The sequence below is a fragment of the Microcaecilia unicolor genome, chromosome 7 (genome assembly GCF_901765095.1).
Source record: "Microcaecilia unicolor chromosome 7, aMicUni1.1, whole genome shotgun sequence".
NCBI classification, from domain to species: Eukaryota; Metazoa; Chordata; class Amphibia; order Gymnophiona; family Siphonopidae; genus Microcaecilia; species Microcaecilia unicolor.
Genome location: NC_044037.1, coordinates 246,206,487 through 246,494,844, shown reverse-complemented (window position 1 = coordinate 246,494,844; position 288,358 = coordinate 246,206,487). Strand labels below are relative to the sequence as shown.

General features: G+C 44.2%; 2 protein-coding genes across 2 annotated transcripts; one reads left to right on the top strand and one right to left on the bottom strand.

The window, feature by feature from the left end:
- The first annotated feature begins 120,710 nt into the window (after positions 1-120,710).
- Positions 120,711-241,520, top strand: GALNT5 (polypeptide N-acetylgalactosaminyltransferase 5). Its single transcript, XM_030210090.1, has 10 exons — positions 120,711-122,524; positions 156,411-156,577; positions 171,001-171,120; positions 186,110-186,245; positions 192,923-193,042; positions 197,016-197,133; positions 206,726-207,049; positions 215,662-215,742; positions 219,541-219,702; positions 240,795-241,520. The coding sequence occupies exons 1-10, from the start codon at positions 121,125-121,127 to the stop codon at positions 240,933-240,935; spliced, it is 2,769 nt and encodes a 922-aa protein (XP_030065950.1). The 5' UTR covers positions 120,711-121,124; the 3' UTR covers positions 240,936-241,520.
- A 38,135-nt stretch (positions 241,521-279,655) lies between these two features.
- Positions 279,656-286,701, bottom strand: ERMN (ermin). Its single transcript, XM_030209636.1, has 3 exons — positions 286,461-286,701; positions 283,203-283,295; positions 279,656-280,107 (listed from the first exon to the last, which is right to left on the bottom strand). The coding sequence occupies exons 1-3, from the start codon at positions 286,699-286,701 to the stop codon at positions 279,656-279,658; spliced, it is 786 nt and encodes a 261-aa protein (XP_030065496.1).
- Positions 286,702-288,358: the final 1,657 nt, after the last annotated feature.

The window sequence follows — 288,358 nt, the reverse complement described above, 5'->3', positions numbered from 1 at the left end:
GTTAACACATGAGATTTTACCGCTAGGTCAATGGGTGGCAGTAAGGTCTCAGGCCCAAAATGGACATGTGCCAATTTTTATTTTGGCACACGTCCATTTTCAGCAAAAAAGGCCTTTTTTTTGCAATTGTGCTGAAAAATGGACCTGTGTGCATCCAATACACACGTCTACACCAGCGCAGGCCACTTTTCAGTGCACCTTAGTAAAAGGACCCCTAAAAGAGGCCTCAGCACAAAGGAAACCCACACCCTAATCATAGCGCAGGCCATTTTTTTAACGCAGCTTAGTAAAAGGGCCCCCTAGAGAGTACAACCTGAACTGAGCAATTTGTATCAACAGGACCATAAAGCAGTGTGCAAATCACCCAGCATCTGAGCAAGATGTTACAACATATTTTTCCTCTCTCTCTTCAATGTCCCTGTCATAAGAGCCTGCAAAAGTCACGCTTACTAAAACTCTCAGGAGCCCTTTTACTAAGGAGCGCCGAAAAATGGCCTGCGCTGGTGTAGACACGTGTATTGGAGGTGCACAGGTCCATTTTTCAGCACACCTGCACAAAAGGCCTTTTGTTTTGGCCGAAAATGGACGAGCAGCAAAATAAAAATTGGCGCGTATCCATTTTGGGACTGAGACCTTACTGCAACCCATTGACCTATAGGTAAGGTCTCACACATTAACTGGGTGGTAATGGTCTATGCGCATACAATGCCGATTACCGCCCAGTTAGTGCCGCTTGCCAGAAAGTTTCTGGTGTGCTTAGTGGCTATGCGTAAAAAATGAAATTACCGCCCGGGCCACGCGGTAGCCGGGTGGTAGTTCAAAACTGACGCACGTAGGACGCGCATAGGCACCTATGCGGCTTATTAAAAGGGCCCCTCAGTGCATCAGGACACAGAACAAAAGTAAAGGGTTCTCTCACATGGTTCTAGTTTAGCTAAAATGTTCTGCTAGCAAAGAACAGTAATTTGCAGAGTCCTATTTGGTTCTGCTTTACATATCAGCTAAGAAATTCTGAACATCCAGATTCTGTTTTGTGGAGGGGGGGGGGGGGGGGGGGGGTTCTTCTAGGATATTCACCAGCGGATATTCAATTATTATAGAAAATTATTTTAAACCTTTGGGTACATAAAGTTCAGTACTGTTCTGATTCTGCTCCCATCGCACAAGCTATTGATAAGATGTCTAAATTTATTGCAGAATAATTCTGCAGGAAAAGAGATAAAAGGTTCTTGAATAAAATATGAGACGAGAGCTGTAAATTGTAGCAATGCATATCATTTCATTCAAATGTAGGAAGCAATTACCATCTGCTATACTCATCAGTTCCCTCCTTTATGACTTAATTATATGTTTAATGCTATCAGATCAAGAAAAGGGCACAATAGATGAATGAGTGAGAGAAAGAGAAAAGATTCGGCAACAAGACAAAAGGCAGATGAAAAGTAACCCAAGAACGGAATTGATTTCATTTGTTGGGGATAGAAGTTAATTTGAATAGTATATTCTATCATCTCCTGTGCTGTGCTGAGATAATATAAATCATGTGTTTGTGAATTTGCTTCATACAATTTTAACAAAAGCATTTAAGTTTCTGAAAACCTAAGGTCTCTGGGTTTTGATTTATTTATGAAAGGGGTAACATTTACAAAGAAGGAGCAGTGACTGGCAACCACAGCATTTAAACTGTTATTAGCAGTACTTTGCTGTACAAGTATTAGGCCACAGAAGAAAATCTATCAACTTCTTTGCGTTCCTTCACTGTTTAGTTTTAAACCCCCTTGACTATGATGCTTTTTGACATATTGCAATAGCTACCTTTTTGCCACATGGCATGTACAGAACACTGTTAAAATTTAGGCTATCTTAAAGCCCCTCTGTAAGTAATACAAATGCTTAGTTCTGGATCCCACCCAGTGATCATGGTAGCTTTTTACGGGAATTTTAGGTTTGTGACCTCAGGACTCTTGAAGAAAGTAAATATGCTTTCCTTGCCCTTCCCAGCAGAAGATTCCAGCTCAGTGATTTCCAAACCATTCCCTGGGGCACATTCTGATTCTCTAGATTGTGGGACAGCCACAATAAATTTGAAAAAGATGTAGTTGCATGTTTTGGGGCTCCAGTGTATGTAAATGCATTTCATCATTAAAACTCTGAGAGGCTCTTTTTATTAAACTGCTTTAACTGTGGCATGGGGCCATGACATGGGTGGAGAGTAGGCATGGAAGGCATTTTCCAGTTAACATGCTGGACATACTGCATAGTAACTGGCTACTGTGGAGTTCATGCAGGACTACCTCCAAAAGAGGACATGCTAAGTGCCTCCACATTAACTGGGAGCACGCAGGTATCATGCATTAATTGGAATGTTAATGCACGACCTGCAGTACAAATATTGGGAACACCCCTAACATGTGCTGTGTTAAATTTGTACCTATTGCATGGAAAAGTCTCACATTAAGTGGTGGTTACTATGAATTTTATTGTGGTTTAGTGAAAGGGCCCCTAAGTTTCACATTTCTGTCTTTGCCTAGGTCATAGGCTTTTTATCATTAAAGTATATGTATTATGGATGAACATTAAAAAAATTGCATTTTATTTTTGGACTTTTTCAGATTTTTCAGACTTTGTTTCAGCTAATTTCATACTTTCATGTTAATAACAATTTTTAAAGCACATTAGAACTTTTCATCTAGAAGAAAGCAACCGTACACGTTAAAATCAATGTGTTAAATCAATTTCGCATGCACTTTTTATAAGTGCCCAACTGAATTGAATGCATGCTGACAAAACCTAGTAACCTTAACCTCTATTCATTTAGACTCCCTATTCAAAGTTTCAGGTGTGTGCAAAAACATTTGCAGATGATGCTTACATAAGCAATGAAATATCCTCAAAATTCGTAGCACTAAGCTCAATTATTTTTTCATTTCAATAGACTAAAAGAATAAATAAATCTTCAAGCTGAATCAGTTATCCAAAATTTTAAGTTACTAATACTTAAAGAATAACTTGTTTTTGTACAGTATTCTAATCTAATTTTTTATATCGCTGAATTTGTAGGGTGAGATAAATAATACCTAGGGCAACAGGTACCCACAGATTACTTATACCAAGATTCCCTGATGCATAAGTCTGCCTAACAGACTCACTAGCTCTGTCTAGGGTGAGATACAGGAATCTTGCTTCTGGCACCTCTCCAGGTGTGTTGGTGTGTAGAGTGAAAAAGAAAGACACAGCTGATAGATAGATAGATAGATATATATATTAGCTTTATTATGGATAAGAAAATAGAAATACTCTGCGCTAGCTTATGCAATAAAAATATCCCTTACTGATATGAGCACTACCGAAAATATATTGTCTAACTACACTCTGATTATCCTGAGACTAAGTACGGTAATGATTAGAACAGTACAATGATAACCTAATAATCCTTATGAAACTTATCACATCTTATGCAAAATACACATTAGCAGCTGTCCCTGACCAAGAGCTGACTAAACCAGTCGTACTTAGATAAAACCACTGCCTAACCCCAGACCAGGAAATATATCACTGTGATCTTACCACGCTGTCCTGATGACAGCTTCAGATAAGACCGGAGCAGAATCTCCCCAGACGCTATTTTAGCTGTCTGTGTCTTATGTAGTGCAGGTCTTTATCAGCCCACGTAGGTTCCCGTCACTCCTTTGGTTATCAGAGCCAATATCTCTGCCACAGGTATTGCACCAGGATGCAGGTCACGAGGTTGGTATCATACAAAGTCTCTGGCTCCCCCGAGCCTTGCTGGATTTCTCAGGTCCTCTTACCAGTTGCTCCTCTTCCAAGGGTCTCCGACTCACTCCCTTACTTCTGTACCCGCTTTCCCCGTACCTCTCGGTCAGGTGACGGTAGGAACCAATCAGGATCTTGTCCAGTTCAGTACATGGCAAGAAGAGTTCTTTGTTTTGTGACCTTGGAGAATGGTAACTTCTGGAGCCATGTCTGCCTCCCTACTCCGTTCTCAGGGTGATAGAAGGGGGTGTTTAGAACACAGACTGTCCATGGCTTTAGCAAGCCTGTCAGTGATTTTCCACAAGCTGAAGCTGGATCTTGCTGACACAGAGATGTTGCAGCAGCCATCTTATTATACCAAGATGTCATAGGCTTGTATAGGCCAAGACCAGCTTAGGCTAGATCACAGGGAAATACCCCTACAAATTCCCTAAGGGTCCAAAGCAGTTTACAACAAAGTAAGATCTAAACAATAATTTTGCAGATTAAAATAGAAAATTACAGACAATAATAATAGGAATGATATCTAATCATTATACAGTTAAGTCAATTAGTCTAGAAGACAGGAATTTGACAAATAAAGAAGTTAACAGGAACTCTTGTTTCTGTAATATATTTAGTAGTTTTGAGGGCAATTTTGTAATTGTGCAGATGTGTGTCCAGAGATTCCCTGTGTATTTTTAGGTGAATTTCAGCACAAAATAGCACTCCGGTTTACGAAGCAGCACTAGCGGGTGTCCATGCGCTAGTACTGACACACTTGCGCATGGACACTCACTAGCGCTGCTTCGTAAAAAGGTCCCTAAGTTTGCACCTGGAGATTTTTAATACACTAAATTTATGCCTACTCTTACCACACACAAATCTTGGGGATTAATTTATATGCAAGGAGCACTGGGGTCCTTTACTAAGCTGTGGGAAAAAGGGCCCTGCGGTAGTAGTGGAGGCCATTTTCCTGCACACCAGGGCCCTTTTAACTGCACCGGGTAAAAAGTCACCCCCCCCCCCCCCCCAAAAAAAAAGCCATGCGGTAAGATAACCCTTACCACGTGGCCATGCAATGGGAAGAACTTACCGCCACAGTGCGAAGCCCATTACTGCCGGATTAGCGCTGTGCTGAGAAAAAAAATATTTTCCAGAGCACCAGAAATGACGTGCACTGCAGCCAGAACTACCACTGGCAGCCCATTGTTTCCTCTAAGCTGAGCGGGAGTCCTTCAGCTACAGTCCTGCAGGGTGAGGGGGTGCTGTTTCACTATCACATTCCAATAGTGCGGGGCAGGCAAGCTCTGCAGGACTCCAGGGAACCTGCCTGTCCCTAGCAATTGAAAATACAATATTGAAGCACCACCTCCCACTGTCAGCATTGCAGATGGAGGACTCCCGCTCAGCTTAGATGAAACAGTGGCAAAGAGTTGAATTTTGAAAGTATGCTTGTAAATGCAAACTCCCAGCCAACCCTTCCTCAGGAATGCCTCCACTCATTCTGGATAAGCTTACATTCCTACAGACTGTATGCACATAACTTATGCACATATTGGGTGTGCAAACCGTATAAAAGCCTATTAGGGGCATAATCGAAAGAGAAGAGTGCCCATCTTTCGACACATCGCAAGATGGGCATCCTTCTCACAGGGTCACCCAAATCGGCATAATCGAAAGCCAATTTTGGGCGTCCTCAACTGCTTTCCGTTGCGGGGATGACCCAAGTTTACGGAGGCATGTCGGCAGCATATCGAGGCAGGATGGGGGCATGATTAAGAGATGGGCGTCCTCGGCCAATAATGGAAAAAAGAAGGGCGTCCCTGATGAGCATTTGGTCGACTTTACTTGTTCCCTTTTTTTCATGACCAAGCCTCGAAAAGGTGCCTGAACTGACCAGATGACCACCGGAGGGAATCGGGGGTCACCTTCCCTTACTCCCCTGGTGGTCACTCCTCCCAGCCAAAAAAAATAAATTAAAATACATTTTTTGCCAGCCTCTATGCCAGCCTCAAATGTCATACCCAGCTCCATCACAGCAGTATGCAGGTCCCTGGAGCAGTTTTTAGTGGGTGCAGTGCAGTTCAGGCAGGCAGACCCAGGCCCATCCTCCACACCTGTTACACTTGTGGTGGTAAATATGAGCCCTCCCAAAACCGACCCAAAACCCACTGTACCCAAATGTAGGTGCCCCCCTTCATCCCTAAGGGCTATGGTAGTGGTGTACAGTTGTGGGTAGTGGGTTTTGGGGGGGCTCAGCACCGAAGGAGCAATTTGTGAAGTCCACTGCAGTGCCCCCTAGGGTGCCCGGCTAGTGTCCTGGCATGTGAGGAGGACCAGTGCACTACGAATGCTGGCTCCTCCCATGACCAAATGCCTTGGATTTGGTCATTTTTGAGATGGGTGTCCTCAGTTTCCATCGGCGAAAACTGAGGTCGCCCATCTCTAAGGTTGACCATCTCAACATTATCAAAACGAAAGATGGACGCCCATCTTGTTTCGATAATACGGAATGCCCCGCCCATTTGCAGGGACGTCCTCAGAGATGGGCGTCCTTAGAGATGGGCGTCCCCGTTCGATTATGCCCCTCTATTTGTGCATGCAAAGCCCTGTTTTAACCACACAGCATAAGAAATGCCACACTGGGTCAGACCAAGTGTGTATCAAGCCCAGCAGCTAGGGCTAGATTCAAGAAATACCCCCAGATTCTATAGAGTGCGCCTAGAGATCCGTGCCAAAATCTAGGTGTATTCTAAGTGTATCAGCATTGATAACAAGCAATAATGACCACTAAGTGGGGAAATGGGTGTTTCATGGGTGTTGCAAAATGTACATGCGTATTTATGGAATATGGCCCAGTGCGCGTAAATCTGCATGCAGGGATTTAGGCCTCATTTTCATCTGCTTAAATGGGCGTGTGTAGTTTTAAGCACTAAGATTTCTGCCTAAGTGTATTCTATATACCGTTCCTAAATCTAGGCGCCGCTTTAAGAATACGCTTAGTCGTAAATCTTTACTGTATGGATTTCTTAGGCGCCATATATGGAATCTGGCCCATAGCACCCAAAGTTAGGCACCGGGATGATTTACTCTAAGCTGGTATTCTATAAAGGGCATTCTGCGTGGAGCATCCTTTATAGTTTGGAATAGATTCTTTATATGGTGCCTGAAAAATCAGCACCAAAAATAATTCCACCTAAACCTAGGTTTAGGCAGGGTTTGTAGAATACACCTAGTGGGTTTACTGAATACACCTAGCGGCCATGCCTGTGTCTAACTCTAGGTGCATCCATTTACGTCAAATACAACTTGATGTAAATACCAGCAACTAAGTTAGGTGCTGAGCAGGTGTATTCGATAACCCTGCGGACAGATTTTTAGAACACCCATAGTCTGCCCATTCCATGCAAATCTCTATCATGCATATTCATTGTGAATATCCTGAAAACCCGACTGGCCAGGTAGTCCCTGAGGATTAGGTTGGAAACCACTGCTCTGTACCATACAAATTGATGAGTAATTAAATGTTATGTGTGTGGGTGAGTAATTTTCACACAGCAGGGGTACCTGCAAAGACCATGGATGCTCTATACTCACAGATGTTATAGCTAAATAGCAGTTAGAAGAGGGAAAATTTCAGAAAGGCCAAATTTATCTAGGAAAATACTGTTCAGGAAATAGCTTTGAAAATTGTATTTTTAGAAGATAATTTAAAAAATAAACAAATAATAAAAAAAGAATATTATAATGCACGTGTGTTGGTTTTTTTTTCCTAGATCCATGGTGCAACTGCATCTTGAATACTGTGTGCAGTTCTGGTTGTCCAATGTCAAAAAAGACACTGCGGATATCCTGGAAATGGAAGGCATTGGATTTCCTGAAACCTGACTGGCCAGGTGATCCCTGATGACTTGGTTGAAAACCACTGGTATAGAGAATACTATGGGACCAATATTGAGACTGTGGGAGGTAGCCGGGCTACCTCTTGCAGTCAGTGCTGAGCCCCGATATTCAATGCTGGGCCGTTTCTTGTGACCAGCACTGAATATCTGGTTTAAACTTTGGCTGGTTTCAACTTTACTGACCAAGCTGATATTCAGCACTGGCCGGTTCAGTTGGAACGGTCAAAGTTATTCCACCTATTGTAACGACCAAAGATGGCTGCCACACTTAGCCAGCTGTGTGCTGAAAATCAGTGATATGCACTGCCTCCACTGCATGCAAATCTATCTCATGAAAACCTGACCGGCTGGTGTGCCTCCAGGACCCAGTTTGGGAACCAGTATGCTAGGTACTAACCGGCAATATCACTGGATAGCTGGCTAAATGCCATTTCGGTGGCTAAATTGATCTGAATATTGAGGGGGGGAATATATATATATTCCATGCACTGAAAAAATTAACGGCTAGATTCACTAGAGACTTTTCCCATTTGTTTCTAATGGGGAAAAGCTTTAATGAATCAGGCCTTGCATTTGATTCATAGAAAATATAACACAACTTTTCCAACCTGAATTACCTAGCATGATTGAGGATCTAGAAAAGTGTGCACTTGAAGATGGACCTTTAGTTAGTTGAGAATGAGAGTCACCTCTGAAGTGAACACATAATCAATTTGTAGGATCTATGACCAAAATGTACTAGAACACTCCTCTTTCTCAATCTCATGACACACAGACTATTAAGGGTTCCCTTCCAGTAGTAAACTCACTACAGTAAATAGCAAAACGTTGACCACAGGAAGAAAAATAACTAGACCATGCTAGCTTTAAGATAAAAAGTGACTTTAATGATACTTCTCTATTTAACAAGTAGGTAATAGAAAAAATATAAAAAGTAAAATTGTCTATAAGATTAGGGTAAATTGATTGCAACAATGAAGAGAACACGTGAATTTAAAAAAACCTTGAAAAATGTCCTTGGGGGGTAACTTCACTCACTTCCAACAACAGCATCTTTCACATGTTTATTAAGAGCAGAGATGATAAAAATATTGTGCCACTCCTTGCTACTTATGAAGGTGTATCAAAGTATCAGTAGATATTCTATATCCCTTTCCTTTCAGATTGAATGAAATGGTTAGATTAGATGGTTATTGAGCCTTTAGCATCTCTCCTAGTTGGGTGGCGACCGTGCTCTTATCCCAATAGTGTTGTAGTCAATTCACTTTTAGATGTTAATTGTGTTCCCTGAGTGCAGTAAGCTTGCTTTTTGAACAGAATGAGGATAAACCCTGGGTGGGTGAATTATTCCCTGATATGAGATAGTTGACAGTCACTGAGTACACAGCCATCAAACCCTTCACTGATTGCACTTTACTGTTGTCAGCAACTTCAACCTTTACTCTTCTCTGACTAAGGTTTATGATCCAGTCTTCATGTTAGCAGATCTTCTGCCTTAGGGTCAGTGGCGGCCCTGCCATTAGGCTACCAGAGACGGGGTCCTCAGGTGGCAGTCTTCTGGGAGTGGCATATCTCCCCATATCGGCCGCAGTCTGGCATCTCCCTCTTCTTTCTTCAGTCCCGTTCCACGAGCCTACCTTTATTAAAAGACGGCAATGGCAGCGATTCCCATTGGCTGCCCTGCCGCCAGCACTGGCCTCTTCTTTCTAGTGTGGCCCGCCTCTGATGTAACTTTCTGTTTCCTCAGAGGTGGGCCGCAGTAGAGAAAAGGCCGGTGCCGGTGGCAGGGCAGCTTATGGTAATTGCTGCAGCCGACATCTTTTTGGAAAACAAAGGTAGCTTGGGGAAGGGGGTTGAAGAAGGAAGGGGGAAATGCTAGACTACATCTGGTGGGGGGGGGGGGGGGGGGATTGCTATCTCAGCCCTTGCCTCAGATTGCCTTAGGCCGTCCTACTTAGTATTATCTCTGTTTCAAGGGACAGCTGTAATTGACCTCTCTGAACAGTTCACTGCAGGTAGGAAACACTTGGCTCTGCTTCTTATGGCTCTATGGAAGAGCCTATTAACAGACTAGCAGCCCCTATATTATTACTTCTATTCCATTAGTCTAAGCTAAGGCTCTGGGACATCCCAGGGTGAGGTTCCCCCCTTAGTACTCCTCTACATCCTTCTTAGTTGGATCCCCTCTAGGAGAGGAAGGACATGGCTCCTCCCTTGTTCTTAGGTTTTATACTTAGCTCCCAAAACTCTTAAGCAAATTCTATTGGATCTCACACTCTGAATGTATCTCTTACAGTTACACTTTAATTGTATCTGCTTTTCTGGAACAGAAGCCCAGAATGTTCTATCTGCAACTGCAATGACAAAGCATTTTGGCAGCCTACTACAAAGGTATTTCCAACGCACATTTGTACATGGTACATTTCAATTAGCTTGCTCTGAACTAGATTTACTAAAGGCAAATTAATGTTGCATTATTTTCTGCAGCTCTATTTATCCATTTGGACTTTAGAACTAATGGTATTTGAAAGTGCTATCATGGCAGCACTCTTAGAAAATCTAGCCCTCTGCCTACCAAAATCTGAGCACTGTTTAAGACAAATGATCAAAGCAGTGAGTAAACCTAGACTTATATTGTCCATTTTTATATAGATGTTTAAAAAATTAAATTAAAATCCAATATTTTTGCTGAATGAATTTACAAGTATTATTTGCAAAACGACTTTTCTGTTGGAGACAGCAAATAATTAACATGCAAAGTATGAAGTGAACAAAGCTTCTGTAAACACCAGGGAATTGTAATGCTTCAGAAAGAATGGGAGGTGAAAATGTGTCCAGATATGGAGCAGATTGGAGCATAGGGATGAGACTCAGAAAGGGTGTATGAGAGACACAAATGACCACAGCAAGCACAAGCTGGCATATAACCGAGTAATTGCACACCCTGCTCTAATTGTAAATGCCACTCATTCTAAGTAAGCAGTTTGCAGAACATATTGGGGGTTGCTTTTCTTCCTTCCACGTATATTTGACATTCATGTGCAGTAGGGTGAACATATTTTGACCCATTTGAATCCGGGTCTGGGTCTTAAATATTTATCAGATTTACACATATAATCAAAGTTGGTTTCAACCTGGTTTGGGGGGTGCTTTTTTTTATTTTGTTTTCTTTCCTTTGTAATTCAGACTTTCAAGGTTTGATTTGGATTTCTGTAAATATTTGCAGACTTATCTTTCAGAGTAGTCAAAGGATGGCATAACTCTTGGATATAAGAGCTACTCTGTAAATATTTGTAAACCCAGTGAAAAGATCCAGAGGACAGGAAGGCTGAATCAGACCAAAAGTGGTCTGAATTGAACACAATGAAATGCAGCATATTTATTTCATTTGGATCCCGCCTTAGGTAACAAAAACCATACATAATATCAATTAAAACATAAAACATAACAAACAACAAAAATCAACAGCAATCAATACATTAACCCAATTAGCTGTAAAACATTTATTCTTCTACAAAGGCTTTAAAAAAATAGTGAGTCTTCAAGAATCGTTTAAAATGCTGAACATTATCACACAGTCTTAAATACCCAGGCAAAACCATTCCATAGTAAAGGACCAGCAATCGAAAACACTCACATCTTTGTATCCATATAGTGATACATCGCTGAAGAAGGCATACAAAGCTGTTAGAGGTTTCAGATTTTAATGATTGTCCTGGCTTGTACATTTCTATTTTGATTCATTGTATCTGATACTTGCAGCCATGTTGAACAAGGTTCAGAAGCAGCAGTGGGAGGATAATATTTAGAGAGACCTGCATCAGTATGAACAGAGAAAACTCATGACGATAGAAAAGAAGCAAACCAGTCCAGAAAAAAGCCCAGTATCATACAGATGGGATAGGAGAAGTGAGTGATCATTAAGTCAGAAGCAGCTGAACGATCCAGAGATACCACAAGTGAAATATCCGATGGTCCATCCAATCTGCCCAACAGTCAACTCATTATCAATTCATGATTAAACCAACCATGAATATGGTTATAAAAATAATTCACATGGCCTTTCTGGGGACATAGACCATAGAAGTCTGTCCAGTGGTGTCCTTACGTTCCAACTAATGGAGTTGCCATCAAAGCCCATTCCAACCTATTCCAGTCATTGTTCCCTCCAATTTTGTCCAATTTTAAGATGTTATATTATGGGGCTCATTTTCAAAACAGAAAAACATCAAAATATGGGAATTACAGGCAGATATATGTTTTTTCTCGCAGAAAAACTTGACGCGTATAATAAAACATTTTTTAAAACACCCAAGACCACTAGTCACTTAACAGAAAATGTTCCCATAATGGGCGTTTCGTGGACATGACATGGGGGGGTGTTACGTCATAAACGTTTTCTGCCCTAATGAATAGCAAAAAGACTTCCTGGGATCGGGAGTAAGAACATCCGGAATTAGATTTGCTTTCAAAGCATCTAGGGTAAGGCCAAAACCTGTCTTTAGACCAATTTGTTATTTTACTGAGTTGGAGAACTGAGAGGTGGAAGTGGTTGTGAGAAAAGTGGAGAGTTGTTGATGTGTTTGTTACCTTTGTCTCTTTGCCCCAGTCTGAACTTTTGACCTTTATGTTTTCTGCCTTGCCTCCTCAGTCTTACCTCCTCAAGTCCTTGCCAGACCTGCTGGCCCCCCAGCCACACCCATCCCTTCCTCTTACCTCACCCCCTTCCCTCACTAGACCTGCTGGCCCCCCAGCCACACCCATCCCTTCCTCTTTACCTCTGCCCCCTTCCCTCACCAGACCTGCTGGCCCCCCAGCCACACCCATCCCTTCCTCTTTACCTCGCCCCCTTCCCTCACCAAACCCTCACTGTCACCAAACCCCCATACCTTCCTTTCTATATCTATTTACTTGTCTTCTGTCTCTCATTGTTCCTCTGTTTGTCCACTCCCAGTTTGCTACTGTGCTGTGTGCTGTTCCTGAAAGAGTGAATGCTTTGTGCTGCTGATGTGTGTGTCAGGACTGTTTGCTGATACTGGGATGTGAATGCTTAGTGCTGTAGCTGTGTGTGTCCAGATTGTTGTTGTTGTGGGAGAGTTGAGTGTTTTGGGCAGCTGGTGTGTGCCTCATGACTGTGTGCTGGTTGTGGGGGGCTGGTGTCCGTTTCACAAGGTGCAGTAGGCGGAGGTATGCCACAGTGGATGTTTCTGGGTTCAGTAGGTTACACCTGTGGTGGTGGGACACCTACACACAAATCATGGATGCGCTGAATGCGCATGTTGCTGGAGGTGGATGAGAGTTTGGAGAGGAGGCCCTGGAGGAGATATCCTATCAGAGAGACTTCAGGTCCGTACCTGCTTCATGAACCTCACTGACCAGGAATACCTAATTAGGTTCCATTTCGACAGTGCTATCATTCAGTACCTCTATGACCAGCTACAATCTCTCCTCCTGCCAAGGACACGCAGAAAAAATCCTGTGCAAGTCCACCTGAAGGTCACTGCCTCCCTCACCTTTCTGGCCACCAGCATCTTCCAGTCAGTGGTAGCAGTCAATGCAGACTTGACCCAGCCCGCCATTTCCAACTGCCTTCCCCACTTCCTCAATGCCTTCCTTACCCACACCTCTGACCACATTACCTTCCCCACTATAGCCGAGGCACTCTAGAAACAACATGGCTCAGCTCTATGCCATAGATCACTTCCCCTTGGTCACAGGTGTTATCGACTGCACACACATTTGCACTCAGACATCCAGGCACATGAGGAGTCCTATAGAAAAGAAATCAATTTCACTATATGAACATGCAGGCTGTGTGTGATGCCCATGGGGAGACTGTGGATATATGTGCCTGCAACCCAGGCTCCACCCATGCCTACATCCTTCAGCATTTAGGAATCTACCACAGAGATCAGTGGCGGCTGGCTCGTAGGTAAGCAGTACAGAAATTCTCAAACTCTGTACCCCCTCCCCCTCCTAAACTTCTATACACTCCCTCCCTCTATATGCCCCCAAAACCCCCAACTATTACCAACTTTTTATTGTTCTTTGGAAGCCCTAATGCAACTTGCAGTATCTCACGGCAAGTCGCGTTAGGGTGTTTGCATAGCAATGAAATACAAAATATGCATTTGCATATTTTGCATCTCATTACTCACTAACCCATAGCATCTTAAATATTGCTGCGGTATGGGCGGAGCAAGATGGCGGCGGTAACCAACTGCTTGCGCTTGTTACTAGCTCAACGCTGCTGGGGATAAATTTCCTCTTTGTTTTTCTTGCTTTAAAAAACCTTTTCTTACTTGCCATATGCCTCACACAAAGAGGAAAAGATTGTTAGGACGGTGACCCGGCCCGTCACTAACGTCAACGCCCGACCAGCAGACGATTTGAGCAGTTCCTGATGCAGCATTCCACTGCTCAAGGGTTCGGAGTTCCCGCGTGATTTAACGGCGATAGGAGACGCTGTAATCCAGGGAATAGACACGTCGTTGTCTCCTCCAACCCTCTGCCCACCTTCGCAACCGGCGATACTCAACTTGACGGGTGGATTGTTGACCCCGGAAGTCAGAGAAAGCGCTCCACCGCCGGGCCAGAAAGTTGGATTTTTCGCCGGGGCTTCCTCGAAAACGGAGCCGGAGGGTGCAGTTGCTCCTCAGGAAAGGCCAATAACTTCTACGGCCTCGAATGCGAAGGTAACACTGGAGACAATATGGAGGTGCTCCAGCGTTTGGACAATGCGGTCAGGACCTCAAACAGGCAAGATTGCTACTCTTTTTGAAAAGGTACAAACTTTGAACAATGCATTTACTATAATGAGAGATGAGGTCAACGAGAAAATAAATCTATTGGATGTTGATTCCACCAAAATGAAAGAAACAACTGTGAAGTTAATACAGGACAATACACTTATACATAACAGACTTGAGTACTTTGAAAACTACAATCGGAGATTAAATCTTCGATTGTTAAATTTCCTAAGATAGCAGCGTATTCTCCAATGGATATATTCAAACGGTATTTGGTGGAAACTTAAAATTTACTACGGACAAAAATACCACCTCTGAATAAAATCTATTACCTGTCATCAAAAAATCTTAATGAGGCTCAACAGATTCCGCAAAGTGATTTAAATGTTTCAGAACTGTTGGAAAGCTCTTTGACTTCTACAACTGATAGACAAACATTGTTGGGTCTCATTTGTATTTCAACAGGACTTGGAGCTGGTAGAGGAAACTGGCTCTAAGAAACCTCGATAATCTTTTTATGGAGGGAAAATCTGGGTTTTCCCAGACATTACTAAAATAACACAAATGAGAAGGAAAGAATTTTTATCTTTACGACCTGCTGTTTTGGCGTTAGGCGCCACTTTCAATTTAAATTATCCGTGTAAATGCATTATAAATATATGGATGTTAAATATGTTTTCTTTACCGGATTACTTAAAACAATTTATAGATCAGAAAAAAATATCATGAAAACTGTTGGGAAACTACCACATTAATCCTGGGATAAGAATGTAGAAATACAGTGGAAATCCGTTAATGCCTTTCTTTATAGTTTCTTTAATTCTCTTTCTCCTGAGAGTTTTTGGCTTACGCCCCTGAAAAGTGGTCTAAGATAAGATGAAAATATTAGATTTCTTTGTTGAATATATTCTTACAATAATGTTAAATCTGTTTTTCCTACTCAAGTGGAGGCTTGTAAAATGTTTAAAATGATAAATAAAAAATTTAAAAAAAAATAAAAAAATATTGCTGCGGTATTTTAGAAAAAACAGCATTAGGGCTGTTTAAGTCACGTTAAGGCCAATTAACACGGCAAAACCTTAACGCCGTTGGATGAATCCCCCCCTAAGTCAGCTATAAATCAAACAGTACATGTGGTCTTGGTGAATGCACATAAGCAAAGTGGGACTCGGAAGTTGTAGTGTGGTAAATTCAACTGCTTTCTGTAGAACTGATTCTACTACTACTATTACTGCTACTACTACTACCACTTAGCATTTCTATAGCACTGTTGATGGTTTAATGGTTTAAATATTTATATTCCACTTTGCCAAAGGATTGCAAGAGCACACACATAATAAAATAACAAAACATTTCCAGACAATTAAAATACTGTTACAATCATACAGCTATTCTCACTATATTACATAGCCCCACACAAGTTACAAGTCAATCATTTGTCACAAAGCACCACTCTAAGTAGCATAGCATTGGGGAAAAAAGATAACCCTTCAGATGTTTCCTGAACAACACTGAAACCACTCAAAATCTCCTAAATGTTGGAATCTTTGGTAATTCAACTTGTCAATACACCAAACCAAAGACAAAGAACTTGTGGTATGCACTCCATGTACCTATAGGAATTCTTCTATATTTCTATTAATTTTCTGTACTTATAAAATAACATAAGCCCAAACATCTGAAGGTTCAAAAGCATGAATATACTCTAGAATATGTTTGGGAATCCTCAGAAGACACCACTTCCGGCACATTCAATAATGATTGTTTTTTAGCCTAGTGGCATAGCGTCTCCTCATCGGACAATCCCTTAGGTAACTGTTTTATAGTGCTTTTGCGAACACTCACTGCAAAAAGTGCTCAAAACTACATGTGCTCGCTGCTACAAGTGCTCTAAATCAAAATCAAAAAACTGTTTAAAAGGACTTATCTTAAGTTCCTCTCCGTGTAGAATACTGTTGGAGTCCTTCTTTGGCTTTCCCTAAATAAACGCCCGACACCGCGGGTTTCAATATTTTCGTCAGGGACTCGGGTTAACACTCGCCCATCTTCCCTTCACAACAGTCTGTACTTCCGGACATCGATAATTAACACTGACATTCATCTGTGTCTGTTTACTATCGTCTTAAACATTGTTGAATCTACAGTGGCCACTGCTGAAAACTGGTGTTTCTTGAACAGAACTGAATTCTGTAGTAAATATATCTTGTTTAGTGCAATGACCTTTGGGACTGAGCATTCACCTTCCAAGCCCCACCATTTCTCTGAGGCTGGCCCTTGAACATGTCCACAAGCAGGTACAGTTATGAGAAAATCAAAGAAATTTATAATAATTTGCCTTGTATAATCACCTCAATGTCATCATAGTGTTGTATAGAAATCCTTAATGAGTTTAAAATAAACTACCCCTGAGGCAGGAAAATAGTTATCAGGTACAGCAGCAATGTGTTTGAGCAAGCTTGTTCAGCACTGATTCACTGAGAACGTGATTCTCTTCATGCAACTGATATTTATAAGAAATTCCTTGGGCCTTTGGGAAAACCCTGCTCTATGTTATGCCCTAGGGGTTCTTTTAAAATTAAAAAAAAAACTGTGTGCATAAAAAAAAGAATATGGAAAGCTTCTTCCAAAAAAAATGCACAAGTATCTTGCAGATCAGTCAATGAATTGCTCTTTACAGCCTGACAAGCCCAGCTTACTTTCAAAACAAACTATCAGTATACATTGCTTTATGTGGCTAAAAGCATTTTATGAAATGCAGAATAATGGCAAATATACACACATTATTGGCATGCCTATTTGGTGCAGACCTTTTTGAACATAAACACCTGCTAGATTCTAGCTAAATTCCCAAATTTAAAGTGGATGTCAGTATGCAAATTGTGAAAGTAAAATGTAGAGTTCAAGTGGCTAGAGATCCACTTAAGTAGATTCAACCAATCACCTTTTACATTATGCAAGAAGAGCACAACAGCATCTTTCAAAATCTATCCCCTGTATTAAATTGAAGTTATCTGGGTGAAGGGTAATTCTATAATCTAGGTACCTGCATTTATAAGATCTTAAGAATAGCTATACTGGGTCAGACCAATGGTCCCATCCACCTCAGTATCCAGTTATCAACAGAGGCCAATCCAGGTCACAAGTACCTGGCAGAAACCCAAATAGTAGCAACATTCCATGCTACCAAATCCCAGGGCAAGCAGTGGCTTCCCCATGTCAATCTCAATAGCAGACTATAGACCTTTCACCTGAGTTCCCTTTTTGCTCCCTTATGCACCCCTTGTGTGTATAAACATATAGAAAACTAGCACCCATGCACGCAAGTACATTTACCCCCAAAAATGCCAATAGGGCACCTAAGCACTAATCTGTAATGGAGCACCTAGCTTACATAGCATGTAAATGCAAGGTGACATTTACATGGGCAGCACAGGGATAGGGCTCCCAATTACATGCATAATTACAGAATATTTAAGCTATAGTTTATAGCTTATTAAAATGTACTATACCTTCCATATACACAAAGTAGGCAGCCAGCAAGAGAGCATATGCCACAAATCAATAAAAGACCTAAGAGAACAAGTAAGTTTTTAACCCACCTTTAAACTTTCTGTAAGAAGCCACTGAACACAAAGAAAAAGGTAATTGTTCCATAGAAATAGAGCCAGAAAGTAAAAATCACTCTTTCTGGTGGATTCCTAATAAACCTTAGCCGATTAGGCAGGACAAGTGTGTGATCATTAATGGAACAGAAGTAATTTATTATTTATTCGTTACATTTATATCCCACATTTCCCCACCTATTTGTAGGCTCAATGTGGCTTAATAGCACCGGACAGGCGTTACAGACTCCGGTGTAAACAAATACAAAGTGATGTTGTGGTAAGATAAAGTTCATGTGGCACAGCCACACTAAGGAATCGTACAGTGGAAGAGTTGTGTTATGTCCATTACATTCTTTAGTTTTGTTGTGTTGCAAAGATCAGGCATTTATGTTGGATCGGTAGGGTATGCCTTTTTAAACAGGTTAGTTTTTAGTGTTTTCCGGAAGTTTAGGTGGTCGTTCGTAGTTTTCAAGGCTTTTGGTAATGCGCTCCACAGTTGTGTGCTTATGTAGGAAAATAATGAATGAAAGTGTAAGGAATCTAAGCTTGGCAAGATGATCCGGTAGACCTGTATGAAGAGCTTTGTGAGTTAAAGAAAGAAGTTTAACATGAATTCTTTGCTGCCCGGTCCTATCAGAAATCTTCTGTTTCTTCTGTTTTGTTTTGTTTTTTTAACACCAAATGAAGGCAAAGGAGCTCTCTTGGGGGTTTTTTTTTGTTTGTTTTTTTTACTGGTGAGGAAGGCTAGAGCTCTAAAGACCGGGAGGCAAGGGGGGAAGGGTGAAGCAGGGACCCAGAAGACTGAGTATGCCCCCAAAGTTGGCACCACCAGCCAGACACCCCTAAACTCAACTGGCCACAGGACCCAGGAGTATCCCCAACAGACAAATCCAGGAGCTGCTGAAGCGCCGTCCACCACCTGCTGGAGATAGAGATGTACTGAGGTGAAGGAGGAGCTGGCCGTCTGTTATCACTGCCTTCAGCTTTGTAATCTCTATCTCCACCTGCTGGTAGATGAACATAACCCACCTGTTCTTGGATTCATCTGCTGCATACACTAAGGAAAGTCAATGAAGTTTCATACGAAGACGGGTAGTGTGGTCTCTTTGCTTTGCCTGATACAAGACTCAGAGCATCCAGTTATAGAATCGCCCCCTTAATGGATACCAAAAATGATGCAGGGTCTGTTCAGAAATGGAACTTAGAAATCTAAACACGTATATTCTAACGGAGAGGAGAGAAAAAACAGGGAGATATTCCAGATATATTCAAATACCTGCAGAACAAGCAAAACAGTTTCAAGGGAGTTTGTTAGAAGTAATTACCTTGAAGCACAAATCTGTAGGAAGGCAGGAGTTCAGTAGCTCTCAATCTTGAGGGAGAGCTGACAGTAGAAGCTGCCTCTACTGAGGGGAAAGCAGGATGTAATTGTAATTTGAAAGTGGAAGAAAACAGGTATGTGTCTTTGAAAGTTGGAAGCAAGAGAGAGAGAGATTATTTATCATTTATTTATGTCTACACAGAGTGATAAAATGTTTGCTGCATGAAATAGGTTGCAAAAGTATATCGTATTGCTGTGAGAACATGAAAGAAAACTTTCCTATAAAGTACTGATCAGTGATGCTTTTACCCACTCTTCCTATGCCCATTCCTCAATTTATAGACCTTTACACATTTTACATTCATACGTGAATAATTCTCCCCCTGATATTTAACATCACAGTCAGTGCTGGATTTTAGCTCCAGCGCTGGTGTTTAAAGCTATACCTGAATATTCAATAGGAATGTGCATTCATTTGAAAGAGGGCGCACTGTTTGCAAATAGGATGCACTCTTCGTGAATAGTGCACACTTTAAAAAGAGCACGTGCTCTTTTGGAAAGTGTGCACTGTTTCTGAAAGAGTGCACTTTCTTTCCAAAAACCACACACTCTTAATTATATTCTGGCCAATATTCAGCCAGCGACAGTGAGTGACTGCTGTGGGTAAAATTAGGTCTTCAGTATTCAATGCTGCGCCATGTCCAGCCACTATCATTGAGAAAATCCAAGGAGTGGGGTAAATTGGCTCTTCCAAAAGACCAAGGGAGACGCTCGTTCAAAGGTGATCTTTATTGACACAATTCAAATGACTTGACACAGCTGCTGTGTTTCGGCATCGAAACGCCTGCTTCAGGAGTCTCGCAATGTTCGTTGTGCAGAGGTAGGTACTATTTCCAAGATCATATGTAAACTTTGGCAAATAAGGTGTGTCTGGGGTAAATGGATATGCATGAAAACTTCTGTCATTTGCTTTTTTCGAAAACCGGTTATTCGGATTTGGTACTTTTAGCGCAAAACGTCCAAAGTCTGACTTAGATGTCATATAAAAAATGCCCCTCATAGTAACATAGTAGATGATGGCAGATAAAGACCTGTATGATCCATCCAGTCTGCCCAACAAGATAAACTCATAGCATAAGGTATGCTGCGATATTTCATATGTGTATCTGATCTTGATTTGTCCTTGCCATTTTCAGGGCACGGACCATAGAAATCTGCGTGGCACTGTCCTTGTTCTCCAACTTCTAAAGCTATCATAGCATGAGCCACTGTATCTTCCAAAGTTTTCACATTCTGAGCTAGCACATTAATATATGGAAACAACAGTTTAGAAAGCTGAGAAATAGCTTCCCAAATCATCTCCAAATTAATCACTGAAGTATGAGATAGAAACAAGCTAGTCACAGAAAAACCTTTAATGTTATCAAGAGTCTGCAGAGTCAAAGATCCAGCCAGGGCTTCAGGATCGTTTATCATTTATTAAAATTTACTATACTACCTTACTTGTGAACAAATCAAAGAAGTTAGATAAAATATAATATTTTTTTAAAAACAACGCCAATTAAGATAGGAAAGACCTAACTACCTAAATCAATCAGACAGAGCACAATCATACAGTATAACAAAATTACATGCAAACAAGCAAACGATGTCCTTCAAAGAGTGAACATGCACATCCTTACTAGAAGACTACCGACTCCTGACTCTCCTCACAGAAACCAGGAAAGCCTGGTGGAAAAAATGTATCTTCAATAAAGTCTGAAAGGAGGTATATGAAGGCTCTAACTGGAGAAATTGTTACAATGAATTCCATAAGGCCTGGTGAAAGAAAATAGAAAGCACTGCTTTGAGTAGATTCCCATCTACCTTTAGATGGGTGCGGGAGAATTAGTCTGTTGTCTTTAATGAACACAAAGAACAGGATGTTGTACATGGGATGATGTGGAAAAGCAGAGTTAGAATGTGTGTCAAGTGAAGGTGAGCTGGCTGTCTGTGTTGGTAAGTGTGCACAAGAATGTGTCAATGAACATGTGTACACTGCAACTGAGGTTGGCTATCAGGATAATATCTCCAAATTGATTATTATTGTGTATATCTTGACAGGAATAAACCTCACCCCTATGCCAAGGATATGTTGGAGCTTATCTCAGAGTCATTGATACTGTTTGGCTCAATATTTCCAATATTCCGAAGACAGCCTCTTCCAGAGGTTTAAACAGTATAACATGTGCAGGCAACATGTTTGTTCATTCATTCAAATGTATTTTTCTCTCATCTATCAATATATTCCTAGGCAAATCACAATTAAAAGCATTCATAAAAATATTCAAACAAAACAACAGAAAACCAATGTAGCATGGCATACATTAAGAATATGCCCTAGTGAATAAAAAGGCTTTCAGTTTCTTATAGATGCAATAAAATCTTTTTCCTATTGAAAGTCTTCAGGATTCAATATTGTATCACACAATAGATAATGTTTACAAGAATGAGTTGATGCTTTTTGAGCAACTGAAATTAAAAGAAGTGAGAAAACTTCTTATTGTGTGGACTGCGATGTTTAGCCTGGGTTATAGAATTGAATCATTGACACTAAATCAACATCTATATTGCCCTGAAAGCCAAAACACAGTAACTCAATTTTCTGCCAAAACTAAGCTACTCGCCAGATGTCCTGTAGTTACTGTGTACTTCTCAATATGGAAGCCATTTAAAATTTGGATGCATTTTCAAGCCTGTAGCAAAAGTCCAAAACACAGTTCCCTGCTATTCAGCGCTATTTAACCGGCCAGGATGGCTCCTGACCAGTTAAAATGGTGTCTAGCCAGCTAATATCCGTGGTTAGCGCATAGCATCTAACTGGCTAAATCGCACGATATAGCCGGTTAGCACCAATATGCAGCTCAGGGTTAAACGGTTAAATAGGACCGCTTAAATAGCGGTCCTATTTTTAACCACTAGGAACTTAAATGGTTAAGTTCAGCAGCCAAAATTAAAACCGGATATTCAATGCCGGTCACCAGAAATGGCCTGCCATTGGGTCAGCGCCAAACATGGCACTTATGCGGGCTGCCTCCCGCCGGCTGAATATCAGCCCCATTATCTGTTGATTCTCAACAGTTACTGTGTTTGGCTTTTCATGGCAGTATATTGTTGTTAACAGCTTTACATATCAGAGACAAGCATTTAAATTAAATAATATATTTGACTAATAACCATATACACAGGGCTTATTTTCAAAAAAGAAAAACGTCCAAAAACAGCACAAAGTGGCAGGTAACCTTTTAGTTGCAAAAAATGTCCAAATAGCTATTTTTGAAACACATTTTCAAGATGTTTTCTATGCAGTTCATATGCACTACATCGAAATCACTAGAGGGTACATCGGGGCGTGTTGGGCAAGGATTTGGGCATTCCTAACACTTGCACAATTTTTTCCCATAATGGAACAAAACTAAAATGTCCAGGGCTACAATGTAAACGTTTTGGTCTAGACCTGTTTCATCATGACTAAGTCAGAAAAAGATGCGCTAAATGACCACCGAAGGAATAAAGGAATGACTGCCCCTTACTCCCCCAGTGGTCACTGACCCCTCCCACCCCCCCACCCCCAAAGATGAGAATGAAGCTATATGTTGCAACTATTTGGGTTTTCAGCCAGGATTGTGACCTGGATTGGCCACTGCTGGAAGCAGGATACCAGGCTAGATGGACCATTACTCCATTTGTTGTCTTCAAAGGAGAAAATTTTGTTGCTTCTTAGAAGTTACAACTTAATTGACCCCTGATGCAGGCGCTGTGCGTCGAAACACGGCCCGTGTCGGGTCACTAAGGAAAGAATTGCTGTTCAAGTTACATGATTAAATAAATTGTGTCCTGATTTTGAAGGCTCCTGGTGCTTTTTTTTTGCTGTTTACACAAAAAGATAAGACATTTTTCTTGTTCGAACATGGCCGTGATCACCACTTGATTTTTGGACATTTTCAGCAAAACATCCAAAGTTGGATTTAGACATCATATCAAAAAGGCCCTCCACAGCTTTTGCAGGGTGGATAGAATATGTTTCATTATTTTTCCTTCCACCTATCACATCAGTAGCTGCATTCTGAACACTTTGAAATTAATTAATTAGAGTACCATGGAGTCCTAAATATTGGGTATTACAATATCCAGAAAAGACAAAATGACAGCTTATACAACCATTCTAAAGTTCTCTGGTTCTAGGATCTGCTTTTACTGACAGAATATCCGGAACTCAAAAAATGCTACCTGAACAGCCTTTTGTATTTCTAGCTTTAAAGTAAGATGTGCATCCCTTGTGATGCCAAGGTATCTCGCTTTTAGTGTTAATAATTCATCATTCCTCTCTAGCAAATAGAGACAGAGGTGGATAGCGATAGAGCAGGTTTTGTTGGGCTCATGCCCGTTGCAGTCTTTGATTTGGCTTCCCCGGTGCAGCCGTTCTTTGGATAGTACTTTATGTCCCTCTATACGACTACCTTTTATTATTGGGATGGTTTATTTGATAAGCCTGGATTGGTGCTTTCAAGACTATCTCCTGTATTACATAATCCTTTCTTTCCACCAGGACTAGGGCTGGGCACTTTCTTAAGTGGTTTTTCTGCAGGATTGGAGACTTTGGATCAGTTTATTGAGAATGGCAAATTGGTGCCATTTGATTCTCTCGTGGATACTTATTCTGTTTCTGCACGGGATAGTTTCGCTTATGTCCAGGTTCAACATTTTCTTTCATCAAAGGCAATTCTGAAACAGGTGACTAGGGGGGATTCTTTTTTGGAGAATTTGTGTGAGGATTCAAGTTCTTCGTGGGGTCTTATTTCTTGTTTGTATGTGTATCAGCATAATAAGATGCAGCCTCCTGTTGATCATCGTTTGCATTGGCAGCGGGAACTGGGGTTCACAATGGGTGATGATGCATGGGCACATATGGAAACTGCTTCATTGAGGGGTTTCTGTGTCAACTCCTTTTCTTGAAAATGCTGTTTAAAGTCTTATATAAGTGGTATCTGACTCCTGTACGTTTGCATCATATGTTTCCGACTCTATCATCTTTGTGTTGGAGGGGTTGTGGTCAGAGGGGTACTATGGGTCATCTCTGGTGATCTTGTGTTAAGGTGCGCGCTTTTTGGAAAGCGATTCAATATAGACTCCAGAGTTGGCTTTCAAAACCCATTAAGTGGTCACCTGAATATTTTCTATTTCTGGGTAAGCCTCCGGGTCTGACTCTGCCTCAGTCATTGTTGGTTTGTCATGCCATGTCGGCAGCTAGAATTACACTGGCTGCTTCTTGGAAGTCCCCTCAGGTACCTTCTTTGATAAAGTGGTTAAATAAGCTGTGGTATATTTGTGAAATGGAGAGACTGAGGGCTATTAGTGGTAACACTTTATCTAAGTGGGAGGAGGTTTGGGTACCTTTTACTTCAAAATGTTCATTTTAATTACTGTCAGCAGAAGCTTAAGGGGTAATGAGATGGGGTTGTTGGGGTTTTTTTTTTTTTGGGTGGGGTTGAGTTTTTGTTTTCTTAAAATTATACTACATTATGGAAGTTTCTAGGTTGTTTATTGATAACTGCTGTTGCGACTTGTTCCCTTTTGGGACTTCTATTGCTGTTTATTTTCAGTTATTTGACTTGTTGTATCACATCTATTCTTGGTTTCAGTATTGTATATAACTGTTTAATAAAGACTTCTTTAAATTTCAAAATATAGAGAGGCATATTTTCTTTTTTTTTTTTTTTTTAACAATTTTTTATTAATGAGTAATTGCAGAACACAAATGACAGCCAAATTCTTTAGCTCCAATACAACTTAGCCAACAGTATAGACAATTTGGTAAAATAACATCACTTTCCTTTTTCTTAATACAGAAAATAAACGCTCTTCAATAGAATGTGACAGTCATTACATAAATACAACATAAATATTCAAAACATCCAATTACATCAAATACTTTTTGATCCCCTAGTCTTCCCTTTTCCCCCCTCCCCCCCACCCATCTTCGGTACATATCATAGCCTCATTAAATTCCTTTCCATTGTTCATACTCATGCCATATTTTTTGGAATTGTTGTATTTGCCCTTTACGGATAGCTGTCAACTTTGACATTTGATAGAGATGGTGCAGTCTACCTTTTATTATCTGCATTTTGGGGACTTCCTTCTGTTTCCAGGCTTGAGCTAGCGCTATTTTAGCTGCTCCCAGGAGATGGATAGCCAACTTATGGCAGTGTATAGGGCTCTTCCCTGGGCGTGTATTCAGTAGGCAGTATTGGGCTTGAGCTGGGTATTTTATCTTTAACATGTCATATATCATGTCTAAAATCTTGGTCCAGAACTCCTGGACCCGGGGACAGGCCCACCAGATGTGCCAAAATGTCCCTCGTCCCCCACATTCTCTCCAGCATTCTGTTGCAATCTGTGGATAGATTTTATGTAGTCGCACCGGGGTATAATACCATCTATACAAAATTTTATATCCGTTTTCTGCCAATGGCTGGGCAACGGTCAGTTTCAACAAATGTCTATACCCAGCCGCCCACCATTCCTCCGAGTACTGTGCCTGGAGATCTTCCTCCCATCGTCTCGTATAAAAGCCTTGGGGCAACGAGAGGAGGAGCAGTGCTCTATATAAGCGTGTTATGCTACCTTTCCCATCCCCCCCTCTCATCGCTTGCTCCAACCCTGTCTCAGTCAGTTCTAGTTCATCCCTGGCCCGTCTCAAAATGTAGTTCCTTAAGCAAACATAAAATACCAGGTCCCTTTCCTCTAAATCAAACTCTTCCTGCAAATCTTCAAAGGTTTTTATTTCTCCATTACTCCCTAACTGTCCCAGTCTATCAAGCCCTTTCTTGGCCCATATTAAGTACGTTTTCTCTTCTACCCCAAGGGGGAAGCCCGGTGCACCTCGTATAGCCATCTGTAGAAAGTACTTTCTATCTGGAAATACCTTTCTCCTGACTTGGAGCCATGTATTTAGTAAGTGTTTGAGACCCATCGGGACTTTCCTTGCTGCTGCTAAGATCTCTCTTCCCGAGCCCCATAGTATGTCCCTCAAGTATCGGGTCCCCAGCCACGCTCTTTCCCAGTGTAGCCACTTCTTGTTGTTCATTGAATCCCACTCCGCTAGAATCCTAAGTTGTGCTGCCTGGTAATATAGATAAAAATTAGGGACTCCCATTCCACCCTTTGCTGGAGTTTGAAACATCATACTCCTTCGTACTCTTGGTGGTCTCTTTCTCCAAATATATGCAAACAATTTCTTATTTAGTTGTTGAAAGAAAGCTCGGGGAATCGGCAATGGGAGTGCCAAAAATAAGTACAGCAATTTAGGTAAGAGCATCATCTTTACGGCCTGAATTCTACCCAGCCATGTTATTGTTAGGCTTTCCCATCTGTCTAGCTCCTCAAACAACTCCCTCAGTTTCTTTGGGAAATTTTCCTGAACTATATTCTCAATCCTAGGTGTGACCATTATGCCTAGATATCTAATTGCTTTGGTTGCCCATTGAAACGGATATAGTGCCTTCAACCTCTGGGCCTCCTCCTGGGGCATGGTAAGGTTAAGTATCTCTGATTTATTTACGTTTATTTTAAATCCCGACATCTTCCCATATTGTCGCATTTCCTCCATCACCTGCCCAAGCGATTGTGCAGGGTGGGCCAATGTCATCAGCACATCATCAGCGAAGAGCATAATCTTATGCTCTCGCTTCCCTCTAATTACTCCCCGTATATTCCCGTGTTCTCTAATCTTCTTAGCTAAGGGTTCAATTGACAGTGCAAAAAGCAGAGGAGAAACTGCACAACCCTGTCTCGTCCCCCTTCCCAGGTTCAACAATTTCGTATGAGAACCATTTATTTTTAGCATTGCCATAGGGCTTGTGTATAGCAATTGCAACCACTTTAGAAACCTCCCACTCACTCCTATCTGTTCTAGGACTGCAAATAAAAAGGACCATTCCACTCGGTCAAGCCATAGAGAGGCATATTTTCAAAGCACTTACCCTTCCAAAGTTCCATAGGTTTCTATGGAACTTTGGAAGGCTAAGTGCTGAAAATATGCCTCAGACAGTCCAAGAATAATTCATATTCTCACAGATCACTGTTACCTCAGTTTATTTTTAACAGTCCAGTTTAATTCAGTCATTTAGGGCTTCTTTTACAAAGCCGCGCTAGCGATTCCTGTGCGGCAAATGAGAGGAAGCCCATAGGAATTGAATGGGCTTTCTCTCATTTGCCACACTGAGAATCGGAAGTGCGGCTTTGTAAAAGAAGCCCTCGGTAATTTGAACAAATCAGTTACAATTTTAGCTGAGGTAATCCCACACTCTAAGGAAAAAGAGGCAACTAAGGTACCATCTGCATATATCCTAAAGATGGTATTCAAAATGGGGCCCTTTTACAAAGGCACATAAGGGCCTATGCGTGTCCAGCATGTGCCAAATCAGCATTACCGCCCGGCTACCACATGCCCCGGGTGGTAATTCTGAATTTGGTGCATGTCAACAACATGCGGTAGAAAATATTTTCCATTGCGTAGCACTTACCTGGGGATAAACAGCAGTGGGCGCGCACTGCATTCCTTTCACTAAGTCAATAGGTGATGGTAAGGTCTCAGGCTAAAAATGGACTTGCTCTGGTTTTTCTTTTGCCACATGTCCACTTTCCGGTCCCTTAAAAAAAGGCTCTTTTTCCAGGATGCGGCAAAAGTGGCCCGGCGTGCACCCAAAAGACGTGCTCGCAATGCCGCAGGCCACTTTTTGAACCGGCTTAGTAAAACAGCCCCTTTACGCAGAAACTTACACAATGGAGTAAGACAGATAATTCAGATTCCTGAGACAAAGCCCACTGAAATCAGTCCACTCTGATACCTCTCTACCAAAACCATATCTGATGCCATCTATTTATCACATATGAATAAACCCAGGGTAATATTCTGTTCCCATCCCTACAGAGGCCAGATGGGACATCGGTATATCCAGGACTAACATATCAAATACTGATGACATATCAGTGAACACACATAGGCATTTTTCCTGAACTTTCACTCTCTTTAAGATCTAAGAAACCGGTAATGTCTCTGGGCTATGGTCTATCCTAAATCCATGGTTTTAAAGGTCAAGAACAGCATTAACTTCTAAATATTCATCTAACCATGTCGTTACAATTTGCTCTGCTAGATTCCCAAATAAAGATATGTGTCACGGCCATGGCAGTGACCCACACCCTGGATCACTTTCTGGTCATGGTGGTCCTTTTTGGGCCTTGGGGGCTCTGTCTACTGTGCAGCGGGTCACCCGTGCCATTGCTTCAGGTGCACTGGGATGCCCACCAGGCTGCTTCTCCAGCCTCCTGCACTGGCTACGCTGGGAGCACCTAGGCATGTGCATGCTCCAGAAGCCCCTCCTTTGTATATCCAGCAGCAGGAAACTTCGGGGGATGCCTTCCTGTGACGTCTGAAGCACAGCCCTATTTTAGGGTGTTTGGGACTCTGCAATAGGTCTCCTCGTGTGTGTTCCAGCCTCACCTTGTCTTGTCTCCAAGTTCCAGCCTCGTCCAACCTTGTCTTCAGTTTCCAGCCTTGCCTCATGAAGAGTCCAGTCCAGCCTTGTCTTTGAGTTCCAGTCCAGCCTTGTCTTCGAAGTGTTGCACGTGCTCAATTTCACTAAAATGAGCATGCACGGCACTGAGAAGAGCAGGGTAGGCAATGCGGTAAAACCAGCGTGGGACAAACGCAATTTTCATTCTTAATGGCGTTGTTTTATTTGCCAAATTTTTTATATTGCTTGTGGGAATCATTCCTTAATAAGAAAAATTTATATTCAAGATTGTTTTCTTGATGTATATTTGAAACTCAAATAAACAGTTAAAACAAGCCACATAAATAGCAGACCTATCATTAACTGCTAAAAGGTTAACCAGTTACTGCTGAACATCAGCTTAACCAGTTAACGTTTTATGGTTTACATAAAATGGATATTCAATGTTGGTCGCTGGAAATGGCCTGACATTGAATATCTAGATTTAACATCGGCAGCAGACAGCAAAAGCACTGTTTGTTGCCAGCTGAATATTGGGCCCATTATATCCAGATATTCCACTTTAATTTGAAATACAAAAGCAGAAGAGGAAAAAAATGGAAAACCTGAAACACAGATCTATATTATGACAGTCCATATACTTTAAGAGAATAATAACATTTAACAGGAAAAGGCAAACATTAGCCAGTGACATTTATACTATACTAGTAAAACATGCGCGTTTCGAGGCAATGAAACGGGCGCTAGCACGGTTTCATTCCGGTCCTTCCCCCTCCCTACTCACCCCGTCGGCTTTCATCCGCCATTGTTGCGGACCTCGGCACGCCACCGTCAATCTGCTGACATTGCTCCACCCTCGACGTCATCACGTTTGACGCGAGGGCGGGGCCCCAACACAGTGTTTTCGGTGGCTTCACCACCACGAAGGCTTCAAACCGGAAGGAAGCGCCCGGAGGACCTAACAGTGACGTCAGTGTCCTCAGAACGTTGAGGGTGAGTTTTATTATATAGGATGTGCTTCAGTTGGACAGCAAGAGAGAATGAAGTCAAGGGAATAACTAGAGCTGATTTATTTATTTTTTAATTTCTTATATATCACCTGCAAGCCCAAAAGCTATAGAAGTGATGCACATTCAAGTACAGCAGATATTTTTCTATCCCTGGAAGGCTCACAATCTAAGGGGTCCTTTTACTAAGCTTGGTAAAAATAGGCCTTAGTGCAACCTTATGCAAGACTTTCCTGCATGCTAAGGCCATTTTTACCGCATCCATAAAAAACCCCAAATTTCTATTTTTTCCATTAATGGCCATGTGCTAATGTTCAAATACCAAGCTGAAGTTTTTATAATATTTTTTACCCTTAAGTCTCTGGAACCAAAATGACAATGCAAAGATTGAATGGGCTGTTTTTTTTAAGGATAGTTTGACGTACATTTATTAAATGACGTAAATCATTTAAATAGCCTGATCCGACTTCTGGCTTGACACTCAAATGTTGGTGTCAATAGAGTCAGTGGGTGCCATGTTGTAAGGTAGGCTAGAATTATAAAATCTTTTATAATACTTTACTGTTTTCATTGTGAGGAGTATTTTGCTAAAAGTTGCATTTTTTCCAGAATCTTGGCACAATGAACGGTTGAAATGCACTGATGAAGCTCAATAGTAGAGTGAAACGGAGAGCCTCCTTTTAGTAGATGAACAAAGCAATTAGGAATTAAATTCAATACCTCACTGTGAAAAGTGAATGTTTGAAACTTCAGCTTGGTATTTGGGTCTTCATATGAAATTTTACTGAAAAATTGTTTAGTTTGTACTGTATTCATGTGCTAATTTTGCCATTAATGAATGGACATTTTTAAAAATAAATCGGAAAGTACTTACTGTCTCTTATTTTGTAGGCAGAAAGAGCTCCCTGCCTTATCTGAGCACTAACCAGTTAGCATGTGGTAATGTAGATGCGCTAACTGGTTAGTGCAGGAATGCCGACTCTCCCATCCTTGACACATTCTGTCAAAAAAACTACACTCACATTTAAAAACTACTAAGTCACACTGTAGCACATCCCACGGTATTTTTTTTTTTGCGGCATTAGCACCTAACATAGCTTAGTAAAAGGACCCCATTATAATCTAAGGGGGGGGGAAACAAAAAGGGAGATCACAGCTTTGTGGTGCAGATCCTGCTTAAACTCCTCATTGTTTTTTAATACAAAAATCCTGATTCTTTGAGATCTTATCTGTTCATAAGAGCAGGATCGCAGAGGGGGGAGGGCAAAATTTCACAGGCCAAGCCTCCAAGGGGGGTCCTGGCGCCGGCAAGCTTCTTCCTGCTGCCTGCTTCCGGGTCTGTCCTCTCCTGCTCCTGTGTGCTGCCCAGGACCCAGATGATTGCATTAGCGCAATATCACATTAATGCAATCATCCAGGTCCTGACTCCCGGCACACACAGGAACAGGAGAGGACAGACTGTGGGAGCAGGCAGGCAGGCAGGAAAAGGCTTGCTGGCGCTGGGCCCAAGCCCCCCCCCCTCTCCTTGGAGGCAGAGACAGAAAAGTAAGGGGGCGGGTGGGAGGGAGCAGCAGTACGAGTGGGGGGCGCAGCACATGGCGGTCCAGTTCTGCCCCGGGCCCAGCGGTCCAGTTCTGCTGCAGGCTGTGTCTCTTGGCAGCCCTGCATAAGAGGTCAGCAATTGCCTAAAATGTTCTTGTAGATTATAAGCTACTTAAAGCAGGGACTTTCTCTTAAATGTATCTGTGGTTCTTACCCCAAATTTTGTCTATACATTTGTGTAAGACCCCAAGTGAGGTTTGGGCATGACCAGTGAAATAATACAGCTGGACTCAAAATGAAGTATTTATTTTGCATAATCCTCAGCCTGTTACATCACAGAACTGGGCTTGTAAAATAAAACAGTTCCTTGTGATTAGTATCAACTGTATAGGCCTCTGCCTAGCAGGCCAAATAGTCTGTAGTTGCAGGGTTTCCGCCCCAAAACTGCTCTCAGTTCTACTCCACTGGTCGGGTCTGACTTCAGACCAACCTCCAGCACACTTGCACAGTTCAGTTCAAAGAGTACAATGGCTTACCTCAGCCACAAAGCAATTACATGTCCTCATGTCTTTTTCCTTAGCCAGCTCACAGCAATTAAGTTCACTCATGGTTTACATCAGCCAGATTAAATGCACTTGTTCAGGTGGAGCTCCTGTTTCTCCTCTCTTGGGGCCTTTCTCTGTTCTGTTCTGTAGTCCAAGCACTTTTAGCTTCCTGTGCACTGTGAAGCCACTCCCTCCTGGCCAGGCAACCTAACTTTCCCATAATGCACTGTGAGCCTGCTACAGTAGCTGTGCAGTTCAGCCCCGCCCCCTACCACCAGTGTTGCCAGGTGGGCGGTTTTACCGCCCAATTGGGCGGTTTTCCACGACCCGCCGCAGGAAAGTTTTGCCCGCGGCGGGTTGCGGTTTTTTGGGCTGTTTTTTTGGCTTCCAGGCGGTTTTTTGTGCGGCTTTTTCGGCCGCGGGGGGCGGGGTTAGTGACGTTTTTGGGCGGGGTTAGTGACGTAGGAGGCGGGGCCGATGACGTGGGAGGCGGGGCCGATGACGTGGGAGGCAGGGCCGATGACGGGGAGGCGGGGCCGATGACGTCGGAGGCGGGGCCGGTGACGGCGGGGGCGGGGTTGATGACGGCGGGGGCGGGGGTGATGACGCGGGGGTGGGGGTGTCAGGGGCGGGGTTTGTGTTTGGGCGGGTTTTGGGGCTGTTTTTTGGGCTGGATTGGGCTGGAAAAAAAATTTCCACCTGGCAACCCTGCCTACCACAGCACAGCACAGATCTAGCTGCTGCAAGGTGTGGCTGAACTGTAACTCCCCATGAGGGAGTAGTATATCTAGGGACATCTGCACTGTGTCCCTCACTGCTTCACAGTTTGTAACTTGTGTTATTCTATCCTTGATGACAAGAGTGTCCCAAGCTGGAATTGCAACCTATGTGATAGAGCCCCTAGTGCCCTCACCCGGCCCACTGCACTGCAAACACTGCAAAGAAGCCAATGGTTGGGAAGTGATTTTTGCACCCCAATTTCCCTTGTGGCCTATTCAGTTGTACCACTCACATAGCCCTTGGGCCAGCCCTGCTTGATGAGGGTCTGTCTACTTTATGTGTATGTCATCAAAGGAAAAGATTTTGCTAGTATGTAGATTCTGTATATGGATCTATAGAAGTGGGGGGCAATGCAAGAATATTAGGTGCACCCCTCCTCCCCATTCCTGCTATTACTGCCACCACTGCCACATCTCTCTTGGAAATGCAGCAGTGATGCTGAGACTCTGTCTGAACCCCTGCATGTTGCCCTCTGAAAGTCCAAGTCCAGCCAGTCCCAACCCATGCAGACAGGAAGTCTTAATCAGAGGGGTTTCTTTGTTGTTTTATTGCTGCTGCCGCCGCCATTTAAAGGATAATATGGCAGTAGCAGTAATGGCAGGGATGGGAGATCAGAGGATGCCAATGCAACAGCTTTTGGGGTGTCATTTTCTGCTACCCTCAAAAGTTTTGTACTCTAGGTGACCACCCAGCTCACCTAATGTTAGCATTGGCACTGTATAGTAGTCCAACTTGTTTTGCTTTCCAACCTATACCTCCCACTGGCAGGCATATTAATGTTCTACAGTCTATTATAATATTTCTACTGGTGCCTCTTCATGAGTAGGGTTCTTTCTCCTTGAGTCCCAGGAATTAGTGCTGTTTTGATAAGGCAAGTTTGCCAGATAGATGTTGATAATGTTTTTCAGGCCATTGCATTATACCAATAAGGGGACAATTCTATAAATGGGCACCTCTATTTAGGTGCTCCAATGATATTTGGTAGGATCCTATTCTATAACTGCATCTGAATGCCTAGGTTTCATTATAGAATATTAGCATAACCCGGTACTGGCATGCCTTACATTTCTGTGGCCACAGTTACACTAGCCATAGACCGGATGTACCTGTTGGCAAGTAAATGAGGCAGGGACACATGTATCTTACAGTATTTTGTATGCTGCACAGTCCCTATCCCACCTATGCCCCCCTTGCATTTATGCTAAGCCACTTGTGCACACTGTTACAGAACAGTGCTTAGGTACCCTACTGGCACTTTTTAAGTATACACTTATAGGCATAAGTGTTGGTATTCTACACATTTACACATCAAAGGGCACATAAATATAGGCACCTAGTTTAGATAAATGCCCTTTAAGTGCCTGATAGTAGAGGGAGTTTGTGTTGCTGTTACTGAGATGACACCAGAATTTGATTATTATTTTTGTATGGAGCTATTATGGGAAAAATCCGTAATTCTGCTCTGCATTTATTGTTAAAGTATCTCTGGAAGATTTTCTTCTCTGATTATTACTAACTTTTATGTCCAATATTCATTCCCAGAGGTTAAAAAGGATTTGGGTGAATTGAGTCCTAAGGGATTAGTTCAGTGAAATTTGGCAGTGTGCAAAACAGAATTAACTCACAATCATATTCTGCCTGACAAATAGATAATAAATAGTTCATTCAGAGTTCAAAGACAAGACCAGAAGGGTGCTGTGAATCTCATTTACATGTTTCTTAAGACCAACTCTGCTCACAGTCACAGAATACTTTATCAGCCTCTGTTTACCCTTACCTTTCCTGTTATCCCCTTTCTAACATGCATTAATCAACTCACATATTTATTTATTTATTTATTTGTTTGTTTGTTTGTTTGTTTGTTTGTTGCATTTGTATCCCACATTTTTCCACCTATTTGCAGGCTCAATGTGGCTTACATTATGCAGAAATGGCAGTAACCATTTCCGGAATGAGAAGTACATATTATTAGTTATTACAATTAAAGTACAGAAATATGAAGTACATTAGAAGTAAATGGATATACAGCACATTTCAGGAGTTAGAAATCAAGGGTAATGAATAACATTCAGTAATGAAAATGAAATAGCAATTAAAGTAATCGAATAGAAGAGTTCACTGTTAACTTGTTCTGGTTGAGTTTTGATGTCAGATCATTTATGATTTACTAGTAAAAAAGGCCCGTTTCTGGAACGAATGAAACGGGCGCTAGCAAGGTTTTCCTGGGAGTGTGTATGTTTAAGAGAGAGAGCCAGAGTGAATGTGCGGGTGTGTGACAGAGTGAGACTGTCTGTGTGACAGTGTGTGTGTGAGAATGAGAGTGTGTGACAGGGCCCCCTCCCCTGTTCCTAATGCCCCTCACCCCGTTCTTCCCCTCCTTTTCCTCCTCCTTCCCACACTTTGGGTTCCTTAAGGCTTTCAAAAGTCTATGTACCCCCGTGGCCCTAATGCCCAGTATCCGGATACCCCACCGCTTTCCTCCTCACCCCTCCCCGAAGATGTAATACTTTCACGTCCTTCATTTTTTTAAAAAAGTGTCCTATCTACCCTGTGTACAAATGCCCGGCATTCAGATTGTGTTCCTCTCGTAAATTTTCATTTCTTTCATTCATTCAGAACTTGCCCCCCCCCCCCCCCCCCAACACTTGTGGTTCCTTCAGTCTTTTAAAACTATCCTATGTACCCTGTGTGCTAATGGCCAGCATTGAGATTGTTTTCCTGTCCCAAATTTGCATGTCTTTCAGTCATTCACAACTCCCCCCCCCCCCCCCTTCTCCAGTTTAACACTTTCGTTTCCTTCAGTCTTTTAAAACTCTCCTATCTACCCTGTATCCTAATGGCCAGCATTCAGATTGTTTTCCTTTCCCAAATGTTCATGTCTTTCAGTCGTTCAGAACTTCCCCCTCCCCCCATTTAACACTTTCGGTTCCTTCAGTCTTTTAAAACTCTCCTATCAACCCTATGTCCTAATGGCCAGCACTCAGATTGTTTTGCTTTGCCAAATTGTCTGTCACTGAGGTCAGTGAGTGCCTGCCTAGCAGATCACTTCCGGCAGGCAGGGTCCCAAGCACATCCTGTTGGAGGTGAGAATTATTATATAGGATGTCATCACATACAAAAATATGCACTTTTTGCAGATCAATTCACAGAACACTGAAAAATTGTAATGACTTGGAAAAATTCAAAATCTCATTGACTTGGTTCAACAAACTTTTTTTGTGTATAAAACACCAAAGCAGTTTTCATCAGATCAGCAGACTGAGGCTGGATTATTTGATAATCGAAAATGGAAGATCAAATTTTCAGCCAGCCACTAAACATAAAAACTTATACAGACAAATTACTCATATACCTTTGACAGATTTTCAGCCAGGCATTGCAGTTAACCCTGGATGCTGAAAATGCTGGTATTACTTTATATGGAGTGCAAGAAAAAGTGTAGTTGGCACTGGTAGGATAGAAGAGAAAGTAATGTAGAAACACTCTAAAATGATAAAGTAATATTTATTGAATGAGACATCTGACACAGCTCATGTTTTGGCAGATTGCCTGTGTCAGGGGTCTAAAATGTAGAACAAATTAAATTAATTTAGAATCACAATTTTTTAAAATTAGGGCTTCTTTTACTAAGCCACGCTAGCGATTCCCATGCGGAAAATGAGAGGAAGTCTATGGGAATTGAATGGGCTTCCCCTCATTTGCTGCGCCAGGAATCGCTAGCACGGCTTAGTAAAAAAGGCCCTTAGTGACTGAGCATGCACATTAGCACAAATAACAGAAAAATGTAAATAAGTTAAATGAATTAAAACATTATAATACAAATAACATAAACACATGCCATATAACAGGTCGCAGAAATGCAGTGCTTCCTGTATCAAATATTGACAGTTGTCATTCCAGTAATAAGTACAGAGTAAATTTACTGCAATGAAACTAAATAAAAGGGGAAATCATCAATATTAGTGAGACAAAATCAATATGCATTCTAAATTAATGCTGTCTGTACATTTTAGACCTTTGACACAGGCAGTCCTCTGAAACATGGGCTGTCTTAGTCAATAAATATTACTTCCTCATTTTAAAGTCCTTCGACTGTCTCCTTCATTCCACCAATGGTCAACAGCATTTACTCTTGCAATGTCTCTTCTGTGTTACTGTTTCCCTCTGTTTTGCCTACTTATTACTTTATATGTTTAATTATTCCAGCCATTTCTATGTTCAGAGTGAAACACTGAATTTTGTGTTTTCCATATAACTTTTTGCTCTTCTCTAAATTCCAGCCCATTATGGCAGGATTAATTTTGGCCATGTAGGGGCTAATTTTATAAACCATCTTCCATGTATAAAGCATATGGAAAACTGCAGGTATAGAACTGCATGTGGATAGACAAGCATTAAAAGGTGCACTGCAAGATATGCCTACATTTATGTGTAACCCTTGTCAGTTTGGTGTGCCCTTCATAGGGCTATTATGCAATGGGGGCACACTTTCAGAAGATAACACTGGTGTGCAGGGCTATTTTCACTGGATACATTACTTGGGTCCAGGTCAGGACCAGTATAACTGGGGGGCAAATTAAATCATACTTTTCACTCTTTACTAGCACTCAGTAACTCAGTCCAGACTAGAATTAAAGTTCTAAACCAAAATGTTTAATAAAAGTAGTCTTCAAGTAAAAAGGACAGACTTCACAACAATAACAGTAGGCAGAGACCAAAAAAATAATAACAGCAGACACTTACAGACCCTTAATTCTACTGGACCTCTCCAGTCTTCAAGATATTGCTCTTCCATTTTCTCTCTCTCTCTCTCTCTCTCTCTCTCTCTCTCTCTCTCTCTCTCTTGAATACCTGCTAGAGCTGATCTCAGATATGGTCACAGATACAGTTCTCTATAGCTCTCTGGACCTCTTTTCTCAGATCCAAGGGCTATCTGTCCATCCTCTCCAGAACCAGTGGCTGCCTGGTACTCATTTGTTCTCCAGAGCTACTTAATTTCCTCCAGGACTGTGCAGAGGACTAAACAACCCCTGTCACCTCTCACCATTCTCTACCCTTTGTGATACAATGGCTGGGCTAGCCAAAGTCTCTTCCCCTTACTTTCTGATACAATAGCTGGGGAACCAATGACAGGAAACATCCTTAGGGCTTGAGTTTTATATCAGCCCCAGTTCCCCTTCAAAAGGGGTCTCCTATCATTACCCCTCTGAAGACCATGGGAACATACACAGGTCACAGCACAATACTATAGTACAACGTCTAGAAGACTCTTCCATCCAAGCTGGGCAGGACCTTAGGAGTCTCTACATAAGTGTGCCCTCTTTGCCAATAGTGTGACCACTTTCAGAAAAATGTGCACTGTTAATGGCATACGAAAAAAATGACATTTCAGATTTTTTTTCTTAGCATTTCAGGGGGGAAAAAAACAACAAGAAACAACATGCAATCTGAAATGGATGTAAATCCCTACTATATCGTTTCTATAACTGGAGTTCTCAACCCAGTCCTCAGGACACGCCTAGCTAGTCAGGTTTTCAGAATACCACAATGAATATGCATGAGATCAATTTGCATAAATGGAGGTAGTGCATGCAAATCTATCTCATGCATATTCGTTTCTTGGTATCCTGAAAATCTGACTGCCTAGATGTGTGTCGATCACAGGGTTGAGAACCCCTGGTCTATAAAATATTCATAACATAAGTGCCATATTGACATTTCACATCAGCAACCTTTTAATCATTTACCCTCTTGGGAGCAATTCAATAACTGAGTACCTGGTAGGAGCCTATTCTATGAAAGAAAGTAGGTACATGTGTGGTTTTTAGGTGTGAGCACTTACACCAGCCACAGAGCTGTTTTAAGTGCAGGCGCCTAAATGCCGAAGATATATGCATACTTTATAGCAGTGGTTCCCAAACCTGATCCTGGAGGCCTCTCATGGATATTCATTCCTCTTACACGGAGTGCCTATGCAGTTCATACTGATATTCAGCAGCTCTATCCAGCTGAGCATAAAGGTTTGTGAGAGGAGTATTCTAGTGATTTCTTTTTGATTGTACTACAGAAAGCTGGTATATCAAATCCCATTACCCTTGTCTTTTGGTGCCACTGAAAATCAGCAGAGAGCCCTTCACAAGCCTCTTCTGACTGGTTAAATTGCTTTGAATATCAAACCATTTGAGACAACATTTCAAAGCTATGTACCCATGTAAACATCAGTTTACCTGGGTAAATTGGTCTTACTAAAAATTGCTTACTAAAAAAAGCACATGAAGACTTCTATAGTATATATACGTTTACCCTAGTTAAGCTAACATATTGCTAACATATTTCCAGGGATGTGTAGTTTGGGAGAAGCAGAAGTGGATTTGTGATATATGAACACATTGTATTAAACACACATGCACACATTTACGCCAACTTCAAATCTAGAGGGACTGGTTTTGGGTTCCTATTGTACAAGGTACACAGATGCCTGTGCTGCCTTTATAAAGTAAAGTCCAACAACAGGCTCCACATACAGAGTTGCCAAGTTACCCATTCCAGGAGGGAGACTGTGAACCTCATCCTGGTACATTATAGGACCTGCAACACTGATTTCAATGGATAGAATCATGCCCCCCAATATTCAGTCGGTGGCGGTGAGCGTTTTTTAAACGCTTAGCCCCCAATATTCAGTGCCGGGTCATGTTCAGGCACTTAACACTGAATATTGAGTGTTAAGTGTGGGCGGACAGGCTGCCGGAGCTTATGCAAGTCTGGCCAATATTCAGTTAGGCACGCATAAGAAAGTTATGCAGGCCTCAGCTGAATAATGGGCCAGGACCCGCATTTTAAAAAACGGTATTTTCACCCTCCACACTCTCGATGTGTGGGGCCCTACCAACAACAGCTCCCCTTCTGGGTGGCACCCCCACAACAATAGCCCCCTTGGGCAGCGTCCTCAACCCTACCCCCTGGTAAGGACAGGACCCCCCGGGGCCTACCTGACTCCCTGGTAGTCCAGCGGGCAACAAGGGCAGGAGCAAACCTCCCTGCTGCTAGGGGCAGGAGCAAGGGGGGTTCGCTCCTGCCCCTGACACCTCACTGGACCATCAGGGAGGTCAGGTAGGCCCCAGAGGGGGTTCTATCCTGACTGAGAGATGGGGATAGGAATGCTTCCCGGGTGGTGGGCTGTTGTTGGGGAGGTTCAAACATCAAGGGGGGTGGCAGGAGGGGGACAAGAAAGGGAAAAATACCTTTTTTTAATGTAGGTCCCAGCCCAATATTCAGCCGAGGCCCACATAAGATAAGCGGGTGAATTTAGGACAGCCTTTGAGCTGTGCTAAATTCACCTGCTTAACTTACATGGGCCTCGGCTGAATATTGTCGGTGCCTGCATAAGCCCTGGCTCCTCCCTAGCACTGCTGTCGGCCCGTCCCCGACAGCCCACTTTTGTTGGGCTGGTCAGAGGCGATATTGAGTGGCACTCCCCGCTTTAGTGCCTCTGAATATCGGCAGTTGGGCTGCGACAGGTGATTTAAGCAGGCAGGAGAGGCTACTGCTCACTTAAATCACTATGAATATCAGCCTCAAGGATTACAAATACTACACTGCTTTGGATGTCAGTTTAAAAGCAGGACTGGCCAAAAAGTCTCCCTCCTGCAATGGGTAACTTGGCAGCTCTGCCACATATATTCAGTTCATTTCTGCTAGGATAGAACATGTAACCACAAGTATCTACATAACAATCACAGAATCCCTAATATAAGTTGATGTTTATTGAGACTATCAGAGATATCAGGCCTTCACAACCTGCTGCATATAATGGGCAGTCGTCAATTGTCATTGGTCCAATAATTTTTCAAAATGTTCTACTAAATGCATTTTTGTCACATAAGAAATCTTTTCCACTGTGAACGGCCCATATATATTTAAATGTTCACTGACTTATGTGATTAAATGCAGAAAATAATCGTCTTCAAATTTCACAGGAATCATTGTGCCCAAAATGAATCATGTTTTGTCCCAAGCTATATCAAGGAAAAATCTCCTGAGATTCAAACATTAAAAAGAAAAATATTAAGTATCTACCTATTACCAATTGTTATTGCAATACCTCTTTCCACTGTAACTTTCTTCAATCACAACTTGCTTCTCAATAAGCATATAAAAACTATGGCATTTGTAGATCCCTCAAAAGAGGTCACATGACTTGCTAGACTAACATCACCCATTCCACTTCCTAGTTCAAACCACCCACACTGAAAGTATTTAATAAAGAGATCCAATGCTGCTCTTTAGACTTCAAAAAAACTCTCAAAATTTCCACCCTCCCACCTGTCACTTCATCTATGATCTTCCAGCATATATCCAAATGTGTTTTTCTTTCCACTGTTGAACAAGAGCTGCTTGGAAATCTTCAGTTGTTATATGGGATTTGAGCTCATTTAAGTGTATTCATACAGAACAATTGCTCCTTCCAACATAAACCAAATTACATGGGCACAATTCTACATACAGGATATTATAACCAAAGAAGTACCAGTCGTGTTTTCTCTAGATCGTATCCAGCGTCTTCTTTGAGGATCCTACCATAGTACTGGCCCTTTAATTGTAGTTTGACACCACCAACACCAGCCACATTTACTGTGACCAAATGTTTCAACAGAGACCCTCCTTTCCAAATTCTTATTGGATAAATATTCCCCTATTGTTTTACTTTTTTGGCAAGCCATTATAGCAGAACTAAGAAGCTTTCATGCAACTGGACATGCCAATTGGTCTGAACTGACTTAGCTGTGTAAGCATTTAGGATGAAATAAGGGAGAAATATTACAAGTTAGCATTCTTATCAGCCCAATATAATTTTCAAAAAAAGTGACTAAAATATAAGGACAAAAATAAATAACATTCAAAACATACAAGGAATCGCAGATGCCACATAATTTAAGGAAGAGTGTGTTGAACTAGGAAAAGTAACAGTTGATGGGATACTGGGATACATCTTAGGATATTAACCCCCCCCCCCCCCGCCACCCCCCCACACACACACGCACACACTTTTTACAAAGCCATGCTAGCCACACGGTAGCCACTAGCATGACTTTGTAAAAGGGTGGGTAAGGGAGGTCAGAGACATTCTGATTGTCCAGCAGCGAACCAAGGGCAGGGCGGTGGAGGCGGTCCGCATTGGGTGCAGGCTGCTGGGGGGGTGCAGAGAGCTGCTATAAATGCACCCGGGGGTGTCATTGCACCATGGGGGGTGTCATTGTGCCATGGGGGGGGGGGTCGTGCTACACCCAGGGGGGGGGGGGTGCGCATCGGCGATCCGCCCCGGGTAGCAGCTGACCTAGGATCGTCACTGCGATTGTCCATTAAGGGCCTTGTTAAAATCATCTTTGGAGCTTGGAGCAGTTTCTCAGGAATGGAGAAGGGCTGACGGCATCCCTCACAAAAACAGTAATTAGAGATGCAATATCCCTGTGCCCAATCAGCTTGGGGCTTGGGACAATCCTGGCAGAAGTCTATCTGAGGCAGGCTCCATCAGCCCTGATCAACAACTCCCTTCTACCAAAGATTCTCTGGTAAACTGCTGGGATCCAGACCCATTCCCCAAGGTGCTAACTCTCCCCCTTTCTGTTTAACTAGCCGTTGAGCCTGTGAAAACGGGCTACTTTTGGAATGGGGGGGTTCCGAGCCCCCCCCCCCGGAGTCATCGCCGCCGCCGCTGCCCCTCCACCCGGTCCGAGCAGCACTGTAAACTTACATCAGCACGCAGCAGCAGGCACATCAGCAAAGCTGCCGTCGGGGCGGGCTTCCTTCTGTGTCCCGCCCTCGTGTGACGTAACGTCGGCGAGGGCGGGACAAAGGCAGAGAAGGAAGCCCGACGGCAGCTTTGCTGATGTGCCTGCTGCTGCCTGCTGATGTAAGTTCACAGTGCTCGGGCCAGATGGAGGGGCGGCGGCGACTCCGGGGGAGGGGGGGGAGCGGTTCCGACGTCTGCAGCATGCCAGTAGAGACTTCCCTCTCTGTCCCGCCCCCATCATCACGTATTGAAGCGGGGGCGGGGCAGAGAGGGATGTCTCTACTGCGCATTTGTGAGTGAGTACGGTCACTCGCCATTTATATGTTTGATTTGTTTTGAGCTTGTTGGCCGCTCTTATAAAATCAAGAGGCATATCTAAACATTTTTATTCAGATGACATTTTGCTGATTTATCCAACAGACCCTTTCTCTTCTTCTATTGGTTCTCTTCAAGTTTGTTTAGATGCTGTTGCAGAGTAACTATTTAAACATAGATCACGTATAACTGGTCATCTTTCTAAGTTATCCATCACTATCTCTCTTTATGGAAATGCTATCACTGGTTAATTCTTTCAAATATCTGGGGATTCCAGATTGTCATTTGTCCCACAAATATCACAGTTATGTAAGAGCTGCTTTTTCACATTGCGTTAATTACGTTCAGTATGACATCTCTTTGATCAAGGCATATTTCACAGTATTATTTTGTCCCTGCTTATAGCCAAACTTGATTATTGTAATATTTATTCAGATTTGCCACATACACACATAAACTGCAATCAATTCAAAATATTGCAATATCATGCTGAAAAGTCTGATCATGTTACCCCTATGTTCAAAGAAAAGCAGTGGTTACCTATAGAACAAAGGCGGGGCTGGTGGTTGGGAGGCGGGGTTAGCGCTGGACAGACTTATACGGTCTGTGCCCTGAAAAAGACAGATACAAATCAAGGGGCTGGTGGTTGGGAGGCGGGGCTAGTGCTGGGCAGACTTATACGGTCTGTGCCCTGAAAAAGACAGATACAAATCAAGGTAAGGTATACACAAAAAGTAGCACATGTGAGTTATCTTGTTGGGCAGACTGGATGGACCATGCAGGTCCTTTTCTGCCGTCATCTACTATGTTACTATGAATCATTTACAAATTATTATTACTTACGTTTAAGGTGGGTGTCCCAGATTATTTGGCCACTTTTACATTCCCATATACTCCAGCAAAAGTTTTACATTCAATAAATGATTATCGATTGGTCCTTCCTGGACCAAAACAGGCACATCTCGAATCAACAAGACATAATGCCTTCTATGTCTTGCAGCACCCGCTACATAAATATTTTGTCACTTAATATCCGCAGTATTACCTCTATTAAAGAATTTAAAGAGCCCTTTTACAAAGGCACGTTAGGCGCTACGACGTGCAGCCTGTGTCAAAATGAGACTACCGCCAGGCTACCACACCCCCTGGTGTTAATTTCAGATTTGGCACATGCCCGTACTGCCTGGATGATTTATTTATTTATTTCCTCCCACGCGCATCGTTTCCGGCGGTAATCGGCACTTGGTGCGTGCTGACCAGTCACCGCACATGTAGCACGTGAGCCCTTACCACTAGATCAATGGGTGGCATTCAGGGCTCAGGCCGGTTTTGGGCACGTGCTGGTTTCAGTTTTACCGCAGGCCCTTTTCCCGTCCCATTAAACAAAAGCCCTCTTTTGCAGGCGCGGTAAAAACTGGCCCAGCGCTCACCCAATACACGTGCCTACACTACCGTAGACCATTTTTTACCACAGCTTAGTAAAAGGACCCCTAAGAAAACTATAAAGGCATGGCTATTTGAGAAAGCTTTTTAACTTATAGGTTTTTCTGTAAAAGAGTATCAGTCTCTTTCTGTCGGTTGATTATCCTTTGAAGCATTCTTGAATTGATGTTTTTAATTTGTCTCCTCTTACTTGTTGGCTTTCAATTGGTACTTATCTTTTCTTCTGTGAATATTTTTCTATCTTATGATTATTGTAGTTCCTTTTTTGTTGCTTTAAAATGTATTTATTGATTGTACACCGCCCTGTTCTGTGTATCAGTATGGGTGGTATAGAAAGTCTGGATAAAGTGTAAACTGTAACTGGTCCAACATATCCCAGGCCAGGTCCATCAAGCACTGCAAAAGCCTCAACCAGAAAGCCTCCGTATTGTTTCATCCTCTTGGACCAATAATACCTGGTCTAGAGAAGCATCCAATGGTGTTCTGATTCTCCCAATCCCATCTTGGAAGATGACATCTGGCCTTTAGAAGTATGTTGGGATGCATTGCTAAGGTTACAGCGTGCCAAAAAGGGAGTACTTCCCAATGAGGGAGGTAAGCCCTTATTTTGAAGACTGATCCCCAGCGGTGCATCTCAAAGCACCACTACAGGTAAGCTGCTGTCATTTTTCAAGATGGCAGCTCAAGAAGTAGAATGCTGCTAAATGCCTCCCCAGACCAGGTAAATATTATTGGTCTGGGGGCAACAGCAGCATGGAGACTGTCTAATTGAGGGACTTTCTGTGCTGGATTTCCTGTTCAGGAGTGCCCTGACTCAGGATGCTCTGGACCAGATAGCCAGGGGAGGGGGTGGTGACTATCAGGCCCACTTGGGCCATAAGTCCTCTGAGGAAAAGTGCTGCATTTGCCTCAAATGACCTGCTGCTCCTGTGTAGAATCTTTACTTCACCCTGAGGTGAAGTAAATATTATGCACAAAAGGGAAAGTAAAAAAAAAACTGTGCCAAAATTGAGTGGTTTTTTTTTGTTTGTTTGTTTGTTTGTTTGTTTTTTAATATCAGGAGCCATTCCTGATTTGGTAGGTTTGCATAAGATTTACATGAGTAATATACTACCCTTTAGCATTATGGTTTTACTATGGATTTTTCTGAGCAAAAATCCTTACTGCATTGAGAGTAAGGTTAGTGCAGGAAAATTGAAAGTAAACCGCTTTGCTAAAAGATAGTGCATCTTATTATATCGGCCCCTGCGTGAGAATGCTCAGTAATAGAATGGGATAACTGGAAATGTGGGGGAAAAGGGCATGTAGAGAAGCTTTGGGACAGGGAGGCAGGTAGAATGGGAGAAAAGAACAGCACAGAGAGAATGCCAGAGATGGAAAGAGATGGAAAAATAAAGTATCCTGAATTGAAGGTGGTGGAGGGGGAAAGAAATCCAGGGAAATAAAGGTAGAAGGAGGAAGAAGAAGAGATAACACATGAAAAAAGAAGATGAACAATGAAAGGAAAGCAAGTAGGAAGAGGAGACAAAGGAAAAAAGGAGAAAGAGAAAGAAAGGAGAAGACAGAAGAGGAAGTATTAAAATATCTGCTGCTGGATAATAACAGACAGAACTGAAAGAGAAAAGAAAAAGGAGGGAGGTAGAAAATAAGGAATACAGTCAGGGTTAGGGTGGTGGACTTTGGTCCTGGGGAACTGAGGAACTGAGTTCAATTCCCACTTCAGGCACAGGCAGCTCCTTGTGACTCTGGGCAAGTCACTTAACCCTCCATTGCCCCATGTAAGCCGCATTGAGCCTGCCATGAGTGGGAAAGCGCAGGGTACAAATGTAACAAAAAAAATGTAAAATGGCCACAACTTAGGCTGTTTCTGCTTGTTAATTTGGTAATGAGCTTCTTTCTACTAGGCAGTAAGGGCTCAGGCACTAACCCCGTGCTAATCATGCAGCACGTAGCGATTTACCCGCGCTACCTGATTAGTGCAGGGCATGCCTACTCTCTGCCTCCAAGCATGCCTCCTACACTAAAAAATAAAACCTATTTTTTAGCACATGGGTAGTGCGCACTGATCCCAGAACTACCATAGGATGCCTGAGCGCATCCTATGGTAGTGACTTTAGCATGCAGTAAGCACCCGTTTGCTTAACACCGCTTAGTAAAACAGCCCCAAAGTTTGGAAATACTTGCATTACCTGAAAGAGAATATTAAGAAAAAGTAGCTCTCTGGGGGAGGCAGTGGAGGAAGGGAATAGTCCACACAGTAGCCCCTTACTAATCTCATGGTGAGCAGAACTCACAGATTCCCAGGTATGTATATATACATAGTGCAGCACCTTCTAAATACTAGGAAAGTCAAGTCAAATATCTGTACTCGAGCATCAAAAAAGTTCCCACATCCAATTATCTCCTGATATTTACCCCTTCTCCCTCCCCCAACACGTCCAGAATTTTGCAGCGTGAAGCTCTATCAGGACTGTACACCAATCTGATGGTTTTAATGTCAGCATTACATCAGCCTTTAAAGCATAATTTACCAGGCTAATGAGACAGAATATAGCAGAAGCACTATGACTGCATTAAAAAAATACTGTCAAGTTGGGCAACTTGAATTTCCTTATTCTTACTAGAGATGTGCACTAGTTTCATGTTTTTTTTTTTTCCTGAAATGATGGGGAAAATACATGAAATTTCAGGGGGGTTTTCATGTGTCATTAATAGCCTGCACTTTTTAAAAGGCTGAACGCTATTTGCAAAGAGTGCACACTCTTTCAGCAGAGTGCATGCTTTTCCCAAAAGAGTACATAATCTTAACAATATTCTCCCATACGGAAAAGAAAATCAAGCAAACAAAATGAAAACTCCTGAAAATTACATCGGAAATTCTAGTTTAGTTTATTAAAACTTACTATTACGTCTTTCATATAATCAAAGTGGTTTACAATCAATTTAAAAGCAATAGAATATGAAAAGGAAAAGGAACGCCAACTGAAAAAAAGAAAAAGAGACATTAGTGAAGCTATAAAAGGGAGAAATCTTTTTAGGTCATCGGGAAATTGAGATCCATAAGAAAGTTCTTTAATTGGGATATATTTAGGACCCTGGTTCAATCTCTTTTATTATCCCAATTCGACTATTGCAATCTGCTGCTCAAAACACTAATCAGTCTAATACTGCTGATTGATGGTCTGTCCAAATATGACTCAGTTAAAAGTTTTTTTTTGAAATTACACTGGCTACCAATCATTGCTTGCATTCATTTTAAATTGAATATTTTAGTTTTACAAAGTTTGTTTGGTGAAGCTCCTTCCTATATGGTAAATATGGCCACACTCTTACAGAATGTTGGATCTAAGCACAATACTTGAAATCAATTTATTTTATGTTTCCCTGACAAAATTAACTTAAAATCAATTAAACATTTCTCTTCTTCATTACATTATCAGATGGCCACACTGTGGAATGCCTTACCAAGAACTTGTTGGCACTAACATTTAGGAAAAAATTGAAACCCTTCTTATTTTGTGATATTGGTGTTGTATCCTCAGAATCGAATTAATAGGATTGTACTGGTTATATTTTATGTTAATTACTAATTATTTATATTCTAATTCCTGGATTATTGATCTAGCTTCTTTTGATGTAATCTGTCCTTGAACTGTAGAGGTAGAGGTGGAATAGAAGTTCTGGGATAACATAACATTGATAAGATTAGCTAAAATTAAAAATTTCAGGCTGCATATCCCTAATACTTCAGTCCAAAATGAAAGGTGATTAGCTAGGGGTACCTTCCTCCTCCCCATCCTCAGAAATATCCCAGTTCTTCTACCGGTTCTTCTAACCTCATAAACCTGCTACTTTCCCATACAGAATATTGACCCTCTGAAGCAGCCTCCAGACAACCATGGACTTCTTTGATCTGCATTATATAACCACACCCAGATTTCTAGCCTTAATCCACCCCTCCCCCTCCCCAAGAAAAGAAAATCTGAACTATGAGCCAGTTCCAGTAACCCTCCTCAAACAGGTCTGACTTCCAGGTCTCCTTCTGTAGCCTTCCACTTCTGGACCCTTCACTTACTATTGAAAACATCCCCTGAGTCATTGCCAAAAGAAAGGGCTATGTACAAGTGAAGCTTGCTGTGTATGGGTGGGTGTTAGGTGGGACATCTATTAACACACATTAAGCAAGCACACTAACACTAACATCCTTTACTAATAGACCCCTATGTCACTAATAGAATAGAATTAGGGCAACTTAGAAGGAGGTGCAATGACCAAGTCTCATTTTTGAGTTAAGTACTTTGGTTAAAAAAAAAATATATATATATATATCCAGGAAACAGAGAGAAAAGCTTGTTACCAAATTAACAGGCAGAAACAGCAAATATAAAGATGCTAGTGAACAAATCAGTTTCATCTGTTAGGTGGCTATGGGATACAGGATGGGAAAAACAGCCTGGCATCCTGACTTGATCACAAGTCTTACTACGATTTAAGGAGTCCAAAAGCACCACCTTGTGGTTAAACAGAATTAACATACAGGCAGCTTTGCATGTTACTGCTCTGACATAGTTCGTTCTTCTGGAGGAGAAAATCATTTTTCAACATTCTTAATTAATTGCATCATTACATTATTAATTGCATTATTCTGTTATTAGATATTTCCAAAACCATTTCATAAAAGTGTGCTTTATATGAAAAAAAAGCTGAAAACATCAACAGGTCAGTTTGCAAATGGGGAGTCCAGTGATGTCTGCTAAGGCAGGCGAGGTATACACTTCGATTAGGTGCATTTTCAGCAGCACTGCACACAAGTGTGCACTACTGAAAATACACAACTACTCTTCTTTATTTGTCCATCTCTGGTATTCTCTCTGTGCTGTTCTCTTCTCCCATTCTACTTGCATCCCTGTCCCCAATCTCTCCATGCCCTTCCCCCATATACGTACATATACATCTGGCATGTCCACCCCGAACATAAATGCTGGATGTATAAGCACTCAAAATGTGTATCTATACATCTAGAGTAGGCGCATAGGGGTGAATTCTATAAATGGCATCTAAAAAATCAGCACAGAAAAAAATAGCCTTCACTAAATATGAAACTCAAACAGCACTTAGACATTTGTTTGAAAATGGTCTCCAAAATTTTTGTGTTCTTGCTTAATCTTTTTCTTTTGGGGGGGGGGGGGGCATTTTGTGCTTTTCTTCATGCAAACCACACTCTTTGTGATGTGGTTATGCAAAAGTGCTTTTTGCAGCCAAACTCACATTGTGCACAAGTTTACATAAATACCACATTAATGAGCTCCTGCAATGCAAATTCATACAAAGCAGCTCGCTAACTTGGAATTTTGAGAAAAACAAGTGTTCCAAAAAAAGGCTTTCAGTTGGCTTCCACAAAAGTAATGATACCTCACTAAGGTGTACTTATTTTTCAAATGTCCAGATCACAATTTCTCACAGTGGCGGCAGATGCTCAGCGGGGAAATTTGTCTCAAATCAGAGCCCCCCCCACCCCCATCCTGGGAGGGCTTAGAATCCCTTGTGGGTCAGGGGGCCGCTAACACCACTCCTGATATCCCCACCTTCTTAAAAACCACACATGGCTTTAGGAATGCCTAGAATCCCCCTTGCCTCCAAACTCTAATTCACTTCATAGTTCACTAGTTCACAAGGTGGCAGAAGGGATCCCACTACTTCCTTTTGTGGCATCAACATCATCTGAAGTTAAAAAGAGGAGTGTATTGAACCCATCAGGAACTAAAGGCCCCTGAGAAGCCTCTCAATCAGGGTAAATGCCCCTTTCAAGATGCTGCTACTGCCTCATGAGGATCACATTTTGGGGCAGGAAGGGATTTTTCACAGCTGTGGCAACTTGCAAAAAATTACTCATGAAATATAGCTATGACTTGAAAATAAGTTATGAGCTCATTTGCATGTCATAGCTAAATTTCCCAAAACACATCTGTTCACCTGGGAATTTTTTTCATTGGCTAGTATATCAACCCTACAGTTATACCATACAAAATATTGTTCTATATTATCAGAGTACAGTAGTTATTTGCTGATAGAGGTGCATTTTTATAACATTTTACTGTACTTGTTTCTCACTAGACAAAGATTTTCAGCTTTAAAAACTATGAGGGGCATAATTGAAAGGGACGTCCAAGTTTTGTTGAGGACGTCCTCGCAAAACATCCTGATGGAGGGGCGGGGAAACCCGTATTATTGAAACAAGATGGGCGTCCATATTTCGTTTCAATAATACAGTCAGGGATGCCCAAATCTTGAAATTTAGGTCGTCCCTAGAGATGGTCATCCCTAGACTTGGTCGTTTCTGATTTTCAGCGATAATGGAAACCAAGGACGTCCAGCTCAGAAACGACCAAATACAAAATCTTTGGTCGTGGGAGGAGCACTGCAGTGGACTTCATAAATTGCTCCCAGGTACACAGCTCCCTTACCTTGTGTGCTGAGCCCCCCAAAACCCACTACCCCCCAACTGTACACCACTACCATAGCCCTTACAGGTGAAGGGGGCACCTAGATGTGGGTACAGTGGGTTTGTCGTGGGTTTTGGAGGGCTCGCTGTTTCCTCCACAAATGTAACAGGTAGGGGGGGATGGGCCTGGGTCCACCTGCCTGAAGTGCACTGCACCCACTAAAACTGCTCCTGGGACCTGCATACTGCTGTCATGGACCTGAGTATGACATCTGATGCTGACATAAAGGCTGGCAAAAAATATTTTGAAAGATATTTTTTGAGGGTGGGAGGGGGTTAGTGACCACTGGGGGAGTAAGGGCAGGTCATCCCTGATTCTCTCTGGTGGTCATCTGGTCATTACGGGCACCTTTTTGTGCCTTGGCCGTAAGAAAAACAAGACCAGGTAAAGTCGTCCAAGTGCTCGTCAGGGACACCCTTTTTTTTCCATTATCGGTCAAGGACATCCATGTGTTAGGCACGCCCAAATCCGATTTGTGTCGAAAGATGGGCATCCTTCTCTTTCGAAAATGAGCCCTGTTTACTAAGACGTACTAGTGTTTTAGTGCATGCTAATTTTAGGCATGTGCTAAACACCAGAGACACCTATATATTCTTATGGGTGTCTTTAGCGTTTAGTGTGCACTAATGTTTATGTGCACTAAAAAGGCTAGCACGCCCTTAGCACTGGTTAGTAAACAGGGCCCTAGATCAGAAACAAGCCTGTGTCAGATCCAGATATTAGTCACAAAGCTCTCACATTGGGTGTTTAATTTAAAAAAAAAAAAAAAAAACTTGTTGTTTTAGTGTTTCCACTAGCCATGTGGTTTAATGAATTTAGAACTTAAAAGACTTTAACAATATTGGTTTACTTTACAACTTAAAGGTCTCATTTACAAATTTTAGGATTCTTCATGCCTGCACTTGGGTTAAATAGCCCTCCACTGTGCCAAAGCATAAACCTTACCGCTGGAAGTATATGCAATCCCCAGGCAGGTTTATGATTCACAGTGTAATTGATGTGCTATTTAATTAGGTCTGATGCATCAGCTCTGTTGGTTAGAGCTTACTGGGAATATTGCACTTTTGAAGGGCAACCCTCAAACTTTGAAAACATTTGGGCCAATATTCAGCCGACTGCTGTGAGTGTTGCTTTTTTAAAACACTGACCACAACTGGCTATATTAGACTTAGATATTCAGTTCTGGGACAGTTCTGGGCATCAATACCCACTTTCTAGGTCATTGGTGGCACCCAGAAGTTATGCGGATATGCTCAATATTCATTGTTGAACCTGCATAGCTAATCTTAAAAAAAGGTTTGGACAAGTTCATGGAGGAAAAGTCCATAGTCTGCTATTGAGAGAGACCTGGGGAGTTCCTGGAAGAAAAGTCCGTATTCTGTTATTCAGATAGACATGGGGGAAACCACTGCTTGCCCTGGGATTGGTAGCATGGAATGTGGCAACAAATTCCAGAGCTGAATTACACGTTGAGTGAAGAAAGATTTTCTCCGATTTGTTTTAAATTTACTACTTTGTAGCTTCACCGAATGCCCCCTAGTCCTAGTATTTTTGGAAAGAGTAAACAGATGCTTCATGTCTACCCTTTCCATTTCACTCATTATTTTATAGACCTCTATCATATCTCCCCTCAGCCGTCTTTTCTCCAAGCTGAAGAGCTGTAACTGCTTTAGCCTTTCCTCATAGGGAAATCGTCCCATTCCCTTTATCATTTTTGTCACCCTCCTCTGCACCTTTTCTAATTCCACTATATCTTCTTTTAGATGCGGTGACCAGAATTGAACACAACATTTGAGGTGCGGTCGCACCATGGAGAGATACAAAGGCATTATAATGTCCCTCAGGTTGAGAACTACTGCTCTAGAATCAGATATGCCTGCTCCCCAAATCTCATTGGTAGGTGTCTGGAATTTCCTGTCCTCGGGGCTGTGAACACTAATCTCATAGTACCTCATCCTCATAAGTACGTTAGTACTTTGAATGGGCTGTGTCAACATTGCCGCACAGCAGCTGCTAGGGTGGCTTAGTAAACAGGGGGGTAAATAAAAATAAAGAGAAGCTCAGTGTTAAAGCTGGAGCTAAGTCCTTAGCTGTTTCCTTAACATTCACTAAATAAACCCCACAAATGTTTGATGGTTTTCCTGTAATAAATAATTTCCAAGCAACTTTGAGAAATTAAACAGCATGTATATTCTAAAAATAAGAGACACTATAAGATAAGCAGTTCAGTGATGAGATCTCAACTAGGGATGTGCATGGAAAACAAATTATTGTGTTGGGTTTTTGGTTTATTTTCACATTTTTGGCTGACTATCAGACTTTTTAAAATTTGTTTAAATTATTTTTATTTTAAAAATGTTTTCACATATGTAAAAACTGTATTATGAAAAGGAAAATGAATGTATGTGCATGAATGTATAGGCTAAAGTGTGTTAAATCAATTTTACATGTACATTTTTGTGCATGTAAAATTAAGCTCAATGCATGCTAAAGAATGCACATTCCCTCTTGAACCCTGAGATTTACTGGTCTCTAAACATTACCTCTTTCTGGGGTCCTTTTACAATGGTGTGGGAAAAAGTGGCCTTAGAGCACCATTACATGGGTCTTTCCCACGTACTGAAGCCATTTGTTTCCACTTCTGAAAAATGGCCGATTTCCAATTTCCAGCATTAATAGCCATGCGTTAAAGTTACCATTAACACATGGCCATTAAGAAAGATTAGCATATGAGCCCTCCATGAAAATTTTTTTTTTTTTAGCACATGGTGTGGGTGCACAGATTGCAAAATTACCACAGGACACCTCAGTATGTCCCGTGGTTAGCTCTTTCAAGCTGTGGTAAGTGCACGCTAACACTTACCACAGCTTAGTAAAAGGTCTTCTCCTTCCATTTCTTTAGTGGTTATGTATTTGGAGTAACAGTCACTCCAAAAGCAGTTAGCTGATAAAGGCCTTTAGGCTTACAGAATTTGACCAATTTTGTCTCTTTTCACTGTTCCACTATAAAACCCATTCAATCTCCAAACTTCCCTTCCCTGGCCTTTACCACGGCCTTTACCAGTATGCTTTCCTGCTTATAATCGAACGAGAAAAACGCCCAAGTTCCGACCTAAATCGGGAGATGGACGTTTATCTCACAAAAACGAATAACGCGGTATAATCGAAAGCCGAACTTGGACGTTTTCAACTGCACTCCATCGCGGAAGCATACAAAGTTGATGGGGGCATGTCGGAGGCGTGGTGAAGGCAGGACTGGGGCATGGTTATCACCCGAACAGAGATGGGCGGCTTTCGCCGATAATGGAAAAAAAGTATGCGTTTGTAGCTAGAATTTAGGGCACTTTTCCTGGACCCTGTTTTTTTCACGAATAAGGCCTCAAAAAGTGCCCTAAAGGACCAGATTACCCCCAGAGGGAATCGGGGATGACCTCCCCTGACTCCCCCAGTGGTCACTAACCCCCTCCCACCACAAAAAAATGATGTTTCACAACTTTTTATTTTCACCCTCAAATGTCATACCCAGCTCCCTGGCAGCAGTATGCAGCTCACTGGAGGAGTTGTTAGGGGGTGCAGTGGACTTCAGGCAGGTGGACCCAGGCCCATCCCCCCTACCTGTTACAATTGTGCTGCTTAATGCTTATTAGTCGTCCAACCCCCCAAACCCACTGTACCCACATGTAGGTGCCCCCCTTCATCCCTTAGGGCTATAGTAATGGTGTAGACTTGTGGGCAGTAGGTTTTGAGGGGGATTTGGGGGGGCTCAACAAACAAGGGAAGGGTACTTTGCACCTGGGAGCTCTTTTACCTTTTTTTTTGTTTTTGTAAAAGTGCCCTCTGGGGTGCCCGGTTGATGTCCTGGCATGTGAGGGGGACCAGTGCACTACGAATCCTGGCCACTCCCACGAACAAATGCCTTGGATTTATTCGTTTTTGAGCTGGGTGCTTTCATTTTCCATTATCGCTGAAAAACAAAAACGCCCAGCTCACAAATTGTCGAATAAAACATGGACGTCTATTTTTTGCGAAAATACGGTTCGGTCCGCCCCTTCACGGACCCGTTCTAGGAGATAAACGCCCATGGAGATAGACGTTTTTGTTCGATTATGCCCCTCCACGTATCTTTCTAAAGGATGCTTCGATTCTGTTACTAGTTTGGTTGCCGCCATCTGTGTTGGCAATCAAGCTTCCACTCCTCTGTGAATGGAAAAACTACTTCACGTTTTCTCAGACCTGCATATTTCCAGCTTCATATTATGATCCTTTTTCCCTGAGATTCCTTTTTTTCTTCATTTTTAATCAGCTTGATATTTAAGTGTTCTTGTCATATCCTCCTTCATCTTCAGAATAGAGTGAGTTCTTTATTTATGACATTTATAGCCCACATTATCCCAGCAACCTGAGTTCAATGCGGCTAACAATACAGTGAAATTACATCATACAGAACACAAAGTGAACATACTACTTGACTATAATACATATTACATTGCAATAGAAAGTGGAAGTAAAAACAAAAAAAAACAATAGAGAAAAACAAGTTTCAGTAACTAAAAATTGACTAGGCAGGAAGATCAGTATCCACATCTATAAACTTTCCAAAGAGGAAGGTCTTTAACATTTTACGGCATCTCATGTAATGACGCTGACCCCTAACTGACTTCGGCAAGGAGTTCCAACATTTTGTGCCATGATAAGCCAATCCAGCTGCAAGAACTGATTTGAAAACAATTATCTTACAACTTGGATAGTGAAGGATTTGATAATCTCTAGACTCAAGTACAGCAATACATGGAGGAAGATCAACAAGAGAAAACATATAGCCAGGGGCCATATCATACAATATTTGGTAGGTAAGTGCACAAAGTTTAAAAGTGACCTTTGCTTTTATTGGAATGTAGCCAATGTAGCTTAGATAGCAGTGGAGATGCCTTCTCAAAACGTGAAATTTTACAGACAAGCTAAGCTGCGGTGTTTGGGGCAGTTTGGAGTTTTCTTAACAGCAGTTTCCTGCAAACAGCATAGATTGCATTGTAATAGTCTAATTGTGACAAAACGAGCATCTGCACTAAGAGTCTGAAGGTCACAGTAGGGAAGAAGGATCTAATTCTCCTCAGTTTCCATAAGGTTTTAAAGGATTTGGTGTAACAATGGATACTTGTGGCTCAAAAGTTAGGTGACGATCAACAACTACTCCCAGTAATCTTAGTGTAGACTCCAACGGATAAGCAGTGTGGTCAGTTGTACAACTGTCTAAAGGTGTATGATCAAAAGAATTAGCGAGGACCAGGAGTTTTGTTTTGTCCCTATTCAATTGTAATTTGAAATCAGATGCCCAAGATGCCATTGAATCTAAACCTGATTTAACTACTAACAGGATTTCTTGAAACTCTTGTGTACAAGGAATGTAAATTGTGATATCATCTGCATAAATAAAGGAATGGAACCCTTGTGCCTCCAATAGCCTACATAAAGATGCCATCATGACATTACATAAAATGGAAACAGAGGAGAACACTGAGATACACCACAGTCAGGAGTCCAAGAGAATGAGATAGAACTAGCCAATTTTACCTGATACAACCTAGCCATTAGGAAACCATGGAACCACTTAAGGACATTCCCACAGATTCCGAAATGACCTAGCAAATGAAGTAGTATGTCATGGTCAACTACATCAAAAGCACTCAACATGTCAAATTGTAACACTAGAACCCTTCTCCCTAAGCTAATTTTTTTCCTCAAATTTGCCATGGTTTAAACCATTTTAGGGGATCATTTACTAAAGGTTAGCTCGAGTTATCTGCAGCCGGTTCCATTTTATTCCTATGGGCCCTGCTGCAGATAACTCAAGCTAATCTTTATTAAAAGACCCCCTCAGCACTGTAACATTGTCTGAATCCTGATTGTGAACTGTGTAAAAAGAAAAAGGTGGAACAATATTCCATGAGTTGGTGCCCAACTAAACTTTCCAGTATCTTCGTCAATCAGGGGATGGAAGCAACTTGTCTGTAATTAGTGCCTTCACTTTTTCAAGCCAGTGAGTTTATCGGGATGGGAGTTAGCATAATAGAACCCTTCCCCTCAAGGAAGACTATGTGACAACATGGAAAGACAATGTGACAACATATAAGAAATGTTCATTGTAAGGAGATCAATAAAAAGGCTAGGAGCAACTTGCAGTAGATAGTTCGGGCAAACATCTAAGAAGCATTGTGAGGAAGAATATTTTAAGAAACAGAACTTAACACTCTCAGATATGGGTAACTGAAAGGAACAAATCATATCAACTTTTGCATCTTCACACAAAATGGAAGGTTCTCTGAAGTGCTCCTCATGATTACTCTTGAGAATCAATACACCATATCTGATCATCTAGATTTTCTGCTCAAAGCAAGTGGCAAGCTGATCTGCAGAAGGAACTACTTCATTAATAGCTGATAGATGTTCTGTATTGAAAAGACTACCAATCAGATTAAACTTTTTTCCAGTGTTCAAGAAGTCACCACCCACGAATTTGCTATAGTAGCTAGTTTTTGCTTCCTTTATATCATTTTTATAGTCTCTGAGTGCTCTTCTCCACAGTAATCTACTCTCATCTGAGCAAACTTTAGACCATTTTCTCTCAAGACTCCTGCACTTCCACTTCAATTGATGAGTATCTTGATTAAACCAAGATGACAACCTATGCATTAGTCTAACCTTGATCTTTAATGGGGCTATATTATCAAGGATAGACCTGCATAGATCGTCCCACTTGGTCATGAAATCTTTTGAAACAGCCAGGGTGAGATGGTGTCTATCGAAGACAGCAGACCAGAACTTCATAATGTAAATCCTACTCATGGTATATTAGGACTGAAGGTTGTCACGGCGTTGTAGAGGTTTGGCCATTTCCATCCAATTTAGTGTGAATACTAGCCTGCTGTGACCAGACCAAAGGGGGACCCAGATTGCATTATTAACAGAAAAAGTTCCTGGATTGGAGAACCAGAAGGCTAAGAGGTCCAGCAGGTGGCCCCTGGAATGTGATGAAGGAACAGAAAACTGGATAAATTGCCAGGAAGTGAGGAAATCACCAAGCCATTTTGTTCTTGCATCTCCTAAATTATCTAAATGCAGGTTGATGTCACCTGCTAGCAACATATTTGTGAACTTGAGGCAGATGCTATGCTATGAGATCAATGCCAGACCAAGTTGTTCCTCCACGATCCATTCTTTTATAACTACAGCTTTATTCATAACTGATCTGGCATTCACATAACCAACCGGGATTGGTAAGTAAGAGACAACAGCATCTTGACTGAGCTTTATATTAACTAAATGGAATCAAGCATGAGAAGGAGCTCCCAGTACAACCCTGTAAGAATGAGAGTACACCGAGGAGGAGCTAGAAGATCCATCTCAGGCCAATTAATGTATATCTCTGCTATTAATGGATTTTCAGCCCATCTACAGATAGAGGCACACTGAAAATCTGTCTAACCTCACCACCACTATCGATATAGTGAGGGCTGGCGAGGGTAGAGAGGGGACCACATATGAGGGGACATCAATATTCAGCCATTATAAGGATAGTTTATGATATTTAGTTTAGGCTTGATGAATAATGGCAGTAGTGCTCAATAGTGAATGCATATATCATAAATATAGCAGTGCTGAAAATCTGGCTCTCTGTGGATGGCCTACCATAAATGGACCTACAGTGGGAGGGGGGGGGGGCAACATTCAAACAATGCATGTATAGTATGTGTAAAGTCTGTAGGTACTTTTTACTCATGGACTTTTTCAAAAATAACAATTTCCCTGACTGACTAAAGTATACGCACAAATCTGTACCTTCAATTTGCATGGGCACTGTTTCCTCTTGAGCACCTACTTTTGGAAATTCACAAGTATGTATGTATATGCACTCTCCATCCCAACTCCACTTGTGGGAACACCCAGCAATGCACATGTACAGATATGCACATGGAGGGTAATTTTATAAAGTGGCACATTGAGCGACTGTAAATGTCCATGTCTTGATTATTTAAGTATGCATGTAATTTAGCCTATTTTTAATCTATATAAATATTACAAACTCTGACCCATATACACCTACTGGCAAAACTGGCAAACTATGTACCTCATGTGAACATATGTACTTTTACACCAATCAGAATTTTATAAGAGGCCATTTCTGCCTGTATATCTACATCCAGGTGAAAATGACTGTATACTTCATATTGGCCACATGCACATAATTGCATATGCATATATGATAATCAATTTTCAAAAACTGTATTTCTGTATATATGTTTTATACATGGAAATGCCTTTGAAAATTGCCCTCAAAGAAATAATTTTATAAAGGCCTTTTCCAGGTCTAAAGCCTGCTCTACACACAGAAAAGACCTTTTAGTAAGATTGCATTCTTATATTTATCAACAAGAGGGATGGAGAGCAAAAGGCTAGTGGTTAGAGCTACAATCTAAAACCAAAGAAGCTGTAGTTTGAAGATTGCTTGTTCTAAATGTAATCAAGATCTTTAAAACACTTTTATGAAATACCCATGTTTATAGCTACATTTTCATTTTAGGGAAAGGAAATGGGGATTTGATATATCACCTTTCTGTGGTTACAAACCCCCCCCCACTAAGCCAAACTGGTGGCTGCAGTGCTTAGTACAGAAGCAGGGCTTAGTAAACAGGGGGGAGAGTGATTTACATATCAAATACGGGTCCATACTTTTGTACATGGGGCAATAGAAGGTTGTGTTCCAGAGACACGAGAAGCTGCAGTGGGAATCAAACCCAGTTTTCCTGGTTCTCAAGCCACTGCACTAACCATTAGGTTGCACCTTGTGAGCAGGATAGTATATTGCTGGGTAAGGTTGATGAGGAAGGAATTATTGCAAGTTAACATAAAAGCAGGTGTCACAGTGTGAATTAATTGGGGGATGTGGGCATCCAGGTTGGAGGAAATGAATCTCTTTCTATTTCTTTGGTGTTACATTGCACGTGGAGTCTTACTTCTTTGGGTTTCCATTTTAATTTTGTCTACATATTTCTTGTTGCGGTTTGTGACAATTTATTCTGTACTTGGTGAGGATCTATTTGTGTTCAACATGTGTGACTGAAGCCAGGTATTCTGTTTGCTATGAAAGTGCAATTTTATAAGGAGGCACCTACTTTAAGCTTGAAAGAAGGGGCCTACTTAGGTGCTATTTTATAAAGAAAAGTAAGTTAGAGGCCAACCAAAACTGCTTTTTTGTAAGTTTCAGCTGAAATCAAAACTGGCAGTGAAACTGTCTGAAAGCTTTTGGCTGAAACCGAAGCTGCAGCTAAAACGTATCACCTGGTTTCAGCCTAAGACAAAACTGAAAACTCAAGTTTGGTTGTGTGAATGTAAACCAATGAGTGCCGCTGGGGATTGTAAGAGCTTGCAGTCTGTATCCCTCTGCTAAACCCACAGTATCCAAGCCAGAATATAATAATTTAAATAATGAAAGACTGTATTTTACCTCCAAGCAAAATATCCTTCACACACATGGACCACCACAGCTAATAAAAACTTAAAACTAAAAGCCATAGTGCTTTTACAATAGCTGACTTTGCAACACACGTGGCAGGGCATTTTCGACAGTGCATCTAAGTCGTACTTTGGATGTTTTACATTAAATGTATCAAATCCGAATAGGAAACACACCCACTTTTGAAAAAAGAAAAATGTCTCTCTCTATTTTTTTTTTAAATACTGTTTGGAACAAGGTTTTGTGCTTTGTGTGTTTATCTTTTTAGGCCATTTTCGGGGGGGGGGGGAAAAACCTCACAAGTCAAAAACACACAAAATAAAACCATTGGGATGTAGAAGGGGCCAGCATTTTCATCAAGCTGGTCCCCTAGACATCCTAGGACAGCAATGGGGCACTCTAGGGGGCGCTGCTGTGGACCTCATATAAATGCTCCCAGGCACACATCTCACTGTTGCTCCCTTATCTTGTCTACTGAGCCCTCCAAAACCCACTACCCCCAACTGTACACCACTACCACAGCCCTTATGGGTGAAAGGGGCAACTATATTTGGGAACAGTGGGTTTCTGGTGCGTTTTTGAGGCCTCACAGTTTCCACCACATCTGTAACAGGTAGGGGGAGGTATGGGCCTGGGTTCACCTGTCTACAGTGCGCTGCATCCACCACTGCACTACTCCAGGGACCTGCATGCTGCTCTAATGGACCTGGCTATAACATCTAAAGCTGTCATTGAGTCTGGGGAGTACTATTTTTATTCACATTTTTGGGGGTGGGAGGGGGGTCAGTGACCACTGGGGGAGTACAGGGGGTTCATCCCTGATTCCCTCCAGTGGTCATCTGGTCATTTAGGGCACCCTTTTGTGCCTTGTTAGAAAAACAGGTTTAGACCAAAACGTTGAACATTTTGCCCTAGATGTTTTCGTTTTGTTCCATTATGACTGTAAAACATACAAGTGTTAGGCATGCCCTAATCCCACCTTATTTGGAGCACTCTATTTACCAGCTCATAACTGCATTGCTTGCAATCGCAGTACAAAAAAAAAAAAAAAGAGTCCCCCCCCCCCCAGTGGTCTAGTCACAGACATGCCAAGTCACACACATTAGACTCCTTTTTCCAGCTCACATGCAAAAGTGCCCTTTCTCATACACTGGCGCCTTCCTTCTTCCTCCCTTTGCGGTAAGGCAAGCTCCCCTTCTCTGGTTTGGTATCTCTTTCTCCCTCACCACCTCCCCCCCCCCCAGTCCTTTAAGAGTCTCACCCTAGATCGCCAAAAGTGGCAGTAGCAGCAGCGCTGAGAATGGGATGTGTAATGTTGGCCAGTCACCAGGACCTACTCTCTGCTGGTCCAACCTCCTCCAGAAACAGGAACAGGAATTAGAATCAGAGGAGGCAGGACCGGCAGACGGAAGGTTCTGCGGGCTGGCCAATACAGCCTGTTCTCAGCGCTGCTGCTACAGCCACTGTTGGCAATCTAGGGTGAGACTCTTAAAGGACTGGTGGGAGGGTGATGAGGGAGAGAGAGAGTTGTCTGCCTTACTGGGAGGGCAAGGGAAATGACTGAGCTGCCTTACCACAAGGGGAGGGGAGGGGTCAAGGGAAAAGACTGAGCTGCCATAAGGAGAGGAGAGGGAGATAAGGACTAAACTGCTATACCACAAGAGGAGGGGAGGCAAGGGGAGTAAAAGGAAATGACTGAGCTGCCATACCACAAGGGGAGGAGGAAAGAGCTAAAGATTGCCAGAAGCAGGCACCTGACTGAAACACAGCACATGTTGGGCCTATAGAATAAAGATTATTTTCTTCAATGCACAGCCTGACTATATCATTGTCCTTCATTGTGTTTGGAAGTGCCCTGTTGCATACACTACTCCTTTTGACTTTATTTCACGTTCATAGTGTCTCCGTTTTCCAACCTTGGTGGGTGTCTTCTCTGGGTTTCTGTAAAATTGCCCTCTGAGTGTCTATTCTAGGGCTCACTGCAATAGTTACTCTTCTGCCTCTTCATAAGCTGGTCCATGTTGATGGTGTTATAGAATGGTAGATTTTTCCTATCCTGAGAGACTTCTGTAGGGTTTTGTATTACTTCACAGTGTGCCTGGTACTGGAAAGGGTTTATGTTGCTGTCACTGAGATGAAACCGGAATCAGACCTTTTTTTTTTTGGTATGGTGAGTTCTATGGGGAAATGTCCTAATTCTTCCCTGCACCCATTGTTGGGTGAAAGTTTCTTCTGTGGATGCAGAATATATGGTTGCATTTAACCCTGTCTAATATGCAGGATTAGGGGTCAGTATTTTTATATTAGTGTTCCAAACTACATAATTTAACTGCAATAATTTTTGCTGGGTATAACCAGCATTTGCAAAGTTGTGATATTTTCCAAAATATAGCCTGGGAATATATGTTCTATTCTTCTTTTCCTTGGGACAATTACCTGACTGGTGTTCTGGGTAAGAAAACCTCCTTACCCTGCTCCTCGACTGAAGTTCTGAGGGTCCCTCCCTTGCAGGTGCTTTGGAGGGGGAGGAGGCACCATCTCATCTCTTGTATTAAGCAGCAGATTGCCCTGAACCACCTCTGTCTTCTGGGATATCAGTTTTCCAGTTTTTGAAAAAGTAAAATAGGGAACCATCAACACATTTTTGTTTGTTTACACAATTAGGACTAGATCCTATATAAGGTGCCTGAAAATTCAGCGCAAAAAATATTTCCGACTAGGCGTATTCTGTAAACTGTGCCTAGATTTAGGCATGGTTTATAGAATGCACCTAGCCAGTTTACAGAATACGCCTAGCAGTCAAGCCTGCACCTAACTATAGGGTCCATTTATACCAAGTAAAACTTGGTGTAAATACTAGCACCGAAGTTAGACGCAGAGCATGTGTATTCTATAACAGTGCACATAGATTTTTGGAACACCCATGGTCCATCCATTCCATGTCCATTGCCCCTTTTTGGCCTCATGCATTAGAATTTACACATACCACTTTACAGAATATGCTTAGCAAGTTGTGTGCGTAAATTCTAATTAATGCCAGTGTCAATAATTGCTTGTTAAGTGGCAATTATCAGCGCTGATTGGCTTGTTGAGTAATTCATTTGCATGTGCAAATCCAGAATATGGCCGGATTTGTGTGCACAATTTCGGTCACGCTATATAGAATCTGGGAGTTAATGCTGCAGCTGACCAATCATTTTATTCTATGGTTTTTCTCAACTATATTTCACTTACCTGCTAAGACACAGCAGAGTGCAAATGAATATTCTTCAGTGCCTGCTGCTGCTGCAGTCTGTCAGCCATAGTTTCCTGAGGTTTTGCATTAACAGCCTTTGCCAAGGCTCACACAGTTGACACATTTTGATGACAGAAGCTTCCAAACTTAAGAAAAATGATATGTGACAGGCCTAGTGACAGGAACATTATTGTTGAAAACAAATCTTTGAAAGGGACATTTATTTTCTGAAAACACTGCTTTCTTGAAGCAGTCCTTGAGTTGATTTAGGATGATGTGATATGTCATGTCAGATTACAGGAGTCATGTTTCGTTGTGTCACATTTTAAAAGATGATATGATGCAGTGTGATCAAAGATATCCAAGGTGTTAAATCAGAGACACTAGGAATAAAAGCATGGCCTATGAGAGAGGCTGAGCATTTTGCAGGGTAATTTTTTTTTAATCATTTCATTGTTTTCGTTTGAGTAAATAAATTAAGCTCATTTTAAGGAAATATCAGAGCTGTTTGAAAATCTGGAAATAACTCATTTTAAGCAGTATTTCAGCACAGGCCAAATTTTGCCAAGCAAAACAGGTTCAAAAACATAAAACATAATTAAGGTGCCCTCAGTTTTTAGGATGAAAGGTAAATAACATCATCTGACCCCAGACCTTTGGTAAGAGATATAGAAGCAATGAAAGCAGGAGGGGGGAGGATAGGGAATGGGGGGGAGGGGACTGGGAAGCAGGGTTTTGACATAGCAACAGCAGCAGGTAGAGGGAACATTATTTGGTGGGATATGAGAATTGGATGGGAGTGGCTAATGCAGAAATAGATTTCCAGCTGGAATTTCGTGGACTTGGGGAATTGTAGGATTTGGAGGTTGTTGAGAAAGAGTGGGTAGCATTTGAAAGGAATTTTCTGAAATAATTCCATTCCACCTTCTTCCTTTTTATTTGCTGTGGGTAGGAGATATAATTGGAGGTTCATGGTTGGAGTTGGCTGGTTGCAGCTTTTGGTAATGGCAGAAAAAGTGGTCTTAGGCCCAGATGCAATTGGAAAGCAATGTAGACATTGAAGAATAAGTGAGAATGAAATGGCTCACTTGTGGACTGCACTCCCATGAATTAAAAGTCTGACCCAGCATCATCACTGGTCCTGCTATGGCTGATGTTGTTTAATACTGTATACATATTCAGATAACGCTAGTTTATTATTGACTAGCTGCTGTGGCTTGGATAAGCCTGCACTGGAAAAACGTATAGATATTCATTGAAGTCTACTTGAAAGTTCTATGTTAATGAATTTCTGGTTGTGTTATTGTATTAATTAAGCTATGGCCAATGTTTTTACCACATTTAATCAGATGTTGGCTTATATGTTTTATTCTAAGAGTGTGGGAGTGTGTTTTGAGAGATGAAGAAAAGGATTGGTGTGAATGCCAATGTTACATAATTAACAACAACTGTCAACACATGTTGAATTTCAGTAATTGTTTTTCAGATCTCCCATGCTTTTCATTAAAGCTGATTTATTTTTTCAATCTTAAGACTACCGTATCTGCTTATGTAGCTTCCAAAGTACTTTATGTAATATAAGAGCCTTGCCAAATGCTTGCAAATGTATAGATGTACAAACAGAACATTGTAAACTGTATGAACAGACACCAGAGGTGTAGTCAGACACCCAATTTTGAATGGGCCTGGGACCAAGTTGGGTAGGCAGAATAACCTCACCTTACAGGCAATCCAGTCTCTCCTTCTTCTGCCCGCCCACCCACGGGTGATCCAGTCTCTCAATGACCCCCACCCCCACCCCCCGCAGGCGATCTGGTCTCTCAACCCCCAGATCTTTGCCAACAGCGAGCAGTGTGACTGATATACATACACTGCTCACGCCAGCCCCACAGCCTTCCTTCTGACGCACTTCCTGATTCAGAATAGGCAGAGTACATCAGACAGAGGCGTAGCCAGACCTCGGCGGGAGGGGGGTCCAGAGCCCAAGATGGGGGGGGCACAGTTTAGCCTGCCTCCCCGAGCTGCCGACCCCCACGACACTTTCGACAGCCCCCACCGCCGCTGACCTCCCCTGCCACTTTTGACCCCCCCACTCCCGCCGCCGACCCTCCCCTGTCACCGCCGCCAGGTACCTTTGCTGGCAGGAGTCCTCAACCCCCACCAGCCAAAGTCTTCTTCAGCACCGGTCTCCAGCGCCTTCGTTGATCTGTTTGTGTCAGTCATGACTCCTGAGGTCCTGCATGCACATCCTGCATGGGGCTACATACAGGAAGTGGGGACCCCCGCCAGCAAAGGTACCTGGCGGCGGTGACAGGGGAGGGTCGGCGACGGGAGGGGGGATCGAAAATGGTAGGGGAGGGTCGGCGGCGGGGGGGGGGGGGGTTGAAAGTAGAGGGGGCCATGGCTAAATCTGTGGGGGCCCATGCCCTCGTGGCCCCACCTAGCTATGGCCCTGCATCAGAAGTAAGGCTGTGGGGCCTGGTGAGAGCAGTGTTTATTAGTCACGCTCAGTGGTGTGCTGGAGCCGGCTCGCACCGGCTCGCATGAGCCGGTTGTTGATTTATATCCAATTTTGCGAGCCGGTTGTTGCTGTAATCAGCTGGGACAGAAGCGATCCTCATATGCTCCTGCCCATGCAGTATCCACTCTTCTCCATACTGAAAGTAAGAAATATATATCTTTTCTAATTTTGCATTTAGCGGATTATGAAAGAAAATGCATGTCTGTTACTTTTACCAGTATTTTCACTGCATATATAATCTGGCTTTCTTGAGGGGGGGGTCTCCAGTTTTTCTCTGCATGTTTCTTGTAGCCCCCTATTTTGTCTATTTTGTATCAGTTGAGGGTCTATTCATGTTCTGCATGCATGACTAAGGTGAAGAATTCTGCTGGCATGTAGTGTCCGTGTACGAATGTGTAACCGTCCAGCTTGTTCCAGTTTCCTAGTAGTGGGTAGCTGGTATATAGGGTGAAAAATAGTCTGATAGTAAATCATCTGTCAGATTTAATGTCAATAAATTTATTGTGTAAAGAATCTCCGCGGAGATTTAAGCAAGTGTTATAAAAATATATATCTTATGATGTGCCTCAGAATGTCATAATCATTAGAAAATATAAAAGAATGTGAAGTTTTTTGACCAATGATAATAATGGAGTCTAAACAAAGCTGGCACTTAGAAAATTTTGATCTGCTGCTAAGCATAGTCTATTGAGGTCTTTTTCTCCACAACATAAATTAGAATTATATCATATGGCAACAGCTCACAGTGATAAGTTATCATTAGTGGGAGCATTAGCGCATGGCCATTTAAAAAACTGTGGGAGTACTTGCCGCCTCCAACTTAGGAAGCACTAAGGGCTCCCGTATTATGGACGTGCTAATCAGTTAGCATGACAGTAATGCCAGCACACTAGCTGATTAGTGCATCTCTTATACTTCTGTCCCATCCCAGTTCAGGATCTCTCTCCGAACACCCATTGACTGTCCTGCCAGAAGTGAGGCTCCCCCCTCCCACTTCTTCTACCTGGGGTGTCTTTTCCCTAGGGCACTCCTTCTCATTTCCAGGTCAGGAACTCCCCGCAGGCACCCTTGACCTGTGGCAGGGGCTTCATCCACTGGATATTACAGACGTCCACCTTTTTGTGTCCAGGACTTCCCCTACGGTGCTTGGGTCTTGGCGGGGGTGGGCAACCAAAGACCAGGTTCTCCTAAAACCATTCCTTTTTTTAACTCCTGGCCCTGCCCATTAAAGCTGGCCAGGGGTGGACTGACCATTGGGACAATAGGGCAGTGCCTGAGGGCCCACAACAGTAGGGGGCCCCTTTGCCCTTTCTAATTTAATCACTTTTGATAGGTGGTGGGGAGCCCATGACCCTTTTTTGCCTAGGGACCCAGATCACTGTCAGTCCACCCCTTCCCACGTCCACCCACCAGGCTGGCATTCCCAGCCCTCATTGCCTTCATCAATACTGCGGTAATTGATATCCCCAGTTACTAGTGTTTCCTAATTAGCTTTACTAACCTCTGTTAGCATTTCACTGCCTCTTCATCCTCTTCACCACTATGTTCTTCCCCGGTGCACATGAAATTTCTATTCATGCAAATTCAATATTACTTTTTGTTTCTTATAGGACTTTTATCCTGTTTGACTGTATAACATCTTTAACATATAGTGCCACCCCACCTATTTGATATAATTTCTACATTAGGACCTCAGTGTCCCATTAAGTCATTTCATATGGTATGTGGCCACTTATATTTATTTATTTATTTATGACATTTTTATCCCACATTATCCCAAACAGGATTAGGTTCAATGTGGCTTACATGTAAGAAAAATATCTAGGTAGAATACAATCAGATAAACTGTAACATTTTACAGATAAGGAATAATACATATTTACTATGAAGTTACGGCTAGAGTACTGGTTAAGTAGGAACAGATAATACTAGGTCACATTAGTTTACTGTCTATTAACAAGAGAGGTGCTTAGCAGAAAGACCTTTAATAATTTACAAAATCTCAAATAATTAGCTATACGCCTTAACTGCTTAGGTAGAGAATTACATAATTTGGTACTCTGGTATGTGAAGCCATGTGGCCTTCTAAAATATTGACTGGTATAAAAGTATATGCGATGACATAATGGGGAATACTTTGCCTGTAGGCATATACAGGGGGGTAGTTTGGGCAAAGCATTGGCCAGAATTCACAAATATGCACATAAATTATAAAATATGATAATCTGTGCATGGATTTGAGAGAAAAATCTGAGCAATACTGCAATCTTAGGCCCTCATGATCAAAAGCAAACTCCGGCGCTAGAGGCTGTTAACGCCATACTAGCGCCGGAGTTTGCAGCCGACCCATGATCAGAGCCCTCGAGCGCCTGAAACAACGCACTCGAGGGCTCTTAGCGCAAGTAGCATGCAAATGCATGCTAAACAGGGCTCTCAGCGCAATTAGCTTGCAAATGCATGCTAATCAGCGCTTAACGCATTCATCCCCAATGATCAGTGGCCAGCGTGCCAAAGATTGGGTCGCTGGCCGCAGCAAAATCAACGCCAGCTCTGAGCTGGCGTTAGACTTTGCGGATCATTGGGGAGGATTGGTGAGCCCTTAGACCTTAGACCTTAGATGGTCTGTAGCCCCACCCAACGCATCCCGGGATGCAATGGGCGGGGCTGGGTGCCGCCATTTTGAAGCAGCGTCGACTGGAAGAGGAGGGAGGCAGGCATGCTGTGTCCCTCCAATGAAAGGTAGGGGGCCGGGAGGGGGGTTGTCACCCACCACGGACCACCAGGGATTGAAAGAATGTTGGGGGGCAGGAGTTGGGGTGGGCTGGAGGTCCACCGGACCTCCAGCACCCCCCCCCCCCATCGCTGGGTGGCAGGGTGGGAGAGGGTTTGGTTTGGCCAGCGGCCACGACATTTTGTGGGGGTTTGGGGGGGGGCTGGAAACCCTCTGGATCTCCAGCCCTCCTTGAACATGGAAGGGGTGGAATCATCGGGGGGACCGGAGGTCCACCGGACCTCCGGCCCCCCCCCCATCGCTGGGTGCAAGTGTGGGAGAGCGTTTAGCCGGCGACGGCCACAACATTTTGTGGGGGTTGGGGGGGGGGGGCTGGAGACCCACCGGACCTCCAGCCCCTGTTGTTCGGGCCTCCAGCCCTTCGTTGTTCGGGCCTCGGCAGGCTGTTTGACAGGTTTGGGCTTCTGACAGCCCAGATCTGTCAAACAAGTGCGGGAGGATTGTGCTGAGCACATGCTCAGGCGCAATTCTCCCGCACTTCAACATGATAATCAAAGATAATAGCGCTACTTAGATTTGCATGCATTATCTTTGATCATCGATGCAGAAAGCCCTGCGCTGTCCCGGCGCTATTTTTAGGGCGCTGTTTGGAACAGCGCGGGGCTTTTGATCATGAGGGCCTCAGTCAGGGCAGGATTAAGGCATAAGCAAACTACACAGGTGTCTAGAGTCCCAAATGTTTCAGAAGGGGTCTCTCAGATGTGTAATTCAATGGCTCAGAAAGCAGATTTTTGCCTTGGTAAGTCAGCTACTAGCAGAAAGAAAGGGGAGGGGGCAGGGGGAGACCTGAGCTACAGCTGCCCACAGAGGTCTCTTTTCTCCCTATGGTCTTTGAACTGCTCTCCAGGCTTCATACTTGCTTACTCCTCTGTTTGCTTTCCAGAGCAGTCAGAACCAGTGGTGTCCTTTGTATGTGTTTTAATATGCATTTATATTATGATGGGGGACCAGCATACTTGTCTGCCTAGGGTCCACCAGATGATTAATTCTGCTGCTCCCTCAGAGACATTCAGACAGCTGCAGAAAGCAACCAAGGTGTGAGCTAAATCTTAAATTTAAAAAACAAAACAAAACACTGAGCTCACTGGCTGCTGGAACCAGGTACTGCTGAATATCTCTGCTAACCTCCCATTCCCTAACTGGCTAGGGGGCCCTTTTACTAAGCCGCATAGATGCCTACGCTTGCCCAACATGTGTCAATTTGGAGTTACCGCCCGGCTACCATGTGGCCCTTGCAGTAATTTCATTTTTGACGCGTGTCCACTGGTGCACGGCAGAAACCGGGTGGTAATCGTCATTCTACACGCATAGATGATTACCGCACGGTTAACGCGTGAGACCTTACCACTAAGTCAATGGCTGGCCCTAATTGGTTAGTGCACAGTAATGTAGCTGCACTACCCAATTGGCATGGAACGCATCTACTCTCTGCCCCAAGCACTAAAAATAAAATCTATTTATTTAGCACGTGGCAAGCACACACTAATGCCAAAATTACCGTGGGATGCATGAGCACGCCCCACATTAAAGCACTTTAAGCTGTGGTAAGCACACATTAGTGCTACCACAGCTTAGTAAAAGGACCCCTATATATATTATTTTGGTGTAATAATTTATCAAGGGTATTGAGGCAATATATATTGAATAAATCAAATATCTTACATAACGAAATATTGCCTAATCCAAACGTACTTCATTCTTCTTTCTTAATGAATTCCCTAATTAATTTAATGCACACTTTATGCATAATTTGAAATTTAAAAATGTCACTAGGTCAGGTTTTACCATCCTGTTTTACATGCTGTCTGCTTCTGCAAGACACATATTAGCAATACATGACCTCTATGCAAATTACAAGACCTATTGTTGTTTTTAAAATTCAGAATCCTGATGGAAATGAGCTATGTTTAATACAATTACTTCTAGAGTACTGTTCATATTTCTTTAACATTTTGATTACAAGCAGAGCACAATTATTATTACCAGACATTTTACACATAGGTCACTGCATATTCTACAGCTATGGTGCTTATTTTTGAAGTGCTATTTGGGTTTTGGACATGCATAAACCAGCATGTAAATGTATATATTGCACAAATGTCTAAATTCTGATTTTACAAAGCCAGGAGTATACAAGTCTAAAACTGAAAAATATGCACCTGGCAAGGTAGTGTGGTCTTGGCGTGTTTTGGGAGGGGCTCGGATGTGCCTAAAAAATAAACGCATGGGGGAAATTCTATATATGGCACCTTAAAAACTGGCATTGTAAAACCACACTGTTAGCATGATTCTATAAACTACTCCTAAAGTTAGGTGTAGTTTATAGAATATACCTATGTGCCATTCTTGCAAACAAAATTTAGGTGCACCCATTTAGGTGCACCTAAAACCAGGCCTAAATACCTGCACCTAAGTGCAGGTGTATTCCATAAGAGTGTGCATAATTTTTTGAAATACCCAAAACATGCCAATTTCACGCCCATAGCCATGCCCCCTTTCTGACTGCATGCATTAGAATTTACGTGCACCACGTTGTAGAATACGCCTTGACAGTTGTGCACATACATTCTAATTAAAACCAATTAGTGTTGATAATTAGTTGTTAAGTACCAGTTATCAGCACTGATTGGTTTGTTAATCAATTAAGTTGTGCATGCAAGTTAGCCATGCGGCCAAATTAGCATGCACAACTTATGGCGCCATATGACTCTAGGAGTTTTTTACCATTTTTATGAAGATGATTTGCAGTTTTTTTTCTGAATTGTATCCTGGGGTAATAGCTTAAATTCTCAGTTGAGTGGATATATGATGCTACAGCAGTGAATGAGAGCGAGTAGTTTGTTTTGAACATGTCAAAAACCGAGGTTATGATTGTGGATAGACTAGAGAAGAGTTAAGGTAGTGGCCGGAGAATGTTTGTTTAGGGGATCTGTGTATTCCTGTAAAGAAAGTAATGAAATTATTGGGAGTACTGCTTGATAAGACACTTACAAAGACGCCTCATGCTGCTAGTGTTGTGCAAATGGCTTTTAAACATTTGTATTTGATATATTGATTACAACCCATGCTATCTTTGTATGATTTTCGATATGTAATTCAAAGTATGGTGTTGATGCGATTGGACTACTGCAGTGCCCTTTATGCTGGTTTATCATCTTTGAGTGTAAAGCCATTGCAAATGGTTCAAAAATGCTGCTGTTTGACTAATTGTAGGAACATCAATGTTTTCTCATGTTACTCCACTACTACTACTACTTTCACTACTACTACTACTTATCATCTCTATAGCGCTACTAGACGTACGCAGCGCTGTACACTTGAACATGAAGAGACAGTCCCTGCTCGACAGAGCTTACATTCTAATTAGGACAGACAAACAGGACAAACAAGAGATACCTGTATTACCTGTATTGCAAAGGATTCAATTTAAGTGTTGATTATATATCAGATTTTGTTTGCTGATGCCCCATTTTACCTGAAGCAAGCTTACTATTTATCATTCGACGTGTATTGAGGTCAGATACAACTATGAAGTAGCATACAGGGCCGGTGGAACATGGTAAACAGGGTAGACATGGCAGGAGGGCACCAACATTTGGGGGGTGGGCACCAGAAACTACTGATGCTTACCCATTGCGCTCCACTGGCTTTAGCCCTCCCCAGCTGCCCTGCGCTTTACTTAGCAGTAAGGAAGCATATTTTTCACTGCAGCAGAAATCCTACAAATGCATCTCCCCTCAGGCAGTAACGTTTCGTATAACACTACTGGCACCAGTCTCGAAGCCTTCCCTCTGTCAAGTTCGGCCCCTGCGGTGGCAGGAAGTTATAATAGCAGAAGGGAAGGGGACATAGGCAGTCGGTGGCCTAACTGTTTGGGGAGGCTAGAGGGGGCGGGGTTAGGGGTGAGGCCAGGGGTGGAGCTTAAATCCATAATTGTCTGATAACACACAGAAAAAATAAATAAATAAAAATAAAAGTCACAATTAATACCTTTTATCAAATTTAGATATTACATATATATCATATGTGAAAGAATAAAGTGGTTGTTCAAAGCATATACTAACCACAATCGCTCAACTGCAAAACACACTATGCACAACTTTGTGCAAAAACACACTCAGAACCTTACTGTACCATAAATATTACACTGGGCAGAACCTAATACACCAATATACCACCCATATGGAAAATGCAGATCGTCAACAATATGAAAAAAGGGATCATAATATCACAATTCTCATGTACAGCCACAAAACACCCTAATTCATGTTTAATGTGGGATAAAATGCCATAAATAAGTAAATAAATATAAACTTTTAATGTTCAGCACCTGATTCTCAAAGTGGACATATTCCAAACACTATAATGAAAATAAAATGATCTTTTCTACCTTTGTTGTCTGGTGACTTTATTTTTCTGATTATGCTGGCCCAGTATCCGATTCTGCTGCTATCTGTCCTCTTAACTCCATTTCCAGGGCTTCCTTTCCATTTATTTCTTTACTTTCCGCCTTTCTTCTTCATTTCTTGTCCTACATCCGTAAGTAAAAGCTGGGTCCTCCGCAGACTTGACTATCCAGTGGATCCAGCTTCTGCCTATTTTCTCCATCCATGTGCAGTTTTTCTCCTCTCTTCTTTTTCCCTCATCTCATCTCCTTCCTCTCTCTTCCCTCCCCTCCCCTCTATGTCCAGCAATTTCTCCTCTCTCCCTGGGCCCAGTCCTCCCATCCATGTCCATCCATGCTCCTCTCTCTCCTGCCCCCTCCATTCATCCATATCCAGCAATTCCCCTCTCTCCCTGAGCCCTGTCCTCCCATCCATGTCCATCCATGCTCCTCTCTCCCCTGCCCCCCTCCATTCACCCATATCCAGCAATTCCCCTCTCTCCTTGAACCCTGCCCTCCCATCCATGTCCATCCATGTTCCTCTCTCCCCTGCCCCCCTCCATTCATCCATATCCAGCAATTCCCCTCTCTCCCTGAGCCCTGCCATCCCATCCATGTCCATCCATGCTCCTCTCTTCCCTGCCCCAAGTGCCCACCCTCTTCTCCCCCCCCCCCCTAAGATCCCTTTCCTTTTTTTTTTCTTTTAAATTTACCTCCGAATCTGGCAGCGCAGCGTCAGTGAAAGCGCTTTCAGTGGGAGCGCTTTCACTGACGCTGTCGCTGCGCTGCCGGACTCGGAGGTAAATTTAAAAGAAAAAAAAAGGACAGGGATCTTGGGGGGGGGAGAAGAGGGCGGGCAGCTGGGAGGGACATGGGAGCGGGAGGGCGTGAGAGGGAGGATAGACGCTGCATCGGGGATGGGGGATGAGAGAGAGCCTGCCAGCGGCGATCTGAATTAGAGGGACTGCACTGCAGGGAGGGAGTGAGAGGGATAGATGGACGCTGCATCGTGGGGGGGATGAGAGAGAGACACTTGGGGCTTGCAGCTGGGGAGGCTTAGCCTCCCCAAGCCTCTTATACCGGGCGCCTATGGAAGGGGAGCCAAACTTGGCAGAGAGAAGGCTTCAAAACCGGGAGTACTGTATTAAACACTACTGGGGACCCTGAAGGAGGACGCATTTGCAGGAAGGTAAGGCAGGGAGGTGTAATTGAGCAATGAGGTGTGTTGAGAGTTGGGGTGGGGGGGATAATGTCGGACTCGGGGTTGGTGGAGTCAGGGTGGGAGATGTTTACCGGCAGAGCAGTTAAGGCAGGATTTTGGCCAAGGAGATTACATTGAGAACAGGAGATGGCATGACATGAAAACCTGAAGCCAATTTGGTTAATCTCTGTTTTCCGTCCCTCACACAGCCATCATCCCCGTACACTCTATTATTCTGTCTCAATGTATTTCTAGTTTTGGCACACTATAAGTCATCACAAGGACAAAATATAAGAAAAACAATGACTGCATTAGGGTCTTATAGCCCATTTAGTTATGTTTAAACAAATGAGAGATCAGCATTAAAGAAAATATTTATTTTTATTATTTTGAATTATGAAAACCACTTGTCCCTGGAACATGCTTTAAACAGAATAATCCATTTGTACAAAAGAGATGAGGTGAAGATGTGATTCCATGTGCCTCAATGAAAGAAGAGTTTAATTTTTATTCAATTTAATTTCAGTATATTCCTTCTCAAGGCAGATTTCAATAACAGTTAAGATGAACACATCAATAAACAGGATATCCGCACTGAAATTTGGCCATGTATTACTGTATTGTATAGAACAATGTAGAAAAATGAGCACAAAATACAGACTTTATTAGTGCTGTTTTTACTACCTACAATAATTTTTTAAGCTGTTTTAGTGATATTCAATTTTATTTTATGATATTTATATCTATATATGAGAAGCTTTCAAATAAATTTAAAAAATCACACACACAATTTGTCCTCCACATTTTAAGGCACTGGGCTGAAAAGGGGGCAGGGCTGAAAAAGGAGGCAGGTGGGAGAAGGGGGAGGGAGAAGAGAGAAAGGATATGCTGCACGGGGGGGGGGGGGGGTGCACCAACTGATAGCTTGCAGGGGGATGCCAGAGAGACCCTAGCACTAGCCCCGTGGATATACAAGCTTCAGCTTTTGCTCCAGCAGGAATTACTATGTTGAATGTTTTCCCTGGTCAGTTTCTCCACTGTAGTAGCTTTGTGCAGTTTAAAAAAACTTTTGAAGACTCATTTATTTTCTGATCATGTATGGAAATATGTCCCTTGTGGAATATTACAGAACTTTTATATATTGCCTATTTTAAAGTGTATTAAGTTGGTTTTTTTTGTTTGTTTTTTTTATTATGAATGTTCTTATGGAAACCACTTAGACATAGGTGGTCTATACTACTACTACTACTACTACTTAACATTTCTAGAGCGCTACTAGGGTTACGCAGCGCTGTACAATTTAACAAAGAGAGACAGTCCCTGCTCAAAGAGCTTACAATCTAATAGACAAGTGAACGGTCGGTCCGATCGGGGCAGTCAAATTGGGGCAGTCTGGATTCACTGAACGGTAAGGGTTAGGTGCCGAACGCAGCATTGAAGAGGTGGGCTTTAAGCAAAGACTTGAAGATGGGCAGGGAGGGGGCTTGGCGTAAGGGTTCAGGAAGGTTGTTCCAAGCATAGGGTGAGGCGAGGCAGAATGAGCGGAGCCTGGAGTTGGCGGTGGTGGAGAAGGGTACTGAGAGGAGGGATTTATCCTGTGAACGGAGGTTACGGGCGGGAACGTAAGGGGAGATGAGGGTAGAGAGGTAGTGAGGGGCAGCAGACTGAGTGCATTTGTAGGTAAGAAGGAGAAGCTTGAATTGAATGCGGTATCTGATCGGAAGCCAGTGAAGTGACCTGAGGAGAGGGGTGATATGAGTATATCGGTTCTGGCGGAATATGAGACGTGCAGCAGAGTTCTGAACAGACTGAAGGGGGGATAGATGGCTAAGTGGGAGGCCGGTGAGGAGTAAGTTGCAGTAGTCCAGGCGAGAGGTAATGAGAGCGTGGACGAGAGTTCGGGTGGTGTGTTCAGAGAGGAAAGGGCGAATTTTGCTGATGTTAAAGAGGAAGAAGCGACAGGTCTTGGCTATCTGCTGGATATGCGCAGAGAAGGAAAGAGAGGAGTCAAAGATGACTCCGAGGTTGCGGGCAGATGAGACGGGGAGGATGAGGGTGTTATCAACTGAGATAGAAAGTGGAGGAAGAGGAGAAGTGGGTTTTGGTGGAAAGACGATAAGCTCGGTCTTGGACATGTTCAGTTTCAGGTGGCGGTTGGACATCCAGGCAGCAATGTCGGATAAGCAGGCCGATACCTTTGCCTGGGTCTCCGCGGTGATGTCTGGTGTGGAGAGATACAGTTGGGTGTCATCAGCATAGAGATGATACTGGAAACCATGAGATGAGATCAGGGAGCCCAGGGAAGAGGTGTAGATTGAGAAGAGAAGGGGTCCAAGGACCGATCCCTGGGGAACACCAACAGATAAGGGGATGGGGGTGGAGGAAGATCCATGAGAGTGAACTTTGAAGGTGCGGTGGGAGAGATAGGAGGAGAACCAGGAGAGGACAGAGCCCTGGAACCCAAATGAGGACAGTGTGGCAAGAAGTAAGTCATGATTGACAGTGTCAAAAGCAGCGGATAGATCCAGGAGGATGAGGATGGAGTAGTGGCCTCTGGATTTGGCAAGGAACAGGTCATTACAGACTTTAGAAAGTGCTGTTTCTGTCGAGTGAAGAGGGCGAAAACCGGATTGAAGCGGATCAAGGATGGCATGAGAGGAGAGAAAATCAAGGCAGCGGCTGTGGACTGCGCGCTCAAGTGTCTTGGAGAGGAAGGGTAGGAGGGAGATGGGGCGGTAGTTGGAGGGACAGGTAGGGTCTAGTGATGGTTTTTTGAGGAGTGGCGTGACTACAGCATGCTTGAAGGTGTCGGGGACAGTTGCAGTGGAGAGAGAGAGGTTGAGGATATGACAGATGGAGGGGGTGATAGTAGGAGAGATGGTGTTAAGTAAGTTGGTGGGGATGGGATCAGAGGAACAAGTGGTGCATTTTGAGGAGGAAAGAAGGCGGGCGGTTTCCTCCTCGGAGATATCAGGAAAGGAGGAGAAAGAGGTCTGGGTTGGTTGGTTGAGGGAGAGGGTTGAAGGGTGAAGAGGAGGAGGTGGCTTGGTAGTGAACTCAAGGTTGATCTTTTGCACCTTGTCGCGGAAGTAGTCAGCCAGTGATTGAGGAGAGAGTGACGGGGGGGTGGGAGCGGAGGGCACTTTGAGGAGGTTGAAGGGGGGGTGGGAGCGGAGGGCACTTTGAGGAGGGAGTTAAGGGTGGCGAAGAGACGACGAGGGTTAGAGCTGAGAGAATTAGTCAGTTGGGTGTAATAGTCCTGTTTGGCAAGGAATAGTGAGGACTGGAAGGAGGATAGCATGAATTTGTAGTGAAGGAAATCTGAATGGGTGCGAGATTTCCTCCAGAGGCGTTCAGCAGATCGGGCGCAGGAGCGAAGGTAACGGATGCAAGGGGTCAGCCAGGGCTGGGGATTAGTACGCCTTGTGGGACGGGAGGTGGATGGTGCAAGGGTGTCCAGAGCAGAGGAGAGAGTGGCATTGTAAGCGGAGACAGCCTCGTCAACAGACTCGGAGGACATGATGGAGGGGAGGAGATTAGAAATACTAGATGATAAGGTGGGAGGGTCAATAATCTGGAGATTCCTGGAAGTAGTGGTTAATGTTGGGCGGGGCTGAGGGGGAGGGTGAAGAAGTGTGAAGGTGATCAGGTGATGATCAGAGACAGGAAGAGCTGAGGTGTGGAAATTGGAGGGTGAGCCGGAAGAGGAGAGGACGAGGTCAAGGCAATGGCCATCACGGTGAGTAGGGGTGGTGGAACAAAGCTGGAGGTTGAAGGATGATGTTAGAGTGAGGAACTGAGAAGCGTGAGTGTTGGACAGGTCATCAACGTGTATGTTGAAGTCTCCGAGAATGAGGGATGGAGATGAGGGTTCAAGAAAAACAGAAAGCCAGGCATCGAAGTCGGTGAGGAAGGAAGGGAGGGATTTATCAGGGGGGCGGTAAATGACTGCCACTCTGAGTGGCAACGGGTAGAATAGACGGATGGAGTGGACTTCAAAGGATGAGAAGCAGTGAGACTGTGGTAGGAGGAGGGGTTGGAAGCTACAGGAGGGCGAGAGTAGTAACCCGACGCCTCCTCCACGGCCAACTAGGCGGGGAGTATGGGAGAAGAGATAGCCTCCATGGCATAGAGCCGCAACTGAGGCAGAGTCGTCAGGGGAGAGCCAGGTTTCAGTTAGGGCAAGCAGGTGAAGGGAATGAGAGATGAAGAGATCGTGGGTGAAGGGAAGTTTGTTGCAGACCGAGTGGGCATTCCACAGTGCACATGAGAAGGGGAGGGAAGAGGGGGGGAGGAGGGGAATAGATATGAGATTGGAGACATCCCGGAAACGTTTGCATGGATAGGACGAAGACAGGTGTGGGGGACCTGGATTGGGATTGATGTCTCCTGCGGATAGCAGGAGGAGGAGCAAGAGAGTGCGGAGGAGGGTGGGGGAGGTAGGGCGACGAAGGCGACGAAGACGGGATGCGCTTAGGAGGAATGGGGATGGGTTAATGGCAGGAAGGAAGTGTTGAAGGTTGAGAGCTAGGAAGGAGGAGGGGGACAGGAGAGATGGTGAGGTGGTGAGGGACGGGGGTGAGTAGGGTATTGCAGTAGTGAGCAAGATGGGAGAGGACATGGGTGGGCAGTGAGTTCCAGTGGTAGACAGCGGTAGGGGGAGGGGAAAAAGATTAGGAAGGGACAGGGCAAGGAAGAGAATGTGTAAAGGGGCCATAAGTAGTAACTGAGGTGTTATGGGTATATATGTAGTGACTGAGGTGTTAAGCGATAGATAGAACGGCAGAGCTGGATTAGAGGCTTAAAACTGGAATGGTAGGCAGCAGGCAGGTAGGCACTGCCCAGTAAGAACAAGTCACACCCACTATGTTTGAAAAATGTGGGAGGAAAGGAGGTGAAGAGCCTGAACACAGAGACAGAGCAGTTATATTATATCTAATATAATAAAACTCATCCTCAACGTTCTGAGGACAACGTTCTGAAGTCACTCAGACTCCCAGAACGGTTCGTAACTTCATGGTGGTGAAGCCACTGACCATGACTCGCTGCCCCACCCTCGCGTCAAACGTCATGACGTCGAGGGCGGAAAACCTAAAGAAAAATGAAAGAAGGGACCGCATCCAGGCAGGGGGAGGAGTACCTACTCCTCCCCCTGCCTAGGAAACGCTGGCCATCAACCTCGCAAACCACCTGAAAGCTACGGAGTTAAAATGAAGCCCCGCCCACAGAATGACCGAGGTCCAACACCCACCCACCCCCGCGCCACCCCCCCCGCACACCGCCCCCCCAAAACAACCAACAAAGCTCATCAGAAGAAAAGAAGCCCAGCCCACAAAATGCTGGAGGTGCAACACCCACCCCCCGAACCGCCCCCCCCCCCCAAGCCACCCACCGTCGCATAGCTTTGCTGGCGGGGGACACGAAACCCAGCCAGCACAAGTCCTGTCTTCAGACTCCGGCGTGATCTTCAGCATTTACTAGCCTCTGCAGGCTGAACCCCGCCCAGCACAGACTAGCAATGCCGAAGATCACGCGGAGTCAGCAGACAACACAGGACTTCTGCTGGCGGGATTTTGGGTCCCCCACTAGCAAAACTATGCAACGGTGGGTGGGATGGCGGCGGGGGAGGGGGCATCGCGGTGGGTGGGATGGCGGCAGGGGGGGAGAGCATCGCGCGGAGGAGGCAGTGACGGCAATAAACGAACACACCCCTGCAATCAGGCAGCGCTTCCTTCCCTCATCTTCAAAGCACCGCTTCCAGAAACCCCTGCCCCCCCACACACACTCACTCATCTGGCAGCGGTTCCTGAACCCCCCACCCAAACACACACACTTACTCACTCTCATTTGGCCACACTTCCTGAACCCCCCACCACCACATACACACACACACACACACACTCTCTCTCATCTGGCAACGCTTCATGAACCCCCCCCCCCCCCCCCCACACACACACACACACTTACTCACTCACTCTCATTTGGCCACACTTCCTGAACCATCCCACCACCACCACCACACACACACACACACACTCTCATCTGGCAGCGCTTCCTGAACCCCCCCCCCCCCCACACACACACACACACACAAACTCACTCTCATCTGCAAACACTTGATAAACCGCCCCCCCCACACACACACACACTCACTCATTTGGCAGCGCTTCCAGACCCCCCACACACCCTCTTCTTCCAAGCTGAACCACCCAACACACCCCCACCCACTCTCAAAATCTCATCTGCCACCCCCCTCCACCCCCACCCCCACACACTCACTCTGTCTCATCTGGCAGCGCTTCCTGAACCACCCACACCCCTCTTCTTCAAAGCTGAACCCCCCAACACACCCCCACCCCCACCCCCAAAACACACACACACATGCTCTCTCTCATCTGGCAGCGCTTCCAGAAACCTCATACACACACAAGCACTCACTCTATCTCTCATCTGGCTGCGCTTCCTGAACACCCCCCCCCCCCCCCCCTCCCCCCCCTACCCCCCCCCCCACACACACTCACTCTCTCTCTCTCTCATCTGGCAGCGCTTCCTGAAACCCCATACACACACACTCACTCTCTCTCTCATCTGGCAGCGCTTCCTGAACCCCCTGCCCCCCCCCCCCCACACACACTCACTCACTCTGTCATCTGGCATTGCATCCTGAACCCCCACACCCCTCTTCTTCCAAGCTGAACCCCTACAACACATCCCCCCCCCCCCACACACACACTCTCTATCTCCCCCTCCTCCAGCACACCAATTGCTTAGGTGCAGCGGCGGCAATCTCAGACACCAGAGAGAGAGGGGGCCTGACACCATAGAGAGAGAGGGAGGGAGGTATCTCTGTCACACACACACTCTCCGTCTCACACACTCTCTCTCTCACACACTCTCTCTCAGAGACAATGTCTTTCTGTCTCTCACTCTCACACACTCTATGTCTCACAGTGTATCACATTCACTCTCTATGTGTCACACAGTCACTTACACACTCGCTTGGTCTCATACACTCAGTCTCACAGAGAATCTGTGTCTCACACACACTCTCTCTCTCTCGCACACACTGTATCTGTGTGAAACACACTCTCTCTCTATCACACTGTGTCTCACATATGCAATTGCACACACTCTTATTCTCACACACACACTCTCTCACAGACACACTCACACCCAGACTCACTCTCTCTCTCACACACACACACACTCGCACTTTCACTCTCTCTCTCTCTCACACACACAGTCACTCTCACATACACTCTCCAAATATACACACTATGAGGAAAACCTTGCTAGCGCCCATTTCATTTGTGTCAGAAACGGGCCTTTTTTACTAGTTTTTAAAATAAATAACAAATATAGAATTTGGGGGATACTGTATGCCCTATTTTAGAAGGGAGTAGACATCTATATCCAAAGCAATTTACATCAGGATTTATACCTGCTAACCAGGACGTGTAAGTTTCAGAAAAGTGATCCTATTGAAGAGTGCTCCACTGGAGGGATTAGGGGAGGTCACCCCCTTAATCCCCCAGCAGTTGATATCTCACACACACACACACACACACACACAAACAGATTGGTTTGTGGACAGAGCACTTTGGTGCCATTCTGGCATGAATGGGCATCCCCTCTTATCCCCGGGTACTTCCGGCAAGATGCAATCCATCATTCAGAGGTTGCGGAAGACCTCCTCATTAACAACTTCCAAGAGGTCCTTGAGAGACATTGCTGATCAGGACCTGGGGAGGAAAATGGGAGGGGCGGGCCAGGGCATGCTTCGCAGGCCCCGGGTGTGGTGGAGGCACCCAAGCCTAGGCATTGATGGAGGTGATAGAACAGCAAGCGAAAGGGAGCTTGGCCGCTCCTGTCAAAGGACACTCACTGGCGGCAGACTAATCACCTAGCTGGCTCGACACAGTGGGTGGAATGCTGGTCGAGGGTGCAGTCCAAAGCAGATGGACACTGGACCACGCTGGGAGCGGAGTTATGGTTGGCCGCCATGTGGAAAAATGAGTCATGCTCCCTAGCTGGTAAGGCATGGCGGGGAGCGGAAACTTCTACAACAGAGAACCCTTGTCTCGGGTGCTTCCTAGGGTTTGTTTAACATTGTTTCAATAAAGCTGTTTCCATATATTCCAAATAAAAATTTGTTTCATGCTTGTTATTGTGTGCTTTAACTGTGTGGTTCGGGGAGGGGGTGAGAGCATGTGCAGCCTGCCTATGTTAAGGAAGGCAGGCGAGGAGCATACCGAGCAGCCGCACATAACATGGCGGCTGCCATGCGGTAGCTCCCCAGCCCGAGCTGCCCTTCTCTTCCGGCTTCCCCACCGGTCAGCAGTGACGTCATGGTGAATCCTGATGGGCACAGGTGGGGATGCTGGGAGGGGGCAGGACTGAGACGCTGCAGCACGAAAAAAAATAAAAAGCTGCCGAGGAGGCAGGGGAGCCTCTTCGGCAGAAAACGGTGGATCAGTTTCCCAGCCCTCCCTCCCTTCGCACTCCCTGGGGTTGCAGTGGCACACGGTTAATCTCTACTTAGTTGAACTGTTAGTCAGACTTGGCATAGGTGTATGATAAGTACATAAGTAATGCCACACTGGGAAAAGACCAAGGGTCCATCAAGCCCAGCATCCTGTCCACGACAGCAGCCAATCCAGGCCAAGGGCACCTGGTGAGCTTCCCAAACGTACAAACATTCTATACATGTTATTCCTGGAATTGTGGATTTTTCCCAAGTCCATTTAGTAGTGGTTTATGGATTTGTCCTTTAGGAAACCGTCTAACCCCTTTTTAAACTCTGCTAAGCTAACCGCCTTCACCAAGTTCTCCGGCAACAAATTCCAGAGTTTAATTATGCGTTGGGTGAAGAAACATTTTCTCCGATTTGTTTTAAATTTACTACACTGTAGTTTCATCGCATGCCCCCTAGTCCTAGTATTTTTGGAAAGCGTGAACAGATGCTTCACATCCACCTGTTCCACTCCACTCATTATTTTATATACCTCTATCATGTCTCCCCTCAGCCGTCTCCTCCAAGCTGAAAAGCCCTAGCCTCCTTAGTCTTTCCTCATAGGGAAGTCGTCCCATCCCTGCTATCATTTTTGTTGCCCTTCGTTGCACCTTTTCCAATTCTACTATATCTTTCTTGAGATGCGGCGACCAAAACTGAACACAATACTCAAGGTGCGGTCGCACCATGGAGCGATACAACGGCATTATAACATCCTCACATCTGTTCTCCATACCTTTCCTAATAATACCCAACATTCTATTCGCTTTCCTAGCCGCAGCAGTACACTACTACTACTACTACTACTATTAAACATTTCTATAGCACTACTAGACTTACACAGCGCTGTACAAATTAACATGAAAAGACAGTCCCTGCTCAACAGAGCTTACAATCTAAATTGGACAGACGAACAGACAGCTAGGGGTGGGGAAATTGCAGTGGTAGGGGTGACAAGTGAGGGTGTTGAGTAAGAGAGTCATGGTTAGGAGTCGAAAGCAGTAGCAAAGAGGTGGGCTTTAGGCCTAGACTTGAAGACAGCCAGAGACTGAGCCTGACGTACTGGCTCAGGGAGTCTATTCCAGGCATAGGGAGCAGGGAGATAGAAGGAACGGAGCCGGGAGTTAGCAGTGGGGTTGAAGGGGGACGACTGGAGACATTTACCCAGCGAACGGAGTTCACGGGGAGGAGTGTAGGGAGAGATGAGAGCGGAAAGGTACTGAGGAGCTGCGGAGTGGATGCACTTGTAGGTCAAAAGGAGAAGTTTGAACCGTATGCGGAAGCGGATAGGGAGTCAGTGAAGCGACTTGAGGAGAGGGCTAACGTGAGTATAGCGACTCTGGTGGAATATAAGATGCGCAGCAGAGTTTTGGACAGATTGAAGAGGAGATAGATGGCTGAGTGGGAGACCAGTGAGAAGCAAATTGCAGTAGTCTAGGTGAGAGGTGATAAGGGTGTGGGTAAGGGTTTTGGTAGCGTCCTCGGAGAGAAAAGGGCGAATTTTGTTAATATTATAGAGAAAGAAACGACCTGTTTTGGCAATCTGCTGAATATGAGCAGAGAAGGAGAGAGCGGAGTCAAAGATGACTCCAAGGTTGCGCGCAGACGGGACAGGGAGGATGAGAGTGTTATCTACCGAAATAGAGAACGGGGGGGGAGAGGAGAGGCAGGTTTAGGGGGCAAGAGGAGAAGCTCAGTTTTGGTCATGTTTAGTTTCAGGTGGTGGCGAGACATCCAGGCAGCGATGTCAGACAGGCAGGCCGATACTTTGGTCTGGATTTCAGCTGAGATATCCGGTGCGGTGAGGTAGATCTGGGTATCATCAGCATAAAGGTGGTATTGAAAGCCATGGGATGAGATCAGAGCACCAAGGGAAGAGGTATAGATGGAGAAGAGGAGAGGTCCTAGGACAGATCCTTGGGGTACACGACTGTTAGCGGGATAGATGTGGAGGAGGAACCACCAGAGTATACGCTAAGAGTACGTTGGGAGAGATAGGAAGAGAACCAGGAAAGAACAGGGCCCCGGAATCCAAGAGAGGATAATGTATCAAGGAGTAAGGTGTGATCAACAGTATCAAAAGCAGCAGATAGGTCGAGGAGGATGAGAATAGAGTAGAGACCTTTAGATTTGGCCAGTAACAGGTCATTGGAGACTTTGGCAAGTGCCGTTTCAGTCGAGTGAAGAGAGCGAAAGCCAGATTGGAGCGGGTCAAGAATAGCTCGAGATGAAAGGAAGTCGAGGCAGCGGTGGTGAACAGCATGTTCAAGTATTTTGGAGAGGAAAGGGAGGAGGGAGATGGGCCGATAGCTAGAGGGGCAGGTAGGGTCCAGTGAAGGTTTTTTAAGGAGCGGTGTGACTACAGCATGTTTGAAGGCATCAGGAACAATCGCAGTGGAAAGCAAAGATTGAGGATATGACGGATAAAAGGGATGACTGTGGGGGAGATAGTGTTAAGTAGGTGAGTGGGAATGAGATCAGAGGGGCAGGTGGTACATTTGGACGAGGAAAGAAGATGTGCAGTTTCCTCATCAGTGACATCAGAGAAGGTGGAAAAGGAGGAAGGGGTTGGAGGGTTGGGGGAATGGACTAGGGGAGGGGAGGGCGGAGGTGGTTTGATTCAAGGTTAATCTTTTGAACCTTGTCATGAAAGTACTCGGCTAGAGTCTGAGGAGAAAGCGAAGGGGGAGTAGGGGGCGAAGGCACTTTAAGGAGGGAGTGCAGCGTGGCAAAGAGAAGGCGAGGGTTAGAGCCAAGAGAGTTGGTCAGCTGGATGTAGTAGTCCTGTTTGGCAAGTGAAAGGGCAGATCGGAAGGAGGTCAGCAAGAATTTGAAATGAACGAAGTCGGCAAGGGTACGGGATTTCAGCCAGAGGCTGAGCAGAAGGTTTCAGTATATGACACCCAGATCCCTTTCTTGGTCTGTAACTCCTAACATGGAACCTTGCATGACGTAGCTATAATTCGGGTTCTTTTTTCCCACATGCATCACCTTGCACTTGTTCACATTAAACGTCATCTGCCATTTAGCCGCCCAGTCTCCCAGTCTCGTAAGGTCCTTCTGTAATTTTTCACAATCCTCTCACGAGTTAACGACTTTGAATAACTTTGTGTCATCAGCAAATTTAATTACCTCGCTAGTTACTCCCATCTCTAAATCATTTATAAATATATTAAAAAGCAGCGGTCCTAGCACTGACCCCTGAGGAACCCCACTAATTACCCTTCTCCATTGTGAATACTGCCCATTTAAGCCCACTCTCTGTTTCCTATCCGTTAACCAGTTTTTAATCCACAATAAGACATTTCTTCCTATCCCATGACCCTCCAATTTCCTCTGTAGCCTTTCATGAGGTACCTTATCAAACGCCTTTTGAAAATCCAGATACACAATATCAACCAGCTCCCCTTTGTCCACATGTTTGTTTACTCGTTCAAAGAATTGAAGTAAATTGGTCAGGCAAGATTTCCCCACACTAAAGCCGTGCTGACTTGGTCTCAGTAATCCATGTCCTTGGATGTGCTCTGTAATTTTGTTTTTAATAATAGCTTCTACCATTTTCCACGGCACCGACGTCAGACTCACCGGTCTATAATTTCCCCGATCTCCCCTGGAGCCTTTTTTAAAAATGGGCGTTACATTGGCCACCCTCCAATCTTCCGGTACCACGCCCGATTTTAAGGATAAATTGCATATCACTAACAGAAGCTCCGCAAGCTCATTTTTCAGTTCTATCAGTACTCTAGGATGTATAACATCCGGTCCAGGAGATTTGCTACTCTTCAGTTTGCTGAACTGCCCCATTACGTCCTCCAGGTTTACTGTGAATTCAGTAAGTTTCTCTGACTCATCCGCTTGAAATACCATTTCCAACACCGGTATCCCACCCAAATCTTCCACCTGAAAAAGGTGAGAGCAAAATCTAAATGAATAAATAAATAAATAAATAGCGAAGGATGTCCTCAACTGCCGTCATGGAGGCATAGCGGAGGACATCCTTCACCCATACTCTAAAAAAAAAAGACAAAGTTTTTAACGTTGTTTTTTTCAGGGTGGGAGGTGGTTAGTGACCACTGCATGCCTTTTTCCATTCAGTTAGTGCATCAGTTAGTCCACTGCAGTGCCCCCTAGGGTGTCCGGTTGGTGTCCTGGCATATTAGGGGGACCAGTGCACTACGAATGCTGGCTCCTCCCGTGACCAAATGACTTGGATTTGGTTGTTTTTGAGATGGGCGTCCTCGGTTTCCATTATCGCCGAAAACCGGGGATGACCATCTCTAAGGTCGACCTAAATGGGGTAAAGAAGAAAAATGCACAATGTCTAGTAGTCAACAGTCAGGAGTAAGGAAACCAAAAAAGAGGAAACCGAAGCATAGGTGAGGTTTGAAGTTCCTCTTTTTTGGCTTCCTCACTCTTGACTGTTGGCTTTTTATGCACACGTGAGGGTTGGAGTTTCTCCTTTTTTTGTTCTTTGTGACAATTTTGTAGTAGTCTCATAACGAGCTACCTTAGGACAAGGGAGGACTAAGCAATGGTCATTTAGCAATCTAAGAATGCAGGTTAGGGTATAGGGAATAAAGTATTAAGGTATGGAGGGGCACCCAGCCTAAAAGCTTTGAATGTGAGAAATAAGACTGAATATAATCTGCTGTTCCACTGGAAGCCAGTGGTGTTTTTGAAGAAAGGAGTCACATAATATGATTGACTGGCATGGCAAATTAACCATATGGCTATATTCTGTGGTATTTGTAGCTGTTTCAAAGTGGAGTTTGGAAGACCTGCATAGACCACGTTGCAATAATCAATACGAGACTTAAGAAAGGAGAGTGACAAAGAATGGAATGAATTAAGATCAAAATAGCTCCGAACTTGAGCACAGTTTTTCTAGTATAAAATATCCCGCCTTGTATAGAAGGAAGTCACTAATGGCAGAAAAGAAAGCTGATAATCTAGGATAACCCCAAGATATCGGAATGAGCCAACTGAACTAATTTTGGTGCTTAATAGGTAAAGGTCAGAAAATGGGCGGGATTGACAGCTAGTAAGCCAACAGATGACAGTTTTATCCAGATTCAGGATTAAGTGATACAATTGTAGTCACTGGGCAACAGAATTAAGACAAGCTTGTAAGTGAGAATTGTCTGGATCTGTGTAATACAACAATAGAATATCATGAGTACATAAGTACATAAGCATCGCCATGCTGGGACAGACCAAGGGTCGATTGAGCCCAGCACCCTGTCACTGACAGCAGCCAAAAGAACAAGCAATTTGTCCCGCCCATCCTAGAAATACTGTATTCCCTTGTCCATTCAATAACATTCTATGGCTTTTTCCTCCAGGAAGCCGTCCAACCTTTTTTTGAAGTCCGCTAAGTTAACTGCCTTAACCACCTTTTCCGGCAGCGAATTCCAGAGTTTAACTATGCGTTGAGTGAAGAAAAATTTCCTCCGATTCGTTTTAAATTTACCACACTGCAGCTTCATCGCATGCCCCCTTGTCCTAGTATTTTTGGAAAGTGTAAACAGACACTCCACATCGACCCGTTCCATTCCACTCATTATCTTATAGACCTCTTTCATATCTGCCCTCAGCCGCCTTTTCTCCAAGCTGAAGAGCCCCAGCCTCTTCAGCCTATCCTGATAGGGAAGCCGTCCCATCCCCTGTGTCATCTTTGTCGCCCTTCTCTGCACCTTTTCCAATTCCACTATCCTGCTTATAATCGAAAGAGAAAAACGCCTATATTCCGACCTAAATCGGGACATGGACATCTTTCTCACGCGGGTGCCCAAATCGGTATAATCGAAAGCCGATTTTGGGTGTTTCCAACTGCACTCCGTTGCGGGAACGAATAAAGTTGATGGGGCGTGTCGGACTGAGGCGTGGTTATTGGCTGAGCAGAGATGTGCGTGCTCGGCCGATAATGGAAAAAAGAAAGGCATTTTTAGAGAGAATTTAGGTCACTTTTGTTGGACCCGTTTTTTTCACGAACAGGTCCCAAAAAAGTGCCCTAAATGACCAGATGACCACCTGAGGGAACCTGGGATGACCTCCCCTGACTCCCCCAGTGGTCACTAACCCCCTCCCACTAAAAAAAACAAACTTTAAACATTTTTTTTTCCAACTTGTAAGCCAGCCTCAAATGTCATCCCCAGCTCCATGACAGCAGTATGCAGGTCCCCGAAGTAATTTTAGTTTAGTTGGTGCTGCGCGGGACCCATGCAGAGAGGAAAAATCGGAAGAAAAAAAAAAAAACAAGCAAGTGCAGTCAGGGACTTCTAAATTACCATGATAGTAAAAGGGGGATTTGAACCAGCAACCTTCTGATTACAAGTTCCATGCTCTAGCCAGTGCAGCAAGTTGTTCAGTTGCTTAGATGTCCTTCCCTTTCCATGAAGTCCCTCCAGTTTTCTGTCAGTCAATCACAGCTGTTTAGCTGACACCGATGTCAGCTAAACGAGCTGTGATTGGCTGACAGAAACTTGGCGGTACTTAATGGAAAGGGAAGGATGTGCCAAGCAGCTGAATAATGTGGTGCACTGGCTAGAGCACTGAGCTTATAATCAGAAGGTTGCTGGATCAATTCCCCCTTTTACTATCGGTTTAATTTGGATGTCCCTGACTGCACTTGCTTTTTTTTTTTTTTTCTTCGATTTTTCCTCTCAGCATGGGTCCCACACAGCACCAACTAAACTAAAATTGCTCTGGGGACCTACATACTGCAGTCATGGAGCTAGGTATGATATTTGAGGCTGGCATAGAGGCATCTCAGGGGGACCAGTGCACTACAAATGCTGGCCCCTCCCACGACCAAATGCCTTGGATTTGGTCGTTTTTGAGCTGGGCCGCTTCGGTTTCGATTATCGCTAAAAAACAAAAACGCCCAGCTCAAAAAACGCCCTAATCCAATGTATTTTCGAAAAAAAAGATGGACGTCCATTTTTTTTCGAAAATACAGTTCGGCCCGCCCCTTCACAGACCCGTTCTCAGAGATGGACGTTCTTACACATAGGCGTTCGTGTTTGATTATGCCCCTCCAGGTCTTTTTTGAGGTGCGGCAACCAGAATTGAACACAATACTCGAGGTGAAAAGAAATGGCAAAGCTTTGAATTAAAGTGGCTAAATGACAAAGAAAGAGATTAAATAAAGCTGTGGAAAGGATATAGCCTTGTGGAATACCACATGAAGCAGGTTTTGGGCTTGACTCTTCAGTAGACCTAATGTTTATGTTCCGGCACATAAACATGTATGTTGCTATTTCATAACATTAACTATTTAAGTGCTGGAACATAAATGTTTATGTGCCCACTTTGACCCATTCATGTTTTAGACATTTCTGTTTCTGAAATGGATGGTCCTGCTGCATGTAGCTGGCATATAAATGTTCATTTTTCCAACTTTTTTTGTACAGGCTCTATGTTCTAAAATAGTGGTGGAACTTGAGATGTCCTGACCTGGACCTCTTAATTCCGATTTATATGTCCTTTCTAAAATGCCACTACACATCTTTCATTACATTTTCCTTTACATTGTAACATGCTGTAAACTGTGCCAGCAGATACAGGACCCTACAGTTAACAAAATGGAAAAAAAAAAAAAAAACTTTCAACATAAGGGGATCCTACTCAAGCTTTTCCTCTAACGTAGTATGTATTGTTCAGTGCAGTAAGACAGTTGCTATATTAGTGAAACAGGCCAGATGGTAAAGATAAGAATAAATTCAAATCAACATAGGATCAGATGGCATAAAACAGACCAAGGTAACACCTCCATATGGAAACACTCTTTGGTACCAGAGATCTGTATCAAGTACCTTAGAATCAGGATACTCAAAGGAAACTTTACAACTTTTGAAACAAGATACTTTAAAACTGATTTTAAAAATATAATAATGGAGCTGCAGATGAACTCTATCAATTATCTGCAACAGTCTTTGTAAGGGCCATGGTGGTGGTGAATGATGAGCTGCAATTGAGCTCTGAACACTGGAGGAATGTAGAGAAAGGAAGCTGAATATTCCACCCTCCTTGTAGCCTTTATTATGTATGTTCTTCCTGCTTGCTGACTGGAGATTAGAGCACTGTCCCTTTCAAGTGATGCCATCAACCTGAGCTAGCCTGGTCTTTCCTAAACTCTGAATATTGGAGGGAGCTAACTGCTTATACTCTCCTTGCTGCCTTACTACAGAGCACAGCAGGAAAATCATCCCACCAGTGGCCTTTGAGGTTATTAAAGGTGAATATAAAATTAGGTTCCCCCAGAGATTACCACCCAGTGTCTAACACTTCTGCCCTGTTTCCTGTTCTTTTACTTATTCTGGCCAGTGGTGCTCCCAGAGGTGTCAGAGCTGCCAAGGGGTCCCGATTTTTGAAAGGGAGATTTTAGTACATGCCCCAGCTCCACCTTACTCTGCATTGGCTCCACCCACTCTACCTATTGGCTCTGCCCCCTGGAACACCTTAATCCCATGGCTATTCCAGAAAATATTTATTTACACCAGTAACAGCAGGGATGTGTAAGAGGGTGTATTTAAGTTCACTCTATTACACCCCCCTATTCAACATCTAATCCCCCCCCCCCCCCGAGACATAACCAGGAGGGGGCCTTGGACCCCCACTTTGAGCTTAAGCCCACTTCAAAATTGTGGCACTGGTTGAATTGCTGGTGGAGCTACCCAAGCCCTGCTAGTTGAAGAGGTCCACTGCATGAGCTTCTACCATTCTGTTTGAGCAGTGCCGGCCCTCCCGTATAAGCTCAGTTCAGGCACTTGAAACTGGAAAATAAGATGATAACCTTTTTATTGTACTAACCTAACACCCTGAAGTGGAGGAGTAGCCTAGTGGTTAGTGCAATAGACATTGATCCTGGGGAACTGGGTTCAAATCCCACTGTGGCTCCTTGTAACTCTGAGCAAGTCACTTAACCCTTAATTGTCCAAGGTACAAATAAGTACCATATATAATGTAAACTACTTTGAATATAGTTGGAAAAACCACAGAAAGGTAGTATATTAAGTCCCATTCCCTTTTCAATTAAGCATTTAGAGGCCAAAACCTCCTGCCTCAGGTCAGGACAGTATACTGCTGCTACGGCATCCTCTCCTGACCTGAGGAAGAAAGTGCTGGTCTCTAAAGGCTAATCAAAGATGTATTAAAATCAGCACAAATAAAGGTATCACCTTATTTTTTTCTTTTGTTTTATTTGCATTTATTAACCTATATTAAACACAGCTACCAAATTACTTTATTCTAAATTAAAAATAAAATTATTTTCTGTATCTTTGTTGTCTGTCCATTTACTTTTTCTAATTGTGTTGGTCTCAGTCTCTTGATTCTGTTTTCCTTCATCTTCTCTTAACTCTCTTGCCACTCTCTCCCCATCCTTCCAGTGTCTCCCATTCTTTCTCACTGCATCCTTCCATCCAGTGTCTCCTCTTTTCCTCCCTATCCTGCCATCCAGCATCTTCCCTCTTTCTCTCCTAACCTTCCATCCAGTGTCTTCCCTCTCTCTCTCCCCATCCTTCCACCCATCTACCCTCTCCAGTCCTTTCATTCAGTGTCTCCCTCTATCTCCCCTTCCTTCTAATCAGTTCTCTCTCTCTACCCTTTTCCATTCAGCTTGTTCCCCCTCTCTCTCCCCATCCTTCCAGTGTCTCCTTCTTTCTCTCTGCATCTTTCTATCCAGCGTCTCCCCCTCTCTCTCTACCCTTCCATCCAGTGTCTTCCTACTTTCTCTCCCATCCTTCCATCCAACATCTACCCTCTCCCCTAATCCTTCCATCCAGTGTCTCTCTCTCTCTCTACCCTTTTCCATGCAACATGTCCCCTTTCCCTCCCCATCCTTCCAGTGTCATTTCTTTCTCTCCCTACCCTTCTATCCAGCGTCTTCCTTCTTTCTTCCCCCTCCTTCCAGCATTTCCCCCTTTCTCTCCCTTTCATCCAGCATTTGATTTCTCCTCTTTCTCTCTCCATCTGACCAACTAGGGTCTCCCCCTTTCTCCCCAGCAGCTTTGTCCCCTTTCTCGCCCCATCTTTCCATGCATCTCTCTCTGTACTCCTGTTCCATCCTGCCTCCCCACTCTTCTTTCATGTTCTCTCCATTTAGTACCTCCTTCCTTCCTCCCTCTCCACTCCCTTTCCCTCTTCCCCCTTCCTTTTTCACCCAGTAGTGCTTTCTGGCCACTGCTGCTTCTCCCGATGAGCAGCAGCGGCAACAGTAAAAAGAAGAAAAGCAAGCACAGGGCCGCAGTAGTCTTCAAGCATGTGCTCTCGGCTCTGCCATCCTCTTCCCCCCGCTGATGTCAACTTCCTGTTCTGGGGGCAGAGGACCGCAGAGCCGACAGCGTATGCCTGAAGGCTGCTATGGCCCGCCCTTGCTTTTCTTCTTTTTGCCGCTGCCACGGCTTCTCATCAAGAGAAGCAGCAGCAGTAGTGGTGGTAACGGTGGTGGCAGTGAATTCCATGGCATATCTGCCTCAGCGGGAGACTTTCCAGCTTTGGCAGGTGATGAGCCGCCAAAGTCGGAGTCTCCCGCTGAATGTGGGAGACTTGGCAGGTCTGGAGGTGTGTGGGTGTGGTTGGGGGAATAATAAAAAAGTATTACTATTTGGTTTAAAATACAAGGTATAAATAAGGAGAGTAAAATTTATTCAGTTGGCTACCATTGAAGTACAGGGATGGGATTTGATATACTGCCTTTTTGTAGTAATAATCAAAGTGGTTTATATATATTATATGCAGCTGTAACTCATGGTTTGTTTAATAACATGATAGAGTGGGCCCCTGGGTAGCAGGTCATTAGGAGAAGTGACTGGAGGACCCGGGGGGAGCTCATAGGATACATAAGGGAAATCTTGTGGAAAGGAAGGAGGATTTTTGTCTCTGGTTCTGCCTCTTGATAAAGAAACCAGCTCTGGATGTGGGAGTTAGGTGTTACTGTCAGTTCCCCTGCCAGATGACCCACTGCAAGAGAAGGAGAAGTCCAGTAGCATTGTAACCAGTGGCTGATAATCTTTACAGTAAGCTGTTATATTGCATCAGCCATTATAGGAGACAGAAACTCGGCGGATTGGGAAGTCTGGCCGTAACTGGGATTCAAGTAGAATTGCAGTCTACCCCGGCTGATAGCGAGACCTTTGGGATGGCAGCCCGAAGTTTGCTCTTCTCTCCCCAAATCCCCCCATATCACTTCCCTCTCTCAAAGAGCCCCCACATCACCTCTCTCCCTCCCACCACCACACTACTAATGTCCCCCTTCACATCCCTTCCTCCCCGAAGCCCCACATCACAAACATAAGCACCAGCTCACTAGATGCCAAAGCACCCCCAATATTTTGTTCCTGTACTGCGTGACATCAGAGATTCAGAGCTGAAAGCTTCCAAAATCCAAATACAGACACTGCAATCAGGAACTAAGGCTGGTCTCTCCTAGCTACTGCTACTGCTCCTGCCTCCCCTTACAACCTATTGGTTAGCTAAGGAATGTCTGACCAATGGGCTACAGGAGAAATCAGAAAGCAAAGTTGGTGTCCCTAAACTACTACTCCTGCTTTCTCTTGCAGCATATTGGTTGGCTAAGGAATATCTGACCAATCAGCTAAAGGGGGGAGGGAGGGGGAGAGTAGAGAAGAGCAGCAGTAGTGTAGATCAGACAGGCTTCCTGGCTTTGATCTACAATAGAGAGAGGTTGAAGTGCTGAGAGAGGCACAGGTAAAGGTAGAAAGGAGCTGATAGAAAGCAGGGGGAATGAAAAAATGGGTGAAAAGAGGGCTAGAGGACATATGAGGGGTGTGAGAGAGCTGCTGGCAGAAGAACTGATAGAAGAGCTGGGAGAGGGGGAGGCTAGCTTTAAAGGGGGGGGGGGTACTGGCTAGGAGAATATATTCGTTTGAGGTTCTGGAGGAGCTACATACGTCTAGTAGCACTATAGACATGATTAGTAGTAGTAGTAATTAAGAGAAGAAATCCTGGCTGGAAAAGGAGGAAGAGATCTGAAGGGAATGGGATGGAGAAGAGGCTGAAAGTGGGGCTGAGGGAGAGGGAGAAGAGTACACACAGGCACTGAGAGATAGAAGACATGGGTTGTGAGGGGAAGAGAGGCTGAGAGAATAGACACGCCCTGTGAAAGTGAGAACAGAGCTGAAAAAAAGAGAAACAGATAGATGAAAAGAAGAGGGATAGGAACTGTGCTCAACTTAATTATGGAAGAAGCTGATAGAGATGATAAGCTGAGGAAAGGGTTCTGAAAAAAGAGAGGATTGTGGTTGAAGAGAAGAAGCACAGTGGTAAAGAAAGAGATGGCAGTGGCAGATAGGATGAACTAGGAAGAGAATGTCAAGAAAAAAAAGCATAGAAAAAAGATAGATTCAGGCCATAAGCACACAAAATTAACAGCTGCTCTCTTCAACTGAGCAAGCCCAAGAATCACTGAGTAGGAAATGTAACATTGCTGTTTGGGCAAGGTCAGTTTTGGGTGGCTGCTGTTATCTGCTATTTTCTTCAACCTTGCAGTCACTGTGATAAAGAAGGTATTTTATTAGGAGGATGTGGAAAGGGGAGGAGGTTGTGGTATCATGGAATATCATGAGTGAAAATCTCCCTTGTAAAAATTACTTTCTCTTGGCAGCTCTGATATTGAGAGGGGCTATGGTCAGGAATTGAACTGAGGGGGGATGGATTCCTGTTTTTCATAAAAAAATAAAAATATACCACATTATATCTCACAGGAGGTAGAAACGGTGGGCTTAGTGGGGGCATTGGGCTAGATGAGCCTAAAAAAAATAGCATAAGAGCAACAGTAGGAAGAGGTGACAGGAGACAATAGTAACATAATAGATGACGGCATATAAAGACCTGTACGGTCCATCCAGTCCACCCAACAAGATAAACTCATAGGATAAGGAATGATGTGATACTTCATATATATACCTGATCTTAATTTGTCCTTGACATTTTCAGGGCATAGACCATAGAAGTCTGCCGGCACTGTCCTTGTTCTCCAACTTCTGAAGTTGTCATCAAAGCTCCACTCCAGCCCAACTCTGTCAATAGCAGTGTTTGGGTGGGGGGGGGGGGGGGGGAGGGCAGGGGTCATACTGTCTCACAAACTCTATATGTTTCCTTTTTTGGCTCCCTGGCTTTCCTCTTGCTAAATTGCTGAACCTTTGTTCCCCATTGCTCTTAATAAAACTCCGAAGCCATCTCTCAGCTCTTGACTCAGCTCCTTGAGCCAGATGTTTGCTCCTTGGCCACTGAAGCAATATCAGCAGGCACCCCAGAAAACAGTAGCTTAGTATGAGGAACATGTACTTCCAGTCAGCATGTAATCTGAGGTTTCAAACTGTGATCCTTGACTGGCTTTCACAGATCAAGGTGGGCATTTGGCAAAGAATCTCATATAGTTTCTGCAAGCAGGGGTTGGCCATTCACCTGGAGTGTGTGAGAACCAGGAGAAGTGCTGCAGTGTAGTTTGAAAAAAACAGGGATGTGCCTGAGGCCAGGGAAATGAGCAGAGAAATGATCCAAACAGGAGTCTCAAATTTAGAGATGAGTTAAACCTATAAATAAAAGGAAATCTCACCTGCAGAGAAGAGAAGCAGTGAAGGTATGGGTGAGCCAAGTCTGCAAGGAAGACCATCTGGCTAGGGAGAGGTCATTGGAGCTTGCTGGTGAGCGGACAGGATAATCTGGAGAAGCAGAGCAGGCTAAAAAGGTGCAGGGAGTGGAGAAGGCAGAAAGCTATTAAACTTCCTGCCCCTAAATATAAAACATCAAATTATGCCTGTGCAGGAGAAAAATTAAAAAGCACAGAGAGAGCAAGGAGGGGGAAAAGAGAACAAGAGGGAGAGAGGAGGAAGAAGAAATTAGAGAAGAATGAAAGAATGGGGGGGGGGATGACAGTGTGTGGTATAGACATGATAGACATGATGAGGACTGATTGAGGGAAAAGTGATGTGGAGGGCTTGAAGGGAAAAATAGAGAGTGTGATGTTGACCGATGGGAAGGAGAGACTGGCAGGACCCTAGCTTTTGATCTGGGAGGCTGAGTCTTCCGCATGTCCACATTACCTGCCCTGCTCTTGACATTTAGATGTATATCACTCATAGCCAGCGACTCCTAGGGTTTGTTTCATAGAACTACTGCTGTGTTCAAATTAACATATAAGGGCTATTTGCTCTTACAGTGCAATGTAACGTCTGTCGGTAGTACTGCAAGACTACCTCTAGAAGATTGGTCGTGCCTAGACCCCAGTAGACCCCAGGGATTTGTAAAGGTAGGCCTTGGGTAGCTAGCCTACAGGGTGGTGGCTTTGGAAGAGAGAGAGACCCTTTGGGGAGTGGTTGGGTGGGATTCTTTAGGGGCAAGAAATGATGTGAGAGGAGACTTCAGGAGAAGGGGAAGATAAATTATTAGTGCCTGTCTCCTACAACACTGGGCCACGACTTTGCAGCCCAATAGTCCCAGCTAGGAAAAATGGCAATAATTGGGGTTTTTTGTTTGTTTGTTTGGGTTGTTTTTTTTTGCTGGCATGAATAACGCAGCTTGTAGTGTTCACTACAAACTGTTACTTGATTTACAAAGTAATAAGGTATTTTGCATGCAATTGCATGCGTTGCATTCCAGATAATATATTTAGTCATAAACAGGCTATTCCAAAGATTCAATCTTATGTGATTTTTCTCTTTTACAGATATGTATTAATTATTATAAAACAGAAGTCTTAATATTTCAGGTACGTATCAAGTAAAGAATTTTATTTTGGTGTGTGCTAACTTTCTGTCCTTTAAAATCTGATTGAAAATGCAGTCTTACTATATAATAAACAACTATCCAGAGTGACCAGGAATAAATTCAGTTTAAATATCCTTTTAAAATGTGTCCCAGGTAAAATATATCTTAAAATGTACTCTCTTAAAATGTCCTTTTTAAATTTGCTCTGGTAAAACTGTCCTTTTAAAAACTTCTTCCCTGGCCAGGTTTAAAATAGCTGGTGTAGGTGTGCACGCTTATCTCATTTTCTTCTGTTTCCCTATGCATATCTCAAGATCTCTACTCTGAAGTCTTCTTTGTCTAGGCTTAGAACTCCAGCAACTATCTCCTGCTGATACATTGTGCCTTCACATAAAGCACTTCCAAAAAGATTTTGACTAGATGCCATTCTCTGTTTTATGTGAAGGCACAGTATACCAGCTCAGAGCAGTTTGCTGAGTCCTTACAACCTCCAGTGAAACACAGCTGAGAAAAGCAAAGAACTTATCCCTTGATGCGGGCAATTTTATAACTATTGGCAATGCTGGCAAGGGGAAAATGTCACTTCCCTTATTTTAAAAATCCTACCCCCTACTCAACTACCAATGAAAAAAAACAGATTACCAATCGCAAACAGAAGTTGACTGTTCATAAGAAATCTGTATAATTAGTGTCTTAATAAAGTGTGAAAAAATATGCATCTCTGCTCATATTTCAATGATAATTTACCAGCACCCTCACATCTCAGTGATGACAAAAAAAATCAAAGCTGCTGGGGATATTATTGCACAATATTCTAGAATGATGAATCTTAGAATACAGCAAATTATTTTCATAGGTAGATTAGCAATATATAGGGGTCCTTAAACCTCTCATATTTGAAAAATGACACATCCAAAAATAGAATCTTATGTGGATCTGAATGGCAGAGCAAGGAACTGGGCCAAGAGAAAATTCATTTTCTATAAGTCCCCCACAAACCTCATATACACCATAGAAGAACAATCTGAAGTAAATAACTATCACAAATCCATTGAGCCAGAAACCACTATTTGTTTAATATTGAGAATTGGCTTTATTTTCCCCTTCTACTTCCCCATCTGTCTCAACAATGTAGTAGGGAAGGGAAGAGGTCACTTACTGATTTCCACAAGATCTTCATTGGGTCTCCATTAGGACTCTACCAAAGCTCTGAAGGGGCACCTAAGGGGTATGGCTGCTTGCTGTTTAATGTAGCAAAGGGCACTTTCCAATGACTGTCCAGAAAGGATTCCTCTGCCAACGTCAATGATGTCTCAGCATCTTCAGGTAGGGAATCCCTGTCAAATCTCTCTCCTGCTCTCCTCACCAGCTCTGTTTGTGCTATTGCAGTTGACCTTCCTCCATCAACAGTAAGTTCTAAACACAGAGGGCCCCCGATGCACAAAGCTTACTGTGCTGGCAACATTTGCTTTAAACTGGTTGTAGCCAGTCTAAAACAAATGTTATTTAGCGAGTTATGCACAAGAGGGTTTTCCGAGGCTCTAATGTGTGCCATTAGCAGCTACCGAAAACCCTATGGGCGAGTAAATAAATTCAAAATGCACTGGAAGGAGCTCATTAGTTTTAAAATGAGCATTCCAAGCAATGCACAGACTGTGAGCACCTACCTTTAAAATGCAAAATGTTATGACAGGTCTGGATCTGTCGTTATGGGGAGCAGCCTGCATGCACTGTGCAAGCAGACTGCTCCCCATGGTAGGCGCTCACAGTATACCCCCCGACCTTACCCAACCCAACCCCCCCCCCCCCCAACTGACCTGGTACAACCGGACCCGACCCCCCACGCAGCCCCTCCCGGCCCCACCCTCAAGCATGAAAACCCTGGTGGTCCGGTGGACCCCGCATCCCCTGGCCTCCCAAGCAAAAATACCCTGGTGGTCCAGTGGATCCCAGCTCTCCCAAAGCAAAAATCTACCTGCTCCTTCCTTCCTTCACCATTCCAAACCTTAAAAAGTCAGAGTTAGGAGGGCAGGAGCAACATCTCCTCCCTCCTGCCTCTGGGCCAGTCTTCTCAAAATGGTGGCACTCAGCCCCTGCCTGATGCATCCTGGGATGCACTGGGAGGGGCTTAGCACCATATTTTCCTTATATGGTGCATAACTCCTCCCAGTACATCCCAGAATGCATAGGGCAGGGACTGGGCGCTGCCATTTTGTTCCGGGCAGGCACAGAGGCAGGAGGAAGGAGGTGTTCCTCCTGCTCTCCTGCCTCCAACTTTTCAAGATATGTGAAGGGAGTCACTAGACCACCAGGTAGATCTTAGCTTGGAGGGGGTGCGGGGTCCACTGGACCTCCAGGGTGTTTTTGCTTGGGGGCCTGGGAGAGGATTTGTTGTGAGGGGATATGGGGGGGTGGGGTTGGGTTGAGTTGGGGTGCTCCAGAGGCGGTCCACTGGACCTCCAGGGATTTTGGTTCAGGAAGCGCTGGGGGGTGCCGGGGAGAGGGTCAGGATGCAGTCCCCTAGACCACCAAGGATCTTGTACAAGCTATTAAATGCATTTGACAGCTCTGAGTCGCAAACAATGACCGATACACAAAGGGTGATCCGTGTATCTCATTTGCAAGCGATCCCCTTGCATTTGTTGGTGTTTGCAGCTCGGTATTTTTTCCCGTGGCACCCATGTTTAACGTGTGCCATCATGCATCGTCCCCAAGGTGAGTGTTTCCCTGGTTAAGCCACCTATGGTCACTTTGATTGCCATCTGTTCAGCATTGGTAAGACTAGACTCTTCAATGGTTATTATTCTAAGATATCTTTCATTAACAGTCTAAATAACTTTGGAAGTTATCCAGGCAGACCTTCATAGTTAATATTTCTCCCATGTTAACTAGCTACATTTTCCATGGGGAGATTGTAGCACATTTAATCTTTTTGGTTGGAAAATTTAATAAAGCACCCCTAATATGGAATTTTGATTTTTGTCATTATAACTGAAGTCTCCCCTCAAGAATTGGCTTTCCTCAGTGATCTGATGGCATTATCTAGCGGCTGACATATTGCTACAATATCTCACCCCCCCCCCCCCCCCCCAGAGGCCAACCAAATTTTGGTTTTGGTTTCAGATTTAGCACCGAAACCGACCCAAAATCTAGGTTCAGGTTTTGGCTGAAAATGCTTGTGCATTTTCAACAGAAACCAAAACTTGGCCCCGTTCCCACTTCCGCAAGTCCATTCCCCCAAGCTAGCCTTCCTCCTCTCTTAACAGAGAACCCGTCCTCACCCCCAGGGCAGCCTACCACTCCCACCTCCCACCCATAGGCCATCCCTAGGCCTACCTTCTAAAAGCTCTGGTTGCCTTGTGGTTTCTTTGGGGCAGGAGCATCCTGAGTGCTCCTGCCACCACTGGCTGTGTTGTGAAAATGACGGCCATGACTTCCCGCAGCAGCCTTGCAAGACTGCTGCAGGTGGTCACGGCTACCATTTTGGGTTTGGAACTGGCATTGGTACTAGTAATCCCTAGTCTCTCCTGATGCCATTTTCAGTTTCAAAATGGCGGCTGCAACCTTCCATGGCAGTCTTGTGAGGCTTAAGTATTCATTGCATGAAAAAATATTTTCTCCTATTCATTTTAAAAGTATAGCCATGAAACTTCATGGCGTGTCCCCTAGTCTGTACTTTTTGAAAGAGTAAGCAATCGATTCACTTCAACTCATTCTACTCCACTTAGGATTTTGTAGACCTCTATCATATCCCCCCCTTAATTTTTTCTTCTCCAAGCTGAAGAGCTCTAACCTCTTAAGCCTTTTCTCAAATGGAGGCGTTCCACCCCTTAATCATTTTGGTCACTCTTCTTTAAACCTTTTCTAATTCTGCTATATCTTTTTTTGAGATTCTACAACCAGAATTGCACACAGTACTAAAGGTGGGGGATCACCATGATTTATATAGAAGCATTATAATAGTCTTTATCTTATTTTGTATCCTTTTCTTTAGAATTCCTAGTTTTCTGTTTGCTTTTCTAGCCACTGCTACCACATAGTGAGCAGCAGATTTCAGCATATTGTCAATGATGATATCTAGATCTTTTTCTTGGGTGGTGATTCCTAATGTGGATCCCAGCATCAAGTACTCAAGTAACTAAGATTTGGATTATTCTTTCCAACTTGCATTACTTTGCATTTGTCCACATTAAATTTCATCTGCCATTTGGATGCCCGGAATTTCAATCTCCAAATGTCTTCTTACAATTTCTTACACTCCATATGCAATTTTACAACTTTAAATAGTTTTGTGTTATCTGCAGGTTTAATCACCCCAGTTGTTGTTCCCATTTCCAGATCATTTATAAATATGTTAAATAGCACGGATTGCTGGGGCACTCCATTATTCACCTTTTTTCATTGAGAGAAATGGCCGTTTAAGCCTATCTTCTGCTTTTATCTTTTAACCAATTCCCAGTCCACAACAGAACATTGCCTTCTATCCCATGGCTTTTTAATGTTCTCAGGAATCTCTCATGAAGGACTTTATCAAAAGCTTTCTGGAAATCTAGTTAAATTATATCAACCTGCCACATGTTTATTTACTCCTTCAAAGAAGTGAAGCAAATTGGTGAGGCAAGATTTCCCTTGGCTGAATCCAGGTGGAATCTGTCCAATTAAATAATGTTTGTCTATGTGCTCAGTAATTTTATTCTTTATAATATTTTCTATCATTTTGCCTGGCACTGACAGCAGGCTTGCCAGTTTGTAATTTCCCAGATCACACCTAGATCCCTTTTTTTAAAAAAATGGCATTACGGTCACAGGAAGAGGGAAAACAAAGATGGCTGCCGCACCGGTTGATTGTTGAAGCGCTCTGTGCGAGACTGAGCAGAAAGCTTCTTCTTTTCTTTTGGAAAATGCCTCATACTAAACGTAAAGGAATGTTGAGGGTAGTGCCTCCACCTACCTCAACCTCTTCCCCTGCTCAGCCGTCGCTGGAGCGCTTCTTTCCCGGTGTTTCCAAGTCCCAACGGGGAAAGGATCCCATTGCGGGGGGTATCAGAGAAGCGGACTCCCTGCCGGGAGAGGAAGTCTCCCTGTCTCCACCATCTTCAGTACAGATACCTCCATGTACGGCGTCGAGAGCAGCCCTGGCGGGAATCAAAGCAAAACTAAATGACCTTCATGCTTTAAACAGGATATAGAGGAGTTCAAGCTGCATGGAGCAGCAGGTACGACTCGGCCTACCTTGTTGGGCAGACTGGATGGACCATAGAGGGCTTCACCTGCTGTCATTTAATATGTTACAATGAGGGGCATAATCGAAAGGGACGCCCAAGTTTTCCTGGGGATGTCCTCGCAGTGGGGGTCCCTAAGAAGTTGATAGGTACATTAGAAGTTTGGATGAGATTATTTTGGGGTTAAGTAGTGAAGTTTTAGGTGCAGAGGTCCTGCGCACTAAAAAAAATACGCGTTTTGATTTCCAACAGTTATGGCCATGAGAGGCAATTTTTATTAATTGGTTTATGGGATTATTTGGAAATTTGGGAGTATTTTAAAGTGCTTAATTTGAAGAAAATGTAGGACGTTCAAGACAATGTGTATTTTTCAATTTTAAAAACAGCGGAATATTGAAATAGATGTGCTAATGTGGCATGGGAATTTTGATGGAGTTTGGATGTTGCTTTCATACAAAAACATGTAAAAATGTACTTTTCCCATGTAAGTCTATGGGAATTTTTACTTTCAAAATGGAGACCATAGTTGCAAAAAGAGTAGTTACTTACCTGTAACAGGTGTTCTCCGAAGACAGCAGGCTGCATATTCTCACAAGTGGGTGACGCCACGTCGGCCCCGGAGGATTTTAAAGCAAAATCTAAAAATCTCTTCTACGGCGTTCCGTCGCGCGAGCGAACGCACTGCGCATGTGCGCACACCTCTTCCCGCTCGCCGTGCGGACACGCCCCTCAGTTAAATCCAAAAGATGGAGGAGACAACTCCAAAAGGGGAAGGTGGGAGGGTTTGTGAGAATATGCAGCCTGCTGTCTTCGGAGAACACCTGTTACAGGTAAGTAACTACTCTTTCTCCAAAGACAAGCAGGCTGATATTCTCACAAGTGGGGTATCCCTAGCTTCCAGGCTTACACAACACAACAAACAGTGGTCAATTGAGTCTCGCAACGGCGAGGCCAGAATAAAATTGACCTGAAAAGAAGAAATATCTAAATGAGTGTAGCCTGGAACAGAACAAAAATGGGCTTAGGAGGGTTGGAGTTGGATTCTAAACCCCAAAGAAGTTCTGCAGCCCCGACTGCCCAAACCGACTGACGAGTCGGCTATTGCTGAAGGCAGTAGTAAGATGAAAATGTGTGGACTGATGACCACGCCGCAGCTTTGCAGATCTCTTCAATAGTGACTGATCTTAGATGAGCCACCGACTCAGCCATGGCTCTAATTTTGTGAGCCGTGACATGGCCTTCTAGAGTCAGTCCAGCTTGGACAAAAATGAAGGAGATGCACTCTGCTAGCCAAGAAGAAATTATGCAGTTTCCGACAGCAACTGGCATTAAAAGAAATAAACAACTGGGCGGACCGTCCGAGGGAGCTCGTCTGCTCCACGCAAAAAGTGCGGAGCTTGCTTTCGCCAGGGCTTGTAAGATGAGGGAGAAAGAATGTTGGCAAGACAACTGACTGGATCAGCTGGTACTCTGATACCAGCGCCAGTAAGAACTTTGTCTGCATGCAGAGAACTACTCTGTTAAGATGAGAAGTAAGGTAAGGCGCTTGAGCTACTAGAGACCGAAGCTCACCGACCTTACGAGTTGAAGGAACAGCCACTAAGGAAAACGACCTTCCAGGTCCAATACTTCAGATGGCAGGAATCCAGTGGCCCGAATTGAGCTTGCAGCAGCTGGATGAAAACGACATTGGGACCCCAAGATACTGGATAAGGAGTGATAGGAACTCTGACCGAAGCATAAGAGCCAACTGTCAAAATTATTGTGGGTGCTAAGCCCAACAGAAATAATCTCCCCTAGACACATACAAGGAATTCTCTCAATATTGGGGGAGAAATAAACCTCTCGTGAAGTGGACAGCTAAAGGCTGACCTTTCACACGTTGATGATAAGCTCTATTGCACAAAGATGAATACTGACAGAGTTGGTCTTGAGACCAGACTCAGACAGGTGTAGAAAGAACTCAAGCAAGGTCTGTATAAGACAAGATGCAGGATCTAGGGCCTTGCTGTCACACTAGACGGCAAACCTCTTCCATGAAAAAGAATAACACCTCTTTGTGAAATCTTTTCTGAAAGCAAGCAAGAGTCGGGAGACACTCTGGAAAACTCAACGAAACCCCACTCTCAACATCCAGACCGTGTGAGCCAGAGATTGGAGGTTGGGATGTAGAAGTGCCCCCTCGTTCTGCGTAATGAGAGCTGGAAAACATTCCAACTCCAGAAGAAGAGGGAATCCTATTTGACGCAGCTAGAAAAGAGCAATCAGAATCATGGCTCCACAATCTTGCTTGAGAAACAGCAAAGTCTTTTCCACCAGATGTATGGGAGGATACGCATACAGAAAACCTGTCTCCCAAAGGAGAAAGGCATCCGATGGTAGCCTGCCGTGAACCTGCAGCCTGGAACAGAACTGAGGGACTTTGCGATTGGACTAAGTAGCAAAAAGATCCACTGAGGGGTCTTTCGAACTATAGGCATGCTCAACTGTAGCATTATCCTGCTCAGCCTGTCGGCCAGACTGCTGTTTACGCCAATTAGATAAGTGGCTTGGAGAAAACATGCCGCATTGCGGGCCCACCGCTACATCTGCATGGCATCCTGACTCAGAGGGCAAGATCCAGTACTCCTTTGTTATCGAGTACATCACAACCCGATTGTTTGTTGAATTAAAATAATTTGGTTGGATAGCCAGGAGGGATGCAACCTTCGTCAGCAGCTTTTGACTGAGTAAGATGCCTCAGAATCAAAATAGAGAGAATTAACCACCTCTGAGGGGAATACCGAAGACTGGCGAACAGTTGGGTTACATCCTCTAGATACCCTAAACTTGATACCACTGGGAAGCTAGGATGCACTGAGCGGATGTCATGTGCAAAAGTGCCATGGGAGTTACATGAACTGTGGAAGCCATGTGTCTAGAAGTCTCAATATGTACTGTGCTGTAATCTGTTGAGACGGGCAATCATCGTGTTAAGGGAACACATGCACTCCCAGTCCATGAAGATACGCTGCAACAACAGCCAGGCACTAGGAAAAAAACATATTCTGGATGCAAAGAGAGTATAAGTATCCTGTAAATCCAGAGAGCATAACCAATCGTTTTCCTGAAGTATGGGAAGAAGGATGCCCAGGGAAAGCATCCTGAACCAAATCTGTTTAGGCCCCTTATGTCTATGATGGGACGCAACCCACAAGGAAAGACCTGGAATAGAATCTCAACCCTTCTTGCCCTGGTGGAACGGGCTCGACTGCATTGGCGCTGAGAAAAGCAGAGAGTTCCTCTGCAAGTACTCACTTTTGATGGAAGCTAAAGGATTAAGCTTCCAATGAACAATGTGGAGGGTTTGATTCCAGATTGAGAATGTATCCTAACCGGACTAGTTGAAAAAACCCACCGGTTGGAGGATAAAAGAAGTCACCTTTGGTGGAGAAAATTTAAACTTCCCCCCCGACAGGCAGATTGGCCGGTACGGACATTTTTTTTTTTTTTTTTTTAGTGGCTATACTGAATTGGAGCCAGTCAAAAACCCCTCTGGTTCCTGGGGAATAGCTGCAGGGGCCTGATTAGGTGCACGCCGCTGACTAGAACGAGCGTGCTGAGGCATAGCCCGAACCGGCTGTCGAGAAGTAGGAGTATAGGTACGACCCCTTAAGGCACAAGGAAAACTACTCCTCTCTCTAAAGAACTTCCAAGATGAGGAAGTGTATGCACAGCATATCTACAGTTTTCTGCTGAGTCTCCTCCTCCAGGAGAGAGGCACACAGTCATGAGAGTCTGCGCATCACTGTACCTAGAGCAGAAATCTAGGTGTTACATTACAAGTGTCGAAAATGCTCTTGGACAGGAACCTGCGACACACCGTGTGCTACCTGACCACTTGGTGAAAAGGTCTAGCCTACTCCGGTGGGAATGCTCGTAAAGATCTGACAAGACTTGATTTGGGATGCGATCATGCCAGCCTGGTACGCCATTCTCCAAAAGAGGCTAAGGATGTATGCTCTGGCCCCGGGGGCGCCGAAGTAAGTTCTTAGAACTCCTATCTGTTCTGAGTGCAGAAGACTCAGGTGAAGATAGTAGTCCAGGACCTCTAGCATCTGGGCATTGGGATTCACAATCTCCACTGTAATGTCAGATGACCATCATTGAACTGAACTAACTACTCAAACAGAGCAGCTCAGATCCAAACACGTCCGATATGGAGGCTACTATGGGTCGAGGAGTTGCCCCAGTAGGGTGCGAACACCCATACCAGAGGCAGCATCGGTGAAGGAGACCAGGTGAAAAGCTAGATGCCGCAGGAGGCGGTAGCACCCATGGCATCCAATGGTACCCATGGTCCCGAAGCCAAGGACAAAGTCTGGAAATGCAAGAGAATCGAAACCAGACTGCTAGACCATGGCACCGACGGTACCGATGATACACATGGTACCGATGGACCCAGGTACCAATGGTACCCATGGTACTTGGTACCGATGATAGTCATGATATCTGGTATCAATGGTACCCATGATACCTGGTACCGATGGTAGCCATGACATGTGGTACCGATGGTACCCATGATATCCGGCACCAACAGCACCGACGGTACCGATGGTACACATGGCACCGACGGTGCTCATGACACCTGGTACCAATGGCACCCATGGCACCGATGGTACCTGGTCATGATATCTGGTATCGATGGTACTCATGTGTCGACGCCGACGATACACCTGATACTATGGTACCGATGGCACTCATGATACTCGGTACCGATGGGCGATGATACCTGGTACCGATAGTCGATGGTGCCCATGATACCTGGTGCCGATGGTGCCCATGATACCCGGTACCGACAGCACCCATGGCACCGATGACACTCGGCATCGATGGCACCCATGGTACCGATGATACCCGGTGCCGACGGGACCCATGGTACCGATGATACCCGGTACCGACGGGACCCATGACACCGACCATGGTACCAATGTTCTTGGTATCGATACTCCTCGGTACCGACGCACCGATGATATTCGGTACCGACAGTACCCATGGCACCGATGATACTCGGTACCAACGGCACCCATGGCACCGATGATACCCGGTACCGACAGCACCCATGGCACCGATGACACTCGGCATCGACGGCACCCATGGTACCGATGATACCCGGTGCCGACGGGACCCATGGTACCGATGATACCCGGTACCGACGGGACCCATGACACCAACCATGGTACCAATGTTCCTGGTATCGATACTCCTCGGTACCGACGGTACCCATGACACCTGGCACCGATGGTATCCACGGCACCGATGATATCTGGTACCGATGTACCGGTGCATCGACGTCCAATGCCAGGATACCTCCATAACAGAGGGAGCAACGCTCTCGGCACCGACTGATGTCTGAAGCCCGGATACCTCCATAACCGAGGGAGCAAAGCTCTGGGCATCTCCTTTGGGCATCCCTGGCAGAGTAGAATACGTCTCGTCTTTGAGACACTACTTGCGCTTCACAGGGAGATGATCCGGCCCAAGACACATCCGCCGATGCGCCCGAATGACCTGCCAAGCAGGAGGCGCCGAGGCAGGTGGAGACCTATTCGATGCATAACTATACCCAGCGTGCATCGGTCTCTGTCGGACTCCAGAATGATCTCCTTTGGGCATCCCTGGCAGAGTAGAATACGTCTCGTCTTTGAGACACTACTTGCGCTTCACAGGGAGATGATCCGGCCCAAGACACATCCTCCGATGCGCCCGAATGACCTGCATAGCAGGAGGCGCCGAGGCGGGTGGAGACTCACTTCAAAGGTTACACCACTGATATTGTGTCACCAGGTTGCCCATTCAGTGGCTGACCAGGAATGCACCTGCTTAGGTTCCTGGTTTTTCCTGTGACATACACCTTCACCACTTGTGTGGCTTAAAGACACTGGTGTGCTGGAGCAGGCTCTCACAGCTCTGGAGAGCCATTTGTAAAGTTTTAATAAATGGATCCTAAAAATGTGGGCTTGTTTAGTTTGCTGGCGAGAGAGAGCCCACAGATAACAATATGCCAGCACTTTTATAAGAAAAAAGAAAAAGAGAAGCTTATATGCTTTGTTTTCCTTTCAGGCACAGCCCCTTGTGACTCTGGCAACTACTTAACTTTTCCTTGCCCCAGGTACAAAAAAGTACCTGTATATATAAGCCACAATGAGCCTGCCATGAAAGGATCAAATGAAAAAATAAAGAACACCCAAAAAGGGTAAAATAAAAAAAGAGATTTTACTCCGAGGACCTGAAGAAAACACGAAGCACTAACGAACTCCGTGTCTCCTCAGACGCGGAAAAAGAAAAACTGAGGGGCGTGTCCGCACGGCGAGCGGGAAGAGGTGTGCGCACATGCGCAGTGCGTTCGCTCGCGCGACGGAACGCCGTAGAAGAGATTTTTAGATTTTGCTTTAAAATCCTCCGGGGCCGACGTGGCGTCACCCACTTGTGAGAATATCAGCCTGCTTGTCTTTGGAGAATGGAACTTTTTGCATTTTAAAGTTTTGGAATGTCCTTAGGTGCATGCATTTGATTGGTGTTTTGTATGCTGTGATGTCATCTGAGTCACTGTCACCCTGGAAACGGCTAGGGTAGCAGTTGCTCAGAAGAGCTGTGGAACTGAGTGTGTGTGGAAGCGCAGGTGCTCTGTATGAGAATAGGAAATTTTCTTTTAGGAGTGTAACTCTGTTATCTACTGAGTCACTGTGAGAAGTGAGTGACTAGCTTGACTGAATGGAAGCTAGTTTTGGGAAAATATATGTTTTTTCCTTATAAAATTCTGCAGCTATTGGCTGAGAGGTATGTAAGTCTGACTGGGTGGCTATTAAGTGAAACATATAGCCAGCTGAGAGTCTGATGAATCTGAGTGGAAAATTTTTCACAAAACTATAAAATTGCCTGGATTAGGGTCCATGGTCAGGCCTAAGTCAGTGAAGTCAGACCTATTGCCGGTGAGCCAAACTAAAGCCTGATAGTGTGAGTTGTAATTTAAAGATTCAAACTGCTGAGGTGGGAGTGACAGTGGTATGTGTTAAAGTTGCTTTTTGCTTACAAGTCCATGAATGTGGTGTGATAGAAGTACTGCAAAGCCGACAGCTCTCTAGCATAGGGACAAACAGTTCTAAGAAAGGGTTTTATAGTTAGGGACATTACTTATCTTTCATTTCCAAAATAGTTAGGGAAGTTTTGATGTCTGGAATCCCAGTCTTAATTATTAAATCTGGGATCTGAAAGTCAGGGTTTTACTTTATTGAGTTTTTTACAGTTAGGGAGGTAGTGTGTTAATCTGTTTGTGAGCCCTTGAGCCCTGACCAAGGCCTAGGAAAGATCTTGGCCAAGGCCTAGGGTAGACCAAACAGGAGCTATGCACAACCCCAGCCACCAAGCCCCGCACACACAGGACAAACAACTAGCACCACCAAAAGAAGGGAGATAGAGCACTCAGGCGGGCCTCATGGCCGAACGGGAGTCCAAGCGTGCGGGCCTCAGAGCCGAACAGAAACCGAGCCATACACTGGGAAGGGAGAAAGAACAACGAGGGGTCCCCCAAGGTTTGGAGCACAACCAACGCACACAGCGCTAGCTAGAGACACAAGGAACAGGGCGGCAAGCAGAAGCTGCTATAGGAATATACAAGGCTGGCGACACGGCAGACAAGGATAAGGGAAGCCCCTCAAAGGAATACTCTAGGCTGTACTGTACAGCACTCAAAGGTAAGGGAAAGTCACCTATAGGAAAACACAAGGCTGTGCCACATAGCACACAAGGGTAAAGGGAATCCACACACAAGAATGCACAAGGCTGGCCCCACAACACACAAGGGTAAAGGGAAGCTAACAGAGAAAGTTGCCTTAACATACACAAATCAGATAAGGAGCAATGTTCACCATAATCAGGAGACAGACTCAACAAACAAAAGGAAAGAACAACCTAAAGGGAAGGCTGCTTCTGAGACACCAAACTGCAGGAAGCAGGGCTTACATGGCAGACAAAGGTAAGGCAAACAAAGGAAAACTTAAACAAACAGGAGCAATACAAGGACATGGAGGCTGCCAACAGAGGCAGGACAACAGCAGACAAATACTAAGTCCAGCACATAAAGGGTTACACAGAGGAAAGGGAAAGTTAAACAAACAGACTGGAACGATACAACGGACAAGCTTACCACAGACAACACTACACTAGCAAAGCAGGGACAGACTCAGGTGCAGGGGAGTGAAACAATCAAGCTCACGCTGGGAACACCCAGCAAGCACAGAACCTATAAGCTACAAAGAGAGTAGGCAAACTCCAGCAAACACACAGTGTGTACAGCACAGACTGAAAGAAAGGGAAGCAGGCTTCAGATGGCAGGAATCAAACGCTAAAGCAAAGCTTGTAGGGAGAGGTAAGGTTAAGTAGATCTTGGCTTCTGACTTCTGCAGCTACAGACGTCAGCTCAATCCATGACAGACCAATGAGAAGCGAGCTCCAGCCATTCCCCTGTCTGTTTAGCAGAATCATAACATAGTGCTTCCTCAGTTTTTGAGCTGCCGAGAAGACAACACACCACTGGAGTTGCTGAAGGGCTCCACCATTCAAGCAAGACCAAAGCCTGAGTCAGGACAGATCAAAGCTAAGTGAAATGTTCACTTATACACTGGACTAATATTTGGGGTGGAAAAGAACACAATTAGAGCCATACTTACCTGGAGAAGTGAATCCAGATTCCTAACTGGGACTGGAACATTTAAAACAAAAGGTTTACACAAAGAATTATTTGCTTTATAGAGGGAGAAAAAGTAAAAGAATTAGTTAAATTTAAAAAAGATATGATAGCTGGATTGGGGTAATACTTTTCCTTGATGACAGTAGTTCACTGAAAGTTACCTGAAAAGCAAAATTGTTACATGGTAAGCCATTGTTGTATCTGAGAAAAGCTGATGTTAATGTCTAAATTGCAAATTTTTGACTAAATTCACATTTTTGAAACAACACAGTGGTCTGGCTCAGCCTGGTTAAATCCTGTAATTTAGTTTTATATTTCCTGCATCTGATTTAAATCAGGTGTACGAGGTTAGTGAATTTGAACTCCTCTCACTGAACAGGGACAAGCTTGAGGTAATCGGCCACAACTACAAGGTAAATGTAGAGCTTGTGTACTCTTCATGAGGGTGGGTTACATATTTTTGCGTAGTCTGCAGAATTTTTCCAAATTTTGGGGTCCCAAATTGCTTAATTTGGGGGTATAATTTAGTAAAATCTGTTCCTGAGGGTCTGGAGCTAGCTGCTGAGCACTTTGGGAAAGTTTCTTTTGCAGTACAGTTTAGCTGTGTTTGGTGTGATGGTGTACCTTAGTTTGGTGAGGTTTAAAGGAAAAGGAAGGGAAGAAGGGGAAAAGAAAACTTTTCTCCAGGTGATCATTGCTCTTGAAGAAATTCAAAGGAGCTAAGAATAGTGGAAGCTTGGAGAACTGAATTTGGGAGAGAGTCCTGACTTCCACCAGAGTAGTCGTTTTGGGAATAAAAGCTTACTAGGTCCTGAAAAGTACTTTGGAGGAGTTTCAAAACTGGAACCGGAATACCATAGGCTATAGTCCTCACTTCATCAACTTCGAAAGGTATTTGAAGTATCTTCAATGGAGAAAAGAGAATTTGGGACAAGGAGGAAGACAGGAAAAAGCTTTGGAAGAGACTGTATTGCTGTGGAGCTGAATGGAAAAGGTGAACTGGTCGTTTATTTAAGAAGTCTGTGCCTGAGACACAAAAGGTGTCTGTCACGTTCCCAGGCTTTGAACAACCAAGTGTGAACTCTGGAACAACGTGAGCCCTTGACCTACTGTCGTCGAGCTGGGCTTGACTAGACTGGAACTGGATTCAGGAACAAGCTTGGCTGAATTCAGGATACTCAAGCAGGATTCAGGATTTACAAACAAGTTTGGCAGAAACAGGATTCAAGATACTCGAGCAGGACGGGAACTGAAGCAGAAGACACACAGGCAGATACAACAGTAAGGAACTGAAGGTAAATACACACAGGGCAGATACAACTGCAAGGAACTGAAGGTAAAGACACACATGGCAGACACAACTGCAAGAAACTGAAAGTAAAGACACACAGGGCAGATACAACAGCAAGGAACTGAAGATAAAGACACACAGGATACAAAGCTGACCCACACAGACAAACAACAGAACTAAGACTGAAGCTAAAGTAGAAGGGACTAGAGCAAGCAAGGCAGACTAGGCTGGACACAAAGCACACAAACAGACAAACAACAGAACTAAGGCTAAAGGCAGAGGTGCACACAGGCACCACAATAAGAAGACAAGACACAGAAGTGCCCACAGACAAGAACAAGGCAACAAGGATCTAGGCTGAAGTGCTCACAAGCACACAGACTAACCTGGGGACCTTTGGCATTGCAAAGGCCCTGAATGAAAGTGAACCACTTCCTTATAACAGGACAGAGACAGGAAATACACAGAACCCATAGTGAGACTTGAAACACAGAGGAAGTGGAAACAGGACAGAGACAGGAAACACTGAAGTGAGGCTTGGAACACACAAGAAGTACAAACCCTACACTCAACACCAACATGAGGCTAGGAACACACAGAACAAACCCAACCATGTAGAAAAGAAGCCAGCTCATGAGCTGACCAGCAAAAAGGTAAGTCAAAAGAGGGGTCATGACCACATGCATGCCGAGTCCATGCAGATCCAGTACCAACACTAAACGTCGCAGACCTAGGTCATCCTACAGAAGCTGTAGAGATGGGTCTAGATCCAGGGACCATTACCCCCACAGATCCAATATGAGGCGCTACAGGAGCAGCTCAAGGCGACGCGGATCTACTTCATGCACCAGAAGCCACCGATCTGCATCTTGATATGGCCACTTTAGATCCCCGTCCTGCTGTAGACATCATACACATCACAGATATCGCATGCACAATTCAGATCCTCCTCCACCCCTAGCCGTGGCCGGTCTAGGTCCTTGAGTGCGCGATGTGGACAAGGAAGATCTGGAGCAGCATCGCGACACATGTCCCCAACCTGAACTAGGAACATCAGACAACTAAGCGCTCAAACTGGATTACCTCACATGGAACCTCGGGATGAATCGATACAACAAACGTTTCTGGAGGAGTATCTGGAGACCACGCTGTCTCTACGGGAGAGGACATCACTGACCCTCAAGTCTCCAGCAAACACTGTACAGCAAAGAGGAAGAAGAAAGGTAAGAAGCGTAAGCGCTCTGGACGGTCGTGTTCCACATCCTCTGATTCTTCCTCGTCTTCCTCCTCCTCCTCCTCCTCCTCTATCAGGGAACCAAATGTGCAACCCTCGGTACCTGCACTTGCATACTGTTATGGTATCCCACCGGAGCATTTATGGCAGAAGGTTCCCAGGTCCCTAAGGAAAAAGGTCAAATGACGGCAATATTTTGGTATTTTCAAAGTAGCCGAAGGAAGGCTTAGACGCAATGCCAAGAAATGAGCCAAAAAGGGCAACTTACCATTGGATCATAATAATACGATTCCTCGCAATCTTGCCTGTTGCGTAATGTCCTTCGCACGCATAATGAGCATCGTATGCAGGAAGCACAGTGACCAGATTGATCCAATGCTCTGTTACCTTGAAACGGTCGTCAGCATCTATCTTGAACACGAGGGACTTTCACAACAAAATGGAATCTAACCCTGATATAGCATAGGACATGGACGACGGAGGGCTGTGGCTTTGGATTGTCCTCATACGGCCCAGTGTTGCTTCAGGACGTCCCTACTACCACAGGGCACTACCACCAGGGAAAAGACAGGGGAGGCCTACCACGCTGTCCCGAGATGTCTGCTGGAAGTACAACAGAGGCACCTGTACTATCCTGGAATGCAAGTTTAAGCACCTGTGCGCCACGTGTGGTGCTCCACACCCCCTTGTCCTATGCCCCCGGAAACCCGCATCAAGACAAGGAGGGCCTTCAAAATTGGGGCCCCTTTTCCTAGGGCTCCCACTCCAATTCGTGTTCATGCCATGATGCCCTGGTTGGCCCTGTACCCCAAGCAGAAGGATGTGAGTCTTCTACTGCATGGCTTCCAAGAGGGATTTGTCATACCATTTTGTGAATCCATACCGCTAGCCCTTGCCGCGATACCAGCCCAAGGACTCTCCTTGCCCACATTATTTCAGGCAAGCTAGCAGTGGAGCTATCAATGGGCCTTATGGCTGGCCCTTTCCTCACACCTCCCTTCCCAAACATGTTTGTGTCTCCCCTTACTGCAGTCCCCAAAAAGGAACACGGAAATTACCACCTAATCCACAACCTCTCATACCCCCCTGGACATTTGGTGAATGACTCCATACCGGACAGCGCCACTTCCGTCCAGTACACGTCCTTCGACTCAGCATTGGTCTGTACGGCTGGACACAGTGCACTCATGGCAAAAGTGGATATTGAATCTGCTTTCTGTCTATTGCCCATCCATCCGGACTGCTACCTGTTATTGGGTTTTTCCTATGCAAACTAGTTTTATTTTGACAAATGCATGCCCATGGGGTGTGCGGTCTCATGCAACCTTTCTGAAGCATTCAGTTCCTTCCTGCATTGGGTGGTGTCTCAGCGGGTGCCGGCAGCCACGATTGTGCATTACTTGGATGACTTCCTCTTTGTAGGTCTGAAGGAATCCAGCATATGTAAAGACCTCATGGATGTGTTCCATGCAGTAGCTCATGAATTTGGGGTACCCATTGCATGCAGCAAGACCACAAGGCCCAGCCCAGTCATTACCTTCTTGGGAATTGAAATAAACACATCAGCGCAGACCACCAAACTACTGGAGGACAAGCTCTAAGGGCTAACGCAAAAGATCCTTAATGCACTGGCGTCTAGTCTACTAAGTTCACACTCCACCAAATGCAGTCTCTTATTGGCTCGCTCAATTTTGCCTGCAGGGTTATTTGAATGGGCAGGGTCTTTGTCCACAGACTTGCTTTAGCCATGGCTGGCATGTCGCGCAAGCACCACCACATGCGGGTATCCCTCCCATCAAGCAGGACCTGCGCATCTGGCTACGTTTCCTCCAGGACTTCAACAGAAAAGCTTTGATCCAATCGGCAACAATTTCTAGTGCTGACCTCGACCTTTTTACGGATTCCGCCGAGGCTACAGGGAGTGGAGCTTATTACAAGGGGGCCTGGTTCGCCATCCCATGGCCGCAGCAGTGGATCCAGGATGGCCTCACCAAGAACATCACCTTCCTTGAACTATTCCCCATTGTCATAGCCGTTCATGTGTGGGGCGTGGCACTGACCAATAAAAGTGTCATCCTCTGGTCAGACAATGCAGCGGTGGTGAACATCATAAACAAACTGCCCGCAGGCCGCTGAGCTTATCTGACATTTCGTACTCCGTTGCCTGCAGATTAATCTGACTGCGCAACCAAACATGTACCTGGAATAGACAACCGTATAGCTGGCACTCTCTCACACTTTAATTTTTCCCTCTTTCGACAGCTTGCTCCCTCAGCAAACACAGATCCAACTCTAGTCCTCGAACAGCTATGGCACCTGGGAACAACACTGCGGACCTGCTGATCACCAGCTCATTAGCTGGTTGTACCTTGCGCGCATAAAACAATGCTTTTCACCAGGTCTGCGAATACTTACAACAGCACAGAAGGAGAGATGGGCCAGTACCTGATCACCTTATTGCTCGCTACATCACGTATGCTTTTGAGGACGAAGTCGCCAGAACAGCGGTTGTCTCACGCATCACTGGCCTCGCCTTCTTCGCCAAACTCCGAAGATGGGGCAACCCGCGAAACAGTTTCCTGATTCGTACGCTCTTGAAAGGATGGGCGCGGCATATACTGACACTGCCAGACACTAGGCGTCCTGTCACGCATGAACTTTTGCATCTGCTATGACTAGCGCTTGGAAGCGTGTGCAAGAATGCCAACGAGACAATGCTGTTCAGGGCAACATTCCTGCTGGCCTTCTTTGCTGCTCTGCGTATTAGCGAACTTATAGTATAATTCAAGCACAATGCAATCGGCGGTCTGCAGATGGATGACATCTCTATTGCGCAAGCATTCGCAGTAAAGGGCACACCATCACCCTACATGGTGTCCCACATCTACCTACCTGTCTGTTGGCCAACTTTCATGCGTACCTGAACATTAGACCGCCAGGGGGTCACCCCCTATTGCTACACCAGGATGCTACCCCCCTCACATATTACCAATTTGCGGCAGTGTTTTGAAAAGCTCTCCTGGAAGCCAGTCAGCTCCCGGCTAACTATGGGACTCACTCCTTCCATATAGGAGCAGCTACTACTGCATCCCAACATGGCCTCTCCTCCCAGGTGATCAAACAGCTGGGCCATTGGAGGTCGGCAGCATACTGAACCTACATCAGACCATCAGTGATTGTGACCCCTACACAGTGTAACTAACAACTCCCTTCCTTTTGCAGGTCTCCAAGGGTGCCAATGGTCAGTGTGGATCATCGGACATTCTTATATTGTCAACGCTCGAAAGCGCTTAGTAGCCTGAAACCGTGGTCTACACCTCGGGCTGAGTACCAGAAACGCAACGGTTACATGGATTGGGATTCCTGATATGAGATGGCAACAGCTCCTCCCATCTGTTCTTACATTGATTGACACCCCACCATCTCCAGATGCCCTGCTCATTCACTTAGGGGGCAATGACATTGGACACACCCCGTGCAGACGACTTATCGCTATGGCAAAAAGCAATCTATTTGAGCTCTCTGTCCTTCTGAGCGGGACCATTCTTTTCTGGTCGGATATCATTCCTCGATGGCATGGGTCCCATTCCAGGTTGTGGGCCAGAGGCATCAAGAAAATCAATCGCCAGATTGGTTTGTGGACAGAGCACCTTGGTGCCATTCTCGCATGAATGGGCATCCCCTCTTATCCCCGGGTACTTCCGGCAAGATGCAATCCATCTTTCAGAGGTTGCGGAAGACCTCCTCATTAACGACTTCCAAGAGGTCCTTGAGAGACATTGCTGATCAGGACCTGGGGAGGAAAATGGGAGGGGCGGGCCAGGGCATGCTTCGCAGGCCCCGGGTGTGGTGGAGGCACCCAAGCCTAGGCATTGATGGAGGTGATAGAACAGCAAGCGAAAGGGAGCTTGGCCGCTCCTGGCAAAGGACACTCACTGGTGGCAGACTAATTACCTAGCTGGCTCGACACAGTGGGTGGAATGCTGGTCGAGGGTGCAGTGCGAAGCAGATGGACACTGGACCACGCTGGGAGCGGAGTTATGGTTGGCCGCCATGTGGAACAGTGAGTCATGCTCCCTAGCTGGTAAGGCATGGCTGGGAGCAGAAACCTCTACAACAGAGAACCCTTGTCTCGGGTGCTTCCTAGGGTTTGTTTAACGTTGTTTCAATAAAGCTGTTTCCATATATTCCCAATGAAAATTTGTTTCATGCTTGTTATTGTGTGCTTTAACTGTGTGGTTCGGGGAGGGGGCGAGAGCATGTGCAGCCTGCCTATGTTAAGGAAGGCAGGCGAGGAGCATACCGAGCAGCCGCACATAAGATGGCGGCTGCCATGCGGTAGCTTCCCGGCCCGAGCTGCCCTTCTCTTCCGGCTTCCCCACCAGTCAGCAGTGACGTCATGGGGAATCCTGATGGGTATTGGTGGGGATGCTGGGAGGGGGCGGGATTGAGACGCTGCAGCACGAAAAAAAATAAAAAGCTGCCGAGGAGGCAGGGGAGCCTCTTCGGCAGAAAACGGTGGATCAGTTTCCCAGCCCTCCCTCCCTTCACACTCCCTGGGGTTGCAGGGGCACACGGTTAATCTCTACTTAGTTGAACTGTTAGTCAGACTTGGCATAGGTGTATGATAAGTACATAAGTAATGCCACACTGGGAAAAGACCAAGGGTCCATCGAGCCCAACATCCTGGCCACGACAGCAGCCAATCCAGGCCAAGGGCACCTGGCGAGCTTCCCAAACGTACAAACATTCTATACATATTATTCCTGGAATTGTGGATTTTTCCCAAGTCCATTTAGTAGTGGTTTATGGACTTGTCCTTTAGGAAACCGTCTAACCCCTTTTTAAACTCTGCTAAGCTAACCGCCTTCACCACGTTCTCTGGCAACAAATTCCAGAGTTTAATTATGCGTTGGGTGAAGAAAAATTTTCTCCAATTTGTTTTAAATTTACTACACTGTAGTTTCATCGCATGCCCCCTAGTCCTAGTATTTTTGGAAAGCATGAACAGATGCTTCACATCCACCTGTTCCACTCCACTCATTATTTTATATACGTCTATCATGTCTCCCTCAGCCGTCTCCTCCAAGCTGAAAAGCCCTAGCCTCTTTAGTCTTTCTTCATAGGGAAGTCGTCCCATTCCCGCTATCATTTTACTCGCCCTTCGATGCACCTTTTCCAATTCTACTATATCTTTCTTGAGATGCGGCGACCAGAATTGAACACAATACTCAAGATGCAGTCGCACCATGGAGCAATACAACGGCATTATAACATCCTCACACCTGTTTTCCATACCTTTCCTAATAATACCCAACGTTCTATTTGCTTTCCTAGCCGCAGCAGCACACTGAACAGGTTTCAGTGTATTATCAACGACGACACCCAGATCCCTTTCTTGGTCCGTAACTCCTAACGTGGAACCTTGCATGACGTAGCTATAATTCGGGTTCTTTTTTCCCACATGCATCACCTTGCACTTGCTCACATTAAACGTCATCTGCCATTTAGCCGCCCAGTCTCCCATTGTCACAGCAGTGGAGGCACCCGAGCTTAGGAATTGATGGAGGTGATGGAACAGCAAGCGAAAGGGAGCTTGACCGCTCCAGGCAAGGGACACTCATTGGCGACAGACTAATCACCTAGCTGGCTCACCACGGCAGGTGGAATGCTGGTCAAGGGTGCAGTCACTCGGCCATGCTGGGGGCGGAGTTATGGCTGGCTGTCATGTGGAACAGTGAGTCATTCTCCCTAGCTGGTCAGGTATGGCGGGAAGCGAAAACCTCTACAACATAGAACCCTAGGCTCAGGTGCGTCCTAGGGTTTATTTAACATTGTTTCAATAAAGCTGTTGCTATATATTCCCAAAGAAATGTTGTTTCATGCTTGTTATAGTGTGCTTTAACTGTGTGGTTTGGGGAGGGGACGAGAGCATGTTCAGCCTGCCTATGTTAAGGAGTATCACGTGAGCTCTTAGTGTAAGTGCACATGTGCTAATTTTTTTTTTAATGGCCGCATGCTAATGGCAACATTAGCGTATGGCCATTATTACAAAAATTGGAAAATCGGCTATTTTACTGCTGCAGTAAAATGGCCTTAGAGCAGAGGATAAACCCAGGCAAGGGTGCGCTAAGGCCACTTTTTTTAACTGCAGTTTAGAAAAAGGACCCCCTAATTAGGTGGGAAATAAACTTCTAGATTTACAAATTGTAAACCTCTAGTTTCAAATATCAGAAAGTAGGGAAGTCGGTATTGCATGGGCATTAAGTTTTGCAGTATTAATGAAATATCTACCATGAAGCAGACAGAAATAAGTGAGTCACAAATTTAAAACCCCGCACCTAAATAATGTAAGCAAACTAGCTTGCTAGAAACGGATAAGTTGCTTTCCAGACTTAAGTGCAATGCATATAACACTTTTTTTTTTTGTTCGTTCTAGCAGTCCCACACTATTGGTTAGAAAATAGAACACGGAAGGTGAAGGTCTGCTTTAAGATGACTGGCTCATTGCACGAGAGTGAAAATGGTCTCCTTATGTGTGGTGGTGTTAAATTACAACACAAAGAATGAGAACTGGGTGGAGAGAGAATAATCCCTCTGATTTACAACCTCTGCTCTGGTGCTAGTGTGTGTGCACTTTAGGTAAGGCGAATCCCAGCTAACGTGGATATAATGCAAAGTTTATCCTTACTGCTTTCTCGATCGTCTGTCGTCACTGTTCACCGTGGTGGATTAAGAGAGACTGTGTGCAGTGGTGCTCTTGGGTCTATCTGTTGAAGTAGCAGAGAGAGACTCAGTTGCCCTGCTGTAAAATGCCACGCAGGCAGGCGATGACATGCAGCAGGAGCTGAAGACTCCCGGCCGTCAGCACTTAGCCGTGCATGAGACCAGCGGCTCCTGGATCACTGAAATAAAAGAACTTGGCAGGTAAAACTCGTTCTGAAAGATGAATATTATCCGGAAGTTTTTCCGTGGCAGTGGGAGAGCTCTGGCATTTATATTCATTGCCTCTGTGATTTGGCTACTCTTTGACATGGCAGCCCTGAAACTCTCCTTCAACGAAATCAATCACAAACTTCTCAAAGAAGAACTGGTCCGAAAAGAACGAGGGAGATTATTCAGAGCTTGGCAAAGTCAAGAAAAAACCCCCACCATCAGCTCCAGAGAAAGAATAAAGCCTCCTTTGATAGGGCACGAGAGTGCAAAGCAGGCAGTGACAAAGGCCAACATCCCCATTCAAGGAAAAAAGTTACAGAAGGATTTGGATAATGCAAAGAAGCACAAAAATGAAATAGAGAAGTATAACTTTATTGGGAAGGAAGTTAAAATACCAGAACCTGTTTTTAATAAATCCATTTCACTACTTGCAACAATTGCAAAACCGGTCGGAATCGAGTACCCTGTTGCCCCTGAGCACAGCAATGAAAAGAGCACTCATGGAAGAATTACAACGAACTCCAGGAACCTGCAGAGAACAAAGGAAACTATTTTCAAGAAGCCCCAGCAGCCCACACTAACTGCTGTCAAAAAACTAGCAGGAAACTTATCCATTACATTCAGAAGCAAAATTACAAGTAAAGTGAGTGATCTGGTCACTGCAACAGTTAGGGGACCAGCCGGGGATATTCAGGTCCCTATCCCAACAAAAGTCCCTCGAGTTGGACAGAAACAGGATTTTCAGGGGAAGGTTAACGATACTAAGCCAGATATTTTACTCAAGGTACATGTAGCTAAGAAAGAAAACATAAATGGAACAGAGAAAAGAGCAACCAAGAGTTTGCCTATGCCCATTCCCAAGTCCAATGTACATGAAATGAGAGTTCTTTCTAATGCAACCGTACCAGGAAAGTTACCAAAGAAAGAGCAAATCCAGGCAGCAGAAAATCATTCTGCCACTGTTACCGGAATGGTAAAAAGGAACCATTCAGAAATTCAAAAGATCAAACTCAGTTCTAAAGAAAACTTCTTACCTGAGTTAGAGATGAGCAAACAATCCCATTTTATCAGTAACAAAAGTGAGAACACAAGCAAAACAAACCTGAACCACCCAGTTAAAGGACAAGATATGAATTTAAATGGTAAGGGGCAAGTACAAATAATAAAACACCCTGTAGAAAGTAATAACACCTACTTGACAAAGGATACAGGAATGCACAAAGTGTTAACCCTTGATGAAACCATGTCTCCAAGAGACCCAAAAGCACCTGGTCAGTTTGGACATGCTGCTGAAGTCCCCAAAGGAAAGGAAACAGAAGCAAGCCAGAGATGGAAGGAAGGGAATTTCAATGTCTATCTCAGTGATTTAATCCCACTGGACAGAGCAATTGATGATACAAGACCAAAAGGGTAAGATCAAAATGTTTGTCTTCAAATACTATAGTATAAATTGCTCATTAATTGTTGCTAATGTGCATATATAAGTTGATCAAAGAGTATCACTATGATACTCATGCAAGTTATGTGTTGCCTTTTTCCCCCCTCAGAAGTTATAAGCAGAGTTTGGGCAGTATTTTCGATGACTGTATATGGTTGCCTTTGAAACATTAACAAATCTGCATAGAGCTATCTGTAATAAGAAACTAAGGAATAAGCTCTAAATAGCTCTATAGAGTGACTATGCTAATGTCCATATACCCTGTTTCCCCGAAAGTAAGACATCCCCCGAAAATAAGACCTAGTAGAGGTTTTCCTGAATTGGTAGATATAAGGCCTCCCCCGAAAGTAAGACCTAGCAAATTTTTGTTTGAAAGCAGGGCCACCGAGAGCCGGACAAGGCCGCCCCCGGGCCACCCCCCCCACCCGAGGTCGCCGGGCCCCCCCTCCACCCACCCTCCGTCGCTCCTGGAACTAACCTTAAACACCTCCTTTCACCTTTGCAGCAAGCAGCAGCAGGGCAGACCTCTCCTTCCTTCCGTGCCCCGCCCTCGCGGACGTTACGTCAGGCGAGGGCAGGACACGGAAGGAAGGAGTTGCCTGCCTTGCTGCTGCGAAGGTGAAAGGAGGCATTTAAGGTTAGTTCCGGGAGCGACGGAGGGCGGGCGGGCCAACCCCGATGTTTCCCCGAAAAATAAGACAGCCCCTGAAAATAAGATCTAGCACATTTTGGGGGGCAAAAATTAATATAAGACAGTGTCTTATTTTCGGGGAAACACGGTATTAAACAATTTTAAATAAAGAGGCCTCAATAGCCCAGGGTACCAACTCAGTGGACACACCTGATAAGGCTTTTTATCATGGGAGAAAAATGTGGAGGCACCTCCCGTCTGCTTTTTTCCCGGGTTTAAAGCTAAGTACTCCAGTTATCGGTGTTTTGCAACTTTTTCAGTCAATTTTCTCTTGATATTATTATTTTTTCTCCCTTCCAATTTACACTTTGTCATCTTCATGTTCCTATATTGTTGATTATGTTAACAATATGGTCCAATATTTAAATTATTAACATCTTACAACCTCTCTGTTTTTTACTACAGATTGTTTGAAGTATTTCACTCTGTAGGTTTTTTCAGAGGGTTGTTGGCCCATGATAAAAAGCCATATCAGGTGTGTCCACTGAGTTGGTACCCTGGGCTATTGAGGCCTCTTTATTTAAAATTGTTTAATATATGGACATTAGCATAGTCACTCTATAGTGCCCTTGAAACATACATGTTTTTATAAAGCCATACCAGGTACCAGATGTGGGAATGCCCGAATCCTGCCTCTGACACGCCCCCTTGTGATTTGGACACAGTGCAGATGAACTGCATAGAAAAATATGTTTTGAAAATAACAGTTTGGATGTTTTTGCAAGAAAAATATCCACGCGCTGCTTTGTGCTGGTTTTTTTGGATATTTTTCTGTTTCAAAAATGAGCCCCTCAATCACACTAAGGGCCCTGTTTACTAAGCCACATGTCTCTCATTAGTGTGTGCTAAAAGGTTTGTGTGCGTACAGTGCACCTTGGTAAACAGGACCCTCATAGTCTTAGGATGGCTTAATTTATTTTATTTTGTTGGATTTTGCTGACACCTTTTTCAGTAGTAGCTCAAGGTGAGTTACATTTGGGTGCACAGGGTATTTCTCTGTCCCTGGAGTGCGCATAATCTACGTTTGTACCTGAGGCAAGGGAAGGTTAGTGACTTGCCCAAGATCACAAGGAGCAGCAGTGGGATTTGAACTGGCCACTTCTGGATGTTGAAAACAGTGCTCTGACTACTAGGCGCTCCTCTACTACCAGTTAGTGTGCGTTAAATCTGCTTTAATGTAATACAACCTGTAATTCTCCATCCGGAAATGGCGATCGCCATTACAGTGTAATGTAAGCCACATTGAGCTTGCAAATTGGTGGGAAAATGTGGGATACAAATGCAACAAATAAAAAATAAATCAAATTAGCATGCACTACAAATTTCCATTAAAATGAATGCGTGAAACTAACTCAAAAAGAAGCCTGAAAATCAAGACAAATTTCTGAAAAACTAATTGAATTTTTCTTGCCTGGTCAACCGACCTATCCAGCTTACTGCACTGACAGGGGGATGATCAGAAGAAAACACCGGTGCTAGAGGCTGTTAGCGCCATACTAGCACCGGCGTTTGCTACCGCTCCATGATCAGAGCCCTCGAGCCCGTGAAACAATGCGCTCGAGCGCTCTGAACACAACTAGCATGCAAATGCATGCTAAACAGGGCTAAACATATTCATCCCCAATAATCAGCGACCAGCGCGCCAAAGATTGGGTCGCTGGCTGTGGCAAACCCAACGCCGGCTCCGAGCTGGCGTTAGGGTTTGCAGATCATTGGGGAGGAATGGTGAGCCCTGTCCAGCATGCATTTGCATGCTGGCAGGCCCCTATTCCCTCCAACAAGACAAGCCTGCCAGTGATGGGGCTGGAGGTCGGGTGGACCTCCAGTCCCCTTGACGATCCCCCACCACCAGGTTCAGGGAGGGCTGGCGATTCGGTGGGTCTCCAGTCCTCCCTAACTCCCCTCAACATGTGCACCCAGTCCCTGGTGGCCCAGTGAGCGACCAACTCCCCTCCCCCCCAGCGACAGGGGGGCTGGAGGTCCGCTGGTCAAGGGTGCAGTCACTCGGCCACGCTGGGGGCGGAGTTATGGCTGGCTGTCATGTGGAACAGTGAGTCATTCTCCTTAACTTACGTCAGAGGAGGGCAGGCCCAGGAAGAACAGAGGGACGTCGGAGGAGGCATCACTGATCGCCGATTAGCTGTTCTTGCCCGTGCAGCGCCTTCACACAGAGGTGAGAGGCGCTGCGCGGGCCGGTAAGGCGGAGGGGGGTCCGGTGGAGGGGGCGGGGCACGGGGGCGGAGGATGGCGGGAGGCGGAGCTGTCTGTGGGAGAAGGAGAAAGAGAGAGACAGGAAGGGAGGGGGGCCGGGGCTGCTAAACTTTTCATTTTTGTTTTTCTTTTTTATTTAATACAGGGGGAAGCGGGGAGCAGCGGCGACCGCAGGGGGGGGGGGGGGCAAGGCCGTCCATACAGGACACTCCTGACGAGCGGCTTTGCCCCCTCCCGATCCTTTTTTGCTTCGGTTTGATTTTCCTTTTTATTGCAGGAGGAAGCGGGGAGCCACGTGTTTGTGGGGGGAGAGGGTTGTGTTTTGTTTGTGGCATGCGCAGAGCAGCCAGCAAAACGCTTGGCTGCTCTGCGCATGCTTTAGGGGCCGACTGCCGATGGGGATTACGAATCTTTGATACATTGTACTTTTCAATACCGTACCGAACATGTGCGACTTGTTTTTTTGGTGCATTCTTCGTTTTTTCAAATTCGTTAAGGACTTTAACGTTTTAGATTCTTTTACGTTTGGTAGATGCATCTTGTCCTATGTCAGCTAGGTATGTGTGCGCCTAAATTACAGGCATGAGCACTTTTGGCAGGTGGTATAAGTGCTTGTGCCTAAATGTCATTGATGCATGCATAATTTGCAGTATTCTGTAAGTTTGAGCCTTCCCATACTCCACCCAAGTTACATTCATGTGTGCCCCCTTCCAAATACATGCTATTTATATATGTTAACTGGACGTTTGACATTTATACGTGTATGTGGGAACATATGTATGTAAATACCATTAAACATTTACACACATAATGGGCATGTAAATATTAGCACCTATGCTATAGAATTGCCCCATAGGCATTTAAATATAGGCACACTGTGTTAGAAATTTTCTCCATGTGCTTCCTTTCACTCTCATATAGCACAGAAAATGCATAGATTTACCCTCAGTAATAGCCAGGACTGGGGTTGGGAGGGTGTATACAGGGCCCCAAACCTGCCAGTGTCCATGGGACCCCCTCCCAAATTGAGGCCCTGTACCCCAGCATGTATAACAGCAGCCCTGGAAATGGCTGTGAAAATTACATTACCCCACAGAATTTTTCACTCATTTTCCCATTGTTGTGCTTTCCTACCTCTTCGTCTTTCTTTGCATTCTCTATGATAAATCCACTCTTCTGACTCCTACTTTAATTCTGTTAAAACACATAAACTATCCACATTTGGTTGCAGAACTCTCTTCACTGCTACTCAAAATCTTTTCTCAGGAGTTTACATCTACCCCCTTGCCTAGTTGTGAAAATTCTTATCCTGATCTGTTAGATACAGCAATAAATCATTATTCATTCTCTTATATGCAACGTGTGTGGTATAACTTTCTATGGAAGAAAAGTAAAGTTGTACTGTTCATTGTATCTGAATATCACATTCATCTTGCTGATAGATACCTGTCACACTTATAAATATCTTTTACTTGCTCTCCTTTCAAAAGCTTTGCTAAAGCAGTGCGGTTACTGTGCAGGTTCACTTGGATGCACGGAAATAAAGGTTAACAAACAATTATTACAAGACGAAGATTTTTTTATTGGATTAATTTAATTCATTTCTTAAGTAGTTTTTGCCAATCCGCGCTCTTTTCCTAGGGTTTAAAATAGGAGCACAAGAAGACTGCCAGAAAATCCAAGTGAATCATAAAAGGCTTGATCTACTAAAGCAGAGGTGGGCAACCACGTCCATCAAGGGCCACAACCCAGTCAGGTTTTCAAGATTTCCACAATAAATATGCATGAGATCTATTTGCATACAATGGAAGCAGAACATGCAAATCAATATCATGCATATTTATTGTGGAAACCTTGAAAGCTCAACTGGGTTGTGGCCCTTGAAGACCATGGTTGTCTACTCCTGTACTAAAATGTGTTACCACACTAGCCCATATGAATGCACACTAACAAGCATTGTTACTGCAGGTGCCTTGCTATACAATAGCCCCTATTGTATTTCACGAATAATACACATTAACCCAGTACTGCATTTATGCCCCAATGCTCAGAACTCCGGCAGTAAGCCAACAGTGCAGAAAACTAGCTCATCAATGCTCAAAGGAAATAATATTCAAATTAGATGCGTGCTGTAAAAGCGAAAGCAAGTGGGGAACATGCATGGCACATGCGCAGAAGAATTTCACGGTAAGCCCAGTGCACTAACCACTAGACTACTCATTCTGCACACACTAATGTGAGCACTAATGGCCTCTAGTGCCCGCTTTGCTTCTGAGCATCGGCCTGCTAGTACATCTATCCAAAATATATGACATTTAAAAACTTTCAAAGCTTGAAGGGGCTTAGAGGCAGATGCACTAAACGTTTTTCATCGTTAAATGAGCCCTCGGGGAAGAATTTCCGATCCTTTCCATGCACTTAAGCCTATTTTCCGACGACAGTAGCAGCTAACGAAAACGGAATGGAGATGAGCAATTAGTGTGAAAACCCCATTGAAACGACATGCACTAACCTTTTCCGATTGCCTTTACGCAGGAAAAAGGCAGGAAAACTAACGAGAGGTCTGGACCTCTCGTTAGGACAGCTCTGTGCCAGGAAAAAGTGTTAAGTGAAAAAATAAACAAACTTTGAGCCAATCCCAGCGCATTAGCAGAGCTAAAAGCGCTGTGATTGGTCCAAAGGACCTCAGAAAACACATAAAAAAATAAAACTAAAAAAAGGATCGGGAGGGGGCAAGGGCGCTCATCAGGAGCGTCCTGTACGGACGGCCTTGCCCCCCCCCCCCCCGCCGCTGCTCCCCACTTTCCGCCGCTCCCCCCACCCCGAAAAAGCAAAATTGTAGCAGCCCCTGCCCCCCTCCCTTCCTCACTACTCTCAGCTCCGCCTCCCGACATCCTCCGTCTGTGCCCCGCCCCCTTTGGGGGTCGTCGCCGCCATTCCCCTTCTCCATCGGGCCCCCCTCCCTCTTACCGGGCCCGTGCAGCGCCTCTTTCCTCTGTCCGAAGGCGCTGCACGGGCAAGAAGAACGCTGAATCAGCTGATGCCTGCCTTCGCGATGGCGCGTCTTTCTCCTGCTGCGCCCGCCCCTGTCTGACGTCAGTTACTGACGTCAGACAGGGGCGGGCCCAGGAGGAGAAAGACGCTCTATCGCGAAGGCAGGCATCAGCTGATTCAGCGTTCTTCTTGCCCGTGCAGCGCCTTCGGACAGAGGAGAGAGGCGCTGCACGGGCCCGGTAAGAGGGAGGGGGGCCCGATGGAGAAGGGGAATGGCGGCGACGACCCCCAAAGGGGGCGGGGCACAGACGGAGGATGTCGGGAGGCGGAGCTGAGAGTAGTGAGGAAGGGAGGGGGGCAGGGGCTGCTACAATTTTGCTTTTTCGGGGTGGGGGGAGCGGCGGAAAGTGGGGAGCAGCGGCGGGGGGGGGGCAAGGCCGTCCGTACAGGACGCTCCTGATGAGCGCCCTTGCCCCCTCCCGATCCTTTTTTTAGTTTTATTTTTTTATGTGTCAATTCAATTTGCCATGTGCTTGTGATTTGACTGTTTGTGGCATGCGCAGAGCAGCTAACATAACGCTTGGCTGCTCTGCGCATGATTTGGGGGCCGATTAACGATGTGTATTGTGATTCTTTGATACATTCTACGTTTCAATACCGATTCCAGCATGTGTGACTTTTTTTTTTGGTGCATTTTTCGTTATTTTAAAATCGTTAGGGACTTTAACGATTTAGATTTTTTTACGTTTGGTTGCTGCATCTGCCTCTTAACAGAGACATGAGCTTTCTAATTCATTCTCTCTGTCACATTCTTATCACCATGCTAACACATCAACCTCCTTCCCCTTTACACCTTTGTAATGTAATCTATGATTCAGTTGTTTAAACATCCTGTTACTAAGAAATGCATTCAGGGTCCCAAGCAATTAAGGTACTTAGAAGATTATCTGAGATTCCGTAAATTACTAAAGGCTTTTCTATTAAGTACATATCTTATCAAAATACAATAAACTAATGTTACTGTTTCTTATATGTTTCAGCATAACCAATACTCTAGCCTAACTTCATGACAAACACACAATTATTCCTAATATGTTAAATGTTATAATTATCTGACTGTATCATATTTTTAATGTTTTTCTTGAATGTAAGCGACATTGAACCTGAGCTTGCTCGGGATAATGTGCGATACAAATGTCATAAAAAATAAATAAATATGCAAGCATGACTAGGGTTACCATATTTGCTCTGATAAAACAAGAGGACACCTGTCACACCCCATCACACAGTGTCACCTTGACCCCCCCCCCCCCCCCCAAGAAAGCCAGATTCCCTCCTCCCCCCATGTATGTCCCCTTCCCAATCTTTTTTTCAGCCTCCCTCCACCCACTGGTTGAAGGATAGGAAACAGAGTGGGGTTAAATGGACGGTATTCACAATGGAGAAGGGTAGGTAGTGGGGTTCCTCAGGGGTCTGTGCTAGGACCGCTGCTTTTTAATATATTTATAAATGATTTAGAGATGGGAGTAACCAGCGAGGTAATTAAATTTGCTGATGACACAAAGTTATTCAAAGTCGTTAACTCGCGACAGGATTGCGAAAAATTACAGAAGGACCTTACGAGACTGGGAGACTGGGTGGCTAAATGGCAGATGATGTTTAATGTGAACAAGTGCAAGGTGATGCATGTGGGAAAAAAGAACCCAAATTATAGCTACATCATGCAAGGTTCCATGTTAGGAGTTACGGACCAAGAAAGGGATCTGGGTGTCATCGATGATAATACACTAAAACCTTCTGCTCAGTGTGCTGCTGCGGCTAGGAAAGTGAATAGAATGTTGGGTATTATTAGGAAAGGTATGGAGAACAGATGTGAGGATGTTATAATGCCATTGTATCGCTCCATGGTGCGACTGCACCTTGAGTATTGTGTTCAATTCTGGTCGCCCCATCTCAAGAAAGATATAGCAGAAATGGAAAAGGTGCAGCGACGGGCAACAAAAATGATAGCGGGGATGGGACGACTTCCCTATGAAGAAAGACTAAGGAGGCTAGGGCTTTTCAGCTTAGAGAAGAGACGGCTGAGGGGAGACATGAGAGATGTATATAAAATAATGAGTGGAGTGGAACAGGTGGATGTGAAGCGTCTGTTCACACTTTCCAAAAAACTAGGACTAGGGGGCATGCGATGAAACTACAGTGTAGTAAATTTAAAACAAATAGGAGAAAAATTTTCTTCACCCAACTCATAATTAAACTCTGAAATTCGTTGCCAGAGAACGTAGTGAAGGCGGTTAGCTTGGCAGAGTTTAAAAAGGGGTTGAACGGTTTCCTAAAGGACAAGTCCATAGACCGCTACTAAATGGACTTGGGAAAAATCAACAATTTCGGGAATAACCTGTATAAAATGTTTGTATGTTTGGGTAGCTTGCCAGGTTCTCTTGACCTGGATTGGCCGCTGTCGGGGACAGGATGCTGGGCTCGATGGACCTTTGGTCTTTTCCCAGTATGACATTACTTATGTACCTTTTTTTTAATAGCTCACTCCATCCATATCCCATCCCATCCCTTATCGTGCCTGGTGGTCTAGTGGCCTCTTTAGAGCAGGAAAGAGCCCCTTCTTTCCTTCCCGGCGCTGCCGCAGACCTCTTTCTCCCGGCGCCACTTCTAAATGGCTGCCAAGAGTTCAAGCAGTGACCTCGCAAGATGCTGAACCATGGGCAGAGGGAGAGAAGTAGGGGAAAAGATGCTGGACCATGTCACAAATGGAGGATAAGCGAGTGAAAGAGAGAGGAAGAGCTAGGGCGAGAAATGATGGGAGGAGACAGGTGGGGAGATTATACGGAATTAGCACATGCTAAATACAAAGAACCCCATAAGTATAAAATGGGCTTCTTAGCATTTAGTATGTGCGGTAAGCTTTAGTAAAAGGGCCCCTAAAGAATGCCGGAGAGCTGACTAGCGAGCAGCCGCATGTAACATGGCGGCTGCCACGCAGTAGCTCCCCGGCCCGGGCCGTCCTCCTGTTTCTGGCTTCCCCGCCAGAGAAGTGACGTCAGAGGAGATCCCACCTGTGATTGACGGGGAGGCCGGAAGGGGTGGGGCCAGCCCGACGACACCAAATTTTGAATAAAGAGCTGCCAGAGAGGCAAGGGAGCCTCTTTGGCGGTGGGGCGGCAAATTGGAGGAAATGCTGCATGACCTCAGGCTGTGGCCTCTTCTAAGATCAATCTGCATCGCATGCAGTCTCTCATTGGCTCTCTGAATTTCGCAAGCTGGGTTATCCCAATGGGCAGGGTATTTGTCCGGAGACTTGCGCGAGCTACAGTAGGTATTACACGCAAACTTCATCACATACGTGTCTCCTTGCCCATGAAGCAAGATCTGCGTATTTGGTTAACCTTCTTGCAAGACTTTAATGGAAAGGCCTCAATCCAATCTGCAGCTACATCTAGTTTTGACCTCAATCTTTTTACAAATGCAGCAGGAGCCACAGGGTGTGGAGCCTACTGCAATGGAGATTGGTTCGCTGCCTCATGGCCGCAGCATTGGATTCACTCAAGACTCACCAAGAACATCACCTTATTTGAGCTCTTCTCCTTTGTCATTGCGGTGCACGTCTGGGGTTCTGCATTGGCCAACAAAAGTGTCATCCTATGGTCAGATAATGCAGCAGTGATGGAGATCATCAACAAACAAACTGCATGCTGCTCACACGCCTCCAAAATTATCAGGCATTTTGTCCTGCGTTGTCTACAGATTAACTTGACAGCCAAAGCAAAGCATGTGCCTGGTGTTGATAACTGCATTGCCGATGCTCTCTCAGGCTTTCAATTTCCGCTCTTTCGACAGCTTGCTCCATCTGCGCAAGAGGATCCCACCCCTGTCCTCGAGCACCTGTGGCACCTGGGAACTCCACTGCAACGCTACTGATCACCAGCTCCTTAGCCCACTCTACCTGGTCTGCCTACAAGAGTGCCTTTAACCAGGTATGTTCATACTTGCGTCGGCAAGGATGGAAATGTGGAACCGTACCCGAGCACCTTATTGCTTGCTACATCACAGACGCCTATGATGAAGGCACTTCAAGGACAGCGGTCAACTCGCGAATCACTGGCTTTGCTTTCTTCACCAAACTCAGGGGATGGGGCAACCCACGAGCCAGTTTCCTGATTCGGACAATGCTGAAAGGATGGGCTAGGCACACCCCTGCACCACCGGACTCCGGTGCCCTGTTACACATGAGCTCCTACACCTACTGTGGTTGGTGCTCATGAAAGTGTGTTCCACAGCCTATGAGGTGCGGTTGTTCAGGGCTGCTTTCTCTTTGGCTTTTTTTGCTGCACTACGCATTAGCGAGTTGACTGTGCGTTCCAAATGGTGTGCTTGTGGCGGTCTGTGCCTGAATGACATCTCTATCATGCAAGACCAAGTGTGCATTTGTGTTGCTAGGTCCAAGACTGATCAGAGCGGAAAAGGTCATGCCATCACACTGCGCAGGGTTCCCGTCCTTCCCACCTGCCCTCTGGCCAACCTCCAGGCCTACCTGGCTGTGAGGCTGGCATCTGGCCAGTCCCTCTGGCTGCACCAGGATACCAGCCCCCTCACCCAGTACCAGTTTGCTGCTGTTTTTCAAAAAGTCCTGTACAAGGCTGGTCACAGCCCCCGATACTATGCGACCCATTCTTTTTGTATAGGAGTGGCCACTACTGCCTCCCAGCATGGACTCCAACCTCAGCTCGTCAAACAGCTGGGCCGCTGGAAGTCAGCAGCATATAAGACTTATCTCAGGCCACCACCACTGCTGGGTCTTAAGGCACACTAACTACTCCCTTCATATTGCAGGTCCTGGAGCACGACAATGGGCGGTGTGGATCATTGGACACTCTTACATTGAAAGGGCTGCTAGGCGCCTGGTATCCCGATCCCCTGGTGCACATCTTGGACTAGACGTGAGGGGTGCAAACATCACCTGGCTAGGAGTACCAGGGATACGATGGACTCAGCTCCTCCCATATGTTCAGACATTGCTGTATGCTGCAACCTCACTGGATGCTTTAATCATTCATCTAGGGGGCAACGACACTGGCCGCATCTCCTGCAAGCACCCCATCACAATTGTAAAGCGTGATCTCTTTGCATTGTCTGTGCAGCTGCGCAACACTTCGCTCTTCTGGTCCGACATCATCCCAAGGTTGCACAAGGCTGAACACAGTTATGGGCCAGAGGTGTTATTTTATTTATTTATTTATTTATTTATTTTTGGTACATTTATACCCCGCATTATCTCACAAGAGTGGGCTCAATGTGTCTTACAAATTTACTAAAGGATACAATACTGGGAGTGTACAGATTCAAGAAATCAAAGGGAGGGGTAAGAACATGAGGATAAGATTAGGGTGCATGGCGAGGTTAGTACAAGGGTACATGTCGAGGTAGGTACAAACGGTGGTCAGGCGGGTTCAGTCAATGTGAGGAAGGTTAGGACTTGGCATTGGCTCGGGGGTAAGCTTTCTGGAATAAAACGTTTAACCGCCAAATTGGTTCATGGACAGAGCAGCTTGGTGGAATAAAGATCTGGCACGATTGGGTTTCCCCAGCCATCCCGGGACACTTCAGTGAGGATGCACTGCACCTTTTGGATATTGCGCAAGACCTGCTCATCATTGACTTCCAGGAGGTACTGGAGCAGCATTTCTAAACACATTGTTTGAAATGCTCAGACTGGGGGGGACCCAGGGAATGCTTCGCAACCCCGGGTTGTGGCGGATGCACCCGAGCCTAGGGTCTGTTGGAGGTGTTGGAGCAGCGGACAAAAGGAGTTTGTCGCTTGAGGCCAGGACAAGAACACTTACTGGTGGCAGACTGATCACCTATCTGGCTCTAAACGGCAGGTGGAATGCTGGGCTGCGGTACTGTGTAAAACCAGAAAGACACGCGGCCACACTGGAGGAGAGAATATGGCTGGCCGCCACATGGATCAGTGAGTCATGCTCCCTAGCTGGTGAGGCAGGGCGGGGAGAGAAAGTCTCTAATATGTTGGCCTCAAGGCTCAGGTGCTTCCTAGGGTTATAAGTTATTGTGTTCATTAAAGCTGTGCCCATTTACTCCCAAAAATATGCATTCTGTCCAGTCACTGTGTGCCTTATGTGTGAGGGTCGGGAGTGTGAGTGTGTGCAGCCTGCCTATGTTAAGTGAGTTGCACACTAAAGTTATAGAATACTACATAATTGCGATAGTCACACACACGATAGCATTCTATATCTTATGCGTACGCGTGGTGCATAAAGGGGTCCTGTTACAAAGTTGCGCTAGCGTTTTTAGCTCGTGGTAAAAATCAACTGACAGTAGCTTAGACGCCTATTATATTCCTATGGGCATCTTAGCATTTACCGCCAGCTGATTTTTACCGCAAGCTAAAAACATTAGATTGACTTTGTAAAAGGCCCCCAAAAGTAGGCCTCAATTTATAGAATGAGGGGATAAGCCCCTCCCCTCTTTTAAGCTCATTGGTCAAAAACATGCTGAATCATTATCTAGTGGAATATAAACCGAACTACATGTACAAAACAAAAAAAGGAAAATCAGTAATGTATTGGCTCCAGGTTTCAACTATGTCAACAGCACCAAAAATGCTGCTTCTCCTCAGTTACACCCCTGCACCACCCCTGATCTGCCCACTTTCAATATGGGCAGTCAGAGATGATATTCAGCAGCACTGCCCGGTTTAGTGCCTGTGAATATCGGTGGTCAGGCAGCTCATAGCGATTTAAGCAGGCTGGAGCCTTTCCAGCCTGCTTAAATCGCTTTGAATATCAGACCTCCTATGTAAAACTGGGCTTCAAAGGTGTAAACATTGAAAAGCTGACCTGAAGGCTGTTTCTTCATCTCAGTTATAGTGTCCGTGTTTTGCATTTTGATTTCCTTAGCTTTTCAATTTTAATTTGCTATTATTCCTTCAGCCCCCTGAAATTTCCTTTTCTTTCCTGTCATAATTGTAAATTTGTAATTAGCTATTCCAAAGCAATGCAGAGAAGCTTATAACCTGCGTGCTGATGTCTGCAGTGCGAGAAATCTGCCACTAGGTCTGAGGCAACATAGAAGATATAGGGGAGCCCCCGTTCTGAGTCCCCTGCTCCTGGTGGTAGCTTTCTACATTGTTCACAGGTAGTCTAGCGGCTCCATCCCTCCACCCACAAACCTGTCCAACTCCTTTTGACCCCCCTGCAACATTACCAGAATTCTTAGTTAGTGTTCCCCTCCCTCCTCCAGGCCCCAGTGTTAAAAAAAGAAATCCCTAGTGCCTACTGGCAACCTCCCACCCTTTGACCCCTACCCAAGCCCCCACAGACATGCAGCTCAAAAGAGGCAGATACCTACTCACGCCTGCCTTTGATGTTGCCATCTTGAAAAATGGTGACGCACGGCCCCATGCATTGCATCCTGGGATGCACCAGGTGGGGTCAGTCTGTCATATAGGGGGAGCTTAGGGAAGGGTTGGGGGGGGGGTGTTGCCACTAGACACCAGAGATTTCTTATTTTAGTATTAGGGCTAGGATGTCAGGTCAGGGGGAGAGAAGGAGGCAACTAGACTACCAGGGATGTTTAATGTTACATAGTAGATGACGGCAGAAAAAGACCTGCATGGTCCATCCAGTCTGCCCAAGACAAACTCATATGTGTATACCTTACCTTGAATTTGTACCTGTCCTTTTCAGGGCACAGACCATATAAGTCTGCCCAGCAGTATTTCCCGCCTCCCAACCACCAGTCCCGCCTCCCATCACCGGCTCTGGTACAGACCGTATAAGTCTGCCCTCCCCTATCCTCGCGTCCCAACCACCACCCCCTCTTCCCCCCAACTGCTCCGCCACCCAATTTCAGCTAAGCTTCTGAGGATCCATTCCTTCTGCACAGGATTCCTCTATGCATGTCCCACGCATGTTTGAACTCCGTTACCGTTTTCATCTCCACCACTTCCCGCGGGAGGGCATTCCAAGCGTCCACCACCCTCTCCGTGAAGAAATACTTCCTGACATCTTTCCTGAGTCTGCCCCCCTTCAATCTCATTTCATGTCCTCTCGTTCTACTGCCTTCCCATCTCCGGAAAAGATTCGTTTGCGGATTAATACCTTTCAAATATTTGAACGTCTGTATCATATCACCCCTGTTCCTCCTTTCCTCCAGGGTGTACATGTTCAGGTCAGCAAGCCTCTCTTCATACGTCTTGGAACGTAAATCCCATACCATCCTCATAGCTTTTCTTTGCACCGCTTCCATTTTTTTAACATCCTTCGCAAGATACGGCCTTCAAAACTGAACACAATACTCCAGGTGGGGCCTCACCAACGTCTTATACAGGGGCATTAAAACCTCCTTTCTTCTGCTGGTCACTCCTCTCTCTATACAGCCTAGCAATCTTCTAGCTACTGCCACCGCCTTGTCGCACTGTTTCGTCGCCTTCAGGTCCTCAAATACTATCACCCCAAGATCCCTCTCCCCGTCTGTGCCTATCAGACTCTCCTCGCCTAACACATACGTCTCCCTTGGATTTCTACTCCCTAAGTGCATCACTTTGCATTTCTTCGCATTGAATTTTAATTGCCAAACGTTAGACCATTCTTCTAGCTTCTTCAGATCTTTTTTCATGTTTTCCACACCCTCCGGGGTGTCCACTCTGTTGGAAATCTTGGTGTCATCCGCAAAAAGGCAAACTTTACCTTGTAACCCTTCGGCAATGTCACTCACAAATATATTGAACAGAATCGGCCCCAGCACCGATCCCTGAGGCACTCCACTACTCACCTTTCCTTCCTCCGAGCGAACTCCATTCACCACCACCCTCTGGCGTCTGTCCGTCAACCAGTTCCTAATCCAGTTCACCACTTCGGGTCCTATCTTCAGGCCGTCTAGTTTATTTAAGAGCCTCCTGTGGGGAACTGTGTCGAAAGCCTTGCTGAAATCTAAGTAGATGACGTCCATAGCACGTCCTTAATTTAATTCTCCCGTCACCCAGTCAAAGAATTCAATGAGATTCGTTTGGCACGATTTCCCTTTGGTGAAACCATGTTGTCTCGGATCTTGCAACTTATTGTCTTCTAGGAAATTCACTATCCTTTCCTTCAGCATGGCTTCCATTACTTTTCCAATAACCGAAGTGAGGCTTACCGGCCTGTAGTTTCCAGCTTCTTCCCTATCCCCACTTTTGTGAAGAGGGACCACCTCCGCCGTTCTCCAATCCCTCGGAACCTCTCCCGTCTCCAAGGATTTATTAAACAAGTCTTTAAGAGGACCCGCCAGAACCTCTCTGAGCTCCCTCAGTATTCTGGGGTGGATCCCGTCCGGCCCCATGGCTTTATCCACCTTTAGCTTTCCAAGTTGTTGATACACACTCTCTTCCGTGAACGGCGCTCTATCCATCTCATTTTCAGGTGTACTTTTGCCAGTCCCTCTCGGTCCTTCCCCAGGGTTTTCTTCAGTGAAAACAGAACAAAAGTATCTATTTAGCAAATTGGCTTTTTCTTCATCATTTTCTACATAGCGTTTTGTTGTATCTTTTAGTCTCACAATTCCCTTTATAGTCTTTCTCCTTTCACTAATATACCTGAAGAAGTTTTTGTCTCTCCTCCTTACATTTCTAGCCATTTGTTCTTCCGCTTGCGCCTTCGCCAGACGTACCTCTCTCTTGGCTTCTTTCAGTTTCATCCGGTATTCCTCCCCGTGTTCCTCCTCTTGAGATTTTCTATATTTCTGGAACGCTAACTCTTTATTTTCTCAGCCACTTGCTTTGAGAACCATATCGGTTGGGGGGCAGAGGGGTTAAAAGGAAGGAGGGGGCCACTAAATTACTAGAGATTTTATTTTTAATGTAGGAGCAATTGTGTTGGGTCTAGGGGAGGGAGAGGGACACTAGACCACTGGGACTTTTTAAAGATTTGGAGATGGTGGTGTTTGGACGGGTTGGGTTTTGGGGGTGGAGGAGAAAGATCAAGGGTGATGCAATCACTGATCAGGCAAAAACTGGAAGGGGGACATTTCACAATGAGCTGCAGATTACTGTCACATTTTTAACATGCTCATACTGAGTATGATTCAGGAAGGATTTTCTCCTATTCTCTCAGAGACACAGACATATATTTCCTGTTTGTTGTATCTGACTTACTTGTGAACCCAGTGGCACCTTCACCAGCCTACATGATGCAGTTCAGGGCTTGTGGAGCAGTGGATGAGAAATAGTTGAGATAATTATGGATTAACCTTGTTAAAGTTTGCTGTCTTTTAAAAGATTCAGGCTGAATGATGTGGCAAGGGCCAGTCATATACTGCTGATTCACCTGATCAGAGATTCTTAAACTTGTTCCACTGAACTCACTGTCAGCTGGGTTTTTCATGATAAACATAATCAGTATGTATGACATAAATTTCTGGTACTGACATCCAGATGCACAGTACCTAACGAGCCAGCACCATGGTTTTTACACTGGTTCTAGCCAGTTTAGCAAGCACGGAGTACAGTCAGACATGCACAAAAGGGTTCTGCAAGCTCTTTTCCTGTCACAGTAGCAGCTAACGAAAATCATATGCAAAGGTATTATGATGAGCTAATTACTATACAAATGCGAATGCAAAGTGATGCACAGCCGTTTTCCGAGCAATTCATAGAAGCAGCCCCTACCTTTACCATATAAAATTTAACGGGTGGTCAGGAGCAACCGAAACAGTGGAGGGAAGGGGTGGAGAGACCCGTCATAATAGTCCAGCAACAAGATTGTACACTTCCAAGTAATGAGAGAGATGTCTACAATGTAAACACAGAATGTCAATTTTCCAACTATTTATATGCATTTCTTAGACTTTTTTTGATAGGTTTGGAGGGGGTGGCTATAATTTTCTTCTCTTTCTCGCTCCCCCTTCTCTCCTGCGTGGGCAGACCGCAGTCCCACGCTGCAACCAGAACGGGTTTTCTGCTCAGATCCAGGCCTTTCTGGAGCAGTGGTTTCTCCCGATGCGGCACAGGCCAGCAGCGGGCTCCCCCTTCTCTCCTGCAAGGGCAGACCGCAGTCCCATGCTGTAACCAGAGTGGGTTTTCTACTCAGGTCCAGGAGCAGCGGTTTCTCCCAATGGGGCACGAGCCAGCAGGAGGCGCTAGCGTTCAGGCGAGCAGTCACCCAACAATTCCTGTCTCGACCCCCTACCACCTCTATCCTCTTGGGCACTGTGCTCTTCCACCCTGCCTGCTTGCTTTCGTGCATGCAGCTTGTCTGCATGTATGAAAGACATCTGAAGCATGCGCAGAGCAGCCATGGTTCGACTGCTCTGCATATGCTCAGCTGACCGACTGGCTTCCCCGCTATTGCATGCAAATGAGCCTGTTTGCAGAAGCAGCGAGCAGCTCATTTGCATGTGATTCGCTTTGGGAATCGCTCCGTATTTCCAAATTGGTAATTTTACCGATTTGGAAGTATAGAAGGATTCTTTACGGGGACCTTTGTGCATCTAGGCCTCGGTCTTGTATTCATGGTGAATATCCTGTAAACCTGACAGGCTGGGTGAGTTGGGCAAGGAAGGGGAAGAGGTATCACCAGGACAGGTTTAACAACCACTGAGTCAGATTTTTATACAGTATTAAAGTATACCTTGTAATGCCTGCTACCATTACAGATATGTCAAGGAAATTAAAGAAAGAAAAAAACTGTATAGTGTATTTGCCTACAAATTGTACTTCAGAAATATGTATTGAAAAATTGTTTGCTTTCAGAGGTCAAGTAACACAGGAATGCTAGTGCTTGATTTCCAAAAGAGTTTTCCTGTAGGTTTGACAGTAAGCCAAAATCTGTCATATATTTCTTTTCTAAATGATACCACAAGGTTTAGGAGAAGAATGTTTAAAATGCTGATCAGGTTGCTTGGAATAAGCTTCCATTTAATCTTCACCCAGGTGTAACTGTAAACAATCAGCACTATCTGATCTAGCAGAACACTGAAAGCCTTTACCAATTGCTTCCTTGAACTAGCCTTGTGTTTGTTCTTTGGAACCACTGGAAAATCAGGCTTTTGTCCTGCTCTGGTTTTCTGAGTAGCTGAATTACCATAAATAAAATGCACAGCTAATGGCTTTTGTTTAAAAAAGAAGCTTCAGTAAATATATTATTTCCTGTTCTTTTACAAATCTAAGTCTGGGTTCACCATTCCTTTTGCTAATGAGATCATAATGTAATACTTAATTCTAGATTACAAAAAGAAAAAAAAAGCAAAGTAATGTTTAGCAATATATGGTTCAGTCTCATGTAATTTGTCTCAAATGCATTTACAAATAAAATGTATTTAAAAATACATTGGGCAAATGATAGCAGACACAAAAGGGGAATCAAATGTATGCTAATTCTGGAGGTTTCAGGCTAACATGGTAACATAGTAAATGACGACAGATAAAGACCTGAGCGGTCCATACAGTCTGCCCAACAAGATAAACTCATTTTACAAGGTATGTGATACTTTATATGTATACCTGAGTTTGATTTCTCCTTGCGTTTCTCATGGCACAGACCGTAAAAGTCTGCCTAGCACTGTTTTTGTACTAAAAGTTCTAAAGCTAACATCGAAGCCCCTTAAAATTTACACTCCAGCCCACCATATCTATTCAGTTACGATCAGGGTGTAGATCGTAGTCTGCCCAGCACCGGTTTTGCTTCCCAATTACTGGCGTCGCCTCCCAATCTCCGCTAAAATTCCATAGATCCATTCCTTCTAAACAGGATTCCTTTGTGTTTATCCCATGCATGTTTGAATTCCATTACTACTACTACTACTACTACTACTACTACTATTATTTAGCATTTCTATAGCGCTACAAGGCGTACGCAGCGCTGCACAAACATAGAAGAAAGACAGTCCCTGCTCAAAGAGCTTATTACCGTTTTCATCTCCACCACCTCCTGCGGGAGGGCATTCCACGTATCTACCACCCTTTTTGTGAAAAAATACTTCCTGACATTACTCCTGAGTCTGCCCCCCTTCAACTTCAATTCATGTCCTCTAGTTCTACCACCTTCCCGTCTCTGGAAAAGGTTTGTTTGCGGATTAATACCTTTCAAATATTTGAACGTCTGTATCATGTCACCCCTGTTTCTCCTTTCCTCCAAAACGGTTTACAACAATACGCTAAAAACAAGTAAAGTGAAGAAAAGAACTCCAGTTTAAAAAATAGGAAAGAATTAAAAACTTTCAAGAACAGTCACACAATTTGTTTAGAGCATTACGAATTATTGCAGGTACTGTGCTGTGGCTAGTCCAGTCACTACAAACTTCATGGGCTATTAACTGCTTTGTGATAAAAGTACGATTTGAGACCTAACCAAAAATTAGCATAAGAACTTTAAGATCCCAAGGAGAGTGGCTGAGAATTCCACAGGAAGGGAGAAAGGAAATAAAATGCACTTCATCGGGTTGATTCCCACTTAGCTCTTGATTGGGGGGGGGGGGGGATTACAAGATGATGGTCATTTAGAGGATGGAGGCATTGAGATGGTATGTATGGTATAGTCACTGAAGCCAAATAGTCATGTTTACCCTTGTGGAGGGCTTTGTGTATTAGAATAAGGACTTTGAAGTGCATTCTGTGTGCAATGGGAAGCCAGTAAAGTTGTTTCAATAGCAGAGTCACATGGCCCCACGTTCTGCATGACAGAGAATATGGGCGGTTGTGTTTTGCAAAGTTTGCAACTGTTTTAGATCTGATTTAGTTATACCGGTATAAACAATATTGCAATAATTGTACCGTAAGTTGATGAAAGCATAGAACAATATGCATAGAGTATCAAAGTCAAAACCTGATTTCATAACCAATGATATCTGTTGGAAAAAGGAAAAGGATGAGGGAATGGGACTTCATATATCACCTTTGTGTGGGTTTTGCAATTACATTCAAAGCAGTTTACATATTATGTACAGGGTACTTATTTGTACCAGTGGCAATGGAGAGTTAAGTGACTTACCCAGAGTCACAAAGCGCTACTCCTCCACTCTTGGGCTGTCAAAAAAGAATTGGGACATGAGTTGGAGGAGGTAAGGAACCAGTAACCCAGCAGGCTATAGTCTTCTCTAGGTTTAGAACAAGATGCTGAGTTTTCAGCCAAACAACCACATTATGCAAACAGAGGTGCAGAGGTTGAAGGTCAGGTAATTTGCGGTCAGTATAATGTACTAATTGGGTTTGTGACCTGGATTGGCAACTGCTTGGAAACAGGATACTGGGCTAGATGGACCATTTGCCTGACCCTTATGGCTACTCTTATGTACAAGTAGAATATTATCTGCATAATAATATGATAAAATCCCATGGGTCTGAATCAGGGTGGCTAGAGGACTAAGTAAAAGATTAGAGAGAGAGAAAGAGTCAAACCCTGAGGGACACCACAACCAAGAGAGTGCAAGGTTGAGTGCAAAAAGGAAACCTGGAAACTGCAATTTTGCAGATAAGATGCAAAACACTTTAGAACTGACCCGCCAATACCAAGTGAAGAAAGTCTGTTAGTCTATAGTAGTATTCTGTAACAGGGATTCTCAACCCAGTCCTCGGAACACACTTAGCCAGTCAGGTTTTCAGGATACCCACACTGTGAATATACATGAGAGAAATTGGTATGCATTGCCTCCAGTCTGTTCAAATCTGTCTCATGTGTATTCATTGTGGGTATCCTGAAAACCTGATTGGCTGGGTGTGTCGTGAGGACTGGGTTTTTTTTTGTTTTTTTTGTTACATTTGTACCCCGCGCTTTCCCACTCATGGCAGACTCAATGTGGCTTACATGGGGCAATGGAGTGTTACGATCCCTTGTTCTATAAAATATGCTCTACGTTCCTTTATAGAATACGCTCCTACCAGATATCCTCTGTGCGCTTATTTGTGGGCTCCCAGTTATAGAATTAACTCCTATATGCCTTACTGAAAATAAATAACTTGTTGCATTTTTGTTATCAGGCCTTACACTTAACTTGCTGAGAAATGTAGTTATATGTACTTTTAGTCTGTATGCACTTGCTCTAAATAACTAATGGTATGACAGAAGGAGTGCATAGGAGAAAGGTAAACTTTACTTACTAGCAATGACTCATGTTCTTAATTCATTCAAAGAAGTAATCAGATTCAATGCAGTGGCAGAAGTTTAATAGTGCTAATTAGTCCTATTAAGGTCTGCAAACATTAGAGAATCCACAACTTGAATGAGGTTCAATCGTTTACCTTTATGGCAGGCCTTTGAAGTTATATTATCCTGCTATATTCATGCTCATTTTTGCAAAACTTTAAAATGATCAGCCATTTACAACTAGCAGAACTTTCATACATCTTCAAAATTATTTCTGTAAAACCTTCAACATAAAATGTACTACACTCTGAAATGACCCGATTGTTTTAATGCACCAATCTCTCTTTATATATCAACTCACTTAGGGCTTTTTTACAAATCTATGCTAGTGATTCCCGCGCAAAAAATGAGAGGAGGCCCATAGGAACTGAATGGGCTTCATTTGCCGCACCGAGAATCGGTAGCACGGCTTTGTAAAAGAAGTCCTTAATATACTTACAATATAATGGAATTCCTGTTTGGGGGCCTGAATTCAGTAGGCCGAGTGGACATTCAGTATCATAGAAATGTGACCCCATGTTCTTTCCATATTGTCACAGTGTCTGGGAGGCATAAGTAAAGCCAGCCATTCAAAAGTAGAAATTACTGCAAAGCACTATAAACAAATTGAAAATGTATTACTTTTGATGTGAATTAAGAAGGTGTCTTGAGTCTTCAGAAAAACTGACCCAAATATCAAAAACAATAGAAATTATAACAAACTGAAAAGTAAGGCAAAATAAATGCAAGTTTGACTAGGTAGTTTTTCCATAGGAGTGATGTCCTGAAAAACAGGAGAAAGGGAGGGAGGGAGGGGGGCCGGAGCTGGCCAAAGTTTTGTGATTTTGCCTACAGTTTTGTGATTTTTAATGCAGGGGGGAGCGGGGAGCTGCGGTGACCTCAGGGGGGGGGGGCAAGGACGCTCCTGACGAGCTTTTTTGCCCCTTCCCTCCCGATTTTTTTTTTTTTTTACATTACAGTTTGGAAGCTGGGCAGCCCTAACGAGAGGGTACAACCTCTTGTTAGCTTTCCGGTGGTTTTCTAGCGTTAGGGCAAGCGGTAAACTTTGATGCATCTCATTGCAATAGGGTTTCTACACAATTTGCTCATCTGCATTCCGTTTTCGTTTGCTGCTACCATCGTCGGAAAAAGGCCTTTAATGCATGTCACGGTTTAAAACTTGTTTGTTAAAGGGTTGTAAAAGGGTCGTTAAAGTTTAGTGCATCTGGGCCCTTGGTACAGTAGTTTACTATAGCATCTGAAGATCAAGAGCATATGAGGCACCACAAGCTCTGGTCATACAATTAGTTGCCTTAGAATGGAGGGCTACAGCTGATTTTTCCATGTTACAGAGCTTGTGGTGCCTCATATGCTCTTGATACAATTAGATTTGAGAACACAAAAATAGAGAAAGAAGATTGTTGGTGGCTGAGAAGAATCAAAGAGGTAATAGAGATAGCAAGACACCCAAATAACTTCAATGGAGACAAAAGACTCATCTTAGACGAAGCATGGCAACCAGTCATTCTAAAGAAATTTAGTGCAAAAAGGACTGGCGCTGAGGACAAACATTTTTTCCCCTTCCCATAGTTTCAGAATATAACCTGCAGAAATTCCTCCCCCCTCCAGAAGCAGAACTCTGCCAGAATGAAACCAATGAATATTCACACCAAAATTCAAATTTGTGACCAATGGACTTTCCTGACAAAATTCAAATTTGTGACCAACAGACTTTCCCGCCTCAATTTTGCAAAGCAGACATATTGTTTCAGAAAAAGTGCACCGTCTTTCCCAGTAATGCAATCGTGTGTGAAATGACATGTATGTGCAGGCTGTCACACATGAGTGTACCGTCGCACATGTGGGCAAGATTGGGAAGAGTATGCACTCTTCTCTGAAAGTTTGCACCCCCTTTGTAAATAGTGTGCAGTGTTTGCAAAGAGGGTGCAGTATTTTGAAGACTAACCAAAACAAACAATGCTGCATACGGCATGGGAAATGAAACAAAATGAAAATTTGCGGGCTACAGTCTGAACGTATTCTTTCCCTGTATTCCATGCCCCTGCTGTCTCACCTTTTGTTACCTTTGGCAAGTCTTTACTACCCAACACTGATCAGCACTTTGTTAATTAATTAGACAGTGTTTCATAGGACAGTGATTGGATGTAGTCAGGGCCAGATTAACACTATATTGGGCCCTAGGCAAACATATATTTGGGCTCCCCCTCCCCACCAGGAACCCCACCATCATTTCACCTCTTCAGAAGTAGCAAGGAAAAGTGCAGAGCCTAGCTGTGAGTATGATATCAGTAATGGTTTGTGAGTGAGCATGGGGACTATGCAAGTTCATGCTTTGAATAGAGAGGCTTAATGGTTAGAGCTGGGGAGCTGCCAAGTTACCCATTCCATGAAGGAAATCCTGAGCCAGTTCTGGATTTCTGCAGCCCTATAATGGTACATTAGGGAACCCAAAGTGCTGATTTCAACTGGTGGCATCAGGGACTACATAGAGAACATTGAATTGGAATACAAGTTCAAAACCAGGACTGGCCAAAAAGTCTCCCTCCTGTAACTAAGTAACTTGGCAGCTCTTAGTAATGGGCTAAAAACCAGGGAAGCTGGACAAGTCATTTTAACTCTCCATTGCCACTGGTACAAAACCAGAAATTAGAAGGGTGGACTGCCTGAAAGAGTGAGATTTAAGGGCAATGTGTCCAAGATATAAATTTACAAAGTTTACATATGAAAAAGGTTCACAACTGGAAAAGGCAAAATAAAATGTTAGGGTTTTTTTTTTTTTTTATGCTTCTGAAAGAATATTGGCAGAGTACAGGCAGTATTAGCACAGCGTTCAAAGGAATTTGCCCAAGTAGTTTAATAGTTAACAGGGTAAGCTCCCTGGGCTGAAAATTTCTCTTCACTGAACTTCTTCATTCCAGCCCAGATTTTCAAAGGGAAGCTTTATTTATATGAGCCTGTCCTCACCAGATACAGGGAAGCATACACAAATACACTTTCTAGCTCTCTTTTTTAGTGCTGTCTTGCTGCTCATGTGCTCATTCAGACAGTGCTCCCACCCCCTACCAGGTCTGCCTACCATCATGTAAAATTCTGGCATTTGTTGCCAGGTTTTTTTTCCCCTCAGCTGACCCTTCACACTTTCCCCCCTTCTTCAGTCCTATTCCTTGCAACAATCTCCTCCCCCTCCACAGAACACTCAGTGGTTCTCTCCAAAGACCCTGTGCAGAGCAGCTCAGCTCACCTTCCCAGACAGCCCTTGCAGCTCACTTCCTCCTTCCTGTGACTAGACTAGAAGACTTCCCATTGGCTGGATTCTACCATAGCTTCTGCACTGGAAGGGGGGAATATTGGAGAGCTATAGTGAGCTATACTCTGAAAAAGCACCACACAGCCATCCTTCTGGCTTGAAAACAGGTAGATTACAAATGTTTAGAATCCTGAAAACAATCCAGTTGGAAATCCTAGTCTTCCGAGTACATCTGACAGGGCCCCCCTAAACTTTTGGGCCCAAGGCACATGCCTAGTTTGCCTATGCCTTAATCTTCTCTTCTCTGGATGTAGTCAGTTGTTGATGACAGTGATACTGTTTTTTAAAATTATTATTATTTTTAGACTTGTAGTGACCCCTTACCGCTCACTCTTCTGGGACTACTGCCAACCCAACATAGCTGGGGGCTTTTTTACCCACTGCATTAAAAAGGGCCCTGGCGCATGGGAAGAATTGGCCCCCACCACTAGCGCAGGGCCCTTTTCCCCGCAGCTTGGTAAAGGACCCCTCAGTATTTTATAGACTTCTGTCTTATCTTCTTCAGCTGTCTCGTCTCCAAGCTAAATAGCCCTAGCCATCCCATCCCCTTTATCATTTTTGTTACCCTTTCTCTGTACCTTTTCTAATACCGCAATATATTTTTTTGAGATGCGATGACCAAAATTACACACGCTATTTGAGGTGCAATTGCACCGTGGAGTGAAACAAAGCAGGGGCGTAGCCAGACACCCAATTTTGGGTGGGCCTGGGCCCAAGATGGGTGGGCAGAAGAACCCCACCCCATCCCATAGGTGATTTGGTCTCTCCTCTCACCTGCATTCCATATGGTCTCTCAAATATCCCCCCTCTCCTGCAAACCTTTTAAATTTCAGATTTTCACCGGCAGTGAGGAGCAACTAATACACACTACTCATGTAGGCCCCACATCCTTCCCACTGATGCAGCTTCCTGTTTCCGCATAGGCGGGAATATGTCAGAGGGAAGGCTGTGGGGCCAGTTTAAGCAGTATGTATCAGTCGCTGCTTTCTGCAAGCGAAGATCTACTATTTATAAGGTATGCAGGAGGGACAGTTGTTGGGAGTTTTCAGCTTGGGAATCTCTACTGTCCACATCATAGGTGTGCTGCTACTGGTGGGCCTGAGCTCACCATTCCTTTCCTAATAATTCCTAACATTCTATTTGCTTTCTTATCCACCGCTGCACACTGAGCAGAGGGTTTCAACCTATCATCAACAATGACACCTAGTTCCTTTCCCTGGGTGGTGACCTCTAATATGGAACTTTGCATCATGAAGCTATAGTTTTGGTTTCTCTTTCTTGCAACACTTTCCACTTGCCCATATTAAATGCCATTTGGATGCCCAGTCTCCTACTCTTGTAAGTTCCTCTTTTTCACAATCCTCTTGTGATTAAACAACTTTGAATAACTTTGCATCATCAGCAAATTTAGGGGTCCTTTTACAAAGGTGATCTAGCGTTTTTAGCAAGTGCGTTAAATGTGCGTATGCTAAATGCTAGAAACGCCTATATATTCCTATGGGCGTCTCTAGCATTTAGCACACGCTAATCAGTGCGCGCTAAAAATGCTAGCAAGCCTTTGTAAAAGGACCCCTTAATTACCTCTCTCGTTAGTCCCATCTCTTGCTCATTTATAAATACGTTAAAAAGCAGCAATCCCAGCACAGACCCTTGGGGAACCCCACTATCTACCCTTCTCGACTGAGAATGTGCGCTAAGAAATGCACATCTCTAGAATTTGCATAAGAGACTACCATGAAAAGTTATTCCTGCAAATCCAACTTCTGCAGAATGACTTCTCAAAAGTAAGCTTCACCTGGAAAATAGTGCAAAACACCAGAATCTTGGTGACATTTTTGTATTTTGCACTATTTTTGCTAGAAGCCCACTGTTGCCGTCATTTCCCTCTTTAGCACATCAGCCTCATGCTTCTTAAATTGCAGTCAGTATTGTATTTGTCAGACCGTACAGTGAGTTTGCCAGAAAATTAGATCTCCATTCTACACATTAGCAAGAAAATGGTAAAAAAGAGGATAAATTAATTTCGCCATTAAGTGGTTTTTCGTAAGTTAAATATATTTTAAATATATACTTAACCATACTTATAACTGCATATTATGAAACTGTACATATTTAGGGCTCCTTTTACAAAAGTGTGCTAATGGATTTAAAAGCACTAATGATTAGCATGCATTAAATGCTAAGAAGCCCATAGGTATAAAATAGGCTTCATAGCATTTAGCACATGCTAATTATTAGAATGCGCTAAATCCGTTAGCGCACTTTTGTAAAAGAACTCCTAAAACCTTTTACCTTTGTAGTCAGAAACTTAAGGTAGTGTAGTAGATTTGTAAGGGAAAAAATACATGCTGTGTATTTAGGATATGAGAATGGATTTCATTTGAATATATTCCTTTTTCCATAGCATAAACAGTGGGGCAAATCAACTAAGGCTTTTCTCCTGTTTTTCATCTACAAGAAAAAAATATGTAATCAGGCCTTTACTGCTATGACTATTTTTCATCAGGTAGAGTTTGACCTTGGAGTTTTCTGCACTAACAGGAAGTTTGCTTATCCTGAGAAGGGATATTCAGAGGGGAAAGAACACAAATCGAGCGGCACTTCATCAGCTAAGAAAGAGGGAAAAAAAATTCTTAGATATTCTTTAATAAAAAGGAATACAGCTCTGAATAGGATTGTTCAGTAAGATGTTCTATATTATGTATTCTTCAAGATTCACTTGAAGATACAAGAGTCTAGAGAGTGAAATCTCCCCCGAAGGCACACATCAGAGCAAGAACTGAATTGCAAATAGACATTGAGAAACCTTCTCATCCGCCTTTTATTCAGAGACTGAGAATGCAGCCTTGACCCAGCCATCACATTTTGACTGTCATAATCCTGGCATGAAATGACAAACTCATAGAAATGTAAGCATTGTTATCACTAAATCTCCTGTGCTTGAACTCTCCATATTTGATAGCCTACATCCGAATCTAGCTGTAGAAGAACTCATATATTTAACATTCTGAAAATTGTCAAGTAAACAGTGACCTTAAAGTAAAAGCTCATGAAACAGAAAAGCGAAACAGACACATTCTTTCAGATTAGACAAGAAGGGTGTTTCAGAGAATGAGAGTTGATTTGATGGTCAAGAACCAGATGTATGAAACCTGGGGCCTCAGATTTAAATGTTGTCACCACCACCACTTACTACTACTACTACTATTTAGCATTTCTATAGCGCTACAAGGCATACACAGCGCTGCACAAACATAGAAGAAAGACAGTCCCTGCTCAAAGAGCTTACAATCTAATAGACAAAAAATAAATAAAGTAAGCAAATCAAATCAATTAATGTGAACGGGAAGGAAGAGAGGAGGGTAGGTGGAGGCGAGTGGTTACAAGTGGTTACTAGTCAAAAGCAATGTTAAAGAGGTGGGCTTTCAGTCTAGATTTAAAGGTGGCCAAGGATGGGGCAAGACGTAGAGGCTCAGGAAGTTTATTCCAGGCGTAGGGTGCAGCGAGACAGAAGGCGCGAAGTCTGGAGTTGGCAGTAGTGGAGAAGGGAACAGATAAGAAGGATTTATCCATGGAGCGGAGTGCACGGGAAGGGGTGTAGGGAAGGACGAGTGTGGAGAGATACTGGGGAGCAGCAGAGTGAATACATTTATAGGTTAGTAGAAGAAGTTTGAACAGGATGCGAAAACGGATAGGGAGCCAGTGAAGGGTCTTGAGGAGAGGGGTAGTATGAGTAAAGCGACCCTGGCGGAAGATGAGACGGGCAGCAGAGTTTTGAACCGACTGGAGAGGGGAGAGGTGACTAAGTGGGAGGCCAGCAAGAAGCAGATTGCAGTAGTCTAAACGAGAGGTGACAAGGGTGTGGATGAGGGTTTTGGTAGAGTGCTCGGAAAGAAAGGGGCGGATTTTACGGATGTTGTAAAGAAAGAAACGACAGGTCTTGGCGGTCTGCTGGATATGAGCAGAGAAGGAGAGAGAAGAGTCAAAGATGACCCCAAGGTTTCGAGCTGAGGAGACAGGGAGAATGAGAGAGCCATCAACAGAAATAGAAAACGGGGGGAGCGGGGAGGTGGGTTTGGGGGGGAAAATGAGAAGCTCGGTTTTGGTCATATTTAATTTCAGGTGGCGTTGAGACATCCAGACAGCAATGTCAGACAAGCACGCTGAAACTTTGGTTTGGATGCAAGGTGAGATATCAGGGGTAGAAAGGTAGATTTGGGAGTCATCAGCATAGAGATGGTAGGAAAAGCCATGGGATGAGATTAATGAACCAAGGGAAGAAGTGTAGATAGAAAAGAGGAGGGGACCAAGAACAGAACCCTGAGGTACGCCGACAGGCAGAGGGATAGAAGTAGAAGAGGATCCACCAGAGTGAACACTAAAGGTGCGGAGGGAGAGGTAGGAAGAGAACCAGGAAAGGACAGAGCCCTGGAATCCAAGTGAGGACAGGGTATCGAGAAGTATGCTGTGATCGACAGTGTCAAAAGCAGCGGAAAGATCAAGAAGAATGAGGATGGAATATTGACCTCTGGATTTAGCCAGTAATAGGTCATTGGAGACTTTAGTAAGCGCAGTTTCGGTTGAGTGGAGAGGGCGAAAACCAGATTGTAATGGGTCAAGAATAGCATGTGAGGAGAGAAAATCAAGGCAGCGGCGGTGAACAGCACGCTCAAGTAATTTGGAGAGAAAAGGAAGGAGGGAGATGGGTCGGTAATTAGAGGGACAAGTAGGGTCAAGTGAAGGCTTCTTAAGGAGAGGTGTGACCACAGCATGTTTAAAGGCAGCAGGGACAGTTGCAGTGGAAAGTGAGAGGTTGAGAATGTGACAGATAAAAGGAATAAGAGTAGGAGAGATGGCATTAAGAAGGTGGGTAGGAATGGGATCAGAGGAACAGGTGGTACATTTTGAGGAAGAAAGGAGAAGTGTAGTTTCCTCAATAGTAACTTCAGGAAAGGAGGAAAGGGAATGAGGGGAAGGAGAGAGAGGGGGACGGACTAGTGGAGGGAGAGGTGGTGAGGTAGAGAAAGCAAGGTTTATCTTTTGAACCTTGTTGTGAAAGAATTCAGCAAGGGTCTGAGGAGATAATGAAGGGGGAGTTGGGGGAGGGGGCACCTTGAGGAGAGAGTTCAATGTGGTGAAGAGAAGTCGAGGATTAGAGCCAAGAGAGTTGGTCAGTTGAATATAATAATCCTGTTTGGCACGTAAAAGAGCAGATTGGAAGGAGGTCAGCATGAACTTAAAGTGTAAGAAATCAGCAAGGGCCCGAGATTTCCGCCAGAGGCGTTCGGCGGAGCGGGTACAGGAACGTAGGTAGCGGATATTAGAAGTCAGCCAAGGTTGGGGTTTTGTACGCCTTACAGGGCGGGTCATCAAAGGTGCAAGAGTGTCTAAGGCAGAGGATAGAGTATTGTTGTAAGAAGAAACAGCCTCGTTGACAGACGTGGATGGTGCCACAGTAGAGAGGAGGTTAGAAACATGGGAGGATAGAGATGAAGGGCCTTAATTTAGGGCCTGTCCATTATGTTGGTAATTCTATAACAGGGCACTGATATTTAATACCAAGAAGAAACCTACTTGGAGCCTATTCTATTAAGGAAAGTATGTCAAATTTGCGCTTATATTTTAGAGCTGGTATAAATGCTCACGCCTAGATGTTAAAAATGCACAAAGATTGTGTGGCATTCCATAATTTATAAGTGTAACTGTGTGCCTTGCCCACCCTCCAACCATGTTTATGCCCACCTTCAAAGTACTTGTAACCCTGGTAAGGGAACTATGCACCTGGGAGCTTTTTCTGAAGTCCACTGCAGTGCCCCCTAGGGTGCCCGGTTGGTGTCCTGGCATGTCAGAGGGACCAGTGCACTACGAATGCTGGCTCCTTCCATGACCAAAGGGCTTGGATTTGGTAGTTTCTGAGATGGGCGTCCTCAGTTTCCATTATCGCTGAAAATCAGAAACGACCAAGTCTAAGGACGACCATCTCTAAAGTCAACCTAAATTTCCAGATTTGGGCGTCCCCGACCGAATTATCGAAACGAAAGATGGACGTCCATCTTGTTTCGATAATACGGGTTTCCCCACCCCTTCACGGGGATGTCCTGCGAGGACATCCTCAGAAGAACTTGGGCGTCCCTTTCGATTATGCCCTTCTTTGTCTCTCCCCTGCTGGAGCCTCTGAGCATTCTGTGCTCACTAATACCGGCACTGGTCTGGCATTAGTGAGTGCCTCTAGCGCTGGCGTTACATTTTGAACATCGGCCTGCAGGAACATTAACTGCTAGTCAGAATGCAATGATCAACCAATTGACCCTGAAAGGACCCCAGTATAGCCACCGCTGCCCTCACACCCATATCTCACTAAAAGCCTGCTAATTACTTGCTCTACCTGTAAATTAGTTGTTGTAACAAAACTACTCACTCCAGTACTACCAAAGGTCTGAGTAAACAAGTAAACTTTCAGACACTTTTTCAATTTCAAATAATCCGATCCTGTTCACAAAGAAACTTTTAATGAATTCTTAAAAAACATGATCACGCAGAAAGCAATGGATGATACATTGCTGAGTCTCACTTCAGTCACAGAGGGTGTAACTAACTTTTTGTGTCTTTAGATGCAAATTAACAACAGACTCACATATCTTCGGTGCTTTTTTTCTGAAAGATGGTGAAAAATCGATTGCCTAATTTAAGTTCATAAGCATCGCCCTACTGGCACAGAATGAAGTCCATTGATTTCCAGGTCACAAGTACCTGGTATTACATAGGAGCCAACGTTTCAAAATTATTGGGGGTGCTAAGCCCAATGGAAATAACCCCTCCCTGGACACATACAAGGAATTTTCTTAATATTGGGGGTGCTCAAGCACCCACAGCACCCACAGAGTCGGCTCCTATGCGCTGGTAAGAGCCCAAAAGAGTAAAACAGATTTTAAGTCTATCTTAATAATGGTTTATGGACTTTTGTTTTAGGAACTTGTCCAAACCTTTTGTAAATCCTGTTAAGCTAACTGCTTTCTATCACATTTTCTGGCAACAAATTCCAGAGTTTAATTACATGATGAGTGAAGAAATATTTTCTCCAATTTGTTTTAAATTTACTACTTAGGAGCTTTATTATGTGCCTCCTAGTCCTTGTATTTTTCGAAAGAGTAAACAAGCAATTCACGCCTACCTGTTCTACACTACTCAGTGTATTATAGACCTATACCATATCTCCTCTCAGCCATCTCTTCAAACTGAAGATCCCTAGCCTCTTTAGCCTTTTCTCATAGGAAGTCATGCCTTAATCCCTCCAGTGGTTATCTGGTCATTTAGATGCTGGGCTCGATGGACCCTTGGTCTTTTCCCAGTGTGGCATTACTTATGTACTTTTGTGACTTAGGCGTGATTAAAACAGTTCTAGACCAAAGCACCTAACTTTTAGCCCTGAACGTTTTTGCTTTGTTCCATTAAGGCAGAAAAACATCCGAGTTTTGGGAATGCCCATATCCCACCCCCAACACGCCCCCTTGTGATTTGCACACACTGCAGAGAAAAATTTCTCAAATCCAAGTTTCAAAGATCGTGATTTGGATGTTTTTTGGAGAAAAATGACCAGATGCCACTTTCCTGCTTATAATCGAACGAGAAAAACGCCCAAGTTCCGACCTAAATCGGGAGATGGACGTTTATCTCACAAAACCGAATAAATCGGTATAATGGAAAGCCGATTTTGGACGTTTTCAACTGCACTCCATCGCGCAAGTGTACAAAGTTGACGGGGGCGTGTCAGAGGTGTGGCGAAGGCGGGACTGGGGCATGGTTATCACCCGAACAGAGATGGGCGCCTTTCGCCGATAATGGAAAAAAAGTATGCGTTTGTAGCTAGAATTTAGGGCACTTTTCCTGGACCCTGTTTTTTCACGAATAAGGCCCCAAAAAGTGCCCTAAATGACCAGATTACCCCCAGAGGGAATTGGGGATGACCTCCCCTGACTCCCCCAGTGGTGACTAACCCCCTCCCACCACAAAAAATGATGTTTCACAACTTTTTATTTTCACCCTCAAATGTCATACCCACCTCCCTGGCATCAGTATGCAGGTCCCTGGAGCAGTTGTTAGGGGGTGCAGTGGACTTCAGGCAGGTGGACCCAGGCCCATCCCCCCCTAACTGTTACAATTGTGCTGCTTAATGCTTATTAGTCGTCCAACTCCCCAAACCCACTGTACCTACATGTAGGTGCCCCCCTTCACCCCTTAGAGCTATAGTAATGGTGTAGACTTGTGGGCAGTGGGTTTTGAGGGGGATTTGGGGGGCTCAACACACAAGGGAAGGGTGCTATGCACCTGGGAGCTCTTTTACCTTTTTTTTTGTTTTTGTAAAAGTGCCCCCTGGGGTGCCCGGTTGGTGTCCTGGCATGTGAGGGGGACCAGTGCACTACGAATCCTGGCCCCTCCCACGAACAAATGCCTTGGATTTATTCGTTTTTGAGCTGGGCGCTTTCATTTTCCATTATCGCTGAAAAGCAAAAACACCCAGCTCACAAATTGTCGAATAAAACATGGACGTCTATTTTTTTTTAAAAATACGGTTCGGTCCGCCCCTTCACAGACCCGTTCTCGGAGATAAACGCCCATGGAGATAGACGTTTTCGTTCGATTATGCCCCTCTGTATGTGTCATTTATGCAGTTAATTGCTGCTGAATATTGGTTACGTGGCTCCTGGTGATTTAAGCAGGCCTGCCCACTTAAATTGCTTTGAATATCAGCCAGGTAGTCTCTATTTTTCTATATAAAAAATTTGTAATAATAACAGAACAGTTTTAGGTCCCAGTTTATGATTTTAAAAGGCATCTCTGGGTAGGTGTTATAACTTGAACAAGAATGGGAAAGGGTGGCGATTAAAAAGCAAAGCACTAGGAATTAAATCTAGTGACACGACCATCTGTATCCAGATCATTTGGTGAAACAATAAAAGGAAAAGCAACCTTTGCACCAAGCAAAAGCAACACACAAACAGCAAAGGTGATAAGAAAAGCCCCAAAAGAATGGTGTGGTGCAGAACTTTATTAATTGGTATCAGTGACTCTACACACGAGCTGTGTTTTGGCCATAAGGCCTGCCTCAGGACTCTACGAAAAATCAAAACACATCAGTAAAAAACAATATGTATGTATACAATAGGTACTTGAAAAATGAATACATAAAGAATGCAGAAGACCAATAATTAGATTTAACAAATGAAACATCCAAACTTATACATTAAAGGATAAAAACCCACCAAAGTATAACAAACTACTGGAGAGAAGAGAGCATATATGAAAAACAAACAAAATATATATGCATATATTTGAAAAATGAAAAACAATACTATATCTATTTATCTATCTATATAGTATAAATAATATATTTACATACCATTACCTGACAATTACACAGTGGTCTAATCATTTGGCAACATTTCCCTGTTATGATCAGTTCTTCACAGTCCAAAAATATTTGATGTTTAATATGTGTTGTGACATTGCAGGTGTTCAGAACAAGTGGTCCATAATGATCTTCCTACCACCAGTATCATAATGTGCTTTGTGGATGAAGTATGGTCTACTCTTCAACGATCTGTTCATAGTGTCCTGAATCGATCTCCTCCCCATCTTTTAAAAGAGATCATTCTAGTGGATGACTTCAGTACAAAAGGTCAGTATAATATTCTTCATGGCCATGAACAGATGTTAAATTTACTTTTCTGTGCCAGTTTGAAACATTCTTATGAAAGAACATAGAAAATCCATAATCATTCTAACAAATACCTATTAAGAAAGTACTGGTGGAGTGACTATTGACACCAATCAGGAGAACTTTATAGTATAGACGTTCAGAACAAATGATTTGAAGGAAAAATTCTCTCTGCTGGAGCAGTTTAAATTCACATCAGAGTTTACAGTGTATGATGATGATGATGTATTCACTCTACCAAAGTACCAGATTTATTTTAAACTAGTAAAAAAGGCCCATTTCGGTATGAAAGGAAACGGGCACTAGCAAGGTTTTCCTCCCCCCCCCTCCCTCGCTCTCTCCCTCTGTCCCCTCCAAGTCCCACGGCCCCCTTTCTTCCCTTCAGATTTCCATTGCTTCCTCCCTCCCTCTGTCACTCCTTCACTCTGTCCTCCCTCCAACTTCCAGTCCCCCCTCCCTTCCTCCCTCTGTCATTCTCCTTCGCTGTGTCCTCCCTCCAAGTGCCAGTCCCCCCATCCCCCAATGTGCACGTCAACCCCCCCTCCAAAATCGCCAATCCCCTTCTCTTACCGGGGTCCTGTCGGCAGCATTGAAGAGCGAGCAGGCTCAGTGAGTCTACTGCCTTTCCATTTCTTCGCTCTGAGCTCTGACACTGGTCCCGCCCTCATTTCCTGTTTCCCCAAGGGCGGGACCAGAGTCAGAGCTCAGAGCGAATAGAAGAGAAGGCAGCAGACTCGCTGAGCCTGCTTGCTCTTCAATGCTTCTGCCGGGACCCTGGTAAGAGGAGGAGGGGGGTAGGGAGCCTCCTGCACGCAGGGATGCCGCTTTCGACAGGTTTTTTTTTCGCTTGTGTTTCAGCTGTTCCTGTGGGACCACAGGAACAGCTGAATCAGAAGGTCATGACGTCACTCTGATCTACCGACGGAAGCAGACCACATCCGAGGGAGCCACAGTCCCAGGCAGCGTTCGAACGTTGGAGGTGAGAGTTATTATATAGGATGTGTGGAACAGTGTGGGTGATTACTTAGATGATTTGGCTAAACTATTTCAATAATTCTTTTTTATATGTATTTATAAACTTTTACAACAATAACCAAACAAAACATTTGTATAGAAATTGGCACAGTTTCAGAAATATATCTTTAAAGAGATAAAAGAAAATACAAATTTAAAAGAAAATTCACATAGCCTGACCCTTAATTCAGTCCACAATATATCCAAGGAGAGGCAAGAATCATAAAGCACATCTAGATTACCAGTCAACTCCAGTATTATAATTACTCTTGGGGTGAATTCTGCACAAAATGTTTTAAAATTCTGCTCTGTTTTAGTGTTTTTGTACATAATTTGCTCATGCTAAGGACCTGAAATTCTTTCCTCTTGTTTCCCTCCTCAAGCTTCAGTCTCCCCAGTTCCATCTCTCACTCCATCTGCAGTTCTCACTTCCTCTCAGCAAAACCACTAATTCTGCCCCCAAAGTCTTCTCCTGCTTGTAGTACCCAAACTCTCATTATCTCTCCCTCCAGGTATACACTCCTACCTCCTTATTCTTCCTCCCACCAGGTATACACCCCCACTTCTCATTCTTTCTCTTCCTCTGCTTGGTTATCGTATCTCTCCCCCCCTCCCCAAGGCACACCCTCAAGCTTGATCTTCCCCCCCCCAAACACACACACAAACACTAGTGTCATACTCTCAGCTTTTTCTGCCGCCTTTCCCACGCCATGTTACATATTCTGTTTTCTCTTCCCCCCCTCCCATCCCCATAGTACACCCTCATCTTTCTCTGCCCCCTCGCAAAAATCCAAATGGCACACTATCAGCTTTTGTTTCTCCTCATCCCGCCAAACCCCAGAGCACATGCTCATCTTACACTGTTGCTCTGCTCCCACTCCCCCTCTCCATGGCACATTCACCTTTGTCTGCTCCTGCCTTCCACCATCTCCATAGCACATTCACCTTAGTTTTGTCAGCTCACCTCCCTTACCATCCCCTTTTGTTTGCCCTCTAGCCAGGGCCGTGCCAACACAGTAAGCGAGGTAAGCACGGCAGGAGGGCGCCGTCCTCTGGGGGCGCCCCGCCACGCCATGCTTACCTCGCCCTCCCGCGTCCCAACTGCCCGCCCTCTTCTCCCCCCCCCCCAACAAGGTCCCTTTGAAATTGACCTCCGTCCGGCAGCGAAGGTGCAGCGTCAATGAAGGAGGCGGCGCTCCCGACGTCTCTACTAGTCTTCCCTTCGCTCAGTGTTCCGCCTTCTTCTGACGTCATTTCCTTGATGTCAGAAGAAGGCGGGACATTGAGCGAAGGGAAGACTAGTAGAGACGTCGGAAGCGCCGCCTCCTTCACTGACGCTGCGCCTTCGCTGCCGGAGAGAGGTAAATTTAAAAGGGATCTTGAGGGGGAGAAGAGGGTGGGCAGTTGGGACATGGGAGCGGGAGGGCAGCGATCATTTTCATGGGGGAGAGGGGGCGCGTGTACGCCAACTGTTCGTCTGCGGGGGGGCGGGGGGGCGGGGGGCGCCAACTGATCTCCTGCAGGGGGGCGCCACAGACCCTTGGCACGGCCCTGCCTCTAGCCTTCCCAATAGCACATTTGCCTTTGTTTGCTTCCCCCCCCCGGTCCCACCCCGTCCCACCATCTCCAATGCATATTCAACTTTGGCTGCATAAAAAGTCTGGTCTAAGCTGGAGGAAGTGACCTGATATGCAGGATTTCACTTCTTCCTGCTCCTCTTGCCATGCAGTCTCTGTGGGGAAGGGGGTGAGAGACTAGGGAGAGACTGAATGGATGCAGCTTCACAGAATTCTGCGGCACTGGGGAATTCTGTACAAATTCATCCAGGAGTATATAATAAGGTGTTCGTTAACCAGAAATCTCAACAGTAACAGCTGTAGAAGACTCACATGATATCTTGCTATTAAGGAAAGCTGACAATTAAGAAGGCTCAAGAAACACATATTTCACAGAATCAGTGGCGTTCCTAGGGGGGGCTGACACCTTGGGCGGATCGCCAATGCGCCCCACCCCCCGGGTGCAGCGCCCCCCCCCCCCCCCCCCCCGGCGAAAGGACACCCCACCCCCACCCCGGGTGCACGCCGCTGGGGGGGTGCCGCGCGCTGCTCAGCTTCGTTCATTTTCATGCTCCCTCTGCCCCGGAACAGGTTACTTCCTGTTCCGGGGCAGAGGGAGCATGGAAACGAACGAAGCTGACCGGCGCGCAGCACCCCCCCCCCCCCCCCCAGCGGCTTGCACCCGGGGCGGACCACCCCCACCCCTTGGTACGCCACTGCACATAATTCTACTTAATGAGTCATTTACTGGGACACTTATGAAAAAAACAATCCGGCTGATATTCAGCTGGTGCCAGGTAGTACGCTTTTCACCCGATGCCGGCGCTAAACCCAGATATTCAATGCGGTGCCATTTCCAGTGACCAGCATTGAATATCTGGGTTTTTTTTGGCAGGCTTAAACTTAACCGTCTATGTAATATTCAGCGATGGCCTGTTAAGTTTATAACGGCCAAAGATAGGTCTGCTATTTGGTTGGCCTGATTTGGCCGCCAAACTTAGCTGGCGATGCACTGAATATTTGCAGCTAGCCAGCTATATCACACTATATAGCCGGTTAGCCACTATGGAGGAGATTCTATATATAGCGCCTAAAAAATTGGTGCTGAAATCAGTGCCAACTAAGCGTATTCTATAATCGATGCCTAGAGTTAGGCGCCGATTATAGAATACGCTTAGTTCATATTTCAGTGCCTAAATCTATGTGCACCAACAAAAACTTGGTGTAAATCCCTTAATGTAGATTTAGGCGCAGTAGGCCATATTCTGTAACTAGGCTTGTAAATTTTGTTATGCCCACGAAATGCCCATTTCCCTGCCCGTAACCACACCCCTTTTGCCTGCACGCGTTAAAAGTTTGGTGCGTTAGAAATGTTTCGGGCTTCATTTATTCTTCATCCAACTTTTCAATCATATCAATAACATCCAGCAAATCCATCTCCTGGGCTGGATCTTGTTGTACCTCTGAAGCTTTTCTTTTAATGGAGAGATAATAAATCTGAGAAATAGGTGGTAGAGGCGCTTCAGGAACCTTAAGTACTTCCAGCAGATATCTTATAAGAAGAAACTAAAGAGAGACGTGGAAAATTAATAATTCCGAAATTGCAATTTCTAAATATATTTTCCAGTGCCTTTATTTTTATTTCTAAGATTGAGAGAACGAATTAACACTAACCTTAATATTTTTCATTGTTTTCTTTAGTACATTCTTCCTCCAGTTTTACTATTCGTAACTCATTCCCATGCTGTTTATCAAATAACTAGCCGTTGAGCCCGTTAAAACGGGCTGGTATTGGGGTTTTCGGAGGTCGACGCTGGCCCCCCCCTCCGCGTGGTCGCCACCGCTCCCTCCCCCGCGAGATCGCCGCTACCATTCCCCCCCACCCCCGGAGTTGCTGCCGCTGCCAGCCCTCCACCCGGCCCAGGCCCTCTCTCCACTACTGAACTTACATCCATTCGCCGGAACGCAGCAGGGCAGATCAGCTGAGCTGCCGTCGGCCTTCCTTCTCTGCCTGTGTCCTGCCCTTGTGTGACGTAACGTCAGCGAGGGCGGGGCACAGGCAGGGAAGGAAGGTGGACGGCAGCTCAGCTGATGTGCGTGTTGCGTTCCGGCGAATGGATGTAAGTTCAGTAATGGAGAAAGGGCCTGGGCCGGGTGGAGGGCTGGCGGCAGCAACACCGGGTGGGGGAGCGGTAGCGGTGACCTCGGGCGGGGGGTGCGGAGCGGTAGCGACCTCGGCGGCTTTGCGCAGTTTCCCTTTCTGTCCCGACCCCGTCATCACGTATTGACGTGGGGGGCGGGACAGAGAGGGAAGTCTCTACTGCGCATTTGCAAGTGAATCGGTCACACACCGTTTATATGTTTGATAGTTTTATTTGAGGAATCATAGCCTGACTGAAATCTAGCTTGCCAATTAGTCTGTATGGTGAAAGAACTCCATCAGGTCAAAGCAAACTCAAAAGCAGGAGGAGCATTAGGTTTTTCACTGCCAATACTCACAAATGTTGCTTTCAGTAATACTACTTCCATTAAAACAGATGCTTCAGGTCCAAGAAGGTGGAATGTAGGCTGACATGCTGTGTCCTGTCTCCTGTTTCCTTTGAGCTGTTTTTCCTATTGTAATGCCGAAGCATAGAGGGAAAGCAGCTGCACGGTCTTCTCTGCAACAGCGAACCACTACTGTTGGCCCAATGGATTCTTTCGCGAGACGGACTGGGTATACCGTAGTGTCAGAGAGTGGCTTGCTTGGGGCAACAGGAGGAGGAGAATCCATGGCGTCCTTTGGGCTGGATACCATGCTGAGCCCCGACCGGAAAACCCCTCCTCCACAACTGCAGGGCAGCAGCTCACCACTTTCGGTTCTGCTTCTGCCACTTGGTGTAGATAGTGGGGGCCTGCGAGAGATCTTGGATCAGCAAGTGGGAGCTCCGAGGAGCCTAGCAGCTGTGGCCTCCACTGGAGGGCCTATAATGTTGGTAATTCCAACTGAAGGCGGAGGAACAGTTAAGGGAGAGCAGCAGGATTCATTCTCCCTTCAACAGAAACCGACAATTACAACTATAACATTTCTTCTTATGAAGCTCTCTGAAGTTAGTGTGGACAGTTTGTGGCATCTAATAGTTTATTTGGGTAAGAACTTATGTTGTCCTCAAGTACATGCTTTAGAAAATAAGGGGTCCTTTTACTAAGGTGCGCCAAAAATGGCCTGCGCTGTTGTAGGCGCGTGTATTGGACATGCGCAGGTCCATTTTTCAGCGCTCCTGCAAAAAAGGCCTCTTTTTTTTGGCCCAAAATGAGCATGCGACAAAATTTAAATTGACATGCGTCCATTTTGGGCCTGAGACCTTACCGCCACCCATTGACTTAGCGGTAAGGTCTCACGCGTTAACCGGGTGGTAATCGTCAGAATGTGTACACTGCTGATTACCGCATGGTTAGCACCACACGGTAGACTTCCACGCACATCGGGTGCACATAAAAAATGGAATTACTGCCCTGGGTATGCGGTAGACGGGTGGTAGTTCCAAATTGACGTGCCTTGGACGCACATAGGCTTGATAAGAATATTGCTGAGGGTGAAAACTCTTTCTAATTGATTGGGTCAACTGGTTAGAGGAATAAGACTCAGCTTGTGCAAGCTACTATAATAAAAGATGTAGTTACTTTGAGTTTTAAATGTGAGTCTTTAACAAATTTCTCCTAGAGTAATAATCTTTGCTTTCTAAATTTTCTGAGAATGTTTGCTGTTGCACCTCGGGAAATGCTGAAGCATTATCTTAGAGATTTTAAAAATACCAGAAGAAAATTGCCACCTTTTTCACGGGTATATTATTTACCACAAAGGCTAAAGGAAAGGCAGCAAAATATTGATTAGAACATATCTGGATTGGATGTTTCTGTTATCCTGGAATCTTCGGAGACTGACTCAGCCTCTGCAGACACTTTGATAGCCACAGTGGCTTTATTACTAGATAAAGACCAGATATTGAGAATGTTTTCAGGAATAGAGATATAGAGTTTCTTGGATTTAAAATGTGTATATTTCCGGGTGTTTCCAGGGACACACTGAGGCGTAATAGATAGTTTTTGTTGTTAAAACCTGGAGTTCTTCAGATAGGAGCTACTTATTTTTTAAGATATTCTTGTAAGTGTATTGTCAGGTGTCAGTCAAGTAAGTAAGTAAGTACTTTTTAATCCTGTGCATCTTACTGCATCCCTGGCAACTAAACTAGTTCAGGGGGAACATTTATCCTACTTGTTAGTTCTTCATGAATACTGTAATGCTACCTGAAGGTTTTGACAGTGTTATGTTTTTCCTTATTATTTTCCTAAATTAGTTTTGTTCTCCTATTTGAAGTCCTGGACCTCTTATTTGTGAACTTGAGTGATAACTTCCTCTTTGTATGTCTTTATAGAATTATTTTCTTCATTTTTTTCTTTTCTGTATGACCACTTTTCTGTTCAAGTGTAGTATGTTTGGTTATTATTTTGAAATGTATAAAAAACAGATGCTCCAGGGGTTATCACACCAACTCCTATTGATGTTCATTGCACAGAGAAAGTTCTGCATTGATCAGACAGGACCTCCTTCCTCTGTGACCCCCTTCCTTGCCACATCATCCATCCATGACTCATAGAGGGGCATAATCGAACTGGGCGTCCATCTTTAAGGGCGCCCATCTCTAAGGACGGCCCGACGAAGGGGCGGGGCATCCCGTATTATCGAAACAAGATGGGCGTCCATCTTTCGTTTCGATAATGCGGTCAGGGACGCCCAAATCTCATCATTTAGGTCGACCATCTTGACATTTAGGTCGACCTTAGAGATGGGCGACCTCGGTTTTTGGCGATAATGGAAACCGAGGACGCCCATCTCAAAAACAACCAAGTCCAAGGCATTTGGTCATGGGAGGAGCCAGCAATCATAGTGCACTGGTCCCCCTCACATGCCAGGACACCAACCGGGCACCCTAGGGGGCACTGCAGTGGACATCACAAATTGCTTCCAGCTGCATAGCTCCCTTACCTTGTGTGTTGATCCCACCAAAACCCACTACCCACAACTCTACACCACTACCATAGCCCTTAGGGATGAAGGGGGGCACCTACATGTGGGTACAGTGGGTTTCGGGTGGGTATTGGAGGGCTCCCATTTACCAACACAAGTGTAACAGGTGGGGGGGGGGGGGGATGGGCCTGGGTCCGCCTGTCTGAAGTGCACTGCACCCACTAAAAACTGTTCCAGGGACCTGCATACTGCTGTCATGGAGCTGGGTATGACATTTGAGACTGGCATAGAGGCTGGCAAAAAATGTGTTATGTATTTTTTTTTGGGTGGGAGGAGGTTGGTGACCACGGGGGAGTAAGGGGAGGTCATCCCCAATTCCCTCCGGTGGTCATCTGGTCAGTTCGGGCACCTTTTCGAGGCTTGGTCATGAAAAAAAGGGACCAAGTAAAGTCGGCCAAATGCTCGTCAGGGACGCCCTTCTTTTTTCCATTATCGGCCGAGGACGCCCATCTGTTAACCACGCCCCCGTCCCGCCTTCGGTACACTGCCGACACACCCCCTTGAACTTTGGTCGTCCTTGCGATGGAAAGCAGTTGAGGATGTCCAAAATCGGCTTTTGATTATGCCATTTGGGTGCCCTTAAGAGAAGGACGCCCATCTCCCGATTTGTGTTGGAAGATGGGCGCCCTTCTCCTTCGAAAATAAGCAGGATAGTCAATAGGCCTAGAGGGCTCTCCACTACTGGAGGGGCTGGCAGAGTGCGCTGTTCAGGCCTCAGACACACATCAATTCTGAAACCCAGCCTCAATGCCGGGAATGTACCTGGTGTTCTTCCTACTACTACTACTACTAATCATTTTTATAGCACTACTAGATGTATGCAGTGCTGTGCATGTCATATGCAGGTACTTTCTCTGTCTCCACAGGGCTCACAATCTGAGTTTTTCTACCTGGGGCAACGGAGGGTTAGGTGACTTTTCCAAGTTCACAAGGAGCTGCAGTGGGATTTGAACCCAGGTCACCGGGCTCAAAGCCCACTGCACTAACCATTAGGCCCGTCCTCCACTAGAGGCCTTTCTGCACAACAAAGGAGTTCAAAGGTCGGTTTTAATATTCATGAACTTCGATCACTTCCTTTCTGGTCAACATAGTGGTGAACTTGGTGTGAGCATACACTGGGGGTCTTTTACTAAGGCACGCTCACATTTTTGGCGCGCGCTAAAATTGTAGACGCACTAAACATTACAGACGCCAATACATTCCTATGGGCATCACTAACGTTTAGCACTCCCACAATTTTAGAGCGTGCTAAAAACGTGAGCGTGCCTTAGTAAAAGACGCCCATTGTTTGTATCTCTTACATATACTGATCTTAATGACGTTCTGATTTGACTGAAATGTTCTAACTGGTGCAGAATAAATTGTGGGTTTTTAAGCTGGCTATCGAGTGCCTGATATTTGGACTTCTTCATGGTGTTGGGAAGCCATCTCGGAATGAAGGTTTTTTTCACTGTTTGCATCCCTTTTTATCTGCTTGATCACCTGTCTGAGCTCCTGGGTACAACAAAAAAAGTGGGAGAACGACCAAGGAAGCCAAAGACAGGAAGATGTACATTAATAAGAAGGTTTATTTGAAGTATGAAGTATGAGCTCCTGGGTGTCACACCACATTCTTCTTTCATTAGCAGTTTGAACTAAATCACTTTCCACTTTGTGCATACAAAGCTCTAATGCATGCAAAAAATATGCAATGTGTATCACCGCCATAGCATTAACCATAATGGTTCCATCACAAAAGGTTGTTGTCTCATTTTTTTATACCATCTGTTGTCTGTAATTTTATGACTGTGAGGCACGGGTTCTTTAGACCAGAAACATTAGTACAGAATACCATTTTTAATTTGAATTCTCATTTTGTCTAAATGTCAAGAATGATTTTTCCTGTGTAGAGGAACGGAGAAGTATTCATCTAGGCTTAGCTGCTTTAGGCTTAGTGCTCCTATCATCAATGCAAAATTATACTCACAGCATATCTAGTGTACTAACTCTGGCAGAGTAAAACATAAAATAGCTTCCAGGAACCACTTTACCTTTCCTAATTAACTTTTTAGAAAATTGTTTACAGTTTGACTTCATGAATGAGCGGCTTTGCTAGTACCTTGAAGGTGGAAGGAGATTTTCAACTTCTACAAATAATGAGGTTTGTGTATCCATCCATTTCTTCCTTCCTCATGCTACCCTGAGTCTGAAGACGTTATCTATCATTAAAGCTTCTATTCCTGGGTGTTTCTAAATTATACAATCAGTTGCTTATTTTCCAGCTAATTAGGGGTCTTTGAGGGTACAAAAATGAGTGTTTATTGGTGTTTTCACACCACAGGTACTACTGCTGCTTACCTTTTTTTCTGGAATCAAATATGTACATGTATGTCAGGAATCATCAGCGCACAAATAGTACAAAAAAAACTGGGTGGAATGTTGATATTTCTGTAATGGCCAGTGTAAATGTGTATGCTTTTTTGGCACATACATGTATATTTTGTAATGTTATAACAAGTCACTTCTATAAATAATATATTCTCTTTTCCAAAATTTTAAAAGCTACTTCAATACCTCAGTATACAAATGGAGTGCAATCAAAATTCTTGAAAGGGAAAAAGCCTTAGCCGCCCGCTCCTCCATCCTTGTATTTCATATAAAAGGTGACAGGATGTTTAGCGGGTTATAATTCTTCATAGGCATAAAAAACCCTTTCAGAAAAGATTGCTAAAACTCCAGTTGTCTTCAATTCAAAGGGACCAGAACGTGTGGACTTAAAAAAAAAAAAAAAAGAAAATAATATACAAAACCAAACTTAGCTTTGGTGAAGAGGTGTTTGTCAACTAATAAACATTCACTCGTATCAACTGTGGCCAGAGTTTCACCGTAACTGCTGTATCAAGATGTGATGAAAAAATTGTTTATTAGCTTTAGACTTCACCCATTTCTCAGCATTCACAGGAGGGAGCCACAGGACATATGCAGTGCTGTATACATTATTTGCAGATACTTTCTCTGTTCCTAGAGGGCTCCCAATCTAACTTTTTGTACTTGGGCAAAGAGGGTTAAGTGATTTGCCCAAGGTCACAAGGAACTGCAGTGGGAATCAAATGCAGGTCACCAGGATCAAAGCCTACCTCACTACCCATTAGGCTACTTCTGCACGCCAGAATTTTACATTAACACATAAAACACTCCATACATGACTACTGGATTATCTTGCCATAGTAACAATTCCATGTTTCAGTTCAACACCCCCGATACTTGAACAGTCATAGGCTTGTGCCTCCTAACCCTTCATGAGCCTATTGGGAATCCACTAGAAAAAGTCATTTTTTAACCCGTTTCTCTGGAATAATCTACCTCTCCCTCTCCGTTCAGAGCCTTGACTTAGAAAATTTAAGATGGGACTAATAACCTATTTTTTTAAGTTGGCCTTTAACAGCACATAGAATATATGGTTTTGGTGGCTTGGTTCACTTTGGAATTTGAGCAGAGGAAACCTGCAGTCAATTTTGTGATATCTGAATGTTCTTAATGTGTGTATGTATGGCTTTTCTACATTTAATGGAGTTCCTTTCTAAATGTGTTGTAAATTCACTTCAATTTGCTCTGTAAAAAAGGTGATTTTAATAAACACAAATAAGCAATAAACGTAGCTCATTTTTGGCAATCAGCTTGTATGACTTGCAAAACATCTTTGCAGCTATAGTACTCCAGTAAAGATAGTTATATCTTAAGAAGTGTAGCTAACTTTACACAGGGAGCATTGACAGGCTATGGAGCCTGGTCGTGCTCTTGGGTCTGCCATTTAATGGGGCTTCAAGTCCTTGTAAAATCCTCCAAACCCTGTTCAAAATTTTTGATGGCCCATTGGTAAATGGTAAGCCCTTGGGTTTTCCCACGCCCGCCATGGTCCATGAATGTAAAAAAAATATATGGAGGGGCATATATGACGGAGTGCAGTTGAAAACATCCAAATTCGGCTTTCGATTATACAGCTTTATTCGCTTTTGTGAGATAAACGTCTATCTCCCGATTTGGGTCACAATATAGGCGTTTTTCTATTTCGATTATAAGCAGGATAGTGTGATTAAACAGCATCCCTCCCCGGCAAGTCCCCAGTCTTCAGTTTTAAAAAATGAAAGAAAGAAAAAAGAAAAAGCCCAAGCTGCTGACTTGCAAAATACCTTATCCCTACCTCTGGGGATTGCCCAGCGTACCTCTGATTCCTCCCCCTCGCCCAACTTATTTCGTTTTGCTATTGGTCTTCAAGGAGCAGGAGCAATTTCCACCATGACCTGCCCCTGCCTCATTGGTGCTGTAATTTGATCCCTGCCTGGGTAATGGGACAGAAGCAAGCAGGGATTGCTCCTTCCCTTTAAGGATCCACAGCCTAAGTAGGTAAGTGGGAGGACAGTCCACAGGAGGAGGAGATAGTGCAAGGGTTTCAACGATTTTTATTTTTGGTTAAAGGAGTGGCTTTATGCTAAGGAGAGGTGGGGGTTAATCACACTACTTTATTGATATTAAGTTCCTGGTGGGTTAAGGATAATCAGGGGACTTATCCTTTACTCCCACAGACCACCAGTGATACACAGCCTTGCAGCCTAAGGGGCCCTTTTACTAAAGGGGTGCCGTGCGGCAACCTGGAACTGCTGCTGGCCCAGTGCGGGTGCCGGCGGTAGTGCCATCCCATAGCGTACGCCATTTCTAGCGCTAGCATAAATATTTTAAAAATATTTCCACAGGGGGTTACCCGACGGTAATCGGGTAGCGTTGTGCGCTACCTGATTACCCCAGGGTTAGCATGGGAGCCCTTACCGCCACCTCAGTAGGTGGCGGTAAGTGCTGCCTCTGAAATGGCTGCATGGTAAATTCAAACTTACTGCATGGCCATTTCATTTTATGGCCTTTTTACCTGTGGCGGTAAAAGAGGACCTGGTGCGCAGCAAAAACGGCTACCAGCACAGGGCCCCTTTTACCATAGCTTAATAAAAGGGCTCCTAAACTAAGTCCTGCTTTTTTGTTTTGCCACAGCCAAAGATTAGTAAATCCTGTGGGAATTTTCTTGTACTAAAAGAGCTGCAGGAATGCAATGTTTTAGTGTGGATTAATAGTCCTCAAAATTACATTAACTGTGTAGCAGTTATGTAATAGTTAATTAGTACTTTGTATTTCACCCTGGAAATGCCTGTGTGTATATTATAATTATGTATTTCGTAATGGTTATTTATTTGTAGTATTGAAATCCTTCAGAGCTTTAGGCAAAGTTTTAGCTTGCAGAATTTTTCTGTGCAATTATAAGTTGCAGACCATTACATGCTAGGGCAAAAGCTGCAGTATTTAAAAAAATATATACAAAGCTAACAGATTACAGTCCTTTTTTTCACATTCCCCCCTTCCCTTCTTTTTCCCTAAACATAAATCTGGCTGAACACTTTCCCCCAATTCTATAAAAGTTGCCAAAAATTGAGCATGCAATTTAATTGAATATTGAGCTAATTAGCGCCGATAATTGGCTTTTTAACAAGCAATTATTGACACTAATTTGATTTAATTGGCATTTTCACATGCAAATTTAGGTGCGATCTGAAAAAGGGGCACATAAATGGAGGGGCAAGAGCGTTCCTAAAATTAATGCATATTTTTATAGAATAACAAAGATATGCATCTAATGTAGGTGTGTACATTTGCACCATGTTTCAGTTGGTACAAATGGCTGCACCTAAAGTTAAGTGAAATTCCCAGGCGTAAGCACTATTCTATAAACCGCTCTTAACTTTAGGCTTATAGAATAGTGCTTTTCTTAGCACCTATTTTTTGGCACCATATATAGAATCTAGCCCCGTATTCTGATTTCACATGGGTATGGAATCAGTTCATTCTTGCTCATTAACCTCCCTCATTCTATAACTGGATACTTACATTTAAAGACCATTTTCACACTTAAATGTTTAGAATACTAGCACTTATATGATGAATGTACACTTGGATATGTAAGTACTAGCAGAGCACAAATCACTTGCCCCCGGATTCTATAAAGGTCACCCAAATAATTAGGCAGTGGGCTCCAATGATTTAATTATTGGAACTAACAAGCACTTAATTGACACTCATTGTGATTCTGGCACCGATCTGGCTATATGCTATTCTGTAACAATAGGTACCTAAATTGGATCAGGCACAACTCAGAAGGAGACGTGGCCTTGAGAGGGGCATGGGCAGGTCATGGGAGTTCACAAACGATGCATGCAGTGTTACGGAATAGCGGGGATCCATGCCCCATTTGCACACCAGGATTTACAGCAGGTGTCAGCAGATTTAAGTTCTCATGCCCAAAGTTGAGCGCCGATTTCGGTACTCAATGCTATTCTGTAAAGGACGCACATCCCAAAGCGCTAGAATAACTTTGATTGCCAAATGTTATCGGCGCTGAATTTTCACACCATTTATGGAATTTGACATGAAGTATCTTTATAAAACTTTGTAAGCATACAGATATAACAAGATTATATCAGAGCAAACATCGTATTGAGCATTAATAAAATAAAGACAACCAACATTCTAGATAAAAGTGGATATAAATAGATGGATCCGATGTGTATAATGAGAAGAAGCAAAAAAAAATGTATTTTAAGAGAACACAGCCTGAGCAGTGAGAAACTGATGTGTACTGAAGCAAGGAAGCACTTCATTCTAATTTGACTTGTTCTAGAGCTACTAGATTTATTTATCCAGTGTAATTTTGTTTTATTTTGTTGTAGCATACCTGAAACATTATTTAGACAAATATATGGAGAAATTTCCGAAGGTTCGGGTTCTTCATCTGAAGGAGAGGTATGGTTTGATACGAGCCAGACTTGCTGGAGCAAATATTGCCACAGGTAAGATATTTGTTTTGTTTTATATCAATGATTTACATATTTAAGCATAAAGCTCAAATTAAAGTAGATTTTTGAATATATGATGCCCCATTTTACACAGAACATTAATATTGGAATTTAGTCATCCGGGTCGGAACATGCTCAGTTCCAGCGGTATTTTCTGAAAGGCTCTACCGAACACAAAGCCTTTTGTAAAATATATATAAGGAAGTGCATGGGTGCACATGAATTTGTCAGCATGTACAGCAGAAGCAGCTAGCTTTCAAATTTACACATGCAAAGAGAGAATGGCATGTGTAAGTGACAATTTTGCAAATGGCTGACATTTACACATACAGGGCTAGGTTCTATATTTCACGCCTAAAAAATTGGGTGTGGGAAAAAAATGTGCCTAGGCGTATTCTATAAAGTATGCCGAAATGTAGGTTTGGTTTATAGAATACGCCTAACACCCATCCTTGCGACTAAATTTAGTCGCAGGCAGTTATGCCAGTAAAACTTGGTGTAAATGCTGACACATAAATTAAGCGTGGACCAGGTGTATCCTATAACAACGTGCATAGTTTTGGGAAATGTCCACGGCCCTCCCCTTCCACGTCCATGGCCATGCCCCCTTTTCAGCTATGTGCCTTAGAATTTACGCGCATTACTTTACAGAATACGCTTAGACAGTTGTGTGTGTAAATTCTAATTAAATGCCAATTACTGTTGATAATTGCTTGTTAATTGGCAGTTATCAGCGCTGATTGGCTTGTCAGCTAATTAAGTTGCGTGCACAAATCAGAATATGACCAGGTTTGTGCGCATAAAATAAGTTTTGCTATATAGAATCCAGGGGGCAACTTGTCCCATTTTACAAGTTTATTTATCTAAACATTCTCCGAGGACAAGCAGGCTGCTTGTTCTCACTGATGGGTGACGTCCACGGCAGCCCCTCCAATCGGAAAACTTCACTAGCAAAGTCGTTTGCTAGTCCTCGCGCGCATGCGCGGCCGTCTTCCCGCCCGAAACCGGCTCGAGCCGGCCAGTCTTCTTTTGTCCGCACTCGGTACGGTCGTTTTTTCGCCGTGTCGAGCCCCGGAAAGTCGACCTCGCGCGTCCAAAGTTTTTTTGAGCGTGTTTTTTCTTCGGAAAAGCTTTGTTCTAGTGCGGGAAGTGCTCCGGAAACCCTCCCCAGGTTTCGTGTCAATCCTCCCCGTACTTCCAGCTTTTTGCCCCGATAAGTTTTCTTTCGTCGTCGGGGTAGGCCTCTTTCGGCCTCGGTCGAGATTTTTCTCCCTCTAAATTTTGGTGCTTCAATTTTCGCCATTTCGGCTTTTGATTTCGCCGGCGTGATTTTTCCGCCCATGACATCGAAGCCTTCCAGCGGCTTCAAGAAGTGCACCCAGTGCGCCCGGGTTATCTCGCTCACTGATCGACACTCGTCGTGTCTTCAGTGTCTGGGGGCTGAGCACCGCCCTCAGAACTGCAGTCTGTGTTCCCTGCTTCAAAGGCGGACTCAGGTAGCGAGACTAGCCCAGTGGAACGTGTTGTTCTCGGGCTCTTCGTCGGCATCGGCACCGGGATCTTCGAGTGCATCGACGTCGTCAGCGTCCAGACCATCTTCCTCGGCCGCCCTTGCATCGAGTGCATCGAGGCATCGGGCCTCTGCATCGGCGCCGAGACATTGGATAGCTGCATCGACGTCGGTGGTACCGGGACCTCGTCTCCTGATGTCGTCGGACGGTGGTGCATCGAGTGGAGTGCAGGTGAGGGCTGTCCATTCCCCTGCTGGTGGCGGTGAGCCCTCGGGTGGGTCTCCTCCTACCCTGAGGGCTCCTGCGGTACAGCCCCCCCGAGATCGACCCTCTTCGGTCTCGGCCCCGAGGAAGCGACGGATGGATTCTACGTCCTCCTCGTCGGTGCCGGGGAGCTCCAGTGACATGCTTCGGAAGAAATCGAAGAAGCATCGACACCGGTCTCCTCCCCGTGTCGGCACCGAGAGCTCTGGGTCGCCGAGGGATTCGGCACCCAGCAGGCATCGGCACCGAGAGGACCGCTCACCCTCTGTTCAAGAGGTGTCGATGCGCTCCACTCTGGACAGCCCGGAACAGCCTCCTCGCCCGGAACAGGTTCTGACGTCGACGCCTGCATCGACCTCTCAGCCTTTTTCTGCAGCCACTCTGAACGAGAGCCTCCGGGCCGTTCTCCCAGAGATTCTGGGAGAGCTGTTGCGCCCTACCCCTCTGGTACCGGCGGTGCTTGCGCCTCCGGTACCGTCGAGCGTGGCGCCGGCTGGCCCATCGCCCGGGTTGAGGTCCCCGACGTCGGTACCGCGTGCGGTACCGACCGCGGCCACCTCCCAGGAGGGCTCCCCGACTACGTCGGCGGAGGGAGCTTCGCCGATGCGGGCGAGGGAGTCTTCCTCTCGACGCCCCCGTCGTGGACGTGGTTCCACTGAGTCGAGCAGGGCGAGGTTGCAGACACAGGTTCGGGAACTTGTGTCTGACACCGAGGGTGAGGCCTCGTGGGAGGAAGAGGAAGACCCCAGATATTTCTCTGACGAGGAGTCTGAGGGTCTTCCGTCTGATCCCACTCCCTCTCCTGAAAGGCAGCTTTCTCCTCCTGAGAGCCTGTCTTTCGCTTCCTTTGTCCGGGAGATGTCTACGGCCATCCCCTTCCCGGTGGTTGTGGAGGACGAGCCCAGGGCTGAAATGTTTGAGCTCCTGGACTATCCTTCTCCACCTAAGGAAGCGTCCACTGTTCCCTTGCACCATGTCCTAAAAAAGACATTGCTTGCGAACTGGACAAAACCCTTAACTAATCCCCACATTCCCAAGAAGATCGAGTCCCAGTACCGGATCCATGGGGACCCAGAGCTGATGCGCACTCAGTTGCCTCATGACTCTGGAGTTGTGGATTTGGCCCTAAAGAAGGCTAAGAGTTCTAGGGAACATGCTTCGGCGCCCCCGGGCAAGGACGCTAGAACCTTAGACTCCTTTGGGAGGAAGGCCTACCATTCCTCTATGCTCGTGTCCAAGATCCAGTCTTACCAGCTCTACATGAGCATACACATGCGGAACAATGTGCGGCAGTTGGCGGGCTTGGTTGATGCTCTTCCCCCCGAGCAAGCCAAGCCTTTTCAGGAGGTGGTCAGGCAGCTGAAGGCGTGCAGAAAATTCCTGGCCAGAGGAGTTTATGACACTTTTGATGTTGCGTCCAGGGCCGCTGCTCAAGGTGTGGTGATGCGCAGGCTCTCATGGCTGCGTGCCGCCGACCTGGAGAATAGACTCCAGCAGCGGATTGCGGACTCGCCTTGCCGTGCGGACAATATTTTTGGCGAAAAAGTTGAACAGGTGGTAGAGTCTCTCCACCAGCGGGACACCGCATTCGACAAATTCGCCCGCCGGCAGCCTTCAGCCTCTACCTCTACAGGTAGACCATTTTTCGGGGGAAGGAAGACTGTTCCCTACTCTTCTGGCAAGCGTAGGTACAATCCTCCTTCCCGACAGCCTGCGGCCCAGGCTAAGCCCCAGCGCGCTCGCTCTCGTCAGCAGCGTGCGACTCAGCAAGGCCCCGCGGCTCCCCAGCAAAAGCAAGGGGCGAGCTTTTGACTGGCTCCAGCAGAGCATAGCCGACATCCAAGTGTCCGTGCCGGGCGACCTGCCAGTCGGAGGGAGGTTGAAAGCTTTTCACCAAAGGTGGCCTCTCATAACCTCCGATCAGTGGGTTCTGCAAATAGTCCGGCAGGGATACACCCTCAATTTGACATCAAAACCTCCAAATTGTCCACCGGGAGCTCAGTCTTACAGCTTCCAACACAAGAAGGTACTTGCAGAGGAACTCTCCGCCCTTCTCAGCGCCAATGTGGTCGAGCCCGTGCCATCCGGGCAAGAAGGGCTGGGATTCTATTCCAGGTACTTCCTTGTGGAAAAGAAAACAGGGGGGATGCGTCCCATCCTAGACCTAAGGGCCCTGAACAAATATCTCGAAAAAGAAAAGTTCAGGATGCTTTCCCTGGGCACCCTTCTCCCCATGATTCAGCAAAACGATGGCTATGCTCTCTGGACTTGAAGGATGCCTACACACACATCCCGATACTGCCAGCTCACAGACAGTATCTGCGATTTCAGATGGGCAAACGCCACTTCCAGTACTGTGTGCTACCCTTTGGGCTCGCCTCTGCGCCCAGGGTGTTCACAAAGTGCCTAGCTGTGGTAGCAGCGGCACTCCGCAGGCTGGGGGTGCATGTGTTCCCATATCTCGACGATTGGCTGGTAAAGAACACATCAGAGGCAGGAGCCCTGCAGTCCATGCAGATGACTATTCGCCTACTGGAGCTACTGGGGTTTGTGTTAAATTATCCAAAGTCCCACCTTCTCCCAGCGCAGAGACTCGAATTCATAGGAGCTCTGCTGGATTCTCGGACGGCTCGCGCCTATCTCCCAGAGACGAGAGCCAACAACTTGTTGTCCCTCGTCTCGCGGGTGCGAGCGTCCCAGCAGATCACAGCTCGGCAGATGTTGAGATTGCTGGGCCACATGGCCTCCACAGTTCATGTGACTCCCATGGCCCGCCTTCACATGAGATCTGCTCAATGGACCCTGGCCTCTCAGTGGTATCAGGCCGCCGGAGGTCTGGAGGACGTGATCCACCTGTCCACGAGTTTTCTCGAATCCCTGTATTGGTGGACGATTTGCTCCAATTTGACTCTGGGACGTCCCTTCCAAATTCCTCAGCCACAAAAAGTGCTGACCACGGATGCGTCCCTCCTGGGATGGGGAGCTCATGTCGATGGGCTCCACACCCAAGGAAGCTGGTCCCTCCAGGAACGCGATCTGCAGATCAATCTTCTGGAGTTACGAGCGATCTGGAACGCTCTGAAGGCTTTCAGAGATCGGCTGTCCCACCAAATTATCCAAATTCAGACAGACAACCAGGTTGCCATGTACTATGTCAACAAGCAGGGGGGCACCGGATCTCGCCCCCTGTGTCAGGAAGCCGTCAGCATGTGGCTCTGGGCTCGCCGTCAAGGCATGGTGCTCCAAGCCACATATCTGGCAGGCGTAAACAACAGTCTGGCCGACAGGTTGAGCAGGATTATGCAACCTCACGAGTGGTCGCTCAACTCCCGAGTGGTGCGCCAGGTCTTCCAAGCGTGGGGCACCCCCTTGGTAGATCTCTTCGCATCTCGAGTGAACCACAAAGTCCCTCAGTTCTGTTCCAGGCTTCAGGCCCACGGCAGACTGGCATCGGATGCCTTCCTCCTGGATTGGGGGGAGGGCCTGCTGTATGCTTATCCTCCCATCCCTCTGGTGGGGAAGACTTTGTTGAAACTCAAGCAAGACCGAGGCACCGTGATTCTGATTGCTCCCTTTTGGCCGCGTCAGATCTGGTTCCCTCTTCTTCTGGAGTTGTCCTCCGAAGAACCGTGGAGATTGGAGTGTTTTCCGACCCTCATCACACAGGACGAAGGGGCTCTTCTGCATCCCAACCTCCAGTCGCTGGCTCTTACGGCCTGGATGTTGAGGGCGTAGACTTTGCCTCTTTGGGTCTGTCAGAGGGTGTCTCCCGCATCTTGCTTGCTTCCAGGAAAGATTCCACTAAGAGGAGTTACTTCTTCCATTGGAGGAGGTTTGCCGTCTGGTGTGACAGCAAGGCCTTAGATCCTCGCTCTTGTCCTACACAGACCCTGCTTGATTACCTTCTGCACTTGTCTGAGTCTGGTCTCAAGACCAACTCCGTAAGGGTTCACCTTAGTGCGATTAGTGCATACCATTACCGTGTGGAAGGTAAGCCGATCTCAGGACAGCCTTTAGTTGTTCGCTTCATGAGAGGTTTGCTTTTGTCAAAGCCCCCTGTCAAGCCTCCTACAGTGTCATGGGATCTCAATGTCGTTCTCACCCAGCTGATGAAACCTCCTTTTGAGCCACTGAATTCCTGCCATCCGAAGTACTTGACCTGGAAGGTCATTTTCTTGGTGGCAGTTACTTCGGCTCGTAGAGTCAGTGAGCTTCAGGCCCTGGTAGCCCAGGCCCCTTACACCAAATTTCATCACAACAGAGTAGTCCTCCGCACTCACCCTAAGTTTCTGCCAAAGGTCGTGTCGGAGTTCCATCTGAACCAGTCAATTGTCTTGCCAACATTCTTTCCCCGTCCTCATTCCTGCCCTGCTGAGCGTCAGCTGCACACATTGGACTGCAAGAGAGCATTGGCCTTCTATCTGGAGCGGACACAGCCCCACAGACAGTCCGCCCAATTGTTTGTTTCTTTTGATCCCAATAGGAGGGGAGTGGCTGTAGGAAAACGCACCATATCCAATTGGCTAGCAGATTGCATTTCCTTCACTTACGCCCAGGCGGGGCTGGCTCTTGAGGGTCATGTCACGGCTCATAATGTTCGAGCCATGGCTGCGTCGGTAGCCCACTTGAAGTCAGCCTCCATTGAAGAAATTTGCAAAGCTGCGACGTGGTCATCTGTCCACACATTCACATCTCATTACTGCCTGCAGCAGGATACCCGACGCGACAGTCGGTTCGGGCAGTCAGTTCTTCAGAACCTGTTTGGGCTTTAGGATCCAACTCCACCCCCCGAGGGCCCTGTTTGTTCTGTTCCAGGCTACACTCTCAGTTAGTTGGTAAATTTTTTAGGTCAATCTCAGTTATGTCCTCGCCGTTGCGAGGCCCAATTGACCATGGTTGTTGTTTTGAGTGAGCCTGGGGGCTAGGGATACCCCATCAGTGAGAACAAGCAGCCTGCTTGTCCTCGGAGAAAGCGAATGCTACATACCTGTAGAAGGTATTCTCCGAGGACAGCAGGCTGATTGTTCTCACAAACCCGCCCGCCTCCCCTTTGGAGTTGTGTCTTCCCTTGAAGTGTATTGTCTTGCTACATACTGGACTGGCTGGCTCGAGCCGGTTTCGGGCGGGAAGACGGCCGCGCATGCGCGGTGCGCGCGGGCGCGCGAGGACTAGCAAACGACTTTGCTAGTGAAGTTTTCCGATTGGAGGGGCTGCCGTGGACGTCACCCATCAGTGAGAACAATCAGCCTGCTGTCCTCGGAGAATACCTTCTACAGGTATGTAGCATTCGCTTTGTCAGTTAATTAATGAGTCCACAAATTTGAAGGTATGTTTTGGAACCAGCAATAATTAATGTGGATTAAAGCAAATTACTCCCTTTCTCCATTGTGTAAAACCTTAGGCTAAACGAGCACTTCTGAAAAATCTATGTCTACCTCCAAGATGGTTCAAAACTTGATGGGAGCATTCTTCACACAGTTGTGTATTGTCTCTCTAAGATGGAGGATGCATGTGCAGATTTTTGGCCTGCCTGAGTCATGCCCCTTTGAAATCTCTACATCCAGGTGATCTCTGCATGTACATAGCGGCTTTCTGAAATCACTGTTTACACATGTATAGTATGCAATCAAAGACAGGAAAAAACAAACAAACAACCCCCCCACCCCCACACACACAAAGGCCAGGTGTTAAAACCAATCTAGGAATATCACCACAGTTCATCGCATCCTGTTAGGTGTGCCATCAAAAGAATATCACCAATGCAATCTATACATGTAAGTGCCAGTATTTACAAAGCAGTTGAGAAACTAGACAAATTAGTTCTGCCTATGATTTCAGCTAACTTTAAAATATAGGAATTCATTTCCACTTATAGGTGAGAGTCATTTGTACTAGTGACCACTTGTCGCATCAGAAAGAAGACTCAAAAGACAAGGGTACATGATCCAGCATAGACCAGTGAATACCTAGTTATCCTTACACAAAAAGAATAAATAGGTAGATCCCTAACTTGTATGAAGTTTCTAAACAGGATGCAAGAAAAATACACAAAATTGTTCAGTCTTTCAACAGCTCCATATCAGTGTATGAAATAAATGTATGAACAACTATTCTACATACAGCATCAAAAGCAGCTAACCAGCACCCATGTCATAACTGATAATTATCTGGAATTGTTCACTAATTGGAGAGAAATTAGGATGCACCCAACACCCACAGGCAACTAGGATTTAGTCATATGTATGTAGTTCCAGTAAGCAGCACTCTCTTTTTGAAACCTAATGTGTAGCTATGCTCTCTGGACCTAAAGGATGCTTCCGCATACAGATACATCCAAGTGACAAAAAGTATCTCAGATTTCAAGTAGGGAGTGTCACTCCCACTCTGCAAGAGTTGCTTTTGTAGTGGACATTTAAGGGTAAGCTCATCTCTGTAGAGCCTCTAATTGTCCAATTCATGAAAGGTTTGCTTTTGATTAAGCCCCCTATCAAATATAAGATAACAAAAGAACATAACATAAGCATTGCCATACTGGGACAGCCGAAGGTCCATCGAGCCCAGCATCCTGGTTCCAACAGTGGCCAGTCCAGTTACAAAACAGAACAAAATACATTTTATTCTGCTTATCTTAGAAATAAGCAGTGGATTTTCCCCAAGTCCATCTTAATAATGGCTAATTATAGTCCATCTCTGCCTGGATGCATTTTTCTGTCTACAGACTAACCCCCTGTTTACAATGCCACGCAGCAATACTGACACAGTCCATTCGACATTACCGCACCAGCTGCCTCAAGTACGGCTTTGTAAACAGGGGCCTAAAAAATACATCCAAGAGTAAACCCTTTTATATTTTAAATTTTTCCTATTCCATAACATTTTGCAAATCATAACATATTTAATAATTTAAAAGAGGATCCATTCACAGTTTTTACAGTTTCACTAGTTTTGTCTAAAGTTTTCAAATTGAATTCTAAGATAAAAAAAATTCACAGAGCTTGGATATTTTTTTTTTATTTATTTTCTGCAAAGGCAAGAAACCTAGAGGTAAATAGTCAGCTGCCAGCGGTCATTGTGTTTTTTGTCCGCCACTGCTGTTATGTTCAGATATTAAATGCTGGGCCATGTCCGGGTCATATCCGGGTTTATATGGCCAGCTACTTCTTATGCGGTTAAGTGCAATATTGAGCACTTAACTGCCTAAGCGAAACTGGATGTTATGTTTCTGGGTAGTGAGCCCTTGGTTCATAGAAGAAGTCTATGAAAGACCAAATCTAGTCAGAAACGTGGCAGACCCTAGACAGGGTCGATGTCAAGACAGGACTAGGGCTAGTGTAAGTTGACACAAAAAAAAGCACTGAGGCTCAGGAACTCACTCACATACCGAAGCTGATAGCAGCTCAGGAACCCACTCATACACAAAGAAGCTGGTGGCTTCTCAAGAACCCACTCCCACACAGATACAGAATGAAGCACTGCTGGAACTCACTCACACAGACACAGAGTGAAGCAGATCTTCACTGGTCAGAGCAGATCAGAAGAGCGCGTCTCAGGACTCTCCAGAGCAGAATGGCATCAGGCTAATGATGCAAGAGCATCTAGGCTAGCAGCTGACGGGGTTAAATGCCCGGCTTCTGGCATCTGATGTCATCAAGGATGCGCTGGCACCAGGCGATGCAGGTCCCTCCCGTTGCGCACCAGCAGCGTGGTCCTGGCCTGACTCCAGAGTTACAGTAAGGCTGTGACACTGGATAAAGATAATCTAGGCAGTTAAGTGCTGAATATTGTCACTTAACCACATAAGTGCTGACTCCGCCAACAGACTGCCCACAAATTAGGTAGTTTTTACTTTAGCAGTTAGTGCTGATATTCAGTCGCACTAACCAGTTATCTGCCAATGAGTATCAGCAGATAGCACCGTACAAGCATAATCAGCCAGAAGAAGCCTGTCCTGGCTGGTTAAATTGCTTTGAATATCAACTTGCTAAATTTTGTCATATTTTCATGTATCTTCAACCATGACAACACAAACATCACTCCACTGCAGTTATTGAATTTGGGCTAGAGTTACCAAAGTGGGCTACTGCGTCAATTCATGTTCCCTACGTATTAATAGCTTTAGCCTGTTCTAGTCTAGCAGCACACTTTAGTAATTAGCCATTTCTTACTGGAAGTATGCATTCAAATATCAAATTGAAAAGTGTTTTTTGAGGAGTCTGTTTATCCACCCCTCCCTAGACCTCCGCGGAACCCCTTTCCACGGTGAGATGAATCGGGATCCAAAGGAGTGCCTTCGGACACGGAGGTGTAGGGGGGGTGGCAGAAGGCGCAGTTCAAATCTAATTCCCATGACCACAACTTTCTGTCTTCTAGGATCTAGGTGAATCTTTGGCCATTTATGTTCCCACATAAAGTCTACATGAGTGAAAGATAATTTACTTATGTGTATAGTATTTATGTGAGGCAGTTTAAAGAGAATGAAGAGATTGAAACTGAGACTGGAGAAGTTTAGTGATAGAAATAGTCTTTATTCTCACCAAATGAATCTGCCAGCTGTTACACACATCAGTCAAATTCTGGGTTCAACGGACCGTAGCTTCCCCTCCTGGGAGCGTTAGGGAAAGAATCCGATTTTAACTCAGATTCACACCCCTAATATAGTATTTGCAGTCCATACAACTCAATGGAGAAAGACTTTTTTTTCTAATTTTTTTTATCTATGAATCATACTTAACTGCAGGTCAGGTGCCCACCTGCCCCTCCTTTCTGAGATTACTTCATAACGCCAATTTCCGGACTTGTAAACATCTTTCCTAATATAGACAGATCAGTTTCTTTGTATTTTGTGACTCTGGGAGCCATCTTATAAGGACAGACTCCATCTTATGAACCAAACTTTTTACCATTTCTGGCATTAATTCCTTCATCTTAACTCTTACACTGAATTTGAAAGTTGTACCAGGTTTCAATAAGACTCACCAAGCAGTCCTGCTCTTGCAGGCTCTCAGCTATAAGGCCATCATCTGATTTTCAGGCCTAGTCAGTGCTTTTCAGCAGTTTAAGCTATGTAACTTGGCCCACCACTATTCGAGTGGATGGGTCTCAAGCTGGGGCACATATTAACAAAAGACAGTTGTACAAGCAACAATCTTATTATGGTAGATTAATTTTGATTATGCTATTTTGAAACAATAATAAATTCCAAGTTATTTATTGACATTTTGCAGTAGAACTTGGTAGGTCTTACATAGCCCAAATACCTTTTCTATTTCATAGTACACATTCTTTATAGGTTCCTTCCATTTACTACTTTTGATTATAGAACTAATTTATTTCAAACATATTATTCCCACAAGGGTTTTTGTTGTATATATTGCTTATATAACATATCAGTTTTAAAAGCTTTCTCCACATCTAAATCTTGTTTTACACTTCTTTTGCACTTCTAAGATTGCTTAGGGGTATATATACTTTTAAAAAATAGAGTCTACTTTTGCAAGGTCTTGCAGAGGCATTCCCTGTTGTGTAGCTTGAGTTTACTAGGATAGTGCTGCAACATACCTGCATATTTTATTTGATATACATTTATCCACATCAAGTAAACACTCTTCATGACATCTATAGACTTTCTGAAGTTTCAGGTCATTAAATCCTTGTGCAAAGGTTGCACTGTTTAAAAAATGTACAAGCAAATGGTTCACACTCATTATTGTACTCCTCTCTTGCTTTTGCCTTGAATTTAAATCTGGTTTAGTGTTGAATGTTAATACCACAGAACTCATTTCTATTTTGACATGACTGGTGGAACACTAAAGAGCTCCCATTCTGAACCAGGTTTGTGTAGACTCAGAATGGGGAAAAAGTTCTTAATTTATTTATTTGGATTTTGCTCACACCTTTTTCAGTAGTAGCTCAAGGTGAGGTACACTGGGTATTTCTCTGTCTCAGGTGGGCTCACAATCTAAGTTTGTACCTGAGGCAATGGAGGGTTAAGTGACTTGCCCAGGATCACAAGGAGCAGCAGTGGGATTTGAACTGGCCACCTCTGGATTTCAAGACTGGTGCTCTAACTACTAGGCCACTCCTCCACTCCTTATGTGCTTATGTTCTTCTCTACTTCATTTCTTTGAAGGGGCGAATAAACATGTAGATAAAGGTGAGCTGGTAGATATTGTGTATCTGGATTTTCAAAAGACATTTGACAAAGTATCTCATGAAAGACTCCTGAGGAAATTAAAAAGTCATGGGATAGGAGTCAGTGTCCCACCATGAATCAAAAACTGGTCAAAGACAGAAAACAGAGTAGGGTCAAATGCTCAGCACTCCCAAAGGAGAAGGGTAGACAATGCGGCTCCCCAGGGTTCCGTGCCAGGACTGCCGATTCCCAACACATCTACAAATGATCCAGAGATGGGAACAATTAAAGGTGAGGTAATTAAAGGTTGTTTTACTAAGATGTGGTAAAATGACCCCTGCAGTGGCGTCAACGTGCAGGTTTTCCGTGCGCCGAGGCCCTCTTTTACAACAGTGGGTGAAAGGCCTTTAAAAAAGGAAATGGCCATGTAACAAGTTAACCACTTGAATTATCATTTCTTTATTTGGATTTATTAATCACCTTTATGAAGAGATTCATCCAGTATTCAAAAGCGCCTATGTGATCACTGTCAACACCAGTCAAAAGTGCTTTTGTACAGAAAATCGTCGACAGGTCTATGTGTAACTTCATGTTTTGCAGCAGGCCAAGGAGGGACAGAAAAGTTTTATACACTCTTTAATTTTATGTACTCTACAGTGAAATTTAGCCACAGAGGGCAGTTCTGTAACAGTATGTCTGATAGTGGTGCAGAAAAAAAGTTCTACTCTATAAGCTACACTTAAAGTTAGGCATGGTTTATAGAATAGCACTTACAGTGGTGGAAATAAGTATTTGATCCCTTGCTGATTTTGTAAGTTTGCCCACTGACAAAGACATGAGCAGCCCATAATTGAAGGGTAGGTTATTGGTAACAGTGAGAGATAGCACATCACAAATTAAATCCGGAAAATCACATTGTGGAAAGTATATGAATTTATTTGCATTCTGCAGAGGGAAATAAGTATTTGATCCCCCACCAACCAGTAAGAGATCTGGCCCCTACAGACCAGGTAGATGCTCCAAATCAACTTGTTACCTGCATGACAGACAGCTGTCGGCAATGGTCACCTGTATGAAAGACACCTGTCCACAGACTCAGTGAATCAGTCAGACTCTAACCTCTACAAAATGGCCAAGAGCAAGGAGCTGTCTAAGGATGTCAGGGACAAGATCATACACCTGCACAAGGCTGGAATGGGCTACAAAACCATCAGTAAGACGCTGGGCGAGAAGGAGACAACTGTTGGTGCCATAGTAAGAAAATGGAAGAAGTACAAAATGACTGTCAATCGACAAAGATCTGGGGCTCCACGCAAAATCTCACCTCGTGGGGTATCCTTGATCATGAGGAAGGTTAGAAATCAGCCTACAACTACAAGGGGGGGAACTTGTCAATGATCTCAAGGCAGCTGGGACCACTGTCACCACGAAAACCATTGGTAACACATTACGACATAACGGATTGCAATCCTACAGTGCCCGCAAGGTCCCCCTGCTCCGGAAGGCACATGTGACGGCCCGTCTGAAGTTTGCCAGTGAACACCTGGATGATGCCGAGAGTGATTGGGAGAAGGTGCTGTGGTCAGATGAGACAAAAATTGAGCTCTTTGGCATGAACTCAACTCGCCGTGTTTGGAGGAAGAGAAATGCTGCCTATGACCCAAAGAACACCGTCCCCACTGTCAAGCATGGAGGTGGAAATGTTATGTTTTGGGGGTGTTTCTCTGCTAAGGGCACAGGACTACTTCACCGCATCAATGGGAGAATGGATGGGGCCATGTACCGTACAATTCTGAGTGACAACCTCCTTCCCTCCGCCAGGGCCTTAAAAATGGGTCGTGGCTGGGTCTTCCAGCACGACAATGACCCAAAACATACAGCCAAGGCAACAAAGGAGTGGCTCAGGAAGAAGCACATTAGGGTCATGGAGTGGCCTAGCCAGTCACCAGACCTTAATCCCATTGAAAACTTATGGAGGGAGCTGAAGCTGCGAGTTGCCAAGCGACAGCCCAGAACTCTTAATGATTTAGAGATGATCTGCAAAGAGGAGTGGACCAAAATTCCTCCTGACATGTGTGCAAACCTCATCATCAACTACAGAAGACGTCTGACCGCTGTGCTTGCCAACAAGGGTTTTGCCACCAAGTATTAGGTCTTGTTTGCCAGAGGGATTAAATACTTATTTCCCTCTGCAGAATGCAAATAAATTCATATACTTTCCACAATGTGATTTTCCGGATTTAATTTGTGATGTGCTATCTCTCACTGTTACCAATAACCTACCCTTCAATTATGGGCTGCTCATGTCTTTGTCAGTGGGCAAACTTACAAAATCAGCAAGGGATCAAATACTTATTTCCACCACTGTATGCCCAGGAATCGCGCCTAACTTTAGGTGCAACCATTTGCCATCAACTGAAATGTGGTGCAAATGTACATGCCTACATTAGGCGCATATCTCCTTTATGCTATAATAACGCATGTTAATTTTAGGAACGCTTCCGTTACGCCCATGACCTTTCCATTTCCACACCTCCTTTTTAAGACCGCACGTAAATTTTAGGCACGGATCCTGCGCCCAAATTTACACATGTAAATGCTAATTGTGCCCTGAAAAGGACAGGTACAAATCAAGGTAAGGTATAAACAAAAAGTAGCACATATGAGTTTATCTTGTTGGGCAGACTGGATGGACCATGCAGGTCTTTTTCTGCCGTCATCTACTATGTTACTATGTATGTAATTAAATCTAATTAGTGCCAATAATTTCTTGTTAAAAAGCCAATTATTAGCGCTAATTAGCTTGTTATTCAATTAAATTGCATATGCAAATTGGGCACATGCCCAAATTTACAGTTGCGGTTTTGGGTGACTTTTATAGAATTAGGGGGTTAGGGACCAGCACTTATGTCAGCCATGGAGCTGTTGTGTTAGCGCCTAAGTGCTGCATATACCCATGTAACTTATAGTATTCTGTAAGTTACAAGCATAAGATAGAGATATGTATAGCGAGATAGAGAGATTTAATTATGACATTGATTTGTCAATATTAATTAAATCTTGTTTGCTTTATCAGGTGATGTTCTGACTTTCCTGGATTCGCACGTTGAATGTAATGTTGGCTGGTTGGAACCACTTCTGGAAAGAGTGCACTTAAATCGAAAGAAAGTGGCATGTCCAGTCATTGAAGTAATTAGTGATAAAGATATGAGGTAAGTTTCTCTCTTCTCATGCCACACTCTTTTTGAAATGCTTTTTGCCAGATTTTTCACTGGCTTGCTCCCCTTCTCTAACTACGGGAAACATCTTTAATAATTATTTAAATCAAACAACTTGTGAAAAAACCCCAAATAGGCACTAGTACAGCAAAAAAAAAAAAAAAAAGTATGTGATTCCATATGGAAAGTCAGGGCAAACAATTTAGGTGTCTGTGCATTAAGAGGGTTATTTTATTTTTTTAAAAACCCACCTAGGTTAATTATGTAGGAAGGCAGGTATTTTGAGCCCATTTCATAACGACACGTAAATTGGCATTTTAAAAAGTGGAACAAGAGCACGGCTTTGATTATTGAACACAGACTTCACTATTTTAGATACACAGGAAGCCAGCAGCACTTCAATACCGGATACCAGCTTTGAAATAAGTGACTTTTGATCTATTATCACAGAGAATACAAGATTATATTAGTAACTTTGAAATATAAATGAACTGTGATTAATAATATCCTGTGAGTTCACTTACAGGATAGGGAGAGATGGATCCGATGGTATGATGGTATAAAGTTGACGTGCTATATGCTGGTACCATGTTGAACGATGGTGTGACACTTCAAATACATTGAGCACTATTCAAAAATTTTATGAAATGAATTAGCATAAGAGTTAACTGGTATAAAAAAATTTGAGTAATAATTTTTAAAAGGATGCCAAACTCAGAATAAGGACATCCGGGTTAGTAAATCACTGACCAGGAACTGTTCTAAAATAAAGCAATAGCCTTCGGGCCTTCAGCTTTCTTATATGCCACCTGCAAAGCCCCAAAACTGTTAAAGCAATGTACATTCGGGGGCAAGAGTATTTTTCTGAACCTGGAGAGCTCACAGTTTTAAAAAAAATCACAAAGGGCAGCAATGAGATTTAAACCAGGGTCCCTGGGATCTCAGACCCCTGCTGTAGGCAGCTATTAAGATACTCCTCCACTCAACATTGACGTTTAATAAGACGTTAATTGTAAAGCAATTGTAGTACCATGAATGTTCATAGTTCCTGAAGCTGTCACAGAGCCCCATTTCTCTTTCCAGCTTCAGACTTGGGGAAGGGAGGGGGACATCAACCACAATGGGATTGAGGTGACTTGCCTTATTTCCTCCAGTGTACAGTTGCTCAATCAGAGCACCGTTCTATGTTCTGGACGTGCCAAGTACCAAGTCTAATTAACAACATCCATCTTTCTGGGCATAAACATCCCTTCCCCTACTGAGATTGGAGTTGGTTGTCTATGTTTTGGCCCCTCCCTAGTTCTGCCCAGACCATGATTCTCTTGCCATATTGTACTTTTAGACGTCCATATCCCGGCTATTTAAAATCAGGATTTGGGTGTCCATGCATTTTACAGACATCCAAAACACAAATAGAGGTTCTAAAATAAGGGCTTTTACAGGCCCTTTTACTAAACCATGATAAAAACTTTAGTCTCCTTTGCTTAACATGAGATTTTACTGTGTGGTAGCTGCATCTTTTAATATGGCACCTACTGGGGTCATTCCCACTCTCTTCTATTGCAGGTGGTGTGTTAGCATTCAGGTTAATGCAGTACCTGCTCTCAATTAATTTGGAAGCACTTAATGCCTCCTTTATAAACATTAAGCAGTTAGGGGTAGATACTATATGGTGCCTAAAAAATCGGCACGGAAATCAATGCTGATTAAGCGTATTCTATAAGTGGCGCCTAGATTTAGGTGCGATATATAGAATACGCTTAGTTGATATCTCAGCGCGTAAAATTACATGCCTCCATTTACACCAGTGAAAACGTGGCATAAATCCAGATGCGTAGATTTAGGCGCAGAGGGCCATATTCTGTAACTATGTGTGTAAATTTTAGAACTTGCATTTCCCCGCCCATAACTATACCCCTTTTTTGTCTGCGCATGTTAGAAGTTAGGAGCACTACGTTACAGAATAAGCTTAGTGAGTTGTGCGCATAAATTCTAATTATTGCCAATTAGTGCTCATTATTGCTTGTTAAAGGCTGTTAGCAATGCTGATTGGCTTGTTAAGCCAATTAAGTTACACGTGTTGTTATAGAATCCGTATGGATTTTAGCGCAGATCTCTAGGTGCACTATATAGAATCCGGGGGTTAGTGTGCAGTAAGCACAGCACATTGACTTCCAGATGCTTTCCAAATGCACTCTCCACTTATGCCATGCCCCTGACACAAAAAAACACAGCAATACAGTTTCCCGAATGCTAACCCCCAAAATACCATTCTTCACTAGTGGTTGCCATACAATAAAATGTGCCTTAAGGCTTCTTTTATGAAGTGGCGCTACCGATTAGCATGCACTGAATGTAAAGAAGCTCAAGGGAATTTAATGGGCTTCTTCTTATTCAGCGCATGTTTAATCAGTAACGCTGCTTCTGAGGTGTGACCAGCAGAAGAAAGGGGGTGTTGATGCCCTTGTATAAGTCGTTGGTGAGGCCCCACCTGGAGTATTGTGTTCAGTTCTGGAGGCCGTATCTTGTTAAGGATGTAAAAAGAATTGAAGCGGTGCAAAGAAAAGCTACGAGAATGGTATGGGATTTGCGTTACAAGACGTATGAGGAGAGACTTGCGGAACTGAACATGTATACTCTGGAGGAAAGGAGAAACAGGGGTGATATGATACAGACGTTCAAATATTTGAAAGGTATTAATCTGCAAACTAACCTTTTCCGGAGATGCGAAGGCAGTAGAACGAGAGGACATGAAATGAGATTGAAGGGGGGCAGACTCAAGAAAAATGTCAGGAAGTATTTTTTCACGGAGAGAGTAGTGGATGCTTGGAATGCCCTCCCGCGGGAATTCAAACATGCGTGGGATAAACATAAAGGAATCCTGCTCAGAAGGAATGGATCCTAAAGAGCTTAGTCGAGATTGGGTGGCAAAGCCGGTGGCGGGAGACGGAGATGGTGCTGGGCAGACTTATACGGTCTGTGCCAGAGCCGGTGGTGGGAGGCGGGACTGGTGGTTTGGAGGCGGGGATAGTGCTGGGCAGACTTATACGATCTGTGCCAGAACCGGTGGTGAGAGGCGGGCTGGTGGTTGGGAGGCGGGGATAGTGCTGGGCAGACTTATACGGTCTGTTCCCTGAAAAGGACAGGTACAAATCAAGGTAAGGTATACACAAAAAGTAGCACATGTGAGTTTATCTTGTTGGGCAGACTGGATGGACCGTGCAGGTCTTTTTCTGCCGTCATCTACTATGTTACTATGTTACTATGCTTCGTAAAAGGAGCCCTAAGTGCTTACTGTGGCTTAGTAAAAGGGTCCTTTAAGTGCCTGTCTAGCAGAGCAAACTAGAGGAAAGCAGCAACACAAATCAAACATGGAATAAAACAGCAAAGTGGGCCGCAGTTGGAACAACACGGCGAAGCCAACCGTTAGAGGAAGCAGATTTTATTAAAGGACCCACACGGCCTGTGTTTCTGCAAATGCGTCAGGGGTCAAAGCTGTACGTCACAGTAGCACAACACTTCCTAAGTGATATCTTCAATAGCAATATTTAAAAGTCATGCCACATACACTAGCTATATGTGCCCACTCCCCCTAACAAACCGCCAGATGCCAAGTACTAGCATATATCCTTCTGTAAAGCAGATGTAAATGTGAGTGTGCATTTTACCCGTTTGCTTGTACGTTTCTTAAACAGTGCAACCTTTGCCCAAGGATTTAATGACTGTAGCCTGAAACTTCAGAAAGGAACAGAAAATCTACAGAAAAATTCTACAGACTGAACCTTGGCCAGTAGTGCTGTGGGACTTAAGATGAAAACTAGGAGAAATTAGGAATAAAGCCTGTTACATTTCATCACAAGATTTCTGTTGCATGATTTTTTTTTCTATGGGCAGTTTAGTTTAGTCTCATATTTGATATACTGCCCTAGTCTTAAAAACATGCATGAGCCCTCCTGCTCTCCCTCCTCCAAGCAAGGGGGTGCACTGAGCAGTTGTGCGGCTGTCGGCTCTGCCAGTCCCCTGCCCCAGAACAGGAAGTTGACATCAGAGGGGGTGGGTGACCTGCAGAGCCGAAAGCCATGCAACTGCTCAATGCACCCCCTTGGAGGAGGGAGCATGGGGGGATTACACGTGCCTGGAGGAGAGGGGTGCTCTGCCCTGGGTGGCAACCAAGTTAGGTACGCCACTGCACCAGCCATAGAGGTGGTGTAAGTATGTGCACCTAATTGTGACAGGGAATAAGTGGGAGCCCTTCCTGTGTCCCACCCATATTCTGCCTGTGTGTGCGTCCCCCTTGCAAATATATGCAATGTACGTTAAGCAGGTATCTGTAGAATAGCACTTAGGTGCCCTGCTAGCACGTATGTGTGTATATGTGAACATACGTGCACAAGTGCTAGTGTTCTAAACATTTATTCACTTACCCCCAGATTCTATATAGGGTGCAACAAGTAGTGCACATTAAATTGGGCGTGCAGCCAGTTTACGCGTGCTACTCAAGTAACGAGCCAACTGGTAATAATTGGCAAATAGCCAATTATCATCACTGATTGGCAATAATTGAAATTTATGTGCACTTCTTTTTAGGCATATTCTAAAAAGAGGCACACATAAATTCTAACGCACATAGCTGAAAAGGGGGCGCAGCCATGGGAGGAATGTGGGCGTGTCAAGGGTGTCAGTCACATTTATGCATGTTGTTATAGAATTTAGGGAAATGCGCATACATTTAGGCGCTGGCATTTACACTAGGTTTTCAGTGGCGTAAATGGCTGCACCTAAATGTACACGCGTTCCCCCAGCCTATGTGTTATTCTATAAACCACGTCTTACTGTTATTCCAAAACGCCTACATTTTGGACGCTATGTACAGAATCTAACCCTTAACTTGTGTAAATGTGTCTAGGTTATAGAAGAGCCCTAGTGACTGCATCTGTTGTATTGTTGTATATACAATAAAATAAATAACTAAATCATAATGACCTAAAACTAAAGATACTCCAAATGCACAGGAAAAGGATCTAGGATCTATGCTCAATGCTCTATCAACACTCTCCAGTCCACCTGTTGCCATTTATAACATCAGTAGCTTTTAAGATAGGAACACCTTTCTGCTGTCAGGCTATGGCCCAGATTAGAGATTGTGCTTTTATTTGGAATAAATCAAAAATTCCTGTTTAGTTTTATTTGATTTTGAACTGAAGAAAATTTTGCTTGTTTTATTTATTTATTTATTTGCTGCATTTGTACCCCACATTTTCCCACCTATTTATAGGCTCACTTTTGTTTTCAGCTTCTAGATCCTTCCTATGTTGCCACTGCCACAAAACGTGTGCCTTCAGACCCCAAGGCCCTGTTACTCCCACCCCTGAACCTCAATCCTCAATTGCTCCTCCCCACTGGTGCCTATTGTAGAACGCATTGACTGACCTCAAGCTGACACCAATGTTTGCCGTACAGTAAAAGAGTGCCAGCACTTGACGCCGCTTCTTTGGGTGCCAGTACTAGCTTTGGGCCAGCATACCAGCAGGGCAGAGCAATTGAGGATCGCTTTTGCCTCTGTTTCATTCTATAAATAGGGTAAGAGAGGTCCCAGGAATGAAGCACAATGGACAGAAGATCCAAAAGAATGATTTTTGTTGGTTTTCATTGTGGAGCACAGACCACATATTTTTTTCTATTATATTTTCTTGTATTTTTTATGATGATTATGATGATTTAATTTTGTTTAAAAGAAATTAAGAAAATGAAAGAAAACAACAAATAAAATGAAAACTAGAAAGAAACCAAAATATTCCTGTGTACATCATTAGCCTTGATCCTCAAGCTTTAAATGCTGTAAAAGCACTTTCCTAGTGAACCTATAAGTCTTAGTATGAGTCACATGACAATAGAAAGCTAGAATGTGCAGGATATACTATAGTGTCTTGGTACTGCTGAGATATAAACACTTTAAGTTTGTGCTTTGACCTTTTTCATTGTATTTAAAGCAACAGTAAGAACCAAACTATCAAATTACCAGTGCCTTGGCTTTAGTGTTTTGTTTTGTTTTTTCTTTTTGGGTGTACTCCTGGGTTTTCTTTTTTTTTTTTTTTTTGTCCCTCAATTTTTAAAATTTTTTTTGTATTTGCATTTCAATTATACATTAGCACTTGCGTTTTTTGAAATCAAGTGTATACTTTCTTGAAGATACCAATCCCATTTTTAAACTACCTTCTTTCCTGAGTTCACTCTAGCTGTCCATATTATATTTATGTTTTCCTAATGTCAGGGTAAACCTGTAGGTCATTCTGATATGGATCAGCCCAGCAAAGCCCCAAGATGTGGGACTGGCCAGCCAAGAGGAGTTTTCAGAACCTTCATGTGCTGACATTTCCTCAAGAATAATTTAACAATCTGAAAAATGTCCATGGGGAGGGTTAGGGTTTGCAAATCTACCCACAAGATTTCAAGCTTATTTTCAGCAGGACACGTTGAGCTCATGATCCATAACAGACAGGGCACTCAAATCTTAATACCAGTGCCACAGTGCACAGCACTTCAGCCTTAGCCACAAGGTCAACCCAGTAATTTTGAATTAGGTAAGTAACTTAGAATAAAACCTTGATGTCATAAATTGTATGCCACATCCAGGGAGCGCAGATCGTTCAACTTTCTTTTTCTCCATGTAGCTACATGACTGTGGACAACTACCAAAGAGGCATTTTTACTTGGCCAATGAACTTTGGATGGAAGCCAATCCCTCTGGAAGTCATTAAAAAAAATAAAATAAAGGAATCTGATCCAATAAGGTAAGAGAAGCTAGACGAAGAGAGATTAGGAATAGGACTTAGCTCATGACTTTCTGAGAAGTTCAAGGCGAGTTACATTCTGGTACAGTATGTATGAAAGATCCAGGTTTTGTAATGGCATTGATTTCATGGGCATAACAAGAAGCAATCATGTATAGTAAATAAGTAAAAGTGATGAGAGCTCCTAAAAAGTATTTCTTCCCTATGGAAGCTTGCTTTATTTAGCTGAGGATTTCTGAAAAGTCACACATATCAGAAAACAAAGTTCCCGTTGATGGTGTCATTATGCCCCCTATATATCATCCTTAAGAAAAAGAGCGCTTAGCACAGTCCATTAATGCTATGCTATGCTGTGCTATTAGAGTCTTATATTCTGTAAAAGCAGGTTCAGAGCAGGTTACATTAAGCACATAGATCAGAAGAAGAAAGAAACACACATAACACAATGTCAAAATATACAGCTCATTGTAACCATGAAAAGTATCAAAGAACCATGTTTTCAATCTCTTTCTAAAAACATTATACGATGAACTTTGACGAATGTACAAAGATAATAAATTCCAAATCTCAACTACAGAATAATAATATGACCCTTGATATACCCTCTTATATTTAATACCCCTTAACTGATGGAAAAGATAAAATCAGTCGTTCATAATTACGGGTTCCAAATTGACCACCCAACAAAATAATCAACCAAAACAGCATAATTTGAATTTAATATGTAGCTCGACTGGCAGCCAATGTAACTCCAATAACAAAGGGTTCACACGATCAAACCTTGATTTTCAATATATCAATCTCGCAGCCGTATTCTGAATCAAACATAATTTCCTCATAAGCTTTGTTGACAGCCCAGTATACAGAGAATTACAATAGTCCAAAGAAGATAGAATCACTGATTGGACTAACACCCTAAAATGTTATTGGTGAAAATATCAACAAACTAGTTGTAATTGTCTTAGTTTAAAAAAAATATTTTAACAACTAAGTTAACCTGTGGCTCAAAGATCAACAAGGAGTCCAAAGTGACACCCAATACTCTTGAGGCAGTATCAATCTTAAAACTAGCACCATCAAACAACCGAATAGACTCTGGGATAATATTCTTTTTCAAACCAAACCACAAAAATTTAGTTTTCTCAGTGGTAAGTTTCAAATGATAATTCACAGACCAACTTCTAATCTGTTCCTTAATTTCTGATACTGTAACCAGGGCCACTGAGAGACAAAGCTGAGCCTGGGGCAAACAACCCTTTGGAGCCGCATCCCCCTCCGGTCCTACGCACACCCCTCCTCCAAGCCTACTTACTTGTCTCCTCTCCTGCTCCACTCTGCTGCACTGCACAGGTCCTTCTTCCTGCTGTGTCCAAACAGGAAGTACACACATATGTTACGATAACTCTGCGGCGCACAGAAGCAGGAGAGCCATGCTAGCACTGGGCCCCCCCTTGGAGGTCGGGTCCTGGGGAATTTGCCCCAGAATTGATCTATATTCAACCGAACAGGAATCAATAAAAATATATCATCAGCATATGAAAAATTTGTTCTCCTGAAAACAGCCTAATCATGTATAATGTGCTCATATAAATATTGTACAATAAGAGAGATATAGGTAAACCTTGCGGAACACCACACAATGGCACCCAAGGTTCAGAATAAACTCCATCTTTCAGCTCCATATATTATCTATGCTTCAAAAAGCCTTCAAACCATCACAACACGGTTCCAGTTACTCCTATCTCTGACAACCTATATAACAAGATGTCATGTTTGACAGTGTCAAAGGTCGCAGATACATCAAATTGTAGAAGCAATATTTGGCCACCCTGACTTAACTGTTCTCTAACACAAGAACCATTTCTACCAGCAAGGTTTTGGTACTAAATAAAACTTCTAAAACCATGCTGAGATGGCAATAAAACATTGAAATCCAAAATAAAATCACCTAGTTGAGAAGCCACCAAAAATTCAATCAGTTTTGTAATGAAAGGAAGTCCTGCGACTGGTCTAAAACTAGCCATTTGTGACAAATCCAAATCTACACCTTTCGGTATTTGAGTAAGTACAATTTCTCCAAAAGAAGAAGAAAACCAACCTCGAATCAAGATTGTATTCACCAAAGACACCAACCAATCAACATTTGAAGAAACATCAGCCAATAAAAAACCCAGGGAAATATCCAAAGGACAATGAATAGTTGAAAGTCTCTTAACAATATGTCCTACCTCAAAGCTTGAAACTACTACTACTAGAAAAGACGACCAATACCTTATCAGCAGGTATACCATCAGAAATAATCATAAACGGACTAGATTCTCTACAATAACTGTAGTCTAATATGTTACTCTTAAAAGACCTGCTAGAAAATTATAAAGCATGATCCCTTGCCATAGGTTGCGTTATTTTAGGAACAGTATTAACAGGACATTTAGTTAAGGTTTTCTGATGTGTTCTCTTTTTCCTTTCCCTTCTTTTCCCTCAACCACCTTCCCCAATGCTGTGAGTTCTCGACACAATTTTCAAGTAATCCTACATGTTTACCAGCAGCCAGTAAATTTTCAAATGCTATTCAGATAGTAACAGGCCAAAAATCCCTCTTACCAGCCTAATACTGTGGGAGCAATTCTGTAACTTGGTGCCTCAAGTTAGGTAAATCACAGAGCAGAGCACAAAGGCCAGTATCTGGTGATTTAAGCCTCAGTTTTATTAAAAGTGGAAACTGTGAATCTGATTATAATGACCACATACCCAACATGCTTTGGCACTTCAGTGCTTGCCTCAGGGGTAGTATTCAACAAATGTAGACAGTAATTCCACCTATGAAGCAGGACGCACTGGGCAGGGCTGGGCGCCGCCACCTCCCTCCTCCAACTGCAGGTAGGGGGGTGGGGAATTGCCTCTAGACCACCAGGTTGGGGGGAGGATTTACCCGCGGCCTACTGGGCCACCAGGGACATTGGTAGGATGCTGGGGGGTTAGGAGGCCTGGAGACCTCCAGCCCCATGTCACTGGGGGGGAGGGGGGGCGTTGGGTCGGGTTTCCTGCGGAGGGCTGCTGCATTGGGGGGAATGGGGAATGTAAACAAACTTTATTAAAAATAACATCTAGAGTCATATGGTTTGTGCCTAAGTCATATGGTTTGTGCTGTTTTTTTTCTAACCTATGAGAGAAAACATTTGGTTTCCTGAGCATTCATTATTACTGGTGCACACATTCATCAGATAATATAGTAAGGATCACTAAGTAGCCCCTGACACAGCCCTGCTGGGCGAAATATGGCCTGTGTCGGGCAATATACTCTAGATGATATTTTTAATAAAGTTTGTTTACATTCTCCACTGATCTGCTTCATTGTTTTCCATCTTGAAGTTTGCGGATCGTTTGCCTTGCTGTTTTCTTGAGGGGAATGGGGCCAGCTAGCATGCAAATGCATGCTGCACAGGGCTTTCCATTCCTCCCCAATGGTCTGCAAACTCTAACGCCAGCTCCGAGCTGGCATAGGGTTTGCCGCAGCCAGCGATCCAATCTTTGGTGCGCTGGTCACTGATCATTGGGGATGAATAGGTTTAGCCCTGTTTTGCTTGTGTTTGCATGCTAGTTGCGTTCAGAGCCTGCAATTGTTTCACACGCTCGGGAGCTCTGATCATGGGGCGGTAGCAAACGCAGGCGCTAGTATGGCCCTAACAGCCTCTAGCACCTGCGTTTGCATCTGATCATCGGCCATCAGATAGTTATTTTTTGTCCATAGAGACAGACATTTTTGACCCCCTATATATAATTTCTTTCCAACATCTGTTATGTTGGCTATTTATGTGTTTCTGAAATTTTGCAAAGTTGAGCCCTTTATCACTTATAGCTAGTCGTGTATTAAATTTCTGAATGTGTTATGACTGATAGTTATTGTGAATTTCCAAGTGTCCAAATGTCTAAATATTTAAATTAGAAATTAATTATTCCTTTCCTTTCCTAGGTGTCCAGTAATGGCGGGTGGATTATTTTCAATTGACAGAAAGTATTTTTATGAACTGGGAACATATGATCCTGGACTGGATGTATGGGGTGGTGAAAATATGGAACTTTCCTTCAAGGTACTCAAAATATTATACATATGGATTCCACAGTATTTTCAGTAATCCTTGGTAGGACAAATTTCAAAGTCATTACCAAAGAGGATATTCTGAACATTGTACCCTTTAAATTATTATCGCTCTGATTAGGCTGAAAAAGGATCAATTGCACTCTACATTTGACCATGAAAATAACATGCAGTGCTGGATTTTGCATGTTTATTTCCATGAACCACTTGTACATTGACTAATCAAGCTTAAAGGTCATAAGATTAAATGGGCATTAAATTCCTGCATATTTTAACTGGTAGGACAAATGTGAGGGTGTATACAGAACACTGCCCCTCACCTTTAAGGAGGATTCCTCAGATAGCCTGAGCCACCTTAAGGTCGCTAGTCCCATCCTCGGAGGAAGTGAGCCGGGAGGGGTGGAGGCAGAACCAGGAAGTATAAAAGGCATTGTCAGACTGAAGTTAAAGAGGCCCAGGGAACGAAGAATCAAAGGCCCAGCATACGCCATTACAACTCACGTTTAATGATTGTGACCTGGCTGAGGTAAGCAATTATTGTTTCCTGTCTGAGACTTGCAAGCCTTGCTTTGAGGTCTGGCTGGATGAGACCCTAGAACTCAGAGTAGAACTGAGAAGGATTTACAAGCTGTGTTTGGGGCATGGCAGCCCCACCAGCCACAGACTCTGTTTTGGGCCTGCCAGCCAGAGGCCTGCTTAAGACTGCTTCTTGAACTACAGAGGCATTTTACCTTGTATCCCTGGCCTTGTGATGTAACAGGCCTCAGGATTCAATGAAATAAGCACTTGTTTTCATTTATATCCCTTGTCCGGCAGTGTTATTTCACAGGCCCACCCTCAGTCCTCGCTTGGGGTGTCACGTTGTGGCAGCGGTGGGATTTTTGGAGTTTATCCTGGCCAAGGAAACCGGATCTGTGACCTTCGGTGCTCTGGTCCTATCAATGGTGCTACGGCATGACATCAGGCAAAAAGGGTTAACCCTTTCCTAGTTAGGGGGGGGGGGTACATATAGTTAGTGCGGGACATGCAGGTTTTATTTTTGTTTTCTTCATTCAGTTCACGTTCCTGGGCAAGGCAGCTATAGCAAGACATGAAGAGACTACTCCAGGCCCTAGTGGAGGGCCAGCAACAGCTGCAGCAAATAGTACAGAGGCAGTGGGTACACCAGCAAGTGTCCCTCAGATCTCTGGAAGCCCATCTGGCTGGATTATTATCTCAGGTGATGAACCCTGATAAAGCAAGCACTCAACTGGGTAGGGTTGAGCTGAGGGGCATGGTTTATGAGGGGGTATACAGAACACTGCCCCTCACCCAAAAAAAGGATCCCTCAGATAGCCTGAGCCCCCATAAGGTTGCTAGTCCCATAGCAAGGAAGTGTAAAAGGCAGGACCAGACTGATGTTAAAGAGGCCCAGGGAAGGAAGAATCAAAGCCCAACATATGTCAGTACAACTCCCGTTTAATGATTGTGACCTGGCTGAGGTAAACCACTTTTGTTTCTTTTTGAGACTTACAAGCCTTGCTCTGAGGTCTGTCTGGAGCCAGACTCTAGAACTTGGAGAAGAACTGAGAAGGTCTTACAGGCTGTGTTTGGGGCATGGCAACCCCACCAGACACAGACTATGTTCTGGGCTTCCAGCCAGAGGCCTGCTTAAGACTGCGCTTCTTGAACTACAGAGGCATTTTACCTTGTGTTCCTGGTCCTGTGATGTGGCCTCAGGATTCAATGAAATAAGTACTTGTTTTCATTTATATCCCTTGTCCGGCTGTGTTATTTCACAGACCCACCCTCAACCCTCGCTTGGGGTGTCACAGGTAGTCTGAACTCACAAACTCACAAATAGGTAGTTTTACCTTTTTAAAAGAAAATATATCATAGAAAAATAATTTTTATGTGGACATTGTTTTGTTTATCATCATACAAAGTAAAATTGGATATTATGAGTTCCTGTATAATACAGCATTAATATATTTCTGTAATATACAGTGGGGGAAATAAGTATTTGATCCCTTGCTGATTTTGTAAGTTTGCCCACTGACAAAGACATGAGCAGCCCATAATTGAAGGGTAGGTTATTGGTAACAGTGAGAGATAGCACATCACAAATTAAATCCGGAAAATCACATTGTGGAAAGTATATGAATTTATTTGCATTCTGCAGAGGGAAATAAGTATTTGATCCCCCACCAACCAGTAAGAGATCTGGCCCCTACAGACCAGGTAGATGCTCCAAATCAACTCGTTACCTGCATGACAGACAGCTGTCGGCAATGGTCACCTGTATGAAAGACACCTGTCCACAGACTCAGTGAATCAGTCAGACTCTAACCTCTACAAAATGGCCAAGAGCAAGGAGCTGTCTAAGGATGTCAGGGACAAGATCATACACCTGCACAAGGCTGGAATGGGCTACAAAACCATCAGTAAGACGCTGGGCGAGAAGGAGACAACTGTTGGTGCCATAGTAAGAAAATGGAAGAAGTACAAAATGACTGTCAATCGACAAAGATCTGGGGCTCCACGCAAAATCTCACCTCGTGGGGTATCCTTGATCATGAGGAAGGTTAGAAATCAGCCTACAACTACAAGGGGGGAACTTGTCAATGATCTCAAGGCAGCTGGGACCACTGTCACCACGAAAACCATTGGTAACACATTACGACATAACGGATTGCAATCCTGCAGTGCCCGCAAGGTCCCCCTGCTCCGGAAGGCACATGTGACGGCCCGTCTGAAGTTTGCCAGTGAACACCTGGATGATGCCGAGAGTGATTGGGAGAAGGTGCTGTGGTCAGATGAGACAAAAATTGAGCTCTTTGGCATGAACTCAACTCGCCGTGTTTGGAGGAAGAGAAATGCTGCCTATGACCCAAAGAACACCGTCCCCACTGTCAAGCATGGAGGTGGAAATGTTATGTTTTGGGGGTGTTTCTCTGATAAGGGCACAGGACTACTTCACCGCATCAATGGGAGAATGGATGGGGCCATGTACCGTACAATTCTGAGTGACAACCTCCTTCCCTCCGCCAGGGCCTTAAAAATGGGTCGTGGCTGGGTCTTCCAGCACGACAATGACCCAAAACATACAGCCAAGGCAACAAAGGAGTGGCTCAGGAAGAAGCACATTAGGGTCATGGAGTGGCCTAGCCAGTCACCAGACCTTAATCCCATTGAAAACTTATGGAGGGAGCTGAAGCTGCGAGTTGCCAAGCGACAGCCCAGAACTCTTAATGATTTAGAGATGATCTGCAAAGAGGAGTGGACCAAAATTCCTCCTGACATGTGTTGGAATGTATTGTATTTTACATGCATTGCCTGTCAGAAATCTTTTCTCTGTGATTACTCTGTGACCTCTGATGTAAATTACTTAGAGAGGTCACACCCATGCAACTTCCTGTGGGGGTTAGGCACAGCATATGGAGCTCATGATCTCTCCTAAGCTGAGAGAATCCATGGTGTGAGCATCCATTACCATCTAAGCACATGAAAGAGCTGATAATCCAAATGTATAGTATTATGTATATATAAGCCTGTCTGATTATAATCTAACTACAAACTGTGAGTAAACAGATGTTTTGTTACTTCAACTTTAAAGTGACTCAGCAGTGAATTATTCTGGGGTGAATGAGAGAGAGATGAAGAAAGAAATTAACATTTCTAAAGCTGAAGCTGTGTGTACTAAAATCTGCTAATTATTTACTACAAATAATCCAACAAAAGGGTTATGGGCCCAGGAATTGAAAAAAGAAGAGAAATATTACCAGGCAGTAAAAAAGCCACATTTTTCTCTTAAGTTTTAAAAGAAAGATTCAGTCTGTCTCTCTCTCCCCCCCCCCCCCCCCCCCCCCACACACACAGAAGACAGAAGGCTAAGAAAATGGCTGAGGGAGGAAATTCACCATTTTTCTACTCTCTCAAGGTGCCTAAATTAACTGAATTTAATTATCAGCAGTGGGAATTAAGATTCATATGTCTCCTTCAAGCAAAAGGATTAATTATATGCTTAGACCAAGACAGAACAGCTGAAAATATGGCTGAATGGGACAATGCAAACTATTATGTGAAGTGCATGTTTTTGGAAGCTCTCTCAGAGAAACAAGCCATATTGCTGGAAGAAAAAGATACAGCAAGGGACATTTTATATAAACTGAGAACTATGTATGCAACTACATATGCAAAACAGCAACCAATTTGGTTGGCAGAGTTGAATGAAACCAAATTAAGGGATAAAAGTAAATGTAATGATCACATTATGCATCTTATGTCTTCATTTCAAAAGTTAGAACTTTCTGGAATTCCCATGTGTGATGCATTGAAAAGAGCATTTCTTTTTACCTCACTATCAAAGAAGTTTGATGTTTTTAGGTCTGTAAATGAAGCCATTGAAGGGCAATCTTTTGAACAGGCAGCATCAAAACTAAGGCAGGAATGCATAATAAATGATTCTGAGGAGATGTGTTCTCAAAGCAAGTCAGAGAGAAATGAAACAAATTTCTTGGCAAAGAACAGAGGAAGGCGGAGCTATGGGAAAAACTCCACCCAAGGGCAAGCTGATTTGCTATTCATGTGGAAAGGAGGGACATGTATCTAAATGGTGTAAGGAAACACAAAACACTCCCTCTAGCTCACCTAAGCCAATGGAACTAAAGAATTTTCCAAGCAGAAAATGTATGAAAGACAATGATAAACACAAGGGCTTTCTAATGGCAGAAAAATCTTTGACTATGGTAAATAATAATTCAAATGAAAGTACTTGGATTTTGGATTCAGGGAGCACATGCCATTTAACCAATTGTAAGGATTTCTTTCAGGAAATGAGTCCAGAAGAAGGTATTCTTAATACTGCAAACGCAGGGACTGCTCAGATCCAAGCAAAAGGCATTGGATTCTTAAAATGCAAAGTGTCTAATGAAGTTAAAGAAATTCCTGTAAGTGATGTGTTGTATATTCCCCAAGCAGTTTGCAATATGCTTAGTGTATCTACATTAGATAAGAAGGGATTTGTGATTCATTTTGAAAACAGTAAGTGCACAATCTCTAAAAATGATGAAGTGTATGCTGAAGCTTTTATGCATAATGATGTTTATAAACTGAGCATTTCAGGTGAAGCCTCACATATGGCGCAAGTAAGGAAGAATGATGGTAAATGTAGTCTGGAAATCTGGCACCGCCGCCTGGGACATCGTGATTTAAGGTGATCCAGGATCTTTACAGTAAGCAACTAGCCACTGGCATTCAGATAAGTGCAGATGCTGGTAAAATGGAGAAATGCATAGACTGTGTTACTCAAAAAGGTGTGAGACCCTCATTTCCTGCATACACAGGAAATAGGAGTAATAAAGTACTGGACTTAATACACAGTGACTTATGTGGACCGTTTAATATCCCATCATTGGGAAATAACAGATTTGTGCTAATATTCTTGGATGATTTCTCTAGATACTGTGTGGCCTATTTGCTGAAAGAAAAAAGTCAAGTCACAGACATGCTGAAGAAATACGTAGCCATGGTGAGCAATAAATTTGAAAGAAAACCAAAGGTTCTTCAGACCGACAATGGTGGTGAGTTCACTTCACAAAGCATGCGCACATTTCTAGAACAAGAAGGCATTCAGCATATCACAACAGTAGCTTATACACCAGAGCAAAATTCTGTTGCAGAGAGAAAATTTAGGTCACTTGTGGAAATGACCAGATGTATGCTGTCAGATAGCAATCTCCCTAAAAGACTATGGGGGGAAGCCATTCTCACAGCAGTGTACCTACAAAACAGAATGCCAACTAAAGGCGCTGAGTGCACACCACATGAGACATGGCATGGTAGGAAGCCAAACCTGTCACACATAAGAACATTTGGAAGTACAGCATATGCTCATGTACCAAAGCAAAGAAGGCATAAGCTGGATTCCACAACAGAAAGGGGCATTTTAGTTGGCTATGCTCCAGGACACAAAGGATATAGAATTTTGAATCTGAAAACTGGCATTGTTGGCATAAGACATGTTACATATTTTGATGAAAACAAAAGGGTTGATAAAGGCTGGATTATCCCAGATGAGCCTTATCATCCAGAATATGAAACTAGAACCATAATAGACATGCCAGTGTATATAAATGCCATACCAAGGCAGATGTCTGAAAGCAACTCATCTGTATCTAACGAGGAACAGGCAGAGGAAGCAGACACAGAAAGGATCATTGAAGAAGACAGTACAGTTGGAGAAGGGGAATCAATTGGAGAAGGACTCTCAGATTTAGAGGATGCGGAAAGGTCGGACCAACCTGTTGTCAGACGCTCATCCAGGGAAAACAAAGGTGTTCCACCCCCAAGACTGTCTTACCTAACAAAGTCAGCAGAAGCTCAAGAGCCCTTAACATGGGATGAGATTGAGAAAATGCCAGCAGAAGAAGCTGCTGAATGGCGTAAAGCTGCACAAGAAGAAATTGATGCATTGGATAAAAATAATACTTGGATTCTTACAAAATTACCTCCTGGCAAGAAAGCTATAGGATGCAAATGGGTATTCAAGTTAAAAAGGAATGCACAAGGAAAAGTGGAAAGGTATAAAGCCAGATTAGTCGCAAAGGGATATCTTCAAAAATATGGAGAAGATTTTGATGAAGTGTTTGCACCTGTAGTGAAACACACGACAATTAGAACACTTCTGAGCATTGCAGTCTCAAAAGGCATGCAAGTCAACCACATTGATGTGAAAACAGCATTTCTTCATGGAGATATAACTTGTACATGGAACAGCCAACAGGTTTCATAAATACAAAACAAAGACAGCTAGTGTGTAAATTAAACAAAGGTCTTTATGGATTAAAGCAAAGTGCAAAATGTTGGAATGACAAATTGCATGAAATATTGACAAATTTAGGATTTAAGCAAGGTGAAGCAGATAAATGCTTGTACACTAGGTGCAGAAATGGACAATATGCATACATTTTAGCTTTTGTTGATGATCTGCTCATTGCAAGCGAAAGTGAGCAAGAGTACAAGGACATTGTAAAATATTTAAACCAGAATGTTGAGATAAAAGAACTTGGTAATGTGTCATACTATCTTGGTATAGAAATTGAGAAACAAAATGATGGTTCTTATCTTCTAAGCCAGAAGCAGAAAATAAATGAGCTTATTGAAAGTTTAGGTATGCAAGATGCCCAAGTTGTAAGCACTCCCATGATCACTGATTTTCTGAAGGATGAAACAGTAAGAGAACCTTTACCAGATAACATCCAATATAGATCAGCCATAGGTAAGCTTTTATATCTAACTACCACATACAGGGCTGATATAGCAAATGCAGTAGGAATTTTGAGCAGAAGGGTCAGCTCACCTACCAAATCAGATTGGACTGCAGTTAAAAGGATGGTAAGGTATTTAAAAGGTACCATTGATTGTAAATTAAAGATTTCAGCCAATAGTAATCCAAAACTAATATGTTACTGTGATTCAGATTGGGCAGGGGATCATTCTGATTATAAATCCACAAGTGGATATGTGTTTATGTATGGAAATGTACAAATTTCATGGGCCAGTCATAAACAAAGTATTGTGAGTCTGTCTTCTACAGAAGCTGAATATGTGGCCGTATCGGAAGCGTGCAGAGAACTGATGTGGATTGAAAAACTTTTGCTGGATTTTGGAATAGCTGAACAGAGACCAATCCAGATAATGGAAGATAATCAGAGCTGCATCCGACTGTCACAGAATGACAAGGTTCAGTCACGCACCAAGCACATCGCAACGAAATACCACAACGTGCGAGAGTTGGCAAAAGAAGGGGTCATCAGGCTAGACTATTGTCACACCAGTAAGATGACAGCTGACATCATGACCAAACCGTTACCCAGAGAACGTTTTGAGAATCTGCGTATAAAGCTTGGACTTTGTATGAATTAATAATTGCATGACAGTTATGCATGAGAAGGGGTTTGTTGGAATGTATTGTATTTTACATGCATTGCCTGTCAGAAATCTTTTCTCTGTGATTACTCTGTGACCTCTGATGTAAATTGCTTAGAGAGGTCACACCCATGCAACTTCCTGTGGGGGTTAGGCACAGCATATGGAGCTCATGATCTCTCCTAAGCTGAGAGAATCCATGGTGTGAGCATCCATTACCATCTAAGCACATGAAAGAGCTGATAATCCAAATGTATAGTATTATGTATATATAAGCCTGTCTGATTATAATCTAACTACAAACTGTGAGTAAACAGATGTTTTGTTACTTCAACTTTAAAGTGACTCAGCAGTGAATTATTCTGGGGTGAATGAGAGAGAGATGAAGAAAGAAATTAACATTTCTAAAGCTGAAGCTGTGTGTACTAAAATCTGCTAATTATTTACTACAAATAATCCAACAACATGTGTGCAAACCTCATCATCAACTACAGAAGACGTCTGACCGCTGTGCTTGCCAACAAGGGTTTTGCCACCAAGTATTAGGTCTTGTTTGCCAGAGGGATTAAATACTTATTTCCCTCTGCAGAATGCAAATAAATTCATATACTTTCCACAATGTGATTTTCCGGATTTAATTTGTGATGTGCTATCTCTCACTGTTACCAATAACCTACCCTTCAATTATGGGCTGCTCATGTCTTTGTCAGTGGGCAAACTTACAAAATCAGCAAGGGATCAAATACTTATTTCCCCCACTGTATGACATACACCCACTAGTGGAATTTAATATAGAATGCAAATCTCTGGTGTATAATGATAGACAAAGCTGATTATGATAAATTACAGTCTGAGTTTTAGATGATCCTAGGTTAGCAAAAATTAATTGTTAAACTAATTTCATTTAATTCATAATAAGAGGTCTTTGTTCTAAACTGCACTCAACCAGCCTAATACAAGATCTCAAGAAGATGGAGGCATCCTTCTGTCATATTTATCAGGGCGTGGGAGCCTGGATGCCTGAACTGTCGGTAGTTTTTCAAGGATGATAAAGGAGTAGCACGGTCCAGTCTTGTTTTTCTTGAAAGGGGAGGAGGGGTTAACTTCTGGGGCTCAAAGACCTGATGTTGTCTTCAAGGAGTGCTAAGGAGAATGCCTAGAGGCACAATCTTGTTTTCAGGGATTTGGGAAAGGTGAATGGAGGCCACCTTGATTATCATGTATTAACTCAGCCATCCTAATATGGAATGAGACAGAAGTTGTAGTTAACTTTCCTGCAATGAGTAGTTTGTGAAACTTTTCAGATATTAATACTAGATAGAAATCATACACACCTCTCTACTTAATACTAGATAGGAAATCCAATATTAATACCTAAAGAGCCAATTATATTCTGAACTAATTTGTATTATTGTTGTGTACTTCAGTAGTGAAACTAATCCAGGTGCAAATTGCATGGTGTAGAAGTTTTAGTATGTAAGTGCTAAATTACACACACTTCATTGATAATGCACTTTAATAATTATTATATAAACCCCTAAGTATCTGTTTCCACTCTTTTTAAAGTCTATTATGCATTTCTTTATAAGCCACATGGCTCTAACAATACAATGTGCTGGACCTGAATTTAGGATTTTCCATTATGAAATTCTCATTTTATTGTTTTTCTTGATGAGGTTTGGATGTGCGGAGGAGAAATTGAAATCATCCCCTGCTCTAGAGTTGGCCACATCTTCAGAAATGATAACCCATACAGCTTTCCCAAAGACCGCATTCAAACAGTAGAGAGGAACTTGGTCCGTGTTGCGGAGGTCTGGTTGGATGAATATAAAGACATTTTTTATGGTCATGGTACCCACCTGTTGATGCGAAGCTCTGATGTTGGAGACCTAACTCAACAAAAAGAACTCCGAAAGTCTTTAAATTGTAAGACTTTCAAGTGGTATTTGCAGAATGTTTTCCCAGACCTTCATGCTCCCACAGTAAGAGCTAATGGGGTGGTAAGTTTTATTTATTTATTTATTTATTTATTTATTTATTTATTTACTTGAATTTGTCTATATAGAGTTACAGCTATTCATATCTCTCTTACTTCCTCATTCTTTTTCTCTGTGTCACAAAACGCCTAGCCACTCACCTAGGGCTAACCCTGTGGCCATTTAGAGGGTCTATCCCCAGCACATCTCAGGTCTGCCTGCATCTGGGCATGTGCTCCACACTAGCACCCTGCTCCCACTGACTGGGTCCCAACTGCCTCTGGTCGAGTCTCCCACTCTCAAGTTATCCCTGGTGATTTCTAGGTTACTGGGGCCACATACCCAGTGCTCCTGCAGTTCCTAGAAAGCATTCACAGACCCAACACACAAACCACCAGGATTCTTAGTCAGTCCAGACAAGCAGAGTCAATAAACTAAAAAAAAGTGTATTGTCATAAAATATATTAAACAGTGAACTATAAAAAACAGATGGAAATTACCAGGCAAATAACAGGTACTGAATAAGGATCAATTATAAAACTATCTAAATATTTTATCACTACCTGGATAGTGCCTGGGAAGTACAGAAAATATAACTGCTCACAGAGTCTCAGTAAAGAGGTCCTTCTCTCTCTACTTCCAAACTGAGACTGGAGAAAAATCCAATATTTCCAGACTGAATTTGAGCTCCTGGACCAATCAGAGCCCAGAACAATATTTTTTAAAAGTAGCTGGCCACATCACTGCAGGTTACTTCCTCTTTGTGTTAAACCAGAGAAGGAGCAATCATTTCTCTGTAACACCTTAAAACATAAAACATGCACCATCTGCTGGCCCAACTAGAGAAACACACTTCAAGAAATAATACAGTTTACAGGCTTACAAACCCACTATTTTATCACACTGTGTCATTAAGACACTAAGGTACAACAGTGCCACCGATGTAATCAGTACTTATGGGGTAGATTTTCCAAGGGTTGACTTGCTAACTTTGAGAGTAGCTGGTTAAACCTCTGATGTTACAAATTTACCTCCTCTGAGCAGCTAAATTTAGCTACCTAAATTCAGTGGCCCACTAAATTTAGTCATTCAAAAATAAGTGGTTCCAGGAGCCATGCCCAGGGCGAGATCGTGACTTAACCAACTAGTGTTATTTGACTGGCAAGATGTAGGGAATTTTCAGTTGTAAACTGCAGAAGTTATGCTTAACATCTGTAAATAAATATTAGTCATCAATCTTAAGTGTATCTGGCCCATTTCAGAATTTACATCATAAGGTTTAATTTTCTATGTGACAGATTCCTCCTAAGATCATCAGCTAAAATTTAGTTAGCAATGTTAATCACATTCTCAATGTTTACAATCTAAATGTAGACTTCTGAAATGTGGCCGATGAGATTAAGGCTATTCAGATTGAGAACTGCCATGTGGCCCACCTAAACTTAACTATGGAATTTCAGTGCTAGCTGGCTAAATCATGAATGTGCTCTAGGAAGACTTTAAAGGGGAATTCCGTAACCTAGATGCACATATTTTCATGAGTGTTACATTCATAAATGTTTACAATACTAGCATTTGCATGCTTATATGAGCACTTACCCGTGTTCGTGCTAGCCTGATGTTTAAGTGCTCTTTTGGAAATATGCAATGGGAGTATGCAGGGGGGGGGCAGAGTAAGGGAAGGGGGCTTTCACACACGTAACTTACAGAATACTGTAAGTTATTCGCATCCCTGCTTCATTTAGCTATGCGCACTTCCAACAGCTGTATGGCTGGCATTAGTGTGAGTACCTAACTTTTAGGCGATTGAAAACCTGGGGACCTTTATAGAATAGGCTTCTACTGTGAAAGCACTCAGTTATAGAAATTCCCCCTTAAAGGCTTCCATTTTTCAACAATTACATTTCTCCCCTAGTGAATTCAGAGGGCTAAATTCAGGCATTTGACAAGGAAAGATTTTTTTAACACCACTAGAACTTTTCTCCCACTCTGTGTCTATAGAAAAAATGTGCAATGAATTAGGCCTGGCAGTGGGCAGGGAATGTAAGATTTTAGAAAGATAAACTTTCGATGTAGAATTAAAGACTGGTTGAAGTAGGTCAGATGAATAAGTGATGCAAACTAAATTGCACCAAAGTGAAAGCAAGCAGAAGCATCCAAGAGGAGATACGGAAAGTAAGTTCTGAAGGAAGCCACTGGTTTTTTTTTTGCATTATAAAGTCATGGGGGAAACCACTGTTTGCCGTGGGACTGGTAGCATGGAATGTTGCTACTATTTGGGTTTCTTCCAGGTACTTGTGACCTGGATTGGCCACTTTTGGAAACAGGATACCGGACTAGGTGGACCATTGGTCTGACCCAGTATGGCTATTTGTATCTTCTTATTGTTATGGAATTTTTCAATGACTCTGTAATAGTTTAACACATCCATAATGTTTTTGATTTTGAATCAGAACTTGAGAGATTCGTAGAGCTTTCTGAAATAGTTTTCACAGATATGCACGTTAAAAGTTACACCATCTTCCAGTGTTCTAATTCTAATCAATCACCACTAGAGGGTGCTATAAATCTATTTTTTAACTTGTTAAAATCTTCAAAGTAAAAGAATCCAGGTGCATAGTATTTTCTTTTGCTAGTCTGGAAGCATGATAATAAAATGAGGAGCCCCTAATACCAGACTCCCCCCTCCCCACACACACGCTTCAGTATGTATGTATCAAATATGAATTACATAAAGATTTTCAATTTCTGTTCTTCTTTACTCTCCACTTTTTATATTTTTCCTTCACATGGTTATTCCTTGGGCTTCTTTTAGTTCCTCTGAAAGTTCTCAGAGAAGATACTACTACTTTTCATAAACTGAGCGGAAGAGGGCAGTATAAAACAGTGTTTGACATCTCAGGAATGTTCTAATATACCCAAACTACTGTTAGCTGGATACAGTTTAAAACATTTGAATATCTCTACATGTTACAGCACTGAAACCTTAATAATGATTGCAGTGGATAAGAATGTCAGTTTTGAGAACCTGTTTCTGGACATGAAAAAAAATGTGTATTAGTGGTGCCATAAGCCCTGCTTCTGGAAAGGAGTGCTCTTATTCTGTACATTTCTTATCCACTTTTAGCATTCATCTTTCTAATAAGTGATATGCAGTGCTTTTTTGTGCCGGTACGTGCCAGTACGGCATACCGGCACCTTTTTTGTGAGGTCCAACTCACCTGCCCGCTCCCTTCTGTTCGTGCACCCATGCTCCCTGCTTTGAAATCTTTAATTTACCCGCAGTCGCGGCAAACTGGCAGTAAAAACAGCAGGCAGGCTCACCTCCTCATCTCTTCCCTTCCCTCTAGCGCGTCCCTCCTTCCTCTGATATAATTTCCTTTCCACAAGCCTGGCTGCCAGTGCCTGCCTGCCTGCTGCTTTTACTGCCAGTTCGCCACGACTTCGGGTAAACTAAAGATTTCAAGGCAGGGAGCACGGCTGCACAAACAGAAAGTCGGGGAGCTGAGGGCGGGGGGACAGCAAGCGTTTGAACGAATAGCTGGACATGGAGATGGAGGAGAGGGGAGGACAGGGGAGAAGAGAATCGCTGGACATGGATGGCAGGGGAGGACAGGGGGAAGAGGAGAATCACTGGACATGGATGGCAGGGGAGGGCAGGGGAGAGAGGAGAATCGCTGGACATGGGAGGGGAGGGAAGGGGAGAGAAGAGACATGCTGGACATGGATGGAGGGGAGGGAAGACAGGAAGGAGATGCATATGGATGAGAGGGGAGGGCAGGGGAGAGAGGAGAAATGCTGGAAATGGATGGAGAGGAGAGCAGGAGATAGAGGAGAATTGCTGGACATGGAGGATGGAGGAGTTTGTGGGGAGAGAGGAGAAATGCTGGACTTGGATGGAGGAGAGGGGGGGAGAATTATTGCTTTATATGGATACAGGGGAGGGAAGAGAGAGGAGACGTGCTGGACATGGATGGAGGGGAAGAGAGAGGAGAAGTGCTGGACATGGATGGAGGGGAGGAAAGAAAAAAGAAGAAGATGCACATAGATGGAGATGAGGGAAAGGAAAGAGAGGAGAAAAACTGCACATGGATGGAGAAAATAGGCAAAAGCTGGATCCACGTTATATCTCCTCCAGTCAATTCCACGGAGGAGGACCCAGCTTTTACTTATGGACGTAGGGCAAGAAATGAAGAAGAAAGGAAGAAAGTAAAGAAACAAATGGAAAGGAAGTCCTGGAAATGGAGTTAAGAGAACAGATAGAGAGCAACAGAAACAGAGACCGGGACCAATAATGGATAGAAAAACAAAGTCACCAGACAACAAAGGTAGAAAAAAATCATTTTATTTTCATTTTAGTGTTTGGAATATGTCCAATTTGAGAATTTTCATCTGCTGTCTTATTTTGCACTGGGTATACTGGAGCTGTAACAGCTTACAGAAGTTATTTCTAATGAAAAAAAATCACGTTATTTTTCTCTCCTATACTAGTATAATATTTTCAATGATGTCTGTTTATATGCGCCATGGCTGGTATAAGGGGTGTGGCTAATGTGGGTGTGGCTATAATAGGGGTGAATCCATATGTGGTGACCCTGCCCATAATGAGTACTGGCACCTTTTTTTCTGCAAAAAAAGCACTGGTGATATGTATGTTGAAAGATGCAGAACATAAACACATTAAGGGCCCTTTTGCTAAAGCGTGGTAAGATTTTGCATTTACCACACCCTTATTGCTAAATTTAAGGTGCAGTAAGTGCAAAGCCTGTGCGGTAAATGCAGGGGGTATAGCCATAGTCTATGCTGTATTTAATGCCTGGGGTAGATACCACACAGGCCTGCATTACATTCCTCAGCAGACAGTATGGATGCATTTGCGTTATCTGCCCAGGTATGGAATGCGGACCCTAATGATAAAAGCTAAAGAAAGAAAGAGCCATGGCGGTGGTTGTTGCCCCCCCCCCCCACACACATACACACAAACATGAAGCCACTTCCATACCATTGGATCAAATTGTGCATGTTAAAAAATAGAAATAATTTTATGCTCGTAGACAGGGAGCAGTTTGCAAAATGTCCATATCAGTGGGTAAGAACAATGGGTTTGATATTCAAAGTAATTATGCTTAGCAGGCCGACTGCCAATAACTTAACAAGGCAGTGCCGCTGAATATCAGCACTGACCAGACATTTCTAAAGTGGGCAGGAGAGAGGAGTTCCAAGTGCAGAGTCAGGGAGGAGCCAGCAGCTATGCGAGTGCTGGCACTGAATATCCGCCGGCACCTACATTGCTTCCAGGTAGTGGCCAAAGATATGGATGCACTCCCTTCACTTCTGCCACTCCCCGTCACTGAGGTCACTTACCCTTCCGAGATCCCTCTCCCCCATAGATGAGATATAATACCAAACCCCCTTCTGAGATCAGACCCCCCCTAATCTCTCATCAGAGATCAGATTTCCTCCCCCCCCCCCCCCCCCCCAGCCTACCTTGCATCCCTGGTAGTTCAGTGGGATAGCTTGGGGAAGAGCGAGCCTCACTTGGTCCTGTCTCTAGTAGCTTCCTAAGGTAAAATGGTGCCACAAGTTCTAATGGTCTAGAAGTCTAGCAGTCTAGAGGTCTGTTCAAGGGTGGTTGTGAACGGGTACAGAAATTGGCAGGGGAGAGGGAGAAACTGACAGATGCGCTTATGTGGGTCCTGGCTGAATAAGTTTGTGCGGCCAGGAGCAGTTCAGTCAAGGCTGTCTATTCAGTGCCAGTGCCCGGACAAGACCTGCCATTGAATATCTAGGCCTAAGTTAGCTGACACTGGTTTCAAAGAAGCCTCGAACAAAGTAGCAGCAGAAAACAACTCGTACACTGGAGAAAAAACTGCTGTTTCAAAAAAAAAATGAACACTACCATTTGTAACAAAAATTGACAAACAGTTTCTTCACAATCAATATTCATATATAGCCAGAGAAGTTACAACGAAAAAGTACTGAGCCTGTGCACAGAAAAAAAATACTTAGCTCTCAAATGAGAAATCCCGACAAAACACAGTCCAGGTATCCTCAGCTGGTAAATCCACTACAGATCTCATGTAGCACAGAATCCATAATCCTCATCAAGCGTCCCCCTCGTTTCACATTCTTCATCAGGAGGAAAAGCTGGCTATGTATGAACATTGATTGTGAAGAAACTGTTTGGCAGTTTTTGTTACAAATGATAGCACTAGTTTTTTTTTTGTTTTTTGTTTTTTGTAACAGCAGTTTTTTTCTCCTGGGTAGGAATTGTTTTCTTCTGCTACTTTTTTTGAGATTTCATTTTTTTTTTTAATTAGCTGTTTTACTACAGTTTTCTTCCTTCAATATTCTGAACAAAATTGCTTTTGGGGGAATTTATTTTGTAATTTTATTCTCCAATATTTTATATTTGTGAGTTCTCTATTTGTTACCATGTGTTAGCTGCACAGCAGACATTGAGGGGCATAATCGAACGCGAACGCCCATCTCCATGGGAGTCTATCTCCGAGGACGGGTACGTGAAGGGGTACCGTATTTTCGAAAAAGATGGGCGTCCATCTTTTTTTCGATAATACGGTTTGTGCTGGGCAAATACATCGGATTTGGGCGGATTTGAGCTGGGTGTTATCGTTTTTCAGCGATAATGGAAACTGAAGGCGCCCAGCTCAAAAATGAACAAATCCAAGGCATTTGGCCTTGGGAAGGGCCAGGATTCGTAGTGCACTGGTCCCCCTCACATGCCAGGACACCAACCGGGCACCCTAGGGGGCACTTGCAACAAAGAAAAAAAATTTTTAAATACCTCCCAAGTCCATAGCTCCCTTCCCTTGGGTGCTGAGCCCCCCAAATCCCCCCCAAAACCCACTGCCCACAACTCTACACCATTACCATAGCATGTATGGGTGAAGGGGGGCACCTAAATGTGGGTACAGTGGGTTTTGGGGGCGGTTTGGAGGGCTCCTATTTACCACCACAAGTGTAACAGGTAGGGGGTGGGCCTGGGTCCACCTGCCGGAAGTCCACTGCACCCACTAACAACTGCTCCAAGGATGCATACTGCTGTGATGGAGCTGGGTATGACAGGCTGGAAAAAAAAGTTTTTAAAGTTCTTTTTTTTGGGTGGGAGGGGATTAGTGACCACTGGGGGAGTCAGGGGAGGTCATCCCCGATTCCCTCCGGTGGTCATCTGAGCAGTTGGGGCACTTTTTGGGGACTTGTTTGTGAGAAAAAACGGTCCAGAAAAAGTGACCCAAATTCTCGCTTCTGACACCCTTCTTTTTTCGATTATCGGCCGAGGGCGCCCATCTCTCAGCCGTAAACACACCCCAGTCCTGCCTTCTCCATGCCTCCGACACGCCCCGTCAACTTTGTCCATTCCCGCGACAGATTGCAGTTGGAGATGCCCAAAATCGGCTTTCAATTATACCGATTTGGGCGCCCACGGGAGAAAGGCGCCCATCTCCTGATTTGGATCGAAATATGGGTGTCTTTCTCTTTTGAAAATAAGCTGGAATGTGTGTGTACTTAGTCAGACCCCTTGAAAAGAACTTAACGCCTCTGTATGATCCTTGATCCTTATACACCACTTGCTTTTAAACTACTTGAGAGCGAGAGAACTAGAGTCATTCTGTTAAGAAAAGAGTGTATCTTCCCATGGACTGAGTAGTATTAGCATCTTGAAGTGAATTAAACCTATCATTTCTTTGCTTTTAAAAATGCTAGGGAAGGTGACACATGAGAGCTGGTTTAGCACAGAAAAGAGAATAAGGAAACAACAAGCACAGTCTTGAAGTAATCAGTGGTGAAGAATTCTACAACCAATATATTAAAGCCTTTTCCCAATTGCCAGGCTAGGATACAAAAAAACAGTTTCTGGTTTATTTACTTTCTGGTCAGAAACAGATATAAGTCTAAATAAAGCAATTAGCTAAAAAATGTGCCTTACTTTTTAACTATCTGAGACAATAAGAGGTAGGGACATGATGTGCTGTCAGACCTGCTGCTCTCCACTTGCTACTGGTTTTACAGATAGAGATATTTTGGTTTTACAACAGGAATTTAAAGTGCATGATGCAGGCTTTGTGAAAGCAGAAACATAATTCTAACAAAAAATAAAATTTGCACAAGCCATTCTCAGGATTCCAGGAAGACATTCTATTGAAAGCATTTGTTGACTTCATGACCAAATCCTCTCTCTGATCTCTTTCTATACATGTGCATTAGCTGGCTTAAGTTTCTGTTACAGCTAGCACTTAACAAACATAGCACATGGTATGTCACCCAGTACCCTTGCTACCTTTCCAAGGGGCCAATGTTCAAAAGTATCTCAGGCATTAACAGACTGTTAACTCTGGGTTTCCATGCAGGTTAGACAGGGTGGCACTGGTGCTGAAACCTTAGCTCGGACTTCATTTAAATGCGGTCATTAATTACCCCACAGCTGTGTTCAAAAGAAAAAAAATAGTTTACCGTGCATGTTTAGTGTGGGAAACTGTACTGTGAACCTTGAGGAGCATTGGCCCCCAAGCTCATTACAGGTTTATGTTTCAGCAAAACACATTTCTATCTTGGTAAGTTTGCCAGTGTCCTTTGCAGTCCCTTACTGTGGTCTCTGTCCTCTTTCTGTTCTCCAGCTTGCTAGTGTGGCATTGGGTCAGTGTGTCTGCGTTCAAAACTTCACCATTACTTTTGAGACCTGTGATGTTTTCAGCAAGGTAGGCTATGCAAGTTTTTTCCATCTTAATTGCTATATTTGTTGTCAGGTATAACTTTTATAAAATGCACTAGTTGCATGCTGTTTGGGGTTACATTTTCAATGATTCAATTTAGCATCACCATTCCTTTCCTTTACAAACTGTGAAGCCAGCTGTCTATACTAAATTCAGCCTAAATGTGCAGTTCTTTTCTGTTTTCTTCTAGCTGCCTCACATATGATCTGCACTCTCAGATAACATTTTACCTCTTTACAGTGACCAAGCTGTGTGTCCAATTTATTAGCTTTTAAATGATTCAGCTTTCATACTAAACCTGCATTATTGAACACATCCACATGGACATTAATATAAAAATCTTCCAGCCTTTGATGATTTAAAGGTTGAGGTTTAAAAGAGGTAAGGTAGGTTTATTGATAAAGACAGAATTTTAAAAAGTAAACTTTATTAACTAGTCTCCCTACCTTTTCCCTCATAGTTTCTAAAACTTGAACCATAGCATTAACAGAAAAAGCACAGCAGGGCCTAGTTCAGCCTTTATTCCCATCCACCCTCCCGAACTCCTGCCCACCCCTAGCACGTCTTCACTTATAATTATTCTAATTAGGATAACAAGAGGGGAGTTTTCATTAAACACTAAATCACACAATATACCATATAATCTTAAGGTTCTTTATATTAATCTAATATCCCTAGTACTTTAAGAAGTTTAAACAACACAATAATGCTAAGATGCATACAGCAGTCCAGCAGCAAGAGGAGTAGTAGTAGTTGGCAAGAGGTTATATGTCACGATCTCTGGCTTCTCTGACACTGGGATAAACGTGAGCCCTTGGGCTACTGCCTTAAAGCGGCAGCAGCAGGCAAAAACCCCCAACCAGAACTGGATTACCAAACAAACAAAGACAGGAGCTGCAGATGCAGACAAACAAGGCAAGAACACACAGGGCTAGAGATTGGAGTGTAACTAAGCTATAGGCAAGCAAAGCTGGAAAGACAGGACTGGACCAACTGGACTTCACCTGCAGTGGCCGCCGTTCCCCAGAGGTTGAGCCCCTAGGTGCGGGTGGCCTGCAGGACTTCAGGATTCCACACAAGACACACGGTACAGGAACAAGCTAGACTGAAGCAGAGTTAGGGTTCAGAGGGGAAAGGAATAAACATGAGAGGCAAGGCAGAATACTAGGCTAGGACTCACAAACAAATAACACAACACTAGGCAGAAAACAGACAGACTAAGGAACAGGGACTGAAAGCTGTCAAGCAGCCACTAGGAGAGATACAATCAGTATGCTAAAAGCTAAACTACACACAGACTGAACAGGAACCAGGCAAGATTAACAGACAAGAAACAAGACTAGGAAGTAATAAAACTTAAGCTAACCAACACAGACTGAACAAGAACCAGACAAGGAATTCAGACAAGAAGCTAAACTAGGCAGAAGTGCAACAGAGCACACCAACTCACCCAGAGACCTTTGGCAATGCAAAGGCCAAGTAGCAAAGCCCACAGATGCTTAATAAAGACCATCACCTGCTGAGGATCAGCTGCAGGAATCCCAAGACAAGTACGGGTGCTTGTCTTGTTTGTCCATAAGCAGTACGGGTGCTGCTTATGGACAAACAAGGCAAGCAATTCTGGCAGACAGGAAGATCCGGCCCGGCCTCTGACACAGGCTTGGGAAACAGCAACAGCTAGTCTATAGCAGTCACTGGTACTGGCCACCAGAGGACGAGGGGAGCACAAACCAGGAAAACAGTCATAATCATGACATTATATGTATGTGCTCAATGCAAAGAGCTCCCAGCTTTCAGAGAATGAGTGTGTTCTTTTGAGGCTAGAATCGCAAACTTGGAGGCGCTGAGGGAGACAGAGAGGTACATAGAGGAGGCCTACAGGGACGTTGTAGAGAAGTCCCACTTCCAGTCTAGCAGCCCCTTTGCTGCCTTGGAGGAGGGTGGTCTCCTAGAAGGAGAGCATCACCCTGGTGAAGTAGGAAGTAATCCTATAGCCAGGACCTGCCCAGCAGGAATACAATATCCTCCCGCACTGAGGATAAGTCTCCAGGAGTTCTTCCCAGGAGGGAAGGGTTAAGATATCTATTGTAGTTGGTGTTTCAATCATTAGGCATGTAGATAGCTGGGTGGCTGGTGGGCATGACGATTGCCTGGTCACTTGCCTGCCTGGTGCAAAGGTGGTGGAACTTACGCGTCACCAAGATAAGATATGTAGATAGTGCTGGGTTGGAGCCTGCTGTCTTGGTACATGTGGGTACCAATGACATAGGAAAATGTGGGAGGGAGGTTCTGGAAGCCAAATTTAGTCTGTTAGGTAGAAAGCTGAAATCCAGATCCTCCAGGGTAGCATTTTCGGAAATGCTCCCTGTTCCACATGCAGAACCCAAGAGGCAGGCAGAGCTCTTCAGTCTTCAATGCGTGGTTGAGACAATGGTGCAAGGATGAGGGATTTAGATGTGTTACGAACTGAACAACATTCTGGGGAAGGGGGAATCTGTTTCAAAAGGATGGACTCCACCTTAACCGGAATGGAACAAGGCTGCTGCGCTCACTTTTTAAAAAGGAGATAGAGCAGCTTTTAAACAAAAATGGAAGGGAAAGCCGACAGACGCCCAGAAGCGCATGGTTCAGTGTGGAGTATCCTCGAAGGATACTATTGAAACAGGACATTTATGGAATCCCAAAAGATCGGTTTCAATAATGGTGAAAGAAAGCCAGGAGTGTTTAATGGGAGAACAGAGTAAAGGATGCACATAATCCCCTTCAACTTCAAAGCAGCTTGTACATGCTAGGAAAAAACACAATTTGAAGTGTCTATATACAAATGCTAGAAGCCTAAAAAATAAGATGGGAGAGTTGGAGTATATAGCACTAAATGAAGAGGTAGATATGATAGGTATCTCAGAGACCTCGTGGAAGGAGAACAATCAGTAGGACACTTTTGTCAGGGTACAAATTATATCACAATTACATAGTGGATCAAATTGAGGTGGGGGGTTGCACTATATGTTAAAAGAAAAAATTGAGTCAAACAAAATAAATATGCTACATAAAACAGATAGCAGCGTAGAATCCTTGTGGATAGAAATTCCATGTGTGACAGGAAAGAGTATACTGGTAGGTTTCTACTACTGTCCGCCAGAACAGAATGAACAGATGGAAGAACAAATGTTTACAGAAATGAGGAAAGCCGGAAAACTGGGCAACATTATAATAATGGGTGATTTCAATTACCACTATAATAAACAGAATCTGTAGAACTCAATATCACCAATACCAAAAAACGTCTACAAATCTAATACCGATGTGTTCAATTTCCCATTTTCATTAGTAATCCAAATATCCAAAAAAGAAATTCCTGAATAACTGCTATGTACATCAGATTTAATGGTGTTATGGCAACAGTTCAAATAATTCACAAATTGCTATAATTGATCCTGAGTGCCTCCCCATAACATAAAAATGTCGTCAATATAACGCCACCAGCATATGGCAAACTTAAACCATCAAGAGTGGTTGCTAGCTCCAAAAGAGAATTGAGAGACGAAAGAGGAAGTGTTGACATTTTTAAGTAAATATAACACACAGGATGGAGTTGTATAGTGAAGTAAGTAAGTTAAAGTAAACAAAATGGCAAGGAGTGTGATTGTTCAGTATAAACCTCCTTCCAAACATAGGAAAATGGCATTCTGATTTGTATTATGAAAATGGTGACATGGAGGGGAGAATATAGACTATCATATTAAACATTGGTCATCATAAGATAGTTATTTTTCTCCACAGAACCAACAATTCAGTTATACTTGGTTAAGATTAATTAAGCATCAGAACTTCTGCATCGCACCAGTGGAACTGAAAGGTATTTTGGCACTCCAACCTTGTGATAATAAGAACAACAATCTTCGGTGGTTGCATAAATCTCTGATAACTTTTCAACCATTGCTGGTAAGTACAGCTTTAAAATATCTGAAGGATCAGCCTTATCATAGCTTTCTAACTGTTCAGTGAATAGAGAGAGGGAGCCTGCAGAAAAACCCTTTTATAGGTGAAGACCTATAAGTTCTAATCTAATAAAGGGTTTGCAAAGCAGCAATAAGCACCAAAATGCACTACCGCGGAGCACGCTCAGGCGCCCTGCAATAGTTCAGACACCTGGGGACATGTTTAGGGGCAGAGAGTAGATGCGCCCAGTGCTAATTGATTCGTGCAGCTACATTGCCACATGCCAACTATTAGCTCGTGGTTAGTGCATGATCCCTTTCTGCCTACTAAACAGGTAAGGGTTTATGTGCTAATTTAGAAATTAGTGCCCAGCCATTAATAGGAAAAATGGAAATGTGGCCATTTTACAGCGGCTGCCATTAGCATGGCTTAGTAAACAGGGGGGTTTAGTACTTGGAGCACCGCTCGCCAGTCCCACGCTAAAAAATCAAATATGTTTTATGGAGGGGGGCTTGTATGGAGGTAGAGAGTAGACGTGCCCTGCATTAATCAGGTGGTGCAGGCAAATTGACGCACGCTGCCCGATTACTGGGGGGTTAGCGTGGGAGCCCTTTGCGCCTAGAAAATAGGTGGCAGAAAGGGCCCACGTAGTAATAGCCAGGAGCTAATTGGGAAATTAACACATGGCCATTAAAGGCACAAATTAAATTGCGTCCATTTTGTAGGAAACACACGTGCTAAGAACTGTGCCAGCCACTTTTTCACGTGTCTTTATACAATAGGTTTCAAATAGGCATCTATTTGCCCTCTCAGTCCAGATGACCAGCTGTAAAATTACCTCATGCCACCTACTTTACTCAATGTATGCATGTGATGCTTATTTTAGAAGCACTGTTTGGGTTTCAGATATGCATAAAGCAGCATTTACAATCCTATGTGTGTAAATCCTATTGACTCTAACATCTAATTGTATTTGTTCCTCTACCGGACTTGGCAAATGCCTTTACGGTACTATGTAAGCCACATTGAGCCTGCAAATAGGTGGGAAAATGTGGGATACAAATGTAACAAATAAATAAATAAATTCAGCCATGTATATTTGCAGCTGCGCCCAGATGATGTAAATATACACAGCTGCATTAAAATCGTAATTTCTCTGGCTTTGGTGGAATAAGTTCATAAAGAAACATAGTCATGTTTGTATCTTAATAAAATAGGCTTGTAATAAGCACCTAGTTGGCCTTCCTACCTAGGCAAACTGTTATAAAATTACCCTTGTCTTGTTCAGATCCAGTTTTCACAAGAAATCAGTAAAGGAAGCCCCCGTAATTTTTTATGGGAGTCATGAGGGTTTTCGGGAAGAGGATGATCATGTGAAAACAGTAGCTAAACAATGAAGAATTCTGTCATGGGTTACATTTTCAAAGACTGAACTAAGGGGCCATTGTACAAAGCATTTTTCCTTGATCACAAAGAAGGTAATTTTATAAAGTCTTTCCCGCACATATGTGGCCACATACCTACATAAATGACCTCTTATAAAATACTGACTGGCATAACAGTACAAGCCATGACATGATGGCACGTACCTTGCCGGTGGGTGTGCAGAGATATAGAATTAAGGCAGAGTGTAACAGGTGATAAGTGATCCTTTGTGTAAGAAAGCTAAACTTCTGTATATTTTATTTTGTCTGGATCCAGAACATATAACTTGTGCCAGGATGCTTTATTGCCAAGTCACTGTTTTTTGCAGATAAGCTTATTCAAGGAAAACCGGGCCTCACCACCTCTATCATGAGAACACTAGGCATTTCCTGAGTAGGCTGGGAACATACCCACTTTTCACTGTGAAAATGCTATCTGAGTAATATATTTTTTTAAATATTTTCTATTTTTGAACAAAAAAATTACAAGCAGCCACTTGCATAAGAAATTATCAAATACATTCAACCAGCAAAAAAAAAAAAAGAGAGAGAGAATGTGAGAAAACACGTGAGGCTAATTTATTATACAAGATAATATAACTCACAATAAATCCACAATAATACGGATGAAGCCTAAATATAGGAGAGATTAGGGAAAAATGAATATTCCCATAGCACCAGAAAAAAGAGGCAAAATAAGCTATCGGACATTTATAACAACAGGTATCATTTAGATACGAGGAGGTCAACACGTCCACTGGTAGGAGTGGATGTTGGGGCTTTATCACTAAGAAAAGCTATCTGAGTAATATTAACTTCCATCACAAGTTTCCATATATATATATATAGGGATGTATCACAGATCTCTCATGCAAAGTTTTGTTATCCAAAAATCTTGTCCTCCCCTCTTAATATGAAGCAACTTGAGGAAATCAAATGGCATTACATATATTTAATGCATGAAAGTATGAATAGGGATGTGTGAAGCTTTCATGAATTTGCACAGTGGAGTTTCTTTGCTTTCCTGCATGTTCAAACTACTCAGCATAATTCTGTTGACCTTAGAAATATGATCAAAATATGGAAAACTTAGGTCCAGTATAGTGCAATTCCAGTAAGTTTGCTGAAACAGTGCTGCTATTTCCATTGCATAGGGGTCCTTTTACTAAGGTGTGCCAAAAAATGGCCTGCGCTGGTGTAGGCACGTGTATTGGACGTTCGCAAGCCCAATTTTCAGTGCACCTGGAAAAAAGACCTTTTTTTTTGTGACCGAAAACGGACGTGCGGCAAAATTAAAACCAGCACGCGTCCATTTTTGGCCTGAGACCTTACCGCTACCCATTGACTTAGCAGTGTAAGGCCTCATGCGTTAACTGGGTGGTAATCATCAGTGTGCATACACTGCCGATTACCACCTGGTTAGCGCCAAGCGGTAGAAAATAGAAATTATTTTCTGCTGCGTGTTTTGGACACGCATCAAAAATAGAATTACCACTCGGGGCATGCGGTAGCTGGGAGGTAGTTCAAATTTGATACGCTTTGGACTTTCGTAGGCACTTATGCACCTTCGTAAAAGGGCCCCATAGTTTCCCACTATTCCAGAACCAGTGAGATACTTGTGTCCATCAACCAGCAGGTGGAGATAGGGAACTTACACTGAGCTGAGACATATCTCTCTTGGTATCCAGTCCAGCTCCTCAGTGTTTTCTTTCTCCAGCAGATTGGATGGACACACTTTTCAGCCTCTGGTTCTGAGTGATTTGCTCCAGTTGAACTTTGCGGGTGGCTTGAGTCTGCAGAGTCATATCTGGAGGTCTTCAGAACCCTGTCTCTGATGCCCTGCAAATTTACTTCTTCCCTTCCTTCCTTCACCTCTCCCCTGTTTCCTGTGGAGTTCTCCTTTTTCCAGCACAACAACCTTAAAAAAAAAAAAGAAAGGAGAAGGAAAGATGTTTATTGGCAAGCGTGGGACAGAGTATCAGTTCTGATTCTTTCTCAACTGGGTTAAGACTTGTAGAGACTAAGCTTGGGGGGAGCATCTGGCAGTGGTAAGTTTGATTAAAGTATGACTCAGAACCGCTTGGAGGCCTACAAGTTCTACTTTGTGCAGGGAAGTGATCCCCGCAGAGGCAGTTAAGCGGGTTTCCCACTGAGGGACCCACCGGCTAGCGTCGGGGCTTTGCTGTGCATGCAAGCCGAGAATCCCACGGGATGTGGAGGAAACAGTTGGCAACAGCACATCTTCAGATTTGGCGTAACATCCGAATATACCAGAGATTTCAGGCGTAACCCATCACCATGGTTTAACGATGTACTAAAAAATCTAAAATCACAAACCAGGAAACTAGAAAAAACATGGAGTAAATCAAAAAATAACCTCACCTACAACGCATGGAAGCAATCACACAGGAATTACAAAAATGCTATTAAGTGAGCAAAAAGAACCTACTAAACACAAACAATTACAACCAGCGGCACAGACATAAAAAAACAATATCAACTCATAAAGAATCTTCTTAACACCAACCCAATCACATCCTCACCCTCAAAATACCCATCTGCTAACCAGATAGCCAAACACTTCAATGACAAAATTACCAATCTTTGCAGCACGATTCCCCAAGACTGTGCAAATATCGATACCTTTCTTGACGAACTGGACCCCTACATAGATGAAATTCCAGCTGACTGTTCATGGACAAATTTCACCCTCTTCACCACTAAAGAAGTTTCTATGGCAATCACCAAGCTCTCCAAATCTCACTGCCATGTTGACCCATGTCCCAACTACCTAATGAAAGATGCACCAGAACGCTTTATTACAGATCTTATCTCCCACCTAAACTTCCTGCTACAGCAAGGTTCATTCCCTACTGAACATGGTAATATACTATTACACCAATACCTAAAAACCCCAAGAAACCAGAGAGTGATGTCACCAACTACCGTCCAGTTGCCTCCATCCCTTTGCTAATTAAATTGATGGAAAACAGGGTGACCTCTCAACTCAATGACTTTATACAAAAATTCTCCATTCTACATGAATCACAATCGGGTTTCCATCCAGCCCACAGTACAGAAACCGTCCTATTCACTCTAATATCCAAATTCAAACAGGAAATCTCATTTGGAAACAACATCCTCCTTCTACAATTCGATTTATCCAGTACATTTGATATGGTAAATCACAATATTCTAACCAAACTACTGGATAAACTTGTCTCTCTCTACTGGCAAAAATCACACATAAACACAATCAATAAACATGAGCGAACAACATACACCACGAGAGGAAAAATAGACCCCACAACATTTTGGCAACAGATCTACCAGAACGAATGGTCAACCAATGCTGACATCATCCAATTCCTCCAAGAATGGGACGATTTATGTACAACAACATTAGACAAAATCGCCCCAATCCAAACCAGAACATCACACAGAAAAAAACAAAATCCATGGTTCACCGAAGAGCTGAAAAAGCTCAAAACACAAGTCAGGAAACTAGAACGTGCATGGAATAAAAAAAGAGATGAACAAACACTAAATTCCTGGAAACTACTCCGGAGGAAATACAAATATACCATAAAACAGACTAAAAGACTACACTACAAGACAATAATAGGACCAAACTACAAAGAAACACATAAACTCTTCTACCTTGTGAACAAACTGTTAGACACCACACCAGTTACAAACAACAGCAAAGATATACCAGACATAGACAACCTTGCAAAATACTTCAAGGAGAAAATTATACAATTACGACTTAAAATACCTGCCAGCCATATTGAATACGCCGCACCCCTAGATTGTCTAGACCCAGAAGATGGAATATACCCAGCAGACAGAACCTGGACCGAATTTGAACTACTATCAGAAGACCTCATCTCTGATACACTTAAAAGATATGCCAAATCCCACTGCAAACTAGACATATGCCCAAATAACCTCATGAAATCTGCTCCTCAACAATTCATAACAGACCTAACGAACCACATAAACTTCATGCTACAAAACGGACTTTTCCCAAAAGAAAAAGGAAAAATTTTACTCATCCCAATACCCAAAGATACAAAGAAAAGTGCAAGAGAAATAACCAACTACAGACCAGTAGCATCCATACCACTAACAACCAAAATAACCGAAGGAATGGTAACTAAACAACTTACCAACTATCTAAACAAATACTCAATACTACATGATGCCCAATCAGGATTCCGATCGAATCACAGCACAGAAACAGTATTAATTACCCTCATGACTAAATTCAAACAAATGATTGCAACCGGCAACAATATACTCCTTCTACAATTTGACATGTCAAGTGCCTTTGACATGGTTGACCACGGAATCCTATTACACATACTTGAATATTTTGTCATTGGAGGAAATGTCCTAAACTGGTTCAAGGGGTTCCTAACCAAACGTTCATACCAAGTCACATCAAATTCAGCCACGTCTGCTGCATGGACACCCGAATGTGGAGTACCACAAGGATCACCTCTCTCACCGACCATCTTCAACCTAATGATGATCCCCTTGGCAAAACTCCTATCAAACCATAACCTCAACCCATATATATACGCCGATGATGTAACAATATACATCCCTTTCAAGCAAGACATCAAAGAAATCTTCAGTGAAATCAATCAAAGTCTACACATCATGAGCACCTGGGCAGATGCATTTCGTCTGAAACTAAATGCAGAAAAAACTCAGTGCCTGATACTTACTTCCCAATACAACACGAAGGAATTTACCGCTATAAATACACCAAAACTAAACCTTCCAATCTCAGAAACGTTAAAAATCCTTGGAGTTACTATCGACCGCCACCTAACACTCGAAACCCATGCAAACAACACAACCAAAAAAATGTTCTACTGCATGTGGAAACTGAAAAGAATAAGACCATTCTTCCCAATATCCGTCTTTTCCAGCCTAGTGCAATCCCTGGTACTCAGCCATCTGGATTACTGCAACTCACTGTACGCAGGCTGCAAACAGCAAATCCTGAGGAAACTTCAAACAGCCCAGAATACGGCAGCCAGACTCATCTTCGGAAAACCGAAATATGAATGTGCAAAACCCTTACGAGAGAAGCTCCACTGGCTCCCACTCAAGGAACGCATTGCTTTTAAGGTATGCACATTAGTCCACAAAATCATTCACGGCGAAGCCCCAGCCTACATGTCTGAGTTAATCGACTTACCACCCAGAAATTCTAAAAGATCATCCCGAACTTTCCTCAACCTCCACTTCCCTAACTGCAAGGGCCTGAAATACAAGGCGCTGCACGCGTCAACCTTTTCTTATATGAGCACGCAATTCTGGAACACACTACCGCGCAACCTGAAAATGATCTACGAACAAACCAACTTCCGTAAATTACTGAAAACACATCTTTTTGATAAAATTTACGGAAATCCACACCCACTGTTCAGTAATATATCAACACATCCACTTATGAATTCTCAATCCTGAAATCTCACCACACTCATACCTTTACTCATAGAAAAATCTATACCATATGTTTTTTGTCATTATGTATTGCCCTTTAGTTTCCCTTTGTTTCCTTCCAATGTTTCAATGTTCTTTTCCATTGATATATTCCTTAACGATACTTTGATTTTGTCTCATATAACTCTTCAAATGTAATCCATAACCGAATTGTAACAAACTGTATCTCCATTATTCATAATGTATTGTAAGCCACACTGAGCCCGCAAAAAGGTGGGAAAATGTGGGATACAAATGCAATAAATAAATAAATAAATAAAATCAGCGGAAATATCATTAATTGGATAGAAGGCTTCATAACCTCAAGATCTTACCAAGTTCATTCAACCTCAACTATCTCATTTCCATGGTCACCAAACTGCGGTGTACCTCAAGGATCACCTCTATCCCCGATCCTATTCAATCTTTTGATGATCCCCCTAGCCAAAGCTCTATTCAGGCATGGGCTCAACCCTTTCATATACACTGATGACGTCACCATATTCATTCCCTTCAAATCTAATCTAACTGAAATCTCCGACAAAATATCCTTGGGCATGAACATCTTAACCTCTTGGGCCAACGCCTTTATGATGAAAATGAACAAAGAGAAAACGCAATGCCTAATCCTCTCATCCCAACACTCCACGCTCCTCCCTACTAATTTTAACATCTCCAGCACCGCAATCCCCATATCTGATAACTTAAAAATCCTTGGAGTGACATTAGACAACCATCTCTCGCTCGAAAATCACGCAAAATCCACTACAAAGAAAATGTTCAACATGATGTGGATACTGAAACGCGTAAAACCATATCTCCCCCTGAAAACATTCCGGAACTTGGTGCAATCCACAGTACTTACCCACGCTGACTTCTGTAACAGTATCTTCTTAGGCTGTAAGACCCATATTCTGAAAAAACTTCAGACTGCCCAAAATACAGCAGCAAGACTCAATTTTGGCAAATCACAATTTGAAAGTGCAACACCTCTTCGTGAAAAACTTCACTGGCTCCCTATCAGAAAACGAATCAACTTCAAGGTCCATACAGTAATCCACATGATTATCCACGGTGAATCTCCGGGCTATATGCTCAATCTGATTGACCTTCCCACCAGAAACATGTCTGTAACTTCACGAACTTACCTCAACCTACATTACCCCAATTGCAAAAGACTCAAATACAAAACCTATTATGGATCCAACTTCTCCTCCTTAGGCAGCCAACTCTGGAATGCCTTCCCCAGACCTATCCGATTAATCAGTGACTATCTACCATTCTGGAAATCACTAAAAACCCATCTGTTCAATCCATCTCACCCAAATGTCCAAGACTAATCCTATGAACCCATCTACCCATCACATATCCAGGAGACAACGACAATGACCTAGACCACTTCTCCCACCTAATTTCCCTATGCTTATCCCATGTCCCATCCCCCTTCCGCCTCCTCTACCCCTCCTCCAATGCTCACCTACCCTTGCTCATACCTCTCCTACTCCCTTCTCTCTTGCCCACCTCTACCTATTTATTTCTTTTATTATTCTGAAATACTTAACTTATTTTTTCTTCATCAATACTCTGTAATCCCTGTTACTATGTAAGCCGCATTGAACCTGCTCTGAATGGGAAAGCGCGGGGTACAAATGTAATAATAAATAAATAAGGGGGCATTTTCCTAAATGACCTACAGGATAGGAAGCTAGAAGGCTCGCTGAAACAAGCTTAGTGTCTTCTTTGGGCCTTCAAGCGACAGTGTGCATCTCATTCATGGCTAGAGCATGCCTGAAGTAGCATTCGCAGAGAGGACGAAGAGGCTCAGTGTCCTTCTTTGAAGCTTCTCGATGTGCATAGATTCCTCTTTTGATTTGGAGTGCTGCATGCCAGACAGCTAAGCTTTGAATATATATATTTTCAGATAATTGTGTTTGGATTGATTCATAGATTCTAAACTGCTCTTACCCGTGTTTCCTTTTCTTAGTATCTCCTTGATAATCTGCTGACTTTACTTCCATCTATCCTATAAAGGGAAACAAAAGAAAAAAAACTCCCTTTCTTTTCACTTGCAGAGGTTCTGGCCTCTAAAAGTTACTATATTTCTGTCTTCCTCCAGACTTTATAGCCCCTCCATATCCACCCCTGTCCTACCCACCCCTAGGCTAACTCTCCCTATAAAGGAAAATCAAGAGACAAGTATCTTCAATAAACCCTACATCTGTCAATGCTGCTCATTCATATCCGTTAACACAGTGCACCTTTTCACACTTGTTAATCACTGACTCTACGAGCTGAAGTTACTGCCACCAAGAAAATGACCTTCCAGGTCAAGTACTTCAGATGGCATGAATTCAGTGGCTCAAAAGGAGGTTTCATCAGCTGGGTGAGGACGACATTGAGATCCCATGACACAGTAGGAGGTTTGATGGGGGGCTTTGACAAAAGCAAACCTCTCATAAAGCGAACAACTAAAGGCTGTCCCGAGATCGGCTTACCTTCCACACGGTAATGGTATGCACTGATTGCACTAAGGTGAACCCTTACAGAGTTGGTCTTGAGACCAGACTCAGACAAGTGCAGAAGGTAGTCAAGCAGGGTCTGTGTAGGACCAGAGTGAGGATCTAAGGCCTTGCTGTCACACCAGACGGCAAACCTCCTCCATAAAAAGAAGTAACTCCTCTTAGTGGAATCTTTCCTGGAAGCAAGCAAGACACGGGAGACACCCTCCGACAGGCCCAAAGAGGCAAAGTCTACGCTCTTAACATCCAGGCCACGAGAGCCAGAGACCGGAGGTTGGGATGCAGAAGTGCCCCTTCGTTCTGGGTGATGAGGGTCGGAAAACACTCCAATCTCCATGGTTCTTCGGAGGACAACTCCAGAAGAAGAGGGAACCAGATCTGACGCGGCCAAAAAGGAGCAATCAGAATCATGGTGCCTCGGTCCTGCTTGAGTTTCAGCAAAGTCTTCCCCACCAGAGGTATGGGAGGATAAGCATACAGCAGGCCTTCCCCCCAATCCAGGAGGAAGGCATCTGATGCCAGGCGGCCTTGGGCCTGAAGTCTGGAACAGAACTGAGGGACCTTGTGGTTGGCTTGAGATGCGAAGAGATCTACCAAGGGGGTGCCCCACACTTGGAAGATCCGGCGCACTACTCTGGAGTTGAGCGACCACTCGTAAGGTTGCATAATCCTGCTCAACCTGTCGGCCAGACTGTTGTTTAGGCCTGCCAGATATGTGGCTTGGAGAAACATGCCGTGACGAAGAGCCCACAGCCACATGCTGACAGCTTCCTGACACAGGGGGCGAGATCCGGTGCCCCCCTGCTTGTTGATGTAATACATGGCAACCTGGTTGTCTGTCTGAATTTGGATAATTTGGTGGGACAGCCGATCTCTGAAAGCCTTCAGAGCGTTCCAGACCGCTCGTAACTTCAGGAGATTGATCTGTAGACCTTGTTCCTGGAGGGACCAGCTTCCCTGGATGTGAAGTCCATCGACATGAGCTCCCCACCCCAGGAGAGACGCATCCGTAGTCAGCACTTTTTGCGGCTGAGGAATTTGGAAAGGGCGTCCCAGAGTCAAATTGGACCAAATCGTCCACCAGTGCAGGGATTCGAGAAAACTCGTGGACAGGTGGATCACGTCCTCTAGATCCCCAGCAGCCTGAAACCACTGGGAAGCTAGGGTCCACTGAGCAGATTGCATGTGAAGACAAGCCATGGGAGTCACATGAACTGTGGAGGCCATGTGGCCGAGCAATCTCAACATCTGCCGAGCTGTGATCTGCTGGGACACTCGCACCCGGGAGATGAAGGACAACAGATTGTTGGCCCTTGTCTCCGGAAGATAGGCACGACCCGTCCGAGAATCCAGCAGAGCTCCTATGAATTTGAATCTCTGTACTGGGAGAAGATGGGACTTTGGATAATTTATCACAAACCCCAGTAGCTCCAGGAGCCGAATAGTCATCTGCATGGACTGTAGAGCTCCTGCCTCAGATGTGTTCTTCACCAGCCAATTGTGAAGATAAGGGAACACGTGCACTCCAAGTCTGTGAAGCGCTGCTGCTACCACAGCCAGGCACTTCGTGAACACTCTGGGCGCAGAGGCGAGCCCAAAGGGTAGCACACAGTACTGGAAGTGACGTGTTCCCAGACGGAATCGGAGATACTGTCTGTGAGCTGGCAGTATCGGAATATGCATGTAAGCATCCTTTAAGTCCAGAGAGCATAGCCAATCTTGTTCCTGAATCATGGGAAGAAGGGTGCCCAGGGAAAGCATCCTGAACTTTTCCTTGACCAGATATTTGTTCAGGGCCCTTAGGTCTAGGATGGGACACATCCCCCCTGTTTTCTTTTCCACAAGGAAGTACCTGGAATAAAATTCCAACCCTTCTTGCCCCGGTGGCACGGACTCGACCGCATTGACGCTGGGAAGGGCGGAGAGTTCCTCTGCAAGTACCTGCTTGTGCTGGAAGCTGAACGACTGAGCTCCCGGTGGGCAATTTGGAGGCATGGAGGCCAAATTGAGGGCGTATCCTTGCCAGACTATTTGGAGAACCCACTGGTCGGAGATTATAAGAGGCCACCTTTGGCGAAAAACATTCAACCTCCCCCCGACCGGTAGATCGTCCGGCACGGACACTTTGATATCGGCTATGCTCTGCTGGAGCCAGTCAAAAGCTCGCCCCCTGCTTTTGCTGGGGAGCTGAGGGGCCTTGCTGAGGCGCACACTGCTGACGAGAGCGAGCGCGCTGGGGCTTAGCCTGAGCCGCAGGCTGTCGAGAGGGAGGATTGTACCTATGCTTACCAGAAGAGTAGGGAACAGTCCTCCTTCCCCCATAAAAACGTCTACCTGATGAGGTAGATGCTGAAGGCTGCCGGCGGGAGAATTTGTCGTAAGCGTTATCCCGCTGGTGGAGCTGTTCTACCACCTGTTCGACTTTTTCCCCAAAAATGTTATCCGCACGGCAAGGGGAGTCCGCAATCCGCTGCTGGATCCTATTCTCCAGGTCGGAGGCACGCAGCCATGAGAGTCTGCGCATCACCACACCTTGAGCAGCGGCCCTGGACGCAACATCAAAGGTATCAAATACCCCTCTGGCCAGGAATTTTCTACATGCCTTCAGCTGCCTGACCACCTCCTGAAACGGCTTGGCTTCCTCGGAAGGGAGCTGGTCCACCAAGTCCGCCAGCTTACGCACATTGTTCCGCATATGGATTCTTGTGTAGAGCTGGTGAGATTGAATCTTGGCCACGAGCATGGAAGAATGGTAGGCCTTCCTCCCAAAGGAGTCTAAGGTTCTGGGGTCTTTGCCCGGGGGCGCCGAAGCATGCTCCCTAGAACTCTTAGCCTTCTTCAGGGCCAGATCCACCACACCAGAGTCGTGAGGCAACTGAGTGCGCATCAACTCTGGGTCCCCATGGATCTGATATTGGGATTCTATTTTTTTGGGAATGTGGGGATTAGTTAGTGGCTTGGTCCAGTTCGCCAGCAATGTCTTTTTCAGGACATGATGCATGGGTACTGTGGATGCTTCCTTAGGTGGAGAAGGATAGTCCAAGAGCTCAAACATCTCAGCCCTTGGCTCATCCTCCACAACCACCGGGAAGGGGATGGCCGTAGACATCTCCCGGACAAAGGCCGAGAAAGACAGACTCTCGGGAGGAGAAAGCTGCCTTTCAGGGGAGGGAGTGGGATCGGAAGGAAGGCCATCAGACTCCTCATCAGAGAAATATCTGATGTCCTCCTCTGCCTCCCACGAGGCCTCATCGTCGGACCTGTGTCTGAAGCCGTGTCCGTCTCGACTCTGTGGAACCACGGCCACGGTGGGAGCGTCGAGAGGTGGACTCCCTGGCCGGCAGCGGCGAAGCTCCCTCCCCCGACGTTGTCGGGGAGTCCACCTGGGAGGCAGCCGAAACGGGTACTGCAAGCGGCACCGGTACCGGGGACCTCACCCCGGGCAAAGGGCCAGCTGTCGCCTCACTCGACAGCACCGGTGGCGCAAGCACCCCCGGTACCGGAGGAGAAGGGCGCAACAGATCTTCCAGAATGCCAGGAAGAACGGCCCGGAGACTCTCGTGCAGAGCGGCTGTGGAGAAAGACTGAGAAGCCGGTGCAGGCGTCGAGGTTAGAATCTGTTCCGGGCATGGAGGCGGTACCGGGCTGTCTGGGGTAGAGCGCACCGACACCTCCTGGATGGAGGGTGAGCGGTCCTCCCGGTGCCGATGCCTGCTGGGTGCCGACTCCCTCGGCGACCCAGAGCTCCCGGTACCGAGTCGGGAAGGTGACCGGTGACGATGCTTCTTCGACTTCTTCGAGCGAAGCATGTCACCGGAGCTCCCCGATACCGATGAGGAGGATGTTGAATCCAGACGTCGCTTCCTCGGGGCCGGTGCCGAAGATGGTCGATCCCGGGGGGGGGGGGGGGGCTGTACCGCAGGAGCCCACAGGGCAGGAGGAGACCTACCCGAAGGCTCACCGCCACCAGCAGGGGAATGGACAGCCCTCACCTGCACTCCAGACGAAGCACCACCGTCCGACGACATCAGCACCAGAGGGGGTCCCGGTACCACCGACGCCGACGCACTCTTCCGAAGTCCCGGTACCGACGATGCAGGAGGAAGACGCCTCGATGCAATCGATGTCGATGCGATCTCCGAAGACTTCGGTGCTGCCGATGCACCCGACGAATCTCGAGATGCTGCTGCCGTCGAAGCGCCAGAGAACAGAATGTTCCACTGGGCTAATCTCGCTACCCGAGTCATCTTTTGCAAAAGAGCACAAAGACTACAGGCCTGCGGGCGGTGCCCAGCCCCCAGACACTGAAGACACGAGGCGTGCCTATCAATGAGCGAGATTACCCGGGCGCACTGGGTGCACTTCTTGAAGCCGCTGGAAGGCTTCGATGTCATGGGCGGAAAAATCGCGCCGGCGAAATCAAAATTTGCGATGATGACAAGAGGCACCGAGAAAAAAGTGAGAAAAACCCGTGCGGGCGACCAACAAGGCCGCTGCCGAAAGCGAAAGGAAACTTACCCTGGGAAAAAACTAGAAATACGGGAAAAAAGGTTCTCTCTTTTTTTTTTTTTTTGAAAGAAACACGAAAGACGCGTGAGGTCTTCTGAGGGGCACGAAACGGCGGCAAAACACGACCGTCCTGAGCGCAGACAAAAGAAGACTGACGATCACGAGCCGGTTCGGGCAGGAAGACGGCCGCGCATGCGCGGTGCGCATGGGCACGCGAGGGCTAGCAAACGTCTTTGCTAGTGAAGATTCCGATTGGAGGGGGTGCCGTGGACGTCACCCATCAGTGAGAACAAGCAGCCTGCTTGTCCTCGGAGAATATATATTCCACATAAAACAGATAGCAGCGTGGAATCATTAAGGATAGAAATTCCATTTTATCACCCCTACCACTGCAATTTCCCCACCCCTAGCTGTCTGTTCGTCTGTCCAATTTAGATTGTAAGCTCTGTTGAGCAGGGACTGTCTTTTTCATGTTGATTTGTACAGCGCTGCGTAAGTCTAGTAGCGCTATAGAAATGTTTAATAGTAGTAGTAGTAGTATTCTTGTAGGGCTGTACTACCGTTTGCCGGGACAGAACAAACAGACGGATGAAGAAATGTTTACAGAAATTAGGAAAGCTGGCAAATTGTGCAATGCTGTAATAATTGGTGATTTCAATTACCTCAATATTGTCTGGATAAATGTTACATCAGGGAGTGTCAGGGAGATAAAATTTCTAGATGTAATAAATGACTGCTTCTTGGAGCAACTGGTCCAAGAACCGACAAGAGGGGGAGCCATTTTGGATCTCGTGCTTGGTGATGTGCAGGGCATAGTGTGAGAAGTGGCGGTGTTAGGTCCCCTTAGAAACAGTGATCATTACATGATCAAGTTTGAAATACTATCTGGGATGAACCCGCAAAGGAAATCTACCGTAGCTGCATTTAATTTTCGAAAGGGCGACTATAATAAAATGAGGAAAATAGTTAAAAAAGAAAGTATAAGGATCGGCTGCTAAGGTTAGGACACTAAATCAGGCATGGACGTTATTCAAAAATATCATCTTGGAAGCCCAGTCCAGATGCATTCCACATATTTGCAAAAGTGGAAAGAAGAGAAAATGACAGCCAGCGTGGTTAAAAGGTGAAGTAAAAAAGGCTATTACAGTCAAAAGATTGTCCTTCAAAGAATGGGAAAAGGATCCAAATGAAGAAAATAAAAAGCAACATAGGCATTGGCAAGTCAGATACAAAGCATTAATAAAGAAGTCTAAAAAAGAATATGAAGAGAAAATTGCCGCAGAGGCTAAAACTCACAGTAAGAACTTTTCCAGGTACATCAGAAGCAGAAAGCCTGCAAGGGAATCAGTGGAACCGTTAGATCACGAAGGAGCAAAAGGGGCACTCAGGGAAGACAAGGTCATAGCGGAGAAACTGAATTAATTCTTTGCTTCTGTCTTTACAGAAGAAGATGTAAGAGATCTGCCTGTACCGGAAATGGTTTTCAAGGGTGATGATGTGGAGGAACTGAAAGAAATCTTGGTGAATCTGGAAGATGTACTGAGCCAAAATAACAAATTAAAGAGTAGTAAATCACCTGGACTGGATGGCATACATCCAAGAGTACTCAAAGAACTCAAGCATGAAATTTCTGATCTGCTGTTAGTAATATGTAATCTGTCGTTAAAATCGTCCGTAATACCTGAAGATTGGAGGGTGACCAATGTGATGTCGATTTTTTAAAAGGGTTCCAGGAGTGATCCAGGAAATTACAGACCAGTGTGCCTGACATCAGTGCTGGGCAAAATAGTGGAAACTATTATAAAGAATAAAATTACGGAACACATAGACAAACATGGTTTAGTGGGACAGAGTCAGCATACCAATTTGCTTCATTTCTTTGAAGGCGTGAATAAACGTGGATAAAGATGAGCCGGTTGATATAGTGTATCTAGATTTTCAGAATTCTTTTGATAAAGTTCCTCATGAGAGACTCCTGAGAAAATGGGATAAGAGGCAAGGTTCTGATATGGATTAGAAATTGGTTATTGGACAGAAAACAGAGGGTAGGGTTAATTGGCCATTTTTCTCAATGGAGGAGAGTGAATAGTGGAGTGCTGCAGAGATCTGTACTGGGACAGGTGCTATTTAAATTATTTATAAATGATCTGAAAACAGATCAACAAGTGAGGTGATTAAAATTTTCAGATGATACAAAACTATTCAAGGTTGTTAAAACACCTGCAGACTGTGAAATATTGCAGGAAGTCCTTAGGAAATTGGAAGGCTGGGCATCCAAATGGCAGATGAAATTTAATGTGGACAAATGCAAGGTGATGCACATTGGAAAGAATAATCTGAATCATAGTTACCTGATGCTAGGGTTCACCTTGGGGGGTCAGCACTCAAGAAAAAGATCTAGGTGTCATTGTAGATAATATGCATATTCTTGGTCTTATTTTGCATCCCTTTCCTAATATTTCCTAGCACCCTGCTTGCTTTTTTTGGTTGCCGCTGCACACTAGACTAAGAGGGTGGTAGATACTCGAAAGCCCTCCCATAGGAAGTGATGGAGATGAAAACAGTAACAGAATTTGAAATTGCGTGGAATAAACACAAAGGAATTCTATTTAGAATGAATGGATCCAAAGAAGCTTAGCGGTAATTAGGTGACAACACCAGTAAGTGGGAAGCAAAGCCAGTTCTGGGAAGACTTCTACAGTCTGTTCCCTGATCCTGGCTGAACAGATTTGGATGGACTGGAGTGGGGCTTTTCAGGAACTTTGATGACAACTTCAGAAGTTTTAGAACAAGGACAGTGCTGGACAGACTTCTACAGACTTTGCCCTGAAAATGGTAAGGACAAATCAAGATAAGGTGTCAGGTGTACATATGAAGTATCACATCATACCTTATGCTATGAGTGTAACTTGTTGGGCAGACTGGATGGATTATCTGCCATCATCTACTATGTTACTACATTACTATATTAGATATCTGGAAGTCACGAATGAGTTTCGGAAATCATACAGACTGTTCATGTTGGTAGGCAGAGGCTTGGTCTCATGGTTTCTAAGCTCAGAAGTGCTAGATGGCTGGAGGAGGCTATCACGTCAATTTATTTGCTTGCAGGGAAGTAGGCTCCTCGGGCTTTGTTGACTCATTCTATGAGGCGTACAGCAACAGCTTGGAAGGAGACTACCTTACTGTCTCCGGCAGATATTTGCAAGGCAGCGATGTAGTTGTCGCTGCACACATTTGCCAAGCACTACAAGTAGACATTGTAGCATGCTCGGAAGCCAGTTTTGGGGCTTTAGTCCTCAGGACAGCGGCACCAGGATCCCACCTTCTCTAGGGATTGCTTTTAAACATTCCACAGGTTCTGGAGTAGTGGGAATCTATGTAATGGAAGGTAATTAGTATCTCATATCTCAAACTAATTATTACCTGAATTGGTTATTACTGTATTTACCATTAACTTCTCTTTGCTTCATATACAATTTCTCCTTCTTAAAAGATTTTCTAAATGTTAAACATCCATAGTTATCCCAGTACGTTTATGATACTGTATTGTAAAATTGGATTCTTACAACAAATTACTTTCTTATGCATTATTGTTTATTATTATGTATCCTATACTGTTTATTGTAAGCCATATTGAACTCAAACTTGTGTTTGGGATAATGTGGGATATAAATGTCACAAATAAATAAAATTACCTGATACCTGAGGAGCTGGACTGGATGCAAAGAGAGATATGTCTCAGCTCAGTTTTCAGTTCTCTATTTCCACCTGCTGGTTGATGGACAAAACTATCCCACGGGTTCTGGAATACTGGGAAGGACTAATGGAAAGAAAATTATCAGGTAAGACCTAATTTCTCCTTAAAACCCTGACTAACTGAGAAAGTGGACATATGTAAGAACAACATCATTCATTATATATCTTAACAAGTAAATTTACACCAAGGGATTTAACTAGCAATATAAGCACCCACAGGCCAATATTCAGCAGTGTTTATGTGATCAGCAGCACCTGTTAAATGGATAAGTGCCACTGATCAGAATATTCAGCGGCATTATATGGGTCTTCTACAGACTTTCCTTATAGACTGCCTCAGCACTATCGAAATAGTGCTGGGGCGATACAGGGGTGAAAAGAGGGCAAAGCTGGAGGTTTTCTGATTAGCAGCAATATTCAGTCTACTAACCAGAGAAAAATCCAAATAACATTAAGACAGCAAAAAGTCTGCCAGATAGTGGGCCTCTTGCTCCGGATATTTAGTGCTCACAACTATTTAGATGCTGGCACTGAATATCTGGATTATTTTTAGCCATGCCAGCCAGCATTTGAAAGCAATGTTGCCCACTGAGGCTCAAAATTGGGCCTCTTGTTTTCAGCCCTCACAGACTACTACTACTACTACTTAACATTTCTAAAGCGCTACTAGGGTTACGCAGCGCTGTACAATTTAACATGGAAAGACAGTCCCTGCTCGAAGAGCTTACAATCTAAAAGACAAATGTACAGTTAATCTGAAAGGTCAGGCAGATTGGGGCAACCTATATGTTCGAAAGGTTAGGTTCCGAAAGCAGCATTGAAGAGGTGAGCTTTAAGCAAGGATTTGAAGATGGGTAGAGAGGGGGCTTTGCGTAGGGATTCAGGAAGACTGTTCCAGACCCAACCAGTTTTCAAACACAAGGTTCCCACATGTATTTATTATATGACTGAAAGAAGGAACTTACACAAACAGCTGGTGGTAGTCATTATTTTTGGCTGCTGCTGGTATTGTGCCCGGATATTCAATGCCAGGCCATGTCCAGGTGCCAGCATTCAATATCTGGGTTTATTTGGCCAGCTATCTCTTATCTGGTTAAGTTCGATATTCAGCACTTAACTGCCTAAGCAAAACTACATAAAGATATGACTATGATTTATGCAGTCCAATTTGTCTGCTTAACTTAGGCGGTTAAGTGCTAAATATCAGCATTTAGCTGCAGAAGTGCCAACTCCGCCCCCAGACAGCCCACAAAATAGCCGGTTTTCAGTTTAGTGGTTAGTTCTGCTGAATATCAGTGGATCACCCTGCACAAGCGATTTAAGTGGCCTGGAGCCTCTCCTGGCCAGTTAAATCATTTTGAATATCAACCTCATAGTGGTTAAGTCCATATATACCTGTGGTGTGTCAGAAATCCATTAGGCACAATATTCAGACCATGGGAGTTAGCCCGGCTAATTCCCATGATCGGCGCTGAGCCCAGATATTCAATGTCGGGCCACTTCCGGTGACCGTCATTGAATATCCATTTAATTTTGAGCAGTTCAAACTTAACCTGCCAATCCAATCTTCAGCGCTGGCCATTTAAGTTTGACCCGGCCAAAGATTAGCCTGGTATTCATGCAGCCAAATATGGCCGCCAAACTTATGCTGAAAATAGACAGATAGCCAGTTTTCTCATGATATAACTGGCTAGCTGCTAACCATGAATTTTCAGCAGGTCATGGCCGACCATGTCCTGCTGAAAATTCATGGAGAACTGATTATGGGGCATTTAACCAGCCAGGTGCCGATCCTGGCTGGGTAAATGCTTTTGATTATTGGAATGATTATCTCTATTGAGACCTGGTGTCATGCTTTTTGATGACTTCCAGTTCAGCAGTTTTGTGCTGGAGTGACCCTTTGAAATTCCTTTGTAAGAGTATGGCAATCTTAGGACCTCATGCCTCAATAAATTGATTAGTAAGGTGCCAGCTGCCTTTGTCAATTTTGTTATACCAGACTAACACAGGCACTACATACCTGTTAAAAAATGAAATTCACATGCATAGCTTTTTAAAATGAAGATTACATTTCTAAAGCATCCTTTCCATCCCCAGAACGATTGTTTCCCATGAGACCAAAACTATTTACCTATTTAAGGCAGGTATAGGTGAATTAGCTCTATTTTTGCCAGAGTAAACATTGTCTAAGCCCTTGAAGATATACGCCTAGATATTTAGAAGACTGTGATAGCTGGCTGCAGGACCTCACGTAAATGTAGTACACACACACACAGGTGTAGATAAGAAGTCGAAATACTTTTATTTATGTACAGCCAAGAAGTATAGTCAGCCTGTTTCCTCAGAGAATTGGTACTTCCAACACAATCTCAGTTCCAGTAGCATGCCTCTGGCTACACTCTTCAGTATGCATTAACTTCCTTTATCATAATCACAGTTCCAATAGCCAAAGGATAATTAGTCTACTTTGGCAGTCTTCAGTTATGTCGCTTGTGATCACACAACCCTGGAATCGCTGGAGGCATAGACCTATGACTCCTTATCACACAGAAATGCAAGGGTCTAAGCTAGGGCCTCTTCCCTGGAACTCTCCTCAGCTACTACAGCCAAGCCAGAACTCCTTGGAAGGATCTTTGCTCAGGGTTCCTCCGACATCTTCCCTTGGGGCTTCTCTGATCCACTCTACTCCAGGGCATTTAACCACCTCCCAGCCTGAGCCCCGCCTCTCTGACTCAGCCACCTGCTGTAAGGTGGCTAAACTGCAACCTCAGTGAGGGAGTGTTCTCATTGACACCTGCTGTTATACACTCACTCCCTCATAGAACCAAAATGAGAAATTGTGCCAGAGCAATAAACTTCTGAAATAGGACAGCCGGCAGTGTTGAAGTCTAGTACCAGCATATCTATATATATAAAAGGCAACCCCAACGTTCTGAAGCCTCCACGGAAGTTGAGGCGCCCGAGATATCTGGTGTGCCCTGGAGTGTCTGCACCGCCCTCGCGTCAAAACGTCATGACGCGTCAAAACGTCATGACGTCGAGGGCAGAGCTATTGACACTCGAGGGCCGAAACGGCCCACAGCGAACAAGGCAAGTAGCTTCGAGGGGCGGAGGGAGGGGGCCCCTTGCTAGCGCCCGTTTCATTCCGCTCAGAAACGGGCATTTTTTCCTAGTTGGTAAAGAATGGTTTCGCAGACAGCAATGGTGAATTGCTAGTGGATTATTAACATGTGAATGAGAGAATTAGTGTAGGTTGTCCAGGACATAACTGGCTTTGAAAACTGTTCTCATAGCATTCAGTAATGCCCCCCCTGTTTTTCTGTAAACAAGCTATTGGAGTGTTTCATTCTGAATTGGTTTTATTTTTAATTTTTTCCTTCAGACAGATCATTTTGTTGTGGAACACCTTTCTCAGCCAATGTGTTTGGAAGTGGACCCAGTACATAAAACTGTTAGGGTAAATTCTTGTGACCTCACGAATCGCTACCAAAAGTGGCAGTTTGGAAATTATTACATTGAATGAAGAGGAGGCTTTCACTGAAGAACAGAATGCTCTAAAACCATAAACAGAAGAACTCTACCTCCAAGATAACAATTCAACAAAACACTTCTGGGATTTATTGGTAGAGCAAAGTTGCCTTTTAAGGATGCAATAATTTCATTTTGTCATCTCATACTATACAATGAATTCTATCTTAAAAAAAAAAACTAAGGAGTATTCCATTTAGAAGAACATCTTGTCAAAATCATTACATGTTTCTTCCTATGGAAGTAATTCCTGTAGCATTCTGTGCAAAGCACCAGTTTTGTTTTGCCTAAAATGTTTTGATGTAAAATGTATCTATTGCATTGATACCATAAATTCATGACATTAACCAGTGTACAGTAGGGCACATCTGGTTGTTGCTCATGTTGGCTGAGTTTATGAAAGCAACATGAGAAGGACTTTTGTGACAGGTGAAAATAGGGCATTTCCAGAATACATCTCTGTTATAACCCCCTGAGTTATCAGTTTCATGTTAATACTTTTTGCATAAGAGTAGAGAATCCACAAACGTGGAGAACTGAACGAAATCCCACGGATAGTCACAATACAACAAAGCAGTGGGTAAAAAACCAGGAGTTCCAGAGTGAAGATGACCCAAACTTTATTAATCAGTATATTGACTCGACACAACGTTGTGTTTTGGCCAAAGGGCCTACATCAGGAGTCTACAAATATTGTTTTTTAGTGTTATATTCTTTTATATTTTGTTTATATATTGTTTTTATTTGTAGACTCCTGATGTAGGCCCTTTGACCGAAACACAACGTTGTGTCAAGTCAATATACTGATTAATAAAGTTTGGTTCATCTTCACTCTGGAACTCCTGGTTTTTTACCCAATACTTTTTGCATATGCATAAGCCAAGATGTTGCAGGGGAGGGAAGTTTGGGAAAGTTAAAATATCACATGCAGTTTAATGTGGCTACATTTGTTACTTTGTCCAGAGTTCAAAATTTGCTAATGGAAATTTGTTTGTTCAAATTTTTATGTGAAGATTAAAGAAAATACAGTCGTTGTTATATATACCTCCTTCACACTTTACCTGCTTTGGTGCTTGGAACTTGAATACTATATTTAGCAGCCTATGTAGTAAGAATTATCATTCATGCTGAAGTCAGCATAGTGAGTTGTGTTCTAAAGCCCCACCTTGCACATTAACCTAGTGTGAAAGATGCAGGTGGGCTATGTACAAAAATTAGTACATACCTATATATAACATATACAACTTAGGTTTTAGCAGGTGCATGGTAAACGAAGTGGGATGTACTAGAGATGTAAAGCTCAAATTTTCATGTTGTGTTGTGTCCCATGTCATTTATGGGATTATTTATTTTTGTTGGGGGGGGGGGTGACATTTTTTCATTATAGGAGCAATGTTGTTAAGGGTGCATGGGTTGTACAGGGTGATGCCGGATTTTCAATTGCGGGCAGTTTCCAGTAACTGGTATTGAATAACCGGTTTATTTTTGGCCAGTTTGAACTTAACCGGCCAAGCCTATATTCGGCGGTAGCTGGTTAAGTTCTAACCAGTCAAAGATATTCCAGCTATACCCATGACGAACGATAGCTGCCAAACCCACGATAAAAATTGGCAAATAGCCGGTTATATCTACAAAATTGTACAGCGCTGCGTAACCCTAGTAGCGCTCTAGAAATGTTAAGTAGTAGTAGTAGTACTACTACTACTTATCATTGCTATAGCGCTACTAGACGTACGCAGCGCTGTACACTTGAACATGAAGAGACAGTCCCTGCTCGATAGAGCTTACAATCTAATTAGGACAGGCAAACAGGACAAACGAGATAAGGGAATATTAAGGTGAGGATGATAAAATAAGGGTTCTGAACAAGTGAATAAGGGTTAGGAATTAAAAGCAGCATCAAAAAGGTGGGCTTTTAGCTTAGATTTGAAGACGGCCAGAGATGGAGCTTGATGTACCGGTTCAGGAAGTCTATTCCAGGCATATGGTGCAGCAAGATAAAAGGAATGGAGTCTGGAGTTAGCGGTGGAGGAGAAGGGTGCAGATAAGAGAGATTTACCCAGTGAACGGAGTTCCCGGGGAGGAATGTAGGGAGAGATGAGAGTGGAGAGGTACTGAGGAGCTGCAGAGTGAATGCACTTATAGGTCAATAAGAGGAGTTTGAACTGTATGCGGAAACGGATAGGAAGCCAGTGAAGTGACTTGAGACGAGGGCTAATATGAGCATAACGACCCTGGCGGAATATTAGTCATGCAGCAGAATTTTGAACAGATTGAAGAGGAGAGAGATGGCTAAGTGGGAGACCTGTGAGAAGCAAGTTGCGAGAGGTGATAAGAGCGTGGATGAGGGTTCTGGTAGTGTGCTCAGAAAGGAAAGGGCAAATTTTGCTGATATTATAGAGAAAGAAATGACAGGTTTTAGCAGTTTGTTGAATATGTGCAGAGAAGGAGAGGGAGGAGTCAAAGATGACCCCAAGGTTACGAGCTGATGAGACAAGAAGGATGAGAGTGTTATCCACAGAAATAGAGAATGGGGGAAGAGGAGAGGTTGGTTTAGGGAGAAAGATAAGAAGCTCAGTCTTGGTCATGTTTAGTTTCAGGTGGCGCTGAGACATCCAGGCAGCACTGTCAGACAGGCAGGCTGATACTTTGGCCTGGGTTTAAGCTCAGATTTCTGGTGTGGAGAGGTAGATCTGGGAGTCATCAGCGTAAAGATGATACTGAAAACCATGGGATGAGATCAGAGTACCAAGGGAAGAAGTATAGATGGATATAACCGGCTATCCACTAACTGGCGCTATTCATCGGGAGACAGCTGGCTATCTCCTGCTGGATAGCACAGTATAGCCTGCTAAGTACCATTTAACCATCCAGATGCCGTTCCTGGTTGTTTAAATGGTTTTGAATATCGGGGTAATATGCCCATAGAGCCAAATTTAACACTAGAGCAGAGCTTCCCAAACTGTGGAACAAGAACTTAAATATTGGGGATTAGGCAACTAACAAATATAAAGACCCCAAATGGGGTCACAAAACCTATGTTTGAGGTTGTAACCTAGGTGTTTTCTCCATAGGTGCATTATTATTCTGCACATCTTGGAGGTTGTGGGTGGGGGGAGTCACACAGTTTTCTTTGGTTGCAAACACAGAGTCACAGCCACAAAAAGATCTGATAAGCATTGCACTAAGCAGCATGCTTTTAAACTGTCTGGATTTCACTTCAGTACTCCAGGATATTATTGAGTTCTCCAAACTTTGGCTGCTGCATGTCAATCTGAAAGGAAGCTATGGATGAAGGTGGAGCAACATCCAGCAGCTTCCACATAGGCTAGAATATGGTGGCAGCTGAATTGAATCATGAGCTGAAGGAAGAAGGTGACATCAACCATGAAGACCGAAATAAGAAGGAAGCATCAGCAACTGAAGTGCCTCACAAAAGCTGTAGTGGTCTCAGTTTACAGGTGAAAGGCTAATGGGGGAATGATAAGAGAGAACATTTGTGAGGCCCCCACCCAAAACACATCTGATCATGTAAAGTGACCCTCTTACCTTAACATCTAGGGTTCTCTTTTCCCCTTCAACTCACCAACCCCCCCTCCCAATCAAATGATTAAGGGAGTTTCTTGCCCCGAGCACCAAAAGAACAATGGGATTGGTGACCTGGTTCACCCTCTAATTCCTGCATGTGTGTGAGGGAAAGTTGAATGCAATGCCAGCTAGTTTCAACTGAGAGACAAGAACAGGGAACCTTGCTTTCTCCTGTACCAATCTTCAACTTGGGTTATTTGGGAGAGATGCAGGGGTTTTGAATTGCGGCACCAAGCTCCATAATCTTTTGGCAGTGGATGGAGGTGAGGCATTGAGTTAGGCTAATGTGCCTCTTGTTCTTTTTTTGCCAGAAGATGGGGAGGTAGTGATCAGAGCCACCAAGCCTTTTGTTACGTTGTGCTGAGGATATGACTCAATCCACTGGAATCCTTGATGTTGTGCCTGGAGGGTGGGAGCAGAGAGGTTATACTGAATCACTAAGACCACTTGTTACATATTAGTTGGGGTTGAACCAGGGGCTGGGGCCACCAAGTCCCTTCTTACTTCTCTTGGGGGAGATAAAGGGGATGATTACCAAAACGGATGTCAATAAGCAGCTTTCACTTGCTATAGCTTTTTGCTTAGAAGGCATGCTTTTTTTCTGCACCACTATATTGGCTGTATTTTAATAGCACACAAAAACACGTATACCACCTGTTAAATGACATCTTAGCATGTATATTAAACAAAAGTTGTGTGTGTGTTTTACAACTTTGAGCATTGGCCTCTTACTATGACCTAGGAGATTACATGAGTGAAAAAGAGACAGCTCTCGAGTTAGCTAACAGGATGTTATTCCTTTACTCATTCTGACAGTCTAAAGTTTCCATTGCTAGCTAGAGATCTCATCAAGAAAGTAAATATACTTTCAATATAAACGCTGTTTCTTTTTTGTTCAGCTATCATCCATCCCCAGACACATCAAGGGCTGTTGCTCTGCTGTCAATGTGCTGATATCACAAGTATAAATCAATTGAGTATAATTATTGACAAAAGCAAAACAAATCTTTTGGTGAGCATCTAAGGTTAAATAATTTCACAATGCCCTTTGGTTTCTTCATTGTGCACTTATTAATATAAAATTGGATAAAGCATGTTCACCAGTTATGAAACCATGCAAGCAGATATCTTAAACATAATTCATGTGGAGGGACATTTTCGATATGACATCTAAATTCGATTCTAGACGTTTTGCTGAAAACATCCAAAAATCCATTAGCAAACTTGGCCAATTTCAAACCAGGAAAAACATCCCACTTTTTGTTTCGAAAATGGACATTTGCTAGATGTTTTTGTGCTCAGTGTCTATCTTTTTATATCATTTTCGGAAAAAAAACATCCAAGGGAAAAACGCACCATAACAAGCCATTGGGATGTATGGGGGGCCAGCATTCTTTGTAGATTGGCCACACAGACATCCCAGCAGAGCGGTGGGGCACCCTAGGGGGCACTGCAGTGGACTTCAAATAAAAGGTTTCAGATACACATTTCACCATTACCCCCTTATATTGTATGGAAATGGAAATTGGACTTATTGCCTTTCTGTGGTTTTTGCACCTACATTCAAAGCAGCTTACATAATATAGACAGGTACTTATTTGTACCTGGGGCAATGGAGGGTTAAGTGACTTGCTCAGAGTCACAAGGTGCTGCAGTGGAAATCAAACTCAATCCCCAGGATCAAAGTCCACTGCATTAATCACTAGGCTACTCCTCCACTCCAGGCTACTCCTTGGTTTGTCCTTCTTAAACAATAAATGTACCTTTCTGCCTTCTTTGTCAGAGGAGAACAAAAGCTGACTTGTATTATACATAAAAATTGTCTGTGTAGTTTTTATGTCTTTCTTTCCATTCAATACACTTCTATAATCCATTGTTGCTATTTTTTGTTAGCTTCCAATTGTTTTTTTTATTTTTAGACTCCAAGCCACTTTATCAGCTTTGTTCTCTAGTCTTTTGTGAAAGTGAATGTATTCATAAGAGGAAATTGAAATGGATTTGATATTGGCTTATTTACGTTTCCCTTCACAGCATTATTTACTGGATCATTTGGCAGAGGAGAGTTAGGGGGGAAGGGAAGGTGCAGAGAGCACTTGTCATAATTTTAGTGCACTCTGCTAATACCACAAAACTACCTACCGCTAGAGGTCATGAGATACTGCGAGGGGCAGGAGCGAGTGGAGTTCACTCCTGCCCCAAGGACCACTAGACCACCAGGGCTGGTAGGTAGACCAGGGAGGGCGGGGATGTGTGAGGAGTGATCATATGGTTCTAGGGGGGGGCAGTGGGAGGGAGGAATCAGATGGTACTCAGGGATTGGGAGGGGTAATCAGATGCCGGCTGATATTCAAAGCAATTTAAGTGGGCAGGAGAGACTCCTGCCCACTTAAATTGTCTGGGGCTGCCCAACCATCGATATTCAGTGGCACTTAACCAGGCAGTGCCACTGCATATCGGCTCTGACCCCCCCCCCCTAAAAACAGGGCAGGTCAGAGGTGGTACAGGGGCAGCATTGGGGAGGAGCCAGCAGTTGTAAGGATGCCAGCAATATTCAGTGCCGGGACCCACGTAGCTAAGCAGACGAAATTAGCTCAAAAGCTGTCCAAAATTCATCCACTTAGCTACGCGAGCGCTGGCACTGAATATCGGGCCAGCACCCACATTACTTTAAAATCATTTCCAGGCCCTCCTAACCCTCATCTATTCCCCCCCCCCCCCGAACCAGCAGGCCTGTTCCAGTCACCCTCCCCCTCAAATGACCCCCCACAACATCAATTCCCCAACCCCACCCATCCTGCCATCCCCATAGGCACTGCCCCCAACACTGAATATCCAGGCCTAATTTAGTGAGCCATGGTCAGTGTTTTAGAAAATGCTGACCACTGCAAGCTGAATATTACCCCATAGTAGCTGTCCCTGTTGTCGTTGCTCAGTGATAGTTTAGTACTTTGTAATTGAGAAAAGCATGGTTTATTTGTGTGTAATACCACTGTATAAGTATGGTGAGGGGTGGAGGTGTGCTACTCTGGGTGTGTGAGAATAGGTGAGTGTCAGTGGGGATGTGGTTCTGAGGGGTGAGTGTGAGTGGGGGTGTGTGATTGGGGTTGTTTTACTGAGGGGTGTGTGGGAATGGGTGAATGTGAATGGGGTGTTTTGCTGAATGCTGTATTAGAATGTGTGAGTGGGGATGTGTGAGAATGGCTGAGTGTGACTGAGGTGTTTTGCTGAGGGGTGTGTGTGAAAGTGTGTCATTGACATTGAGTTTAATACTCCCTTAAATCAGAAAATGTGTAGACTGGATTCCTACCTAGCACTAACTTTTCTTTTCCAATCAATTTGTTTAGGTTGATTTTCTTGATTAGTTGTTTCTTTCTATCTTTCACCATTTTCCTGTCAAAACACAGCCTTCTTTTCAAGGGCATATTGAAATTCAGTTTCCCGCCCTTTTTGAGGAGCATTTCCCTGGCGGGGTAGTGAATTCATGCACTCACTTCCCAGCCTGATCCCAATACTTTCTCTCTGCCCTGTTCCAAGCAGTCTCTGAACCCCCCTTGTACTGAAATTGTTCGGGAAGAGGGTATTAGAGAATGAGAGAGGGACAACTGCATAGCTGTTGTCCGTGTTTCTCCCCAACAGTCTAAGCTCTCACCCTGTCCCAGTCAGTCTGTCTCTGTCTCTGTCACAGTCTCCCAACCCCTCAGTTTGTCGCTTAGTAGTCTGTCTCATCTCACGAACTTGGGAGGGGGTAGTGCATTCATGCACCCACACACACACACACTTCCCACCCAGACCACAATACTTTCTCCCTATCCTGTTCCCACCAGTCTCTGAACCTCCCTTGTACAGAAATTGTTAGGGAAGAGGGTATGAGAGAATGAAAGAGGGACAACTGCACAGCTGCTGTCCGTGTTTCTCCCCACCAGTCTCTGTCCCTGTCCCAAGCAGCTTGTCGCTTAGTAACAGCAAGAAAGAACTTTCCGATCTGCAGCCTGTTTATTTAATGGATAGAGGTATTGCTCCCCCTCCCCTGAGTGCCCTCATGAACTGAATCGCTTCAAACTACACAATAACCTCGGCAACGGCAGGTAGAGTCTGCATGCCGGGTTTGGTCTACTTTATATATATAGATGTACTTGCCAGCATGTGCAGTGGCAACAGCCATTTTATGTAGAAAGAAACACACTGAAAGGTCATAACAGCCATTTTGTGAAAGCTGCAACTAGAGACAGGAGCAAGTGGGCTTTGCTCCCCCAATGCTCCCACTGGACCACCAGGGATACTAGATAGGCCCATTGTGGGCCACTGGTAATGGGCCAAGAGGTTGGGGGGAGTGATATTGCAGATGGTCATTTCGGGAAGAGGAGGATCTGAAGGTGCCTGCTGGTTCTGGGAGGATGATCAAAAGGGGAATCAGAGGATTTTAAAATTATGCAGGGCCCAGCCAGTATTTTGCTGGTGCCAGCATAACTGTCTTATGTGGACCCCAGCTGATTATTGGCCAGGACCCGAATAAGCTCCGATGTCCAGGACACACAACATTAGCTCTGGATATTTAGTGCCAGTACCTGCACTTGACCCAGAACTGAATATCCAAGGCTAATTTAGCTAGCAACATCAGTGTATAAAAAAAACGCTGACTACCACTAGCTGAATATCTATCCTGTGGTGCTTGGGGCCAGGAGGGAGAATCAGGTGGTACTGGGGGGGGGGGGGGGGGGGGGGGGGGGAATGGAAGCGGCTATATGTGGACTTCACTTATTTAATCATGGCAGATATTCAGCCAGGTTCCACATAAGTTCCTATGGATAGCTTTCAGTCCTGTCAGGCCCGAATATTCAATGCTGCTGTCCGCACATGGCCCAGTATTGACTGCCACAAGCTGAATATTGACAGGTCAAGATCTACCCCACTTCCCTTCCTATTTATGTTTGTCTTCAGCGGGGGATAACCAGCTATCCTCTGCTGAATATTAGTGACTGACAGATAACCATTATATTGTGCAATATAACCAGCTATCTGCCAATATTTAAACTGGATTATCTTCAAACTGCCCAAAAGAAACCCTGATGTTCAATGCCACTTACCGGAATATCTGGATTCAACGTGGACTGCAGGATCTCCCACGGTCTGAATATCGGGGCCTGTGTAATTTTTTAAAAATCCACCATTTGTTTTCAATTGGCTGGTCATTGGTTTCTAGGAGTGTCTTCCCTTTTTCTCTACCCTGTTCTGCCTGAATAGATTATAGCCCGGCATGACTATATCCCATTAAATATATGCACTCAAATGTTAACCCCTCTCCCTAACCCATCATTAGGAATGGCTCCACTCAACTTTGGTGAACTTATGAACATGCATGTCTGGACAATTTTACAAAATGATGTGCACATAAAACTCTATTTTACCTGTGCAAATGGCTTTTGAAATTGCTCCCTCGGCATGCGTGGTTTCCTAAGAGAAGCTACCAGAGAAGTCTGTCTTTGACAATTATTTACAAATTATGGGGCCCTTTTGTGAAGGTGCAGTAGGGCTACCGTGTGAATAGTGCACGGTAAAACAGCACTACCACCGGGTACGCCTGGGCACCCTTAGTTCTGGGTTCCCGTGTACTTTCTCTTGTGCAGGGAGTAGGTGTTCCTGATGGTAATCAGGCAGTGTGGGCACATTGCCGCGCGCTGCTCGATTACTATATGAGTAGCGCATGAGCCCTTACCGCCTTCTAAATAGGAGACTGTGAGGCTCAGGCGGTATTGGCCGCGCACTAATTTGAAAATCAGCGCATGGCAATTAATGGAAGAAACTGAAATTCGACTGTTTTACAGCCATGCTAAAAAGTGGCCAGAGCGCACAGGAAACCCATGCACTAAAACCTCCGCCAACCACTTTTTAGCACAGCTTAGTAAAAGGACCCCTATATATGGTGAACATATTCATATGTTCTCAGCTATGCTGGCTATTTCAACATTATCAAAACTAATTTCAGTATTTATGACTGGAAATTTCCTCCTGCTCTTCTATAGTGTTTCAGCCCAATTATAATCTACCTCTATTAGGGTCACCATGCCATAAGCCTTCATTTTCAAGTACCTGAGATTTATCTCCGTTTTCTAACCTTCTTCTAGTAATCCCAGTCATCACAGATACAGTCTTTGACCACAAGCTTGGAAATAGAACCCAGACAGAATGCCTCTATATCTAGAAAAGTTTAGTTCCCCTCTCTTAGCAGATACTTAAACTCTTAGGGACTGATATTTTAAAATATTTATGTGGTCAAAAATTTGCTTGTAACAAAATAATTCTAAGTGATTAAAATGTCCCCCTCCCTTTGCAAAGCAGCTAAATGTGTTCACACAAAAAGGTCTGGGTCTGTCTCTGTTAATAGATTAATGATTTAATGGCACCTACTTTGCTGGTAGGTGTGGACACAGTCAGAATTTGGGCAGAGCATGGGTGGAGCAAACACTGAGTTTACTGTTTTTAAAGGATTCCCTGTGCAATAAACTTCTAATAGTGACCTACAGGGGAAAGGAATGCATGTAAACCACTTCAAGTGCCAAATGCTAGAGTACCACAGAACAATTTACAAAAGTTGGTTTACAGAGGGAAGTTTTAACATGCTGAGCACTTTATAACTGCTACCAGTTTCAACACTGTTTACTGTATCTTTCTCCCTGGTCCACCTCCTTTCACTATCCCCTCTTCAACAGCATGAATTTTCTGTTCACCATTCTTGCCTCTTTCTCTCCCCTGCCTAACAGCATCCTTTTCACTCTAAACCACACCCACTTTCAGCATTCACCCTGTTTTTCTCTCACCCAGTCACACCACCTTCTTTTGTCCATCCCTTGCTCAGAAGAAGCATGCATCCCTTGTTTTGTTTTTTTTTTGTTACATTTGTACCCCGCACTTTCCCACTCATGGCAGGCTCAATGCGGTGGGCAATGGAGGGTTAAGTGACTTGCCCAGAGTCACAAGGAGCTGCCTGTGCCGGGAATCGAATTCAGTTCCTCAGTTCCCCAGGACCAAAGTCCACCACCCTAACCACTAGGCCACTCCTCCACTCACTTGTCTCTCACTTGTCTCTCTCACACCCTCCTTCCTTCTACCAGCAGTGGCTCTGTCAGGATCCAGGCTGCTTTTGCATCACTCTTGCAATGTTGGCAAAACTTCTTTTTTGCAATCACATAATGACTGGTTCCTGTACTGCTTGAAGGCTGCCACCTGCACTGAGTTTAAGTAGCCTTCAGGATGATGATACATTGAGCAGAGATACAGCAGATGCCCTTTTTGTTGTCATGTCCTGAGTAAGTGCCCTGTTCATGCTCAGCTGATGCCTCCAAAATTTGCATCATAGACAGTTGCTTGTTTTCTCTATGGTTGTGGAATAGCCTAATGGGTAAAGCAGAGGGCTGGGAACTAGGGAAGCCCAATTCAAATCCATTGTGGTTCCTTGAGACTGTGGGCAAGTCACTTAACCCTCTATTGCCTCAAGTGCAAGCTTAGAACATAAGCCCTCCAGTGATAGAAAAAATACCAACTGTACCTTAATGTAAATTGCCTTGAGCTGCAATTGAAAGCACATGAACTAAATCCAAAATCCCTTCCCTTATTGTATCAGGCTTGTTGGACAGAAGGCTTAAACTTAAGAGACTCTTATGCAAGACATGATCTGAGCCATAGGGTCACCTCTCTTTTTTAAATCAGTTTTTCTTTTAAAATATACCAAAATATTGTGCTTCCAGACCAAATCCGAACCCTATAGCAATACTTCTAGAACATGCCTGATACAATTTTAACAGGATCCAATCAGTTACTTCCAGTAGATTATACAGCAAAAGTTTGGGGAATGATTTTAGATTCATCACTATCCATGGAGCCCCAGATAAGAAATCTGTATGAAAACGTTTTCTTTAAGCTTAGACAGTTGAGAATAGTGTGCTGTTGTCTAGAGTATAATCCTGACACAACTAGATTACTGCAATTCAATTTATGCTGAGGTTTCAGTGAAGATGCTGAAGAAGATCCAATTCCTTCGGAATGCAGAGCCAGGTTAGTTTATAAATAGCAGAAGTTTGATCACGTTTCTCCAGTGTTTATAAAATTACATTGGCTGCCAGTGAATGCATGGATAGTGTTTAAAATATTTTGTTTTGCAAGGTGGTTTGTTGTTTAGATTCTAAAAGGAGGGGGAAGGGAAAGTAGAAAATATTTGAGGACAAAAAGATGATGGGCAGTTATTTGATGTATTAGCAAGCATCTTTTGTCTGTTTTCTTATGATGGCAATAGTGTGCATGTATATTGCTTGATTTTCTTTTTGTCAATAAACAGATTTAAACATTAAATTCTTAATGAAGCGGTTTCACCACAGTTAGTGGATTTAATTTATATTCTCTTGAGTAGGAAAGGCTTACATTCAAAAGATCACCTTACATTGGGTTTTCCTCCTGCAGAGGGATACTTTCTAGAGAATTCAGAATAGCTCCTTTCCTTATTTAGTAGTTCAATACTGGAACATAATTCCGTTATTCATTAGACAACTACAAACATATTTAATTTATTTTTTTTGAGATGTATTTGGAAGTAATGTAGGTGAACTTTTTATCTTTTTGAGTGCAATTTTTTTCTGATTATATTGTATGGTTATATGGGGTTTATTTTGTTAGCTGCACTTGAACCAGTTATGGGATTAGGAAGTTTATAAACTGTATGATTGTGATTATGTAAACTCCACACACTATTGAATCCAATCATTCATGCAGTTCTTAAAATCAATCAGTTGACATGGTGGAGACTGACAACCAGTGTTTAAGCATGGATGTGGCAGAGTGGCAGGCGCGGCTCTGGCCACCTTGTTGGGCAGACTGGATGGACTGTGCTGGTCTTTATCTGCCATCATTTACTGTATTACTGTGTAGTTATCTGTATGTCTTCCATTCATAACTTGAATTCTGATGTGGTTTTTACCTCTTCTTTGCAACTAGGAAGTTGTATTCACCACCGTCCTATTGTTGCTCCTTTGTCCCTTCCTTTGGAAAATCATATCATCACACCTTGTTACAGAAAACAGCTTTTTCACTGAAATAATGGTGAATGCATGAAATAGGCTCTCAGTTTGAATGATAGAGACAAAAAAGTAACATCCGTTTTCAAGAAGGTGTGGGTATACAAAGAGTATCCTTATTTGTAGGTAAGAGATATTAAAACTGGATATGATTAAGTAGTATCTATGGCAATGTCACAAGATGGGCAAATAGGTAGATTTGTGGTCAACACATTCCCCCAGATTTTTCAAATGGCACAAATTTCCATGTGCAAAACTGAGCATGATCCAGAGATGTGCATGTAACAAAATTGGCTAATGAGCCAATTAGTGCCAGTACTTGGGTGCTAATAATCAAATATTGGCACTAACTGGCAACAATTTGGATTTGTGCATGCTTGCTATTCTGTAAAGATCCACATGTAAATCTTTTAGCATGCAACTCAAAAGGGGGTGTGGCCATAGGAAGGGGCATGGGCAGATCAGGGGCATTCACTAAAGATAAGTACAGTATTACAGAATACTGGGGATCTGTGCCTAACTTACGTGCCAGGATTTTCACCTGGTTTCAGTTGGTGTAAATCCTCACACCCAAAGTTGAGCGTGCATCCCAGCATCACATGCTATTCTATAAAGGGTGCCCATGCCAGAGTGCCTTTATAAAATACCATTCAACACTGATTTTTCTCAGCACTGAAGTTTGAGCACCATTTACTGAATCTAGTCCATTCTGTCTTTCCATATATGACAAATTCACAGCTGTTCTACATACCTCAATTTATAGCCTGGCCTGCAAGCTTCAAAGCTGTTCATGAAATATTCAGTATTTATATATATATTCACTACATTTTATACTTACCATGTAATATGTTGATGTTGCATTAATTTCTTGTGTAAAGTGACCTTGGTTTCAACGTTACCCTGTCTCGATGTCAACAGCTGGTGTTGCTGCCGGTCATAGTGGTCAGGGTAAGTTGTTTCTCTCTGAGATAGGGTACTCTTCCACCTTAACATGTTTCAGAAGTTCAAAATTGGTTCAGGTACAGAGTGAGGGTCACAGCAAGCACAGGACAACAGACTCCTTTCAGATGTTAAATGTATTTTAAAAGTTTATTGCACAGAGAATCCCTTAAAAACAGTAAACTCAGTGTTGAAATTGTTAGCAATTATAAAGTACTCAGCATGTTAAAACTTTCCTCTGTAAACCAACTTTTATAAATTGTTCTATCTTACTCTAGTGTTTGTCACTTGAAGTGGTTTACATGTATTCCTTTCCCCTGTAGGTTTACACTGACATTACAGAACAACAACAACCCAACCTTCAGTTCAGCCGTTGGTTTCTAAAACTGCTAGCAGCTATAAAGAGCATAATAAGTTTTTAAAAAATTCACTTCAAACAACTTCTGTAAACAATTCTATGAAACTTTCCACTTAAGATACTTTACATGTGCTTCTTTCTATAGGTTTATCCCAGTATAACAACAGAATGATAGCCACCTATCAAATCAGATAAGTATCTCTCTCCTATTCACCACCCCTTTTTACCATTTACTCTTAACCATTAAGAATGTGTTGCTTTGTGTCTGAATTTTTTCCCTTCCAGTCTTGTTTCTGCAGATCAACGAAGATGGAAGAGAAAAAGTCCCACCTTACCCAGGTAAGTATGTTCACCTTTTAATGTTTAAATGTCCCAACACACTTCGAATTACAGTTCTGGCAGAGTGTTCAGCTGTGCAGTGTGCGTCAGTGTCCCCAAAAATAATGCATTCTAAAAAAAACAAACAAAAAATAAACAATTTGTGCATACAAAAAGGAAAAGCTAAAAAACTTATCCTCTCCTCTTCCCAACACTCTCTTGCGCTGGCCAGCCTCCTCACTTCCGGGCAGAAATCTTTGTGAGGAACAGGACCTGGTCTCTGGAACCACAGGATCTCTGGCGTTGGTTTATGGTGTATCTACCTACCCTACCTTTAAATAAATCAAAAGAGAAAACTGACTCCCTCTATGTATGTGCTAAGCGTACCCTATCTGCAAAAGGAACCCTAGTGAAATTAGCTATTTTCAAAATAAAAGATAAGCTAATTTCCCTACCTGTAGGAACTCCAGCACAGTGTTCCCAGCAAGTGCTATCCTTTTCCCTGACAGACCACCCGTTTTACGGCTCCAGCCTGGCTTGGCTTCAGCCTCCTCAGAAGCTTGACTACTAGACTAATTTCCTTATTCAGCAGCAAAGGCGGTCATTGGCCCAACCGTTTGGGGAGGCTAAAGGGGGCGGGGTTAAGGGTGGGGCCAGCACACAATCCCTCAACTGCAAAACACTATGCACAAACTTGTGCTAAAACACAGAACCTTACTGTACCATAAATATTACACTGGGCAGACCCTAATACACCAATATACCACCCATACGGAAAACACAGACCGTCAACAATATGAAACAAGGGATCATAATATCACAATTCTCATGTAAAGCCACAAAACATCCTTTTAGGGTGAATAGTGTTCATAATGAGTTCCTTTTATTAATGACCAAACAGAGATAACAGTTTTCAAATTTCAATTTTGGTACAGTATAAGTCATCACACAAACAAAATATAAGAAAACCAATGGACTGCGTTAGGGGCTTATGGCCCATTTAGTTATGTTTAAACAAAAGAGATCTGCATGAAACAAAATATTGATTTTTATTTGGACTTATAAAACCTCTCTCTTTCTCTCTTTCTCTGCCCCAATCCAGCATCGCCCCATTATGCCATTAAACTGGTACCTGGACAAAGTGTAAACAGTAACATATCCAATCTGTTGCCTTTACCAAAATCCAACAGGTTGGATGGGTGGGCACTAGACAGTGGTGTGCTGGTAAATGTTTAACAACAGGCTCTCTGCCCGGTCCACCTCTGCGCCCCCCCCCCCCCCCCCCCGTCCACCTCCCCTCAAAATTGCAGAGCTGGCTATAGCCGGGGAGAGAGCCTGGGGGAGGGGAGGCAATGCATTACTCTCTCCAGGAAAAAGAAAACATTAAATGATCCCAGGTTCCAATCTAATTCATGTTTAATGTGGGATAAAATGCCATAAATAAGTAAATAAATATAAACTTTTAATGTTGAGCACCTGATTCTCAAAGTGGACATATTCCAAACACTATAATGAAAACCTTTGTTGTCTGGTGACTTTGTTTTTCTGATCATGCTGGCCCAGTATCCGATTCTGCTGCTATCTGTCCTCTTAACTCCATTTCCAGGGCTTCCTTTCCATTTATTTCTTTACTTTCCGCCTTTCTTCTTCATTTCTTGCTCTGGGTCCTCCGCAGACTTGACTGTCCAGTGGATCCAGCTTCTACCTATTTTCTTCATCCATGTGCAGTTTTTCTCCTCTCTTCCTTTTCCCTCATCTCATCTCCTTCCTCACTCTTCCATTCCCTCCATCCATGTCCAGCATTTCTTCTCTCTCCCTTCCCTCTCCTCCATCCATGTCCAGCAAACCTCCTCTCTCCTGCCCTTCCCTCTATCCACCCATGTCCAGCAACTCTCCTCTCCCCTCCATCCATACCCAGCAATTCTCTTCTCTCCCGTCCCCTCCATTCATCCATACCCAGCAATTCTCTTCTTTCCCCTGTCCCCTCCATCCATCCATACCCAGCAATTCTCTTCTCTCACCTGTCCCCTCCATCCATCCATCTCCAGCAATTTTGTTCTCTCCCCTGCCCCCCTCCATCCATCCATACCCAGCAATTCTCTTCTCTCCCCTGTCCCCCTCCATTCTGTTGGAATGTATTGTATTTTTACATGCATTGCCTGTCACCTATTATTTCTCTGTGATTACTCTGTGACCTCTGATATGAATTACTTAGAGAGGTCACACTGCTATGCAACTTCCTGTGGGGGTTAGATGCAGCAGATGCAGCACATGGAGCACATGGAGCTCATGATCTCTCCTAACCTGAGAGGATCTATGGTGGTGTGAGCATCCATTACCATCTAAGCACATGGAAGGAGCTGATAATACAAATGTATAGTAATATGTATATATAAGCCTGTCTGATTATAATCTAACTACAAACTGTGAGTAAACAGATGTTTTGTTACTTCAACTTTAAAGTGACTCAGCAGTGAATTATTCAGGGGTGAATGAGAGAGAGATGAAGAAAGAAATTAACATTTCTAAAGCTGAAGCTGTGTGTACTAAAATCTGCTAATTATTTACTACAAATAATCCAACACATTCATCCATACCCAGCAATTCTCCTCTCTCCTCTGCCCTTCCCTCTATTCTTCCATACCCAGCAATTCTCTCTCCCCTACCCTTCCCTCCATGTCCAGCAATTTCTCCTCTCTCCCTGGGCCCTGCCCTCCCATCCATCTCCTGCTCCTTCTCTCTGCTGTGCCCCATTTCTCCCAGTCCTATCCACCCTCTACTCATCACCCCTCCCAGTCCCATCCTTCCCTCTGCTCATCACCCCTCCCAGTCCCATCCATCTCCTGCTCCTTCCCTCACTCTGCTCACCACCCCTCCTTCTGCTGTGCCCCACCTCTCCCAGATCAAGTTACGCCCCGCCCGCCCGCGAGGTCCAGGATCGCCGATTCCGTGACCGTCTACCCCTCTCTTCTTCCCTCCGGTGCTTCTACCTGGGATCCCGGCAGCATTGGCTATGTATCCACGCTGCCTTCGCGCTGCCCCGGAAGCCCTCTCTTTAAGAGAAGGCTTCCGGGGCAGTGCGAAGGCGCCCGCCCGCAAGGTCCAGAATCGCGCGATTCCGACTCTACCCCTCTCTTCCTCCCTCCCTCGGTGCTGCAGTAATGTACCTGGGAATGGGATCCTGGCAGCATTAGCGATGTATCCACGCTGCCTTCGCACTGCCCTGGAAGCTTTAAGGCTTCCGGGGCAGTGTGAAGGCAGCGTGGATACATCGCTAATGCTGCCAGGATCCCAGGTACATTACTGCAGCGCCGAGGGAGGGAGGAAGAGAGGGGTGGAGTCGGAATCACGATCGGCGGTGGCAAACTGTTTGGGGTCTGGGAGCTGACGGACTCTGCTTCTGGATGGGGCGGGCCTGAGGCAAAACTGGGTGGACCTGGGCCCACCCAGGCCCACCCGTAGCTACGCCCCTGACCCCTCCCCTTCCCTGAGAGTTTCTATAAATTGGTTAAATCAAAATTAAGCAGGCTTCTATGGAGAGAAAAGACCCCATGCATTGCCCTCAAAATCCTCCAATGTCTCAAAATAGCAGGAGGGGTCAATATTCCAAATTTCAAGCACTACAGTAATGCGTTCCACTTATGTGAAGCATGCTGGTAGATACAATCTAGATTATGTCCAGTCTGGGCTTTGATTGAGCATCAGCTCTCTTTACCCTTTCCATAATACATATTGACTAATATGCAGTCTATACCACTACTAGAAGATTGGCCTGTACTATGAGCTATGGCTCATGCGTTGAAAAAGTTGGACCAAAATCTGCCAGTCAAGACCCTAGATACGACTTCTATCCCTCTTGAACAATACATTATTTCATATTGGTAACTCACCCCTCTATTGGGACTTATGGATTAAGAAAGGCATTTTTTTATTGTGCAAGATCTACTAGGAACATGTGGTTTAATAAAATTCTCTGAACATAAGGATACATTTGACCTTCCTAGGGCACAGCTGAAGTTCTTTCAATATTTGCAGCTGAGAACACTTACCCGCTTGCTTGCTTGATCCACTGCCTCCTTCCCTGGCTCGGTGACAGACTGAAAATAAGAGCTGCATGCTGCAACGTTCACAGGCAGTCTGTCACAGCCAGGCTCTGCTGCAAGAAATGCAGGAAATGTGTCACAGGACTGGGGAAGGACTGTCTCGGAGCCTTAGGGAGAAAGCGGGCGTCAGGTAGGCAGCTGGTGAAAGAAGAAGTGAGGAACTGCGAGTGGGGGGTGGGCGCCGGCACCTGGCGGGGAAAGGAGAGGAAGATACAATTTTGTTCCATCTTGCCTTTGAGGAGGAGGCAGCCAGGGGAAGGTCATGGTTGGCCTCCCCAAGCCTCTTATACAGGGCGCCTATGTTCAGCAGGCTTCCTTCCCCAGGCTCCGTTCTGCACTGGTTCTGGGTTTTTTTTTTTTTTTAAATCCCTTGCCCCTTAAGGCAGTCGGGGAAACTAGCATCCTTATTTTCGAAAGTGATGGGCGCCCATATTTCGACTCAAATCGGGAGATGGGCGCCTTTCTCCGGTGGGCACCCAAATCGGTATAACCGAAAGCCGATTTTGGGGCACCTTCAACTGCACTCTGTCGCGGGAACGAACAAAGTTGACGGGGGCGTGTCAGAGGCATGGTGAAGGCGGGACTGGGGCGTGTTTATTGGCCGAGCAGGGATGGGCGCCCTCGGCCAATAATGGAAAAAAGAAAAGCGTTTTTAGCGAGAAGTTGGGTCACTTTTTCTGGACCCTTTTTTCTCACGAACAAGCCCCCAAAAAGTGCCCCAACTGCCCAGATGACCACCGGAGGGAATCGGGGATGACCTCCCCTGACTCCCCCAGTGGTCACTAACCCCCTCCCACCAAAAAAAAAATATAACTTTAAAAACTCTTTTTGCCAGCCTGTATGCCAGCCTCAAATGTCATACTCAGCTCCATCACAGCAGTATGCAGGTCCCTGGAGCAGTTGTTAGTGGGTGCAGTGGACTTCACCCAGGTGGATCCAGGCCCATCCCCCCCTACCTGTTACACTTGTGGTAGTAAATGGGAGCCCTCCAAACCGCCCCCAAAACCCACTGTACCCACATCTAGGTGCCCCCCTTCAACCATAAGGGCTATGGTAATGGTGTAGAGTTGTGGGCAGTGGGTTTTGGGGGTGATTTGAGGGGCTCAGCACCCAAAGGAAGGGAGCTAAGGACTTGGGAGGTGTTTTACTTTTTATTTTAAATTGTTACAAGTGCCCCCTAGGGTGCCTGGTTGGTGTCCTGGCATGTGAGGGGGACCAGTGCATTACGAATCCTGGCCCCTCCCACGACCCAATGCCTTGGATTTGTTCGTTTTTGATCTGGGCGCCTTCGGTTTCCATTATCGCTGAAAAATGAAACCGCCCAGCTCAAATCCGCCCAAATCCGATGCATTTGCCCGGCACAAACCGTATTATTGAAAAAAAATATGGGCGCCCATTTTTTTTGAAAATACGGTCTGTCCCACCCCTTCACATACCCGTTCTCGGAAATAGACGTCCATGGAGATGGGCGCTCGCATTCGATTATGCCCCTCTAAGCCTCCTAAACTAACAGGACACCCTTTAGCATAAAGGCCTGAACCAGCTAGGCACTTTCCTTTAACACAGCATTCCAGGGAACTTTGCCAGCTTAAACACTTAAGTTTAGCTTGAAATCAAGCCCTTCATCCACATACCACCAGGCCCTTCCTCAAGATCAGCCTGTTTTTTCAAAATGCCTTTAGAATTCATCTAATCTTTCAGCAAAGTACTGCAGGTACTGTCATGCAATGGCCAATGAGTTCCCTTACAGCCCAGTCATTTAAAACACCATTCTCCGAGGACAAGCAGGCTGCTTGTTCTCACTGATGGGTGACGTCCTCGGCAGCCCCTCCAATCGGAATCTTCCTAGCAAAGATCTTTGCTAGCTCTCGCGCGCCCGCGCGCACCGCGCATGCGCGGCCGTCTTCCCGCCCGAAACCGGCTCGAGCCGGCCAGTCTTCTTTCGTCCGCACTCGGTACGGCTGTGTTTTTTGCCGTGGTGAGCCCCGGAGAGTCGACCTCGCGCGTCCGTTATTTAATCGACGTGTTTTTTTCTTCGGAAAAGTTTCTTTTCGTTCGGAAAGTGCTCCGGAAACCCTCTTGGGTTTCGTTTGCCTCTTCCCGTATTTCCAGTTTTTGCCCCGGTAAGTTTTCTTTCGTTGTCGGGGTAGGCCTCTTTTCGGCCTCGGTCGAGATTTTTCTCCCTTAAAGTTTTGGTGCTCCAAATTCGTCATTTCGGATTTTGACTTCGCCGGCGTGATTTTTCCGCCCATGACATCGAAGCCTTCCAGCGGCTTCAAGAAGTGCACCCAGTGCGCCCGGGTAATCTCGCTCACTGATAGGCACTCTTCGTGTCTTCAGTGTCTGGGGGCCGAGCACCGTCCCCAGAACTGTAGTCTGTGTTCCCTCTTACAAAGGCAGACTCAAGTAGCGAGATTGGCCCAGTGGAACGTTTTGTTCTCGGGCTCTTCGTCGGCATCGGCACCGGGGTCATCGTGTGCATCGACGTCATCAGCGTCCAGACCTTCTTCCTTGGCTGCCAGTGCATCGAGTGCATCGAGGCATCGGCCCTCTGCATCGGCGCCGAGACATCGGATAGCTGCATCGACGTCGGTGGTACCGGGACCTCGTCTCCTGATGTCGTCGGACGGTGGTGCATCGTGTGGAGTGCAGGTGAGGGCTGTCCATTCCCCTGCTGGTGGCGGTGAGCCCTCGGGTGGGTCTCCTCCTACCCTGAGGGCTCCTGCGGTACAGCCCCCCCGAGACCGACCTCCTTCGGCCTCGGCCCCGAGGAAGCGACGGCTGGATTCTACGTCCTCCTCGTCGGTGCCGGGGAGCTCCGGTGACATGCTTCGGAAGAAGTCGAAGAAGCATCGACACCGGTCCCCTCCCCGCGTCGGCACCGAGAGCTCTGGGTCGCCGAGGGAGTCGGCACCCAGCAGGCATCGGCACCGAGAGGACCGCTCACCCTCTGTTCAGGAGGTGTCGATGCGCTCCACTCTGGACAGCCCGGAACAGCCTCCACGCCCGGAACAGGTTCTGACGTCGACGCCTGCATCGACCTCCATGCCTTTCTCTGCAGCCGCTCTGAACGAGAGCCTCCGGGCCGTTCTCCCAGAGATTCTGGGAGAGCTGTTGCGCCCTACCCCTCCGGTACCGGCGGTGCTTGCGCCTCCGGTACCGTCGAGCGTGGCGCCGGCTGGCCCATCGCCCGGGGTGAGGTCCCCGACGTCGGTACCGCGTGCGGTGCCGACTGCGGCCACCTCCCAGGAGGGCTCCCCGACTACGTCGGCGGAGGGAGCTTCGCCGATGCGGGCGAGGGAGTCTACCTCTCGACGCCCCCATCGTGGACGTGGCTCCACAGAGTCGAGCCGGGACGGTTGCAGACGCAGGTCCGTGAACTTGTGTCTGACACCGAGGGTGAGGCCTCGTGGGAGGAAGAAGAAGACCCCAGATATTTCTCTGACGAGGAGTCTGAGGGTCTACCTTCTGATCCCACTCCCTCTCCTGAAAGACAGCTTTCTCCTCCCGAGAGTCTGTCTTTTGCTTCCTTTGTCCGGGAGATGTCTACGGCCATCCCCTTCCCGGTGGTTGTGGAGGACGAGCCCAGGGCTGAAATGTTTGAGCTCCTGGACTATCCTTCTCCACCTAAGGAAGCGTCCACTGTTCCCCTGCACCATGTCCTCAAAAAGACATTGCTGGCGAACTGGACCAAGCCTTTAACTAATCCCCACATCCCCAAGAAGATCGAGTCCCAGTACCGGATCCATGGGGACCCAGAGCTGATGCGCACTCAGTTGCCTCACGACTCTGGAGTTGTGGATCTGGCCCTAAAGAAGGCTAAGAGTTCTAGGGAGCATGCTTCGGCGCCCCCGGGCAAAGACTCTAGAACCTTAGACTCCTTTGGGAGGAAGGCCTACCATTCCTCTATGCTCGTGGCCAAAATTCAGTCTTTCCAGCTCTACACGAGCATACACATGCGGAATAATGTGCGACAGTTGGCGGGCTTGGTTGATGCTCTTCCCCCTGAGCAAGCCAAGCCTTTTCAGGAGGTGGTCAGGCAGCTGAAGGCGTGCAGAAAATTCCTGGCCAGAGGAGTTTATGACACTTTTGATGTTGCGTCCAGGGCCGCTGCTCAAGGTGTGGTGATGCGCAGGCTCTCATGGCTGCGTGCCGCCGACCTGGAGAATAGAATCCAGCAGCGGATTGCGGACTCGCCTTGCCGTGCGGACAACATTTTTGGAGAAAAAGTCGAGCAGGTGGTAGAGTCTCTCCACCAGCGGGACACCGCATTCGACAAGTTCTCCCGCCGGCAGCCTTCAGCTTCTACCTCTACAGGTAGACGATTTTTTGGGGGAAGGAAGACTGTTCCCTATACTTCTGGTAAGCGTAGGTACAATCCTCCTTCCCGACAGCCTGCGGCCCAGGCTAAGCCCCAGCGCGCTCGCTCTCGTCAGCAGCGTGCGCCTCAGCAAGGCCCCGCGGCTCCCCAGCAAAAGCAAGGGGCGAGCTTTTGACTGGCTCCAGCAGAGCATAGCCGACATCCAAGTGTCAGTGTCGGGCGACCTGCCAGTCGGAGGGAGGTTGAAAGCTTTTCACCAAAGGTGGCCTCTCATAACCTCCGATCAGTGGGTTCTGCAAATAGTCCGGCAAGGATACACCCTCAATTTGGCCTCCAAACCTCCAAATTGTCCACCGGGAGCTCAGTCTTACAGCTTCCAGCACAAGCAGGTACTTGCAGAGGAACTCTCCGCCCTTCTCAGCGCCAATGCGGTCGAGCCCGTGCCATCCGGGCAAGAAGGGCTGGGATTCTATTCCAGGTACTTCCTTGTGGAAAAGAAAACAGGGGGGATGCGTCCCATCCTAGACCTAAGGGCCCTGAACAAATATCTCGTAAAAGAAAAGTTCAGGATGCTTTCCCTGGGCACCCTTCTCCCCATGATTCAGCAAAACGATTGGCTATGCTCTCTGGACTTGAAGGATGCCTACACACACATCCCGATACTGCCAGCTCACAGACAGTATCTGCGATTTCAGTTGGGCACACGCCACTTCCAGTACTGTGTGCTACCCTTTGGGCTCGCCTCTGCGCCCAGGGTGTTCACAAAGTGCCTAGCTGTGGTAGCAGCGGCGCTTCGCAGGCTGGGGGTGCACGTGTTCCCATATCTCGACGATTGGCTGGTGAAGAACACATCCGAGGCAGGAGCCCTGCAGTCCATGCAGATGACTATTCGGCTCCTGGAGCTACTGGGGTTTGTGATAAATTACCCAAAGTCCCATCTTCTCCCAGTGCAGAAACTCGAATTCATAGGAGCTCTGCTGGATTCTCGGACGGCTCGTGCCTATCTCCCAGAGGCGAGAGCCAACAACTTGTTGTCCCTCGTCTCGCGGGTGCGAGCGTCCCAGCAGATCACAGCTCGGCAGATGTTGAGATTGCTGGGCCACATGGCCTCCACAGTTCATGTGACTCCCATGGCCCGTCTTCACATGAGATCTGCTCAATGGACCCTAGCCTCCCAGTGGTATCAGGCTGCTGGGGGTCTAGAAGACGTGATCCACCTGTCCACGAGTTTTCTCGAATCCCTGTATTGGTGGACAATCTGGTCCAATTTGACTCTGGGACGTCCTTTCCAAATTCCTCAGCCACAAAAAGTGCTGACAACGGATGCGTCTCTCCTGGGATGGGGAGCTCATGTCGATGGGCTTCACACCCAAGGAAGCTGGTCCCTCCAGGAACGCGGTCTACAGATCAATCTCCTGGAGTTGCGAGCGATCTGGAACGCTCTGAAGGCTTTCAGAGATCGGCTGTCCCATCAAATTATCCAAATTCAGACAGACAACCAGGTTGCCATGTACTATGTCAACAAGCAGGGGGGCACCGGATCTCGCCCCCTGTGTCAGGAAGCCGTCAGCATGTGGCTTTGGGCTCGCCGTCTCGGCATGGTACTCCAAGCCACATATCTGGCAGGCGTAAACAACAGTCTGGCCAACAGACTGAGCCGGATTATGCAACCTCACGAGTGGTCGCTCAACTCCAGAGTGGTGCGCCAGATCTTCCAAGCGTGGGGCACCCCCTTGGTGGATCTCTTCGCATCTCGAGTGAACCACAAAGTCCCTCAGTTCTGTTCCAGGCTTCAGGCCCCCGGCAGACTAGCATCGGATGCCTTCCTCCTGGATTGGGGGGAGGGCCTGCTGTATGCTTATCCTCCCATTCCTCTGGTGGGAAAGACTTTGTTGAAACTCAAGCAAGACCGAGGCACCATGATTCTGATTGCTCCTTTTTGGCCGCGTCAGATCTGGTTCCCTCTTCTTCTGGAGTTATCCTCCGAAGAACCGTGGAGATTGGAGTGTTTTCCGACCCTCATCACGCAGGACGAAGGGGCTCTTCTGCATCCCAGCCTCCGGTCCCTGGCTCTCACGGCCTGGATGTTGAGAGCGTAGACTTTGCCTCTTTGGGTCTGTCAGAGGGTGTCTCCAGCGTCTTGCTTGCTTCCAGGAAAGATTCCACTAAGAGGAGTTACTTCTTTCTGTGGAGGAGGTTTGTCGTCTGGTGTGACAGCAAGGCCCTAGCTCCTCGCTCTTGTCCTACACAGACCCTGCTTGAATACCTTCTGCACTTGTCTGAGTCTGGTCTCAAGACCAACTCTGTAAGAGTTCACCTTAGCGCAATCAGTGCATACCATTACCATGTGGAAGGTAAGCCGATCTCAGGACAGCCTTTAGTTGTTCGCTTCATGAGAGGCTTGCTTTTGTCAAAGCCCCCTGTCAAGCCTCCTACAGTGTCATGGGATCTCAATGTCGTTCTCACCCAGCTGATGAAACCTCCTTTTGAGCCACTGAATTCCTGCCATCTGAAGTACTTGACCTGGAAGGTCATTTTCTTAGTGGCAGTTACTTCAGCTCGTAGAGTCAGTGAGCTTCAGGCCCTGGTAGCCCAGGCCCCTTACACCAAATTTCATCATAACAGAGTAGTCCTCCGCACTCACCCTAAGTTCTTGCCAAAGGTCGTGTCGGAGTTCCATCTGAACCAGTCAATTGTCTTGCCAACATTCTTTCCCCGTCCTCATTCCTGCCCTGCTGAACGTCAGCTGCACACATTGGACTGCAAGAGAGCATTGGCCTTCTACCTGGAGCGGACACAGCCCCACAGACAGTCCGCCCAATTGTTTGTTTCTTTTGACCCCAATAGGAGGGGAGTGGCTGTAGGGAAACGCACCATATCCAATTGGCTAGCAGATTGCATTTCCTTCACTTACGCCCAGGCGGGGCTGGCTCTTGAGGGTCATGTCATGGCTCATAATGTCAGAGCCATGGCTGCGTCGGTAGCCCACTTGAAGTCAGCCTCCATTGAAGAAATTTGCAAAGCTGCGACGTGGTCATCTGTCCACACATTCACATCTCATTACTGCCTGCAGCAGGATACCCGACGCGACAGTCGGTTCGGGCAGTCAGTTCTTCAGAACCTGTTTGGGCTTTAGGATCCAACTCCACCCCCCGAGGGCCCTGTTTGTTCTGTTCCAGGCTGCACTCTCAGTTAGTTGGTAAATTTTTTAGGTCAATCTCAGTTATGTCCTCGCCGTTGCGAGGCCCAATTGACCATGGTTGTTGTTTTGAGTGAGCCTGGGGGCTAGGGATACCCCATCAGTGAGAACAAGCAGCCTGCTTGTCCTCGGAGAAAGCGAATGCTACATACCTGTAGAAGGTATTCTCCGAGGACAGCAGGCTGATTGTTCTCACAAACCCGCCCGCCTCCCCTTTGGAGTTGTGTCTTCCCTTGAAATGTATTGTCTTGCTACATATTGGACTGGCCGGCTCGAGCCGGTTTCGGGCGGGAAGACGGCCGCGCATGCGCGGTGCGCACGGGCGCGCGAGAGCTAGCAAAGATCTTTGCTAGGAAGATTCCGATTGGAGGGGCTGCCGAGGACGTCACCCATCAGTGAGAACAATCAGCCTGCTGTCCTCGGAGAATACCTTCTACAGGTATGTAGCATTCGCTCTTAGGCTAATAAAACTTCCTTTGAACTGTCAGCCCCTTTTCAGCAATCTCCCCTTACCACAGTCTGTCCCTAACTGAATCTAACTGTCCCCAAAGCCATTGTTATGGCAACAAGGTCCTGGCTGACATCACCTGACCCCTGTGGCCAATCAGAATTTGCAAGCCTAATGCCACAGTTTTTTCCAAGAGCATGGAACCTAGAACTTTAAATTGCCAGCTCCATTTTGAAACCTCAAACCCACTTAGCCTATAATGGGAAAAGGAACATTTCCTAATTTTTTTCCACAATAAATACGTCACATTTCCCATTCGTTGCATAGCTTAAGCGCTAATATCCTGATATCCCAATAATTTTACATTTTAAAAATACTCTCTTCCCTGGATGCCCTGTGTTTTCCTCACAAAAACCAATAATGATATCAATAAAGTTACTTAATAATCACATAGAAAATTCCCCTTTACGGGCTATAACTGGTGAAACTCTCAATCTCGCGTCTTAAAGTATACCAGCCCCCTGTAACTTGATCTCTCATTTTATGGGCCTAAAATGAAATTTTCCCCAGTATAGTCTCCCATTGCCCACCAAAGGGAAGTCCATGGAAATCCCTACCACCAAAAAGATTTTTCCAAAAATTTCCCTGGAAGCCCAGCTAACACAGCCTAAAACCCACATTTGAAAATTAAAATAACAATATTCAAGGCCCAGGGGACTTCTCACCTGGCTCCCTAAATGCTGAAAAGGCCACCACTCCCTCCAGATATGGTCTTTATGGACCTCCTGTGCTCCCTTTAATAAAGCTTTGCTGGGCATGCTCAAAAATTGAGGCCCTGGCTTCAATTTGGTCCTACTCAGAGCTCCAGACCCACACTGAGCATGTGAAAAAGTTTGCATGTGGTCAATTTGCTTCCTGCCAGCAGCCCAGACCTCAAACCGGCCATTTTCCTATTGGCCTGCCTCCAGACACCCTCACATTTGCGGGCAGTGTGCCTTCATGGCTGCCATGTTTTTTTCCTCTCTGGAGCTCCCAACTGGTCACTGTCCACCAATTCAGCCTCAGATTGGGCCAAAAATGACCCAAAGAATGTCAGGCCACCTGGCCACCTCCCCCCGCCCCCAGGATTTCCTCTGGATTTCCAGACTAGATACCTGCAGCCCGGGCCAGCCCCAGATCATCCCAGAACCAGTGAGCACCACCTTCCCCATGACTGCAGCCACCACGGAGGCCTGCATTTTCCAGGCAGATAGGGGAAAAACTTTAATAACCCCTTTACACTTGCATTGCACTAATGTAGCACTCAATGTTGTTGATTTTCTACATTTTAGGCACTGATAGCCAAAATAGTTGGGATGTATCCTATAAACGGACAAGATATATATGATTGTGAATTTGAATCTTGAATCCACCTTGTCACATGAAGGTATAATTTTTGTTTCCCTTACCTTGTCCCTGTGTTCTTAACTTTGTTTATCATGAAGTGTTTCTGTATGAATATTCTCTTTTTCACTTTTGTCTTTTGAATCATTCAATAAAATTGTGTGAACTTAAAAAGAGGATGTATTCTGTAATGATTTTCTCAACTGAATTATTATTATTTTTTATCTTACCAGACACAGTAACCGTCCCTGGTTTTAACAACTCCAAGCGCAGATATTGTGAACAATTTGTTCTATAGTACAATGAGAGCTGTTATCCTTCTTTCACAATAAAGAATTGTCTTTGATTTTATTTTTTACTGAGGCAATATATAATCGTCTTCTATGTGGAAACACAAACAAAGGCAACTGGGTGAAGAATTTTTTTTTTTTTTTTTTACAAGAGTGTGTTTGAGCATTCAGTCACCTGACTTGCCAAGCTAAGTTTCACAAAATCAATGTTTCATCTTTTTGGCCAGTGCTTCAATCATTCTGTGTAGCTATTTTTCTACCATTGTTATTATTTTATGTACTTTCATTTCTGTATATATTTATTAAGCACTTTTCACCAAAGCCAAGGCCAAACACAACCCATAGTTAAATGGACACAAGAAATAGGAGCAGTCAGATATTCAAAGATGTTTATACATTTACCCCCTAATTCTATAAAAGTCGACAAAAATTGTGCATGATGAGCTAATTAGCATCAATAATTGGCTTTTTAACAACAGTTATTGGCACTAATTGATTTAATTAGGACTAACTCAAGTAAATTTAGGCACAGGAACCATGCCTAAAATTTACACGTGATCTGAAAAAGGGGGGCATGGAAACGGGCAAATGGCCTTGCATAAAGTTAAAAAGCAGCAAGGCAGGCTGTCCATCAAATCCAATATGGAAGGTAAAACAACAAGGCTGACCTTGTAAAAAAATACAGTCTTTATTAATAGATTAAAAGCTCCAAGAATTTCAACATAAAATGCCTGACATAGCCATGTTTCGCCAGTACAAATGGCTGCATCAGGGGCAGTAGGTCACCAGCTGATATAAAATTCCAAAATCAGCCTGGCTGGTGTAGCTGTTAAAATATAGCAAGCAAGATTCTGGGACCAGTCGCTCATAAAATCGCTGTGATTGCAGTGAAGGCATTTTTATGTGCCATATGAAGAATCTAGTCATTGGGTAATTTTAAAACAGGTTGTCTTGTTTTAAGCTACGAGTATTGGCTCATATGGCATATTCTACAGGATTTTATATAGCGCACCTAGAGATCTGCGCCAAAATCCAGGCATATTCTATAACAATGCGCGTAACTTAATTGGCTTAACAAGCTAATCAGTGTTGATAATAGCACTTAACAAACAATAATGAGCCCTAATTGGCAATAATTAGAATTTACACACACAACTCACTAAGTATATTCTGTAATGAACTGTGCCTAAATTCTAATGTGCACAGTTCAAAAGGGACCATAATTATGGGTGGGGAAATGGGCATTTTGTGGGCATTCCAAAATTTACGCACTTAGTTATAGGATATGGCCCAGTGCATGTAAATCTACACATGGGGATTTACGCCACGTTTTAATTGGTATAACTAGAAGCCCATAGTTTTAGGCACTCGGATCAGGGACATAGCCAGACAACAGATTTTGGGTGGGCCTAGGCAAGAAGTGGGTGGGCACCAAGTGTTCTTCCCCACCTCCACCACCACCAAAAAAATATCTCAGCTGGTGGGAAAACGCTTCTTTCCACCTTGGCAGTCTGCAGCAGGCTTGCGCTGAAAACTAAGCATGCGCAGGTGCCAGTATCGTGGAGAGTAGCATTTTCGTTACCATCAGGGGGAAGTCTCCTGCTGGAAGAGCTTGAGATCCCCACAAGCTACCGCTAAACGTGTTCTACTGTTGGGTGGGCCTGAGCCCTAAGTTAGTGGACCTCGGCCCACCCAGACCCACCTGTGGCTATGCCATTGACTGGGATATCAACTAAGCATATTCTATATACCGCGCCTAAATCTAGGTGCCACTTATAGAATACACTTAGGCGGAAATGTTTACTGTGCAGGTTTTTTAAGATACGTTATATAGAATCTGGCCCATTATAATCAAATACTACTACTACTACTACTATTTAGCATTTCTATAGCGCTACAAGGCGTACGCAGCACTGCACAAACATAGAAGAAAGACAGTCCCTGCTCAAAGAGCTTACAATCTAATAGACAAAAAAAAAATAAAGCAAGCAAATCAAATCAATTAATGTGAACGGGAAGGAAGAGAGGAGGGTAGGTGGAGGCGAGTGGTTACAAGTGGTTACGAATCAAAAGCAATGTTAAAGAGGTGGGCTTTCAGTCTAGATTTAAAGGTGGCCAAGGATGGGGCAAGACGTAGGGGCTCAGGAAGTTTATTCCAGGCGTAGAGTGCAGCGAGACAGAAGGCGCGAAGTCTGGAGTTGGCAGTAGTGGAGAAGGGAACAGATAAGAAGGATTTATCCATGGAGCGGAGTGCACGGGAAGGGGTGTAGGGAAGGACGAGTGTGGAGAGATACTGGGGAGCAGCAGAGTGAGTACATTTGTAGGTTAGTAGAAGAAGTTTGAACAGGATGCAAAAATGGATAGGGAGCCAGTGAAGGGTCTAGAGGAGAGGGGTAGTATGAGTAAAGCGACCCTGGCGGAAGATGAGATGGGCAGCAGAGTTTTGAACCGACTGGAGAGGGGAGAGGTGACTAAGTGGGAGGCCAGCAAGAAGCAGATTGCAGTAGTCTAAATGAGAGGTGACAAGGGTGTGGATGAGGGTTTTGGTAGAGTGCTCGGAAAGAAAGGGACGGATTTTACGGATGTTGTAAAGAAAGAAACAACAGGTCTTGGCAATCTGCTTGATATGAGCAGAGAAGGAGAGAGAAGTGTCAAAGATGACCCCAAGGTTTCGAGCTGAGGAGACAGGGAGAATGAGAGAGCCATCAACAGAAATAGAAAACGGGGGGAGCGGGGAGGTGGGTTTGGAGGGGGGAAATACCCACATACTTAGCAATACAGGCAATTTCCTATTCTCCAGGAAGAGCTTTGTGTTCATTAAATGATCAGCATATGGTTGTTCCCCCTTTATCATGTGCAAATTGGGTGATAAACTGGGACAGTGCTTTTTTTTTTTTTGGTTGGTTCCTATTTTGAGAACAGTCTACCAAGATCAATAAAAGAGGAAGCCTCTTTGAAAAAGTTTATAATATTAAAGACACATTTCTTCCAATTGGCATTTGGTCAGGAAATTCGGGAAATGTAGATTGTAGATTTGAAGCTTTACTGTAAGACAATAATTTATGTACAGGAATCATAGACAATGGATATTAGGAGAATGAGACATGGTGTGTGCTTTTAGGGGATGAATAGAATCATTTATGCTCTTATTCTCTTTTGTGGGTATGAATGTTTAAGTATGTCCTGTTTATTACTAGAGTTCTTTACTAATTGGCATTTGTACTTTCTTTTTTATGTTAACCACTTTGACCTGTTCTGAGTGAGTCATATATATAATACTAATAAACATAAGCATAAACTTTGGAATCTTTTGGGAGGAAAATATTTCAGAATGTTATGCTAGCCTCCCCCATATTCTTATCAGCTGTTTATGAGCATGCACTTGAAGTGGTGAACAATGTGGTGCAGTTTCCAGATACTCTGCCATCTGAGCAAGCTGCACAGCAGCGGGGGGTGGGGGGTAGGGTGAAAAAACATTGCACAGGCAACCTATGATGCTTTTGATGTGGCATCCAGAACCTCTGCTGTGGGTACGGGGATGTGCAAACTTGCATGGTTACATGCCTCAAATCTAGAACTAGCAGTTCAACAGAAGCTAGCAAACATCCCCTACCAAAGTGATAATGTTTTTGGTGACAAAGTGGAGGAAGTCACTGACCTTATCAAAAAGAGAACTACTACCATTACGTCACTCTCTCAGCCCACTCCTACTGTGACCTCATCTTCCAGGAGGCCTACAGACATTGGACAGATGAAACCCTACTACTCTCAAACACTTCCCGCCCTTCCCAGTTGGCCCAGAGCCTTGGCTTTCTATCTGGAGTGGACTTTAGCCCATAGACAGTCCACCCAGCTTTTTGTTTCTTTTGACCCAAACAGGATGGGAGCAGCCATCTGGAAATGCATGTTATCCAATTGGCTAGAGGATTGCAGCTCCTTTACTTACACCCAAGCTGGGATAATTCTGGAGAGCCATGTCATGACTCACAATGTCAGAGCCATGGCGGGGTCGGTAGCCCACCTGAGATCAACTTCTATTGAGGAGATCTGCAAGCCTGCAACATGGTTTTATGTCCACACATTCATGTCTCACTACTGCCTTGAGCAGGATTCCCAATGTGACAGCCAGAATTTATTTGGGGACTAGAATCAAACTTCGCTCCACTAGGCCCATATTGCTTCTGCTCCAGGCTGTTCAAAAATTTAATTAAACAGTACCATGTTCTTGTTGTTACTGTTGGCCTTAGCCTGTTGCTTGGTAAGCATGATGCTAGGGATTCCCATATGTGGAATTATTGCTTGTCCTCAGAGAAAGCAAAGTTACTCACCTGTAGCAGGTGTTCTCTGAGGACAGCAGGTCACATTTCCATATACCTGCCCTCTTCCCCTAGGAGTTATTCGAAGTCGTTAAATCGCGGGAGGATTGTGAAAAATTACAAGCGGACCTTACGAGACTGGGAGACTGGGCGTCTAAATGGCAGATGAGGTTTAATGTGAGCGAGAGCAAAGTGATGCATGTGGGAAAGAGGAACCCGAATTATAGCTATGTGATGCAAGGTTCCACTTTAGGAGTCACGGACCAAGAAAGGGATCTAGGTGTCGTCATTGATGATACGTTGAAACCTTCTGCTCAGTGTGCTGCTGCGGCAAAGAAAGCAAATAGAATGTTAGGTATTATTAGGAAAGGAATGGAAAACAAAAATGAGGATGTTACAATGCCTTTGTATCGCTCCATGGTGCGACCGCACCTTGAATATTGTGTTCAATTCTGGTCGCCACATCTCAAAAAAGATATAGTGGAATTAGAAAAGGTGCAGAGAAGGACGATGAAAATGATAAAGGGGATGGGACGACGTCCCTATGAGGAAAAGCTAAAGCGGCTAGGGCTCTTCAGGTTGGAGAAAAGGTGGCTGAGGGAAGATATGATAGAGCTCTATAAAATAATGAGTGGAGTTGAATGGGTAGATGTGAAGCGTCTCTTCATGCTTTCCAAAAATACTAGGACTAGGGGGCATGCGATGAAGCTACAATGTAGTAAATTTAAAACAAATCGGAGAAAAGTTTTCTTCACTCAACGTGTAATTATACTCTGGAATTTGTTGCCAGAGAATGTGGTAAAGGCGGTTAGCTTAGCGGAGTTTTTAAAAGGTTTGGACGGCTTCCTAAAGGAAAAGTCCATAGACCATTATTAAATGGACTTGGGGAAAATCCACTATTTCTGGGATAAGCAGTATAAAATGTTTTGTACATTTTTGGGATCTTGCCGTGTATTTGTGACCTGGATTGGCCACTGTTGGAAACAGGATGCTGGGCTCGATGGACCTTTGGTCTTTCCCAGTATGGCAATACTTATGTACTTATGTACTTATGAGTTGCATTCACTTAACTAAAATATTAGACTGCCTTGGTCCCACATGGTGCTCACAGACAGAAAGGTGCACACTTGCACGGTGCTGCTTCCAAAAGCTTCAAGATTTAGAGTTCTGGGCTCCATTGGATGATATCACACGTATGTGGAAATATGTGTTCTGCTGACCTTAGGGAGCACTGGCTACAGGTGAGTAACTTCACTTTCACATTCCTCTTGTAAGAGCACCCAAGGATTTCACTGCTCTCCAGCACCGATTTATTGTAATAATGATGATTCCAAACAAATATTGTCACAAGTATGAGCATCCTCTTTTTTTGTTTGTTTGTGTATAATAATTGCCCATAAACGTATTTTAGAGCCCACTCATTTATTAATCCACACTATTGCATTATATTCTTTTTTCTGGCCACTGTAAAATGATTTTCAATATTTCCCAAATCTCTCTTATTGCAATAGATGCTATTTGACGCAAAAAAGAACTTGAATGAATTGATTTCTAAATGAAATGATGTAGAATTTGTGTTTAAAAGTTTTTCATGGAAAATGATACTTAAGGAGATAGTTATTAAGGTGCAAAATGCACCTTAGTTTACTATTAGGCTCATTTTTGAAAGAGAAGGACGTCCATCTTTCGACATAAATCGGAAGATGGACATCATTCTCACAGGGTCGTCCAAATCGGTATAATTGAAACCCGATTTTGGACATCTCCAACTGCAGTCCGTCGCAGGGCAGCCAAATTTCAAGGGGCATGTCGGAGGCGTAGCGAAGGCGGGACTCGGGCGTGCCTTACACTTGGACATCCTTGAGCCATAATTGAAAAAAACAAGGACGTCCCTGACGAACACTTGGACGTTTTCACCTGGACGTGTTTTTCTTATGAATAAGGCACAAAAAGGTGCCCGAAATGACCAGATGACCACCAGAGGGAATCGAGGATGACCTCCCATTACTCCCCCGGTGATCACTAACCCCCTCCCACCCTCAAAAAAACATCTTAAAAAATATGTCGTGCCAGCCTCTTTGCCAGCCTCAGATGTCATACTTAGGTCCATGACAGTGCATGCAGGCCCCTGGAGCAGTTTTAGTGGGTACTACAGTGCACTTCAGACAGGTGGACCCAGGCCCATACCCCCCTACCTGTTACATTTGTGGAGGAAACAGTGAGCTCTCCAAAACCCACCACAAACCCACTGTACCCACATCTAGATTACCCCTTCACCCGTAAGGGCTATTGTAGTGGTGTACAGTTGTGGGTAGTGGGTTTTGGGGGGCTCAGCACACAAGGTAAGGGAGCTATGTACCTGGGAGCAATTTATGAAGTCCACTGCAGTGCCCCCTAGGGTGCCCGGTTGGTGTCCTGGCATGTCAGGGGTACCAGTTCATTACAAATGCTGGCTCCACCCACAACCAAATGGCTTGCATTTGGTCGTTTTTGACATGGACATCTTTGGTTTCGAAAATTGCCGAAAGTCAAAGATGTCCATGTCTAGGGACGTCCAAATCTAGGGACAGTGAAATTTATAGATTTGGACGTCACTGACGGTATTTTCGAAACGAAAGATGGGCATCCATCTTGTTTCAAAAATACAAGTTTTCCCACCCCTGGATTTTGCCGTTTTGTAAGGACGTCCAAATCGCAACTTGGACGTCCCTTTCGAAAATGTCCCTCTATTGGGGTCACTTACCAGTGGTAACACACTACTGTAGGTTCATGACTCCCAAGACAAAGATAAAAGCAAATTGCAACCAACCTCATAAGTTGCATTATTATGCTGCATAGGAGCATTTCTTAAGCCAGAACATAAGGTGCTTCCTCCTCCCCCCCCCCCAAGACACCCCCCCCAGAGGTCTCCCCATAGACGACCCCTCCACTGAAGATGTCTCTTCCTGTAGCACACCCCATAGAGTTCTCCTTCTGTACAGGCCCCCTTCTCTACTGACGACATCGTCCTAAATAGGCCTCCTCTCCTTAGAACCCCTCCCCCCATGACATCCCACAACCGTCTCCCAGTAGACCCCCCCCCCCCCCCCCCCCCGGGCCTACATTATATCTATACTAACAATGATGTGCACTAGTTAATACTGAGCTTAATCAAAGCTAAAATTAGTTTGTTTAAAGGAGAAAGAGACTTCAGAAAGCATTTGGATAAAAATCTTTGGTTACAACCAGCATCAACTTTAGCCGATATCTCGTTTCTATCATTGGACTCAAAAAACTCATTTTTTTATTTGATTTTCTGTGCCATCGTTTACTGTGCATCAAAAAATATATATAAATCAATAAGGTGATCTAAGGCGCCAAAGCAATAATATTGTTAATAAAACAGCACTTTATATCTCCCTAGTGGTTTAGTGTAGGGCAGGTAGGAGTGATCATGAGTTGTTCCTGTCAGTGCTAGCTCTGGGATCAAAATGGTGGCTGTATCATCTAGCAGTAGTCTCGTGGTACTACCAGTAGGAGTTAGGCTGCCATATAAGGACAAAAACATTTACCCAACACTTTTCATGAACAAGTTTGCTAAGCAGGCCAGTTTTATTGTAAACTTTCATAGGAAAGTTTATATAAATTTCTAATTAATGAATTGTTACAATGCACATTTATACAAAGCAGTCCACTAATGAGACATTTTGAACAAATGAGCATATGAACAAGGCTGTCCCTGGGAGTGCAGGAGAAGCATAGTGGTTAGTGCAGCAGCCTGCAAACCTCAAAAAATGGGTTCAAGTCCCACTACAGCTCCTTGAGATTCTGGGTAAGTCACTTAACCCTTCTTTGTCCCAGGTACAAAATAAGTGCCTGCACATAATATGTAAACTACTATGATGGTCACCACAGAAAGACAGTGCATCAAGTCCCCATCCCCTTTCCTTTCTCTTCCTTATTTGGCAGCCCAACTGCCAAATAAATATTAAGGGTCTACTGCTAGGGATTTAGCAACCACCATTTTGCAACAGAGAGCCACTGGAGCAGGAACAAGTGGGAATACTCCTTGCACCCATTGTCCTCCTGGATCTCTTGTGTGTGAGATATGGATACCGGGGGAGGGGTATTTGAGGCTGGCCCTCAATTTTATTGAATAAGTGGGGCCTAGAAGGTGTAGGGCTTCCATGGGTATGAGATAACTTGAAGCTTTTTAACCCAGGGTCAGAGCTAGAAGAGTGGTTAGAGGGCCACTGGCCCACAAGTACGTTGAAGTCTCACCAGTGAGTCCAGAGGGACCCTTTTTTATTCATTAGGGCCTGACAGGGAATTTGGATGAAAGGCAGTAGATACCAGGAATGGAATGCAATCCAGTGGATCCTTTAACTGTATGCCATCATCTCACAAAGAGCATTGCTTTTTGAAAAATTCTCAGCTGTGCAAAGCTCATGGTTCTGGCAATACATGAGAAATTTCTTGCAAAATTTAGCTAAGACATGCAAATAAGCCAAGATCTCATTTGCATCTCATAACTAAATTTTGCAAAAACAGGTACTCATTTGTGAACGTCTTTGTAGATTAGTACATCATCCTCAATATGACAATCTAATCTGGTAATGTTGACAATAACAGGTTATCTTCAGTTTTTAGAAATTATCTCGTATAATACTAAAATTCTATAAAGTTGTTTGTGTTTCAATTCAAATTGCATAGAACAATTGTTATTACTGAAATAATTGTCAAGCGACCTTGGATTCTGTGGTCCTACTTCGAATTAGTTTGGGCTTCCATTTTAATTAAAATCTGCAACAGAACTCTTTGGGTATTTCAGCCCACATTGTCTATATAGCATAGTAATGATATAAATAGAAATACAAACTTGAATAGAAAACAGCATTATTTGCAAATTGTGATAGCTTTTTATTGAGAACAACATAAGAAGAATTCAAATAAACAAAAGGCAACCTAATACTATAGATTTTTGTCTTTTCACCATTTTGAATTAACAGATGAAGTCTTACAGAAAGACAAAAAAAATTCCAAAAAGTTGCAAAATTATTCACAAAGCAAAAATTATTGTGACTATACATCTTTAAGTACAAACATATGACTAAAGAATCCAACACATAAATTAATATGGTATTTGAAGTATAATTGCCAATTTTTCTTAACTGTTAAACCAAACAATAACAATGACTTATTGTATCCATCATACATAGATACATTTAACTATGTCATGATTGATTAGTCATCCTTTATGGTTCCTTCATCTAGTATAATAATTTGCTATGTGAACGTTCCAAAGTGTCTCACTGGGATCGTAACCACCTGCTGACGTCACTGGCCAGCAGTAGAACCCTGCTTGCCTGACGTCAGCAGGGGGTTACGATCCCAGTGAGAGGCGCGCATTGAAGAACAGCAGGAGCAGGCAGAGACATCCCTACATGTATGTCGCCCCCCCTCCAAAATCGCCAACCCCCCCTCTGCTACCCTCCCCTCCCCCCCTCTTACCGGGGTCCTGGTGGCAGCAGTGAAGAGCCTCGCGAGTCTGCTGCCTTTTCTTCTCTTCGCTCTCAATCTGACTCTGGTCCCACCCTTGCGGAAACAGGAAATGAGGGCGGGACCAGAGTCAGAGCTGAGAGCAAAGAGAAGGGAGGGCAGCAGACTCACGCGGCTCTTCACTGCTGCCGCCGGGACCCCAGTAAGAGGGGGGAGAGGAGGGTAGCAGAGGGGGGTTGGCGATTTTGGAGGGGGGCCGACGTGCACATAGGGGGATGGGCAGGGACAGTGTCAGGGAGGGGAGGGCCGGGGGTGGAGGCATCGCAAGGACATGTCTGTGAGACAGAGAGGAGGGGGGACTGGAACTCGGGGGAGGGACAGAGGGAAGGAGAGAGAGGGAGAGAGAGAGAGAGAGGGAGGGAGGGCCTGGAAATCGGAAGGGAAGAAAGGGGGCCGTGGGACTTGGAGGGGAGGGAGAGAGGGATAACCTTGCTAGCGCCCGTTCCATTTCATACCGAAACGGGCCTTTTTTACTAGTTTAATAATAAAGTTTGAGCAATCGGGATTACTTTAGATCAAATCATGTTAGCAAACTTTGATTTTCTTCTCAACAGGGGACACTTCCTCATGATTTCAACACAGACTATAGAGATACTGTACAAATTTTATCTTGCATCATAAATTTTGTGTATAGTACAATGGCACCCACTATCATTTTTCTGCAACATCAGAGAACTTCAAAGTGAAGCAATATGGTCAAAATGTTCACTGTGATGTTTCCTGAATATCATCCACCTCAGCTACAGAAAGCAATGAGTAGAATGATCCTGTCATCATTCTAAATCGTGCACAAGTTAGTACCGCATGAACAGAAATCTCTAGACCAAGTGAACACATCCAAGCAAGATCAGTTTATAAGTTCATGGACTCAAATTCATCTACTCGTTGTTTGGTATTTCCTTTTCTAATTTTTTGATATGATACTGTGTCATATCTAGAATAACTATGTCTGGAGATATCAGGTTTATTCCCTGAACCTGGCAGTACCTGGGTGCTAGAACCGACAAAAGGGGGGCACTGGGGGCTATTTTCTTGCCTGCTTGAATATAACTCCTTTTCATTTTTTCCCTGGTCTTTTATCAACTGCATGTTCTGGTCAACCATCTTCATTTCTAGTTCCTCCATTATTTTCGCTGTTTGTAATTCATCTTGGGTTTTCTCTCCAGAATCAACTAGTTCTTCCACTTCTTTGATCTTTCTTAATGAATTGTAGGTTTCCTCCTTAGTTCCTTCAGCTGCCATCTGGTCCTGGCAAGTTATTTCATTTTCACTGCTATCAACTGGTGTTTCCGTGTCAGATTCTCCTGTTCCAAGAAGCAATCAGTGTTTTAATGGTATTTGTTAATGCACCAGACATTGTTGTTTAATCTCTGTGTTGTTGCCCACTGAAACCACAATGAGCAGGCAGGCTGCTGATATCCACTGGCACTTAATTATCAGTCCCACTGAATATCAGCACTGACCAGGGCAGACAGTAGGTGGAGCTTGGGAAAAGCCAGCACTTAACGAGTTCACAGTTAAATAAGCAAACAAAGTTAAGACAACAAAAATGCTGTCCTATCTTTATCTGTTGGGCTAACCGGGCACCAGTCTGAATATCAGCCGGTACCCAGTTAACTTCCAGGTGACTCACTGACCTGAATATTCAATGCTGGAGCTCAGATATGGCCCAACATTTTACATCTGGGCTTAAGAACCACTGACCATTGCAGGCTTAATATTGGGCCCTCCATTACCTAATATGCAAACATAACCGGCCCAGTTTTCAAAAGCAGTTATATCTTCAGTGCCATGCTGAACTTACGTGCTTTCTTTAAAAAAAAAAAAAAAAAAAACTCAAGTCAAGGAGATAGGATTTGATGTGGTTTGCATATTTTATAAAGGTACTTATTTTGTAACTAGGGCAATGGAGGATTAAATGATTTGTCTAGAGTCACAAGGAGCTACAGTGGGAATTGAACCTAATTCCCCAACCACTGCCCTAACCAGACATACATATGCATTACACATAGGGCTTCTATTCCCAGATATTTAGAAATTGTAAATTTAGGGTTCCATTTTCCAAATAGTTAATGGGCCCCTTTACTAAAAAGTATTAAGCCCTAATGCTTCAAAAGCATTTACTGTAAAATCTGTTACAGCATTTTGTGTTAATTTCCCCTTCTATGTGCATTAACCGTTCATTATTTTTTAACAATATTTAATGGAGGAAGCATGTCATGGGCAGGGAATAGGTGTGGAACCAGCAGAACCATCAAAAGGCATGGCCAATACAAAAGCTCTGCCATTTGGCAAGGGGCTAAGGAAGCTGTGCTGCTGGACTGGGGGGGGGGGGGGCATCCACAAAAAGTTTGTCTGGGGCCCCATAGTTGATTAAATGGCTCTGTGCTGCAATATCACAACATCATGCCAATAGTCTAAAGAGCAGTTTAATTGTTGCCTCAATATAGTTATGTTCATTATGATAATGATTAAACCAACAATCCAACCGTATTGCTTATTAACAACTTTTTACTCTCTAATTTTAACCTTAAGATGTCTTCTCCTCCACGTAGAGCGAGTCTTTTACATAGGCACGCTGGCGTTTTTAGCGCGCATTAAAAATAGGCGCACGCTAAATGCTAAAGATGCCCATAGGAATACATTCAGCTATCATACTCAATGCAACAACAAAAAATTTTGTTTAAACTTTTTATGGGGACCATCAGATATGGTAGCAGCTCACACCATAGGGAACAATCAGTTCCTTTCTCAGTTTCACTCAGGAAAATGGTTGTGGTGCAGATCTTCATTGGATCACCCTTCAAAGTCTTTTTTTAGAAACTATATATCTCATAATACTTTAGTATTAGTCTTAGCAAAAAATGTTGCTGCCATTTTTGAAGGTAAGTGCTGGGCTAATATGCACATTATGATATTTATTAAATTGTATTAGGTGTACTGGTGCACTGCCACTGCTCTAAAGAAAGAGAGGTTTAAAGGTACATTGGGGGGGGGGGGGGTGGAACTGAGATGCCGAACTGCATTGGTGGAGAGAGGGAAGTGGATCCAGATTCCAGGTCATGCTGCCGACGGGTGTGTGGGGGTAATTAAATCTCTTAGCACTACAGGGTGTTAGATTAGATGACTTTTTTTTTTTTAGGCATTTTGAAGCCCATATTTCTCAGCTTATAGTCAAGTACATACGCTACACCTGTATTCTTGTGCGGACAGTTTTCTGTTGACAATAATCAGAACAAAACTACCCCACTTAGCAGCCCTTTTACCAAACAGTGACTAAGGCCATTTTTACTGCTGGGGTAAAATGGCCCAAATTCTTATTTCTGGTAATAATGGCCATATACTAATTTTGTCATTAGTGTATAGTAGTAAGGGCTTATTCGCTAAGCACATGCTATTTATTTATACATTTATATTCTGCTCAATTCTTCAAGGATTACAAGTATTACATATACAGTCATAAAACAAACCCACAAACATATCACAAGTTAAAATTTATAAAAATACATAAAATACACATAAAATTAAGGCCACTACTCTGCTGAGATTTCTAAACAATACACACATACTGCTGGATTCTATATAGGGCACCTAGAGATCTGCGCCAAAATCCAGGCATATTCTATAACAGTGCATGTAACTTAATTGGCTTAATAAGCTAATCAGCGCTGATAACAGCACTTAAGCAATCATGAGCACTAATTGGCAATATTTAGTTTTTACGCACACAACTCATTAAGCATATTCCTTAATGCACTGTGCCTAACTTCTAATGCAGGCAGGCAAAAAGGGGAGTGGTTACAGGCAGGGAAATGGGCATTTCATGAGGGTTCCGAAATTTACACATGTTATTATAGATTATGGCCTTCTGCGCCTAAATCTATGTGCCGAGATTTGTGCCACGTTTTTGTTGGTGTAAATGGAGGCACATAGTTTTAAGCACTAGGAAATCAACTAAGCATATTCTATATAGCACGCCTAAATCTTAGCACTGTTTATACACTACACTAAAGTATAAATGTTTTCCACATGGATTTATTAAGTGCCATATATACAATCTGGCCCATAATATACTCATGCTCAAAGTACCCATGTGCTTTATGAACACTGCAGGCTATTGAAAATTGTACTGAAACTGCAATACTATAAACCAGTGGGGAAGGGGGATTTCAACATGGCCAATCTTTAGTCAAGCCAATCTTTTAATCAGCCATGCCTCTCTTGTCTTATATTATTCGCTAGTCTGCAAATTAAGTCATGCTGATTGCATGTTTATTATCATTACCTTGGCACTGTTTATTGTTTACTGTTAAAAAGCATTTTATATCCCCCACATCATGTTAAATTGTTTAGTTTTCTTCAACATTGCTAAGTTAAGCTGTATAGTATTTCTTGTTACCTTTCCTTGCTGCCATTTCATTAATTCTTGATTCGTGGGAGGACATGCTATTTCTACCCTCTTCCATTAAAGAGCTATTTTCGACCTGTTTTTCTTTAGAAGATGCAAGACAGAATTGACAGTACAAATATACTGATTAAAATTCCATGTAGTACCATTAATAAGTCATATACTTTAGGTATTATATACAATAGCTTTCATGTACATATGTAAATACTATAACACGGCTTGCAGTGTACATAAACCCAATGCTCCCAGGCCCATGAAATAAAGCTACATGCAAAGTGACTCGCAAGCAGCAGTGGCGTTCCTAGGGGGGCGGACACCCGGGGCAGCGCCCCCCCCCCCCCCCCCCCCGATGCAGCGCGGACCCCCCCCCCCGGCGAAAGACCCCCCCCCCCCGCAAAAGAGCCCCCCGGGTGTATGCCGCTGAGGGGGGTGCCGCAGCGCATGCCTGCTGCGAGTTTACTAACTTTGATCGTTCGCTGCAGCTCCCTCTGCCCCGGAACAGGAAGTAACCTGTTCTGGGGCAGAGGGAGCTGCAGCGAACGAGAGAAGTTAGCGAACTCTCATAGCAGGCGCGCGCCGCAGCACCCCCCAGCGGTGCACCCGGGGCGGACTGCCCCCACCGCCCCCCCCCCCTTAGTACGCCACTGGCAAGCAGCACTATTCATTTGCCATAGGCGTCATTATTCATTTGCCATAGGCATTGCAACGTAGGAGCTGCTGGTACCATGACACCCCCAAAATTTTCCTTCCCTGCCTCCCTCCCCTGTGAACTGTTTATTTACTTACCTTGCTCCCCTGGGGTAGCAATTCTACAATCTGCATAAGAAGAGGTATTGCACATCTGGCCAATGTGGGCCTTGAGCATCTGTGCATGCTCAAGGCCTGTCAGCTCCTGCTCCCTCCAGACTTCCTGTTTTGGAGGGGACAGAAACAAGCAGGTCTTAAGATGAGCATGAACAGATGGTCAAGGCCCCCCAATGGCTGGCCGTTTGATGCCTCATCTTATACAAATTGTAGAGTCATTGCCCCAGAGGAATAAGGTAAGCAAACACCTCATTGCAGGGTGGTGGGAAAGGAAGGGCATGAATGCTGAAGTCCATGAGAGGAGGAGGGAAAGAAAGACATGTGTGAGACCATAGAAAGAAGGGGAGGGGGAGGAGAGAGATGCTGAAGAGGTGTAGGAACTAGGGATGCTGAACTTCATGGGGGGTTGAGAGGGAGGGAAGGAGAGACATGCTTGATGCCATGGGGGGGGGGGATGGTTGAGAGAGAGGGAAGGAGAGAGATGCTGGATGCCATGGAAGGAACCATCGGGGCTGGGGGCTGGGTTTGGAGGTGGAGCTTGGGCAGCTCCAAAAAATATATGCTCTGCTACCACTCACTCCTGTGGTAATTCAAAATATGGTAAGAGCTCATCTTTTAACACACCTTGTTAATGTCTCCCCTAAATATACATACCATAGAAGCTAGGTGGAGCAGGGATATGACAGACAATCAAATGTTTCAATATTAATAACACAAAAAAATGAACATGTATTTTTCAGTGGCAAAGGAATTATAAAATTCATGATATAACACTCATGGGGTAAAATGAAGATTAAAAAAAGAAAAACAAAAATATAACTAAATAGCTAAGGGGCCCTTCTACTAAAGGGTTTTAAGACCTTAACACACAATTAACACAGTGAAGCAGGCAACTGCAAGATTGAACTAAGGAATTTTGCAGTAGCTTCCCTGTTTCCACATGTTAAACTGTGTGTTACTGAATGTTTCTATGAGGGGGCATGGTGTGGGTGGAGAGTGGGCATGGAAACGTTAGCTAAATAGGAGGCAGTAACCCCCGATTCTATAAAGCACACCAAAAATTGTGTGCACAGATTTAGGTGCAGTCCTAATTTGCATGCGCAATTTATTTCAATAACAAGCCAATTAGTTCAAATAATTGGCTTTCAACAATCACTTATTAGCATTAATTAGATTTAATTGGGATCAACACATGTAAAGTTAGGTGCAGGATCTGCACCTCAAATTTACATGCAGTCCAAAAAAGGGGGCATGGAAATGGGTCATTGGTATTTCAGGGTGAACAAGGGTGTGGCTTCAAGTTACACACATAATTACAGAATAATGGTACTTCACATTTAAATTTAGGCGAGGGAAATGGCTATGCCTAAATTTACGCACGACTCTCCACTTAAGCATGTATTCTATAAAACATGCTGAACTTTAGGCATGGCTTATAGAATACTGTTTACATGGGTATTTTTCAGCGATGATTTGTTAGGTGCCATATATAGAAAATAGACCCAAGTGCTTCCACATTAACTGTGAGCAAGTACCACACATTAATCCGAATGTTAACGCACCACCTACAATAACAAATAGTGGGAATGCCCCTTCTTGATGCAGGTGGGTTTGCCGCCCTTAAAATCCCATAGTATAGCACGTTAAGCCCAAAACATAACACTTTTTTGTAGAAGGGCCCTTAAATTATTGTTTTTAAACATGGGACTATTTGCACATGTTGATCTCTATCCATCTCCACTATGGTTTCCCCTTTATCAGCAGGTTTAATAATTATATCCATGTTATTCTGCAAAGATTTAAATGCCATTCATTCTTCTAGGGATAAAGTGTGAAACCATCGAAAACATTGTGAATTTAACCAAGACATATCTGTCTCCACAATGTTTACGATAGTTTCACAATTTATCTTGAGTGGTGCTGGATAGAAATCAATATGAGCAACAGATTGAGACACAGTTCTCTGATGACATCTATATTTTGAGTTTATAAAAAGAATTATTGGACTGACATCTTTTAGTCCTGCTTTTTTATATAATTTACTAAAAAAGGAAGAGTAACATAAATAGATATTTCTTCGTAAGATGGTGGATACATGGAGCAGCAGCCTCTGATGTAGAGATGGAGGAGGCAAAACAGTTATAGAATTCAAGAAAGCATGAAATAAGAACATGCAAGAAATGAGGCTAATTTGGAGATCTAAAGGGGTCCACTCCTGCAGGAAAGGAAGTTCAGAATGGATAGGTCTTACTGTCCCTATCAACCTTTGTATTCTTTACACACTGCTTAAATTATATATTAAGCTCAGGTTTGACAACTATTTGCTCATTTTGAATTCTCAATATCATCTTCAGACATTTGAAATAAAAGCACATGTAATGCATCTTGTCACCAGTATAATGTCAAAAAGCAATTTCAGTTTTTAAATGACATGAGTCACAATACCTTCTGTTTTCATGTCCTCGTTCAGCAGCTGGATTGAACTTCTAGATTTTGAAATATCATGTGCAATCTTCTTATTTTCTGCTTGATTTTCTTGTACAAAAGTATCTTCAGATCCAAGTTTTATATTCTCAAAGCGAACCATTCCAATAGGTTTATCAATGATCGGTACCTGGGTGTCTTCACTGGGTGTGTTTTCATTGTACTCAGGCATGCTTGTGGAGGTTATGGCTTCATCTGACATGATTAAAATTGAGTGCTCTGTCCAATTATTTTCTTGATAAACACACGTTCCTTAAGGTAAAAGAACCTAAAGTTTTGTAATACCATCAACAATGTGATCTTTACTTTTCTGTTCTCAGCTTTTTTTCTCTAACAGTCAACAATTTCTTCATCTGAAAGCTTACAGCAACTATAGGAGAGGATTTAGTCAAGACTGGCCAGCATTTCCTTTCTAAAACTTAGCCAATCAGACTTCTCTGTTGCTTGCATTTTCCATTTGCATAATTAAATGCACTGATTTTTTTTTTCATTTACATAGACAAAACATCTGAAGTAATGAATCTTTTGTGCTGGAATGTAGAGGGCAACATTCAGCATGTCAGCCTACTGGGAATAAACAGTGATTGTGTAGTTTTGTCATAATGGCTCTTTGTGCAGTTCCTTAAAACTGGAGCAACATTTGTTCTAAGTCTTTAATCCACAGCAAGTGACCACCTTTCATCACATTAGTTATGTATAACCTGCTTAACATTCCCAAACAGCTTTTGGTCTAATAAAGCTAGACTACTATTAAACACTCATACCATTGAGCCTACTGCTATGCGGGAAAATGTAGGATACAAATGTAATAAATAAATAAAATCAGACAATGTGTTCATTTTATTTTTGAAAAAATAAATCAGATTATTTTACCCTATTAAATTCAAAATCCAGAGTACAGCATTGATAAAATGGTAACAACACGTCAGTTTACACCATGTTGAGACATTGCAAGTTCATCCTTGCTGGACCATTTAGCTCACTCTCTCAGTCTTTAACAAATACCTGAGGAGCCATGTGTCCCCTTTACTCTGTTCCAGAAGGGCAGGGAATCCCTCTCTGGGCAAACTTTTAAGTATAGGTTGTCCTAGTGGTAGCGCAGTCCCACCTTCAGTCTGGCAGCCCCTCAGGAATTTAGAAAGAAACTTAACATAGTAGTTGCAAAGGTTAAAGGTTTACAAGAGGCATAGACACTTTGATGTCCATAAGTACATAAGTAATGCCACACTGGGAAAAGACCAAGCGTCCATCGAGCCCAGCATCCTGTCCACGACAGCGGCCAATCCAGGCCAAGGGCACCTGGCAAGCTTCCCAAACGTACAAACACTCTATACATGTTATTCCTGGAATTGTGGATTTTTCCCAAGTCCATTTAGTAATGGTTTATGGACTTGTCCTTTAGGAAACCGTCTAACCCCTTTTTAAACTCTGCCAAGCTAACCGCCTTCACCACATTCTCTGGCAACGAATTCCAGAGTTTAATTATGCGTTGGGTGAAGAAAAGGTTTCTCCGATTTGTTTTAAATTTACTGCACTGTAGTTTTATCGCATGCCCCCTAGTCCTAGTATTTTTGGAAAGTGTGAACAGACGCTTCACATCCACCTGTTTCACTCCACTCATTATTTTATATACCTCTATCATGTCTCCCCTCAGCCGTCTCTTCTCCAAGCTGAAAAGCCCTAGCCTCCTTAGTCTTTCTTCATAGGGAAGTCATCCCATCCCCACTATCATTTTAGTCGCCCTTCGCTGCACCTTTTCCAACTCTGGAATATCTTTTTTGAGATGCAGCGACTAGAATTGAACACAATACTCAAGGTGCGGTTGCACCATGGAGCGATATAATGGCATTATAACATCC

Coding starts and splice junctions, on each gene's coding strand:
- ERMN (XM_030209636.1), bottom strand. CDS start 286,701: ATGTCAGATGAAGCCATAACCTCCACAAGCATGCCTGAGTACAATGAA. Junction 283,296..286,460: donor CGAGGACATGAAAACAGAAG/GTATTGTGACTC, acceptor CATCTTCTAAAG/AAAAACAGGTCGAAAATAGC. Junction 280,108..283,202: donor TGAAATGGCAGCAAGGAAAG/GTAACAAGAAAT, acceptor TTCTTGGAACAG/GAGAATCTGACACGGAAACA.
- GALNT5 (XM_030210090.1), top strand. CDS start 121,125: ATGAATATTATCCGGAAGTTTTTCCGTGGCAGTGGGAGAGCTCTGGCA. Junction 171,121..186,109: donor TGGAGCAAATATTGCCACAG/GTAAGATATTTG, acceptor TTGCTTTATCAG/GTGATGTTCTGACTTTCCTG. Junction 193,043..197,015: donor AAGGAATCTGATCCAATAAG/GTAAGAGAAGCT, acceptor TTCCTTTCCTAG/GTGTCCAGTAATGGCGGGTG.